This window comes from Rhinopithecus roxellana, chromosome 3 (genome assembly GCF_007565055.1).
Source record: "Rhinopithecus roxellana isolate Shanxi Qingling chromosome 3, ASM756505v1, whole genome shotgun sequence".
Lineage (NCBI taxonomy): Eukaryota > Metazoa > Chordata > Mammalia > Primates > Cercopithecidae > Rhinopithecus > Rhinopithecus roxellana.
Window position 1 is genome coordinate 19566106 of NC_044551.1, and position 288358 is coordinate 19854463.

Consider the following 288358-nt stretch of genomic DNA (forward strand, 5'->3'; position numbering starts at 1 on the left):
TTGGGAGTTTGTATGTTTCCAGAAATTTATCCATTTCCTCTCAATTTCCTAACATGTGTGCATAGAGGTGTTCTTAATAGTCTCTGAGGATCTTTTTCATTTCTGTGGGATTGGTTGTAATGTCTTCTTTGTTATTTTTTATTGCATTTACTTGGATCTTCTCTTTTTTTGTTTTGTTAATCTAGTTAGCAGTCTATCAATCTTGTTTATTGTTTTGGAAAACCGACTCTTGGTTTCATTGACCTTTTGTGTGGACTTTGGGTTCTCATTTTTTGTAAGTTATTTTCTGATCTTATTTATTTCTTTTCTTCTACCAGCTTTGTGGTTGGATTGTTCTTTTTTTTCTTCTTATTCTAGGTGCAATGTTAGATCATTAATTTGAAATCTTTCTAACCACTTGAGGCATGCATTTAGCAATATAAACTTTCCTCTTAATGTAGCTTTAGCTGTATCTCAAAGATTTTGTTGTGTGTCTATTTTCATTAATTTCAAATAATTTTTTGACTTTTGGCTTTATTTCGTTGTTCACCCAATAGTAGTTATTTAGAAACAAGTTGTTTGATTTTCACGTTATTGTGTATTTTCAAAAGATCTTCTTAGTATTGATTTCTATGTTTATTGCACTGTGGTCTAAAAATGTCTTTTGTATGATTTCATTTTTTTAAATTTATTGAGACTTGCTTTATGGCCACGCTTGTGATTGATCTTAGAATATACTCTGTGTGTACATTAAAAGAATGTATCTTCTGTGGTTGTTAAGTTGAGTATTCTGTAGTTTTCTATTCAGCCCAATTAGTCAAGTACTGAGTTTAAATTCAGAATTTCTTTGTTAATTTTCTGCTTCAATAATTTGTCTAATGCTGTCAGTGGGGTGTTGAAGTCCCCCACTATTATTGTGTTGCCATTTAAGTCTTTTCACAGGACAAGAAAAACTTGTTTCATTAATTTGGGTGCTTTAGTGTTAGGTGCATATATATTTATGATAGTTAATTATTCTTGAATTGAATCCTTTATCATTATGTAATGCTTTTCTTTATCCTTCCTGATTGTTTTTTGTTTGTTTTGTTTAAAGTCTGTTTTATTTGATATAAGAATAGTGACACTTCTTTTTCATTTTCCATTTGCATGGTAAATCTTTCTGTAGTTTTTTTTTTTTTTTATTTTGTTTTGTTTTTTGTTTGTTTACTTTGAGCCTGTGGGTGTTTTTACATGTAAGATGTATTTCTTGAAGACAGCAGAGGATTGGGACTTTTTCCAGCTTGCCACTCTGAGCCTTTTATCCAGCTTGCCACCCTGAGCCTTTTAAGACCGTTTACATTAAGGTTTAACATTGATATACATGATTTTGATCGTGTCATTATGTTGTTGGCTGTTTGTTTTGTAGACTTGATTATGTAGTTTCTTTATATTTTATCTGGGCTATATGCTTGATTGTGTGTTTTTCTGGTAGCAGGTTTCAATCTTTTGTTTCCATGTTTAGCACTACCTTAAGGATCTCTTGTAAGGCTGGTCTGGTAGTAACAAAATCCCTTAGTGCTTGCTTATCTGAGAAGGATTTTACTTCTCCTTTGCTTATGAATCTTAGTTTGGCAAGATATGAGATTCTTGGTTGGAGTTTCTTTTCTTTCTGTAGGAATGCCAAAAATAGGCCCACAGTCTCTTTTGGCTGGTATAGTTTCTTATAATAAGTCTGCTGTTTGTTTGATGAGATTCCTTTTGTAGGTAACCTAATCTTTCTCTCTAGCTGCCTTTATGATGTTTTCTTTTGCATTGACCTTGGTAAATCTAATGAATCTATGCTTTGATGGATCTCATGATCATCTTGTAGCTTGCAAGGGTTATCTGTAATTTTTGAATGTTTATGTCCTCCTGTCTACCAAGATTGGGAAAATTTTCACAGACTATATCCTCAAATGTGTTTTCCAATTTTCTATACTCTCTCCTTCTCTTTCAGGAATGCCAATGAGTTATAGATTTGGCCTCTTTACAAAATTTTATATTTTTGGAGATTTAGTTCATTTTCTAAAATTATCTTTATTTTTGTCTGACTGAGTTGATTGGAAGAACCAATATTCAAGCTCTGAAATTGTTTCCTCAACTTGATCCATTGGGTTTCAACTTTCTCTTAACTCATAGTGAGCTTCTTTCCCATTTAGATTCTGAATTCCACATCTGCCATTTCAGTCATCTCCATCTTATTAAGAACCATATGTGGGGGCTTAGTGTGTTTGTTTGGAGGTAAAGAGACACACTGGCTTTTGAGTTGCTAGAGTTCTTGCACTAATGCTTTCTCATACATGAGGGCTGGTGCTCCATTAAATGTGGTATAAGTTGAGTATAGTCAGTTGGCTTTATTTCAGGGTGTTTGTAGAAGGTCAAGACTCTGTGCAGAATCTTTATTTGTGGCTGGATTTTTTTTCTGAGTTTTCACAGGCATTGTATACTGGCAAAATATTTCGGTGTTGTATTGTGGGCTTTAATCCAGTTGGTGGCACTTAAGAGTATTGGTCAGCAGATAGGCTCTTAGCCTTTTGGCACTGTTGGCAGAAGTGTTCTGTGGTAGGGGAAAGAGAGATTACCTCCCCCACTACAAGGTCTGCTTCTGGGCTTTGAAAGAGCTCCAACCAATCACTGGCTCTGCACCCATATTTTCTTTGTTAGGTGCTCTGGTCCATGGGGATCCTTCAGGCAGAAGCCATGGTTGGCAGACAAGCCATGCCCTTCCCAGTCTGGCTCTGCAGAGGGAAGTATGGCCCGACCTCCACCAATCCACAAACCCAGGTGTCTCACCTCTCTCAGTGTTCTGAGAGTGAGGGCTCCCCTCCTGCTTGGGTGCCACCCAAGCCAGTGAGTCCTGACTGGCTAGGAGCAATAAGGGTGGGTGGAATCATCTGTTCCACCATCTGACATCTGAGTGCTTCCTGGGAGAACATGGGGCTGTGCCCACCTGCAGAGTTCAAGCAGAAGTGGGTCCACTGTCCTGGAAGTCCCATCAGGCATGACCCATTCAACTAGGAGTGGTGAGGGTGGGTGGAGTTGTCTGCTCTGCTCTCCAGTTCTTTCTAGGGAAAGACAGGGCTGCACATACCCACAAAATTCAGGCAGAAGCAGGACCACTTTGCTGGAAGCTGTCATTGAACCTTGTCTAGTGTGGGTTTGTGGAGCAATCTTACTGCTCCCAGGCACTGTGACTGTGGCCTCTATAGGGGCTATGGCACTGGCACCAGGCTTCCGCAGATCCCAAGGCCCATGTGGGGCCCCATAGACATGAGTGTTGCCTCCACAAAACTGCAGGCACTTTCTTCACTGGTCTACAGGCCAAGAGGTTTAGAGGGAGTATCTCATTCTCAGCATTTCACAGGCCTTTGTGGGAAGTCTGGATACCGGGGGGACTCTCACTCACTCACCCTTTCCCCATGTTGAGGAGCTTCTCCTGGCTCCACACCAATCCCAGATGGGCAGCTACTCAGCTTCATTCTTCTCTGTTCTCCCCTCACTCGTTTGATGGATCCCCACATGGTTTCTTAGATAATCAGCTTCCAGGGTCAGTGTTTACTCATCACTTTGTCCCCTCTCTTTGACAGTGGTGATCAGGAGCTGCCTCTGGTCTATCATCTCGAATCTTTAAGCTGATCCTTACTCTACTCCCGCAAAAGACTACAGCTGAATGAGAATGAGTTCATTGTATTCTTTGAGAGTTAATTGTAGCATATCTGAAGTTGACCTAACCTCCATGGCCCTGACAATGGACAAGGCATGCTCCTCTGGTGCTGTGATTGACCTTCACTCTTAGCACCTGCCTCTGTGCATGCCCATGCCACCCCAGCCTTTTAACCACTCCTGTCCCTTGGCTTTGCTGTGCTGCTCTGTGTTGATCTATTGTTCATCCTGCCCAGCTCTGTTCACTGGCAGTTCCAGACTCCTTGCCAAGTGCCTATTGAGGTATGAAAGCCCCACGTAGGCCTCCCCTTGTTTAGTGCCTTCCCTGGAATCTGATTAACCCTTCTTCACTTCTAGTCATCCCATCCTAAAGAATGAAAAAGTTGCAGCCCAAATAATTTAAAAATATGTTGGCATATGTTGAATTGAAAGGCTTAAACATCTCCTTGAAGTTGGGCTATTGGGTAAAGATAAATAAATAAATAAATAAATAAATAAATAAATAAATAAAGGCTTAAACATTCTTCATGTCCTAAAATATAAAGGTCGCAATTCTCTTCTGCTCTGTGCTGACTGCTGAGGGAAGGAATGAGAGAAGGGGTACGGAGATTGAATGTCCACTATTAATAAGCATTCCACTGGAAAATGAGGGCTTTCTATGCCAGCCACAGTGTCTCTGGGCAGAAAAAATAAGGTCATTCTTTCAACAATTTGCACTGCTAAAATACGTAGTGAGAGCTCCTACTTTTTGCCTATCATGAAAGCAGAATTTGAAGTTTTTGAGGACAGGCTGGAGGATATCAGCTCTTCTATTACTCTTCCAGGAAAATAATAGCCATGGATTTTTTTTTTTTTTTTTTTTTTAGTATCATAAAAGGCAAAAAGGAAACCTGAATGTAGACCTGTTCCATCATCCAGGCAACTAACAGGTATCCAACCTCACCACGTCCTGGACACTTTCTGAGTACAAGAGATACAGCAGTGATCAAGGCATTCTAGGGGGAATGCAAATGATCAACAGAGCACTGAACAATTATGTTATGTGATTCTAGGCAGTAGAAGAGTGATAAAGAACATAAACTAAGGTGAGGGGATAGGGAGTGATTATCTCTTCTGAGAAAAACATATCAGTATGGTCAAACCCTATGACTCAGAAGGGATAGGAAAAAAAGAGAATGATGTTTCCCTAGGCTTGTTTTATTTTTTTTTCCAGCAATGCTTTTTATACACAGTGATTTTTCAGTATCCAAACTAGTGATTCACAATCAGAGTGTCTGTCCTTGCTAGAGAGATGTTAACTGTTTAAGTCAGATAGCATTTGAAAAAGTGTAATCCACAATTCCATTGATTTACTTTGCTTTATTTATTATATATGCTGTTTTTTACATTCTAAATTGCATTAAAGGAAATTATCAGATATGTACCTTATCAAGCTTGATTTGGTTTAAGGATATTTCAGAAAAAATAGTCAAATTCATCAGTTCTTTTGAGAGGACAGATGGAAAAAGCTGGAGACTGAGATGTTTTTATTTTGATTATTAAGATGTGAAAATTAGGCATTCAAATTTCTCATGAGAAATTATTGCTCAGTTATCAGAAGTTATTAGATTTTTGTATTCTAGTGATTTTACACACTATTAATTGTGTTCATAAAAGAAACAATACTGTTATTATAAGTACACTGGTCTTAGTATGTAAAATTGTATCGTATGCTTACCAAGTTGGAATTTCGTAATTTGGAAACTTGGATTTTTTCATCTCTCGGAGATAGAATGGGACAGCTGAACTAAAATCACTTCACAATGGAGTCTTGATGCTAATTAGTTGTACATATCAAAATTTCCACTTGAATCCGTCCCAGGGCATGAAGAACATCATAAACTGTGGCGTTTGCAACATCATGGATGATATTCATTATCTCTGAAAATAATCCAGACTTTTCCCATATGCTTTTGCAAAGATTAAGACTGGGTTGTCTTCTCCTATAATTTTTGTGAATCTGATGGGAAGTTTTCCCATTAGTTCAAGGTACTTACAAATGAGATACGATATGGGAAAAATGAATCAGATTTGTCACAACAGATTTGCTTTGCAGTTTTTGGTCTTTGGGATGCAGGAATGCTAAACTCTGTTCAAGAGCTGCAATCTTTATCCTGCAAGGATCACTGGAACTATTTCCCATGTAAATCAACCAGATTTGGAAGCAACATTTAGAACAAAGAAAATGTTCATGTTGATTTTGTATTTGGTCTTTACTGATTGGACACCGCCAGCTATTTTTCCCATTTGTTTTATTTTTAAATAATTTGTGCTATTTTTCATTTAAATGTATTAAATTTCATTTATATTGAAGTTATATTAAACTTACATTGCAGTTCCTATGTTGCAGGTGTTGTTCTAAGTTCCTTACAAATATTAATCTATTCTATTCTCATAACAACCTTCTGAGTTGGGTTGTATTTTTAACATGTACACTACACAGATGGAAACATGAAGACTTTTGAAAGTCGAGAAATGCATACATGCTCATATGTTGTTCTCCTTGTCATCTACTTACCTGAAAAAATATTTTAAATTAATTTAATATTAATGGAACAATTAATTTAATTTTATATTTAAGTTTTCGTTTACAGTATGTACGTATTTTAAGAGTATACTGTTGAATTTCAGTTCTTTAAAAAATCTAAGACCTTGTTTTGTAATAAACAAATTTAATCTATTGCATATAACAGATTATGGTTTTTTTTGGATATTTTATTCATCCTATGCCTTCTAATTTGAATTTTTCTATTGCTACACTTGGCTTTTTTTCCCCTAAATAACCAACATTTATTTACTTCTATAATATATTCTGCTCTTTTTTATCATCAATATTTTTCTTTTGACTTTTCAAAAGGATTTTATTTCTCTGATTTTCAGTTATGAATCAAACAGTATTCCCTCATCTGTAAGACAGAATTTTGTAGAATTTCACTTCACTTTTCTGCCACTTCTTCCTTTTCTGATCCTTGAAATTATTGTGAACAATATGAAGCATACCACTCTTATTAACCTCGTTAAGTTAAAGATACGTATGCATATATAGTTTTTAAAGTAATTGTCTTTGTCATCGTATGGTTTCACAGTTGTATAAACTCTCAGCTTATCTCTTGTAATGCTAGATGCTACTCATTTAATCTTATATGTCCTCAGTAATGAGCACAGAAGTATATAGATCTTTCTAAAGCTGGAAAGCAAAACAAAACTGAGTGCAGGGCTCAAAAAATTTCATGTTGTTCCAGGCAAAATGAATGGCAAAATGCACAGCCAGACACAGCTTGAAAAACACAAGGTCAGAGACACACGAAACTCCTATGAGGATCCCGTCTGAAGAGCAAAAGGGGTTACCAGTAAAATAACAAATCCAAACTTGCTTCCAGATTTCTCCTCTGCAAAAGTAAGTGTCAGATCACAACAATGACATGTTTGAGAGAACAAAAAGCTGTGGTTCACAATTTCTATTCCAAGCTGATGTTTCTGGTAGTGTAAGGAGCAGATATAAATTGTCAAACATGCACTATTTGTCCCAAGTGTTCCTAACCCATGATAGTTTGACTTCGGTTCAAGATTTTCCCTCCTCTTCCTTGGGAACTCCTCACTCCACGTTGGCCTCCACTCTGTAGTGGTAGAGGGGAAGAGGAGGTACAGTGGTTGACGTGTTCTGGGCTAAATATCTGAATTGTTGCTACAAGAGCATGAAGTTCTAAAGAAATATGAGCTAAAAGTGAAGGTGAAAAACATAGAATGATTTACTCAGTTAATGGAGACTTTTTTGTTGTGAAAACTAAATATGTAGAAGCAAACTGTATAAACACAGTGGAGCAAAGTAAAAGGGAATTGGCACTCAAAAAAAAATTTAAAAAAAATACTTTAATGCAAGTTAAATAATATAGGAAACAGAAGAAGAGAAGATAAAATTAATGCCAGGAGATAATTTCTATACAAGACAAAGAATGCTCCACAACATGTGTGTAATGGGCTTCTGTATTACAAAGAACAGAATCAGGACTCAAGCAGATGCCAGATACCTGTACTCTACAATGTCATTGATGTGGGTCCAACATCCAATGACAGGGGTTTTCTTTGCAGGGATTGGGGATGAGGAGGGAGGAGGATAGAGAGGGGGTGTGATAACACACACTGTTATGTTAAATATACATTTAGGTTTTAAGAGGAAACCCCGATTTAACAAACATCAAATTGGGAAAAATTAACTACACAATGGAGAACACATGGACAAGAATGAAGAATTTACTGATCAAAACTGGGGGTAGGCCTGGTGCAGTGGCTTGTGCCTATAATCTCAGTGTTTTGGGAGTCCAAAGTGTCAGGGCTGCTTGAGGCTAGAAGTTTGCAATCAGCCTGGGTAACAAGGCAAGGCCCCATCTCTACAGAAAAGTTGAAAATTAGTTGAGTATGGTGACATGCATCTCCAGTCCTAGCTACTTGGGGGGCTGAGGGAAGAGGATTGCTTGAGCCCAGGAGTTTGAGGCTACAGTGAGCTGATTGTGCCACTGCACTCCAGCCTGGGCAACAGAGCAAGACCCTTTCTCCAGAAAACAAAAACAAACAAACAAACAAACAAAAAAAACAAAAAAACTGTGAATGAAACTATTTATAAATGTAGATAGGAAAGACACATATATTTATATATTTACATTAAATATATTATCGCGAATTTGTAAAGTGTTTGGAAAAGAGCCCAATTAATAAATATATTCTTAATAAAATATAGAGTCCAAAAATAAAATTATAAGGCACAGTAACCATTCACACAGCCCTCTGTATTTCTTCAAAATATGCAATCACTGAAACATTGAAAGTAATTGTTCAATGTTGTCTTCCCAACTGAGTAATAAGTTAATGGGGAAGGAACTTCCTTGGTGGATTCTCAATAAGTAGATAATTGTTCATAATTAAACATGATTAATGAGAGACTAATAAAAAAGTAAGAAACTATTCTAAACTCATTGAAGATCTCGATGAAAAGAACTCTCTTATAGGAAAACATATACTGAAAAACTGCTTTAAGATGGAAGGGAAGTGAAGGCAATCTGACTGCATTATCTGTTACCCCATTGATCGTCAGGGTGGATCGGGCTGATCTGGCTGGCTAGCTAGGTGTCCCCTTCATCCTTCACTGCTCCATGTGCCTCTCTCCCAAAGCTGCACACTCAGTCCAAAAGGACAGCCATCCCCAGTAGAAGAGGACTGGTCTTCAGTCAAGCCTACATGAGTAGTTATGCTCACCTTCTAAAACTTCCAAACAAGCTCTCAAGATGATGGAGGAAGACACAACAGGCCATTAACAATAAAACATATGGAATAGTTAGGCAAAAAATTTCCTCCAAAAAACAAATCAGACTGTAATAATTGTACAAGTGTTTTGTCAAATCATGAAGAAGCAGATAATTTTCACTTGTTTAAAACGTTCCAGAACACAGAAATCGTTTGGAAAAATTTCCAGTTAACTTTACAAGTTGCCAAAGCACTAAAAACAAAATGTAAAAAGGGAGGCAAATGTGTTTTAATTGCCTCTTTTTTGCCCCAATGGTGAGGGAGGAATTCCTGCCCTAAGGTTATGGGGAGGGCCAAGTGCATGACACATGGCGCTGGGCAGGGGGAATGTTTATTAGTCACCGACACTCACAGCCTGAGGAAGAGGATGCCACGCTCCATGGAGGGCCACGTGGGGGTGCACTTGGAACGGACTGAACAATGAGGGCTGTGGAGAAGACTTTGTAGTATCAAGAGGGTGAGGTGCCCCTTCCCATGGGAGGCTGTGATTGGCCTGTTTGAACAATTCCACGAGATGGCAGAAGACTGAAATCTTCTACTCAGGAATAGGTAGATACTGCTTCATCCCAATGATAAGGAAGATTGTCAATTTTACCAGCTGTCAAGGCAGCATATAATAGTGACCCTTAATTTTATGTCTTACACTACAGTATGTCCAAGGACAACACACAGACACCCTCCCACACACACAATTGACCAATACCTCTTCTTATTATTTGTATAAATATACTCAACAAAATATTCTAAATTTGAATTAATCAATATACTTTACATTTTAATTTTAATTTTATATATTAATAAATATAATTTAAACATACCAAAACAAAGCAGGATAAATTCATGAACAGCATTGTTCAATTTTTTTTAATTTAGGTAATTACTTTAATTAATAGGGCAAAGAAGAATTAAAACTGTTAGAAATTGAAAAAGGAGACACATCTACTCCCCCAACCCATACCAGAGGGATACATTAGAATTACTTAAAAGGTTTAAAAAAATCCCCCCTTCTCACAGTTTCTTAATCTCCAGAATGAGAATCATGTTGGAGATTTGGGTTTGTTGAAGAAGAAAACCAATCCAGAGAGATGATGTTAAACATTCAATATTCCTTACCACTACGACTTCTTAGCAAACTAGAAAAGAACTCTTTATAGGATCTTAAAACAAATCTACTGGAAACCAAGGGCTGATAACATCCTTAGGAACAGAATGCAAGAGCCATTCCCACTACAGTTAGGAATAAGACAGCTGTGCTCCTGATCACCAGTATTTTGCTCTCTCTGGAAACCCTGTCCATGGGCTAAAGTAGGGGAAAAACTAAGGTGTAAATACCAGAAAAAAAAAAAAAAGAGAGAGACAATTATTTGAGAAAATGTAATTTTGTCTTTTTGGAAAAAGCAAGCAAATGAATTAAAAGTTTATTAGACCTTGTAAAAACAGAAGAAACTGGAAAATAAAATACCTGTACCATTTCTATAAGTTATTTATTTTATTTAAAATAAAACCCTGCATATATAGCAATAATAAGTTTCAAAGACTGTTTTAAGATTTTTTAAATCTTAAAAGACTATTTTAAGATTATTTAAATATTCACTCATTTAATCCTTATAACAGTTATGAGGTAAGTGCTATTATTGTCATTATCATTGTTTCCATTTTACTGATGAGGACACTGAGGCTTGGAGAGGCTGAGTGACGTGTCCATACTGACTAAGTGGGCAAGCTAGGATTTATGCCCTGAACCCTGGACATCTGGTTTCAGAGCCCATGCTCTGATGCAGTGCATTTGGCTGGGCTTCCTTGCATTATTTTAACATTCTGGTTAGAAAATGAGATACAATGAGCCAATTGAATTCAATAAAAATATGAATATCCTAGGAATAAACATTATAGGAAATGTTAAATACCTGTGTGAACAAAAATAAACATTTTATATTTAGAAGTATTTTTAAGCCGGGCGCGGTGGCTCAAGCCTGTAATCCCAGCACTTTGGGAGGCCGAGACGGGCGGATCACGAGGTCAGGAGATCAAGACCATCCTGGCTAACATGGTGAAACCCCGTCTCTATTAAAAATACAAAAAACTAGCCGGGCGACCTGGCGGGCGCCTGTAGTCCCAGCTACTCGGGAGGCTGAGACAGGAGAATGGCGTGAACCCGGGAGGCGGAGCTTGCAGTGAGCTGAGATCCGGCCACTGCACTCCAGCCTGGGCGACAGAGCAAGACTCCGTCTCAAAAAAAAAAAAAAAAAAAAGTATTTTTAAAATGGGAATACATGAAAAAATGTATTACCTGTCTCATAATATTGAATATTTTAATGATTTTGGTATTATCTAAATTAATTCATAAATGTATGTGATCCCAATCAGAATCCCAATGGGATTTTAAAACTTGATATAAATAAACCTAAAATAATGTTGAAAGAGTAAACAAACAAGAATAGACAGAAAATTGTTGGAAAGGAGTAATAAGAGAAGACAAGTCAGCCAGTGTCAAAAATCTATCATAATAAAAAATGAAATATATTAATAACAATTAAAACAGTGTTTTACTGACAGTAGAAAGCCAAAAAATACTCAAAATACGTATTATTAAACAAAGTTAAATTTTTAAATACATGGGGTGGTAAGAAGTGAATTATACAAGTAATTGAGAAAAATGGGATATTTTTAATCTTTTAAAACCCTGAAAATTAGATCACTACTTCATACCTTGTAAGAAAATAAATAGCAATTTAAATATATAATTTTGCAAATGTATTAAAATAATAAATATATTCAGAAGAAACTGAGAGTATTAATTTTGGGAAATATTTCTAATTTGGGGTGCAGATAGATGTCTAAAGAAACACATAAATAGTGATATCGTTTGGCTGTGTATCCCCACCCAGATCTTGTGCAGAGTCATAATTCCCAGTGTTGGAGGAGGGGCCTGGTGGGAGGTGATTGAGTCATGGTGCGGGGGGTACATTCCCTTTGTTGTTCTGGTGATACAGTTCTCATGATATCTGGTTGTTTGAAAGTGTGTAGCACCTCTCCCTTCTCTCTCTCTTTTTCCTGTTCCCTCCATGTAAGACGTGCCTCCGTCCTCTTCACCTTCCGCCATCATTGTAAGTTTCCTGAGGCCGCCCTGGAAGCAGAAGCCTATACAACCTGCAGAACAGTAAGCCCATTAAACCTCTTTTCTTTAAAATTACCCAGTCTCAGGGAGATCTTTAAAGTAGTGTAAGAATGAAATAATACAATTATAAACAGCAAACACATAAAATATTGACTCTTAAAGCCAGGACCAAACCTGGGACAAGGAAACTAGTGTGGAACCAATCTCCATTCCAGGAGAAAAGAAATATCAAGAAAATTTTGCCAGTCACAGTCAAACTAAAAATTAAGTCAAAACACGATAGCATTCAAGTATCGATAGCTAATTGATACACCAGGCTCTGACAATTATGCCACCTTTGTACCCATTAGAAGAAAGTATGTTTGGCAGAAGCCAGTGTTATTATGGACCAGAAGTCTTCAGGAAAAAGTGCTGAGACTTATTTCCGGAGGTGTCTGAGTGACTGACCTCTGTGCAGCTTCAGCACTGGGGAAGAGTGAGGGGCCTCACGGCAAGAAGTGATATGAAATACCAATAGCAATAATAATAATAAAAATAACAAATATTTAACTTATTATTAGAAAAAAATACATAATTATTGTATAATTAGATACATTATTATTACTATTTAACCTACATTTTTCTGTGTTAAATAATAAAAGGAAAGGAGCTTATAAATGCCATATTGTGATCATCATTGGTTTCCAATTTTCTTTTCTTCTTTTTACTAAAAACAGTCAAGCCTCAAAGTAAGGGAGGACGACAGAGACAAGAGTGCAGTTATGAACAGAATCTTCATATAAACTGCAGGCTGACGTGATCTCATTACTGCCTAGGCATTTGAAGGACGTGTTTGGCCCGTGGAAGGAAGGACTCTAATCCTATTAATACTGAGGAGCTGAGATGCTCAGCTTCAGTTAGAACTTGGCCAAAGGATCTTGTGGAAATACAGGGGCTGGGTCAGGTGTTGCCAACCATTCCCAAGGCACGGTTCTTCCAACGCCCTCTGATTTCTGAAGTTACACTCAGTCCAACTTCATAGTGAGTTCTACATTTTATACGATTCATTTCATATTTCTTCTGCCAAAATATCCTTTTCTTGTGTTTTAACCATGTGACTTTCTCACATTGTCGGGGTACTGTCAGCACCGGGAGAGAGTGCAGCACCTCACTACTTCCGGTCTATAAATCATCTTATTGCAGAGGGGCCAAGACCAGGGCTGGGAAGGAGTAAGTGTATGAGGCCTGAGCGCTCTGGCCCTGCGGTGGGTCAGCAGACCTGCTTGACCTTCCTGGGGCTTGGCTTTCTCAGTTGCAATCTGCAAAGAAGGACTAGAGCCACTCATAGGCCTCGAAGCTGGAAAGTTATCTGACATTATTGTGTTTGTGTTTTAATGACATTGTGTCCTTATAATTTGTATAAAGTAATAAAGAACGACTCTAATCTTCCAGAAAAGAATAGGAACTACAACAATTTTTCATAGAATCATTGTAATTTTTGCCACTAAAGAAAAGTGTTGATGCACAATACAGCGCTAACTTCTTTGAAACCTGACTAGTTTCAGCTGTGTGTGAGATGAGGAAGGAACAAAATTACAGACTAAACAGAATCTTCATAGGACACAAACACATCCAATTCTTCTCTGTTTCAGTTGTGTGGATGGTGGTTTTACATACAAGGTAATGTGCCCACTTGCATTGCTTTAGTTTAAAGTTTATGCAATTTAGAAAAGGGTTATGACAAAATTTCATCCTTATAATCTAAAATGCCATTTGTTTCCACATGAGAAAGCCCCCTGGCTCCTTTCATGTTGAAAGGGCACTGGGCATGGGAGAGCATGCAGCCGTTAGGAGATACTCTCTCCCCAATCCTTTGCGAAGCACTTTGTTTTTATTTTTAATTATTTTTTATTTTCTATTGAAACATCTACTTGATATTCAAAATGACCCCCTAAGTAATGAGAACCTCTGTCTGAAAGGAAACAAGTGCTAACTGTGAATGGTCTAAATAATTTACAGCAACATTTTTCTGTGAAGGGCCAGATGGTAAATAGTTTAGGCTTTGCAGGGCACACAGTCTCTGTTGCAGTGACTCAACTCTGCCATCCTGAAAGCATTCACAGACGACCTGCAAACAAATAAAACTTTATTTACAAAATGAGTCAGCTGGCCAGATATGATCTTGGGCAGTAGTGAGTTTTCTGACCCTGGATCTAAACAAATGATGACAAAATTGCTTTCCTAAACTTTGACCTCAAAGTTAAGAGTGCTACGTTCTTGAAGGGTTGCAAAGTGAAGGACTTTGACCAGGGCTGGTGATTTGTTTTGACCCTTCCAATATTTGTTCTCAGGGTTACTTTGCTGAGACACCTTTAAATTGAAGGAACTCCATATACATATTGAGATTTCCATTTTACCTTTAAAAATTAGGCAGGTCTGGGCCCCAATACTCTATGGCAGCACCCCATGCACTGGCCACTCAGTGCCAAGAGTCCCTTTTAAGGCAGACATCTGTGCTCCAGTTTGCCCGGGCCCCTCCCCTCCCTCTCCATCCCTCTCTGAGATTGACAGGCAGCTGCGAGTTACTGCCACCATGTTCGATGGCCAGTCTTAAACTCGGTCCATTCGTGTGTTGCTCGTCTCAGCTCCCAATCTGGCCTCTATAGCCTGGACTCGGCCACCCCTCTGTGTTACCTGGAGACATTCATACTGCAGGATGAATGCTGAATTCCATGCACAGCTAGAGGAACTGGGAAACACTAGTCATTTTAAAGAATGTTGTTTCTTTCTTCACAATGAAAAGAGACTCATTAAGCACTGTTCTGGTCTTATGCTTTCTAAGCACTCCCTAAGAGTGAATCCTTTTACACAGCCATTCTTCTTTTTTTCCATCTGTTTGAACTTATAGAAGAGGGCCCCTGGTTATCTCCATGTGATAGACTCGAAAAAATCTCACTCCCTTTCCTGTTACACTGGACACAATTAGAAGTACGTAGAGATCCCCATTTATCAAGCATGCAGTGTACTCAGGACAAGGGAAATTCTGCCGGTAGGAGATTTTGGAGACTTCCATGCACTGCCCAACCCCCCTTCCAGGTAAGTGTAAGCTCCCTGAGGTGTGAGCTGAGGCCGACATTTGTTAGGCACTGGCAGAGGGGAAGGGTGGCGGGTGTTTTAAGGTCCATCCCAATGCCAGCCTTTATGTAAAAATATTTGTACTTTGAAGAATGGTTTCAAATAAATGAATAAGAGAGGGAGTGTGTGTTGCTATGGAATGGGGATGCCCATACACAGCCAGGCGGTCTGGGGCTTCAGGACAGCCCTAGCAGGGCGCCTGCTGAGAGCTCCCCTTGGGTACCCAGAGGTTCGTGACAGGCTGGGCAAAGACAGAGCCCAAGACACCATTTCCCCCATTCATCCCCCTCTCCAAAGTGTGCAAAAGAGGCAATGTCAAGCTAAGCTGTCTATGAAGGACACTGGAACCAAAGGGCAGCTGAAGGCCCAGGACCTACAGAACGTGAGTGGTGGGAGAGCAGCCAGGGACAGGGAGGGCCACAAGCACACACATGTGCAAACATGCACTCCCACGCGCGCAGTCCTATGGGCTCACACCATGTACTCGCACACACTCAGTCAGGTGCGGATGTACACCCGCGCACACCCAGGCACATGTACACCCGCGCGCTCACACACCCCATCCAGCTGCGCAGAACCCTGGCCAGTCCGATGACCGCACACCTGCTGCCTCCTTGGCCACCCTGTGCACACAGTAGCCCGATCCACTCCTGTGGCGGCCGAGACCCAGGCCCATCCACAGCCCTGAGACCCCCCTAGGGATTGCACCCAGCAGCCGGTCACCGGCACCCGCAGCCCGGCCAGTCGACGGCGGCCATGACCCCGGGGCCAGGAGCGCCTCCACATCCCGGGGCAGATGGGGTGCGGGAAGAGCTTCCTCCTCGGCCTCCAGGTCTCCGATCACGCCTCAAACTCCAGAGCGAAGCACACGCCTTTAGAAGCAGGTCCGCGGCGCTCCCATGTCCGGGCGCCCGGTTTTCCGCACCCAGTGTCCCCACAGCTGTGCCCGGGCACAGAGGCGCGGCCCGGCCGCACTCCGCGGGCTACAGGTGGCCCGGCCTCTGGCAGCGCCGGTGAGGCTCCCGGGGTGGGAGCCCGCGGAGCGACTGCAGCAGCTGGAGTCCCGCCGAGTCACCAGCCCCACGGCAGGGCAGGAGAGCACACTGGCCGGAGGTCCATGCTGAGCATCGCCGGCGCCGGTGCCCAGCAGCCTCTCCAACCGCGTGGTCCCCACGCAGGCAGCGAGGCACGGACTGCGGGCCGTGAGCAGCTCCATCCTCCCTCGTCCTTCTTCCCTGGCACTGGCCGCAGTCTCCCGCCTTCCCTCTGCTCCCCTCTCGCCTCCGCCTCTGCGCCCCGCTGCCCTCGCCTCCTCCCCTCCGCTCTTTGTCCCTGCCCTCTCCGCTCCTCGGTCCTCTGACCCCCTCTGCCCTCGCCTCCTCCCTTCCTCTCTCCCCTGCCCGCCCCCCGCTCTCCCACGGCTCCCGCCGCCCCCGCCGCCGCGGCTGCCACTCCGCCCCCCGCGCCGCGCGGAGTCCCAGTAATAACCCCGGCGCGGCGGCGGAGTCGCTGTGGGGAATCCTCCCGCGCTCTGCCTGGGTCGGGTCCTCCCTGCCCGCTCGCACGCTGCCGGCCGGGGACCCTCCGGTGGCCCCTAGCCCCTCGGAGCGCTCCTGGATGAAGCCCCGCGCGCGCGGATGGCGGGGCTGCGCGGCGCTGTGGCTGCTGCTGGCGCAGGTGGCCGAACAGGTGAGTCCCGGTCGCTCCCGGCGGCGGGCGGAAACCGCGGGTCCCGACAGCTGGAGGCGAGTCCGCCGCGGCTCCTCTCCCGCGGCCCCCGCCGTCTCACCGCGGTGTCGCCGCTATTTTCCGCAGGCACGTGCGTGCGCCATGGGACCCGCAGCGGCAGCGCCTGGGAGCCAGAGCGTCCCGCGTCCTCCTCCACCCGCGGAGCGGCCAGGCTGGATGGAAAAGGGCGGTAAGTCAGTGAGGTGGGGGCTTCTAATCCTTGCCATTTAGCAGCTCGTAATCCCCGTGCTGCTGGTTTATTAGGTGCTGTGAATGTTCATGCCTCTGTGGACCCCTACTTTTAAGATGCTGTTGTGCACTTTTTGTTTAACTGTATGAGCGAGCACCGATGAGTGGACTTCCACCAATATTTATATTTCATTCCCTGGCAAAACGGTTTGCCTGAGTTATTGGTATAACGTTAAGGAAAAGGTGAGGAAGTTCATTTTATTGTATTCTAAAGAGTTTAGGAAGAATCTAAAGCTGTCTGTATGCATCAAAGCCATCATAAAGAGCAAATTACTCCCTTTTCCATACCCTCCTACATCCTCGGATCCTCCTTCCTCTCCCCAACCCCTCCTTCTCCTCCTTTATAAATTAAAGTATTTCTCTATCGTTGCTTATTCTCAGTGAAGGAGGTAAAAGAAGTGCTTAGCATCTCAGTACTAAAGTTAATGCTCCAACAATCAGGCAGTACTTCAAACATAATAGTGCCCGAAATGGCTTATCGGCTTATTGTGACACCATCAGCAACGTTCATGTCCTGGGCCACAGTGTGACATGGGGACAAGTCTTATTCTTTTTCAATGCATGCTTTTACTTCTGCCACTTACAAGTGACATTTGCAAATGTGCTGTCTTATGGGAAGGGATCTCCATGTCTTCATACTGCATCAGGTAAATGAGAAAGCAGGTGTGTCACACTGGTTGCTAGGTGGTTTTTTTAACCTGAACCCATCTAATGACAGTTAATAAATATTATTTTGCATTGTTACCAACAATAAATTGCCATGTCAAATATTAATATTAATTGACTTTTATAGGAAGAACTAGGTTTGATTCTCTCAATGTATTCCCGGATCTAGAAAATTAGAGTTAATAATTCAGAATTTCTCAGTATAGTTACTTCAATTTGATAAAATAACATAAAGGCAAGAGTTTAGTATATGCATTAACTTTTCAAATTCTTCCCTCCCGAGTGATTATACAAAGAGTACATAAGGTGACCAATATGAGATTGACGCTCACCATAAGATCTTTTAGAGAACCACCAGGGGGCGCTAGGTGCAAATGATATAAAATGTTAAAAAGAAATTGTCATGGTGAATTTACAAGAGAAAGTTAATTATCTGTCCATTTACAGACTATCTTCTTTTGGTTGTCCTTGTCCCTTTTAGCGTTTTGCTTACAATACTAAAGTTAATTCTTACAATTTTAAAAGTTAATTCTAATTCACCTTTTTAAGTAAGATTTTTGTAAAAAAAAAAAAAAAAATTCTAGTTCCCTAAAATCATGAAAATTCCGGAGAGACTTAGGAGATTGCAACAATACTTTAGTTTATGGCATTTATGAAGTTTTATTTAAGATAAAGCACATTATAGACACAGAAGAAAGAAGAAGAAAACCAGGGCTTCCTGCCTAATTGTGCTTTTCCCTTGAAGTGATTCAATCCGCTTCAGCATCCTCCTGGGAGTGGTGTGTCAGTGGGCTGCTCTGAACACCTGGCACCTCGGTTATTGTCACATCTCCATGACAACGACTTACCTGGCTTGGTGAGAACCTGAAGGGAAAGAGTCGAACCTTTCTTAGTGAAGTTCTAGCCCAGTGGACACAGCACACCCTCCTCCCCTACCTTCTATGCACGTTAGCTCCTTAATTATGAAAGGCTAACGTGTGAGTCTGGACATCCACAACAAGCTTCTATGCCACCAGAGAAAAGATCCTGCTCAACAGTGTTGCCTGTTTCCTGCTGACCTGGAGCAGAAGAGCTAGAAGATCCTTGGTGACTGCTGGCGTCAGCTGACTGCCACCTGTCTAGGTATCCATTAGACAAGTTGGTTCTGAAATAACTAATTGTAGCCATACATTTTGTTTAAAGAGGCACGTGACTCAAACTATTATTGCAAATTGTTCTTGGTGGCTGAAATAATTACAAAATAGCAAAGAGAACAAAGCTGGATGTGTCACACTACCTGACTTCAAACTATGCTACAAGGCTACAGTAATCAAAACAGCATGGTACTGTTACCAAAACAGATATATAGATCAATAGAACAGAACAGAGACCTCAGAAATAACACCACGCATCTACAACCACCTGATCTTTGACACATCTTACAAAAACAGGCAATGGGGAAAGCTTTCCCTATTTAATAAATGGTGCTGCGAAACTGGCTAGCCATATGAAGAAAACCGAAACTGGACCCTTCCTTACACCTTATACAGAAACTAACTCAAGATGGATTAAAGATTTAAATGTGGGACCTAAAACCAAAAGCAATTGCAACAAAAGTCACAACTGACAAATAAGATCTAATTAAACGAAAGAGCTTCTGCACAGCAAAAGAAACTGTCATCAGATTGAACAAGCAACCTACAGAATGAGAGAAAATGTTTGTAATCTATCCATCTGACAATGGGCTAATATCCAGAATCTACAAGAAACTTAAACAAATTTAGAAGAAAAACACAAACAACCCCATCAAAAAATGGGTGAAATATATAAACAGATAATTTTCAAAGAAGACATTTATGCAGCCAACAAACATAAGAAAAAAAGCTCATCATCACAGGTCATTAGAGAAATGCAAATCAAAATAACAATGAGATACCATCTCACACCATTTACAATGGCCATCTTTAAAAAGTCAGGAAACAACAGATGCTAGAGAGGATGTGGAGAAATAGGAACAATTTTACACAGTTGGTGGGAGTGTAAATTAATTCAACCATTGTGGAAGACAGTGTGGTGATTCCTCAAGGAACTAGAATGAGAATTACCATTTGACCCAGCAATCCCATTCCTGAGTATATACCCGGAGAATTATAAATCATTCTACTGTAAAGACACATTCACACGTATGTTTATTGCAGCACTGTTCACAATAGCAAAGACTTGGAACCAACCCAAATACCCATCAATGATAGACTGAACAAAGAAAATGTGGCACATATACACCATGGAATTCCATGCAGCCATGAAAAACGAATGAGTTCATGTCCTTTGCAGGGACATGGATGAAGCTTGAAACCATCATTCTTAGCAAACCAGCACAGGAACAAAAAACCAAACACCACATGTTCTCACTAAGTGGGAGTTGAACACTGAGAACATATGGTCACAGGGAAAGGAACATCACCCACTGGGGCCTGTTGGGGGATGAGGGGCAAGGGGAGGGATAGCATTAGGAGAAATACCTAATGTAGATGATGGGTTGATGGGTGCACAAACCACCATGGTACGTGTATACCTATGTAACAAACCTGCACGTTCTGCACATGTATCCCAGAACTTAAAGTATAATAAAAAAAATCAGTGGTCACATGCTCACTAGTGAACATAATAACAGTGCAGAGAATATAAAATAGAATTGTGCTAGTTTCTCTCCCTCTACCTTTATTATTTACCTTCTGCATTTTGTCCAGATAATCTACAAGAATTACTTATCACCCTGTGTTCCTTACAGGCTACATTGTTTTTTTCTTTTAAAGGGTCACTTTGGCTTCAGAGCTTACAACGTACTTTGAAAGCTCATTATATTATGAACTTTGCCTCATGTGGGGAAATCATCTTTTAGATTTCATTCTTTTAGAGTATATTTTTTTACGAGTTTTAAGGTATTCCTTTCTATGACTTTACTGTAATGTAGTTACCAATTATCTGTTGTTTATTCTTGTTTAAAATATTGTAAATAAGCATTACAAATAATGCTTCCATGAAAATATTTACGTAAACCTTTTAAAATTCATCTGGGATTATTTCCTCAGGGTGATTTCCTAGGTCGAAGGCTTTTGCAACTCATTGCCAAAGCAGACTTTAGGAAGGTAGTGTCGTTTTTCTTTCCTGACATCAGCAGTGTTTGAAAGAGGTGGCTGGTGGTGGACTGATTTTTTGTTAATGAGACTGATTTCTATTTAGAAGGCAATACATCTCCTGCCACCTGCCCCACCCTTCTCTCTGTTTTCCGGATTCTCCTTCCCTGCTATCCTCTTAGGGTGCTCGTGAACATTCCTTTGCCCTTGGACAGTTACAGGCTCAGTCTTTGAGTCTGGAGCAAGTTGCAGTCAGGTGCCGTATAAGCAGCCAACTGTGGAAAGAGTGGGAAGGGTGGAGCCTATGGGAGATGCTCCTGTCGGGTGGGCGAGGTGTGGAGCTCTCGCTGTCTCCCACAGCCTTTTGGAATTGAGCTCACAGGAGCCTTGCAGGACTTCTTGGAGTTCAGTTTGCCTCAACATTGAGGTTATGAACCTACCACTTGTATATATGAGTTTTTAGATAGGACAAACTTTTCTTCTTGCAAGATTATTGTGTTTGAAGTCTTTCAAATGTCTTTCCCATTTATGGAAAAAATACTGTATTAATAAAGACACCAATCCCTGTGAAAATGATTAAAATACATAAATTTACAGTGAAATTAATTATATTACAAACATTGCAATGCTCAAAGCTCATCATTTCATAATTATTTCACTATATTTGATAATAATCTAGGCTCTTGAGACCACTGGCCTCTTTTGCATCTGTATGGCAGAAATGCTACGCAGTGGGGGCTGCTGCATATCTCTGCACACTGCATATTCAGTGATGGCACAGCAGTCATTGAAATCAGCCACGGGGGGGAGGATTTACACCAGGGAAACTGGCAAATGCCAAAATCCAGGTCATTCTTCTCCAGACAGTGGGTTGTTGAATGTTTATTAGCACAGCATTGTGTTTATGTAAAAGTGGCTTATCAGTACTTATTTTGCATGATAAATATTATATGAGCCCCCAATAAAGGACAAGTATTATCTCTCTCCAAAATAAAGGTCGTAAGAATATGGCTTATTTCATCTGAGAATAATTTGATTTTTTAAGGAGTAATCACCTTTTTATACACAATAAAATGTGCTGACCTGCCACTATCTGGAACAAGCCATCCTGCTTTCTGTCATCCTTCCCCTGCTTCAGCTACAGTGGTAGGAGCTGGTGGGAGGTGAGGAGCATGCCCCTGAGTGGCTCGGAGGGCAGGATGACAGCTGTTAACATCACTGCATCACCCTGGCCTTTCCCCTCTGTCCAGAGACCCAGGCATGAGAGAGGCAGAAGTCTCACTGCAGGGAGAGTGGCTTGGGGAAATGCAAAGCAAACAGGTGTGCACGTTTCACTTTTGTGTTTGTGAGTGGCTCAAATCCAGACTGCAGTCTACATACCTGTGCCAGACATGCTGCTTCCTGCTGTGCTCTCCCTTTTCTATCATTGGATACAATTTCACCAGCTTTTTTGACTTTCTCATTTTCCCAATTAAATTTTAAATAATTCCAGTGTATTTTACCTATGAGACCACAAGTTACTGACTTACCTATAAATCTCAGTGGTTAGTTGTCAAGTTGTCTGCCAGAACATGCTGTGCCCCTCAGCCAGCTACCCTCAGAGTACCTGTCCATAGCTGTGTGCAGACTTGCCATCCATCCTGGCCTCCTTCACTTCTCTCAAGCCCAAACCCCTGCCTTTCAGACTTCCCACTAGCTGCTACCTCTCTCTCTTTCTCTGTAACCACCCAATTTCCTGTCAGGATGGGACAGAATTAGGTGGACAAGCATCTGCATTCAAAGAGTTTTAGTTGTAAGGAAAACTTTCTTTTTCCAGAAAAATATGATTAACCAAGTACTGTTCACTTCTAACCAAATGCCCCTCGTGCAGGATGCTATTTTATATTATCCTATTATTCCAAAAAACCTGTCCAACTCAGGCCAAAGCATAGAAGGGCCCTGATTATGAAGCACCTGACGGAAGAGTCTCCTAACAGCACATGTTGGTGATAAAGGGAAAAAACGGAACATTAGAACCAGGGTTTTAAATAGTAAGAGGAAGCTGCACTTTTGAGTCTTTGAGGACTGACCTCCTCATCATTGCGCTAGAGAGAGATCTGCTCTGGTGTCTGACTCTGACCCTTTTCAAAGACATCTCAGCATAAGTTTGGAGAAAGGGTTGGCATCATGCTGAGCTGTTATTTTCTCGTGATTAGAAAAATGCAGGACAGGGCGCAGGCCCTCTCCTAACATGTGGAGGCCCAGTGCTCGCCTACAGTTGGAGGCACACATGCCAATGCGTAAGTATTTAATAGGTGTAAAACAAGCTAACAAATCATTAACAAAAAAGTACTTTAATAAAGTTACCTTCACATAACCTAAAAGCCCAGGTCTAAGTTGAGCAGGTGGCACGCAGCAACATCTGGCTGGGGCAGGCACTACTCCTTCTCCTCCCATCCAAGTTCTGGCCTGTCCAGGACAGAAACAACCTCCCCCTGAACTGTGGAGAGCTGAGATGATATTGTTATGGTGGTAATGAGAGAACAAATCCTACTTGTAACCATGAAAACTCAATGACCATTTTCGAGAAGGAGAGAAACCTCCTTGGAGAAGACAACTACGATATTTACAGAAAAGCAGCCCAGGACTACTGCCCAGGATGCTGATGGAGCTTCAGGGTGTCCCTCTGTTTTCTGCTGAGAAGGTGGTGACCCAGTGAACACCGAATGCATTCCTGGAAAGATCGCCTCTGACTACAGCCCTGCAGACCTACGTGGGTCTCCTGAAATTTGATAGTTCCTTGGGGTTTTCTTTACTTTTTTAAAATAAATAATTTCCTTGAATATGATTGAGACCAGCATACGCTACCTTTCAGTGGGAAGATGGAAGTGGTGCATGTCTTCAGAAGGGCTTCATGTGAAACCTGATCAAGTCCCAAGAACCCAGGCCAATGGGAGGGTCACCAACAGTTTTTATCAGGAACAAATGCACATGTGACCATTTCCAAATGTCAACATTTGGCAGACCTGGACCGTGTGTGCGTCCTGCCTTTTCTCTTCTATGTTCCATGATATCATGAATAAACATTATAGAAAATTAGCAGAAAAGTGTGCCTATCATATTTTTATTTTTAACTGCTTTTTGAAAAATTCTGGGTGTTTTCAAGGTAAAATTTCTTATCAGCTCAGTGAGAAACAGAAATAACGTGACTGAAGGAATGTTTGAAAACTATAAAATGATTATATTTGATAGTTACTAGTACAGTTTATGAAATGCAATCCTAAAAGTTTGGTTTTGGTTTTATTTGATCAATAATATATTTTCCGTTTTAAGTGTCGTAGGATTTCCTGGCTTGGGAATAGCACATTATGGGGCCTTTAGTTACCATTTTTTTATTGAAACTGTGATGTTCCGTATTTCACACTTTGAATTCAGTATAGGTAGGTGTTGCATTTTTCTTCGTCATTTTTGACTGGGTGGAAAGATCATGTGGTAAAATAATATTATATCTTAAGACTTCCTGATTCTTCTCAGAATTCTGAAATGACTCAGCCTCTCCTCACTCTTTTGATTTCAGAATATGACCTGGTCTCTGCCTACGAGGTTGACCACAGGGGCGATTACGTGTCCCACGAAATCATGCACCATCAGCGGCGGCGAAGAGCAGTGACCATGTCAGGGGTTGAGTCTCTTCACCTTCGGCTGAAAGGCTCCAGGCATGACTTCCACATGGATTTGAGGACTTCCAGCAGACTGGTGGCTCCCGGCTTTATTGTGCAGACGTTGGGAAAGACAGGCACTAAGTCTGTGCAGACTTTACCGCCAGAAGACTTCTGTTTCTATCAAGGCTCTTTGCGATCCCACAGAAACTCCTCAGTGGCCCTTTCAACCTGCCAAGGCTTGGTGAGTACAGCGCAAGTCCCAGGTAGGGAGGCGGGGTTAGTGATGGTGGAAAGGAGAGTGTAACCAGGACTTTCCCTCGAGTTCACGTAGAGGTTCTTCTTGTACTGCAGCGCAGATTAAGCAGGAGGAATATTGCCGAGTAAAACTTTCCAAAAAACATTGTGTGCCTCCTCTGGCCTATTTGGAAACAGTGCCCACACCCACCCTGCTGCTGCTGTTCTAGAATTATTGTGGAAGAGCACTTCAGCTTGAAAATCGTGTATAAGAACCTCTGGCCAAATCTGAATTCTTTAGCTTCTTAGGGGAGGTTTTTACTCCAACTTACAGCTTCTAACTGACAGAAACTGGAGAAATGTCTTCATTTGGAATAGAACAACAGTATTCAAGAGATTGGCCATGAGGATTATTTGAACAGATATTTGAAAGACTTTGAATACTGTACATCTATCATTCTGATGATGATAATCTGCTTACACATTAGGGCATTCATCCATGGCCGGGTGTTGCTGGTCCTCCTGGACTGATGAATCCAGGGTGCATTCCCCATGTCCTGCATATCGGGTTTGGAATGGCACATCACTTTGATGCTTCTGGTGCTGCGATTTACAGGGACCCTAGAGAGGGGGGCATCTGGCTGAGCTAAGCATCTACCTGCATCCCTCAGGCCTACCCACGTCAAAATCTCAATGGCTTGCTTTTTACTTTTCTTAAAATATTTTCATATATTAGGGAGAAAAATCTTAGGAGATTCTTAGATTCTTGGCAACAAATGAATTACTCAGGTGCAGAGGAGCGAAGTGTGCCTTAGACAGCAGAGTGAAAATGTGTTCAAGGTTCAAGGTCTTGAGGATGTTAAAGGTTTGGCTAACAGGTCTGGGACATTTATTGCTTTTCTAGAAAAAGCTTTCAGTGTGCTAAAATTTCCTTCCCTCTTTGAGGAGAGGGAATTCAGACCCCACATCTCATAAAGATTTTGTGTGTGTGAATTTTGGATGCTGAATTCATAACCAATTCCTTAAAATACTAAATATATGTAAATGCTAAATCCTGTAAAAAAATTTTTTTAAATGTTAACATTCTGCTTTTTAGGGAAATTTGATATGAGTTGATCTCATTGCTCTTTCACTCATAAGAAGCTTTTGGGTTGAGTTGCTAGGGATAGGGTGGTGGTTATTTGGCGCTCTTGTTAAGCATGAAGACAATGGGGCTGATTTCTTTCACACACTCCCAAGAAAAATAAGTCTTCCTTAACGGACTAGAACTTTTCATGAAATGCACAAAATGAAGATACATCTTCCTTGGTTTTCTTTCACAAGGGCTTAAGCCAGAAATGGAAGCCATCTGTGTGGCAACGAGGTGTGCTGTGCCCTTTACCCTTGGGTAATTTTGGATTTGGTTGTGGAAATTGGTGAGGTACTTCTTGCTAACCCAGCAGGGATGCAAGCTTCCTGAGGCCCCTGGATCTCCCTGAGCTGTGCCCTGGAGTCTGTTCCCTCAATCAAGGTGCTTTGCAATAGCTTGAGATTTCTGACGCTTTTTGAGCTTGATCAGAGTTAACAGGAAAAGTTAACAGTAAAGTAAGTGTATAATTATAATGAAAGATAAAGAAATTATAAATAACAGAAAAAAATGCTTCTCTGGGTAATAAACAGTGGTATCTGAGACTGTAGCTGCTGGAAGAGAAATTTATATGTCTTCTCCATTAATCTTCCAAATACTTGTAGTCCAGCTTTACTGATATTTTGTCCATAGATGGTCACTACAAATGTGACCTCAACCAGACTTAAGAGTGTGAGGTTGAGGATTTTCATCATAAGACAGGACAAATCAAAGGCATTGGAAAGAGCCCTGTTCTTATTTAGGTATCTTTGCAGAGCCCAGAGGCGATCACTTTGGAAAGATCTCTTCTAGCAGGAAATGCTGTATATTCCATTCTATCTATTTAATTTGTAGGGTAAGAACATTACTTCTTTTGGGTTTAAAAATATATTGCTTAATTCTCACATAATATCTTGTGTCATTTAATTAGAGAAAATGGCTTACAGTTGTAAGACAATGCAATTTCCAAACTGATGTATAATTTTTCACCCTGATTCTCAGACTCTACATTTGGAAGGATTTTGCTGTTGTCCACTAATGATTGGTTTGAGGAATAGCATGAAAGTGAATCATTGAGGTGTTATCCTATCTATAGTAAATAAATATTCACAAAGAAGAAAGGAAAAACTAAACAAACATAGTACACTAAATCTCATGTTCACAATGACAATTTGAGTACAGAATGACCTTGAGAATTGCGTGAGGCTGCAGCCCAGCAGACCTGGGCCTCGGAAGTTTATTGTCTAATGACAGAAGCAGGACACAGGCAAGTCCCCTACAGGGGGAGGAAACAGGGACAGACATGGGAGCCAGAAGAACCCAGAGGAGGATGCCTCTGCGTGCCTTGCTGGTAGGTGGAGAGTGTCAGGATAGGATTTCGGAAACTATCCAGAAACCAAGTCCATAGTAAAGTTAGAACGTGATGCCCATAAATGAAGGAGTAACAAACAGTCCTGGAGAAGACTGCTGGCATCTGCCAAGCTCACATCCTGTTAACGCCACCTATAAATGTTAAGACCTTACTATTTGCATATTAAACCCAAGTATAATATATTCAATGAGATCTGTAAACCCTAAAATAATTTCTAGAGTTTACCCTGGTATTGCCACCAAGTATCTTGACTTAAAATATTTCTTATTTAGTTAAATAAGGATAATTTTTGGAAAAAAAGGATCCCTGTTATATTTATGTCTCTACCAAATTGTTGTTACAGATCTGTTTGTCATCACCAACCACAAGCACATAAATGTGTGTCACTCAGTAGGTACTTTCTAGTACTTGGTTAAATAATAGATAGACTTAGAGGGCTAGTTATAAGTAAGAGACAATAATGACCATGGCAATAGCACAAAGAACAATAACGACTTATTGAATGTTATACTTTGCTAATAGCTTTACAATGGTTATCTCACTTAGCTTGAAGATAAGTCGAAGAAATAGGTACTATTTTAAAAACAGCTTTATTGAGATGTAACTCAAACTCAGTCCTTAAAGAGTTAATTAGCTCTATTCGTTTAATAGAGTTTCACCCTTTAAATTGTATAATTCAGTAGTTTTTAGTATATTCACAGAAATGTGCAAATATCACTAGAGTCTAATTGGAGACATTTGCATCACCTCAAAAATAAACCTCTTATGGTCAGTTCTCCTTCCCCTAATCTCCCCGTTCCCATCCTAGACAGTATAGGTTTGCCTAACCTGGCCGTTGATTATAAATAGAAGCATACACTATGTGACCTTTGTGACTGACTCCTTTCACTTAGCGTAATGTGTTCAAGATTCATCCATGTTGCAGCACATATCAGCACTTTATCCTTTTTTGTTGCTAAAGTATACCACATATTTTATTTATTTATTTATCAGTTGACGGACATTATTGTTTTACTTTTTTTGGCTACTGTGAATAATGCTGCTATGAACATTTGTGTACAGGATTTTGTATGAATATGTGTTTTCATTTCTCTTGGGTAAATACCTAGGAGTGTAATTTCTGGGACATATGGAAACTCTACACTTAACATTTTGAGGAATTTTCTAACTGTTTTTCATATTAGTTGAACCATTGTATATTACCCCAGTAATGTCTGAAGGTTCCTATTTCTCCACATTCTTGCCAAACCTTGTTATTGTTCTCTATTTTTAAATAGCCATCCCAGTGAGTATGAAGGAGTATCCATTGTGGTTCTGATTTACTGGGTAGAGATTATTGGCTTTGGAAGAGGGTTCACTGTGTAGAGGTTAGCAACTTGTCTGAGTTTGGTGAGACAGCAACCCCCACACACAAGTTACATGAAGTGGGTTTATTACTTAGAGATAGGTGGGGCAACAAGGGACAGCAAAAGTCTAGGAACAATCACAGGCTGGTACACGAGGCTCAATACAGCTGTCTGAGTGGATGAAGTCTTGTCTGTGCATGCAACATGGCTGAGGCACCCAGGAAAGCAGCCCACCCTGGATTTTATACCTGGGCACATGATGCGCTGGACAAGTTCTGCAGTTCAATCATCACAACAAGTTCTACATTTCAGTCATCACATCATACTACAAGGCAGGGACTGCAACAGAGTCCAGGTTGTTTCTGCCCTTTCCTCCTAGCTCATGATGTTGCATTTCCAGCACATTTTGCAGTCATTCTTGACAATGGCAAGGAAGAAAATGGGGAGGACTCAGTTGGTCCATAGTCATCTGTAGAATTGTTCTGCATTGGTTGATGGTTTTTTGTTGTTCTGCTTTCAGCACTTTCAATATGTCATCCTACTGCTTTCTGACTTTCATTGTTTCTGGTGAAAAGTCAACTGTTTATTTCACTGTGGTTTATTATGCATATCGCATTACACATATGTTAGCATGTATACTTTGGTATCCATTATGCATATGTTGATATGTTTAATGATGTCCCCACATTTCCCTGAGGCTCCATTCATTTTTCCTTCATTCATTTTTTTTCTGTATTCTTTGTTTATCTTCAAATTCATTGATTTTATCCTGGCAGTTCAAATATATTATTAAGCCCCATCATGAATTCTACATTTTGTATATTGTACTTTTCAATTTCAAAATTTTTTATTTATTTTAAAAATGTATCTTCATTCAAATTCTCTGTATGACATTGCCATCATGGCTTCCTTTATTTCTTTTTTCATTTTTATTTATTTTATTTTGTTTTTTTGAGAAGGAGTCTCGCCCTGTTGCCCAGGCTGGAGTGCAATGGCACGATCTCAGCTCACTGAAACCTCCGCCTCTTGGGTTCAGGTGATTCTCCTGCCTCAGCCTCCTGAGTAGCTGGGATTACAGGTGTGCGCCACCATGCCCAGCTAATTTTTTGTATCTTTAGTAGAAATGGGGTTTGACCATGTTGGCTAGGCTGGTCTTGAACTCCTGGCCTTGTGATCCACCCCCCTCAGCCTCCCAAAGTGCTAGAACCACAGGTGTGAGCCACTGTGCCTGGCCCATTTTTATTTTTAATGTATTTTTATTATATATATTTAAGGTGAAAACATGATGTTTATACACACACACATACACACACCACACACAATGAGATCATTACTAGAGCCAAGCAAATGTATCCATTATTTTCCGTAGTTCCCTGTGTGTGTGTGTGTGTGTGTGTGTGTGTGTTAGTTAACAGCACCTAAAATCTACTCTTTGATCAAATTTTCAGTATACAATACAGTATTATTAAGTGTAATCTTCATGCTGTATGTTAGGTCTTTAGACTTATTCATCCTATATAACTGTAAGTTTGTATTCTTTGACCTACTTCTCCCCATTTTTTCCTCCTTTCTGCCACTGGGAAGGAGTATTCTAATCAATACTCTACTCATTACTTCTATGTATTCAACTTCTTTTTTCGATTCCACATATAAGTGAGACCATACAGTATTTGTCTTTCTGTCTCTGGCTTATTTCACTTAGTACATTGTCTTCCAGGGTCAGCAAGGATGCTGTCATAAATGGTTCTTGTTAATTACTCACAACCAAAATCTTTATTATTTTTGAAAATGCCCTTAGGCATGAAGTTCCTACATTCTGTTCCAAATAATTTCAGAACCTGGAGGCAAGCTCCTTGTTCATGCAGCCTGTCTCTTCCCCTGGGCAAAACCTCCAAGACACTGAATTGCAAATGGGAGTGGTAGAGTGGCTTGCTTCTCCCACTGTGACACCCATACTCTATGAGTAGAGCTGTTGGGATGGTAACCCCTTGTCTTCCCTGGTTTTGTTTCCTGTCTTGAAACTTTAACCTGCAATAGAGATGCAGTGGAGGTGTTCAGGGTTTCCTTGCTGTTGGCCTGACAGGCCTGGAGAGCAGTGCCCATTCTATGTGTAGGGGCTGCTTGGCAGAAGAGAATCAAGTTCTCATGGCCATGCCTGCCTGGAGTAGAGCTTCTGCAATAGGGAACTGAAGGAATTTCAGATGCAAGTGGCTTGCCTCCCCTGTGGTGCAAATGGAGTCCCAGAATAGACATTGTTGGGGGTAAGGAAATAGGGATTCTTTATCTTCTTGGCTACATATGCCTGGAGAAGAACTTCTGTCGCGTTGAGCTGGGGCCAAGCTAAAGACTTGAGCAGACCATGGCTCAAATGCTACCAAATTTCACTGTTCTGTTCAAGGTTTGTTGAAATGTTTTTCAATAATTGTTTCTGCATATTTTATGCCCTTAAGATAATTTCCAAGGACTTTAAATGGTTAATGCATATGTGTGCATGCGTGTGTGTAATTTTCAGCAAGTAAGTAGTTCTTTCACTGGGGTGAAATCCCACCATGCTCCTCAAATTGCCATTCTGGAAGTATGTCATCAATAGACACTATTATTAACATATTTTACAGATTATAATACAAGACCACTTTATTATCCCCATGTTACAGATGATCCCAAAGCTAATTCTTCAAAACATGGGAATCCAGAACCAGCACTTGAAGCCACAGTACTATTTCACTTCCCTTAATCATGAAGCTGTTGCTGCCTTACAGGGGCCTGTGAGCTCATGCGCATGAATTTGCATTGTATCATCTGAACTTTCTCTAAGGGGTAATGACTTTCTCATTGGTTTCCACTTCAGCGCCATCTTCCTCAGCATCTAATGCTGTTTGAGCTTAGTGACCACATTTGCAGTGTGTAATGTTAAATTTGCAGTGTATAAATATTAAAGTACATATGTGTACTTTATTCCATAATTATTTATTTACAGTTTTTTAAATACCAGACTATGAACTCTTCAAGGGTCCATTATTATTCATCTTTGTATCCCAAAGTTCTTGTTAAACATTAACCTAAATTCATTTTTTTCTTGTAATGAGTGATTGTATTTCCAATTTACAAACAGAAATTCTTTATCTTCTCAACCTCCATTTTTGGGTATTAACAAAAGTAAAATTAGTTTTATAATCCACTTCATCTGATTTCTTGCTATGACTAATGTCAAACACTATAAATTTTCTTTTGAAGTGTATACTTTATTAACAAATGGTTCAATCACTAGGGTTTTAAACAAAACTATTTTTAGAAACTCCATTAGTCAATATTTTTAAGTGAGGTTTGTTTAAAAATGTTTTCTGTTGCATATCATGGGAATAGATTTTTCTTAGGATTTTCTGAAAGCTCTGTACTTGGATTAGAAAAAAATTAATATAATCTGTCGATTGCCATTGGCATAAAATCTGCATGAAATTTAATTCCTCTTGCATAAAACATGATGTTTGTCAAGGCATTAATGCATAGGATAGGTATCATTTTTCCTAAAGTCCAATTATTGTTTTCAAAAATGTTGGAAAACTTGTAAATCTTGTAATTCTCAGTTCTGTCTATATTCTCACTTGATTTGAAACTTACTCAGGGCCCTGGTTTGAATTGTACTGGGTTTTATTTCTACCCACAAACTCCAGGGATTCCCTGGAAGTGCTAGTCACTGAGAGATTTTTCTAAAACACTCAATAAATCTTAGGCAACTGTCTGAAATGCTGCCAGATTTTCAACTGACTTTAACAAATGTTCTTGAGCCAGGGTAATAAAATAGGAATAGAAAGGAAGAACCCACATGGGGAATGATCAGAAGAGATACTATAAGTTTTGAAAGAAAGGTGTCACTATCTGAGAAGACTGCTGATGGCATAAACAGATAAAAATGTCAGTCTTGGGAGGCATGTGAGACAGATGTAGTAAATGCTAGGTGTTTGGATAAAGAATGGCCAAAGCCAGTGGTGACTAGGAAATTTAAGGTGGTTGTGAAGAACTAATCGAAAATGTAGATAATTTCTTCTTACTTTTCTGCTAATTATGTAAGAACAAATATAATAGTGCAATTTTGAAATTAACAGAAATGAATATATTTCATTAGATCAAATAATATTTTATAAGGTTATCTTTCATCTTTGAAGTGATAACAGATTTTTCTATTAATTTACTGTTAGTTGTAAACAAAAATTAGATGACTAGAGAATTTTAGCTATAAAATCTATGGTTTTGTTCCACTTCTCTCATTTTTGAAGTGATGAAACTGAGATCCAAGCGGACTGGAGTCAGTTGGTCAATATTACAAAGTCATGTGGAGTCAGACGCGTCTATGGTATGTCTTCAGATTCTCTGTCCAGCAATGTTTTCACCAAGAATCACTTGATGATATTACTTCTTCATCATGAAATAGGGATCAGGTGGCAGAGCAGAAATGGGATTTGTAGAGTCCCAACCTCAGCCTCACAAAGCAGAGTTTAAAAGGAGAGTTGCAATTAAGAGATGACTTCTTAGTAATGCTCAGACCTGAAACTTGATTCCCCGGGTGTAACAGAAGATGAACCCTGTGGCCAGACTCTCGGGGATGAGACAGGCCTGGGACTGTCTAAATGACAGGATGTCTGAAATCTGCTTTTAAAGAGAGTGCTTGCTCAAGCAAAAGTCCAGTACAAAGAGAGTAAAAGAGTCCAAATGAAACCAACCTCTCGAAGGCAGGATCTTGCTTTGCCTGAGGTTTAATGAGAGCAGTCTGATTGTATCTGCTTAACATGCTTGTGACCTTTATTTCCTCCTTAAATGTTACCTTTTAAGAAAGAAGTCTACTGGTGCTATAGAGGAAGCCCACTGGGACAGACAGGAAGTGCACAAGGAACAGATAGGAAGTCTGTTAAGGACTTCCTTGGCCCACCCATCTAAACTCATCCAGTCCCTGTTTCATTCCTATCCCTGTTTCTCACTTCCTACTCCTATTTTATTTTTCTGTTTGGCATTTATCATTAACTGTATCAATCACAGTCCAGTCAGGAGACAGAAACCACACAAATTATTTGAAGAGAGAGAATTAATACAATGTATTAAGTAGGCACTTGAGAACTGAAAAATTAAACAGAGAATATCAAAGCACCCTAGACAACAACTACAAGAAGCATATACTGCCCCTGGGGCTGCAGAAACTAAGGGAGAGTTTAGGATTTTCAAAATTCAGAAATTTGGAGCTGGGCCTCAAATCCCTTAGTAGTAGGAGCTGGCTGGTGCTAGGACTCTCAGGGAAAACACTGTAGCTTGTTCTTTAAGTAAGCTACAAACCAGAATCAGCAGCTGCAACTAGAATGATCTGCCACTGCAAAGGTGAAGTCAGAATGACAGGAACAGGAGGCAGGAAGCCTACCAGAGACAGAGAGGAAGCCCAGTGGTGACAAAGAGGAAGTCCACCCCTGGGACAAAGAGGAATTGAGGGAACAGACAGAAAGTCCACAGGAGCTGACAAAAGTCTATGGGGGACAGGCAGAAAGTGCGGGAGCCAACAGAAAGTCCACAGGGGTTAGACAGGAAACCCACTGGGACGGATAGGAGGCCCACAGGGAACAGACAGAAAGTGAGGAGGCAGATAGGAAGTCCACTGGGGCTTAACAGGAAGCCCACTGGGACAGACAGGAAGTCCACAAGGAACAGACAGGAAGTGAGGGGTAGACTGTCCGCAGGGGCTAGACAGGAAAGAGCCAGTTCTTCCACCTTCCTTAGACTGCCCCCATTGTGTGGGCTATTGGTAGATGTGAATAGGGAGCAGGTGGCAAAATATAAATGGGATTTGTATAGTTTCAGTTTCACATCAGGAAACAGAGTTTAAAGGGAAAGCTTTGAGTTGAGAGGTGATTTCTTTGTATAATCAAGCTGCCTACTGCCCTAAATATTGAGAGAATAAATACCAGGGATGTTTGACTTTTTCTTTCTTTATCCCCAACACTTTCAGTAGTGCCTGGCATATAGTAAAGCCCTCAATAAGAATGTCTTCAAATAATGAATGATTTTTACAGTGGAGGAACAAGACTTCTGTTGCCTTACAAAAAATCATCTGCACAACCACCGGTTTGGATGGGGGAAAAGAGACCCCAAAAACTGAAGTAGGAATATTCCAGCCTTACATAGGGAAAAGAATGGGCTGGCTCACTAACTAGACCTTGCTAGGCCTTGTGACAGGCTTATTCTTGTATGGAGCTGAAACTATCAGGCACAATGTGTCCAGACATTCCTCCCCCATGGTAGGCTGCACTTGACCTCTTTTATTGCTTTGATTAAAATTAAGCCTCTTGTGTAGCTTGCCAGGAGGGAGAAGGAACAGTTTCCTCAGTAGGCTTGGGAATTGTATCTCATGACTCATTCAGGTATAAATTAGCACTCAGGGGCTTGTGTGTGTGTCTATTTTCAGTCTGAGTTTGGCTACTCTAAATCACTCCTGAAGAAGAAGTTAGGGTATCATCATCTAGAGGCCTGAGGCCAGACTCTGTATCAAAGGGAATTTACACACTCAATGGAGTCCTGTCCTTCGTGATTGTGGACAACAGCTGTTCTCAGTAATCCCCTACCAACACTCAAGTGCCATGAGCTGCAGCAATGAATCAGAAACTCCTAGTTGCACTTGCTCTCCTGCTGATCTTCCATCCCCAGTGATTCCAGGCATGGATCATTTTTACTGACTTTGATTCCTTTCAAAATAACAACATCCATCATTTGTCATTTGTTGAATGTATTTTTCACTACTTAAGAGTTTAGGTTTTTTTTTTTTTTTTTTTTTTTTAGGAAAAACAGCATGTGTTTAAAATCAAGTAAATCAGCATTGTAAATTGGTAGCAAAATCAGTGCTAATTTTGTATCTTCTTTCCTATAATTTCACAGAAATATATAGAAACTAATTAAAATAATTTATTTGAAAAAGTACCTAAAAATAGGTTGAATTTCTATTTTTTCTTCATATTTAATCAATAACAAATGGAAATACCAAATAAGGCATGTACTGGCATTATGTAAAATCTTAGCAGTTTTGAAGCAAAAATAAGTCTCACTGGGATAAAATATTTTAAAAAATCATATGCTGATCACTCCCTAGCTTTATACATATGATTAAATGGTTGGTTGCCTTTAGTTTAAAAATGGTATTAAAATAATAGGAAGCTTCAATAGTAGTGACATGATGTATCTGGTGGCTCTAATTTTCTGTCACTGAATAAAGTTATTTGTACATCCCTTAATACATTAGAAATTGGATGCAAAACATGTCAAGTGAAATGTGGCTTAAGCAGTTGGTGATTTCTTTTAGTATCCAAAATCTGTGAAAAGTAATTGTCTCAATAACCCTAGGGTCCTTTTATTCTTTTATCATAATTTAAATTTGTATGAGTCTTTTCTTCTTAGGTGAAAAAAAGCAAGAGCTTTTGCTTCAATGTGGTAAACCCCTCTTACATCCACAGTTGTTGAGAACTTTTTCAAAGAATGTTATTTTTGATTGAGCCTTCCTCCACAGAAGGCACTTCAAGCTGTGCCCTGCGGAACTTCCAGCAAAAGTGGGCAAGGGGGCTGCACCAACTTTTTGTAAGTTCCAAAATAAAGAAACTCCCCATCCCCTCAGGGTTTTAGCGGATGCCGTTGCCTTGGCCTGTAAAACAATTACCGTCCCATTCCTTCTGGTTAAATGTCACTTAGTTGTTTAGGTCTCAGTTGAAAAGTCACTCCCATAAGTAATATCACACTGTTTCACTGTTGCTCCAAGCCAGGGCAGGCTTCCTTCTTATGCATCCATACCACACCTTATTTTTCTCTTTAAGAAGACTTATCTCAATTAAATTCTTATTTGAGGTACTAGTTCAGCATTTACCCCTTCCTCTCAATAGACAAACAGCATTTTAAGGGCAGCTCCGTGATTGTTATGATTCCTACAGTACCACCACTGCCTGGCAGTGTTCCCAGCCCATGAAAGGAACTGGATGGATGGGCGAGAAGATGGGTGCATGGTTCGGTAAATAAGTTGATGGATGGGTAAATGGATGGAAGAAAGATGCTAGTTGTATCTGTGCTGGAGAGAGTCACTGTATCTACAGAGGGAGTGCATTGACTGCAAAAGACCCAATCTAAAACTGGCCCTAAGTTGCATTTGGGAAGCATGCATTCCCCAATCAGCCATCATGCAGGTCTAAGGAGTGTCTCTGAGGCCCTAGGAGTATATCTCAAAAGCAAGGAAGCAAATGGGGCAAGTGCTGTTCACATGTGGATGATCTCAGGAAAGGCCAATGGGAGGTGAGCACTTTTTCAGTCCTAACCATGTGAGTCATTTCTCTAGTTACAGATAAAGAAAATCTCTAAACAAATCTAAATAATAAATGTTGCAATACACTTTGAGTAACATGATATGATGTAATTTATGTGAAGTACAAGTCAAGCAGCGAAGTGGCATTTGTCCAGCTCTTAGCCTTTTGTATCTACTGCTTAAGCATAGACACGTCCTAATTTCTGTGCTTCAGACTCTTAGGCATGTCTTATGTAATTACCAAGCTTACCCCAAGGAGAGATTGCCTATTGTGTATTAAGATTCTTGTGAACAGACACTTTCACCACCCTGCGTCCTCCACAAGAAGTGATGCAGTGACTTTCTATACTGATACTCAAAGATGAAAAGCTGGCACTTCTCGTAACATCAGAAACATGCTCAACATTTACCTTATTTGGTTAGTTAAGATAAACCAGATAATAATTGATATCTTTTATCAAAATCCAGAACCAAGTGAGTCAACAAGCACTTCAGAGAACCTACAATTGAAGGACTGTGGAAGTCATTCTGCAAAATAAATCAGCAGGAAAACATGAACTCTACATGCAAAGAAAGATATTGCCTTACACAAACATTCAAACGAGAAGCAGAATAAAAATGCTTCTTAAGTAAATGGAAAATATGATGAAAAACATGGCTTTTGGAGTCAGACAGGTCTTGGTCAAGTGTGATTTATCTTACTAGCCAGCTAGCTCACTACCCTGGGCTTCAGCTTTCTTAATTCACAATTAACACTGTGGCCTCCTAGGGCTGAGTGAGTTTTGAGTAAGAACATATGAAAGCCCTTAATACAGGACTTGGCAAAAAGTAAGAACTGAACAAGTATTTGTTCTCCTCAGTGCCCCCCACCCCCACCACTCGTTATTGAACTGTGTAATACAAATAAAATCTAATCAGAAAATCAGTGCACATTTTGTAATGCAAGCCAGTTCAAACAGAGTTAAGGAACCAAGAGGTGAAGTTATACTGACCTTCAGAGAAGTCCCACAGATGGGATGGGAATAGGATTAGAATGTGTTTTATTACATTACATTAGAATATTATTTATTACATTAGAACCTTCAGAGTGACTTATGAAAGCAATTAGGATGATAAAAAGACAAATCATTTGAGCAAGCTATTTAAAATGTGAGTCTTCTGCAATGTTTAGAGCCACATTTTGGAAGAAAGTTGCCTATTCTCAACACCTGGGAGATCACTTGTGCTTAACAAGTTATCATAAACAAGGGAAGTGCCCAGCATAACCAGCATTTTGACTTGTATTCCCCCTGCAGCAAAGGAGCCATAAACCTTGTTTTTATTTGCAGAGATTACCTAACTGAAGATGGGGGAGTTTTTACTGTTCCCTTTGCAGGTTATCATTAGGTAATAAATAAAGAATGATAGATTGCAGATCATAAGCCAAAAAGAAGCTAGGATCTTTTATAGCACATCTCTAGCTGAAATGTACAAGTATGTGTAGAAGACTTGGGTGAGTAAGTATTGAATGTTTAAGAATAAAGGGCTATGCAGAATAGGCAGACCATATGTGAAAGCAAAAGTCATTATCTGTTCCTTAAGAAGGCCCAAATTTAATTTAGCCTTATTTTCACCATTCAGCACCATTGTTGTGAATTTCTAGTGTGGCTTTGACATGTAACATAATTATATGTTTACTACTTTAAAACTTTCTTGGATCTAATGTCCATCATGATCATTCTGCCTTCAGTAGTTCAATATATTGTCCATTGGGAAATAGTTGCGGGCTCATGCAGTCTAGTTAAAGCCCGCTGACTCCCAGCAGTTTGAAGTTTCCTGTGATTACCCCATGAAAAGTTAGAGCAATACCTCCTCTACTAGACAAAGAACCAGAGCTACTTGGTTTATACAAATGCAGAAGAATTGTCTATGCCCACATATTTGAAATAGACCTGAGTCTAAAGTCTTGAAATACCTACAACTGCAGCCCCAGGCTGTGGTAGGTGCAAGATCTTTATGGGATCAATAATTTCCTCTGAATTTTGTTTCTCCAATACTGACTGGGTCATGCACAAGTTTCCATTTACTTAAACTAGTGAAAGTGCTCCTTACCTTGACTTTAAACTTTAAAAACTTAAAAATATACCAAAAAGAAAAAAAAAAAAAAAACAGCTTTACTTGACCTCAGGCCTAAGTTACATGTGTGCACCATTGGCTGAGAATTGGCAAACCCAGCTTTTAGACCCACCAGAGAGGACAAGTGCCCTGGGAGCTCTGTGCCTTTATATGTATATAAAAAACACAGTGTTCGATAGATTTGGGCACATATGTCTTAAAGTGTTAACTGTCTTGGAATAATTTGCTAATCTCACAGATTGCAATTTAAATGTAAAAATATCTTAAAAGCCCATACCTTAGTAATCACATTAATGAGTGTCAGCTTTCAGTTATATATATAGTAGTTTATTATCTATATTTTTGTATGCACATGGCATTTACTATACTATGATAAAATCAAGAGTTATCTGTTCTATCCAACAGACATATCCAACCTGAAGGCCAAGCATATTAATTACATTTTGACATTGTATCACATTCCATTGTACAGTTTGCAGATTAATCCTCTTATTTGGCAATTATTCACAGTTTAGATTTCACCTTCATCTTCTGAACTCTAAAATGGATTAGAGTTGGAAACTTTCAAGAGGTCATTTTTGTTTGATCTTGGTTTCAAAGTCAATGACAACCAACTTCTTTCTCCAGTTTCAGCAGTTCATCCACCCTTTGTCAATGATGTGGCTGACTCCAGGCTCTGTCATGGGATAAGGAGACATAACACAGCTGTTCTAGATCCAATGCACATATGGGTGAAACTGTAGAGTCCATAAGTATAATGGACAGTTAATTATCATGATGGGCAAAGTATCAATAAATACATAGACGTGTCAGAAGAGTCTGGTTGCTGTTGCCGCCGTGTGAGGTTGGATGCTAGTGGATAATTTCTTTTGTGATGAGCTAAATTTCCAAATTTCCATAATGTCTTAATTCACCTTCCATTCACACGTCCTTTCCACTATTTTTCTCTTCACATTAATACCATTCTTGTAGCCCACATTCACAGCACTTACCTAGAAGAGTAGCTTCTGTCACATTCAATAATATATTTTCTAGCATAAGAAGAGCAGACACATTCTTAGGCTTTGACCTGCTTCAGTTATATGGGTCTTCACAAATGGTTCTTCTGCTTCCTGTAACTAGACAATGGCTGGGGCAGGGGATTGGGACTGTGAAAGTTTTATGCAAAGGGCATTATTTATCTCACTGTTCTTTTTCAACATACATATCCCTTTTCTCCAACTCCCAAACCAGAGCTTGGGAGAAAAACGTTTTCTCATCTTTGGTGTACCCCAGTACCAAGGCATACTTGTAATCTAATTTCCATGTTTGGTGGTTATGGAGCAAGCCTATGGTGAATTCTGCTTTATTACCATAGACATATGCATGGTAAAGTATGTTTCAGTGATATAATTTGCATAGTTTCCAATAACATCTGAAAATGTACCCATTATAAGTAGTGAAAATAATTGATATTGAAAAAAGCACCTACTCTATGCCAGGCATTTAAAAATTTTTTAAGGTAGATTCATTACAGGAACTACTATTGCATTTAATTATATTAACATTATGAAAAACATTTTTATTCCTATTTTATTTAAGGGAAATCTGGCAATCAGACCCATTATCTAACCTGCCAAAAGCTGACGTCTAACAAGGGTGAGAGCCTGGAAGCCACACTGTGGCTATGGGATCTCAGTGTAAAGGCTGAGCATTCGACCAGGCATCCATATCTCCTCCCAGGAACGTTCCCATGAGCATCCTTGGAGTCTAATTGATTGTTTGGGCAACACTGGGTATTGGCGGGAAAAGAGGAACTTAGATGTACAAAGTCTGTGCTTTTAATCACTTTGGTGCATGCAGGGGGAACAGCTCTGCAATTCTGCATGACCTTGCTGAGAAACTCAGGATTCCTACAGAGAATTCTGGAGGGCTTCTTTAACTTTCATAGCTCTGGTGATTATCAGCTCCCATGATTATATGATTGGGTGATGAAAGACCAGAGAGAGACAGAGAGAGAGGGAGAGCGAGAGAGACAGATAGAGAGAGAGGGAGAGAAGGGAATGGAAGGGAAGGGAAGAGAAGGGAAGGGAGGGGAGGGGAGGGGAGGGGAGGAGAGGGGAAGGGAAGGGAAGGGAAGGGAAGGGAAGGGAAGGGAAGGGAAGGGAAGGGAAGGGAAGGGAAGGGAAGGGAAGGGTGAAGGAGAGGAAGAGAGAATAAGGTAGACAGACAGAGAAACACATACATTTAAAGCATTTTTAAATCAAAAAGTAATTGAAAGAAGCCTACAGAGATTTCAAATCCTAGAGAGTGGATGGTCTCCTTAGTTCAGCTTGATTCACAGCTATCTGGAATTCTGTGTTTGTTGTGAACATAACAGCAATAGTTTCAACAGCAGTATTTCCATTTAATGTGGCCAAGCCAAAAATGCTTCCGGAGAACTGATGGAAAGGTGACTTCAGGGAGCTTCGTGGTAACAGCCACCACTGCCTGACCAAAAAGGGTGAGGGTCTCACCTGCAAATTGCTGAGATAATAGGCGCTGGGGCATTTTTATTATTTTATTTACTTATTTTGTGGAGAAAAATACGTAACTTGCCAGGAACCATCCTTGTTAATGAATGACACGCATACACACTGCTATATAGTGATTTCAGAAAATTCATTTTGGAAACCTTTTGTTTTGCTGAATTATTTTATTGGGCAACCGAAGCATAAATAACTTCACTGCCTGCTGTGGTTTGGCTGTGTCCCCACCCAAATCTCATCTGAACTGTAGTTACCACATCATCTGATGATTACACAATTTGAGCTAGCATCCTGAAAGATCAGTCATAATTTTCTAATCCCCATGGGATTCTGACATGTATGAGAGTATATGCAGCTATATGTACAACTGGGGCTGGAATTTATGAATGGTCAAATTTGGTAGCCACAGCAACAGATGTTTAAGGTAATGGCCTGGGGTGTTCCATGTGTAAGGGAAGTCATGTAGAATGTGAGTATTGGTATAAATTATCATCCTCAGGCCCTACAGTGCAAAAGCCATGACAAGGCCATGTCTTCTGTCTGGGTCAGTGAACTTAATGGACGATTGTTGCACTCACTATTGCTTTCGATATTTATCTATTGCCATCAGAAAATTTCGGTATATAAGGTCAACTTGCTTGAGAATAAGGAAATGTCAGTGATAACAAACTCCACATAAAGTCAGATTGTGTCCTAGTAGTCCTTTGGATATGTGGTGGACACCCCACTACACCATGCTTTCCTGCAGAGGCCGTGTCCTGCTCCCTGATTGTGGGGCCAGGGAGAAAAACAAACACAACAAACAGAGCTCAGGGTGAACAGGACCTAGGCCTTCGTGACCCGTGTGGTGTATCCCGGTGTTGAGTTTATGAATCTTACTAAACATGTCCTTTATCACACCCCACCCACACCAGCTGAGGCAGAATATTCGGGGAAGGAAGATCTTCTGAGATGATTCTCACAGACAAGAGTTCTGAGAATCATGGGTGGATATGCAGAAGGTGGCAAACTCCACAGATAACCCTCAACCTACCAGTCCCATTTTCAGCGAAGATTCATTCAGTTCCTGTTGTATGCCCACAGCTGGGAACCCACAAGTGAAAATCTCTCTGACCTTCCATTTCAGGTTGCGCCGTGCAGTGGCAGTGTGGAGGAGGCAGGAAACTACTGGTCTCAAATAGTAGCTGCCTTTAGAGTGACATTGCTGAAAAGGAAAGAAAGATATTTTTCCAGTCTTGCCATGTTCTGCATAAGTCAAGGGGAGCGAGTTTGGCACATGCTGCCTTCCTGGCACTGGCTGCAGTCTCTCAGCTTTCTTAGTTGCCTGTGTGTTCTTTCATAAGGAATCTAGCCCTTTAGTCAGCCTTCTGAGTCTTTGTGCTGCATTGTTAGGCTGAGTCTTTTCCTAGGGTACAATCTCTGAATGACAAGAGCACAACGCCCTGGGCACCAAGGAAGCACCACGGTGTGGAGGGAGTGGCTGGAGGAGATGCCCGCCAGCCCTGGGCTCACCGTGTCCTGGTCACCCTCCAGGGCTTCAGCTTTGTTCTATTTTCTAAATGCTTTATTGAAGTATGATTTACATAACTACTCTTCACCACTTGAAGTGCACAGTTCAGTAATGGTTTCGTAAATATAGAGTTGTGCTACCTTCTTCACAGTTCGGTCTTAGATTATTTCCAGCACCCAGAAAGCACTCACATACCCCTTAGCAGTCACTCCAGCCCCACCCCAGCCCCAGCAACCACTCATCTGCTTCCCACCTGCAATGCCTTTTTTGGCCATTTTGTAGAAATGGAATCACACAAGGTTGGATCCTCTGCGCCGGCTCCTTTCACCAAGTGTAACGTGTTTGGATTCATCCACGTTGTGTCTGTCAGTACTTCCCGCCTTTCCACTGCTCAGTGGCGCCTCGTTGTGTCCCACTGTGCTTATCCATTCACCAGTTAATGGACATTTGGATTAACCGTGCTTCAATTTCTTATCTACACAAATGCAGCTGCTAATCCCTACCTTGCAAATCTGTTCCAAGGATTATGGGTAATATAATAATATGGTTTAAAATACCTGGGACAGAGGCAGAGGCATAGGAGGTGGTTAATAAGTGAATGCCGTCCATGTTGGTGTGACTAAGAGAAGAACTATTAATATGATATAACCTTCCTGCAACCTGAATCCTGAAGAGCATCGTTGTGAGAGACTACATATCAACAGCAAAACCGGTGGGGAGAAGTACCACTAGTGTCAGAATTAAATAGAGAAAACAGCTGATTCATGAGCTAAGTGTCAACTTGATGAGCTCAGCATAGAATTGGCCTCAGACTGGCAGCCTGCTGTGGCCAGAGGGAACAGCACCATGGGGCGCACACTGGGATGGAGTGAGTGTAAGTGCAAAAACATGGGTGAGTTCAGCAATGGCTTATAGGTCCAGGTGACAACCCCTCAGGACCCATGGCCTCTGGAGAAACAAATGTGCGTGCCTGGCTTTCTCTCACCCCGCCTGCTGGTGTGGCCACCTCCTCTGCCCTTACTCAGGCAATAGCTCTCCTGAATCAGCTGCGACTCTCTTGCACTGCCCTTAGCCTTTTGGTCATTTTCAACAGCACAGAGTCTTGCACCAACTTTATCTCCTGTCTTCCACAGGTCCCCACACACTGCCTGTATTCTTTAAAAATACGTCCTATAATCTTGATTGATAGCTCTAAAATATCTTTTTTTTTTGCCATCTTTGAAGTTTGTTTATTTAATCTACACAGTCATCCTGTGAAATAGTTATGGATTTATCCTCTAATTGCAAACATAGAAACTAGATCTCTGGACATATACTTACCCTGTCCCCCTGCCCCACTCACCATCTCACACACACACAGAAATACACACACAGAAATACACACACATACACACACATACACACATACACACACAAATACACACACATACACACACATACACATACAGACACACACACACATACACATACATACACACACATTCACATACACATGTACACATACATACACGCAGACACACATACACATACATACACACATACATACACATACACACAGACACATACACACACATACACACACATACACACACATATACACACATACACATACACACGCATACACATACACACACACACACACACACACGCGGAGCTCATGTCTTGAAGACAGGAAAAGTCAGAACTTGCACCAGCTCTGCGACCTCAGAAGCCACCACTGGCTCTCCAATGGCCACTGTGTGGGCCACAGACCTGGGTCTAATATGAGCTGCACCTTTAAGAGCAACGTGGCATGGCTGGAGGGTCCTGAGCCCCCAGAGAGCCTGGGGGGAACCAACACTGGCCAGGGGTGCACCTTCTGGGAACCTTCCCACGACGGGGGGTGCTGGGCTGTATTCCCAGAGACATTGCTGCAAGGTTGTAAGTAGAGGGTGATCTGGTTTATAAAGCAGCAGATAAATAAATTGTAAGGGGTTCCAGAGTGATAGTAGCCAGATGACAAGTGTAGCTCTCTGAGGAAGAAGATGGTAATGTCCCAGATGGCACAGAAAACCCCAAAACTTTGAACTGTCCCTTCTATATGATGTGCTGGAGGATAATTTCCAAGACAGTGTTTCCAGTCGGAAAACAAGGCTCTGCTGAACTATTATTATTAATTGGTGAAAGTATCATATGTGGATATTTTGCAAAGAACACACATGTCAGTGGCTGTCATGTGGAGCTGCAGGTCCTTGCGGCGTCTCTTCCCTCCACCGGGCCCAAGGCCTTCCCTTCCTCATGCTCACGGCCAGCTGCTCGCTTCATCAAATAATAACCCTATTTAATGATATAACAACCCTATTTAATAACCTATTTAATGATGAATAATAACCTATTTAATGATGAAATAATAACCCTATTTAATGATGACCCTACCTGATGACCCTATGTAAAAGTCAAACCCTTTTTCCTGCACTCTGATGTCCCTTTTCATCCAGAATTGTATATTTCTTTTCTTCTTTTTTTGTAGTGCTCATTACCTTTTAACTACTTTTGAGAGCTTTGCGTTTTATGATGACTACTGTTTATTATCAGTTCCCCCACCCACATTGGAACCTAAGCTTCATGAGCATAAGGATATTTGCCTAGTTTATCCATTGTTGTGTCTGGATTGTCTAGTAGAGTGCCTGTCTCATAACAGGCAGTTCATAAATAGTGACTGAATGACTGAACAAAAACACTGCACTCCCTGGGTAAGAGAGACTGAATCTATTCCACAGTATGGAATGAGATTCACGCCTAAATGTGACATGCGGTGTCTTAGGTCCCAGGACTATATTCAGCCTTTTGACTGATGATCATTTCCTTCAAGATCTCTCTTTGTGTCTTGGGAACTGACAGGTGCAGGATCTCAGAATCTAAGTTTTGATTGTTCTTAGTTCAGATGTTTTTGTGTCAATCAAAGCAGTCTTATTGATTAATCAGTCTAGGTTGGCGTGTTCTAAATATTTTAGCTGGGACAGTTTTACAAGGTTGCCAGTGAGTGTGATTTCTTAGATTGCCCCTAACTGGGCTCTGTGTGCTACTTACAGAAAAACATTGTAGCCACTTCTCCTTTGTCTAGCAAATTAGTCTTAAGTAAGCTTTCAAAGATGTGTTAATTACCCAGGGTTCCAGAGCCTTGCTCTCCACTAGCGCTGTTTTGTGCTGTTTAGTATAGTAGCCTCCTTCCGCGTGTGGCGACTGAGGAGTTGAAGGTCTAAATGTTAAATTTTATTTGATTCTAATTTATTTAAACTTAAATTTGAATACCCATGTGGGGCTGTTCAGCAACTGGAGAAGTGAGTTTTTAACTGTATCCGATTTTAATTTATTTAAATTTAAATACGCATAGCCACATGTGGCTCATGTCTACCATGTTGAACAGCCCAGATCTGGAAAGCTTCCTCTGATAGACTTAGATCCTTTTAGTATGTTGGCCTGAAAGATGTCACAGAATTGAAAATCACAACAAATATAACTACAAATGTAACAACAAATTCACTAATGTAAAGTAAGAATGCTTACTATGATGACATTTAATCTCCAAGAAAAGTTCCATCACTCATTTTAAATCTCAGTCATATATCATCTATTTTCTTGATTTTTTAATATTTTCATTCATTCCATTTTATGAGGCATGTCCATTTTGGTCTAAAAATTAGCTCTTGAATTGTCTTGACTCCTTTAATATTTATATTTCTTACTTTTTTACATCTTTACTTATCCAGAATTTATTATTATTAATTTACAATTCCTTTCTGGTTTGTGGGTGGTCATTCTTTGCACTTTTAAAAAACTCTTCAGGTTAATGCCTAGTTTATTTATTTTCTTTACTTTTAATTTAAAAAAAAGCATTCAGGACTTTAAATTTCACTAATTGCACCATAAGTACCTATCACCATTTTTATTATACACAGAGCCCTTATTTTCCACTTTGTAATTAACTAATTATTATAATCTTCTTTTCTTTTTGATCTAGCAGTTACTAATCAGCAAGGAGCAGCTAACAAGCTGGGTCAGGAGCATCCCAACACATTGAATCTGGGATAGACCCTGAGCCCTGGGTTCCTCCCAATGGTACTGTGCGGTGCCATTTCCTCGATCGCATGAGGTAGCAATACATAGCATGGGTATCCTATGGCATGGGGGCTAGATGGTTTGAGATTTGACTTCTCACTTCCTGACATGGAAACTCACGTTGATTGTTTAACCTTCATAGGCATCAGTTCCTACAGCCTCTTCACAGGTCTACAGCAAAGACCAATACACTAATATCTGTGAAATGCAGTTCCTTGCATAGAAGACAGGCTCAGTAAATGGAAGTTCTATTTAATGATTGTTACCATGCTCCTTCTGGCAACATTTCTTGTTTCAATATAGGAGGAAATACTGGTCTTTGGAAAACATTCATGCTTAGCTGCTATGAATTCTCACAGAAGGCCCCTCCAACTTTTGTTAAATGCCCAGTGAAGGCTAAAGAGGGACCTAGGAGGACCCCCACATTCATTCCTCATTGCCCGGCACATCCAGTCTCCTGGAGTTTTGTTTTGCATGTTAGTTGTACTATCTGGGACCTCTCATGACTGGAGGTGAGCTCTGGAATTCCTATGTGGGCCTCAGCTGGCTTCACTATCATCACCTTCCTTGAGCCTTGCGTGTCCTGGTCCTCCTCTGTTGCATCTGACAGAGCCGTTAGTGATTTTCCTCCGCATGGCTGGTTTGCCTTTCTGCAGCATTGATTCTCATCATTCACATTTAATCACATGATTGCTCACTGGGTGTACTTGCTGCATCTTCATAAACCAATCACGGACTTCTTCTGTGGCTCCCTTTTGAGTGAGAAGCAGGTCGTCCATGCCCAGTGTCTGCTGAGAGGGTGCTTACTGAGTTCCTGTTCTCATCTGCTCATGTGCCCTCGGGTTCTTGCCTGGACTTGGGTGGACAGCAGAAATGGATGTCTACTCCCTGGAGATGTGTGTCACCTCCTAATTTGATTCTGCTGAACTAATGCGAGGCACTTCACCTGCATCTCTAAATACTGGGTCGTTGACTATGCTGGAGAATCAACATCAGCGAGTGGGGGGGAGCTGTTCACGAAAATCCACTCTACTCATTGGTTATTTTGTAAATGGCACGACGCTTACATTACTTTCATTTTTGGGTCAAATATACTTCCAAGGACTGATGTACCACACTCTCTCTTTTCCTCCCTCATCACTGGCCAATTCTATTATGCCTAGTAGAATTCTATTATGCCTAATAGAAGGTGAGTATTTAATGGCTGGACAGCCACTGTGGCCACATCAGAGAATATGTCCCATGTTGTACTAAGTCAGCTTCCCATTCTGTACTCCAGGTGGTGCCTGAACCATGAGCAGAGTTGACAGGGAAAGCAGCCTTTGCTTTACTAATAGCTCTGGTTGCTTACGTTGCTTCCACTCAGAGGACAGAGAGGGCCCAGTAAATGATTGTGTTTTTCAGTCTATGGTTTTTGGTTTTGTCATCAAGAAAACTGCCTTCCTCTTAGGGCAGAAGTTCTTCTAAACCACGGGGTCCAAACCTGTGGCCACCTTTCTTCCAGTTGCACATCTTCTCCTTGCATATTTTTAATGGGCAAGAAACGATTTAACAGCAATGCTAACAAGCTACTACGATTTCCTAGATGTGTACACTGAAATTTGGGGGACATTTCACTTACAGAAGTAGGATTGAGGATGCCAGCTTTCAAAATGATGGATATGAAAAAAAGTTGATGAGTTTACGATGTGTAAGACGCTGAGCAGATCATAAAATCTCATACCATATTACTTAACCCCTCCACATCTAATCCTTTCACTGAGTTTTCCCTGTTTGGAAATGTGTGTTCAGAAGAACATTGAAAAACTGGTGTTGGACCCAGGAGAGCCACTGAAGGAAGATAGGTTTACATTTATGTAAAAATGTTATGACGGCTGGCCAAAGGATATTTGGCATGAAAGAAAGAATAGTTAAGTAAGACATGACTAACTGCATATATTGAAAAATGTTTCACAGAACAGTGATTAGAATTTGACCTGTGTAGCACCAAAGATAAAGGCAAGAGAGTTAACAGATTTCAACACATTTTTTAAAAAGAGAATGTTGCTCAATGACGTTATCTTTCTGAGAAATCAGTACCCAGGCGGCTAACAAGCAAAGTCAGGAGCATCCTAACACATTGAAGCTGGACTAGACGCTGAGCCCTGGATCTCTCCCTGTGCTGTGTAGTACCACTTCCTCCATCATGTGAGGTAGTGATACATAGCATGATACCCCCATGGCATGGGGACTAGATGGTTTGGGTTTTGATTTCGAATTCACTCACTTCCTGGCTTGGGAACTCCGGTAGATTGTTTAACCTTGGTAGGCATCAGTTCCTGCAGCCTCTTCACAGATCTACAGTGAAAAACAATAGACTGATATCTATGAAGTGCAGTCCCCTGAATAGATGGTAGGCTCAGTAAATGGAAGCTCCATTAATAAGTTTTACTGTGTTGCTTCTGGCAACGTTTCTTCTTTCATGTAGGAGGGAATACTGGTCTTCAGAACATGTCCATGTTTAGCTGCTCTGAATTCTCACAGACAGACAATCTCTCCAGTTGTGTTAAATGTCCAGACAGGGCTGAGGAAGGACCTAGGAGGAACCCCACATTCATTCCTCATTGCCTGAAACATTCAGTCTCCGTGAATAGTGTCAATTCTGAAACAGATTTAGGCAATACCTTATTGATAGACATTTTGTAATAATTTTGGATTATTTTTAAATAATTTTTTTCAAAATGAGTTTCATACATCAAAATCAGCTTCTTTTTTAAATTAATTTTTTATTTTTTAAATTTGTCTTTTAAAAATTGTTTTTAATTTTTGTGGGTACATAGTAGGTGCATATATTCAGGGATTCATGAGATGTTTTGATGCAATGTGTAATAATCACACCAAAGTAAATAGAATATCCATCGCCTCCAGCATTTATCGTTTTTTTGTGGTACAGACAATCTAGTTCTACTCTCTCAGTTATTTTTAAATATATAATAAATTACTGTTGGCTGTAATCACCCTGTTGTGCTATCAAATACTAGATCTTATTCATTCTATCTAATTATATCCTTATACCTATTAACCAGCCCCTATGTTCCCAAGGCTGACACACACACTGTCCTTTCCAGCCTCTAGTAACCACCATTCAACTCTCCAACTCCACAAGTTTAATTGCTTTAATTTTTAGCTCCTCAGAAATAAGTGAGAACACACAACATTTGTCTTTCTGTGCTTGGTTTATTTCATGTAATGTAATGACCCCCAGTTCCATCCATGTTGCAAATGACAGGATATCATTCCTTTTTGTGATGTAATAGTGCTCCATTGTGTACCTGTGCCATGTTTTCTTTATCTATTTGTTTTTTGATGGACATTTGGATTGCTTCCAAACCATGGCTTTTGAGAATAGTGCTGTAATAAACATAGGAGTGCAGACATCTCTTCGATATCCTGATTTTCTTTCTTTTGGAAATGTACGTAGGAGTAGGATTGCTAAATCCTATGGTAGCTCTATTTTTGGTTTTTTGAGCAGTCTCCAAATTGTTCTACAGAGTGGGTGTACTAATTTACATTCCCACCAATAGTATACGAGGATTTCCTTTTCTCCACATCCTCACTGGCATTTTGTTGCCTGTTCTTCAGATAAGAGCCATTTTACTGAAGTGAGAGAATATCACATTGTAGTTTTGATTTGCATTTCTCTAATGATGTTGAGCACCTTTTTATATACCTGTTTGCCATTTGTACGTCTTCTCTTGAGAAACGTCTATTCATAACTTTCCCCCATTTTTAAAATTTTAGTTTATTTTTATTTCTATTTATTTATTTCTTTATTTTTTGAGACAGAGTCTTACTCTGTCACCCAGGCTGGAGTGCAATGGCACGATCTTGGCTCATGGAAATCTCCACCTCCTGGATTCAAGCCATTCTCCTGGCTCAGTCCCCAGGTAGCTGGGATTACAGGCATATGCCATCACACCCGGCTAATTTTGTATTTTTAGTAGAGATGGGGTTTCTCCATGTTACCAGGCTGGTCTCAAACTCCCGACCTCAGGTGATCTGCCCGCCTCAGCCTCCCAAAGTGCTGGGATCACAAGTGTGAGCCACCACGCCCAGCCCTTTTGCCCATTACTAAATCAGATTCCTAGATTTTGTTCCTGTAGAGTTGTTTGAGCTCCTTATGTATTCTGGTTGTTAATCTCTTGTCAGATGGGTACTTCGCAGATATTTTCTCCCATTCTGTGGGTTGCCTCTTCACTTTGTTGATTATTTTCTTTGCTGTGCAGAAGCTTTTAAACTTGCAGTTATCCCACTTGTCCATTTTTGCTTTGGTTGCCTGTACTTATGGGGTATATTCAAGAAAACTTTGCCTATTCTAGTGTTCTGGAGAGTTTCCCTATTGTTTTAATAGTAGAAATATGTCACTTCTTTGGTTAATTCCTAGGTGTTTTATTTTATTTGTAGCTATTATAAATGAATTTACTTTCTTGGTTTCTTTTTTCAACTTGTTCATTGTTAGCATATAGAAATGCTACTGATTTTTGTATGCTGATTTTATCTCCTGCGACTTTACTGAATTTATCAGTTCTAATAATTTTTTGGTGGTGTCTTTAGATTTTTTCAAATCTAAGATTATTTCATTGGCAAAGAAGGATAATATTTGGCTCCTTTCTTTTTAATTCGAATGCCCTTTATTTCTTTCTCTTGTCTGATTGCTCTAGCTAGGACTTCTAGTACTATTTTGGATAATAGTGGTAAAAGTGAGCATCTTTATTGTGTTCCAGATCACAAAGGAAAGGCTTTCAGCTTTTTTCCCATTCAGTACTTCACTAGCTGTAGGTCTGCCATATATGGCTTTTAATGTGTTGAGGTATGTTCCTTCTATACCTAGTGTTTTGATGATTATTATCATGAAGGAATGTTGAATTTTGTCAAATGCTTTTTCAACATCAGTTGAAATGATTTGATGGGTTTTGTCCATCATTCTCTTCATGTGATGTACAGAACATCACACTGATTGATTTGTCTATGTTGAAGCATCTTTACATCCCAGAGATAAATCCTACTTGGTCATGATGAATCATCTTTTTTGTCTTGCTGAATTTGGTTTGCTAGTGTTTTGCTGAGGATTTTTTCATCAGTGTTCATCAGGGATATTGGCTTGTAGTTTCATTTTTTTTTTTTTTTTTTTTTTTGGTGTGCTCTTATCCGGTTTTGATATCAGGGTAATACTGGCCTCTTAGGATGAATTTGGGAGTATTCCCTTCTCTGTTTTTCAGAATAGTTTGAGTAGGAGTGTATTAATTCCTTACAAGTTTGGTAAAATTCAACAGTGGAACCATCAGATCCTGGGTGTTTCTTCCCTAGGAGATTTTTTATTATGGCTTTGATATTATTATTTGTTATTGGTCTGTTCAGGTTTTGGATTTCTTCATGATTCAACTTTGGTAGCTTGTATGTGTCTAGGAATGTATCCATTTCTTCTACGTTTTCCAATTTATTAGCATATAGCTGTTCACAGAAGCCTCTGATCATCCTTTGTATCTCTGTACTGTCTCCTTTGTAATCGCTAATCTTATTTATTTGGGTCTTCTCTCTTTTTTTTCTTAGTCCAGCTAAAGGTTTGCCAATTTTGTTTAACTTTTCAAAAAACCAACTTCTCATTTTGTTATTCTTTTTATTGTTTTCTTGTTTTACTTTCATCTATTTCTGCTCTGATATTTATTTTTTCTCTTCTATTAATTTTTGGTTTTGTTTGCTCTTGCTGTTCTAGTTCTTTAAGATGCACCAATAGGTTGTTTATTAGAAGTTTTTGTGGCTGGGCGCGGTGGCTCAAGCCTCTAATCCCAGCACTTTGGGAGGCCGAGACGGGCGGATCACGAGGTCAGGAGATCGAGACCATCCTGGCTAACACGGTGAAACCCCGTCTCTACTAAAAATACAAAAACTAGCCGGGCGCGGTGGCGGGCGCCTGTAGTCCCAGCTACTCGGGAGGCTGAGGCAGGAGAATGGCGGGAACCCGGGAGGCGGAGCTTGCAGTGAGCTGAGATCTGGCCACTGCACTCCAGTCCGGGCGACAGAGCGAGACTCCGCCTCAAAAAAAAAAAGAAGTTTTTGCATTTTATTGACGTAGGCAGTTATACCTATAAACTTTTCTTTTAGTATACTTTTGCCTTATCCCATAAATTTTGGTATGATGTATTTTTGTTATCATTTTTTAAATAAATTTTTAATTTTCTTCTTAATTTCTTCATTGACCCACTGGTCATTCAGGAGCATATTATGTAATTTCCATGTGTTTGTATAGTTTCCAAAATTCCTCTTGTTACTGATTTCTAGTTTTATTTCATTGTGGTTAGAGAAAATACTTGATAGAAGTTCAGGGTTTTTAAAATTTTTTAAGTTTTTTTTGTGGCCTAACATATGGTCTATTCTTGAGAATTATTCATGTGCTGAGGAGAAAAATGTGTATTCTGCAACTATTGGATAAAATGTTCTGTAAATATCTGTTAGGTTCATTTAGTCTGTAATGCAGATTAATTCTAATGTGTCTTTGGTGATTTTCTGTCTTGATAAGCGTTGAAATCTCCAGCTGTTTTTTCATTGGGATCTATTTCTCTGTTAGCTCTAATAACAATTTGCTTTTTATATCTGGGTGCTGCGATATTGAGTGCATATATATTTACAATTATTATATCCTCTTGCTGAACTGACCCTCTTATCAACATATAATGACCTTCTTTGTCACTTTTTATAGTTTTTGTCTTGAAATCTATTTTGTCTTATATAAGTTTAGGACTCCAGCCCTTTTCCTTCCCATCTGCATGGAATATCTTTTTCTATTACTTTATTTTTAGTCTATGTATATCTGTAAGTGAAATTACTTGTAGGCAACAGGTCATTGGGTCTTGTTTTTTTCTCTTAATCCATTCAGCCACTCTATGTCTTTTGACTGGAGAGTTTTAGTCTGTTTACATTCAATTTTATTATTGATAAGTAAGGACTTACTCCTGCTATATTGTCATTTGTTTTCTGGGGTTTTTTGTGGCATTTTATTTCTTTCCTTCTTGTCTTCCTTTCAGTGAAAGTTATTTTCTCTGTGGTATGTTTTAATTTCTTGCTTTTTACTGTTTGTGTATCTTTTTTTTTTTTTTATTTGAGGTTACCATGAGCTTGCAAATAATATCTTATAATAACTCATTACTTTTTTTTTTTTTTGAGATGGGGTCTCACTCTGTCCCCCAGGCTGGAGTGCAGTGGCATGATCTTGGCTCACTGCAAGCTCTGCCTCCTGGGTTCACGCCATTCTCCTGCCTCAGCCTCCTGAGTAACTGGGACTACAGGCGCCGCCACCACACCCAGCTAATTTTTTGTATTTTTAGTAGAGATGGGATTTCACCATGTTAGCCAGGACGGTCTCGATCTCCTGACCTCATGATCCGCCTGTCTCAGCCTCCTAAAGGGCTGGGATTACAGGATAACTCATTACTTTTAACTGATGACTGCTTATCAGGATTGCATAAACAAACTAAGACACAAGCAAAGAGAAAACTGATTAAAATTCTGTGCTTTAACTTTGTCCTCCTGCATTTTAACTTTTTGTTGTTTTTACTTGTATCTTACTGTATCATGTCTCAAAAAGTTGCTATCGTTATTATTTTTGATGCTATAGTTATTATTTTGATGATGCTGTAGTCTTTCTACTCAAGATATAACTGACTTACAAACGTAATTACGGTATTATAAAATCCTGTGTTTTTCTGTGTATTTACTATTTCTAGTGAGTTTTCTACCTTCACATGATTTCTCTATTGCTCACTAATGTCCTTTTCTTTCATATTGAAGAAATCTCTTTATCATTTCTTGGATGACAGGTCTGGTGTTGATTAAATACCTCAGCTTTTGTTTGTTTAGAAGTCTTTATTTCTCCTTCACGTTTTAGGGATATTTTCTCTGCATATATTAGTCTAGGTTTGGTGGAAGCTTCTGTTTGGCCATCTGGCTCTGCCTTCTTAATATCGGCTTCTCAGCAGGCTTGTGCTGTTCCTCACTCACAGCTGGTTGCCTCCACCTGACCCTCCCCTTGACACCACGGGCAAGGACAATGCTGAGAACGTCCTCTCTCCCACTGAAATGTTTCCTTCTTGCACTTTGGGTTTGAGAAGTCCTGTGCGCCTGTGTCCTTCCCTTCTTAGAAAACCCTAAGACATGGGTAAAAAGTATTTACCCCTAACAGAGGATTACCTTTCACTCCAGATTCCTTCTTCAGCCAGGGATGGAGGAAGTCACAAATATCATTTTCATCTAAGCTCTAATCAAAAGTTATATCACTATGAAGATCAGCTTGTCGAGTTTGGCAAGAAATCTTGGTAAATTTAATTAATGTCCAGGTGAATTAAATGAGTATAACTTCTAAAAATATGAGAGCTCTTCATGCTCTAAGAACAAGGCCAGAAATGTGAGTGTTCTCAGTGTTGTACCCTTGAGGCTTCTGTGATGAGATTTTAACATACGAAAAAAATCACTGCTTCTCCTAGTGAACAAGGACCATATAGATACAGGAATGGTTTTGAGTAAATCTACAGTTAATGATAATTTGGAACAACTAAGGATAATGATAGTGCATTCTTAAATTATACTATTAAATTATAGTCTGCTTTCTCTAGCATTCTTGCTGCCATAGAATTCATCAAAGTCTGATTGGCTGATGATTCAGGTATGCCCAGCTGTGCAGAAACCATGGATGGGAGGCATGTTGGCCATCTGAGACAGTATTTGTGGGGCATGTAGACAGTTGGCACTTCACCCAAGTCACACTTCTGCCGCTGGGATGGTTATTACACTGGTCCAGTTTAGCCAGGCCACTAGATCCAGGTAGAACTCAGCAATTCCATCTATGCCTTTATCCAGTCAACTTCCAGATGACGCCTTCCCAGTCCTGCTTCTCCTTCATCCAGCCCTGCCTCACCCTTACCCCCTCTCCTCCTCATGCACAAACAACAGGTATTCATGTTTTACAAATGTGTGCTGGTGTCTCTGTAGGAGGAACTGGGCTTTATAAGAAACCAAGGACTGAGGCCTCTCTGATGGAGTAGGGTGATGGGAATAACTCATCACTCACAAGATTCAGCTTTAACCAGAAACTTTGTCAGAGTGTCCAGTGTCAAAACGTTAGCAGTTTGAGTCTATATATAAGCCACTGGAAGGTGACCGGGGCCAAGTTTACAGCTGAGAAAATGACTGAACTTATGAAGCCTGGACTTCTTTGGGTTTAGGACGATGCGTGATTCCTGTGACCAACGTATCAGCCCCATCGTCCTTGAAGACAGAAAGGTTGAGTGAGCCCAGTGCCTAAGTCAGGTGTAATGGAGAGAGGAGCAAAAAGAAACAGATACAACATTTCTTGGAGAAAAAGGAAGCTTTTTGGTTATTTAAACTTCTTAGAAAATTGTAGCCAAATTTTTATTTTCAAGATATCACATATAATCACACCACAAAACTCACTGTGGCTTTCGGTGTAGGTTCCTATTTGGTTCTGAGGTCGGAAGAAAATAAAAAGCAAAGTTTCACTTTGATTAAAGTTTGACAAAAGTTGAAACTGTCTAGCGTTTCTGAAATATCACTAAGAAGACCTAGAATGCATAGAATATTCCCAAAACGAATGACACTTCAGGAGAAAAGATGGAGGAGAGTAAAAATGAAATCACTTGAAAATTAAAATGCCTCTTTCTCATAATGAGTCCAATGACTTCTTTACTGTGTTTATTGATAGGTAGCTCTCATGAAAAGGGCACAGAGTGTCACCTGAGACACGCTTAGAACTGGTTCACTGGGAGTCTCTCTCACTGCAGTAGAGATAATCTCAGTGATTGGGCATTTATTCATTTCTTCTTAATTTCTATTTTATTTTTTGATTCATGAAAACTTTAATGAGCAGTTTCTATGAATCTCAACAGATCACAATTAATAGAAATCTACCAACTTTTAATTATGGATGACAACAAATATACTACAGTAAACATCCTACTGCCAAGTTTCAATATTTTCTTTACTTACATTGCTCAGAACTAGCGTTTCCCAGCAGTAACACAACACATATTCGTTCATTTCTTATGAAGGCAACATAAGTGTTTGGTGAGTTTTCTAATGTAAAATGGTTTCCAGAATTGGTCATGAGAGAGGCAGGCCCTGTGAGAACAAAGCCTGTCCTTTACAAAGCCTGAAGGACTTGGCCTTTTCTGAAGCCTGGTTAATAATCCACACGCCTGACATTCCAGTGGTTACTGTGAGCTACAGGCAGGTTCCTCTAGACATTTTGAGTTTCCAAACAAATATTCTTCATTCTGATAAGAAGAAAACATTAATCTTCTGCAATTTACCTTATCTTTTAGAATAGCTTGCAAACTAATAATGCAACAAGCTAATGAAGTAACTTTTTTTGTATTTTTATCTGTTGTTTATCAAGGGATGTCGAAATATCAGTCTTATCAGTTACTATGCTCTATATATTTCATGAAATTGGAGATTATTTAAATACTGAATATTGTGACTCAGACTAAGTTATTATTGAAATAAGTATAATGCTTGATGACTTTGTTAATGAAAATTCAAAAATCTGCCAACTGCTGCCGGACACCTTCGCCTGGGGATCTGGTCCTCTTAGCCTGGGCCACCCAGAATGTAGCCTTGAGCCTAGGGAAAAGGAGGAGATGGTTCTGAATAGGAAACAGCTGTCTTAGATCACAAGTGTGTAGGCCAGGAAGCCAGAAAGAGTGTAAAAAGCAAAGCAGCAGATCAGAAACAATATTGTGTTTGAGATGATTGTGGTGCTGGGTGCACCAACACTCAGGGCTTCAGAGGGATCTCCAGCTGCAGAGTGAAAAATTCCTCAGGGGCTCTCTGAATTATCAGAAGGAGAGCAAAGATCATCAGGGTGAAGTATGATATTTTACATCCTTCATTTTATTAATTCAGCAAATCTTGTTTGAATGTTCACTAGATCATATACTTTAAGAATATTAAGTCTTACAAACTTGTGACAAGTAGCTGTTCTTATATCTGCATCCTAGATGACAGAACAGCACAGAAAGGCTGAGTAAATCATCCAAAGTCACACAGCTAATAAATATGAGAATGGGATGATAAATTCTGCAGTGTCCAATCACCAGGCCATTGCCTTCTATCAGTCTGCTGCAACCTGCAGGGGAGATACTGAATCACGTCTATTCTAGGTTCTTAAAGAGCCAATCATCTTCTGAGGGGTGGTTTGAAAAGTGAGCAATTGGTTGCATACCAAAAAGTGTTGTTATTGTTTTAAGCCATGCATGAACTTTTCTTCTTCTTTTTTGGTTTAATACCTAAACTGGTTACCTTAGGTAATGGAGAAACTAATTGGGTAGCATTATACAAGGTTGAACACATCGATGACTGCTTACGCTTCTCAGTTAAAATGCAAAAAGGTTGAAACCTAATTGGCTCTAACCATTATTTAATTTATTTCACACTTGGCATTCCCTGGTAGAACTGCAAAAGGTAAAGTGTTGTCATGTCTTCGTTTAGTTCCTGGAGTTCTAGAAGGCCAAGAAGGTTCCAAAGTCATTCATGAATAGCACTGCAGGAAAGACTGCCTCTGCCCCCTCCCTCAATCCTGGGCATAAATTCCAAGAATTTCACTTTCCCATGGCTATGTGGTATTTGGGCCCCAGGAGGTCTCCCTCCCATAGTGATGCTGATGGCTTCTCTAATAGTCTATCAAGCTTACCTTGGTCTTGCCTCCTCTCACCCAGAGTGGTAACACTGCAGCCAATGCTTCCTCTCCCAATATTTGATAAACCTGCTCTCCTCTTTCTTTTATGTCTCCCACCCCAAACCCTATTTTCCTTGAGAGTTGTGTTTGGCGTTTTCTCAAGGTCTAGGAAATGCTCCTCCATGCCTGCAGTTCACACTGTACAAATGCCCAGACTCACCCAGGACAGCCCAGCCCCACACAGGGCTTCACTACATGGACATTAATGCAAGGGAAGTCTCCCCACAACTCCCAAGTGAGAATCAGACACAGGCTTCCCACATCAGAGACAAATTTAGAATGGACATTGGAAGCCGTGGATCAGCAGCTGAGAATACCTAATGAGTGTCTCAGTCAGTGTGCAGCACTAGATTTGCAAAATCACTGAAAAAATTGGCACAATAGTAATACTAATAGTTCAGTGTTGGAGAGCTCTAAATGGTACCCTGATGGGTACCATAGGAGTTGATTGCATTATAAAATTAGAGCAATATGTAATAACATTTATTAGGACTTTTAAAATTCATTTGTAATCCAATGATCCAGCAATGCCATTGACATTATTTTAAAAGAAGGAATGCACAGACTTGAACTTGAGTAGTGCAGAGAGCTATAAAAATGAAGTATAATTTTCTTTTTGCATCCCTCCTACTCAACTTTCTCCTTCTGAAGAGGCTTTCCCATGAAGATGGTTATTGTTCCACCATCCAATTTGACTTGAATTTATCTTCAGTCATCCAAGAAAATTCTTAAGTGTAGGTACACAACTTTTAAAATGAACATAATTGAGAGCACACTATATACTCTATTATACACTTTTAACAAATTAATACCTTTTGGAAACCCTGTAGTATAAACCTTAAACTTACAAGTTCTGAATGTACTCTGATTTCATTCGAATCCTTACACTATATTTCCTAGCCAGTTGACCTTGAAAACATTACTGAATCATTCTACATCTCTATTTCTTCACCCATAAAACGGGGACACTGATACCTTACAGAACTTACCTATTGATGAGTAATCAATAGGTAGTATATAGAAAATATGGGCCTCAGCTTCAGGAACTAAAAAACATGTTTAATTATAATTATCATCAGTACATAACTCCAATTTTTAGTAGCTATATAACCTCCAATTAAATAAATGTACTTTGAAAATTGACCCTGAATTTGCTGGTAACCATTTAAATTGTTTCCTGTTTTTATTATTTTTAGTTTTGTTTTTGCTGTTTTGTTATTATAAGCAATGCTGCCATACACATTCACACCTGGTTCACTGATATTTAAGAAATTCTTACAGGAAATATTTGGCGAGAATTCCCAGAAGTTAACTCCCTGAAGTTGAATTGTGCACTTTAACTCATAATGTCTGTAGTGCACAGATATATGGGCTGGCCCTGGGGCTGCCTCCTGAGTGGGGCCTCAGTTTACATTTCCCAGAATGTAAGATTGCCTGTTTGTCCTCATGCTCACCAACAATCGTACTACCAAGATCTTAAAAATATTTGTCACCCTAAAAGGTAAAAAAGCAATCTGTCGATTTTGTCTCTACGATTTTGAACATTGTATTTAGTCTGTTTTGCTCTGCAGACATTTTTAGTATTTTTTATAAAATCACTGCTTTCCTATTTCCTTTAATATCTTGCTTAGAAAAACCTTCCAGATTCCCCAAGAAAAATTTTTTATGCTTTCCTCAGGATTAATTTTGTTAAGTTACACTCTTCTAGAAAGTGTAACATTTGCTTTGTTTTCAAATTTGCTTTAACAGAGTTTTGCACGTTACCCTATTAGGATTCTAATTTTTGTTGCTTTATCTGAGACCCCTCACCAATATGAATATTTAATATTTAAGTGTGCAGGTGTTCTTTCTTGCACCGTCATTGCTTTTGGTGTAAATTAACTGACTTTGGTATGCTGTGCACCCTCTGTCCCTTTCTCATTCCTGGAGTCCAGTCCTGGAGCAGCTCCACGCCGACCTTTCTGCAGGGATGCAGAGCCAGAGAGCTCAGGAGGGATGCAGAGCCAGAGAGCTCAGGCTGTGTGTGGGGCCTTTCCCATTGCTAACTCTCAGCCGGGGTTTCTGAACCTTTCCAGTGTTCGCTGTCACTGGAGGGAAGAGCATGCTTCCGAGAGAAGGATAACAAATGTGGTGCTTGGAGAATCGGCCCTGGCTTCAAACAGAAAGTCTAATTGTGTTTTCTTTCTTTCCTTTTATTTTTTCCAGTCAGGCATGATACGAACAGAAGAGGCAGATTACTTCCTAAAGCCACTTCCTTCACACCTCTTGTGGAAACTCCGCAGCGCTGCCCAGGGCAGCTCCCCATCCCACATACTGTATAAGAGATCCACAGAGCCCCATGCTCCTGGGGCCAGTGAGGTCCTGGTGACCTCCAGGACATGGGAGCTGGCGCATCAACCCCTGCACAGCAGTGACCTTCACCTGGGACTGCCACAAAGACAGCATTTCTGTGGAAGACGCAAGAAATGTATGTAAGGGCGAATCTTTGCGTGTATTTAGTGATTTTGACATTTATGTAAGCTGATGGAACCTTGTACATTTTCTTCAAAGCATGTCTGCCACGAGGTGAAATCTACTGATCTGTTGTTGCTAAACTGAAGCAATGATTCCAGAGAGAGTCCCTTATCTGTAAGTTCAGCACGGGACGTCTCTCCATAGCAGATGTATGGATAATGGTAAATGATGTTTTTTAAGAACTCCTTCCCGGGCAGATTAAATGACACAGTGTGCAGAATTAAAGAATACCAGACATCTTCAAAAGAACCCTGGCATCACTACTCAGTCCTTCTATATTTTTGAGGTTTTGATTTATTCAAGCCCACATAGTTTTCCTGCTGAGGTAATTCATTTATTTGCATACTTATATACATTACCACATCAAAAGGGCAGACTCAGTGTGACATAATATACCTACAATTTATCACCCAGGCTTTAGCAAAGTCTTTTTTGTCATGACCATTTAGGAAATGACTTGTTATTTACATTTTATGTAGAAACCTCTCAGAAATTCAGGAATCGAAGTTGGGTGCTTTGTGGAATGTGCCTCACTTCCTTGAGCTCTCTCCTCAAGCATCACTGGGTGAACCTTCCCCAGGAGCCTCTGGACAGCCCCTGCTCCCCGCAGCCCATCGTTTCCTGCTTGGTTGGTTTCTATGACTGCTCTACCCAGCACCCTGAATAGAGGCAGACCTGTTGCAAGTACTTAGTGAATCTCATTGAATGAGTGAATGAACAAAAATCTCTTGGCACCTACAACAACAGAATCAGTGCTTGTTAAACCATCAGTGCCTTTGCGTCCTCCGAACCCATTTCATCCTACCCCCAAAAGTCATATGCTGCATTCAGATGACTTGAAAACGTCACACCCCAGATGAGCTTAGTGGGCTCAGGTGTGGGGGAGGTAGCAGGAAGAACCATGCTGAGAACAAAGGGAGGTGAGCAGGAGGCTGAGAGAGTTGGGAATCCTGAGGTTGGGTGAGTGTTTGAAAAGGGTGTGCATATCAGCAACAGCTGCTGGAGGCTGCCTTGACTGACAGGTCAGGACCCAGGTGCATGATGGAGGCCTTCACAAGGTCAGAGCCAGGACTCTGCTGCCAGGGCTTGTGGTGTGGGTGTGGTCAGAGCAGGACAAATTCCATATACCAAGGAGATAAAGTGGCCCACACACCTGGATCTCAGCAGGAGAGATAGTAGGGCTGTCTTAACCACTTTGACAGACCACACACCAGGCTCTTAAGCAGATGCTGCAGTGGACCTTGAAAACATCAAGCAATGCATACCTTTGTGAGAGGACTGTGATCCTTTCATTCCTCTCTGAAGGTGGTCACCATCACTCAGGCTGCTGGCACAGCTTAGGCACAGCTCTGTGTGCAAGGTGGTAGAGATGACCCACAGAGTGGTGTCCACATCTGGGCATGTGTGCATAGGCATGTGAGTGTGTGTGTGTGTGTGTGTAGTGTATGTTGCCTTGAGAGACATTTCAGAATTGTAACAGTGGTGGTAAGTGAAAGGCAGTTATTTGACAAAGGATACTAAACTCTATAATACAGTTTGTATTTGAAAAGTGTAAAGAAGTTCCCATGCTCTTCATAATAAAACTAGAGAAAGAAAGCTCAACAAAATGCCTCTTGTAGGTGGAGAACATTGGTGATTGATATCCTGCTGTTTAGTTTGCCACATATTTCTGTCCCCTCTGGGCTATGCTGGTGACAGTACTGCACTCCTGGGCCTCGAGTGGCCAGGGGCCATGTGACCAGCCCAGTCCCCGGAAAAGTGAGCAGAATCAACAGAATTGACGGCAGTTCTTCGCACTGGAGCATGCATCTTCAGGGCCCTGTGTCACCTGTTCATGGACGCACCCGCAGGTCCTCATGTCACCTGTGTTTGAATGCACTGTACCCCCAGGGCCCCATGTCACCTATGCACAGATACACCCCCCAGGGCACTGTGTCACCTACGCATGATGCACCTCAAGGCCTTGTGTCACCTGTGCATGGACACATCGTCAGGGCCCTGTGCCATCTGTGCATTGATAGTTCCATGTTGTCCCTGAGGCTTTTGGACTTTCCCTTGAACTCAGGGCAGTCCTGCTCTTCTGTCTTGGTGGAATTCACACTTACAGTGGTTCTTTCCTATTAGAGTCTCCTGTTCCGAAAATGGGAGCCTTTTCTGTGTTCACTCAGGCATTTTTTGGTGGAAAAGGGCAAACAGAGGCAGGTTGATTTGCTAAAAACCAATAGTGAGGTTGGACCTCAGGCTGATTAGTGGACCAGCTGCCCTTCAGGTGATGGTGGGTGTGCAGCTGAGGCCTGTGTGTTCTGGGGACAATGTTGCAAGCTCCATAGTGAGGGGCAGTCATTTGCTGAGGGGTTTTCAGAGCCAAGGCCCATGACATCACCACCCCACGGAATTTCTGACCCCTGCCCCCAATACTGAGGACCTGCAGCTGCTGGGTCCTGTGCTAACATGTTGTTTTCATCCTGAAGACACTTTTCCACCAGTGGTAATTAAGAATAAGAGCTCTAGGACCACACTGTCCAAATCTGATAGCCATTTCTAACACTTTCGAAGGAAGGGGTGTGAGCAAGTCATGTTCCTCTCCTCTGCCTCTATGACCTCATCCTTAGAACCCCATGCTCAGGCTGGGGTACAGACTGCACAAGTTACACAGAGACATCGCCTAGGGTGGGGCTCACACCTATGGGCATTGCGTAAACTTTAATGGCAAATGATGAGTGCTCAATAAACATTAGCTAGTATCATTATTATTCTCCAAAAGCTTTATTTAGTTTTGGAAGTATGTTAGCAAAGGAAAATAAAATGTGTTGGATGCACTAGTCAAACAAAATAGCATCTGCTTACAGTATGCTCCTTGAATACAGTGTGCGTAGATTTTGTGTGCACGCCACCTAAATATCTGGGCTTTTTGAAGTCCACTTTCACATGAAACAATTTTAACCACATTTTCTGAGGCATCCACTAAACCTAATTGTTTTCAATGTAGTGTTAACCCAACGATTATACATGCCAAAAATATTTTTAAAGGGATTACTTCAAGAGAAAAGTGTATGCTTTGTCTTCTAATCAAATTACATAAATATTTATGGTACTTTCTAGGAAATTAAGCTCTTCAGTGAAGTGGAGCTGCCTCAAGCATTTTATAATCCACTGGAAACAGTGTAGACAAGCTAGTTATGTGTCCAGACATTGAAATCAACTTTAAACATTGTCAAGTCATTAAAAGTCTTCAAGTAGGAAAACAGAGCAAGCCAGCCAGCTCATGTTCTTGTAATTGTTTGTTCCATTGCTTTGTCTTTGCAGAGGAATCTGTTCTACAAATCCCTATGCTCAAAGTTTTTGAACCCTTTTGCTACCAGATGCTGGGAGTCGAAGTCAAACAGTGCCCTATCTTGCTGTTTTAAATTAGGATGAAATTATATAAAGGGAAATACAGCCACGATTTCCATGACGCCTAGACTACATGAATTTTACTTAAATTTAGGGTGCTACTTTAATACAAGCTTCTGCATCACAAGGTTTTAAAGGTTATGTGGTTTTTATCATAAGCGTTGATTTTTGAGACCAAATTTCTCTATGATGAGTTATGGCTCTGATTTTGTGTGTGACTTGTGCTTTCATTTGCCCTCCATATGCCCCTCCATAGACATGCCCCAGCCTCCCAAGGAAGACCTCTTCATCTTGCCAGATGAGTATAAGTCTTGCTTACGACATAAGCGCTCTCTTCTGAGGTCCCATAGAAATGAAGAACTGAACGTGGAGACCTTGGTGGTGGTTGACAAAAAGATGATGCAAAACCATGGCCATGAAAATATCACGACCTACGTGCTCACGATACTCAACATGGTAGGATCGTCCTTCCAGTTGAGGCCATCTGTGTCATTGCACTTCATAGGGTGTGTGTGTGTGTGTGTGTGTGTGGATTGATGTTTCATGTAAGAAACATGTGGATTTACTTGTTACCTGTGGATTGATGTTTCATATATGAGAAATATTTTACTGGTGATAACTCATTTAGTTTTCTATGCTCCAATGAAAAGAGCCATTTTCAGAACTTCATAGACTAATTCAGTAGGAAAAATCATTTGACCCTCTCTATAAGCCTCTGTAAGCCTATGAGATGTTTTAGGCTTACTAGTGTCTATTTACTGGAAGTCTCTAAGGGGATGCTGAGCCACTGTGGTGCAGTAAATCTGATTATCAGCATTAGATGTGTGATTTTAGATGGCTCTATAGAAATGCCCAACTTTTTAGAAATATTAATGTTCAAATGCTAAATATAAATTATTTTATCTATAAAAACGGGGAAAGTACAACCTTTTAGAATATCGTCTCAGGTTAAATGTGTTTGTGTCTCAAATTGTCAGCTGTATTAATCACTGAAGAGTGATGAGAGGTATACTAAGCCTCATTTCGTGTACGTGAAATCTAAATAACAGAAGACAAAATCTTGAGTCACCAAAGTGTGTTTTTAAGAATAGTTTTAATGACAATATTTTAAAAGTATGTCTTTACATTCTTCTGCCTCAATAAACAGAGTACCCTGAATGTGCCCATCTTTCCATGATGTCATGTGATTACTATGGCTAGTGTCATTTTTGGTCGACTGAACCACTCGGTTTCTGGTCTCCCAAGAAGCCGAGGAGACAGTGAAATAGAGCCACCTTCCCACCGCACGGGGTCGAAGCATTGCCCTGTTGTCCTCAGCAAACTGCTCTGATGTGTAGAAGTGTTTGCCTCTCTTCTGTAGAGCTTTTCCAGTATTTCCACAGCTCAGTGCCAAATCACTTCAGTTTGCATTCTATGGTGGGCGTGCTGTTCCTGCTCACCACCCCAAATGCCACTCTGGTCATTCATTTCCACGTCCATGATCCATCACCTCTAATATTTGTGTCTTTCTCTCATCATCTCATTACCACGATTTTTTCCTTCTCTTTCTTGTATCCTCTTGGAATCCCATAAGTGCACGAGTTTCTCTTGCACTTGTGGAATTCCTTGCCAGAAGAGCTTGAGAAGTTATTGGCTTCTGTCGTCATCATGATTAGCTTAAAAATCCTCTTTATATTCTAAGAGGAACACTTACCAACCCACAGTCTTGTGATCCTTTCATAGGTGTTTGACAGTAAGAGGTGGACCCCACTCCCACCTGAAGCTTCGGCTTTTTACAGGGATATGATTAATATAGCTGTCTGCCTAAAATACAAGAAAATTAACATTGCTCTGTCACTGAAGAACTAGGATGTTGGATTCTAGGCCCACTAGTAGTAAGTAGGGGGGGAAATGCCATTTATGGGGCTAACATGGATTTCCTGTCTTTTTCAGGTATCTGCTTTATTCAAAGATGGAACAATAGGAGGAAACATCAACATTGCAATTGTAGGTCTGATTCTTCTAGAGGATGAACAGGTAGTTTATCTTTGAAACTATCTACTCTTTCTACTCCCAGAAAAGTAAATGCAAAATAATGCATTTTTCTTTAATATAATTGTTCTATGGGTTCTTCTCTCTCGAGGGCAAAAAGTATTTAATATTTTGTGTTTTACTGCAAATGAGTGTCTTTTCAATTCTTTTAAACTTTTTTTGGAGTTTTTGTGGGGTTTTTTTGGTGCAGAAGTGGTAAGAAATTATCCTTTAATTGGCCTGTAAGAAAATGGCATGTAAAAGCTGCCTTCAGCATATAGGTGGGACACACACTACGAATACACAGCACAAAATGTATCTTAGCCATCATGAGCTTTCAGGATGCCAGTGGGAATGCACCCTTTCTGCTTCTTGCTAGAAGAGCATAAATGTTTTGTGGTCTTGAAGTTACATTGTACTGTGTGGCCCTGTGTCGCTTTATTCGACTATCTCCCAGCAATTAACCCTCACCATTTGCAGTCTGAGATTTTTATTCTTATTAAGATTTCTTCACGAGATCAGGAGATCGAGACCATCCTGGCTAACCCAGTGAAACCCTGTCTCTACTAAATACAAAAAACTAGCCGGGCGAGATGGTGGGCGCCTGTAGTCCCAGCTACTCGGGAGGCTGAGGCAGGAGAATGGCATAAACCCAGGAGGCGGAGCTTGCAGTGAGCTGAGATCTGGTCACTGCACTCCAGCCTGGGCGACAGAGCGAGACTCCGTCTCAAAAAAAAAAAAAAAATAAAATAAAATAAAAAAAGATTTCTATGGACTCTCAAGTGCGTTTCCCTCACTGCATGCAAAAACCCAGATTACACTGGATCTTGGTAGCAGTGGGTTAAAGATCCTTTGCCTTCATTTGTGACCCCCGTAAATGCGTACAGGTGGTCCCTTCACAATGAGGATGGACATGAACACCTCGCGGTATAAGTAATAGGGAGGCATTTTAGGCACAAAAGCCTCTCACTTCCATTTTTCCCCAAGCTAATCATTGACTGGGCGAAGGAGAGTGGGTGCTGGACAGGAGCCAAGTGCCCAGCCTCAGCTCCACCCTTGCTGACATTTTCAGAGTCTCCTTTTAGCCACAGTTTTCTTATTTATAAAACAAAGAATTTTTTAGATGAAACCTGAGATCATTCATAAGATCTAAGATGCCTTCGATGTTAAAGTTCTGGGATGCTGCTCTTTTTCTGTGCAGGGTGGGGGCGTGTGTGGACGGGCTATTTCTAGTCTGACTAGTCAGGGAAGATACGACCTCATTGTCTTTTGTGTGAGTGCGCAGTTGGGCAGGGGGCTGCTGAACATGCCGGGCTTCTCAGGTGACAGGTTAATTATTCCTTGTATTAAAACATTTTCACCTTGGAATTCATCCAAGCTGCAAAGAATAAGCGAGGTTATCGTTTGATCGTACACCTGTGTTAACTTTAATTAATGCAGTTTTCCTGGAAATCACCCGGTAAAGAATGCAAGGCATGCCCCCGTGTTTATGTGTAGCATTTAACTTGGGTATATTTGACTTTCTGGAAAAACAAAATAAACATTTCAGCAGAAAACATATTCAGTGACTGAGAGACAAAACTTTCAATATGACATTCTAACAGTGAAAGCTTTAAACAACCAGTGTCCTGAAGTTGAGGTAATTAAACCTGGTGTTGTCTGACCAGTCATAGGAAACTAGAGCATGCTGGTGAATAAGATTCAAAAAACTTGGTGGAGACTGGTCTGATGCATGTTCTTCTGTGTCTCAAATTCTTCCATTCCCAAGAGTTCCAATGTTCTACACCCTGTTACTTCATTGTTGCGTTATCCGAACTTGATAGAGACAGAGCAGGTTGAACATGGCTTGCAAAGTATCCTTTTAGTTGCAGTTTATTTTCCAGAAATAAAGCTTTACCAATTGACCTACCTCCTCTCAGAAATATACTGCCTTTGTAGAAAAGATATTTCATTGAACACTGTAATAATAAATATTAAAAGACTTATTTATTGGAAATCCCACTTGCTTAATTTGGTTATGAGATAAACATATTGCTGTCTAGATGTGTTTTTGTGTATGTATGTGCAAAGGCAGGTGTAAATGATTCTGTGGCTTTACTTAATTTTGAAAAGTATTTTTTAAAGATTTTTGAATACAAAAAGTTCATGCACAGAAGTAATCTTTCTTGGGTCATTGAACATGCATTCAGGATCGGCCAGATACAAATCAATTGTTTATGTATGGAACTAGAGAAACGTCCATAAATGTGTACACTGGATCTGTACAGGTTTTATAGAATACATAAAATACATGCATTAACTTAGATGCCATCCAGATCCAGCCATGTATTTGAAATCCAGGTCAATGATAGTTTGCTGTGATGGCAATGCATTATAACATGTTTTCTCTCCATTATCATGGGGTCTTTGGTCCTTGTCTCTTGCACAGCCAGGGCTGGTGATAAGTCATCACGCAGACCACACCTTAAGTAGCTTCTGCCAGTGGCAGTCTGGATTGATGGGGAAAGATGGGACTCGTCATGACCACGCTATCTTACTGACTGGCCTGGATATATGTTCGTGGAAGAATGAGCCCTGTGACACTTTGGGTGAGAACCTCCAGCAGCGTGTGAGGACCATGTGTGGAATGTGCACCCCTGGCTGTGGCACAGAGTGTTGAGTATTTTTGCCCTTGTTCCTTGTTAATAAGCAGTAGCGGCTTCTTAGTGAACTTGTAAAGACTCACTTCCCTGTACAAACTTTATCCAAACAGATGTATGTTTGCATTCATCAAGAGAGATTATTGAACAAGGGAATGTCTCTCACAGATTTCAGAGTTCCTATCTCTTCTAACATAATAAATATATATATTTTTTCTGTTTCTTCTACTGTTTGTGAGAATGGGGTGGATAGATCGAAGGCTTTCTCATTATCTAGTGGAAATAGTACATTGATGTGTATTTGTGGAGTTACTACGACCATATTTTATTTCCTGTTTTTTTCACTTCTCTGTCTGTATCTCAATCTTAGCAGTGTTTTAGACATTTACAGGGCTGGGTGTGACTTAGAGGCAGCACTTTGGGTTTTTTCCAGATGGTCTGTGTGAAACACTGTGCTACTGACCAGGACTCTGCTGAACATTTCTTCTAACTCTCCATTTCTTCCCAAGTTCTTAGGGAGGAAGGGGTTTTATTTTTAAAACTTTCAGATAAAACCCAATTTAACAGCAGTTAGTCTTATTGTGCAAAAACAAGTTAACGTGGTGTCCTGGCTGCTTGTCCTTAGACAGGTCTGCTTACCCAGTTGGCTCTTGACTGGCGTGCAAGAACTCAGGTTGTAGGATGGCTCCTACTGCCCTACCTCCAACAAGTGGCTCACTGTGCCTACGTTGTGTGTACAGTGTGGTTTCCTTCTGATGGTCTAGAATTTTGGCACACTTTAGGCAGTGGGTGCCTACGTGACCAGCTCCCAGAGAAAACCCTGGACCCTGAGTTTCTGATGAGTGATGCTGATGGACAACATTCACCGTCGCTATCACTACGCTTTGCTGAGGAAGAGAGCACATCCTGTGTGACTCTGCGGGGAAAGGACCCCTAGACGTGTGTGCCTGTTTTCCCCCTGACTTCTGCCCATGTGTTTTCCCTTGGCTGATATTTCCCTGTATCCTTTTGCAATATTAAGCAATAACTGTGAGTGTGACAAATGCTCATTATGACAGATGTGAATCATTAAAGCCGGGGGTGGTCTTGGGGACCTCCCAGCACACCCGTTCTCTACAGCACTTTTTCACTTGGCCTTTTGGGAACATAGATGTTTAGATGTTTAGAATAAGGCGAAGACTTTCCTCCATCTGCAATAGATTCCCCTCTCTATTTTGCCCCAGTTAGAGCCTGCACCAGGAACATTACATAGAACCATGAATTGCGTTCCACAATACAGAGAGTCCTTGGGCTCCCTGGAATGGAATCCCTTCCCCTACGTTATCAAATGCCCTTTATATGGTTATCTAAGTGTTTCCCATTACATATTTCCCCATATGAACACAAGAACTAAATTTCACTAAGGGGAAGAAAATAAATATACCATGCTTTATTTTATTACAACACTGCTCTGTATTCTTTTGATCTTTGTCCTTCATAGGATTTGCACCCATAAGTGGAATGTGTAGTAAATATCGCAGCTGCACGATTAATGAAGATACAGGTCTTGGACTGGCCTTCACCATTGCCCATGAGTCTGGACACAAGTAAGTGCATCTCCATGGGAGGATGACGTCCCAAGTGTTTTCCTTACTGGATAGTTTCCATAGAAATATTGACTTATCACGTCAAGTCCATGAAGGGAATTCACATATATCCAATGAGAATGACATTGACAGTTATAAAATGCTGTCACTTAGGATTTCTGTTTCTATGTGCCACATCATGCAAATTTTATTTTTATTTGTTTACTTATTTTGAGACAGGTTCACTCTGTCAATCAGCCTGGAGTGTAGTGGCATGACCTCAACTCATTGCAATATCTGCTTCCTGGGCTCAAGCAATCCTCCCACCTCAACCTTGCAAGTAGATGGAACTACAGGCATGCACCACCATGCTTGGCTAATTTTTGTAATTTCTGGAGAAATAGGGTTTCACCATGTTGCTTAGGCTATGCACATTTTAAAGCCACAGCAATGTACAAGTTTCCATGTCCCTGGGTCTTTCTCTGACACTCCTGTGTACACCTATGCCTAAGATTGAGGATAGCTGTATCTGCCCCTATTCCTCTGTCCTGTGTTTTGAACTTGGTCTGGTGGGCTGATCTCATTCCATGGTTAGCTGCTAACAGGGGACTCTAAATGATGAAGAACAGTGTCAACCCTCCCATTGCTTCCTGCTGTTACCCTCGTGTTTGTGTTCTTGTATGTGTGTGTGTGTGTGTGTGTGTATATTTACAATTTATAGAGATGCTATTTTTCATTGGTACTCCAAGCAGAGTTTAGAAGCATGGGTACTGCTTCCAAACTGCCCAAAGATCGGGCAGGCCTCTAGGAACTGATTTGCCTCTGTTACTCCACCTCTGACTGCACCATTAATGGTTCTGAAATAAAAGTCTCAGGGAGCCCCATGAGCCTGGGGGCTCAACGCAGAGGCCAGTCCTGGGTTGGTGGCCTCAGCAATGGTCAGTGGGTCAGTAGTGTTTTCACCTTACATGAAATGCTTACAATTGTAGAGTGAACAATTTCTAGCAATTATTTGTGGAAACTATTATTCTTAATACAATTTCTGGGGCTAAGAATTCTGTGAGTTGCTTTACCTTGAAGTGCCGTCTATTAAATAAAAAATTCAAGGGCCCACTTGCCCAAGCAGCTGGGGACTTCCTGCAATCACCCTGATTAATACCAGAACCACCAGCTGGAATGCAAATATTTTCCTGCTATGCTGAAACAATACTTGAAATTTCTCCTAGAAAAATTTACAACCAGGAATTATAAGTTTTTATTTTTTTAAAATTTCAACCTGATTTTATTGGCAAAAGGAAAAGCAAGGCAAGTGTTTGTGATTTGTGGTTTTGCAAAGCTAACTTATTCATTATTGGAAAATGGACTGAGGCCTCAGACTTGTTCAAAGCAGTGTGTGTGCGTGTGTGTGTGTGTGTGTGTACGTGTATGTGTGCATGTGTATACACATGTGCTTGTGTTTAATGCGAAGGTTCTGCGCGCTTTGGCTGTGTGCAAACTGATGACCTGAAAAATGAAGCTTCATATCTTATTACTGATCCCTTCATCATTGCAGGTAATGATTGACTATTTCATTGCTTAGAAAATTACACCTTCACTTTATAAAGCTTTCAGCTGAATCATAGTTGTATTTTTAATAGTCTGCTAGAGTTAAAACTTCAAAAACCCTCATTATTGTAACAACATGAGGCTCTTGCTGTCCTCTGAACCATACCTGAATTTAATTAAACAGTCAAGGCAAGAAATATTTAAGTCACTGAGGGCTGAGCCAGTGAACGTTCGATAAGCAGTTGAGATATGGGCATTGGCAGTGCCAGTCATTGCAGGTGGTGAACTTAGCTAAGTTAAACGTGAGGCATCCAACACAAGGCCCTCAGTTGGTCTTCAGTGCCAAACAAGTATCATTGTTGGCATTTATTTTTCTTAGAAGTCAGTTATTACTATTTCCTTTCCTCACTCAAATTGGATGTAGTTGGAAAAAGATTTTCTCCAAACAAGGAAAATAATGTTTTTTCCTGGAAGGTCAGAACCTAGATGTGAATAAAGAAAGCAGCTCAGTTGGGCACGGTGGCTCACGCCTGTAAACTCAGCACTTCGGAAGGCTGAGGTGGGAGGATCACTTGAGCCCAGGAGTTCAAGACCAGTCTGGGCAACATAGTAAGACCCCATTTCTACAATAAATTTTAAAAATTAGCCAGGCATGGTAGTGTGCATCTGTAGTCCCAGCTACTTGGGAGGCTGAGGTGGGAGAATCTCCTGAGCCCAGGAAGTCGAGGCTGCAGTCAGTTGAGATTGCACCACTCTACTCCAGCCCAGGTGACAGAATGAGACCCTTTATAAAAAAAAAATAAAAATAAACCCTACATGTGGATGAAGGAGAGTCCGGTTGCTAATATAGGATTAACTGCCAGAAAGTATCAGATCTTTCTTGAACACCTGACTTCTTCAAGTTCTCTGAAACAGAGAACCTGGAGCTTGTCAGCGAAAACCCTTATAACCATATTGAGAAAATAGGAAATATATTGTATTTATCGTGTGCTAAATGCCAAAATAATTGGTAATAATAGTAACAGTAGTAATGGTAATGATAATAGTAATATCTGCTCTTTGTGGAGCACTTTTTGTAAAATTCGCCGAGCAATTTCACATACAGCTCAAACCATGGAGACCACTGGGGACAGTCCCTCTGTTGCCCTCACTAACTTAGGGGAGACTGTGTGGAATATTCAGCAAATGTGTATGAATGGAGTAGGGGAATGAGTGATGCAGGGCATGAGCAAGCAACAAGTGAGGAGTAAACATTTCAAATGAATTGTTAGCTGTGACCACCGCTTCAAATGAGAAAGCTTTGATGTGTAAGACTCAATGATAAAACTCCGTGTATCTTAGTTGAACTGAACTGAAGATAAACACATTTGTTCAGTTCATTTATTTAGTGAGTTTAATTTTTGGAAGAGGGAATGATAAGTTTGATGCATGGAGCAAACATCAGAGCATCAGCAGTCTGCTTTTATCAATGAGCTCCAAGCAGAATCAAATTTTTGAGTTCTGTAACTCAAGAATTAAAAAGCAATTTTGTATTTATGATGACTTTTACTGTAAAAAACATGTAAAACATCCCACTTCAAAGGTAAACTTTACTTTTTCAGTGCTGTTGGTATTCAGAAGACATTATTTGGGATGGAGGAGTACTTTTGCATGCCTGCAAGCCATAGGTTTCTAATCTTTAACTCAAAGATTTTAGTTAGTGTCCATCCAATCTGTCCTCCTAAATTCCATTTGTTTTTTAATCTCAAAATGTCATGTAGTTTATTCTGGGGAATGTGATCTAAAAATAGAAATTACTAAGAACAGGTGTTTGGATTTGTGTTGGAAAGAGAGGAGCAGAGACTGGAACCAGAACTGAGATATGAATTCTCCTGTAGTACAAGGGATTGAATCAGGATTTGTATTAAGCTGGTGGTACAAGGAGAGTTTTCTGATTATGTTAAATCACTTGACACAGGACACGTGGTTTGGTAATGCAGGTGCTGAAGCACTGGCACAGATACGCCAAGGGCTGAACTGCGCCTTTGGGAGAATATGTCATCTGTGCATGAATCTATCTGAAAAATTCCCATTTGCTAAGGGAAGTCATGTCATTTGATGGGTGGTGCTCTGGGATTCAGATTCTGGATCAGCACAGTGCTACCACAGCCTGGTAGTGACCAGGGAGTGACCCCTTAACAGCTCTCACCTAGGTTTCCCATCTGCAAAATCAATAGAGCACTATTTGCTCCATAGTTCATATATGCAAGTGTAATTTAGGTTGCATTATTTGAGCTGTACATTCCACTTATATAAAATAGGCTTAAATAGCTAAGTTGCATTATCATTTGAGACCATTAAGGTGTATTAAAACAAATGTGTTAACTGTGTTCAAAAGTATTCATTATTCATCGGTCTGTCTCTTGCATTTTCCCTAGTTTATGGACCCAGTCATTGGGCACAGTTTGCATTCTGAGAGCAAGGCATTGTGTAGGAGTCTATAAAAAGACTTGTGATCTACGCCCTTTGAAAGTTTAAGAGAAAAGATTAAATAGATATGCCACGCAAGAGATCAAGTAATGAGAGTTGTTGGTATTACAAGAGACTACACAGGGACGATCAGGGAGGCCTTCTTAAAAGAAGTAGCACTGGGCTGGGCACGGTGGTCTCTCCTGTGAATCCCAGCACTTTGGGAGGCCAAGGTGGGTGGATCATGATGTCAGGAGTTCAAGACCAGCCTGGCCAAGATGGTGAAACCCCATCTCTACTAAAAAATACAAAAATTAGCCAGGTGTGGTAGCAGGTGCCTGTAATCCCAGCTACTTGGGAGACTGAGGCAGAGAATTGCTTGAACTTGGGAGGTGGAAATTGCAGTGAGCTGAGATCACACCACCACACACTAGCCTGGGTGACAGAGACAGACCCCATCTCAAAAACAAAACAAAAAAAGCAGCATTGGTGTCACTATTGGTGTCACTACTAGTTAACTTGAAAATACCATTCAGCTCACCCACAGTCACTAGCGATGCCCTTTTCAGTATTTGTTGATGACATGTGCCTCCACCCCGTTTGTGGCTGCGCTCTGTCATCAGTCTGGGGCATCTTCCAGTGCACATGGGAGGCACAGGGTGATTTTTAAAGACTTGAAGAATATTGGAGAAAGCCAGCCCCTCTAACCATCATCTGCACTGGGGATTGTCAGGCTGTTCTCTGGGGAGCTGTGGTAGGTCAGCGCATCAGTTCCTACCGATTACATCGGTTGTCTTTCCTCTTAGGATTTCTTTTCTGTTTCTGTGTCCAACAAGTATTTGAAATCCGTTGACATTTGGCCAGACCTTCCCATACACATGCATGCACACACGCATACCCACCATGAATGGCACTTAGGTGTTATGTGACTTGACCAAGGCCCCATTTGGATCATAGAAGGGAATAGAAGTTTTCAATTTTCTTTGTGATGTGCACAGTCCCAGGCATTCTGTACAGTTCATTAGGAAGGTTTTACTATCCCGTTTTATGTATGACAAAACTGAGGCTTGGAAGGGGTCAAGTAATTTGCCCAATATCAAGCAGCTTATGAATGACAGAGCCAAGACCCTGACTGAGGTCCCTCCACCTCCACAGCCCATGCTCTCTCCCATTATCTTCCCTGACCATGTCCCTCAGTTCCCCGCAACTGCCGTCTTCAGCTCAGCCTTCTGCCTGTCATGGAGGATGAGCTGTGCTTCTCCACATGCCTGCATGAAGCCTGCGTCAGGGCTCGGGGCAGTTCAGTCCTACCTGTGGTTGCCATCGTTATGCCAAGGGTAGACTTTGCCATCCAGATAACATTGGCCCATGGTTCCTTTAAAGAATGTCTCATGTCCTTAACCACTACTGCCTGAACAGCCTGAAATAAGTGATACAGCTTCTATGAACACTTGGTTGGCTGTTCAGCATTCTCAGTATGTCATTAATAATAAACAAATACTTCCCATTAGTAATTGAATCACTCAAAAATATTGTAGAAGACAATAAAAGCATGACATTGAAATATAATTCCCAAATTCAATTTAATCTGAAATTAGGTTTATGTCTGGGTATGTTATGGCTGGAAAGGTTGTCATTTCTTCACTCAACAAACATGAATAGAGACCTGTTATGTATCATCAAGTTCACTGGCAGTGGGTTAGATAAGAGGAGTCTCTGTCTTTTAGAAACTTATGAACCAGTAAGGGAGAAAAAGATAAAATATATTTATGATTTTAGCAAATGGGATGGTAACCATTTTAAAGTACTGTGGTGCACAGGAGCAAGATACATTCTCTGGTCTGCATCATTTGAATATAGTTATATTTCTTGGTTGCCAAATAGCAACCTTATCTTCAAAATGTATTCTATTCATTCTTCTGTGACTTTATTAATGTTGGTATTAAATGCAATCACTGTGTGATACTTTTATGCTGATCTGCTGGCATTCATTGCATTACAAATGTGGGCATTGTACTGATTAGAGACACAAATTAGGCCGGGCGCGGTGGCTCAAGCCTGTAATCCCAGCACTTTGGGAGGCCGAGACGGGCGGATCACGAGGTCAGGAGATCGAGACCATCCTGGCTAACACGGTGAAACCCCGTCTCTACTAAAAATACAAAAACTAGCCGGGCGAAGTGGCGGGCGCCTGTAGTCCCAGCTACTCGGGAGGCTGAGGCAGGAGAATGGCGTGAACCCGGGAGGCGGAGCTTGCAGTGAGCTGAGATCCGGCCACTGCACTCCAGCCCCCGGCCCCGGCGACAGAGTGAGACTCTGCCTCAAAAAAAAAAAAAAAAAAATAGAGACACAAATTGTGAAATAGTGGTGCTAAGATTTTGGTGGACATCAGAATCACCTGGGGATGTGTTAGAATACGCCCAAATGCCAGGTCCTAACCCTCAACCTACAAAATTAGAACTATACCACTGCAGGCTTGGGTAGCTACATTGTGCTGTATATCTCTCAGATGTTGATGTGTCAGAATTTGAGACTTGATACTAGAAAAAAAATCATTGAAAATACTTCAGATGTAAAAGTTGAAGGCCAAGATTTCCTCAGACTTGGGACATTGTGGATTTTGAATTCCTTAGAAAGAAAGGTAGACGCGGTAGCAAATTTCTCGAGGGCAATTTCTGGACCATAATGTGTCTTCTTCATTAGCAGCTCAAGGGCCAGACAGGGGAGGGTAGTTTGGTATTTTGTGTTCCCCCTTTTCTCCCTAAGGCAGCCTCCTATTTGGGATTTCAGCCTGAATCTTTTTCACAGCCATGACACATTTCCTCTGCCATGTGGTCCCTCTGGCCTTGATTAATTGCCTTTAATAGAACTTCAGAGAATGGGTGGAGGCTAAAATGACTACATCTACATCATCCTTGGTACTGATCAGGAATTTTGCAGAAATTCAGCAGTGTTTGCACGCCAGATTTCCTTGGATACAGTCTTCAATCACGTTCAGGTTACACTATTACATGAATCCTGGCTAGGCCCTGACACCAAAGTGTCCAGGCTTCAGCCTTGACTCTGCAACCCTGGATGAAGTCTCTCTCCAGTCCTCAGTCTTGCTGTCTTTATATTAAAGCCACCTTATAGAACTGTGTTGAGTTTTAAATTAGAATATAGGTTACAGGCCTACCATAACAGCTGTAAAATGGTGAGTGCTTATAAATGTTGATTACTATATTTTCTAGTAATATATTACTAAATAGCTCTAAACAATGCAGTTAAATAGACAAGTACAGATTCTCTTGACACCGTTTGGAGCTGACTTTCCCCTACATTGGTGTCTTCCTGTCCCTGCTGCCTTCTGTGCACTCCTTATGGAATTCTTGGCAGCATAATGTCCCCCACAACTAGAAACCACCATGTCCTTCTTTGCTTTCCCTCTCTCTTGCCTTCCTCCTTTTCTCTGCATCTTACCAATGGGACCCTGTGCTCAGGGAATCCATACAATGGCTAGGTGCCAGACATTAATGGCAATAGTGGCTTAGCTCTGCCAGAATGTATTTCCCTTAATGGGAGGTCTTTGGAGTCATAACAGCTCCCAAGGAAGTAGGCTGTGTTCTTCTAGGATAATTGAAAATGGGATCATTGAAATGATCCTTGAGTGCACTCAGGGCCCTCCTACAGCTTTCACAGGTTAAGAAGAAGAAGCAGATTTGCTGGTGAGGGAGGTAGCAGCCCTGGAAAATGTGATTCTCCCAGGTGCACGGCTCCATTTTCTCAGGTGTTATTAAGTGAGTGTTGATTGGCATCGTGGGCTCTGAACACCTCTGATGGCCCCTATTAAGGGTTCCTATAGCTGCTGTAGCTTGAGATGTACCTGTACTCTGAGCCAGGTGTGGGTCTCCAAAGTGCTGTGGTTTTCACATAAAAGTAACCTGTGCTGCTTCAAACGACACCCACAAATACATTCAGCCATAGTCATCTGTTGGGTTTCCGTGGAGCTACTCTCTCCAGATAGAGGGATGCAGGTCAAGTGCTGCCCACCCATCACAGCCTCCAGTAGTGCAGGCCTAATAGTTTGAGCTGGAACATCCCCAGGTGGGGCTAGAGACAGAATGTCAGCCCAGGTGAGTTGCAGCAGCTGTTTGTAGTTCCCAAATTGCAGTGAGCATCAGATTCACCTGGGGCGCTTGTTTGGAAAGCTCAAACACCTGGATCTCTCTTTTCTGAGTCAACAGTTCCTGGGTAGAAGTCTGGCATCTATAGTTCCAACAAATACCCATGGAAACTCTAATAATCCTGCTGAGCAGAAAAGAGTATGAAGAAAAAGAAGCAACATAGAGCAGTGTTAGCTTAATCAAGAAGATCCCAAGTTCCTCCACCCCATTCAGAACTCAGGCATCTGGACATTTGCTCTGCTTTGATATCGGTGCACACTCTCAGGCAATTTGGTGGATGGTCCGTTCTTCAGAAACTGTCTTTGAACACATGAATATTCTCAACCAATTGGCTGTTGTGGCTTTTATTTTTGCCTGCCTAGAATACGGAGGTGAGGGAGTCTCACAGTCTTGACTTGTAATTGTTAGAGGATATTAGATAATTTAAACTGTTTTTTTTTTTTCTGAAAGAAACATCTCTCTCTCTCTCATAGCTTTGGCATGATTCATGATGGAGAAGGGAACATGTGCAAAAAGTCCGAGGGCAACATCATGTCCCCTACGTTGGCAGGACGCAATGGAGTCTTCTCCTGGTCTCCCTGCAGCCGCCAGTATCTACACAAATTTCTAAGGTAAGAACTCTTTGAGCCGGTCTTGTGATCTTTCAGTGCCTCTGATGCTCACTGCCTGGTCAGCCAGATCCTGTGCAAGCAGCCCCAGGCTGTGCTTCCTGATATGGTTCCCTTTGAAGGTGTCTTGAGACATTCAATTGACCTAAGAGTTTGCTAAAAATCTCCTTAGAGCATGGAGGCCTGCTGGCTTAATCCAACATTGATTCAAAGGGAATCAGTGACTTGAGACTAAAAGGGAGCCATAAGACACTCACCAAAATATTTGTCACTAACATTTAAGTTTTACTATTCTCACTTCTGTAATTAGGAATCTTCAGGAAGTGAATAGAAAGATCATACATGTACACATCTGTATACACAATAATAAAGCATAGCTTTTTTTTTTTGGTTTTTCTTCCTTCTGTTTAGTTTTTTCTTTCTTCTCCTTTCTTCCTTCCATTTTTTTCTTCCTTTCTTTTTTTTCCTTTCTCTCTCTCCTTCTTTCTACTAAATGCATTCCTCATTAGGTGAAGAAACTTGAGTATATAAACTTTAACCTAGCTGTAATATTCTGTAATTATCAATAATATTTTTAGAAATTTTCTCTAAACACTTATTTAGGAGATAAAACGTTGGGGAGGTAGAGTTTGACCCTTGAAAAATAGTAGATTTTAAAATTTCAGAGAAATGAGGAACTTTATGAAACATTCTTAGAACTGCTAGTTTATACACTATTGCCTGAATCTCTTTGGCTTTGAGTTTGAAGTTTGGTTTAAATCTTAAGCCAAAACTTTATTTCTGACATTACAGTCTAGTGTGGATTGGAATGTGTCTACTCCACACAGTCCTTCAGAGACCCAGGTTTCTTCCATCCTGTGACCTTTCCTCTTCCAGGACCTAGTTCCCCACTGCAGCCATCTGGGGACTGAGGACAGAGAGAGCACAGGAGGGTGTGCGGGACAAGGGTGGTGTTCCTGGAGGAACTCATATGACCACCTAAAAGTGCAGAGGGCATTGAGAAATGTCCTCTACCCATGTGCTTAGGTGACAGAGAGCCATCTGTGCCACATGATGAACCCCAGATTCTTTTGCAGAAAAGTAACTGAAACCAGGAGGGACCAGCTAGTCAGTGGCCAAATTGTGAGTAGAACCCAGCGTTCTGGACCCTAGAGGTGATCTCTCTGTATTTATCTCAAGGACAATGGATGCAGCCGGCAGAGGAAAAGCAACTCTGTTGCAATCATAGCCTTTATTATTTTTTAAAAAATCTTTAAGTACTAATAAAATCATTTGTTTCAGATACTAAAAAGATGAATGAGAGTGTTTAGAAAGCAGCTTTTATGTCTTGAAGATGACTGATCTGTGAGAAACAGCGGAGGCAGGGCACATGCTGGATCTGCATTCATGAGCTTTGAGTGGATACCACATGCTGGATCCACCTAAACTCAACACTCCTCTTCTTCACTTTTGAACACAACTTCTCAGATTGAATGGCAGTACCGGGGAGAAATTGTGGCTTGTTGTTTTTGCTCCTCATTGAAGACACACTGATTTGCACCTTTGCTGTTTAAGGAATACTGTTTATTCAGTCCTAGCGGGGAGACCTACTCTTATTCAGGTTGGAGGATATGTTTATTCATTAGCCAGAAATGTATTTTGCCAGACACATAGAAGGACTGTGTTTGCTCTTAACAAACATACTGACTCACAGTAGTTCACTGATTCTAGTAGAGGAGATACACAAAAATGTTTCCTTATTTTCAAAATACACGAATGCTTGAAAATACTGAAGGGAAATGGGCTGTCATGTTTAGTTCTCAATTAAATTCATTCACAATGTTTTTGAAAATTGTATTTTTGAGATTCATCAAAGAAAGCATTCTTTATTCTTAATTATTCTTGATTCAAGGGAATGTTCTAGGGAAACATTTGCAAACACAACCACCTTAAGAATTTGGAGGAGATTGCACAAGAAATCACAAGATTACTAGTAAAGTTGAAAGTTAGATGAGGAGGAGAAGCAAATAAAAGTTTAAAAATGAAGAACAGAGAGGACACAAATGTATAGATTCTAAGGAACTAGCTAGTTGTGACAGGAAAGTTTGAAATTTGACAAGAAAGGAATTATATTTCTATTATTAAAAAGTAGGACAAATACTAATACTTCCAACAAAAGCAAAGGTTTTTTTAAGTAACAGCTTTAATGAGCTAAAATTGATACACAAAAAGACACGTATTTAATGTGTACAGTAAGATGAGTTTAGTTGTTTGCATGACCAATGAAATAGTCTCCACGGAGATTCTACCAGATTTGGTGGAAGAAAAAAATAACTTGGCAGCACCCAAGAAGTCCCCAGGCTGGGAAACCAGATTATCTGCCTTCCAAGTTTCTGTAAAGTACATGTCTTTTCAGTCAAAACTAAGAACTAGTTATTCCAAACTGAGAACTAAGAACAAAATTCCCCTACCCTATTAGATCCTGTAGATTCTTCAGTGTTCAACTGGCCTCTCTGGTTCCTTTCACTGACCTACTTCTTTGTGTCCTACTTTTACTTTTGTTTTCTTTCTTCCTTTTTTATTCATTTATTTAATTAATACAGCTCCTTTTTTTTTTTTTTTTTTTTTTTTCTGTTGCATAGATTAAGTCTTCTTATTTCTAGGACACTATTTGAGTAGGATCACACCAGTACTTCTGTTGGTTTTACTCCAGCTTACTTTCTGGTGGTCTGTTGCCCCAGGGCTCACCTGGGGCTGGGTTGCCCCTATGGCTGCCTCTTCCCTCATTCTCTAGGGTTCCTGGCTTCCCATCTTCCCAGCCAGAATCTTGATCATCAGCCTCCAGGGGCTGTGTTCCTCTAGCTTGGTCTTTTTTGGTGTTCCTACTCCAAAGACGAAGTCAAGGTACATTAAGGAACAACTGTGTTTCATAGTTTATGCCACCCAGGATAACTGACAATAGTTTGGACGATATGTGTATCTTGGTAAGATCAACCCATATTCTGGGAATATATACTTGATCATTTTTTAAAAAAAATTATATTACCACAAAAGACAATGTTAGAGTTGTTCTACAACTGACATGATGTATAGGAGTACATTTAGCATTTGTTTTTCCCTGCATGGTATTCTCAGAGTCAAGCTGGGGATTGTTAACATTGTTTTTAGCTGTTTCTTGCAGCTGTTCAAATTTTTCTCTGTGTGTGTGTAGAAATTCTACTTTGGGAAACAAGGAAGATTATTCACTTTAGGCTCACTATGCTCTTTGTTTTCTATATTCCAGATCCTTTCTATAATTTTCTAGATTCAGAATTTTTTAACCCTCTTTTTCATCTTAATGGTTATGAGGAAGATACAGTAACACATTTTCTATTTTGAAATATCTTCTGACAACTTAAAAACTCGGTGGATTATAATTTGGGTGTGCAGTGAGAACCAGCATAATGAAAGTCCAAGAAAAGTTTTATAACTGCCAAAAAAATATAGGCAGACTCGTGGAAAGAAGAAAAGTACATGCTTGGAGAGTAATTATTTTGAGGACATTGAAAATAGATTGTCATCTTGAAGACATAATATAGTCGTAAGAGTGATTATTAAGATACTGAAATTAAAAGCCATTTTCATTCTATGATACTGGAACAGCTGAACTATAAGTTGAAGTGTGCTGATGTGTTTTTGTGTGAATCCAGCAAAACGCTGCTGTAGAATTTCAATAATAAACATTTATTTTCAGGGACTTTACTAATTTTTTCTGACCACATGAGTATAAATAAATAGGTAAGGTTTTACGTGCTTACAAATTTGTTTTCTTGAATGGTGAAATTTTCTAAGAAAGTCTCTTGTTGTCAGGTTCACTATTAAGATTCATTTTACTTGAAAACCAGTTGCAAATTGGACACTTCTACAGTGTGTTAAATCTTGACTTTTCACTGACTTAATGAATCTGAGACTGTCTTGTTTGTATTGTTTGCTGACTTTCTGATTTCTAAGTAATCAAAATACTGTTATATTCTCCACCAATTAGGTGGCTCTTTGGATATGATCCCAACAATGAGTAAGGATAAATGGCTACCTTTTAAGATGAATCTGTTCTCGTTATTAGTAGTCTAGCATTTGATAGTGGAAAAAAACTATAAGGGAACTCAATTGGCCTGAAGTTTTCAGCACAACTTTTCTCTATTCTTAGTAGAGTTATGAAGGCTTGATACTTTTTTGGAGTGAATTCATCAACCTAGTCAATAAAGTCATTTGTCATTTTCCATTAACAGACACAGACCTCATCACATTACTCATGTCTGCATCCAGAAGGCCTGTGACTTAGGGAAATTTTAGCTCATTATTTAAAATTTCATGACAACAGGGACTCATCTTCAGTTTACTTTTTAAAAATTTTAGTCACGCTCTGCAGATCAGTGAAAATGCCAGTTCTCTGACCATATGAATCTGAACACATCAAAGCATGAGAAAGGTGACCAACATCACAGGGAACTGGGAGTGTAAGTGGCGCCATACCCCATACTACTTATGTTGATAGGAAATGAGATCTGACCTGAGAGCCCATTAAGCATGTTTTTGCACATAATGGAAATAATACATTTTGATTCATACCCTGCTCTGTGATACAAGGCTCATCTTAGGTCATGGCCAGTTGTTGTGTCTGCAGTGCTAGTGTGACTCTAAGACTGGAGGGTAGGCACTTTCCTGCGGAGGAGAGAAGGACCGAGGAATCAGGTCATGTCTTGCTCACCCATGCCTGGGAAGGTCTTAACCTTGGCGGGTAATATAACCTTTTCTGAGGCCCCCAGTCTTCTTAACTGAAAAATGATGGGATATAACTAAAAGATCTCTCAAGCTCTTTAACATTTTTTTGGTCCACCACTTAGAGTGGGAAAGGGATTTTGAAATGTTGTACTGATACTTTTGACCTGCCTTAATGTGTTCATTAACATTATTTTTGTTGTGGTACGAAATATATACAGAAAAGTACAAAATTGTAAGAGTGCATACAGTTCAATGAATTTTTACACAATGAACACAGTAGTGTAACTTCTACCCAGATCAAGACACACAGTGTGGTAAGGACTTTAGAAGCTGCTTCTCCCCACTCCAAGGGCTTCCTGTCCTCCCCAAAGGTATTCAACCACCATCCTGACATGGAACACTGTATATTGGAATCAGGAATTATGCACCATTGTGCAGTTGTGAGATTCATCCTTGTTGCTGCATCTAAATATAGCATTAGTCTACTTAGTTTGTCACATATAACTTACGTACTAAATATATAAATATACTAAAATTTATCATTCAATTTGTAATAGACATTTGAGTTTCCAATTTTTGGCTATTACAAGGAACAGCACTGTGAATATTCTCTTGGTTTGCATATATGTCTCTGAGTATATATAGGAATGGAATTTTCAGAGTCATAAATATATATGCACAGGTGCAATAGACAGTACTAATCAGCTTTCCAAAGTGACTGTGTGAAGTTACACTCCCAGAAGTGTTTGTGAAATTTTCAAAATGGTTTCAAATCTTTCCCAACACTTGGTCATGTTGATATTTTTCATTTTAGGTATCTGGTAGTGTGAAATTTCATATCAATGTATTACTAAGATTGAATACATTTTATATGTTTAATGGCCACTTGAACATACCTTTTTAGTAAAGCGCTAAAATCTTTTGTGCATGTAAAAGAAAGAGACCCTGTTGTTTTTCTTCTCTCTTGATGAGAGTATTGTATACATTCTGAATGTAAACATTTTGTCCCATTCTGGCATATATGTATTATAAAATCTTCTCTGACTCTGTGACTTTTTATTTACAGTTTTAATGGTGGTTTGCTAAACAGAAATTTTTATTTTTTTAATGGAGTCCAAATTATTGATATGTCTTTAGGGTTGGTGCTTTTGTACTCTGCTAGAAAAAAAAAAAAAACCAAAAACCAAAAACCTCTACTCATCCCAAAGTTACAAAGGTCTTCTTCCACATGATCTCCTACAAATTGTATTGTTTGCTTATCACATGTAGACCACTTAATTTTTGTATATGGCATGGAAAAAAGTCAACGTTCATTTTATCCATGTGGTTATTGTGGTCGATTGTTTTTAAAATGGTTGAAAAGATTTTCCTTTCTGCACCCACACTTTTGGGGTCTGGACCATTTTGCATTCTCACTGGAGGTAAATGAGAGTTCCTGTTTCTCCATGTTCTCATCAGCATTTGACATTGTCAGTGTTTTGGATTTTCCCTATTCTAAGAGGTGTGTAGTGGTGTCTCATTGATGTTTGAGTTTGCAATTCTCTAATGACATATGATGTTGAGATCTTTTTATATGCTTATTTGCCATCTATATCTGTTCTTTGATTAGGTGTCTGTTCAGATTTTAGTCCACTTTTTGTTATTCTTATTGTTATTTTCCTTTCTGTACCCACACTTTTGGTGGCTGGACCATTTTGCATTCTCACTGGAGGTAAATGAGAGTTCCTGTTTCTCCATGTTCTCATCAGCGTTTGACATTGTCAGTGTTTTGGATTTTCTCTATTCTAAGAGGTGTGTAGTGGTGTCTCATTGATGTTTGAGTTTGCAATTCCTTAACGACATATGATGTTGAGATCTTTTTATATGCTTATTTGCCATCTATATCTGTTCTTTGATTAGGTGTCTGTTCAGATTTTTGTCCACTTTTTGTTATTCTTATTGTTATTTTTATTGTTTTCTTATTCTTGGATTGTAAGTGTTATTTATATGTTTTGTGTAACTGTCTTTTATTGGCTATGTCTTTTACAAATATATTCTCCCACTCTGTGTCTTGTCTTCTCATTTTCTTGACATTTATTTCACAGAGCAGACATTTTTTATTTTAATGAAGTACAGCTTGTCATTATTTCTTTCACTGATTGTGCCTTTGATGTATCAAAAAAGCCGTTGTCATATCCAAGGTCACCTAGATTTTCTCCTATGTTATTTTCTAGGAGTTCTATAGTTGTGCATTTTATATTTAGCTCTATGATCCATTGTGAGTTAGTTTTTGTATGGAGTATAAGGTCTGCATTTAGATTCATTTTTAAAATTTATTTATTTATCTTATTTTGTTTTTTGAAATGGAGTCTCACTCTGTTGCCCAGGCTGGAGTGCAGTGGTGTGATCTCGGCTCACTGTGACCTCTGCCTTCCGGATTCAAGTGATTCTCTTGCTTCAGCCTCCTGAGTAGCTGGGATTACAGATGCCCACCACCATGCCTGGCTAGTATTTTTGTATTTTTAGTAGAGACGGGAATTCATCATGTTGGCCAGGCTGGCCTCGAACTCCCGACCTCAACGGATTCACTGTCCTTGGCCTCCCTAAGTGCTAAGATTACAGGTGTGAGCCACTGTGCCTGGCAGATTAATTTTTTTGCGTGTAGATGCCCAGTTGTTTCAGTATGACCAGTTTAAAAGGCTATCTTTTCTCCATTCCACCGCCTTTGCTCCTTTGTCAAAGATTAGTTGACTATGTGTATGTGGGTGTATTATCGGCCTTTCTATACTGTTCCACTGATCTATTTGTCCATTCCTTGTAACTGTATAGTAAGTCTTGAAATTGAGTGTTGTCAGTCTTTGTTCTCTTCCTTCACTATTGCTCTGGTTATTTTAAGTGTTTTGCCTCTCCATATAAGCTTTAGAATCAGTTTGTTTATATCCTTCAAATAACTTCCTTTAATTTTGACTGGCATTGCACTGAAGCTGTAGATTAAAATGGGAAGAACTAATCTCCTGACAAGATTGAATCTTCCTATCTGTGGACCTGAAATATCTCTCCTTAGTTTTTCTTTGATTTATTTCATCAGAGTTTCGTAGATTTTTCTCATGTAGGTTTTGTACATATTTTGCTGGATTTATATCTATTTCATTTTTGGGGTGCTAATGTAAATGACATGTTTTTAATTTTCAATAAATTCTGTTTGGTTGTCATGGTTGTCACTGGCATATAGAAAAGCAATTGACTTTTGCATATTAGCCTTTTATCCTGCAACTTTGCCATAACTTATTAGTTCCAGAAATTTCTTGGTGGATTCTTTCAAATTTCTACATAGACAATCATGTCGTCTATGAACAAAGATAGTTTTATTTGTTCTTTTCCAATCTGTATACCTTTTATGTAATTTTCTTGCTTTATTACACTAGATAGTACTTCCATTACAGTGTTGAAAAGGAGTGGTGAGAGGAGTCATTCTTATTTGTTCCTGATTTTAGTGGAGAAGCTTTAAGTTTCTCACCATTAATTATAATGTTAACTGTGTATTTTTTGTAGATGGAAATTCTCCTCTATTCCTAGTTTGCTGGAATTTTTTTTTTTTTTATCATGAATGAGTGTTAAATTTTATCAAATGATTTTTTTCTTCATCTATTGATATGATCATGTGTTTTTTCTTCTTTAGACTATTGATGTAATAGGTTACATTAATTGACTTTTGAATATTGAACAGGCCTTGCAGACCTAGGATTAATCCCACTTGGTCATAGTGTATAGTTCTTCTCATGCATTGTTGGATTCAATTTGCTAACATTTTGTTGAGAATTTTTCTATCTATGTTTATGAGAGATAAGAAAAACTTTCTTTTCTTGTGACATGTTTGTCTGGTTTTGATATTAGGATAATGCTGACCTCATCTTATAATTTAGGAAGTATTCCCTTTGCTCTGATTTATTGGAAGAGATTGTAGAGAATTAGTGTAATTTCTTCCCTAATCTCTGGTGTAATTCACAGAGAACCCATCTGGGCTATTTGTTGCTTTTTATGCACAGAGTCCTGAGCTCTGAAGCAGTGGAACGTGGGACTGGGGTCCTAGAAATGAGCCAGAAATCTTCCAATCAAGGTGGACAACCATGCAGAGCCAATTTTGGAGGATGATCTGCCATTGCTCATTATATTGTGATTACAGGTTTTTGTTTCTTGGTTTTCTCAGGGAAGGGCCTATTGAAATTTATAGGAGGGATTTAGTTGCTATTTGAAAACACAAAAATATTTAAATACTCTTCACCAAATGCATAAATTATACCAAAGAACATCCTGGCAGAGAAGAGGATAATCTATTTATGGAAAAAGAAATTATTAGTTGGTCTTTAGCTATCTACCAATGAATTTTAGCAAGGTTAATTTTTTGCTTGACTTGGGGGTCATCAGAAATCATCCTGAACATAGAGCATTGCTGGTGGAAATCCAGTGTTCCATGAAGAACCTCTAGAATCTGGAAGATAATATACAGGTGTCCCTTACCCTAGAGAGAAAAAGAATAAAAAGCAAAGAAAGAAAGAAAATTCCAGTCTTTGAAAAAGCTGTGCTTTATTTTTGTAATGCCCATCTTTTGGTTGATTCTGGCAAGAAGCGTGCATAAAAGGTGTGGTGTCCATCATAAGAGCTTCTCACACTGAAAACTGGCTGTAATTATTCAGTTGCACTTTTCCTCATAAGTTTAAGAAATTTAATAAGTATAAATCGTCTTCCTGGAACAAGTACAATGTATAATAAATAATTTCAGAAATTGAAGTCTCTGTATTTAAATATAATTAAGATAAACATTATATTGTACCTCAGGAGACAAAAAGTTCTCCTCTTTGTATACACAATATATGTTGTAAAATTGCATGGGAGAAAAGGGCATAATTAGTTGTATGTCCTTTGGTTACTCTGTGGGCAGTTACTAGTAGCTCATCTCCTCATTTCAGCACTGCTCAAGCTATCTGCCTTGCTGATCAACCAAAGCCTGTGAAGGAATATAAGTATCCTGAGAAATTGCCAGGAGAATTATATGATGCAAACACACAGTGCAAGTGGCAGTTCGGAGAGAAAGCCAAGCTCTGCATGCTGGACTTTAAAAAGGCAAGTGATTATTGGCACATGCTCAATGTAACATGATTCATAAGACTTTTATTTAGTGTAACTGATGTTGATGTATTCTGCATTTATTGGGTACCTACCAAATGTCAAATCCTGTATGTTAAGGCTGGTCCTGTATAACAGGGAACACATGTTTCACTGGCAAAGAAGATGACAGGAGATACTGTTGTGGGTATCAATTTTCATTTGAGAGCCGACTTGGCCTGTTAAGTTGGATCTTTCTTTCTGATTTATCATGTGGGAGTTCAGCAATAACATTTAGTCAGTGTAAGTTGGCAAATTAATACTCTGCATTTTTTTAAATGGTTTTAAAAAAGCAAAGTCCCCCTCCTCTCTCCCAATATAGGCATATTTTATTATAAAGCAGCAGCCTACCTAGGGCTACTGATTAATAAATTTCCCTCAAACAAGGTATTTATAGAGTTGTCTCTTATAGAAGGTAGTATCTACTCCGTCAACCCCAGGAACTTTACCAGAGTGATTTACTAACAGAAATTCCTCATGTAACACAGAGACATATGCTCTTGCTAGAAAGAGAAAATTGAGATTTAGGAAACTGCTCTATCAAACACAGGAAAAGCTACCCAAAAATTAAATAAAAGTAACTATTTTTAAGGTTTCTTTTATTCTAGTTTATAATAAAATCAAGAAGAAATTAGAGAAAAATATAGTCCTCCAGAAACTTCCACAGATTTCAAAATGCATTGGGAATACTCCCAACTTAAATCTAACGTGATAATCTTCTTTCTTCTAAAGTCAAGCAGGGCTCCCCCAGAGATCAATTCCAGCTCTGTGCCAGAACTGGGTCCTTATCTCCTCGGCTGGGGAGTCCCAGACTGGAACAAGAGCTGTAAATCCGTCAGCAGCAGCAGCCATTCTCAGTAGTGCCGTTTCTTGTGGGCAGAAGATGTGAATTCCCTAAGAAATTTTCTTTTGAGTGTTACTCTTCTGTTTGTTAAGGAGAATGGACATAAAACTAATGGTTTTTTTTTTTTTTTTTTCAGAGGTAGGATCTTCTAGATCATGCTTCTGGTTTCTGTGGTAGTTAACTTTGTGACCACGGACTGTGTCATTCATGGTGCCCTGGTGTCATTTGGAAAACATAGGCAATGAAAAGTTAAATGCAAGGTGCATTTTTATTATTGAGGAAATATTTACATGCAGAGAAACACATTCATTTTACATGCACAATCTGAATTTTAACAAATGTATTCTCCCATGTTACTGGCATCTTAATCAAGACACGTTTTATTTACATAAAACCAGAATCTTCCCTGTGCCCCCTCTTTCAACCCCTCCCCGACTCCAGTAAGTAACAGTTATTCTCATTTCTATCACAATTGCTAAATGTTGCCTGCTCTTGAACGTTATAATTACCTTGCTCCATATATTAATATTAAAAGTAAATTGTATAATATTTCGCCATGAATAAGTACGATGTTAGCTGTTGGTTTTCATACAGATACCCCTTATCAAACTGAGGAAGTTCATCTCCAATCTCAATTTGTTCAGAGATTTTATCACACAATTGTGTTGAATTTTGTCAAATTTTTTTCTACATCTATTGATATAGTTACATTGTTTCCTCCTTTGTTCTGTTACTGTGGTGAATTACATTGATTGGTCTTTAGTTTTTTCCATTGGACTTTGAATGTTAAGTCAATCTGCATTCCTGGGATAACCTCACTAGGTCGTGATCTAGTGTTCATTTCTATAATCTGCTGAGTTGATTTGCTAATATTTGCTCATGATTTTTACATTTGTGTTCTTGATTGATATTATTGGGAAATTTCTTTCTCATAATTTCTTTTCAAGAATTGATTATCAGAGTTGTGCTGACCTAATAAAATCAGTTGACAGTATCCCCTCCTCTTCTGTTTTCTTGAAGAGTTTGAAAAAGGTTGCTGTTGTTTCTTCCTTAAATGTTGATTAGAATTCACCAGTGAGTTCTGTGTATGAAAAGGTTTTTGTAATTCCTGATTCAACTACACTAACAGATAAAGCGTTATTCCGAAGACCCTCCTAGCTAGACTGATCAAATTCATTGGAAAAAGTAAAGAAATCATTAAAAGTGACATTAAAGGAGATATTTTTTCAACAAATGACTATGAATTCCTTTAATTACTGTAAGATCTATAATGATATATCCTCTTTCATTCCTCATAATGATAATATGTATTTTAAAATCTTTTTTTTCTTATCAGTCTAGTTAGGAGTTTATCATATTACTCCTTTCAAAAACATCAATATTGGGCTTAATGTTAATTTTTAAAATTTGTTTGTTGGATTCTTTTCTATTTCACTAAGTTCTGTTTTGTCTTTATTATATTCCAAGGCTGAGTATGCGTGTCTTTTTCGTGCTCTTTGAAGTAGCAGCTTGATTCACTGACTTTCAACCTTTTCTTACTTTCCTAATATAACCAGTTAATGTATGTAAAGCTATTCGTGTCTTTCTAAGAATACATTAGCTGTATTCTGAAAATGTTTACATATTGGGTTTTTAATATTATTAAGCGTATCTTCTAATTGAACTAGTAACTTCTTCATTAACCAACCTATTACTTAGAAATCTACTAAATATCATTTAATTGCCAAATAATTCTCCAGATAACTTATTAGTTTTGATTTCTAATTTCATAATTTTGTTCAGAGAATATACTCCGCATATACCTTTGAAATGTATTGCCACGTATTTTATAGCTTAGCATATGATCTATGTTGGTGAACATTCTGTGGAGACTTGAATATAAATTCTACAGTGGTTGGGTAGAATATTCAAGAAATAAATATTTTTTAAATAATATTTCTTACACCCTCTGCATCGTCCATCGTATTTCCTACTTGTTCCACCAGTTTCACAAAGATGAGTGTTAAAATCTCCAGCAAGGATTACGTATGTTTCTATTTCTCATGTTAGTGCTATTAGTTTCTGTTTTATATATTTTGAAGTTTCATAATTAGGTGCACATACATTTAGAATGGCTATGTCTTCTGACTCTTTTCGCATTGTAAAATACCCTCCTTTATTGTTGTGTAATATTACTTTGCGTGAATTCCACTTCTCTGATATTAATATAGCCACATCAGCTCACTTGGGATTGCTCTTTGCATGATCACTTTCTCCATTCTTTTACTTTCAATTGATGTGTATGTTTGTATAACATGTGTCTACTATAAACATCCTTTTGCCTAGTATTGCTTTTCTGTTCATTTGAACAGTCTCTGACCTTCACCAGCATGTTTAATCTCTTTATGTTTAATGATATTATGTTAAAAATTATATAGTAGATTTAAATCTACCATTTTGCTATTTGTTTTCTATTAGTATCATTTCTATTTTATTTTTCTGTTCCCTTTCTTCTGCCTTCTTTTAGATTAAACTACTTTTTTAATTTAGTATTTTACCTTGACTTGGTTTTTAACTATACTTCCTTATGTTAATTTATAGTGGTTGCTTTAGAGATTACAGCATGCATTCTTAGAGCCTCAGCAGAATTAACATTGTGCCTACTTTCTGCAAAATGCAAGGTCCTTACAACAAATAAGTCCATGCATCCCTCTTCCTTGCAATCATTGACATGTATTTCATTTCTCTGCAAATTAAATGCCACAAAATGCAGTGTTGTAGCTTTTGTTTTAAAATAGCTGCTTTTAAATAGGACAAGAAATTAGACCATCTTTTATATTTACTGTTTAGTACCTATGTTTTCCTGTAGGTCTGTTTCAAAGTGGTATCATTTGCCTAAGGCCTAAAGAACTTCCTTTAGTATTTATTCTAGCACATAGCTGCTAGCCACAAATTATCTTCAGTTTTCTTGATCTGAAAATGTCGAGAATTCATCCTCAGTTTTGAAGATGAAAAGTGTTTAGATAAATCAGTGAAATATACCTTTGGCTTAGTGTAAGTTTTGGTTCCAGAATTCCATTTTTTATAGTTTCTGTTTATGTTCTGCATTTTCCCATTTATTCATTTCTTATCTCTACTTTTTCTTGAATAGTATATTCGTTTATGTTATAGGTATTTCTATTATATTATGTTATTACATATAAGGTGAGTCCTTTTGATCCCCGAAGACTTTGTTTTATTCTTCATTAGGGCTCGTCTCTTTCCGTTTTCTCTGGGCCCTGTGGTGTAGCTGGTACTCTCGCGTGTGGTTCTTCCCCATGAGGCATGGACTTCTGGGCTTTCCACTGAATGCCCAGGATGCTCATTGAGGTCTGTCTACTCTGTGTGAGCCAAAACTCTAGTTTCTCCCAGCCCTAGGCATCCTCTGTCTTGAAGCCCTCATCAGCTTTCAGCCTGCAGCTGTGGTCCTCTGCTAGGCCACCCAGAATATCCTCCTATGTGGCGGCAGCTGCTCACCCCTTACCATTAGGACCTGCAGCAAATCCTAAGACAGACACCTGGGGCCCCCAGCCCAATGTGACATTTTTCTGTATGAGCCAACTCTCAATTAGCTACCGAACAGGCCTCAACTCTGACCCCTGCATCCTCCAATCAGTGAGACTGCTATCATCCCCCTGGGATGTACCTCCCCACAGCAGGGGTCTGCAAAGTGCTCCCAGGCAGAGAGGTGGGCAACTGTGGCACTCTCCTTGCATGTTTTCCTTCTCTGGAGCATCACAGTACTGTGTTGACTATTGTCGAGACCTGAAACAATTGGTCTGTATATGTGGTGTATATAATTTCATAGTTTTGTGGCAGTTTTGTTTTGTTTTGCAGAAAAGTGAATTTGATACCAGTTACTTTATAGTGGACAGTAGAAGTAAAGTATCTTTTAAAATTAAACAAGCAATACATCCATTAAAATCACATAATGTCAGATCATTCCTTATGATATAACATTGTTCTTTAACACAAACTTTATGTGTTTTATTTATTATTTATTTATTTATTTATTTATTTTTTATTTTGATGGAGTCTTGCTCTATCGCCCAGGTTGGAGTGTAGTAGCACCATCCCAGCTCTCAGCTTACTGCAACCTCTGCCTCCCAGGCTCAAGCCTCAGCCTCTTGAGTAGCTAGGATTACAGACACATGCCACCATGCCCAGCTAATTTTTTTGTTGAGACAGTGTTTCACCATGTGGGCCAGGCTAGTCTTGAATTCCTGACCTCAAGCAGTCCGCCTGCCTTGGCCTCCCAAAGTGCTGGGATTACAGCTGTGAGCCACTGCACCCAGCTTTGTATGTTCTTTTAAAACTTAAAAGCTATTTGTGTGGCCAGTAACTCTCAGTCACCAAATCTCAAAATTACATATGGTGTGGCAGTTAGAGATTTTTTTATATTTTCTATGTGAATTGAAACATCTCAGAACAGTTTCAACTGTAAAACTTATTTTTTTAAAGGAACACCTGCTAAATTGTTATTTAAAAGGGCCCATTTTGTTCAGACAAAATGTAGAGATCAGGAAGTTTCTTAATGGGAGGATATAAAACAAGAAATAACAATAAGAAACAAATGACCCAGTGCCCAGACCAGCCCTGGGCACAGTAGACTCACTCAGAAATATGCTAATCTAGATGATGGATGGATGATATTTTAGGAAGGGATAAATCTGTTTTAAATACCTAACACTATTTAGTTTGAAAAGTGAATAGACAACGTAAATGCGTATGCATCCATTTTTTGTATATGTGAATGTGTATTTGGTGTATATGTATGTTTACATACTTACATATAATACATGACACATATATGACAATGGATTTTTCTGTCCACTGATGTGGAGTGATAATCAGGATTAGTAATAAAAGCATCTTACTGCTTGAAAAATAATGACAATGCACTGTATATCTGACTGTAACATCAATTGTAACTGCATTCTTTTTTTCCATAAGTTATTGGGGTACAGGTGGTATTTGGTTACATGAGTAAGTTCTTTAGTGGTGATTTGTAAGATTTTGGTGCACCCATCACCCGAGCAGTGTACACTGCACCATATTTGTAGCCTTTTGTCTCTCGGCCCCACTCCCACTCTTCCCCCCAAGTCCCCAAAATTCATTGTATCATTCTTAGGACTTTGTGTTATCATAGCTTTGCTCCCATGTATCAGTGAGAACATACAATCTTTGGTTTTCCATTCCTGAGCTACTTCACTTAGAACAATAGTCTCTAATCTCCTCTGGCTCACTGCAAATGCTGCTAATTGATTCCTTTTTATGGCTGAGTAGTATTCCATCATATATATACACCATGGTTTCTTTTTTTTTTTTTTTTTTGAGACAGAGTCTCGCTCTGTCGCCCAGGCTGGAGTGCAGTGGCCAGATCTCAGCTGACTGCAAGCTCCGCCTCCCAGGTTCACACCATTCTCCTGCCTCAGCCTCCCAAGTAGCTGGGACCACAGGCGCCCGCCACCACGCCTGGCTGATTTTTTGTATGTTTTAGTAGAGACGGGGTTTCACCGGGTTAGCCAGGATGGTCTCGATCTCCTGACCTCGTGATCCGCCCGTCTCGGCCTCCCAAAGTGCTGGGATTACCAGCGTGAGCCACTGCGCCCGGCGCACCATGGTTTCGTTATCCACTTGTTGATTGATGACCATTTGGGTTGGTTTCATGATTTTGCGATTGTAAATTGTGCTGCTATAAACATGCGTGTGCAAGTATCTTTTTTGAATAATGGCTTCTTTTCCTCTGGGTAGATACCCAGTAGTGGGATTGCTGGATCAAATGGTAGTTCTACTTTTAGTTCTTTGAGGAATCTCCACACTGTTTTCCATAGTGGCTGTACTAGTTTACGTTCCCGCCAGCAGTGGAGAAGTGCTCCCTGTTCACCGCATCCACACAAACATCTACTGTTTTTTGATTTTTTGGTTATGGCCATTCTTGCAGGAGTGAGGTGATATTGTGTTGTGGTTTTTATTTGCATTTCCCTGATCATTAGTGATGTTGAGTAGATTTTCACGTTTCGGCCATTTGTATATCTTCTTTTGAGAACTATTTATGTCCTTAGCCCATTTTTTAATGGGATTGTTTATTTTTTTCTTACTGATTTGTTTGAGTTCATTGTAGATTCTGGATATTAGTCCTTTGTCAGATGTATAGATTGTGAAGATTTTCTCTCACTCTGTGGGTTGTCTGTTTACTCTGCTGACTGTTCCTTTTGCCACGCGAAAGCTCTTTAGTTTAATTAGGTCCCAACTATTTATCTTTGTTTTTATTGCATTTGCTTTTGGCTTCTTGGTCATGAAATTCTTTCCTAGCCAATGCCTGAAGGGTTTGTCCAATGTTATCTTCTAGAATTTTTACAGTTTCAGGTCTTAGGTTTAAGTCCGTAATCCATCTCGAGTTGAAGAGTGTAGTACAGACAATTTGAGGAAGTGAATCTGGTGGTGTGCCATTCACAATATTGAAACACCACAATACAGTTTCAGCCCAGCCATCTGAAAATGTTGGTTTTACCTGGGGTGTTATGTTGTGATGATAAACCTTAACGAAGTTTGTATTACTGAAATTGGTCTTTGTGAACATAACTCTTAAATTATGGACTAGAATGAAAAGAGAGAGGCTTCATTAAAGGTAGTGTACCTTAGCTGCAAAGATAAAGCAAGAGTAAACACTCTGCATAGGGTTTGGCTCTTTACTGCCCAAGTTAGGTATTTGTTATTAAAAATATGTTGTATTCATCACGTACCTATCATGCTTTGTCAGTGTTGCTTCGGTGGCCTGACCCTGCAATCTGAAACATAAGTCACCGGAATTGCTTTGAAATTTGATCACCTCAGCATCCTAGGTACTATTGTTAAACTGGGAGTTCCCCCAACACCCAGCAACTCTTACATTCCAACTGCCTGGACTCTAGAACCATGATTTAATAGGATCTTTGTTCCAAGAAGACTCTGAAGTTTCATTAGGGATATAATGACCTACAACTTTTATTAAAGTGCTTTAATAAAATCATGATATGTTACGTACCATGAAGTTAGCAGTTAAGTCAAAGTGGTAAAGTTGGAGGGAACAATTGGTTTTTGGCTGTTCATTTGTAGTTTACTTTCTTTTTTTAGCTTTTTCTATTTAATATTTATGGATACATAATAATTGCACATATTTATGGGGTACTTGTAATACATTGATACTAAAAGAGAAGAGTTCCCTTTTCCTCCTTGCAGGACATGCGACAGGGGTGTGGCTCGCTCCTCTGTCACCCCTCTGCTCAAACCCCTAGTGGGAGCATGCAGACAGGCAGGTACAGAGACTATGGGGAGCACTCTTGGGCTCCAGCCCCACGGCCACCTCTAGGAGTGGGTGTCTGCAACTCCCAGAACTCCCAAAGCCCAAATGGGCGTGTGTTACAGTGCACTCCTTCAGCTTCGCCATCTATGGACGACTTGTGTTAACCAGCTTAATAAACCCTCTGCCTTATTCCAAGGGCAGAGGGCCAGTGTGACAGTTTTCTGTATCCCAAGCTCTTTCCCAGTATACTAGAAAAATTGGGTCACCCCTGTGGCCTCGAAGATGAGTGTGAGGTTTTATTGAGTGACGGAGGTGGCTCTCAGCAAGATGGATGGGGGACCGGAAGAGTAGGATGGAGTGGGAAGATGGTCTTCCCCAGGAGTCAGGCTGCCCAGTGGCCAGACCCTTCTCTGGCTGCCTCCAGCTGAATTCCCCTTAGCATCCAGACATCCCTCTTCTCTTCCTTTGCTGCGTCATTCATCTTTCCGCCGTCACTGGTCTGCCAGTCTGCTGGTGTCTGCTGGTCTGTTCCTCTGCTTCTCTTGACCATGTTCAGCCACTGTGTGTGCCCATTAAGATCTCAGGTTTCTGTGGGCACAGGATCAGGGGCATGGCAGGCCAGAGTAGTCTTGGAAAATGTCACATTTGGGCATGAAAACAGGAGTGTCTGTTCTCACTTAGGTCTGTGGGCACAGGTCTGAGGGTGGAGTCCTCTCCAGGGACCCTGCCTTCTCTACTCAGCACCTCCCTGCCCCCTCCCGTATCAATACAGGCATATAATGTATAATGTTCAAAGTGAAGAAACTGGAATATTCTTACCTTAAATGTTCATCATTTCTTTGTGTAAGGAACATCACACTCTTCTAGTTATTTTGAAATATACAATAAATTGTTGTTAACTATCGTCAGCCTATGGTCCTACTAAACATTAGGTGTTATTCCTTTTATCTAACTGTATTTTTGAACCTACTAACCAATTCCTCTTTATTCCTCCCATCCCCCTCCACTACACTTCTCAGTCTCTGGTAACCATCATTCCACCACTATGAAATCCATTTTTTCACTTCCATATGTGAGTGAGAATGTACACTATTTTTATTTTGTCATCGCAACTCTTTAAGACACTATAGTTTTCATTTCTTTGTCTGGGACAGAGTGTCATGTTTATTAAATGGCAGGCAAGTACATCTATAGGATATCAAGGTCCCAAATGATGTTTTAAATGTCGAAAGACAATACCATAGGTTATGTGATTTTCAAGTTTCTTCTAACTTTGTGATTTATTCCAGCCTTGAGGACTGGAGTTGGGGATTGAGCAGGTTCCAAAATGAGGCTGAAAAACAGAGATGGCATGAGCCAAGTCACAGACTGAATTAGAGAGCCACATGATTTGGCAGTGAGCTGTCACCGGCATCCTATATTTGAAGGCTTTATACTTTAAAAAATTGAAAGCCCATCCCTTTAACAATATCTTCGTCAGTATTTATTCTGTAAAATGCTCCCCCAAAACTACAACATAAGCATATTCTGAAATTACTCTGAATGGTAGTCTGAATCATGGTCATCTTAAGTCATCTTTGGCTTTTTATGATCACAGTTTCCTGCTTCTTGCTAATGTTATTGTATGTAAAGCTTTCCTGGTCCTCTGTCACTGGTTTTCACAGGAGCAAATGAGTACATATTCAATGTGTCCAGAAAGCATTTATTGAAAGACGAGTAGCAAGCACTGTACCAGATAATGATAAGGAACATAGTAAAAAAATTTAACATTTTAAAACACAATTTACCTTGTATTATCTTGAGTAGTCTTAGCAACAGCCCTGTGAATGAGGACCCTAGCTCCCTAAGGTCACAGCAGTCACACGGCAGAGCCCTGAACGCAGATGGAGACCTGTGCCATTGTCTCCTTGAGCCCTTGAAGTGAGAAAGGAAATGTGAGGTGCCTTCGTGCCTTTACTTTGGGTGCCAGGCCCTGAGCCGAACACATTACCTATAACCACTGCATTTGGCCCCCAGGACAAGTCGACGATTCACTCTTGTTAACCTCATGTGCACACTGAGGACTCAGGGGTCCTGCCTGCCCAGATCTGCCTGCAAAATCCACACTGGATCTGCTTGTCTACCTAGGAATCCCAAACTCTACTGGACCTTTGTGGCCATCTCCCAGATCACCCAACCACATGAGCAGCTTCTGCTTTCACATGCATTCATTCATTCATTCAGTATGAAGGAATCTGTTTTCACACTCATTCATTCATTCCTTAGGTATGCGTGCTCAGCCTCCTGAAGCAGGAGGTCTCTATGTCCCATCAGTCCAGGAGGTCTCTGTGAGCCACCCAGGGGCTGCCCCACCTCTCTCCCTAGCTCCGGTTCTGACCTATCATACTGCCACCCAGACATAGAGCCAGTGTGCACAGGCTGTGGTTTTAAGGGAGTTTATTTTTATCCTGGCATTCTATTAAGTTGTCATTCTTGCAAGCAAATAGAACTGTCCACTTGTCTGTTTGGAGAATTACATTCAGGGCCCTTAAATTCATGGGTTCCTTGGGTTCTGCATACACTTTTTATCTCTAAACACCATTCTGGCCAACAACAGAGGCCCCTGACACCATACACTAATGAATATAATTAAAGCCTGTCTGAAGGAGAGCAAACCAGGGTGCTCAGCAGCAGTCTTCATGGGAGCAGCCATAGGACCATCGCTGTCTATTCCCTGCTGACAAAGACCTCAGCCAGGCAAAGCCCTGGCCATCAACACAACACACTTACCACAAGGGAGAGGATCCCAGGGGATACAAAAGATCATGACATTTAATTATACAGTGATTATAACGATATGAGATTTTAAACCATAGCACAATATGAAAGCAATTGATATCTGAATTAAAACACTGAACGTTTACTTGTTAATATTTCAAGCTCCAAACTCTGGTTTATTAGTGAAGGAGATACAGCCAGGGAAAATATGAAGCTGTGTCTTTAATAAGTACCTTAACTTCTAAGTATATAATGAAATACATGCAGGAGATTTAAGAACTAGTGTTAAAACCCTTCATGAGATGACTCACACAATGCAGAAAACCTTCTTTTCACATAGTTGAAATATGGAGTGAGATCACCATGCAGCAAAATGCCATCTTCCCAGCTGCACTATGTTGATGTGCTTCACTGCCTGCATTTTCCTCATAACATGAATCACCCAGTAGATGCAGCCATTTAATTTATTGGGGAATAATGCAGCACTTGTTTAAATATTCTGAACAGTTGTGCAGACAATTTAAGAAATGTTTTCAACATGTCCAGTTGAGTCTACCACCAACATTCCACAAGGTTCCATCATTTCACAAGTCCTACTGTTTGCCCTTCATTGAGACATTCCTTTGAACTCAGTAAAAACAATTCCTTGCACTTGGAGAGTCTTTTATAGTTTATAAATCTTTATCACTGGGGCATCTCTTTCTGTATGCGCTAATTGGTGATTTACAGCAAATTCCTTCTTTACCCTATGAAAACCAAGAAGCACAGAGGGTCATATTCACAATGGAACCTCTTGCCTGGCAAGATGCCTCACATATTTTAAGCTTTAATCACAGATTTGGGGATGGTGAATGCATGGTTAAATGGTTGGATGGATGGATGGATGGATGGATGAATAGATGGACAGATGGATGGATGGACAAGCCAAAAAGCATCCTAAACATTCTTAATTTAAAAATAAGAATTCAGACTTGGAGAGATTCATGGAAGGTGGGGTTGAGAAGGATACATTATTAAATATTAAGTTTAGGTTTTTTAACTTTTCATAGTTTTCTGCAGTGTCTGAATTAAGCATATTTTACATTTTAATTTAGAAAATATAATTTTGTTAAATAGATAATATATCAATAAAACAAATAAAGTATAAGACATGGAATTAATTTGAAGCAAGTCTAGAGCACGAGTCTCTATTCTATGCTATCATATTGCTAAGTAGGCATTTGCTTGTAAATCATATCTGTTGTTTTCGCCTTAAATCTCTCAGTGATATTTTTATTATAGAAGAATGGACAATATGATGTAATCCTAATGACCTTTTAAAAAATTTCTTTAGGACATCTGTAAAGCCCTGTGGTGCCATCGTATTGGAAGGAAATGTGAGACTAAATTTATGCCAGCAGCAGAAGGCACTATTTGTGGGCATGACATGGTAAGAAGCTAACTGTAGGTACAGCATCGTATTCAGATGCTAGTCTTTCAACCCATGCATCTTTCCTCCTCTTGCATAGGTATTTTTAAAACACGTATTTCTCATATACATATGCATACCCATGCTCCTATCAAACACTGTGTTTATTTTATATTGATAATGTGAAGAGGAATCCTTTTCTCACTTTTGTGAAAATAAAATTGATGAGATACCTGGAATTCATAGACACAGAAATCAGACAATAGGTGATGACCGATTCAGTCTATTGAGGGGAAACATTAAGCCATTGACGACCATTTATCATGGAAAGGAACAACATTAAACATTGCTATGAAAGTCACAGAACATCAGTTTGAAGACCCTGGAGCACATCATTTTCACCTATTGTTGCCCCTGTGAGAAGAGAGAGAGCTATAGTAGAGAAAAAGAAGAAGTATACAAGATGTTGCAGCAATGTGGACACAGTTGGAGGCCATTCATTATCCTAGGCAGACTAATGCAGGAACAGTAAACCAGATACTGCGTGTTGTTACTTATAAGCAGAAGCTAAACACTGAGTACACGTGGACACAACGATGGGAACCATAGGCCCCGGGGACTACTTGATGGGGGATGGTGGGAGGGGGCAAGAGTTGAAAAACTATCCTGTATTATGCTCGCTGCACGGGTGATGAAGTTATTTGAGCGCCAAACTTTAGTGACATGTAATCTCCCCATGTAACAAATCTGCACATGTACCCCTGAACCTAAAATAAAAGTTGGAAAAAAAAGAAATATACAGGATAACAAGTTTGTTACTAAATGGTAAAGAATGACAACTTCATTATGAAACCTTTAAAAAATTATCATGATACTCCATAATAATACTTTAATTCTTTCGATTTAACTTGTAATTGCATTTTTTAAATGTAAAAGACTATTGATGAAGATAGAAAGATCCTGGACCCAAATTATCACTATAAGTATTTTTGCTTTTTATGTATCTGAGTTTTGTAGTGGCATTAGTGAATATGAAATGGTATTTAGGCATTGATCTAGTACAGTATTTGAACATGCCTAAATACCATTGTTCTATTATGTTTAAATACCAAAGAAAATACATCACATCTTATATATATTCAAATGTGACTACAGACAGAAAGGTTTTAAAATGTTTACAACAATGCTAACACATGTTTTCAGGTTAAATTATTGCAGTGCCAGCTGAAGAAATGAACAGAAATAAGATAAACTTATTGAGAATAGCCCCCAGCCACCATTCATTCTGGGGCACATTGCTAATATGCTTTTTTTTCAGTTCCTCAAAGGGCATGAGATTGATCATTGAATTCTTCTAATTCATTGAATTCTGCCAGTGATCCAGTGATACAGTTGGTTTAATCCATAATACGTCATGTAATAGCAATGCTTTCAGTTTCTTGAAAGAAAATGAGTATAATGAGATATGGCGTGGAAATTCTAATTGTCAAGGACATCAGGTAATTTACTTGAATGTTATGCTGCAGATAATCATGACTTTTCTTCTGTCATTGATTACAATGGATTCTTCAGGTGGTCACCTGCAAAATTATACCTCTTTCTTAAAAGACCAACAGTCTTTTTGACGTTGCCCTTGAGCTACTGCCTGCATGAAACAGGAGCTGGTTCTCCAGGCATCCTGCTTTGTTTGTGGTCAGGTGCTACTTTTTCCGAGGTAATGTAGTTGTGATGTTCGTTCAAAGTAACCTGTATGTTCTGGTTACATTTTATTTATCTCAAAAGCACCATTAAATTAATTTCCATTGATATTTGACATTATTTTCCCTTGTATTTCAAATATAGCTTTTTCCTTTGTACCGAAAAAAAAAAAAAAAAAAGGCTATGTTGAGATAGAGTAGGTTCCTACAAATTACACAGCTGAACCATGGTCCAAAGCAATAAAATGTTCTGTCCAGGGTCACCTGGTTGTTCAGTGGCAATGTGGGACTCTGTAAGCCAAAGCAAATAACTGAGGCAAATCTCAATGAATGTTGAGGTTTACTTTTCCAAAGTTGAGGATGTGCTCTGGGAGAGGGTGGGACAAAAATCACAGGGGCACCAGTGACCCCTGCTCTTTCCAAAGAGGACCTTGATGACTTCAATATTTAAAGAGGAAAGAGGCCAGGCCTGGTGGCTCACACCTGTAATCCCAGCACTTTAGGAAGCTGAGGCGGGCGGATCACGAGGTCAAGAGATCGAGACCATCCTGGCCAACATGGTGAAACCCTGTCTTTACTAAAAATACAAAAAATAGCTGGGCACTGTGGCAGGTGCCTGTAGTCCCAGTTACTCGGGAGGCTGAGGCAGGAGAATCACTTGAACGCAGAGATGGAGGTTGCAGTGAGCCAAGATCGTGCCACTGCAATCCAGCCTGGGCAACAGAAGGAGAGTTGGTCTCAAAAAAAAACAAAAAACAAAAACAAAAGCAAAAACAAGAAAAAACAAAAACAAAGGAAAGAGAAGCAAGGGAAGCAGGAAAGAAGAAAAGAGGGGAGAGTAGACAAATGAGGCCAGCAGGTACATTCTTTTGAAGCTTCAGTCAACACTCACTGAATCCACATTTTACATGTGAGTGGAGATTGAGGATTTGTGAGGATAAAGAAAACAGAGTCGAGGAAGCAGGCAAATATGCATTTGTCTGGGGTGGGTGGAGAGGTGAATTTTAGTCTTGTCTTTGTCCTGTATCTGTGAAGATAATTAATTCACATGGTCATGGTGAAATTAATTCATTAATTCACATGGTCATGGTGAAATTAATTCATTAATTCACATGGTCATGGTGAAATTAATTCATTAATTCACATGGTCATGGTGAAATTAATTCATTAATTCACATGGTCATGGTGAAATTAATTCATTAATTCACATGGTCATGGTGAAATTAATTCATTAATTCACATGGTCATGGTGAAATTCAACAGAGCTCTGTTTTGGGGTAAAGATTTGGAGGCCCACAGAGAATTTCCCTGGTGAGTAATTTGTGAGGGAGGCCGCCTGTGGAGACACGTGGCTTTCCATCTTCGCAGCTCTCTAGAAACAAAATGGGAGGTGGTTTTTGCACGACCCAGTTCTCAAGCTTAACTTTTCCTTTTGGTATAGTGAGTGTGAAGTTCCGAGATTTTATTTTCGTTTCATACATTGTATTTTCTCAGGCTGCTAACAAAGACATTGAGGCTGGATAATTTATAAAGGAAAGAGGTTTATGGACTCACAGTTCTACATGACTGAAGAGGCCTCACAATCATGGTGGAAGGCAAAGGAAAAGCAAAGTCATATCTTACATGGCAGGAGGCAAGAGGGAGCTTGTATAGGGGAACTCTCATGTATAAAACTATCAGATCTCATGAGACTTATTTACTATCACGAGGATACCATGGGAAAGACCCGCCCCCACGATTCAGTTACCTCCTACCGGGTCCCTCCCATGATACATGGGAATTGTGGTAGCTACAAGTCAAGATGAGATTTGGGTAGGGACACAGCCAAACCATGTAAGACATCCAAGTCTCACGTGAACAGTCCCTTTTGATATTAGTCGTGTGTCTGTGTGTCATTGTCATTGGTTTGCATGTGGCCCTGTGGTTTATCAGTTTAGATGTGTGTGTGGCCAGCGGTCAGTATCCCAATGTTGTTCTTCTTGATGGGACCCCGTCTCCTCTCTCTGCTACTAAGGATGCTGCTGAGGCTCCACAGTCGTTGTATGAGGTGGTAACATAGACTGATATTTATTTCATTTTTAATGCCAAATGCTCAACTTAGTGCATTGTGTACATTTCATCCTCAAAGCAGCCCTACAGGTAGCCTAGTGCAGTCCCCACTGGACATTCCAGACCTCTTCTGGGAAAGGCCCTGGGTTCCTCTGTGGTCACCCCAGGAGAAATCCAGGGCAAGGGGCAGGGGCCACAGCTGAGATGCGTGCCTGAAGGATTCTAGCTCTTCGGTCACTGGGGACCCCTCTTGTGAAATCAAACCAGCTCTCACTGTGTGATTCCATCAGGTCCAGAGCTAGGCACTTGGCCTAGTGCTTACATTGAACCCTCCCTCTGAACTCATTCTGGTAATTTCTATCATCCCTGATTTCAGAAGAGGACACGGGGCTCAGAGCACATGGGTGCCTTCCCCAGGTCACATAGCTCGCAGAGCTGATCTGTGATGCCCGTTTGATGACTCAGTGCTGTTTTTTCTGCTTCAATACACTGCTCCCCTGCATCTGCTGCGGTTAGGTGTGACGTGCTTATTTTGTGAACAGCAATCGCCACAGGCATAGGCACTTTGTTGTGGCATCTTCCTCTCTAAGATAAAGCCTTTTTCATGAGTCACAGTATCTGTCAATAAGACACAAAACTGTGATAAAGTCAGTCCTAAGAAACCTAATTGGTATTTCAGTGGAAATCTATGTGTATATTTAACACAGCATTCTTAATCTTGACCTGATGCCTCCAACCATCTATTATCTGCCTAAAATTAGATCTAATATTGTATGTTTGTGTGTGTGTGTATGTGTGTGTCTACATGCCCCTATATTTCCCACACCCCCCTTAGCAGAAGATATAGTGCTTTCTCATCAGATTCTCAAATATTTTTTGTTTTAATACTTTATAAAATTAGGAAAATCATTTAAGTATACTCTAACAGAAATAGCAAAAGATGTAAAAACTGAAGTTACTTTTGCATCGACTTAATAAATATGTATTTCGCTATTTCCTTTCTCATTACTTTTGATTGCAAAAACTGCAGTTACTTTCGCATCAGCCTAATACAAGGAATTGCAACAGTCATTATCACAGCAAAAAACTGGAATACTGCAAATGTCCATTGATAGAGGACTAGTTGGATAAACACCCCGTGGAATATTATGTGTCTGTAAAAATGTGAGAGGGTCATGTCTATATACTTCTGTGGAATGATGTACAGAACAAATTGTTAAGTGGAAAAGTAGGATGGAAAAACATCTGGGTAATATGCTGTCATTTATCAAAGAAAAGTAAATACTAATCAATAGCTATTTGCTTACATTAAAAAGAATAAACCCTAAATGGTGAAAAGCTTGTAATTATTTTAGATAACTTAAAATGCTATTAAATAATCCCTAAACATCAAAGGCGGAATGAAACATTTTGACCTAATGTATCAAATTGTTGGCTTAACCAGAATCCTAACAGAGGAATTATTTCAAGAGACTTTAAACTCCAGTAATTAGTCTGTGCATTCCAAATGGGATAGATTCAGTGGAGAAAAAAATGCTACAAATAATTTTAAACTGTTTTCAGTAATCACGTTATTGTTGATGGATTTATTTTGCTAGGATAAAGGAAGTACTAAATGTGCTTATGTTGTTAAGAATCAAGATTTTTAATATATAAAAGAGATACATATATAAAATCAAAGAAGCTAAGTAACATTTAAAATTTAAAATTAATACATTTCTAAGAACTAATGAAGTATTTTTTCTTTAAAATTAAAATTTTTAAAGATTAAATTAAAATGTAAAGAAAAAATTAAAATTAAAATTGTTAAAGAGGCTACAACCTCTTAATCTAGTTTTCTCAATAAAAGGAGCCAGAACTTCTCATGTAAATGGATGATTCCAGGCCTATAACAAGTATAAAAAGTGTAGTAGAAGTTCCTCTTCAAAGAGACTTCTCTCCCCATCTAATTAGGAATAAATAGTAACTTCCCTAGAAGCACAATTTATTCAAAGACCCATGCTAACATTCTTAGATATCTGCTAGCCGTAATAAAGAAATCAATGTACTCTGTGTTCTTAGCTCCCACATTTTAGCCTAAATATTTGCCCTGGCATGCTTATACTGGTTCAAGCAAGCATTAGGCCATAGCCTGTTCCTCTTCCTTATTTGAAGGTACTTTTGCCTTTCTCAGCATTCCACAGTTACTTCCTCCTTCCTTTGTTCTCCTCTGCCTTTGCCTCTTTTAAGAAGTTCTAAGTTGCTAACCAACTGGGACAAAGAGAGAATGTGAGATCCCATTACAGCCAATGGAAACTGGACACTGCAGTAGGGTGGATGTGTCAGGTTAGAAATGACCCTGTATCCTTTGTTCGGTGTACTCTGGTGGCAAAACTGCTGGCAAGTGTACCCTTTCTGCAGAAAGTAAACTAGCCTTGCTAAGACATCTTTTGTCTCAGTGAGTGCTGATTTTTTTTTTAACACCAAGCACCCGTTCCCCACACAAGGAATGTACAAGATGAGCCTGGGATACCTCGCTGAGTCAGAAAGCTAGAAGCCTTCCAAAGATGCCTGGCTCCTGTCAAGAGGAAGCTCAAGCAACATTTCCAAAAGAAACATATGACAATAGCATATTTTTCTTTATCTTTTAGAGAAAAGCATCATGGTTTTCCTGTACAATCGCAAACTCAGGGTACCGAGGTATTTGATGAAGGTTGTTTTTCCTTAAGAGAAGTAATTCAGACAATCATGAAAAAGAAAAATATTAGAATATTATTAGTCTTGCAACACTCAAAGATATAAAGGATCTAGGAAATGATTGTTAATGGCTGCTAAAAGCATTATTTGGGAAGCGGGGGACCTTTGCAAGTCAGCCTATATTCCCTGAACACTGAAGCATCCTAACACCAACGCTGGAGGCCTTACAGGGCATTCTGTGTGCATATACATAAAGCCATCAATGGTTCAGTCTTGCCGGAAATCCAACTCTGAACCTTACCAATGCCTTGGATCCAATTGCCTGATTGAAACAGATCTAAGGAACCCAGGGACATGTTCAATGGCATGCAGAGACGCAGCCGGCAAGATCCAGAGTACGGGAAACTCCCAACAAACAGATCCATTCCTTTATCACGTGAATTCAGGAAAAAGAGAACGTCAAGAGAGAGTTCGAATGTGGAGAGAGACATGAGGAGCATGTCAGCTGAATGCAATAAATGAACTGTGTTTTGATTGTGATTCTGTGTTAACTGAAAGAAAAAATAAAAACACCAAATTGGGATTTTGAACACTTACTAGACATTTGATGATATTAAGGAATGATTGTAGGTTTCTAGGTATGACAATGGTGTTGTGGTTATGTTTTTTAAAGTTCTTAATTTGGGGAACCCTTAGTGAAAGAGCTTTGAAGAAATGATTTCAAGTCAGGGAGTCAGTGTTGGGAGAGAGAAAGTGGACGGGCATTTAGGTGAAATGAGGCTGGACATGAGTTAATAAATGTTGAGGCAGGACTGCAGGTTTCAAGGACTCCTGTGCTATTTCCTCTACTTGTGTGTATCTTTAAATCTTTCATTAAAAAATAAGCTTTTTACAAAAACAGAAGAGTGAAAGCTATTACCATGCCAGTACCCCTTTCTGAGTCTGTGAACTTCGCCAAGTAACAACAGCAAAGTAAATCAACAACGATGTTATGATGTACATTGAGTTTGCTCACAGATTCCTGGTAAAAAACAGTGGTTCTTTGATAAACATCCTGCTTTCGAGACAGCACTCCTGTCTTCCACTAACCTGACCTCATTCTGGGGCTTCAAATCCTGTTCATCTTCGAACCAAGACAGATTTTCCCAGAAATATTTTCAGAGTCATTCAACCTACTGAAATTCTGTTTTCATGTTTCATGTCTCCTGCATTAGAAAGTTATGATCAGATGGTTTTAAGAAAGGGAAAAAAATAAACAACAATGACAAGTAGCACACACCTGGCAGCTCCTTCCTCTCTGCACAACCAGTGCAATCTCACTCCTGTCCCCGCGCCTGTTGGAGGCTGTCCAAGAGTAGGAGCCTATTCCCGGCAATGGGCTTCTCCTTGAGCCTAAGACAGTGGACTTTGTTCTACACCTGGGGGGAGGGCAGGTAGGGGTGGAAAAGATGATGTTGTTGTGCTTAAAGAAAATAATTGAAGAACTGAATGGATGAGGCTTTACTCCTCAGAATTTCTTGTTTTTAAATTGAATTGTTCTTACTTAAATAGCATTAAATGGAGCCATTTAAACTGCTATAGTATGTGGCAACACTGGTCAAATATCAGTGTCTTGATATGTGTTACCCTAATACATCATTTAATAATAGAAGTATTACTTTCCTCCTGTGAAAGTAGCCTCTCTCTCTCTCTCTCTCTCTCTCTCTCTCTCTCTCTCTCTCTCTCTCTCTCTCTCTCTCTCTCTCTCTCTCAGTACAAATCTAGTGGCTCTAATCTTGGAGGTAAAAAGGAACTTGACTTCAGGTCTCCCCAGCCCACAGGCCAAGTTCTTCTCACTCCACCGGGGCCAGGACAAGGGACAAACATCTTCCTTCTTCCTCCCAACAGACAGTCTGGACCTTTAAGATCTTAGAAATCCGCACCAAACCACCCAGGGAACCACCACTGTTGGACACCATGTTAAATAGTGCATAGCACTGATATGTGGTGCCGTGAATTTGCTACGTGGAATTTAGCATGAATTAAAACGAATGAGCACTTCTCTGGAGAAAGGGGAACAGATAACATCTCCAGCCTTTGTGGGGAGAGATGAAATTCCACAAGGATTGCTTCATCGACCTGGAAGCTGCGTGACCTCTAACGTGGCATCGGTTAATCGTCCCAAGGCTCTGAGCCCAGGTGCTTTGGGGTGAAAACACAGAGCACTGGCCTGAAATGACAAGGTGTTGAGCCATGCAGAGCCCCCAGCTGTGCTTTCCTACCTGAGACTCTCTCTGTTCTGAACATGAGATGTGAAAAGCACCTTGTTTTCAGGACAGGTCAGAGTTGGCTGACTTAGGAGTTAAACAGTGAGACTGAGTGTTCAGATAACACTCCTTCATTAAATGTGTTAAGTTTCCAGGAGATCAGACACTTGAAAATGATTTTTCTATTCATCTTCCCTGTATGTGAATTTATAGGAGGATGCTAGGTTTGGAAAGGAAAAAAAAGCAACCTTGAATGTACAATATTTATATTAGGGGCTACTTGAGGGTAGGGAGGCTAACATCTGCATCATTTGCAAAATTTCCCGCTACTCAGCCTTACAGCAGTGGTGAGATGAACCCATCTACCTATCTGTCTGAGTCAAGTCAACTTATTTATGTTGAAAATTTTAGTGGTGCCGGGGAGGACAGTGTGTGAAATATGGTGATGAAGGCCCCAAGCCCACCCATGGCCACTGGTCAGACTGGTCTTCTTGGTCCCCGTGCTCCAGGACCTGCGGAGGGGGAGTGTCTCACCGGAGTCGCCTCTGCACCAACCCCAAGTAAGTATGCCTTGACCTCCTTCCGTACAAACGACGATTTCCATGCCGTCAACCCTCCACGCAGTATGCCTGTGTCTCAGTTCCATGCCATCAACCCTCCACGCAGTATGCCTGTGTCTCAGTTCCATGCCGTCAACCCTCCAAGCAGTATGCCTGTGTCTCAGTTCCATGCCGTCAACCCTCCAAGCAGTATGCCTGTGTCTCAGTTCCATGCCGTCAACCCTCCACGCAGTATGCCTGTGTCTCAGTTCCATGCCGTCAACCCTCCACGCAGTATGCCTGTGTCTCAGCTCTCTCTCTCTCTCTTTTTTTTTTCTGAGATGGAGTCTTGCTCTGTCACCCTGGCTGGAGTACAGTGGTGTGATCTTGGCTCACTGCAACCTCTGCCTCCCAGGTTCAAGCTATTCTCCTGCCTCAGCCTCCCGAGTAGCTGGGACTACAGGTGCCACCACCCGCCCTGCTAATTTTTGTATTTTTAGTAGAAACATGGTTTTACCATGTTGGTCAGTCTGTTCTCGAACTCCTGACCTCAGGTAATCCACCTGCCTTGACCTCCCAAAGTGCTGGGATCATGGGCATGAGCCATCACACCTGGTCTCAGCTCTTAATAGTAAGTCTGTGCTACGCATATGATTGTAAGAAGCACTGAGTAGGAAAGGTATTTCACTCAAGCATTTCTTAATTACCTCTCTGTGCTATAACTTAAGATGCTTCTAACTACCTGACCACAGCAAAAAATAACAGCACCAACAGTAATATTCAGGAATTGGATTTTAATCACATTTACTTGACATACCCAGGATCTGATTAAAACAAATAAATCGTAAGAAAAGTATATAGAACACAAATAAATAAGATCAATAAGAACAATTTTTGTATGCAGAAAAAAACAAATTTTTAGTTTTCCATCAAATATATTTCTCTTCACAGCAAGTGGTTTAATTTCCAGCTTCTGTAAGAAGTAAGAATGAATGTGAGGAGCATCACCAATGTGGGGAAGTAAAGAGGCTTTGATTTTTTATTTTTTTAATTTAACTTTCATTTTAAATTCAGGGATAGAGTACAGGTTTGTTACATAGGTAAACTTGTGTCATGGGTGTGTGTTGTGCAGATTATTTCATCGCCCAGGGATTAAACCTAGTATTCATTAGTTATTTTTTGTAGTCCTCTTCTTCCTCCCACCCTCCACCTTCCAACAGGCTGCAGTGTGTATTGTTCTGCTTTATATGTCCTTGTGTTCTCATCATTCAGCTCTGCCTTATAAGTGAGAACATGCCGTATTTGGTTTTCTGTCCCTTCGTTAGTTTATTAAGGATAGTAGCCTCCAGGCTCCATCCATGTTCCTGCAAACAACATGATCTCTTTCTTTTTTATGGCTGCGTAGTATTCCATGGTGTGTATGTGCCACTGCAAACAACATGATCTCTTCCTTTTTTATGGCTGCATAGTATTCCATGGTGTATATGTACCACATTTTCATTATCTGGTCTAACATTGATGGGCATTTAGGTTGATTCCATGTCTTCGCTATTGTGAATGGTGCTGCAACGAACATTCACATGCCTGTGTCTTTATGGTAGGATGATTTATATTCCTTTGGATATATATTCAGTAATGGGATTGCTGGGTTAAATGGTATTTCTTTTTTAGGTTTTTGAGTAATTGCCACATACTCTTCCACAATGGTTGAATTAACTTACGCTCCTACCAAAGTGTATAAGTGTTCCTTTTTCTCCACAACCTCACCAGCACCTGTTATCTTTTAACAGTTTAGTAGTAGCCATTCTGACTGGTGTTTTTTAGGTCTGCCTTTGCCCTTAAGCTTATTTAAGATGTGTCATTTGGCTTCTTGTTTCAATACCATCTTTAAAGCATGAGCTCCCCACCCTCCGCCGTACCCCTTGGGCTGCCTGCACTTACCAGTGTTTACATGCAAATTCTCTAGGGTGAGCTGTCAGTGCCAACCAGCAAAGGTGACTGGTTCTTTGGTATTGGTCTTTGGGTCCTGGCCTTGTCACCAGAAGACTGGTGGTGGAAAGAAATTTTGATCTGGAAAGCAAAGTCATTGAACTTCCCTCTGAGTTCCACATTCTCTCACATGTGCTATCCTGGGAAAGTGTGGTCCTCCTCAGTCAGCCCCTCCCTGTGCAGGGTGAGGACAGCTGCCCACCCTGCCTCACCACTGCAGAGGTGCTGGGCCCGGAGAGGAACAAGGACAGGCACGCCTGCCCTGCCGCTCTTGTAAAGGATTCACTCAATGGAAAAGGGAGCACAGCCTCACCATTCGTGTGCAAGAATGTGTTCTCGACTTCTTGGAAATCCACTTTTCCAGCTGGGTGCAGTGGATCCCGCCTCTAATCCCAGCTCTTTGGGAGGCCGAGGTGGGCGGATCACGGAGTCAAGAGATCGAGACCATCCTGGCCAACATGGTGAAACTTTGTCTCTAGTAAAAATACAAAAATTAGCTGAGCGTGGTGGCGCATACCTGTAGTCCCAGCTACTCGGGAGGCTGAGGCAGGAGAATCATTTGAACCTGGGAGACAGCGGTTGCAGTGAGCTGAGATCGCGCCACTGCACTCCAGCCTGTCTGGGTGACAGAGCGAGACTCCATCTCAAAAAAAAAAAAAAAAGAGAGAAATCCACTTTTTTCCTAATTATCCACTCGAACACTCTTAGCTTCATCTCTCCAATAAGCCTAATTTTTAAAAATAGAAGAATTAGCTGGGCATGGTGGCACATGCCTGTAGTCCCAGCTACTTGAGAGGCTGAAGCGGGAGAATCACTTGAACCCAGGAGGTGGAGGTTGCAGTGAGCTGAGATTGTGCCACTGCACTCCAGCCTGGGCAACAGAGTGAGGCTCTCTCAGAAAAAAAAGAAATCCACTTTCCCTAAGTACCCGCTCTAACACTCTTAGATTCATCTCTCCAATAAGCCTAATTTGAAATAATTTAGTTAGCTACTAAAATATGAAAATTCTGACTTCAAAATACACATTCCAGGCCGTCGCATGGAGGGAAGTTTTGTGAGGGCTCCACTCGCACTCTGAAGCTCTGCAACAGTCAGAAATGTCCCCGGGACAGTGTTGACTTCCGCGCCGCTCAGTGTGCGGAGCACAACAGCAGACGATTCAGAGGCCGGCACTACAAGTGGAAGCCTTACACTCAAGTGGAAGGTAAATCTCAAACTGCTTTCGGGTAATAGCCTTGTGCTTTACTACCTTTACTTTTTAAGGAAGTACATGATTGAGAGTGTGGTGCACAAATAAACCAGATATCGCTCTGGGAGGTGAGGGTTGCATATTCTCTTCTGGAGGTTGGTTTTATTTTGCCAGCCCCACTGTCATGACCTCTTATCTAAACTTGACCAGCTGTGAGGTCAGAAATCAACACACCAGATAGAAAGCGTGTGCATAGTACAATAAAACTCATCAAAGAAGTGATAAAAAATACAAGATAGATCCTGTGTGGAAACTGAATCAGTATGTTTTTGAATTAAGAATTACAGTAGTTGATGAATTAAGAATTACAGTAGTTGTTGCTATAAGCAAGTTACCCATTGAATACTTATAATTGTCAAAGAATGAAAGAGAAATTTCAGTATATTTTAGAAAATGGAATAATTTTGAAGCATACCATGTTCAGAAAGTATTGATCTATAACTATAAACCAAGAAGTTTATTTGTGGCATGTGTAAGAATTTACTCCCCACTGGGAAAGAAATAAGTGTGTTTTCATGATTAAAATAACTTAAAGTCAGTAGCTCAAGTGGCATAATTAAGGAGAAATTCAAAGAAAACCTAATCATCTTATTGCTTGAAACTGGGAACATTGCCTGAAAAAATGACAGAAGCCCTTTGGACGTAGACAAGTGAGATGTCCCATCTGACATTCACATTCATCATCTCAGTGTATACAGTGTTTTCACGGTGTCAGGTTCATGCAGTTAGAAAATTCTGAAAGGAAATTACAAATAATTTCCCCGAAGCATGTTTGCTTGTCCCTTTACTCCTAAGTCTGTACGAATGAAGCCAGTGTGGTACAGGCCACTAGGGAGGAGAGAAAGGTAGAATGAACTTTGAAATCGTGGTTCAAAAATGTGTGTGCGTTCCTCCTGACTGCCAGTCTTCAGTGAATAAGCTCATTCATCATGGAAGCACACACTGAATTTCATTCTTAGAATTATTCAGTTGGGCCTTTTATCTTGAATGATAAGGAAAATACCTGTAGATGAATCTCGGGCCTATAAAAATTTCTAAGACAGACAAAACGTTCATCATTAATTGTCTCCTTTTTCACCAAGAAGAGAACAAAAGGGGCAAAATGGTTTCAAAAAAAAGTTCATATTAAGTATAAACCAAAAAACCTTGAAATGGATTATTTAGGAAGGAAGTAAACTTCCTATTTCTCTAGGTACCAATATTTTAAAACAATTTATTATATTTGTAGAAAACATTGTTCTCAAGAGATTTCATCTAAGTTACTCTTTTTATTAGTTTGATTTTTCATGTATTTTACCAAATGCATTAAGAAATTCAGTGATGTTTTTGATTCTTTTATTACATTTTATCTGTAAGAATTTTGTGTATTACTACAAAATGGTAGTGATATTTTTTGCATTTCTACAAGGTAGTAGTTAATGATACTAGTGAAACAGTAAAGCATTAATGTTGTAGCCAACAAATATTTATTGAATGCCTACTATGTGCCAAACACTGTATAAAAATCAAAGGTCTTAAAGGACACTGTAGAGTAAAATTTAATAGTGAAGCAATAAATAAATTTAAAGAAATAAAACAAAACATAATGAGCCAACCATTAAAAATGCCATTGTAATGTATTATTGTGTGGGAGTTATTTTATGGGGGAAGAAAGAAAGTCTATCTAAAATTCAGAGCAAAAATGATCAGAGCTTAAGTATTTTTCTTATTTGTGTTTGTGTGTGTATTTCTTTTTAAGATCAGGACTTATGCAAACTCTACTGTATCGCAGAAGGATTTGATTTCTTCTTTTCTTTGTCAAATAAAGTCAAAGATGGGACTCCATGCTCGGAGGATAGCCGTAATGTTTGTATAGATGGGATATGTGAGGTAATCATGATCCTTCATTCATTCAACAAATGATTCCAGACAGTCTGCTTTGTGTCAGGCATCCGGTAGAGGCTAGAAAGACCGGGCGTATAAGACAAGCCTTTCCCTCTAAGTCACAGCCCAGTGGGGAGAAAGTCAGAAGAACACATTGATGACACGCTGCTTTGCAGCAGTGGAAGTGTGTGCAGAGCATAAGTAGAGGGAGGGGCCCATTCTGTCTTAGATGTGGGTCTGGGACATTTGTGGGTCTCCTAGGAGAAGGGAACATCCACATCCAAGCTAGATCTGAAAGGATGAGTTGGAAGAGGGATGTCAGGAAAATAGAGAGGGGACATGGTGGTGCCAGATGCATGGGTTGCTAGTAGCTGATTCAGTCATCAGAATGCCCAGAGGGAAAGTGGGGGACTGGGGGAAGCTGTGGGAAGGGTTGGGGTGAGAAGAGAGTCTTCAAGGCCATCTCCAAGGCTGGATGGGGATCCTGTGCCCATGTACATAGAGCAAGTATTGAGTCTGAGAACAGTGGGGCCACAGGATTCGGTTGCGGTTTGTGGGCAGTAGTGTGGAGAGTCAGTGAAGCAGGGCTGGGTGAGAGCCTGGGCCACTTTGCAACTCAGACAGAGGCCTCAGCAACATACAGCAGCTACACATTCGCTGAGGAGGGCAGGCGGACAGGGATGCAGGAGACAAGCTGGGGAAGTGTCGGCGGCTAAATGAACATAAGTGACTGATGTTACCCTTACCCTGACTGGCAGAGGGAAGGGGTGGAAAAAATGTTATTATAAACCAAGCAAAAGTGTTAGCAGATCAAATACATTGCATGTAGACAATGGGGTTTCAAATGAAGAAGTTACTCAATCTGCATATCTTATGGAGTCCAAAAACATCTTTTCTAGTTCTCACTTCCCCTAAATTATCGACCATGGTAAAGTTCAGTCATCTACTGAGATCCTTAGTATAATCATTTTTAATACATAAGAGTTAGGCTGGATGATTCCATTAAGATCTCTTTCATTGTACCTCAGCTGTACAGTCCTCAATTTTGTCTAATTGTTAATTGATGTGTTCATTATTTTATTGTATTTAGGTTTCTTAATGATACAGTGTCATAATCCCTTATTTGTAACTCTGAAATCCAAAAAGCTGTGAAAATGGGGGGGGGGGGGACCTGAATTTGTTTGGTGGCAAAGCCTTTCCTGAACTGATATGAGACTATTGATTGGTTTTATTTATCTCACTTACTGTAAATATATAGGGCTTTACTATGGAAACATTCATGAGTTAATTATGGGATGCCACCTAGGGCCTTGTGGGATTCTCATATGCATTACATACATAACATCTATTACCTTTCTGAAATTAAAAAAACACTCTAAGTTCTGAAATACATCTGGCCCTGTGAATTTCAAGCCAAGAATTGTAGTTATTTTGCTTCTGAGTGGATTTCTTTTTTTGACATATAGAGCCTATTCTCTTTGTTAGAAAGTGTAATACAAACGAACATCAGATAAATTTTAAAGAGCTCCTAAAATTCTAAGGAAGTGAATAAATATGCCCTTTATGTAATTACTACTGAGGAGAATTTCTGTGTGTCATCTGCTCCTTCTCTGTCATTGAGTGAGACAATTAAAGCCCACAATGGCATATTTTGTTAGAACCTTGTGTAGACACATTGCTTGTCATTGCACTAAGCCCTTTAGGTCAGTCTGAAATTCACCCATCACTCCAACATGACAACCTATAGATTTAATTTAGGGCCACTTGTGTAACAATACTAAAGAGGACAGGTGACGATTCACATTTTAAAAGCTTCCTACATTTTTGAAGGGTAACACTGTAGCCCCGCTGTGCACATATTAGGTATCCAATAAATATTTGTTAACTACCCTACGTTGGTGAAATTTTCAACTCTAGTGGGGAAGAGGTTTCTTGTGTGAGATTGGTGACAGTATTGCTGTGTTGTCCTTTCTTTCATGAATGACATGTGACCTCGTGGGCCCTCCAGAGAGTTGGATGTGACAATGTCCTTGGATCTGATGCTGTTGAAGATGTCTGTGGGGTGTGTAACGGGAATAACTCAGCCTGCACAATTCACAGGGGTCTCTACTCCAAGCACCACCACACCAACCGTGAGTACTTTAGAGGTGCCTGCAAGCCTTGGGCAAAGAAGATTGTAACTGAGGCTTCCTAGCAGAGGAGCTTGAGGCGACAGTGAAAACAGCAGGCCTACCTTCCACTGCCTCACTTCCTGCCTCAGCTAGCGCTTGGCTTCTCAAGCCTCTTGCTTTGATTGGAAGTGGATGCTAAGTTATTTGAAATAAAATTGTTCTTAAGAAGAGTGAACATCACAGGAGCTCTGCTCCTATTAATAAAAAGCAGTCGGGTATGGTTCTAAGGTGACTGGTCACCAGAACACATCTTCCCCCAGTTCCAAATGTGGATTCTCAGGTTTTGTTTACTGAGGACTGGGGTTGCTTAGAGATTCTGCCTTATGGAACGACAAGCTGTATCTTCCCCATTTCCTTTATCTAGAGTATTATCACATGGTCACCATTCCTTCTGGAGCCCGGAGTATCCGCATCTATGAAATGAATGTCTCTACCTCCTACATTTCTGTGTGCAATGCCCTCAGAAGGTACTACTTGAATGGGCACTGGACCGTGGACTGGCCCGGCCGGTACAAATTTTCAGGCACTACTTTCGACTACAGACGGTCCTATAATGAGCCCGAGAACTTAATCGCTGCTGGACCAACCAATGAAACACTGATTGTGGAGGTAAAGTCCAGCCTCTTGGTTTTTGGGCTTAGATTTTGGGGGTGTTCTGGTATTTGTGTAAATTCATGGCTGTTGGCATAATTTTAAGAAGAATGTAAACAGTTATAAAAAAGAGTGATCTATCCATAGCTGGAATGGGGCAGCAGACTTGTTTTTATCATCATTCACATTTTGGTGTATGATTACATTTGTAGTTAAGTGCTCACCTGTGTTCCCATTTGGGGGTTTTAGCAGTAGATGTTTGCAGAAGTCTTCTTCTGTCCTATAAGCTCGACAGCTGTGAGAAGTGGCCACTGTTGAGGGAGGGAGGTGGGCTCTGACTTCGCCTGTGTCTGGGGTGGGATCAGCATTTCTGCTGTGTTCTGTGGCAACAGGAGAAGAGAGCCCAGAGGCGAAGCCCCTTGCTGTGTGATGACCTGCCTGTGTCACAGCATTGACCTTGGCTGGCCACAACTCTGCAGTCACATCAACCCAGTGTCCAGTGGGTGGTTCACCTCCTGAACCGAGCAGTTCTCTTTACTCATGAATGCAGAGGCTTGCAAAATATAGTCAGATTTTGACAACACCATCTATCACATGCAACTGTGCAGATGGCAGTGGTGGGCAGTGGACATTCTAACTCCCCACCTTGCTATGTTTCTGTGCACAGTTGAAAGAAGGTTCTTGGTTCAAAAGTTGCCCCATCAACCTACACGTTGCTATGGAGGTACAGCCACCTGGATACTCCCACTTGTTCCCTGGGACTGGCCGTCCTATTTCATCCTCTTGTGTCTTCCTGGGAGATGCCTCCCCTGGCAGTCGGAGTGTGGTTTAGGTGGAGCAACTGCTGCATCTCCACAGGTCCTACTTCCATCTCCTGTCCTGCCCCTGAACTCTTTCATTCTACCCCTTTCTAAACATATTTATCCTGAATTCTTTCCTTGATCATGTCTCCCACCATCTAAGGCTTTTAGCTTTAACAATCAGAGAGAAAGAGAGATGCCTCCGGGTTGAAAATAAGTGGGGCTTGTTAGGAAACTGTTCTTAATGGAAGAAGAGTTGCAGAGGATCAGAATGTCAGGGCTGGAGAGTATCTCAATGACCTTGCAGTGCAACCCCCTGTCCTGGGCTTATACCTGTCCCACAACATCAGCACCACTGAGACTGGAGCTGTGTCATCAGGCAGAGGGTGGAGCATGGGGCCAGGGTGCTCAGGGGAGGGTGAGATCTTGGTATACATGAGCATCGTATCAGGTTGCCATGACTCTCAGGTGCAGGCATGGGATTTATGTCAACAGGTTATGGTGAGTTTTCTAGAAAAGTCTTCTAACCAAGATTCAAGGATCTAATACATTTATGAGAGGAATGGTGGCTGGTCCATATGATTGAGTTTCAAGCTAGGAAATGTAGAGTCCCAAACCCATTCCATGCCCTAAACTATGACTCAGTGATCTCCTTTACTAATAAAACACCTTTTCCCGCGGACTTAACGGGTACCTGCCAGTAGGCAAAAGTCTCCTTCATCTCTCCCAGTAGAAAGTCCTCTAACTTAACTTTGGTCAGGCATGGATCATATCTATTGCTGTTGAAATGTCCTGGGTTATCTGAACTCACCAGGAAGTGTGATGACGCTTTGTAGGTCTCTCTGTCTGATTTGCTCAGATGTGGGGATTTGCAGAGGATCCCAAAGAAACACCAAGGGAGATAGTCAAATGCTCTTGTTAGGCTGTATCAGATTATCACATGTACCCCCAATATATGTGTATCTATTATGTATCAATAAAAAAAATGATAACCTAAAAATGCTTTTTCTAAGCTGCAAAAGTGTTTGAAGTTTTACATGTAGGCATACACTAACTGTAAGGAGAAGGGTACAAAGTCTAGACTTTTTTTTAGATGAGCTTGAATCTAGATGGGAGGGTTATTCCTGTTCCAAAATTTTATGTAAAGTTTGGATGATAGTCTGAATTTATTTTATCATCATCATAAACTTTTTGTTGATTGATTGTTATTTTAAGTAGTCTAAAGCACGTTAGCATGTATTTGCTGGTTTTGCATTAATTTGTTTTATTTTTCCCCTTTCTTATTTTGTAGCTGCTGTTTCAGGGAAGGAACCCAGGTGTTGCCTGGGAATACTCCATGCCTCGCTTGGGGGCCGAGAAGCAACCTCCTGCCCAGCCCAGCTACACTTGGGCCATCATGCGCTCTGAGTGCTCCGTGTCCTGCGGAGGGGGTAGGTCCCTTCTAATGCTGCTCCTGGAGGTAGCACATGAGCCTTCAGCCATGGGGTACATTGCACCGGCCTTTCTTGAGTCCTAATGAGTAGCCCGGGCTTCTTCCTGCTGGTAGCAGTGACATTCCCAAGGTGGGGAGTGGTGGTCCTGAGTGTCGCTTGTCAGCCTGAGCTGCCTTTTCCAGTTTATCTGCTTCAGTGTGTGACTCTGAGGAAGTCAACAGATGCATTGGTTCCTATTTTCCATCTAATTTATGATTTTGTTAATTGAGATGAGTCAAATGAAAGTCACTGTAATTATGAGATACATCATGTTGATGGTGAGAAACAGACACTTGCATGGAAAATACATTGTCCTAAAGTGGGTTTTTTGATCTAACTAATCTTGTTCAAAACGTTTCCTGGAAAGAGCTTTGCCTGCAAGTTGTATAGTCAGATTTGCCCAGAAAATAAAAGAATATTTTGAAAGTTGCAATGAAAACATCAAGAAAAAACATGTCAAAAAGAACTGCACGTGTCAATCGAGTGCCTTGTCATCTTCATACCATAAACAATGGAAGCTCACATTTAAATCATCAAAGCTACTTCCACTTAAAGAAAGTTTTTAGCTAGAGCCAATATATACTGACTGTCTGATATAAATAGCCACGAGTAAATATTTGCAAGCTTAAAACAATATAGTAAATTCTATCTGATATTTATAAAATACACAAGTTTCCATCTGGCCAAATGGATTTCAGCTTTGTGCAATCCAGGTTTTAATAACTAATAAGTTAATTTGACAATATTATGTTTAAGTAAAAGAAAATGATTCATAAATGAGAACTGGCATAAAGTAATAAGGTAATGAATGAACAAAAATAAATAAAAATAAATGTGTATATTCTCAATAGTTGCTGTAAATAAATAAGATGAAGAAACTAAAGGAAAACTGAGAGATTAACAAAAAACTTAAATAGTCCTAAAAGTTAACACTATGTGCTTGACATATGTTCATTCTCCCCAGTATGAACTAAGGATGAAATAGTTAAATTATGGATGCTAGCAAAGCTAATGACTCTGAATGAAATACTGTCTTAGGAAAAACATGACTACCTTCTACACAGAAGGATAGCAAGCACATTGCTCTAATAGTGACCAGAGAGAAATATGAAGGAAATCTCACACTAGTGATATGGCCCAAGTCAGCCACCAGTTTACTTTATTTAGGAAATAGTGGAACAGAAGGACATTGTATGCTCTTCTCTCTGTGTGACATGGAACATTCCTAACCATATGTATTCTTCCTTCCTTTTCCTTCTGATCTTATAATCATACCCATGTTTTTGTGGATTATGTTGAATGTACTTGATTTTACCTCTTCCTATTTAGGATCTTCTAATAAACAATAATTGGTTAGGATAATAATAGAATCAGAAAACTTCATATTTGTGTAAGGAAAGTATGAATTTTTGAACTCTTTCTTGTACATTTTCATTTGGTAAAAAATGTACGATGAATTCCACGGAAACATCAGTAGAGAATGGCCAGTCAATGATTCTGTTTCAATCTACCAGGTTCACTGGTGTCTTTCCTTTGAGCATCAAGCATTCAGAGGAACTCTTAGTTTTCTCAGCTACTACCAGGCTACTCATCTCAGTATCCTGAAACACTGAAGGAATGATTAGTGTATTTGCAACTCATCTAACTATCCCTAAGGAATAGAGAGTTTCTGGGGGAAATCAACCCAAAATCCATTCTCAAATCACTTTTCTAAAGAGCTGCATTATAGAGCCAGTGAGTTTTGTTTGTTTTCAATTTCAGTGGAAAACAGGGATTCTCAATTCAACAGCTGGATGGAGTTCAGGATGTCTGTACTTTCCCACCTCCTGTAGGATAATGCTCTATGGTCTTCCTGGTAAAAACCTGACCTCTTCATAGGACAGAGACTCAGAACTTAATCAAGGCACCCTGTCACTGGCCATGCTTGTATTATTAGGAAGAGGAACACTTGCAAATGGTATACTGCAGGGTTTGAACTATAGTCAATCCTCCTCTGTTTTTGTAGATGCATAAAACCACAGCCTTTCTCTCCTGTTCTCTCTCTTTCCTTCCCTAGTATCCCCAGAATTACTTTCTATACAACCAAGATGAAAGTAAGAAACACATTATTGCCATGTATTGAGCACCTACTATGTGCTTTCACATATATTATCTTGTGAAAACCTTTGACAAGGTTTGTCAAAGGGTCAAAAACCTTTGACCCTTAACCTTTTGACAAGGGTAAGGGTAGAATGACCACAGGTTTGGGGCAGCCATATCAGATTCAAGTCTTGTCTTTATCAGGCCACACTCCTTAGAAATTTTGAACCTGCCTTTTGTTTCACGTGTCCGTGTGAAGAGACCCCCAAACAGGCTTTGTTGAGCAGCAAGGCTGTTTCTTTCACCTGGGTGCAGGTGAGCTGAGTCCGAAAAGAGAGTCAGCAAGGGTGGTGGGATTATCATGAGTTCTTACAGGTTTTGGGATAGGCGGTGGAGTTAAGAGCAATGTTTTGGGGGCAGGGGGTAGATCTCGCAAAGTACTTTCTTAAGGGTGGGGAGAATTACAAAGAAACTTCTTAAGGGTGGGGGAGATTATAAAGAACATTGATCAGTTAGGGTGAGGTAGAAACAAATCACAATGGTGGAATGCCATCAGTTAAGCTATTTTCACTTCTGTGGATCTTCAGTTGCTTCAGGCCATCTGGATGTGTACGTCCAGGTCACTGGGGATATGATGGCTTAGCTTGGGTGCAGAGGCCTGACACCTTTCGTGTCTGTGAAGTGAAAAGACTGTATGAATATCAATGCCTGGAAGCAATCCTTATTATCATTAGCAGGTAACTTGGTTCAAACAGGTTTACTGACTCCCACTCTTATGTCACCCCACCACAGCCAAACTGCTACTTAGCTTGTTACTGATGTTCACATTCTTTAACAAAGATGATTCTGTCAGGGAAGCATAACGTGTTCTCTGACTTCCTGTCTTCCTTTCATAATACAGCTTCTACCTGGCAATGGGCGTTGCAGTCCATTGAACGTTAGATTGAAATATCAGCAATGAGGAGGCGACCTCACACATAGGCGGTGTTCATGTTTCATGGCCATTCAGGGTGAAAGCTGATCTTCTTCAGTTCTCGTATTCAATTTTCCCTTGATCTATGTTTGGGGGACTTGTAAAATTTCCCCCAATAGTCTTAACTAAGATAGTTTATTCACTGAATGTTAATTACAGTGACTGCTTATGAGATAAGGGCTTTTATATCCCAAGACTTCGTTACTCAATTTTAAGTGGTTATTTTGATTAAGCAGTTTATCAGAATTTACTGTCTCTGCCTTGCTGAACTTTAGGATTTCAGGAGTTGATATCTGATGACATAGATCCTTTAAAACTAAATCCTCAATTACTTTAAGTGTATTAAATGCTTCATTAGTTGTATCCTGTTGGAGCCTTCTAAATTTCAAAAGTTAAATCAGATTATTTAAATTCTGCGGTATCTGAAAATAGCATATTTTAACTGCTTGGATGATTGATATTGGAGGCTGAAAATCCAATATGAGTCTCATTCCCAGTTTTTCAATTTTGTGAGAGAATAATTAACTTTGCCAGTGATATAATTGTAATATAATGGGGAGCCGAGCAAGAAAACATGAGGCAGATGAGAACAGAGGTAGCCTTTATTGGGCTGGTGGGCGAGGTTCACCAATCCCCTAGGAGGAGGGCCGAGGAAGTCGCGCTCGGGGCGGGTATCAGGGGGCCTTTTATAGGGCGAGGTAGGCGGGGTTTGTAGGTTTCAGTTTCTGAGGAATGACGTGTCCAGGAGCTTGTGGGGGGTTTTTGGCGGGCGCGGGCTTTTTTCGCGCACTGAGAGTCTTAGCAGGAAGTGAAGGGCGGGAAGTCCTAACAAAGGGCCTGCCATGCCAGGTGATACCTCCATGTTGGGTCTAGATTCCTACCTAACAATAATAACCTTTGATTATTGTTCTCATTTCTTAGAAGATTAGGTCAATGCATCACCTGAAAATTCTTGACCTGATTCCCAAAGGAAAAGGGAACGTATAGATGCCATTTTCATCTTATCTGCATATTTTATAAATTTTAAGGCTTCTACTTGCATAGACTTCTTGATGTTCTGAATTTGAAACTTTTAAATCATCTTTTTCTTAGCTCTCTCTTTGAGAATTTAAGGGTCTACAAGGGGCAGTTATGGAATTCATGAATGGGAAGAAGATAGCTGGAAAATTTCCCCCACCTCTTGCTTCATTCCAGAAACACTACTTCACATCAAAAGAGGATGGATAATTCTTTTTGATTTAAAGAGATCTCATTTCCTTATCTCTTACAATGGGTCCATCTCTCTGTAGGAAATAAGGTTTTCACACAGCCAGGTAATGCCTTTTATCTCCCTTTTGACAGCTTCTTCTGTTTCTTTTTTCTCTCCTCTCACTTTTATGACATAATTGCATTTTTTAATTTCAATGTTCCTGGTTCGTTGTGCCCTAACTGGACACTCAGCGGGTATCTGGAGCATCGGTAATGGGGTATAAAACTCAAATAAGGAAACAGCATGCCAACAACATTGCTCAGAACCAGTTTATCCTATTGTGTCTGGCTCTGAGAGGGAGACTTTTTGATGTGGTAATGACTCCACTAGACTTTTGTTTACCTTGTCAAAACATCAGCTTTTTCTCAAAATTATATATGCTGTCCTCTTTTAAAGTCAGTATCTACAATTCACTAGGCTCAATGTATTCCAAATCACTAATCTCCAACCTCAGATTTATTTCCAAATAAAAATACTTATTAAAATTTTACCTATGTCTTAAATTGTCCAACTTGTATGCTGTAATGTCTGGGGATGATGCATTTTTATTCAAATGGAAATATTCATCCAATTCACAACAAAAATTTCTCAGACAAATCTTAAAACTAGCTTGAAAATCATCCTCTCTTACATTTTTTTCAATAATATTCTCTTCACCATCCACAGATATTTCTAGGACTTAAGCTTTAATTCATTTAGGGATTAAGTTTGAAAAAAGTGATTGAAATCACTTGCAAACTTGCCTTACTTTGTTGATATCAAACCATCCATTTATCCATTCATTCATTGATCATCAGTCAGCAAATGCTTGCGTGTTTGGATCTGAACCCTAAACATCTTAAAGCCACCTGAGGAAATACAAGAGACCTTCGCTTGATTTCTTTTCTATCTGAATTGAACAATGAAATGCCAAAGTAAGTGTTGCTTTACATGAAAACTATTTAGTGCCTCTTTAGTGTCATAGCTAGTTGAGGTATCGTACATTTGTGCATCTTAATTGGGGAATCGAGTTCTTCGATCCAGCAATTTTTTCTTAAATGTGTGAGTCACTATGCTGAGTTCGGACTGTATAAGGACAGATGGTATATACTTGGCCCTGTCCTCAAAATCACTTGCAGTCGGGAGCAAGGAGTTACCCATATGCCCATGTGTGACAATGCAAGATGGTAGAGTCTGTTGCGTTCCAAGAACTGTGAGAATTCAGAGGGATCTCCAGGCCTGTGCACAGGAAGAGCCTCAGCTCAGCTGCAGTTGGGACGCCTGTCTTCTTCTGAGTTCCATTGCTGTGAGATGGCTTTAAAGAGCAGTAGTGGGTTTTGGTTCCTATTGCCCATCTGATTGGCTAACATTTCTAGATCTTTTTCACAGGAACTGCTTCAGATGAGATCTTTCCCATCCTCACTTTGTGTGCTAAAATGTTCTGAATCCTAGAGTTGGTGTATCTCTTTCTTTTTTAAACTTTGGCTCAAGGGTTGGGTCCCGGAGTTCAACTTGAAATGATTCTGGTTTCTTCTTCCCTGCCTTGGGTCATCTTTGAGCTGATCTACTAAAAATGTCTCCTGTTCTTTATTCTTTATCTAAGTCCCTATAAATTACAAAATGTATTACCTCCGCACCAACTCCTTTCTGCCCAAAAAAGCAGAGAAAAAAACAAAAGTTTGTCTTCCAGAGAGTGGGGTGTATTCTTCAGGGACCTGGGCTGTGTGATGTCACCCAGGCCCATTTCTTCAAGTGTATTCAGAGCTCCAGGGTCAAACAAAGAAGCCCACATCTTCCCAAAGACTCGGAATTCTTTCCCTTTGCCAGAGTCTGTGCAGTTCCAGCAAGCCTGCACTCATCAGGGGTGCCAAGGTCCCTCCCACGTTCCCACTATGTGGCCATGGCCTGTTCTTCTCCACCTTCTCTGTGCAGGTCCCTTTTGCCCACAGGTCTTAAAGTCTGCAAACTTGGAGCCTTAAAAATGGGTAATTACTGCCTATATCCAGATGGGCTTCATGTCCCTTAGCCATTGACAGGTCAAGGCTGTCAGGGAAATCAGCTAGTGAAGCCAGTTCCCTATGAAGCAGGGAATCTGCCTCTGGTAAGACATGTGAAGGTGCCTCAGCCTCCAAGCTCTAGTAGATGTTGAGATAACATGTGTCCACAGCAATCATGCCGGGCCAACCTGGCACTTAAATACACTGGGAACCATTCAGAATTTGGACTGCATCCAGGAATACACCAGTTCTCTTGAGCTGTCTTCCCTCTTCCAAGTTCAAGGTCCTGTAATGCTCATGCATGAGGCATCAGTAATATATCTAGCACATGTGATAGAAACAATGCATGCTTCTTTTGAGATCTCATGTGTTCATTTCTGGAACATCGTCTGGTTTTCCATGTAATTTTGCTTACAGAATTGGTTTGATTTTTTTTTTCTTTTTCTTTATAAAAGGAGGATAAAGCATTTGGCAACAGCTGGAATTCATTCTATAGTTCGAATTATGGAAAACTCAGCAATTCTTTGATGAAATCATGATCTTTCAGACTTAAGACTCTTCTTCTAGACGGTCTGGCAAACATGATGGTTTTTAAGTGGTTTCCAAAGACCTGGCCAGAGTTGGTTTCTGTAAAAAGATGAAAGCAGTGCCCAAGCACATTGCTCATCAAACTCACCACCCCATGGCCAGGGTTTGTCTTTCCACAGCGAATGGATTGTTCTCTCTGAGTTTCTTACATTACCTTTTGAAGCTTATGCCCTTCCTTTCTTTTATCTATTAATATAGATCATTTAGAAAATTGGCCTCTGTGATTCTGGCATTCAAATAGACTCTGTGATTTTTCTTTCTGACAAAGTTAAGTGATTGTAAGTACTGCTGAGAAGTTGCTTCATGGACGTGCCATTAGTCAGAGAAATCATACCTAAGTCTCCATAAATGTCCAGAGAAGTAATACCTGAGCTAAACGGCCAAAAAGACTTCATTCCATCACGTGAGATGCATCTAAAAACATAATCATCCAAAATCTGGTATAATAATAGACCTTGGAAAGCCTCAGTACTGTTGTTGGACATATGGCTGTCTGTACATATTTTTGCATTCTCAGAATATTCAGACATTTGAAATTAGTCAATGGAATAAACATTTGAATTCACTTTTGTGTCTATTACTGTTTATATGGCTTGGAATATTAGGGTCCTCCAGAGAAACAACCAAAAGGACGTATCTGTCTATCTACTCATCTGTCTATCTATGTAGAGAAAAAGAGATTGATTGGGAGAGATTGGCTTACGTAATTCACTGTATGCAAGCTACAGAAACAGGGTAACCAGAGAGGTGTCTTCCAGTCTGAGTCTGAGGTGATGGCTGGAGAAGAACGCTGTGAGTCCTGGAGCCTGAAGGCCAAGGATTTGCTGATGTCACATATAAGAACTTAATACTTTAGGTCTAAGTGGACTAATCCAAGATCTTGAGCAAGCAAATTACATGTGTATTGTCATCAAAAGTCTCTGATTAAGGACCCAAGAAAAATCCTTTGAAAACAGAGTGTGCAAGAACTGGAGTATAGTTTCTTTTGCTTAATTTTTAGCTCTTGTAGTTTTTCCTACATGAGAGGTGGACAGGTAGGAAATAGATGTCTTATTACTGGATAATGGAAACATGGATTGGCACGGTGTTCTGAATATGAGATGAGAGAGTGCCCTTGACTCCCTGCATGAGACTCGTGAAGGGGGTGACTTATTTACTCAGTCACTGTGCTCAATCCCTTATGAGAAGGAGCACACAAGCAGATGGGTGTAGGAACCAGAGTGAATGAACATTGGAACTGGCTGGTGGCTCCTGTATGGTGGAAGTAGGCTTTGCATGGGCCCTGCAGTAGCATCCAAGTGTGTTGCAATACTCTCTTAGCTCTGCCATCCAGGAAGGGGTGTCTGCGACCCCTGGAGCCCCAGAGGGCCTGTGTTACAATCAGTGCTCTTTTAGCATTTGTAGACTGCTAAGTATTAACCAGCTCAGTGAAGGGTCAGGTGACAGCCTTTTAAACCCTGCCCTCTTGGTACCCGAGGTCTTGTCCAGCGTCCAGGAATAATCAGGTAACAGGAATAAATCAAAGGGTGGTGAACATGGAGGACTTTATTGAGTGGTGGAAGTGACTCTTAGCAGGAAAGGGAACTGGAAAGGGGATGGAGTGGGAAGATAATCTTCCCCTGGAATCTGGCTGTCCCCAGCCAAACTCCTCTCCAACCATCCCTGACTGAACTGCTCTCCAACCATAGTCTCTAATGTCCAGCTACTTTTCTCCTCTCGATGTTCAGATGCTTCTCTCTTCTGTGTATGTGTGTGTCCACTGATTCTGAGGTTTGGGGTTCTTATGGGCACAGGACAGGGGGCAAGGTGAGCCAAAAGGCAACATTCTTGCAAGAAAACAGGCAGAGTTCTCACTTTGGGCTGTGGGTCCAGGCTTGAGGGTGGAACCCTCACCAGGGACCCTGCTCTCTTCTACCCAGTATTTCCTTGCCTCCTGTTCATATCAAACTGACAACAGAAAAGCAAGAGTTTGAGAGAGGATTTAGGGAGAAATCCTATAGGGGAACTGGTCTGATAGGAGCCATGCAGAAAATAAGGGACAAAATCAAAGATATGGAAAAAGAAATCTGAATGTCCCTGACCAGCCTACGACCTCAGGTTCTCCAGTCAAGCAAAGAACTTCTGATCTCATGTGTTTCCCAATAGTGCTGGATTAACCATGAGAAATGGTTTCTTAAAGCGTAACTCAAACCCACTCTTTAGTAACCCAAGCATGTGACACGTGTGATCCCTGACAGGTCCGGTATGAGTGTTGGGGTCCGGGTCCAGGAGCAAGACCCTGGTGTGATGGATGGTGTGGTGGAGAGGGTGCTGTTTGGGACTGACTTCTATTCTGCCTTCTGCTGAGAAAGGTACTTCAACTGGTTCATCACCCTGTCTGTCTCTTCTGTGTGTGTGTGTGTGTGTGTGTGCACGTGTTCACTCCTGGACAGGCAGAGATGTGTGTCTTAAAGGGGCCTCTAAGGTCTCTCTAGTTTGATGTTCTGTGGTCTGGTCAGTCAGCAATATATAAGATGAGTCAAAGTAAAACCAAATGTCAGCCACCCGGTAGCCCCTGGCTCCTTCCTCCCTCCATTCACCCCTTTAGGCCTTTGGATGCAGAACCCTCTGGGCAGTCAGGGGAAGAAGAGGCCAGAGTAGTGGTGGACAGAGAGAGTGCAGGCACATAGGAAAGTTCAGAGCAGTTGGGGCCTCCTCCCCAGTGTCCTTGAGCCAAGCCTGCCCAGGGTGTCAGCAAGACAGGACATCCACCTTCATGAAGACTGAAATTTGCAAGTTTTGGGCATGTTTTTCATTACGAGTGTCATAAATAAATGGAAAGTAAAGAACACAAATCATTCCTGAGACACCCCTCCTTGAAAGACATCACTGTAAGTATCTTAGTGCACCCAACCCGTCTCTCCCTCCATGCACAGCTCTGCAAATGCATACCTTCCTTCAGGAGGGGCCTAGTGATCAACTTTTTCTATGTCACTATGTCGTCTGTATCCTTCATTTGCAGAGAGTTTCTCCTTAGGTATGAGCATGAACAACCCACTTCTAATGTGGCAGCTCACATTCTTGAGCAATTACTAATATATCCAAGTGTTATACCTACTTTCAACAGACTATAAACAAATAATGCTTCCATACTCTAAAGAAAGTTCCTTAGAAATTACAAACATTTGCCTCACTTTTATGGAGAGTGTTTTAAATGGGGTGGTTTCTAAAAGTCTAAAACCTTTTCTCTTGGGGAAATCCTGACTACAAATATGTGTGTGTGTGACACATACACATACATTTTTAGTTCTGTGGCACAGAGACTGAAAAGAGATTGAGTTGTAAAGATTCTGATTTCACTTTCATGAACCTGGGTGCCTGCCAGGGTAAGATCACTGTGTAAGAAATCTTGTGGAAGAGTGACTGAGATGCTCTCTGAATCATAGGACCCCAGGCCAGCAGCATCAGCATCACTTGGGAACTCCTAAGAAATGCAGATTCTTGGGCCCCTAGCCCAGACCTGCTGAATCAAAAGCCCTGGGCATGGGGCCAAGTAGTCGGTGCTTTTAATACTATGTCTCAGTGTCTACGATGCACAGGAAAGTCACTTTCCATTGTGTTTTCACCAGGGGACTTCTTTCCAAACACATCATATGCAAAGGACACTCACCAGTCCCTGGCTTGTACTCCAGGGAGCCCCCAGAGAGATTTCTGGAATCTCTGGCATTCAGAAGTCACAACGAGAAAATGATTGCCCTAGGGGAAAAACTGTATTTTAAGGAAAAACAATAACTCCATTGAATGCAGCAGTTAATTTTATTTTATTTTATTTATTTATTTATTTATTTTGAGAAGGAGTCTCGCTCTGTCACCCAGGCTGGAGTGCAGTGGCCAGATCTCAGCTCACTGCAAACTCTGCCTCCCGGGTTTACGCCATTCTCCTGCCTCGGCCTCCCGAGTAGCTGGGACTACAGGCGCCCGCCACCTCGCCCGGCTAGTTTTTTGTATTTTTTTAGTAGAGACGGGGTTTCACCGTGTTAGCCAGGATGGTCTCGATCTCCCGACCTCGTGATCCGCCCGCCTCGGCCTCCCAAAGTGCTGGGATTACAGGCTTGAGCCACCGCGCCCGGCCAGCAGTTAATTTTAAAGTGGCAATCAGAAGATTGCCTCTCAGGCATTGGGATAGGGAAAGGCCCGCCTTTATGACCTTTGAAAGGTACGTGTAGATGCCTTAGTGCATGGGGGAGAAAACCGAAGACAAAGGCTTCCCTGGAGAACTCCCAGGAAGCAAGCCTGAGGATCATTCGCAGACCGACCCCCCCATATGACTTTAATCATGGTAATTTTGTAAAAAGAGGAAAACAATTTCTGTTAACAGAATCCCAAACCCTACTGATCTTGATGGATTAAAGTCAACACTTTACCCTCAGAAGCAAATTGAAAGCCAAACCCATGATGGAATATGCTGCAATAGGTTCCATATGTTTTTGTCTCCATCAGCCTAGGTCTCTGTGTGTACACCAGGCAGTTTCCGTCCCCCTATGCAGGAAAGGCCGTGCCACATGTAAGCATCAGTTTGCTCCCACCACCTTCTCTCAAGGGTCCCCTGTTACTCATCTTGTCATGTCTTTTTGCCCGGAGGGGATGCTTCTCCTCTCTAAATGAAATTCTCCACTGGTGCTCTTCATCCCGTTATCCACACTTCTTATCATCAAATAAACCATTTTTTTCATTCAATGTCATTCTTCCCTCTCCTTCCCAACCATTCCTTTTTCTTAAATGTGCTCAGGCCTCCATCATCTTAAACTCTTCTTTCTCCTACTCCTCTTCTTCCTTCTTTGCTTTTCAATGTGAACCTTGTGAATGCAAAATATCTGAGACAGGTCTTGGTTAATTTAGAAAGTTTATTTTGCCAAGATTAAGTACACTGCTATGACACAGCCTCAGAAAGTCCTGAGACATGTGTCCAAGGTGGTCGGTGGTGTAGGTTACTTTTGTACATTTTTAGGGAGACATGAGATATCAATCAATATGTGTAACATGTACATTGGTACAGTCCGGTAAGGTGGGACAACTCAAAATAGGGGCTTCCAGGTTACAAGTAGATAAAAGACAAAAGGCTGCATTCTTTTGAGTCCTTGATCAGTCTTCCACTGAACACACTATTTAGTCTGGCTCAGCAGTTCTGCATTTTTACATAAACAATAGGGGTGAGGAAGCAATCAGATATGCGTTCGTCTCAGGTGAGCCTCAGAGGGATGACTTTAATGGAAGGGGAGGCAGGTTTGCCCTAAGCAGTTCCCAGCTTGACTTTTCCCTTTAGCTTAGTAATTTTGAAGTCCCAAGATTTATTTTCTTCTCACAAGGTTTTCATCAGTGCAATCCATACTTCCTGCTTGCGTTCCCACTGAGGGACCACCAACTCATCCCCAGTGCCTCAGTTTCATCTCTGTAATCCACATCATCTTTGAAGATCATCCAATCCAGACCCCACCTGGTCACCACATCAAAAGGCTCTTCCTCAGCACTTCCTCCCTGGCCTCCCTGCAGTCTTCAACAGCTGGCCACTGCTCCCTTGAAATTTCTTTCCTCTGGATTTCCAAGACCTGTTTATTTCCATGAATGCAGATGTCTAACAAGATCAGGGCCCTCCTTTCTTTGTATTCTCCCTTAGAGTGATGGCTTGCCGAATGCTTTTCCCCACCATCACTACCCAGGAAGAGGCTTGTGTCTTTTTGTGTGAATCTCTGCCTCTATCTCTGTTCTCTTGTCAGTCCTACACCTATGGTGGCCTGAAGGGCACCTTTGCTTGGTTTGCCCCGTTGTAGCAAATTCACACTGTCTTGGCAATAGGGGTCAGTTTCCCAGTTACCTCAGATACTTCTCTGGGCTTTTCACAGGCAGGTTTGATTTTTTTCAAGTTACCCAAGAATCTCTGATCATTCATCTCCCTCTTCCTGTTTCTAGTCCTTTTCCCCACTTCCAATAATCGGTTATCAGATCCATCTTGACACCTATTCTCTTGAGCTTCCTAGATACATAATCATACCATATAAGCTTTCCCCTTGTCATAACTTTCATACTCCTTATATTCTTTTTATTTTGTCAAATTATGTCAGCCGGCATCTCCAAAATAATTTTAACTAATAATAGTTAATTTTTTTTTATTTCTGACCTTAATGGCACTATTTCTAGTGTTTCCCATAATGCTAGCTTTTAGGTTTAAATGGACATACAAGTACCTACATTTATATATATAGATACAGATATACACATATAAACACACAAACTCATACAAATATTCAGATATAGTGATGTGAGTAAATATCCATCTGTTGTCTGTTTCATTAATATTTTTTCAAAAATAGAGGGTAAATTTATGAAATGCTGAACTTTATTACATTTATGGAGTTTATGTTTGTCCTTTAATCCACTAAATGGTAAAATATATTAACATATTTTCTTGACATTGAACCATCCTTACATTCCTGCTGTGAATCATTATCTGGTGATTTATTTCTTTCTAATATGCTATTTGATCTTGCCTTCTCTTAATTTATTTGGTATTTTTCACATTAATACTCCTAAGTATTATTGAGCTGTAGTTTTCTTTTGTGTGCTAAAATATACTACATTCATTTCTATAAATGCTGGAAATCTTTCATATTTTTTATGCTCTGGAACAATTTAATAGCTTTGGTGTTAACTATCTCCTAGCATTTGGTAAAATATATTTGAAGCAGCTGAATCAGTTGCTTTTTGAAGGAGTTAGATCTTTGATAAGTTTTTATGTGATTATGTGTGATAATTAGACTACTTAGATTGTTTATCCCTTCTGGAGTTAGTTTTTCTAATTAAGGAAACCATCTTTTTAAATGTATAATTTAAATTTAAATTTTATATATTTGGAAAGAGTATTCCATTAGATTATTTTCATTTCTTCTACATGTAAATATTTTCTTATTCTCATTTCTTGTCTTGCATATTGGTGCTTACTACTTATTTTCTTCATGAAGTCAATGTATCAATGACAGTTTCACCAAGAAAATAGAAACCTTTCTAGGTATTTCAAGCAAGAAGTTAATTAATACAGAGGATTGGTTGTTTACAAAATAGAAAGATTGAAGGAGTAAAGGCCAGACATCTGTAGCTTTCAGAGTTACTCTGGATTTTGAAAAGCCAGAGAGTTGCAGAAACTTTTAGAGATCAACGGTGATGATTACAGATAATCCAGTACTGGAGCAAGTGATTCCCAGGAAATGCTTTAAGATGGCCATAGACCTTTGCCTCTGCCAAAGCCCATCCTTACATGCACTGCTTCCAGAGATGGGAGCATGTGGCTTCTCACTCTCTTTCACCTTCCAAATCTCATGCTAGTGCCTCTGATTGGTGGGATCTAACTGAAAGCTTCACAGACAAGAGAGTTAGAAAATGTACTCCTGATTTTTAGAACCTGTGATACAGAGGAGAGTGTGAAAGAACAAAGTATGCAAAGTTGTATGTTATTATGTTCAACATACTGACATCTGTTTCTAATATATTGACTTTTGTTTCTATATCAGATCCCTCTTTCTGCTTTCTTGGGCTATCCTTTATTTCTAACATCCTAATTAAAAATATTTGGTTCACTTATTTTTATTCTTACTCATATATTGACGTAAGTATTTAAGGCCATGAATTGTCCTCTGAATATTGCTTTAGCTACATTCCACGGGTTATCTTTTGTAGCATTTTCATCATTATTTTCTTAAGTAAGTTTTTTTGGAGCCTGCTACCTGCTCTTCTTTTTGCTCTATTTCTATTAATTGCTAAAACTTTCAAAGGAACACTTTACATTCCTCTTTTCTTTCCTAATTATATACTTACCTTATGTGCTTGTCCTCCATCAGTGTTCTCAACTGAAGATTCTACTGTCCCTCATAAGGAGCATTTGGAAACCCGTGGCAGTATTTTAGTTGTCATGATAATTGGGAGAGGGATGCACCTGACATTTAGTGGGCAGGATCCAGGGTTGCTAAAAGTCTTGCAATATGCAACTGCTGTGCTACATAACAAGGAATGCTGTTGCCTAAAATGCTAATAAAGTCTCATTAAGGAAAACAAAAGATTTCTAAAGTCACAGCTAAAAAATAACTGGTGGAGGCAAAACTTGCACATACATTGGACAAACACAGTGTTTTTCATTGAGTTTTAAATATTTTTACTACATTGTTACTAAATTATCACATGACTTACTAGATCCAGACTTCCCTGTTATCCAATTAACAGGTGAAAGTTCTGGGACTTGGACCCGGGACTTTGCCCACACTGAGGCAGTTCAAGAGTGAAGCCAAACAAATGTCTCCAATAAGAAAAAAAACTAAGGCCATGAATAAAGTCAACTTCTGTTTCTATTTCAAAGCAAAACAGATTCCTTATTTGCTTAGTTAAGAGACTATACCTTGCACAGAATCATCAATGATCATAAAGGCATGATTATTCAGACTTGAACAAAAGGTTTGAATTTCACGTGTTTTTAATTTCAAAACAGGAAACCAAACTGAAGCCATTATTTATAGAATCACACCTCCTTAAAAGCCATAAGAGTTTGGTTAAGAATTTAAAAATGGACTTTAAACTTGAAAAGTAAGTGTAAGTAGAGGAACAGATTAATTTTCACCTGTATTCATTAGACCTCTAACTGTTTTAGAAAAATAGTATCATTATTCAGTATGCTTCTTATTTAAATTACATCATCATAACTATTATACTTAAGGAAGTCCGTAAGATTTTCTGCAGAACATTTTAAAACAAACATTTGTTTCTTCTTCTAATTTAATAGTCTCTCAGCCCTAGTTAGCAAATGGAAAGTGTGTTCATAAAACGTCTTCAAATTGCATCTCAGCATTGATACATGAGTCAGTCATCGAAATTGTGCCCCAGTTTGCCCTTAAGTAATATATAAAGAAAAGAATACACCCCTATTTTGATGATGTTTCGGGGGATAAGTATTAGTTAATCCACTAGTAACTTGTCCACGCTTAGAAGTTAATGAATATAACAGAATTACCCAGTGGCTCAAAAACTACTTACTAAGTGAAGTGACAAACTAATCCACGCTTGCTACTGAAATTATAACAATGAATAACACATGCATTCTGCCCCCGAGAAATCTATTCTAACAGATGACACACAAATGTTAACAGAACCTTATAATTAGAGTCACCATGTAATGCATTACTGGAATGCAAACAGGGGTGTAATGATGTAATGCAAACTGCAACGTAATGCAAACTACAACGTAATGCAAACAACTGGGATGCTTTGAAAGGAAAAGATGTTACTGCTACCATTTTTCAGGGCAAATGTGCATAAAGCTGAGCTAACTGGACATGAACTGTTTTTATTCACAGCACTTCTGACACCAAATCAGTGGGTTTTTCCACACTAACAACCAGTTCTCCAATTCTGTAGATGCTGCTAGCTGGGTGTCCTATAATTCAGTTCAATTCTGATACTGACTACCTGGAATTAGCCTCAGACCCCAGAGGGTTAAAAGCTCAATTCCCCAAGACTTTCCTCCTCTCAGATGCCAGTTTCCAGTCTTGGGTCTCATGAGTACCCACAACTTGCCTACAAAGTCAGGGGTTCCCACAGGCTTTCCCTTTCAGGTTTGCTAATATGCTAAAATGGCTCATAAAACTCAAGAAGCCACTTGATTTGCGATCATGGGTTTACTATAAAGGTTACAAATGACGAAGAGTTTCATAGGTCTTGAGGTCTCGAAGGGTCCTGAGCACAGGAGCTTTTGACCCCATGGAGTTGGGATGTGCTACCCCCACCATGTGGATGTGTTTACCAACTACCAATCTGTCTGAACTCCATCATTAAAGAGGTTGAATGACATCAGAATGATTGATTAAATCATCAGCCATCAGTGATTAGCCAGGTCTCAAGCCTCTTTCCCCTCTCTGGATGTTGGTGAGGTTGGGGAGTGAGGACTGAAAGTTCTGTATTCCAGAGATCCCAGGGGTCTTAGGAGCTGTGTGTACTAATCACACCGGGGTAAACTGCAATAGAAATCAATGGTGGCTTCTAAGTTTGCCCGGAGCAGACTTATGCTTCTCAAAGGGTAGTCCTTGGTCCAGCATCAGCAGTAGCAATTGAGCCTTTGTTAGAGATGCAAATTCTAAGACCCAACCACAGACCTGCTGCAGCTGAAATCTAGAAGCAGAGCCTGGCACTCCTTGTTTTAATGAATGAGCCCTTTCAGGGTGCTCTGATACCCCCTCAAGCTTGAGAACCAGTGAGTCAAGGAATCTAAAGAAGCGAGTATTTGAGTCTGATTGAAAGGGATGAGAAGAAACCTGCCGGGGAAGCTCAGAGGCATGGCTGTAGGGAACAGCACCCCAGGTGGAGGGGACAGCACCCCAGGTGGAGAGAACAGCAGGTGGACGGCCCTGGGGAGTCAGAGGACCATAGAAGAGCTTGCAGGGCAGGGTCACAGCATCACAGGGCTAGAAGGGCAAGGCTGGGAAGTCCAGAGCTTAAACACAGAAAAAAATGGGCTTTTAATCTGGGAGTGGCAGGAATGTGTGCATGTGTATGTATATTTTTAAAAGGAAATGCCATTTTTAAAAGGACATTCATTTGCTGGAAAACAGAAGCTGATCCAGAAGAGAGTGCTGCTTTCCCTCCTGAGGGTGGGAGTGGTTGTGAGGCCTTGACTATGAGACATTTGGGGCCCATCATTGCCCACCCCTCGGTACCTGTGTCTGTGTTGGGTGTGACGTGTTGGCTCACAGAGCTGGTCCACTACTATCTCAGGGACACTGACAGTGATATGTTTCTGGGAGATCACCTCCTTTCCACTGTGCAGCGATTTGGGTCATCGTGCACAACCTCTGTGAATCCTGTACACACCTGTGCATGTCTCTGACCCGCTGAGTCCCACCTGAGCTGCAACTGAGCCTTGTCCAGCATCACAGATGGAGCGGGATCCTGTGACCACTCAGGCGTCTGCAGATTCCACTTCTACTCTCATCTCCAACACAAGGACACATCTGTTGAATCGAGGTTCAGGCAGCTGAGCATCAGAATTCTAGAAATCCACCCTGTTTACTGTAAAAAGTATCTGAGACAGATCTCAGTCAATTTAGAAGTTTATTTTGCCAAGGTTAAGGATAAGCAAGAAAAAAGGAATACAGAATCCCAGAAACACAGTCTGTGGTTTGTGCCTTTCTCCAAAGATGATTTATTTTGAGATCTTCAATATTTAGAGGGGGAGAAGTGGACTGAAGGGGAAAGAGTAAGGTTATGGTCTCACTACTGAATCCACACGTCGCAAGGGAAAAGGAGCAGGCAGGGAATCGTCAACTGAGTATTCATCTCACTCAGTAAATCGGCACTGTACACCGATAAGGTGAACATGTGGTAGCTACCAGTGAGGGTGTTTAACCTCGTATCTGCGGCTTTCTTTTTAGGAACAAAAGGAAAGGCAGCTTTTTGCATGACCCAGTTTTCAGCTTGATTTTTCCTTTTGGGGTAGTGAATTGGAATCCTGAGTTTTTCTTTTCTTTTAGCATTACTCTCGCCCCACGGTGTTGTCCCCTTTCAAAGGCTGCCCTGAGCGGCTCCCTCCCCACATCTCCACTACACCTGTCTGGGGGGATGTTGGACACTCAAAGGCCAATCCCAAATCCATCTTGGATTTTCCTAAATTGATCTTTTAGAACAGATGTTGAAACTGCAAACTTACCAGAGTGCTAGAAATATTTACTTGTATTGCCTTTCTGTTGCCCCAAGGGATTGAGGTCCGTCTTCAATGGACGCCTCCTTAGTCCTCTTGCTTTTAGTCTGTAGTGGTTTAAATCTTGTTCCTTCATAGAAATATTCTTCTTCAAGAGGCTCAATATGTTAAAATAATTTTCTTACATTTTTAGAGTATGTATCAAAGTCATTTTTAAATAACCTATTCCTGATCAAAGATCACTAAAATCAGAGAAATAATTGCAAAATTCACCTTAAGGGGTCATCATGCACTTACCTGGGTTAAATATATAATTCTGCCAAGTTAGCAGAGAGATGACTGGTTTTACAAAACTCAGAGGGCCCTATGTAACCTCTCTTTCTGCTTTATCAATGCTCAAAGGGCTAAACCCCAAGAAATGGGTGGTTTGGGGCTTAGAGTCATGAGCTCCTACAGTGGCTCCTGCTTTGGAACTTAGGAGAGCTGCCCTTCTCTCTACACTTGAGAAAACTGGTAATGTGCGGAGTGTGACTTTCCCTTCTGAATGGCCCCGCTCCTTTTGACTAAGCAATGCCAAAATGTCAAACTTGTTTTCAATGTATATTTTAGACACTTTCAATTTTCCTTAAGTCGGGAGGGGTTTGACTTCTGTGGAACTGGCATGAGAGATTTTCATGCCTGGTGTCTACAGTCTGCTCCTTCCCTCCTCGGAGACAATCTCTTTGTTGTATTTCCTTATAAGCAAACTCTGAGTTGTCTGAGTCCGTCTGAGTTCTACACGGCTTGGGCTGCAGAGGAGTGAGAACAGGTGTTCTACCCAATCTGCAGGACTCCTTCATCCGTATTTCCAAAGGCAGTGATAAACTCACTTTTAGATCTGAATGTATTTTGTGTTTATTTTATTTACTTATTTTATTTATTTATTTATTTATTTATTTATTTATTTATTTTTATTTTTTATTTTTGGAGACAGAGTCTCGCTCTGTCACCCAGGCTGGAATGCAGTGGCACGATCCTAGCTCACTGCAAGCTCCACCTCCCGGGTTTAGGCCATTCTCCTGCCTCAGCCTCCCAAGTAGCTGGGACTACAGGCACCCGCCACCATGCTTGGGTAATTTTTCGTATTTTTTAGTAGAGACGGGGTTTCACCGTGTTAGCCAGGATGGTCTCAATCTCCCGACCTCGTGATCCACCCGCCTTGGCCTCTCAAATATTTTGTGTTAATTTTATTTATTTTATTTTATTTTTTTATTTTTATTTTATTTTTTTATTATACTTTAAGTTCTAGGGTACATGTGCGTAACGTGCAGGTTTGTTACATATGTATACTTGTGCCATGTTGGTGTGCTGCACCCATCAACTCGTCAGCACCCATCAATTCGTCATTTATATCAGGTATAACTCCCAATGCAATCCCTCCCCCCTCCCCCCTCCCCATGATAGGCCCCGATGTGTAATGTTCCCCTTCCCGAGTCCAAGTGATGTCATTGTTCAGTTCCCACCTATGAGTGAGAACATGCAATGTTTGGTTTTCTGTTCTTGTGATAGTTTGCTAAGAATGATGGTTTCCAGCTACATCCATGTCCCTACAAAGGACGCAAACTCATGCTTTTTTATGGCTGCATAATATTCCATGGTGTGTATGTGCCACATTTTCTTAATCCAGTGTGTCACAGATGGACATTTGGGTTGATTCCAAGTCTTTGCTATTGTGAATAGTGCCACAATAAACATACATGTGCATGTGTCTTTATAGCAGCATGATTTATAATCCTTTGGGTATATACCCAGTAGTGGGATGGCTGGGTCATATGGCACATCTAGTTCTAGATCCTTGAGGAACCGCCATACTGTTTTCCATAATGGTTGAACTAGTTTACAATCCCACCAACAGTGTAAAAGTGTTCCTATTTCTCCACATCCTCTCCAGCACCTGTTGTTTACTGACTTTTTAATGATTGCCATTCTAACTGGTGTGAGATGATATCTCATTGTGGTTTTGATTTGCATCTCTCTGATGGCCAGTGATGATGAGCATTTTTTCATGTGTCTGTTGGCTGTATGAATGTATTCTTTTGAGAAATGTCTTGCCCACTTTTTGATGGGTTGTTTGTTTTTTTCTTGTAAATTTGTTTGAGTTCTTTGTAGGTTCTGGATATCAGCCCTTTGTCAGATGAGTAGATTGCAAAAATTTTCTCCCATTCTGTAGGTTGGCTGTTCACTCTGATGGTAGTTTCTTTTGCTGTGCAGAAGCTCTTTAGTTTAATGAGATCCCATTTGTCAATTTTGGCTTTTGTTGCCGTTGCTTTTGGTGTTTTAGACATGAAGTCCTTGCCCATGCTTATGTCCTGAATGGTACTACCTAGGTTTTCTTCTAGGGTTTTTATGGTATTAGGTCTAACATTTAAGTCTCTAATCCATCTTGAATTAATTTTCATATAAGGAGTAAGGAAAGGATGCAGTTTCAGCTTTCTACTTATGGCTAGCCAATTTTCCCAGCACCATTTATTAAATAGGGAATCCTTTCCCCATTTCTTGTTTCTCTCAGGTTTGTCAAAGATCAGATGGCTGTAGATGTGTGGTATTATTTCTGAGGCCTCTGTTCTGTTCCATTGGTCTATATCTCTGTTTTGGTACCAGTACCATGCTGTTTTGGTTACTGTAGCCTTGTAGTATAGTTTGAAGTCAGGTAGCGTGATGCCTCCAGCTTTGTTCTTTTGGCTTAGGATTGTCTTGGCAATGCAGGCTCTTTTTTGGTTCCATATGAACTTTAAAGCCGTTTTTTCCAATTCTGTGAAGAAACTCATTGGTAGCTTGATGGGGATGGCATTGAATCTATAAATAACCTTGGGCAGTATGGCCATTTTCACGATATTGATTCTTCCTACCCATGAGCATGGTATGTTCTTCCATTTGTTTGTGTCCTCTTTGATTTCACTGAGCAGTGGTTTGTAGTTCTCCTTGAAGAGGTCCTTGACATCCCTTGTAAGTTGGATTCCTAGGTATTTTATTCTCTTTGAAGCAATTGTGAATGGAAGTTCATTCCTAATTTGGCTCTCTGTTTGTCTGTGACTGGTGTATAAGAATGCTTGTGATTTTTGCATATTGATTTTGTATCCTGAGACTTTGCTGAAGTTGCTTATCAGCTTAAGGAGATTTTGGGCTGAGACGATGGGGTTTTCTAAATATACAATCATGTCATCTGCAAACAGGGACAATTTGACTTCTTCTTTTCCTAACTGGATACCCTTTATTTCTTTCTCTTGCCTGATTGCCCTAGCCAGAACTTCCAAGACTATGTTGAATAGGAGTGGTGAGAGAGGGCATCCCTGTCTTGTGCCAGTTTTCAAAGGGAATTTTTCCAGTTTTTGCCCATTCAGTATGATATTGGCTGTGGGTTTGTCATAAATAGCTCTTACTATTTTGAGGTACATTCCATCAATACCAAATTTATTGAGCGTTTTTAGCATGAAGGGCTGTTGAATTTTGTCAAAAGCCTTTTCTGCATCTATTGAGATAATCATGTGGTTCTTGTCTTTGGTTCTGTTTATATGCTGGATTACGTTTATTGATTTGCGAATGTTGAAGCAGCCTTGCATCCCAGGGATGAAGCCCACTTGATCATGGTGGATAAGCTTTTTGATGTGCTGCTGAATCCGGTTTGCCAGTATTTTATTGAGGATTTTTGCATCGATGTTCATCAGGGATATCGGTGTAAAATTTTCTTTTTTTGTTGTGTCTCTGCCAGGCTTTGGTATCAGGATGATGTTGGCCTCATAAAATGAGTTAGGGAGGATTCCCTCTTTTTCAATTGATTGGAATAGTTTCAGAAGGAATGGTACCAGCTCCTCCTTGTACCTCTGGTAGAATTCAGCTGTGAATCCATCTGGTCCTGGACTTTTTTTGGTTGGTAGGCTATTAATTATTGCCTCAATTTCAGAGCCTGCTATTGGTCTATTCAGGGATTCAACTTCTTCCTGGTTTAGTCTTGGAAGAGTGTAAGTGTCCAGGAAATTATCCATTTCTTCTAGATTTTCTAGTTGATTTGCATAGAGGTGTTTATAGTATTCTCTGATGGTAGTTTGTATTTCTGTGGGGTTGGTGGTGATATCCCCTTTATCATTTTTTATTGCATCTATTTGATTCCTCTCTCTTTTCTTCTTTATTAGTCTTGCTAGTGGTCTGTCAATTTTGTTGATTTTTTCAAAAAACCAACTCCTGGATTCATTGATTTTGGGGAGGGTTTTTTGTGTCTCTATCTCCTTCAGTTCTGCTCTGATCTTAGTTATTTCTTGCCTTCTGCTAACTTTTGAATGTGTTTGCTCTTGCTTCTCCAGTTCTTTTAATTGTGATGTTAGAGTGTCAATTTTAGATCTTTCCTGCTTTCTCTTGTGGGCATTTAGTGCTATAAATTTCCCTCTACACACTGCTTTAAATGTGTCCCAGAGATTCTGGTATGTTGTATCTTTGTTCTCATTGGTTTCAAAGAACATCTTTATTTCTGCCTTCATTTCGTTATGTACCCAGTAGTCATTCAGGAACAGGTTGTTCAGTTTCCATGTAGTTGAGCGGTTTTGATTGAGTTTCTTAGTCCTGAGTTCTAGTTTGATTGCACTGTGGTCTGAGAGACAGTTTGTTATAATTTCTGTTCTTTTACATTTGCTAAGGAGTGCTTTACTTCCAATTATGTGGTCAATTTTGGAATAAGTGCGATGTGGTGCTGAGAAGAATGTATATTCTGTTGATTTGGGGTGGAGAGTTCTATAGATGTCTATTAGGTCTGCTTGGTGCAGAGATGAGTTCAATTCCTGGATATCCTTGTTAACTTTCTGTCTCGTTGATCTGTCTAATGTTGACAGTGGAGTGTTGAAGTCTCCCATTATTATTGTATGGGAGTCTAAGTCTCTTTGTAAGTCTCTAAGGACTTGCTTTATGAATTTGGGTGCTCCTGTATTGGGTGCATATATATTTAGGATAGTTAGCTCTTCCTGTTGAATTGATCCCTTTACCATTATGTAATGGCCCTCTTTGTCTCTTTTGATCTTTGATGGTTTAAAGTCTATTTTATCAGAGACTAGGATTGCAACCCCTGCTTTTTTTATTCTCCATTTGCTTGATAGATCTTCCTCCATCCCTTTATTTTGAGCCTATGTATGTCTCTGCATATGAGATGGGTCTCCTGAATACAGCAGACTGATGGGTCTTGACTCTTTATCCAGTTTGCCAGTCTGTGTCTTTTAATTGGAGCATTTAGTCCATTAACATTTAAGGTTAATATGGTTATGTGTGAACTTGATCCTGCCATTATGATATTAACTGGTTCTTTTGCTCGTTAGTTGATGTAGTTTCTTCCTAGCCTCAATGGTCTTTACATTCTGGCATGTTTTTGTAATGGCTGGTACCGGTTGTTCCTTTCCATGTTTAGGGCTTCCTTCAGGGTCTCTTGTAAGGCAGGCCTGGTGGTGACAAAATCTCTAAGCATTTGCTTATCTGTAAAGGATTTTATTTCTCCTTCACTTATGAAACTTAGTTTGGCTGGATATGAAATTCTGGGTTTAAAAATCTTTTCTTTACGTATGTTGAATATTGGCCCCCACTCTCTTCTGGCTTGTAGAGTTTCTGCCGAGAGATCTGCTGTTAGTCTGATGGGCTTCCCTTTGTGGGTAACCCGACCTTTCTCTCTGGCTGCCCTTAAGATTTTTTCCTTCATTTCAACTTTGGTGAATCTGGCAATTATGTGTCTTGGAGTTGCTCTTCTCGAGGAGTATCTTTGTGGTGTTCTCTGTATTTCCTGAATTTGAATGTTGGCCTGCCCTACTAGGTTGGGGAAGTTCTCCTGGATGATATCCTGCAGAGTGTTTTCCAACTTGGTTTCATTTTCCCCCTCACTTTCAGGCACCCCAATCAGACGTAGATTTGGTCTTTTTACATAATCCCATACTTCTTGCAGGCTTTGTTCATTTCTTTTCCTTCTTTTTTCTTTTGGTTTCTCTTCTTGCTTCATTTCATTCATTTGATCCTCAATCGCTGATACTCTTTCTTCCAGTTGATGGAGTCGGTTACTAAAGCTTGTGGATTTGTCACGTATTTCTCGTGTCATGGTTTTCATCTCTGTCATTTCGTTTATGACCTTCTCTGCATTAATTATTCTAGCTATCAATTCTTCCACTCTTTTTTCAAGATTTTTAGCTTCTTTGCGCTGGGTACGTAATTCCTCCTTTAGCTCTGAGAAGTTTGATGGACTGAAGCCTTCTTCTCTCATTTTGTCAAAGTCATTCTCTGACCAGCTTTGATCCGTTGCTGGCGATGAGCTGCGCTCCTTTGCAGGGGGAGATGCGCTCTTATTTCTTGAATTTCCAGCTTTTCTGCCCTGCTTCTTCCCCATCTTCGTGGTTTTATCTGCCTCTGGTCTTTGATGATGGTGACATACTGATGGGGTTTTGATATAGGTGTTCTTCCTGTTTGATAGTTTTCCTTCTAATAGTCAGGACCCTCAGCTGTAGGTCTGTTGGAGATGCTTGAGGTCCACTCCAGACCCTGTTTGCCTGGGTATCAGCAGCAGAGGTTGCAGAAGATAGAATATTGCTGAACAGCGAGTGTACCTGTCTGATTCTTACTTTGGAAGCTTCCTCTCAGGGGTGTACTCCACCCTGTGAGGTGTGGGGTGTCAGACTGCCCCTAGTGGGGGATGTCTCCCAGTTAGGCTACTCAGGGGTCAGGGACCCACTTGAGCAGGCAGTCTGTCCGTTCTCAGATCTCAACCTCCGTGTTGGGAGATCCACTGCTCTCTTCAAAGCTGTCAGACAGAGTCGTTCGCGTCTGCACAGGCCTCTGCTGCTTCCCCTTTTGTTGTTTAGCTGTGCCCTGTCCCCAGAGGTGGAGTCTACAGAGACAGGCAGGTTTCCTTGAGCTGCTGTGAGCTCCACCCAGTTCCAGCTTCCCAGCGGCTTTGTTTACCTACTTAAGCCTCAGCAATGGCAGGCGCCCCTCCCCCAGCCTCGCTGCTGCCATTTTGGTTAGATCACAGACTGCTGTGCTAGCAATGAGGGAGGCTCCGTGGCCGTGGGACCCTCCTGGCCAGGTGTGGGTATAATCTCCTGGTGTGCCCATTTGCTTAAAGCGCAGTATTGGGGTGGGAATTACCTGATTTTCCAGGTGTTGTGTGTCTCAGTTCCCCTGGCTAGGAAAAGGGATTCCCTTCCCCCTTGCGCTTCCCAGGTGAGGCGATGCCTCGCCCTGCTTCAGCTCTCGCTGGTCGGGCTGCAGCAGCTGACCAGCACCAATTGTCCGGCACTCCCCAGTGAGATGACCCCAGTACCTCAGTTGAAAATGCAGAAATCACCAGTCTTCTGTGTCGCTCGCGCTGGGAGTTGGAGACTGGAGCTGTTCCTATTCGGCCATCTTGCTCCGCCCCCAGATTCTTTTGTGTTAATTTTAAATCAACACTAGTTTGGTTCTATTTATTTTTTCCCCTACTGCATTAACTCTTTTGAGACAGGGTTTCCCTCTGTCATCCAGGCTGGAGTACAGTGAAGCGCCATTTTGGCTCACTGCAGCTTCTGCCTTCCAGGCTCACGTGATCCTCCCCTCAGCCTCCTGAGTACCTGGGACTACAGGCGCATGCCACCATGCCTGGCTAATCTTCGTATTTTTTGTAGAGATGGGGTTTCGCCATATTGCCCAGGCTGGTCTCAAACTCCTGGACTCAAGCGATTCACGTGCCTAAGCCTGTCAAAGTGCTGGAATTGCAGGTGTGAGCCACCATGCCTGACCCTGCATTCACTCTTTAATATCATTCCTCAACGATATCATTCCTCATTTTTTTTTTTTTTTTTTTTTTTTTTGTGTGTCGGAGTCTTGCTCTGCCGCCAGGCTGGAGTACAGTGAGCGGCACGATCTCGGCTCACTGCAACCTCCAACTCCCTGGTTCCAGCGATTCTCCTGCCTCAACCCCCTGAGTAGCCGGGAATATAGGCACATGCCACCACGCCCAGCTAATTTTTGTATTTTTAGTGGAGATGGAGTTTCACCATGTTGGCCAGGATGGCCTTGATCCCCTGACCCTGTGATCCACCCGGCTTGGCTTCCCAAAGTGTCTCTTTTTTATTGTGGCAAAATATATGTAAAATTTGCTATTTTCACCATTTTTGAATGTACATTTTAGTACTGTTAAGTACATTCACATTGATGTGCAAACATCACCAGCATCATTTCCAGAATTTTTTCATCTTTTCAAACGGAAACTCTGTGACCATTAGACATTAGCTCCCAATTCCTCCTCCTCCAAGATCCTGGTAACCATGATTCTACTTTCTGTCTCAATGAATTGACTATTCCTGGTACCTCACTTAAGTTAAAGTCCCTTTGGGATAAATTTAATTAATTGAAATATTAAACAAATATAGGAATGTTCACAAAGTCTTAAATAGATAGAGGCTGAGAATCAAACAAACTTGCATTTCCATCGACTTCCTTCTATACAACACCTAAGTCATGATTGTTAAAGTTAGCCTTTCGGATTTAGCTCTCTGAATTCTCTCGTGACAAACTGCTTGTTATTTTGTTGTCTGTGTTTCCTGCTGATTTATTACTATTTCTTGTTGTCATCTCAAATGGAAACGTGGAATAGGCACATTTAATATTGGTGTTTCTGCTGAAAATCCACTGGTGTTTTCAGCTGTGGAAAGAGTAGAAAAGAAGCAGGTACATTTCAGCAAATGTATGATGACATCAGTCGCAAAACGAATGTTGACTTTGAAGATGTTAAAATAAAAATATGGAGGGAAAATATATGCATCTTAAAATGAATGAAACTCACTAATTACAACTTATAAAGACAGATCAGAAAAGCAGAATATTAATAGTTGGCCAGTTGGTCATTAACACAAAGATATGCCGGTATGGCTAAGATTTTTTGAAAGAGATTTTATTAGCTCACCGTCTGCCTTTTACTGTGGGGCATGCATGTGAGTCTTTATTCTACATTTTATCCTTTTCTACAGGACAGATGACTGTGAGAGAGGGCTGCTACAGAGACCTGAAGTTTCAAGTAAATACATCTTTCTGCAATCCCAAGACTCGACCTGTCACGGGGCTGGTGCCTTGCAAAGTATCCGCCTGTCCTCCCAGGTAAGAAGCATCATGTTCATCAAAGCAGGTTTCCCAGTTTGCAGACGTGCTCAGCGAGTCTTATAGCTCCTGATGTAGAGAGAGAAGTGCTGATTGCCATCATGTCGCTCATAACAGTGGAGAAGCAAAGGGGACAAGAGCTTCCTGGACAAGGGACCTAGAGAGTATGTTTAGTTGGGAAGTGGTCTGGAAATTCTTGTGGCTGTAAGTGGACATTCTTAGAATGGCGTCCTATTTGTTGTATTTGTGCTTTCATTGGTTGCAGGCTGGCAGGAGTGATAACATGCTATGGTGATAATGATGCATTCTCTCTTAGCCTGCTGTCCTGTCCACTAGTGTGTGCTTTTCTTGCCGAATGAAACTTGCTGGAAGAACGCATCAAAAGGCCTGCCAGTGGGGAATGGACCCTGGATTCCTCAGTGCCTTGCAAACATACAGTTGTGAGGGCTGGAGCCACAGAAAGTCAGGGCTTTTGTCATCCTACTCTACCCTCGCTGCTACTGCCCCTAGGAGTTCCTAAACCCAAGCTTGGGTTCTCTAAGGCAGGATGTGGGGAAGGACCCCTTGAGGCAGCCATGGTCCTACTGCACTGTCAGGAGCTATCACATCTGGGCAAGGCCTTCATCCCGCTGTTCTTCACTTTCTTCATCTTTACGTGGGACACGTCACAGAAGGTTGTGAAAACTGATGCAGGATTTTTCTCAGGCTCTTTGCTGGACTCCCAGCAGGGGCGCCTTGTCTACTTGGCCTCTTGCACTCAGCCCCTTGTGGGAGGGAGCGTGTGAGCAAGTGAGTACAGGATCCAGCTCGTTGCTCTGAAGACACAGGAGCAAGCTTTGAGTAAAGCCTGCAGCCAGACCAGGCGGGTTGCCTGGAGAGGAGCACAGTGGTACCCAGGCAGGGTGCCCGTGACCCCAGATCCTCAGAGTGGGTGTTAATGTGCTAATTAGCTTTTTTTTTTTTTTTTTTTTTTTTTGAGACGGAGTCTCGCTCTGTCGCCCGGGCTGGAGTGCAGTGGCGCAATCTCGGCTCACTGCAAGCTCCGCTTCCCGGGTTCACGCCATTCTCCTGCCTCAGCCTCCTGAGTAGCTGGGACTACAGGCGCCTGCCACTGCACCGGGCTAATTTTTTGTATTTTTGGTAGAGACAGGGTTTCAACATGGTCTCGATCTCCTGACCTTGTGATCCGCCTGCCTCGGCCTCCCAAAGTGCTGGGATTACAGGCATGAGCCACCACGCCCGGCCTAATTAGCTTTTTTAGTTCCATCATCCACAGCCCAATGGACAGAGGTATGTTAGCAGCTCAGTCAGCCCTGACCCTGTAGTGTGGGGCAGCTGCCCTCCACCAGCGAGGGCAAAGGGCCAGCCTTTCTGGTACCCACAGTCAGTGGGCCCCAAGCTCTTGTCCAGCATCCAAGAAGAATGAGGTATGCTTGACCACTGAAGGATGGTGAGGGCAGATAATTTTATCAAGCGATAAAAATAGCTCTCAGCAGAGAGGGGAGCTGGAGAGGGTATGAAAATGGCAGGTAGTCTTCTCCCAAAGTCAGCAGGTCTCCTCCCTCAAGTTAGGCCATCTCCCCTCTACCAACTGAGCCTGGGGTCTTTAGAGGCACAGGATGGGGGCAGGTCAGGCCATAAGTACTATTGGGAAGGGCAACATTCGATTGCTTAAAAGGCATTATTGAGAAAGAACCAATTGAAAGAGAGTAGGCAAATAGGAATGAAAGTTCTCACTCTGGTCTGTGGGTTTTGGGCTGTTTTTGGCTTGAAGTTGGGGTTTCATGGGGACCTGGCCCTGTCTGCCTAGGATTTCTCTGCCTCCTGCCTCTATTAAAATGCACCTAAGATCACATATTTACAGAATGAAATTCTAGCTCCAACTAGATCTTTCAAATAGCCCAAGGCACTCAAAGACTTAATACAAGATAGTCTAATACATTTTGATGATAAAGATCCACCATAGCTGGCAAATTGATCCCAGGTTTGCTGAACTATGCCTCAAAGCATGAAGCTGAGTACTCTCCCCGAGGCAATAAAGTACAGGAAGGTGGGAGGCACTGTCTCTTGTTGGAGGTGTTACCCCTGGTCTCTCTCTCAGTAAAGAGAAGGAGGTCACTTACCAACATTTGAAGAGCCAGGACCCTTCTTGCAATCACAGTAAGGAGGACACCTCCTTGGGAAGATCTTGTCCTTCCAGCACACCTGCCCCTGATGTGATTGGGGACATGTCACCTTATAAAGCCACCAGCCCTGCCTCAGTCACGGTTTCTGAACCACCACTTCCCAAGACCTGCTATCGAGAGAGATGCAGTCAGAATTTACACAAGAAATTAAGTGCTTAAGATGCAGCACACTGAGGCGTGGGACACCCTCTGGGGGACTCTTCCTGGTATCAACCAGGGCCTATGGAGTTGATGCACACCCATGATGATGCTCCAAGGCCCTCAGCTGTCCCTGAGCCAACCCTGTGAGCCACTGCAGGAGAGCTGACTGCTGGCCTTTCCCACCCTGACAGGCCTCCAGCCTGTGCTGAGCTCCATGACAAGAGCACAGCCCACTCACCGGGGCTCCCTCTGTGTCTGGAATGACACACCAAATACAGACACACCCACATCGTTTAGGAAATAAACCCCATGGCTGGCTGAGGCAGTATGCAGCATGGCACCATTGTGGGCAAAAGTGATCTTCCTGTCTGAAGGAAATGGAGACCCCTTGCTGAGTTGTGTCAGAGAAAAATGAAGCCAAATACTGGGTAAAGTGGTCAGGAGAGATTTTAGTCAGTGATCCCTGCTGCAATAGGGAAAACATTGTGGCCTGAAGTGAACTCCTCTTCAATCAGCACAGATATTTTACAGGGATTTTACAGGGAGATTAGAAGAGTGGGGAGGGGCAGAACCAGGGCTCAGGAGAGTTGGGGAGGTGAAAACCTGCAAAAAGCATAAAGAAAGGTTGGTCCTTGTGAAATCTCTCGGTTTGCCAACTGGCGATCATAAAAGTGAGGCTCCCACCTTCCCACAGAGACTGGAAGACAGGGGTCGTATCTTCAGGTGTCAGCCGGAACAAACAGGAAATGCTTTGGGAAGCCTTGAGATTTCTCAGACAGGCACTTTAAAAGGGGCTGGGGTTATCTTAGGGATGTAGCCTTGAGCTGTTAGAAACCATGTTGGTGTTTGTTCAGGACTTTATAAGCCCAGGTGAGGCCTTGTGGTGAAGCAGGCTCAGAGGAACCTGGCTAGAGTTTGGCCAAGGACAGAACATTGTCAACTGCTGCAGCAACTTGACCTCCCACCCCCTGCTCCCTAGACAGTGGAGTCTGCTTGCGTTCCAGTTGGTGTTGACATCACTGTGACCTTGATTGCAGGTCCTTGCCTTGCCATATGGAAATTGGGAGCATCGCTTCCTGTGCTGAATTCCTCTTTCCATACCGTGTTTAGTCCAGGTCTGTTAAGCGAGAAGCATCTGTGGTTCTTCAAGGCACCTAGTTACCAGTGCTGTGAAGTGGGGAAACCACTAAATTAGACTTAGAGAAGTGTGTGGGTGTGTGTGCATGTGTGAGTTTCACATGCAGGAGGAACTAGGGTTACTAGTTCCATGTGGCAGTAAATCCGTCAGGTTGTTAAAGCTCAGGGTAATTGGAAATGTTGAGTGCTTGAATGCTGTTTCTCAAGCTAGTCGTATTAATGGATCAAGCATACCCTTGCAGTCTAGTCGGCCCTGGTCTACTCAGTGAAGCCCATCTAGAAAGAATGCTAGAGAAAACTCACCCCAACACAGGAACAAGCTACCAGTGTCTGGGCTCCTAATTGTGTGCTTCAAAGTATCACATAATTCAGATACGAAGTGATAGTTGGGACACCCCTGAAGAGACCCCTTTGCATCTGCAAACTCCACAGGACCAGGCATAGAAAGCAGGAGAGCTGGCGGCCTCAGGGCAGCAGAGAGAAGCAAAAGCAGTGGCAGAGGGGAGCAACTGCGTCCTTTCCCTAGGACGGGCCTCCGTCCTACCGCATGGGGAGAATGCTAGTAGCTGCTTCAGTTCTTTCTTGGAAAGAGCAGAAGAGTTCATTTAAATTATGGTTGCCCATTGTTGCAATCTGCTTGTTGGTTGTTTGTTTTCTTTCTTGCCGCCTCCCCCATAGTGCCCAGAGGGACGTCCTCCTTGATACTCACTGCAAGAGGAAACCTGGGATGTTGGGGATGGGCCTGGTGGGAAGGGAGCTCTCCTCCTCCTGGGGCTACTCTTCCTGGTGTTACCCAGACTTCTTCTTCAACCAAACCTCAGGTAGAACATGCTCAACAGGAGATTATGTGGCTGCTCATTTACTGTCACTCTTAGTGGTTTGCTGTTTCTATCTCATCTCACCCTGTTTTAAATCTGTCAAAACATTGCTTTCCAAGAAAGACCATAATACAGTTATTGAATTTTAATAATGGAAATCTAAGCAGCTTCTTACATGGTCAGGTAAAATTGCCCTTACCCTCAACCATTATCTAAGACTGTCATCCTCACCTCTTGTATCCATTTAGATAAATCTTTGTTCCTGGTACAGAATTTTCACACTTATTATCTGGAAATATCTCTTTGGAATTGAAATGACAGGAGCTCCCTTTTCCCGCTTGCAGGGTGTACAATGAGGGTGTGGCTCGCTTCTTTGATGGCCTGCTGCCCAAACCTCTATGGGGAGCAGGCAGATGGGCAGGTTGTGGGGCTCCGACCCCACAGCAACGTCTAAGGGTAAATGTTTACAGCTCCTTAATTCCCAGTGGGCATGTGTTACAGTGTGCTTTTCTAGTTTTGCCTTCCCTAGGCAACTTGTGTTAATCAGCTCAGTTAGACCCTTTGCCTTATCCCAAGGACAGAGGGCTTTCTGTATCCTGGGTTCTTGCCTTGGTGTACTGGAAAAATTGTATCACACATGGGCTTGGAGGATGAGTACAAGGTTTTATTGAGTGGAGGTAGCTCTCAATGAGGCAAATGGGGAGCCAGAAAGGGGATGGAATGGGAAAGTGGTCTTTCCCCTGGAGTTGGGCTGCTCCACAGCTGAGTTCTCTGACCGTCCCAGACAAACTCTGGTTGATGGCCCGCTGGCATCTGCTGGTGCCTGTCAGCATGCCCCTCCACCAGCGTGTTTCTCTCGACACCCAACCGCTTGTGTGTTCTTCTACCAATGTGTTTCTCTCGACATCCAGCTGCTTGTCTATGTGCTGGCTAGGGTCTCAGGGTTTGTATAGGCACAGAATGGGGGCATGGTGGGCCAGGGTGGTCTTGGAAAATGCAACATTTGGACATGAAAACAGAAATGCCTGTCCTCACCTAGGTCCATGGGCACAGGCCTGAGGGTGGAGCCCTCACCAGGGACCCCACCCTTCTCCTCCCAGCACTTCCTTGCCCTGATATGCACCCATATCAGAATCAGATCTTTGCTTTGTCCATTGACACATCCCAAGGAATGAGAAATGTGCCTGGCTCACGTGGGACCTCAATATGTGTTCATAGGAGATGTGGATGAACCATGGTCCCATTAGGCCAGGAAGAGACATTTCAGGCTTGCAGTGTGGCCTTGGGGAAGTGGCTTCACCTCTTGATGCCTCAGTTTGCCCAGCTGTGAGATGACAAAAAGAAAATGTGTGGAGTCACATGCCAAGCTCTGTGAGTCCACTCTGCCTTGAGGCTGTTCTGTAGAGAAGCTTGGCAGGTCCTGTCTGGATTGCCACCATTGAGAAATAGTCACTACTCAGACATCACAAAGCTTCTGTAATCAACTGTTCCTTAACACATCTCAACTACATTTGTATGTTCCCACGTGTCTCCCGTGTAAAGTATCTGCCTCACATCAGCCTCCTTCAGGTGCTCCCCTGGGAGGACCCCAAGATAGGAGCATTTGCGGTATCCTTGACTCACCATAGTGCTGCAACCGAAGGTCTCATCAGACACTCAGTCACCACAGCTACTGTGACTATGACTGCGACTGCGACTGCTGTGGTCAGTTTGTCAACACTAAATCCACCCGTGGGATCCTTCCAACGCACCTACCTGTCTGTTCCTTGACTGTCCACTCAAATGGTCTCCCCTAATTCAGTCTCTCGCTCCTACCATCAACAATAACTGCCCAGAAGGATCCTCAAGGTCCATTTCTCCTTCCCGTCTTTGTTAATAGAAGCCCCTGCCCCATACACTGTATACACCCACCTGCATGGGGATCCGGGCTGGACACTGTTTCTGTCCTCCCAGGCTGAGGTCTGGCCCATGGGATGCGAGCCTGTGCTCTCCATGCCGGGCCCTCAAGAGGTAGCTGCTCCTTCCTCTTCCTCTGCCCACCTCTGTGGCTGCAGCAGGGCTTAGCCTTAGTGAGCAGCTGCAGCCCCTTGGGCGGGGGTCACCTCCTGGGGGAGTAGAGGGCCAAGACGGAGGTAGTCAAGCCTGGTGACCTGGAGAAGGACTATGCTCCCCCTGCCCCGCAGCTTCCCACCAGCTGAGACTTGCATAAAGGGAACTGCTCCCTCTCGTGTTAAGCCACGCCTGCTGGATCTAGTTGGTGCAGCTCAGCCACATTCTGAGCTCATACACACCTCACCTGTGACCTCTCGGCCCTGAACACCCCTCTCCAGACAGGCCATGCCTCTTGTCATACAGCTCCTATGCTTCAGGATCCACACTGATGTTGTCCTTCTGTCTCACTGCGTGGCTGGTCTTCCCACCGCTCACTGCCCAGGAGCCTGGAGCCTGCACCCAGGCAGAGTCCGTGGCAGTGCTGGAGCCTCCCCTCACCAGGCCTGAGCTGCCTTGCTTCACCCTCCCTCCCCTACACTACCCTGGTCACCTCAGCCTGGATACCCCCAACTCTTGACCTACTCTGCACATGGAGATTAGCAGTAAATGCTACCCCCAAAAGCCCATGTTCTCACTCTAAAAGTGTGGTCACCCAAGGATGGTACACAATCCTTACACCTGTCCCTGGGTCATTTTCTCCCCACCTCCCAGGACATTGGGTTCACGTCACCTGCAATTTCCTCCGTCTCCTTGCCCCACACTCTCCACCTCGGACCTCAGACTAAAGAGAAGGAAGCAATGACCATCCCTTCCTCTTGCCAATATCTCTCTGTGCCTCCAACCCCCCTACTCTGCTCTCCCTCCCATCACAAGGGGTACATGGCCCGAGCCTCTAGAGGAGCCTTTGGAAGTTACCTTTTTTATCCATGTAAGTGACCTATTTTGCCCTGTGGTTCCTGTTGTCTTTCTGGCTAGGCCTCCCCTGCCTCCGCCTCTCTATGCTTGGTCTTTCTGATATTGAGAGATTCGGAGCCAAAGACATCCCTGCATTCTGCTGTGTCCTATCTTCCACACTTGACTCTTTCAAACACAATTTAATACACACGTGCTGTCAAGAGCACTGTGTGCTGGAAGAAAAGGTGCAGTTCAGCAGCAGAGGGCCAGTCTAGGGGAAGCTGGAGCTGATGTATCCGACAGCAAGTAGAAACATGAGACTGAGGCTGCCCCAAATCCACTTCAGTCAACCCTGGAGCCCCCCATCCGATGGCACCCTTTGACACGTGGACCTCATATTTTGGAAGGTTCATATTGCCCTCTGAAAGCGGGAACTTTGAGACAATACAGAAGCCGCTCTGTGAACCCGATGCCATGCTTTCCTGTCTGGGAGAATCTTAAGAAGAACCAAGTCGATCTCCCCACCCCTCATCCAACGCCCGCAAATAGCAGGGGCCTGATCGCACGTGAGGCTCAGTAAATTTATGTCTCACAGGAGAAACAAGGTCTCCATACTCCCCTCCCGCAACTCTCCTGCACTGGAATTCTTTCTGTGGAGTGGCCTGGTTGGCATGGGTTATGTCCATGGGCCGGAGACAGACAAAGGCACGGGGTGGCATTGCACCTTGTCAAAGGTGCAGCCATGACACTGCCTGCCTCCCTGGGCTTGACCCTGCCTTCCCCACTTCAGGCATGATCCAGGCCTCCTGTCTCCTAGGATGAGGTGAGGATTCCACGCAAACGCTTTCATATGTGATAAACTCTCACTAAATCTTGGCTATGATTATTGTTGCTGTAAAAGGAGAAACAAATTCACAACAGTTATGTATTTAGTCTATAAAGCAAAACCATCCATGGCAAAAACACAGAATAATGGACCTACATTGCATATATCAACCCGTGGGGATGGTTGTTTCATTGTATTATTTTAACAATTGAGTTGGGAGCACAGATTTTAATTTAAAATGTTACTTTACTTTTCTTCTGAAATGCAAAATATATTTCTATTATGTTCTGGATACTAACAATTTTTTTGTTCCTGATTCAATGCTCAGGAAACCCATGTTCCATTTCTCTGAGGATGGAGTGTGCATCTTTCTTACCGAATTATGTCTCCCTGCGAGGCTTCCCTGGCCTCGAGGCTGCAGGTGCTCCGACCTGTGTCCTCAGCAGCCTGGCAAAGCTGCAGCCTCAGCCCCGAGGGAATAAGCAGAGCTCTCCTTCCCCACAGTTCGTGCTCTGTCTGACACTAAGTGGGGCGCAGTGGGGTGTGATCTGGTGTTTCATGTTCAACTTGAAGGAGGGTCCCACAAGGATTGAGGGGTGGAACCTGTAAAACATCTTAATCCATAGCCGTCTCGCTTTTAACTTAAATGAAAAAGGAAACCTGCTGTGCTGGCTGGAGCCCCAGCCTCCTCCTCAGCACCCAGAGACCATCCTGCAGCCTTGCAGACTCCTGCAATTGCATTGCCGGATGGGATCCCCTAAGTCATAAATCTCTGCCGGGGGCAGGGTGTTGGGTGTCTAGAAGTCTTGCCGGAGATTCTCTTAAAATGTCTGTGCAGCCTCAGTCAGCAGGAGTATCCTGGAGAAATAACAGGCGTCAGCAATTCCCACCTGTTCCTCCCAGATGGAGGGGAGCTGCTCAGCCTCCAGCTCTCGCTCGTCCTGCTCCTCCCTCACACAGAGCCTCCTCCCTGCGCTGGCGCCGCCCAGACAAGCAGCCCACAGCCCTCCCGTGGCTGCCCTGCCTCCGTCTGCATTCTAGCATGAATTAGGCATTTTTATCACTTGCTTTTGAAACATAGATGATAAATCACACAAATATTTATTCCCTTTATACTTCTCAGTTTATCTAAATGGAGTGGCTCTTCAGGTCATTGATCTTAACTCTCATTTTCTAAGCATTAACACTAATCACACACCTTCCTGGACAGGGGATTGGAGATACAAGAGGAAATGCTTTCCAGATGGTAAATGGAGACTCCCCCCTCTGTTTTTCAGGACTCTTCTAGGGACGCCAAGTAAGAGTCTAGATAACGCTGAGTAAGAGTCTGGATCACATATCGTGATCAAATGCTTTGTTTTCTGTGTAGCCCCGTCTCCACTTGGTATTTGGATGGTTTATTCTTCTTGCTTATACAAAACCCATTAGTGGAATAATTCCTTTTACAACCAAGATACATGGGTCCGAAGATCTGCCTGCTTGTTGCACGCTCTAGAAATGAAAGATAAGGCTCAGCAGGGCAGCTTTATTTCCACTGCTCTCCTTTAGAAACACTTGCAATGGAAAGGGAAGAGCAATTTCCTTTTCTGTTGTTCCTTATCTCTTTTCGATCTGAGGCCGTGAAAATACTAACCACCCAGTAATGCACAGGGTACCAGGTGAATGAAAGGAAACCTGGTTGCTTAGGTGCTGTTTGTATAGGAGAGGGTTTTGCATCTCGGTTCATTTAATTATCTAAGTAGCTGCGCGTTCCCAAGCAGCAGGATGGGCTTCCTGGGAGTGAGACCTGTGCAGCCCCCAGGTCTCCCTGCTTAGAGGAACTTCCTGTGTGGTTTTATTCTCTGCTGTTGCTACTGTGAAATTCCAGTGTGAAATTCCACAGGATTTTTTTGTGTTTTTTTTGAGACGGAGTCACGCTCTGTCGCCCAGGCTGGAGTGCAGTGGTGTGATCTCACCTCACTGCAAGCTCCGCCTCCCAGGTTCACGCCATTCTTCTGCCTCAGCCTCCCCAGTAGCTGGGACTATAGGCACCTGCCACCATGCCTGGCTAATTTTTTGTATTTTTAGTAGAGACGGGGTTTCACCGTGTTAGCCAGGATGGTCTTGATCTCCCGACCTTGTGATCTGCTCATCTTGGCCTCCCAAAATGCTGGGATTACAGGTGTGAGCCACTGCTCCTGGCCTCCAAAGGATTTTTAACAAGGGACCTGGCACATTTGTTTTCACTGGGGCCCACGAATGGCACAGCCAGGGTGGCAGGCAGCCCCACTTCTGTGTCAACATGGCTTTCTGGAATATTTGGGAATTGTATTAGAATGCTGGGTGTTTTAGCAAATCTACTATGCATTCATTCCTTGAGTTCAGGAAGCCGTTCTATGCCATTGTCGGATCATGGGTGTGAGCCCCGAAGGTCCACGGGCAGCAGTTCTCTGCTGTTTCTTTCCTTGTGCTTCTGGAATGAGAGCCAGTTTTACTCAACTTTGGAGTACTTGCAGGGGGAAGAAGTAACAGTGAGGGGCCCTTCCAGAGTCATTAGAGCTTCGTTCTCTAGATCCCAAGGCTTCCCCGCTCTGCTGAGAGAGAGCCCAGTGGGGTGGACACGGGACTATGTGGCTTACCCACAGGAGCCACCGTGCTGAGGCCCACCTGATCGTCTTTGGGTACCTGTTTGCCCACCACTGTGCCCTTTGCAAAGACATCTAACCAATCTCAGTCTTACCAGGGAAACCAGAAGTGCTATGGCCCCTCCAGAATGAGTGCTGGGCCTGGCACAGTGGCTCACGCCTGTAATCCCAGCACTTTGGGGCAAGTGGATGGCTTGAGCTCAGGAGTTCGAGACCAGCCTGTCTGGGCAACATGGCAAAACCCCAGCTCTACCAAAAATACAAAAAATTAGCTGATGTGGCGGTGCACACCTGTGCTCTCAACTACTTGGGAGGGAGAGGTGGGAGGATCACTTGAGCCCAGGAAGCAGAGGTTGCACTGATTATACCACTGCACTCCAGCCTGGGCCACACAGTGAAACCTGTCTCAAAAAAACAACAACAAAAAAACACACAACAGCACTAAAATAAAATAAAAGATAAACACTGTTAGGGAACTGTTCAGCTACAGTGTGACGTCACCAGATCAGGTAGGAATGCCATGACTTGAAACTGTCTAATCACCTCAATGTGTTGATTCTGAGGTATAAAACATGACACCTTACTGTATCTCCCCTGGAGAAGATGTCACTTCGCACCAAAACAATGAGCTTGAAATGTATTTAAGCAGGTACAGACATTGGCCTACATATGTCTCTAATGAAAGTCAAGTTATAACTACAGACAAACACAATAAACCATAAGCCAGATTAATTGGACTTATTTCGTGAAACACTGAAAAGTAGCATAGAAACCATTGCAGAAGCAGTGGGGATATAACGTTCACTTTCTAAATGTGAATGTGTCATTGTACATCTAGAAATGTGACTTAAGTAGTTCTGTAAAGTATTTTGTACTTTGGGTTTCTGTTTTTTGTTTGCTTGATTTTCATTTTGTTGTGTGTGTATGTGTTTTATTTACTTATTTATTTTTAAAGACTATTTTTCTCCAGCAGTTCTACCTTCATTTCATAGCAACATTAAGCAGAAAGTAGAGTTACCATATATTTCCTAGGCCCACACTCGTCCACCCTTCCTCTCCATCAACATTCCCCACCGGAGTGCTGTATTTGTTAAAATGTGTGAACCCACGTGGACACATCCCTACCACCCAAGTCCATTGTTTACATGGGCGCTGACTCTCAGTGTCGTACATTCTGTGGGTCTGGAGAAATGTATTCTGACATCGATCTACCGTGATAGTACAATACAGAGGAGCTTCACTGTCCGGCAGATCCTCCGTGCTCCGCCTGTTCATCTGTCCCTCCCTGACAACCCCTGGCGACCACTGACCTATTTACTGTCTTCATAGTGTTGCCTTTTCCAGAATGTCATATAGTTGGAATCATACAGCATGTGACCTCTTCAGATTGACTTCTTTTCCTTAGTCACACGCATATAAGTTTCCTCCGTGTCTTTTTGTAGCTCATTTTTTCTTAGCATTGAATAACATTTTATTGTCTGGATGCACCAGTTTTATTTATCCAGTCAGCTGCTTAAGGACATCTTGGCTGCTTTACTTTTAGTACATTTTCAGTATTTTATATGTGTGTGTGTGTGTATATATATATAATATTATATGTAATATGTGTTATAACTTAGTATAATATATAATATATATTATATATTATATATAAGTATATATTATATATACTTATATTGTAACTTATATATTATATATACTAAAATACTAATGTATATTATATATATACTAATGTGTATATATACACACTAATGTGTAATATGTAATATACTAAGATATATTATATATTATATATACACATTTATTTTTAAATGTGTGTGTATATATATATATATATATATATATACACACACACATATGAGATCCATATAAGAAAGGACAGAAAGATACCTTGTGAACTTAAGAACACTTCTGGTTTTCAGGAAACTTAACGGGTTATTTAGGTTAAATCATTAAATTTTTCACATTTTCATTACTCTGTTTTCTGGGACTCCAGTGTGGTTGGCTCTAAAATTCACTGAGATTTCCCACACTCAGCATAACTGTCCCTTAATAATTAAAACCATGGCATATGCTTCAAATATTTTGGAATGAGAATACAAAACAAACTGGTGGATACATAGAATAGATAGGTTGCATTACGAACCTATTTATATCTATGTCCATGCAATTACTGCAAGTGTACTAATAAGTGCTTCCTGAAATATTTCCTGAAAACTGCAAGCTTCATTCAGAATCAAGGTTCTGGGGTTGGAGGGAAGAACACAATGTATTGTTTTTAGACACAATTAGGCACCATTGCTCTATTCTCTGAGCCATCACTAATTTAGAATTTTGATTCTGTATGTCCAAATGTATGGAAACTTCAGGTACAGTTTTTTCTGTTATTTAAAGTGTTCTTACGTTGAAATAAAAGGAAGTTTTAAAGTTATCTTATTTTTGGCAGTGTTGAGACTTCCTTTATGGCTTAGCGGTGGGAGTTTGTTATAAATATTTCCCGTGAGAATCAAGGAATGTGTTCTGAATAGGGTTATTCATATGACAACTAGATCAAATTCCATAGTTATTTGTTTAAATCTGTTATGTTCTTATATTTGTCTACTTTCTCTGCTTCTGAGAGAAGTCTATTAAAATCTCACGTTATGATTGTTTTTTTTTTCCCATTTCTTCTCTTAGTTTTACTTTACCATTGACTTTAAAATTCCACTTTATATTGTTAGGTAGTTATAGTTTCTGCATAAATTGTTCTTTTGTTATTAAGTAATGACCATCCTTATTTCTAATCTTGCTTTCCAATTTATGATTTATTTTGTCTGAAATTAACACTACAGGCACCAGCTCCATTTATTATATTTTTTGACCTGTCTTACATTTCTTAATTCTTTTCATATTTATATGTTTGTGTCATTAGGTTTTCCTATGTCTTTAGTTAATAATATTCTGCTGGATTTTGATTTTATCAAGTGAAGAATCTCTCTTTTTTTTTTTTTTTTTTTTTTGAGACAGCATCTCACTCTGTCACCCAGGCTAGAGTACAGTGGTGCAATCTTGGCTCACTGCAACCTCCACCGCCCGGGTTCAAGCAATTCTCCTGACTCAGCCTCCTGAGTAGCTGGGATTACAGGCACGCACCACCATGCCCAGCTAATTTTTATATTTTTGGTAGAGAAGGGGTTTTGCCATGTTGGTCAGGCTGGTCTTGAACTCCTGACCTCAGGTGATCCACCCGTCTTGGCCTCCCAAAATGCTGGGATTATAGACGTAAGCCACAGTGCCCAGCCAAACCTATCCTTTTTAACATAAGCTGAATCTCTTCTTATGGAGGGTGGCTATATTTGGATTTAGGTCCACCAATTTATTGTATGTCTTCTACTTACCATGTTGTCTTTTCTTCATCTTATCATTTCATTCCTCTGCTCATTTCTAATGAATCCATAGAATTGTCTTTATTCTATTCCATTTCCACTACTGCTGGAAGTGATATTTTCTTCTATAAGACCACTACTTTCTGATTTAAAATAGATAAGACAGACCCTAGTATAAATTACTGTAACTTGCTAAATATCCAGGATTACTCACACATGATTATCTTAAAACTCTGAGAAATAAGTAATTTATATAAAGAGCTAAGTGAGTTGTGATGAGCTTAAACTGAAGATGAAATCTGTTTGCAGACCCGTGATGCAGTGTTGCTAGATTTTCTGTGCACATTCTTCAAGGGGTGTGGGAAAGCAGCAGGTCAAGAGTCAGGTGCTCTGCCGCAGACACACTAGGATGGAAGGTCTCTGGAGAGACTGGGCCAGTGAACATAAAGGAAGACATCCCTGACTCACACAGTGGAGCTGCTCGCATTTGGAGTGGGGTCAGCCAGGACTATTGAACCTAGAAACAGGACCCAGCACAACTAGTCCCAGAAAGGGAACATCTCTCTCAGAGTATGACCACTAGCCTCATTTTTCTCTTTTTTTTCTTGCCAAAAACAAGAAACAAAACAAAATGAACGAAAATGCAAAAAACAAACAAACAAAAACAAAAAAAAAACTGTTTTATTAACCCTGTGTTTATTAAGAATAAATATGTTTTAGTGTCACGATTTCTTTCAAGATACTCACCTAGGCCTCGTTTTCGAGAGCATTGAACTCTGTTAACGAAAACATGGCAAAACTTTGCAGTCTTTTAAACCATCCTTTGATTCTGAAAATCGCAGATCCTAAATGTGTGGGACGTGAAATGTATGAAGATGTCACTACTTTAGAATTTGTGACTTTCAATGACAGAGTTGGATTGAAATCTCCCCTCATGCTGTCTCACAGCCTGAGGTTTGCTAATGTAATTTAAAAGAACAGTCAAATGTCAGTGGAAGGACAGATGCTTCAACCACATCACAGAAGAACACCAGGCTTCCTCCCCATTCACCAAGACAACTTTTATCAGGGAGACTGTATATACTACAGCATGTGTTCAGTTACTCGGCAGATACTTACTGAGTGATAGACAGCCCAGCACCTGCCACAGACTACATGGTTTGGAAGTGGCCCCTGAGCTATAGGGCCAACGTGCTAGAGAGGAGCGGTTGCTCACCAGGCCGACCAGTGAATGCACAGAATCATTTCAAGGTTTGAAATGATTGCAGTCATCATGAAGGAAGACCACAGTCTCCTAGAATGCGTGGGTTTGTCTAGATCCAGTGCAAGGCAAGAATCCATGCAAGAATTCCTCTCAGCTCCAGCCGCCCACACTGTCGCAGAGTCTGATTTTACTTTTACGCCAAATGAAATTCCAATAGTTAGGACTTTTTCATTGTTTTGATGCATTTGTGATCTATTTCCTTAATTTACAAAGACTAAGTTGGGTGTGGTGACTCACACCTGTAATTCTAGTACTGCAGAAGGGTGAGGCCGGAGGATCGCTTGAGGATAGGAGTTTGAAACCAGCCTGGGCAACACAGTGAGACCTCATCTACACAAATAGTAATAATTTTAAAAATTAGCCAGGTGTGATAGCATGCACCTGTAGTCCTAGCTACTCAGGAGGCTGAGGCAGGAGGATTATTTGCACCTGGGAGGTCAAGGGTGCAGTGAGCTATGATCATGCCACTGTCCTCCAGCCGAAGTAACAGAACAAGACTCTGTCTTAAAAAAAAAAAAAAAAAAAAAAAAAAAAAAAGACTAAAGAGAAGTAAAGAGAAGAATCTGTATAAATTGTTAAAATTCAACACTTAAACTAAATTTAGGTTTTTTTCTTACGTCTAGTATTTCAGTGAACTTTTATTACTTAGTCACCACATGAGCATTGTTTAAAACATTGTATTGTACTTTAAAGCCATCTATGAGAAGTCACAGTTCCCTGCCCCAGCCACTTCCAACCTCAATGACCCAGCACCGAGAATTGCAGTGACTTTGGTTCTCTCTTCTGGGATCCTGATATTTGGAAATAACATGCATGATAGCCATTTTCCTATTTATTGATTTTAAAGATTATCCTATTATCCACTGCAGGTGAGGACTTAGCCTTTTTGTGGCACCTTTTATCAGTTTTATATCACTCAACCCTCTCACCACCAACTCCCTGTCCCTCCGTCCTGCTTACATGATTAGAACCCATGGTTACTCGTTGTCATCACTACTTATTATTGTTGCTAGCTAAGCAGAGCTCCCTGATTCTGTCTTCTTTCCTGTATAGAATGTTGTTTGTCTAGAAGCTAATGATTGCCTGACTTTTGTTTGCTTAAGTTTGTTATATAAATTCCAAAAGATATATTAAGTTCATGGATTCATTTAACAAATATAAGTGAGTGTCTACTATGTGTCAGGCCCTTGGGACGCCTTAGTGAATAAACAGACAAAGCTCCCCATCCTGGAGGAGCGTGTATTTAAGTTGGGGGCAACACAGAGTAAACAACAGATACAGTGTTTATTTAGACCATATGCTTTGACTTTTGTTTATTTCTATTTTTTTATTTATAGATGTTTATAAATATAGTGTATTTTAAATGATAGCATATTTTAGAAAGCGATGTGTCATGGATAAAAATGAAAAAAAGGGAGGAAAAAACGAATAAAAACCAACCGAACAAACAAACGAAACGAAGGGAGAAAGGGAGATTAGAATTCCAGGAGAAGGAGGTGCAGGTGGTAGGGTAGACTGAATAGAAAGCACCATTTGAACAAAGGTTAGGAGGAGATGAGCATGTGAAATGCCCATGCTCTATTTCGCCCACACAGGCCAATCTCTCCATCCCTTTTTCCCTGCACTCCTCATTCCCAGTGCTGCCCTCCTTGTTCCAGCCCAGGCCTGTCACCCTCCTGGAGCTTCCTGTGTGTCTCTGCCATGCTGAACACCCTGTTTGTGGATGCCAGGCATTGTCTGTATGTGGGAAACACAGAAGCAATCTTCTGACTGCCTCTAGGGCTTCTCAACTAGCAAAGAGAACAGGATTCTGGGGCAGAAGTCACTTTTCCCAGGAGTTTTAGCGTAATGTCCTTGTCTCTCATTCACTGTGGCTACTGAGAAGTTCATTGCTCCTCCAATCCCCAGTCCTTCATTTGGAAACTGTCTTTTTTTCATTTTCCTCTCCCCTTTCTGGAAGCTTTAGGGACTTTTACTTATTCCTGGTCTCTTATGTGCTTTAATGGCTTTGTATTTTCACTCATTTGCTGAGTCCACAGTCGTTCCTTTCAATTTGGGGAAAATAGATTTTACTAATACTCTCCTTCATTTGTTTACTCTCTTGCCTTCTGAACTTTAACACAGTAGACAAATGTTACGATGTTCTTGTGTTTTCTTTTCAAATGTTCATCTCTTTGTGTTTTTGTCCTGGAAGTTTTTTTAAATTTTACCCTCCAGGTTTTCTGCCTTTTGTTTTGCTTCTGTTTGTTCGTTTGTTTTATACCTGATTATCCTCCTTTATATTTTCAAATGCTCATTTTCTTTTTCGGTCTTTGTTTCTTCTCTTTTAAAGCATCCTGCTCTACTTGTTTCTCTATGAAGATACTAGTTTTCCTTCCCTTCCTCCATTCCTTCCTTCCTTATTTCCTTCTTTCTTCTTTTCTCTTTTCCCTTTTCTTTTCTTTTTCCTTCCTTCCTTCCCTCCTTCCTTCCCTCCCTCCTTTCTTCTTTCTTTCTTTTTTCTTTCTTCCTTTCTTTCTTTCCTTTTTTCTTTCCTTTCTCTTCTCTTCGTCTTCTATAAAGTATTTTTATCTGCAGAGTATTTTTCCTCCATATTCCTCACAGTGTCTGAGCGGTAGATTATGCTCCTTTTTTGTGGGTGTTGATATCTTCCATAAATATCTAATAATCCTGAACTGAATCCTGAATCCTGAATCCAGGCACGTTAAGGCTGAGTCACCAAGACTTTACTTAGATGTTCTCTGTGTTGAGAGACTCCTTCATCAGTGGCTGGGCAGGAAGCCTTTTATTTCTGCCCTGCCACCTCCCAGATTCTTTCCTTTGGGTTCATCCATTTCTCTGGAGAAGGATCCTGTGGCAGAGTGAAGGACATTGGAGGGTGTGTGTGTTTCAATTCATTATTGCTAATTATTACAATGAACGTCTTATGACTACTTAGTTGGAAGTTGTGTGTCTTAGTTGGAGACGACTTAGTTGGAGATATGTGCGTATTCCGGGGTGCCTCAACATGTGTGCCTAGCACTCTGAAGCACAGAGGGAAGGTTGGGAAAGTGTCTTGGAATTTCCCACTTAAACACCTCTGACTGGTATCCCCAAGTCAGTCTCTGCAGTGGGAACCTCCTTCCTGGCCTTCCTTAGAATTGGGGATGGTGGTGGAGAGGTTTAGTGCATGCTAAACCTACCTGTTGGGTAACAATTCTATTGTTGTTGCTTAAAACGTCAACTAATTAGTCATAAGACATTCATTGTAACAATTAGCAATAATAAATTGAAACTAAAGCAATTGAAATATGGAAAAAATGATATAAACCTATGGTTAAATATATTGAGAAGGAAATAAAGTAAATTACCTCTAGGGGAACTTACTTGTCCCACGTTGCTCAGAACTGTCCTCATTTTAAAACTGGAAATCCCAAGTCTGGGAACCCTCTCAGGCTCAAGCAAACCAGCACAGCTGTTCACTCTACCCTATCTCTTCATGTTTGATAAACATACTGAATTATAGTAGAAAATGTTAATCCAGTTATTTTCCTTCTAGCCAGCAATATTCACCATTGGATGCTAAATAATCACTGTTCTTTAAAAAGAGAAGCAGAAACTGATTTGCTTTAATGCGACCCCCAGAGCAAATGCCAGAGAAAAGGCAAGTAGGCAAGGCAAAAAAACTTTATTTACAAGCCAAATGTGAGGGAGGGGCGAGGTTCACCAGCCTCCGGCGGTGGAGGTCGACGAAGTCGTTCCGGTGTTCTCGGACGAGGTTCCTGGGTCCCACGCACGAGGAGGGGCCGAGGAAGCTCGCTCTGGCGTTCTCGGGAGGTTCCCGAGGAAGTTCGCTCCCCGCGCCCGCCGGGAGCATCTTTTATGTCCTGGGCCCGGGAGTGGGCGGGCAGTGGGCGGAACATAGGCGGGTCAGGGGCGGGTCGATAGGCGTGGCTAGGCAGGTTCCGGTTCCTCTCCGTCGGAGGTCGGGTTGCGCCTGCGCAGTCCACCTGTGTCTTTCCCGGGCGCGGGAAAGTTGACAGTGAAGAACCTGGAACTGCTCCATCTTGCCTCCGTTTGTCCAAACAGAAACGTCCAGGGAATACAAGTGGAGTGTCAGTGCAGAGACGATAGTAATTATTGGGGAGGAGAGCATCATATGAAGTCAAGAAAGCTGACGCTTTAAGGCTCCTCTAATCGCAAGTTCGTAATTTTGAAATACTCTTCTTACAGGGGGTAGCCCTAAATTACATAAGCTCCAGGCCTCACAAAACTTCCAGGACCCACTCAGATAATAGATAATAGTGCTTATGATGATGATAAAAGTTTTTTAAAACTTTTTTATTAAAACATGTATTTTAATTTAACACTTCATTCCTTATATCAAAATAAATCTCATTTTGATCAAAATCAAATTTAAAGTAATCAAAATGTTTGAAAAGAATATGAGTAAATATTTCATAATATTAGAGCATTAGAAACTTTCTAAGTGTATCATGTAAACAAGAATCTATTAAGGGAAACTCCATTACAGAGCACAAATATAATGTGTAACAGCAACAAATCAATGTGTCTGGCAAGATGCAACAATGAACTGTCAGGATCGCTACCCAGAGCGTGAAGGTTATGCACTGAGGGCCAAACAGTTTATCTCCCAAACCAGGCCATAAATTTTGTATTTAAAACGTGTAATTTTCATGTAAGGAGTAAGGAAAGGATCCAGTTTCAGCTTTCTACTTATGGCTAGCCGATTTTCCCAGCACCATTTATTAAATAGGGAATCCTTTCCCAATTTCTTGTTTTTGTCAGGTTTGTCAAAGATCAGATGGCTGTAGATGTGTGGTATTATTTCTGAGGCCTCTGTTCTGTTCCATTGGTCTATATCTCTGTTTTGGTACCAGTACCATGCTGTTTAGGTTACTGTAGCCTTGTAGTATAGTTTGAAGTCAGGTAGTGTGATGCCTCCAGCTTTGTTCTTTTGGCTTAGGATTGTCTTGGCAATGCAGGGTCTTTTTTTGTTCCATATGAACTTTAGAGCAGTTTTTTCCAATTCTGTGAAGAAAGTTATTGGTAGTTTAATGGGGATGGCATTGAATCTATAAATTACCTTGGGCAGTATGGCCATTTTCATGATATTGATTCTTCCTATCCATGAGCATGGTATGTTCTTCCATTTGTTTGTGTCCTCTTTTATTTCACTGAGCAGTGGTTTGTAGTTCTCCTTGAAGAGGTCCTTTACATCCCTTGTAAGTTGGATTCCCAGGTATTTTATTCTCTTTGAAGCTATTGTGAATGGGAGTTCATTCATGATTTGGCTCTCTGTTTGTCTGTTACTGGTGTATAAGAATGCTTATGATATTTGCATATTGATTTTGTATCCTGAGACTTTACTGAAGTTGCTTATCAGCTTAAGGAGATTTTGGGCTGAGACTATGGTGTTTTCTAAATATACCATTGTGTCATCTGCAAACAGGGACAATTTCACTTCTTCTTTTCCTAACTGAATACCCTTTATTTCTTTCTCTTGCCTGATTGCCCTGGCCAGAACTTCTAAAACTATGTTGACTCCTTATATGAAAATTAATTCAAAATGGATTAGAGACTTAAATGTTAGACCTAAAACCATAAAAACCCTAGAAGAAAACCTAGGTAATACCATTCAGGACATAGGCATGGGCAAGGACTTCATGTCTAAAACACCAAAAGCAACAGCAACAAAAGCCAAAATTGACAAATAGGATCTAATTAAACTAAAGAGCTTCTGCACAGCAAAAGAAACTACCATCAGAGTGAACAGGCAACCTGCAGAATGGGAGAAAATTTTTGCAATCTACTCATCTGACAAAGGGCTAATATCCAGAACCTACAAAGAATTCAAACAAATGTACAAGAAAAAACCAAACAACCCCATCAAAAAGTGGGCAAAGGATATGAACAGACACTTTTCAAAAGAAGACATTCATACAGCCAACAGACACATGAAAAAATGCTCATCATCACTCGCCATCAGAGAAATGCAAATGAAAACCACAGTGAGATACCATCTCACACCAGTTAGAATGGCAATCATTAAAAAGTCAGGAAACAACAGGTGCTGGAGAAGATGTGGAGAAATAGGAATGCTTTTACACTGTTGGCGGGACTGTAAACTAGTTCAGCCATTGTGGAAAACAGTGTGGTGATTCCTCAAGGATCTAGAATTAGAAATACCATTTGACCCAGCCATCCCATTACTGGGTATATACCCAAAGGATTATAAATCATGCTGCTATAAAGACACATGCACACATATGTTTATTGCAGCACTATTCACAATAGCAACGACTTGGAATTAACCCAAATGTCCATCAGTGACAGACTGGATTAAGAAAATGTGGCACATATACACCATGGAAAACTATGCAGCCATAAAAAAGGATGAGTTCGTGTCCTTTGTAGGGACATGGATGCAGCTGGAAACCATCATTCTGAGCTAACTATCACAAGAACAGAAAACCAAACACTACGTGTTCTCACTCATAGGTGGGAATTGAACAATGAGATCACTTGGACACAGGAAGGGGAACATCACACACCGGGGCCTATTGTGGGGAAGGGGAAGCGGGGAGGGATAGCATTAGGAGATATACCTAATGTAAATGATGAGTTAATGGGTGCAGTACACCAACATGAGACATGTATACATATGTAACAAACCTGCACATTGTGCACATGTATCCTAGAACTTAAAGTATAATAAAAAATAAAAATAAAAAAATAATAAAACGTGTAAATGGGGATACTGGGGAGTTGGCCATTGGGGATTGTAGAGTGAGAAAAATGTGAGAAAAATACCAGGGACATGCTTAATCCACCACCCTAGTGGGTGGTTTATAGGTATTGAATGTAAATGAATCCGTATGAAAGTGTATTTCACAGACTCTTATTTTTACCTTATTAAATGTGTGTGTGTATTAGGAAAATGTGTAAATACAGACATATGTGTGTGTGATAAAAGTGAATAATGTGTGTTTGAGTGTGTGTATACAAAATATAGAAAACGAAGTCCCTCATGATAAGTGTAATAACGTGACGAGTTATTGCATCATGACGATGAGTGTGATAATGCATTAATTTGCTCAGAACAGTTGCGGTGTATGCTCACCTTTGCGCCTTTGTTGTTAACAGCCTCCCACCCTCGTGAGTGGCCTCGTTTGGGAGATAAACTGTTTGGCCCTCAGTGCATAACCTTCACACTCTGGGTAGCGATCATGACGGTTCATTGCTGCATCTTGCCAGACACATTGATTTGTTGCTGTTACACATTATATTTGTGTGCCGTAATGGAGTTTCCCTTAATAGATTCTTGTTTACATGATACACTTAGAAAGTTTTTAATACTCTAATATTATGAAATATTTACTCATATTCTCTTCAAACATTTTGATTACTTTAAATTTGATTTTGATCAAAATGAGATTTATTTTGATATAAGGAATGAAGTGTAAGGTTCCTGGTTATTCTTCCAATGCCTACCAATCTGTTCCAACACTATTTATTGAAAAATTTATTTCTCTGCATTGAGTTGGAAGGCCAGCCCTCTCCTCACTTAAATCCACTTGTGGTTCACAAAGCCTGGCCGTCCTTCCCCGCCCTTCCCTGTGACACTGGCTTCTCCTCCCCACTGTTTCATCCCTGCAGTGATTCCCACAGCTTACTCCCCAACAGGAAAAGTCCACCTGTCAAGACCTGTCTTTATTAGAAGGTTTAGGGCTCTTCCTGAATGTTTTTCCCAGAAGGACTTTATATTCTTGTTGTCAAGTTTAAAAATAAAAAAAAAAAAAATCTTTCTGAAATTTTGGTTGGGATTACATTGTATTATTAGATAAATTTAGGCAAAGTTGAAAACTCAAAAACTTGGAAACTACCTATCAGAAACTGTTTTTAAAATTTTTTACTTTAGTTACAGAGTTTCTCAAGAATAGTTTATAGATTTATTTATGTACGGGAATTTGAGTGTTTTATTTTTTATTAATGTTGAATAATTTTTATTAATATCAGGAATAAAATTTTATATTTTATTTAGTGTTATTTTTATAGAGTAAAACATTCATTGTGTAACCAGATCCTAAAATTTTATATTTTTACATTTTTTCAAACAATAATCTTATATTTTAATATCATAAGTCAATACTGATAATTTTGGCTTCCTTCTCTAGTGTGTATATCTCTTGCTCACCCCTGCCCTTAGTTTAAAGGCAATGGCATATATTTCTAGAACAATACTACAATGTATTTTTTCCTGTCCCTGATCTCAGTTGGAATGTTTCTGCATTTTTACAATTAAGTGCTGGCTCTTATTTGATATGTATCACCTATTACATTGTAATTTTTTATCTGATTATAGAAACATTCACTTATTTCCATCTTCTCAGCCTGACTAAATTTTTGCTCATGGCTTTTCTCCTACATAACTATTCTATAGTGGCCTTGGAGAAATTGTAAGAAAAGAAGTTAACAAATGTGTTTTTTAAAGTTTGTGACAATCTGTACACGACACAAGGAAGAGACCCATGCCCCTACCCCCACTTCACCCCCAGAAAGCCCACAGGACACTGTTACCTCAAGCTCTGTGGCTACCAATCCTTGGTGACTATTTCTTTTATCAAGAAGATTAGCTTTGTCCAGTCACACAGGATCCTGGGCTTAACAGTCAAAAGGTATAAACTCAAGAGACCCCAGAGTCAGAGAGTCACAGAGGATACTGAGTGTTGACTGATGTTCTGTGTCTTTGTGTTCATGATACTGTGTTAGCTCCACCAATGAAGAACACTTGAACCCATTCACATTTCCATCGCTCAAAAGAAGCAAGCAGTCAGGACTTTACATTTGTGAAGAAAAGTGCATCTCATTATATAGCCTTAAGTGAATGAAGCTTGGGGTGTGTGAGTAGTTAAACCACCCTTGCATTCCTGTAATGAGCCCCAGTTGATCTTTATGTATTCTTTAATGGTCTGGTGGCTTTAATAGTATTTTCTTTATAATTGTTTCTACATTTCATAAGATTGGTCTATATTGTTTGTGTGTTACCTTTCAAAAGATGTCTTATATTGTTTCATCTAAGTTTACTTCTTATTTGAATTATTTCATTTTTTTAACCTTTACTTTTATAGCTTTTGCTATATGACTGTCTTCTTTTTTGTACCCTTTTGTCATTTAGAAAACATACCGTATATTTCTAATACTACTATAGTTGCCTCTACAATTTAAAATCATTGCTTATGCCACTCTTTCTTGATTTATTAATGTTACAAATTAAACTAAAGCCAAAAAGACCTTCCCAGGCAAAGTAAAGCTATTGGCACATTTCCACCTCTTTCATTTTCTAGTCCTCTCATTTCAGTTCAAGCTCCAACCTTTGTTATAATTGCTTGCAGTTTCCTTGTTTCAGTTTAGCTTTAATATTAATTTTATATTGTGTACCTCTAACCTTTCAATAGTAATGTATGTAAATTCTGTTTTACAATCTTGACCACAGTTGTTCAGGTTGAATTGTCTGTTTAAGTGGATCCAGTGGCCTTGCCAGTCCCTCTGTGCCGTAGCTTTCTGATTCTTAAGTTTGATGGTATAAGTCTCCCTGCTCAGCGAGTGAACATCTCAGGAGTGTTGTTCAGAAGGATGATTGCTCCTGGATTTCCTGGCTGCTTGCTGCTTCTCTGTTGCTCCATGCCAGCTCCTGTTGATAGAATTCTGTCTTCTTTCCTCCACTTGGTGTCGTCATTGAATTCTCACTCTCTTATGTTACCTGACAGTGTAATCACATTTTGTGAAATTGATTTGCTGAAGTCAATCTTCTTCCAGAGTATTTTAAAAATTTTAATGCCATATACCCTTTTCATATATGTGTTTTTGTAGGGAGGGGTTTGTAATTTTTCTGTAGGTTCCATGTGAGGTTTCTTTTTTCCCAACTCATTCTGACCAGGGCATTTCCATACAAGGCATTTATAGACCAAAAATGGAGCTGATCTCCCTGCTGCAGGCCTTGTTCCTCTGGCACACTTATTCTGAGTGCTTTATGGAACCAGTATCAATGGCTTGTAACAAGAATAGTGTTTTGTTTTGGTTCTTTTGAGATGTTCACAGTTTGTCAGCCTTTATTTGATTTGGGGAAAAGGAATCTGTACTACCTCACTTGCACCGTCTCTCCCAAAATGACCACCATGATGTTTAAAATAAAAAATAAGTTTCAGAGAGATGTGTTTTTTTTTTAATAAATCTATCAAAGAGTGGTCCATACCTGTCAAATTATTGTATGGCCTTATAGTTACCAAAGACATTAACTCAGAATCTGGTATGTTGACCAACAGGAGCGTTATTTCTGTCTGAAAACCATGCTGCTGCCTTTCCACCTGCAGTGAAGGATGCTTGTGAAAGGTTTCCCCAGCACTGGCAGTGGCCACACTCTTGCAGTGGCCAGTGTGCCCACATCTGGGGTGTGCCTTCGGTCTGCCTCTAAGTGATGGGTCTCACGATGTTCCAAACTCGAGTGCAGCCCCATGTGCCTGTCTGTGCTGAGATCCTGGCTCCACGACGTGCTCCTGCATCGCCTTGGGCACATTCATTAGTATTTCTGCGCCTGTTTATTAATCTCTGACGTGTGCACAATAATTAAACCTACCACACTGATTTGTTGTGAAAATTAAAAATTTCATGCAGATAAAGCACCTCATTAAACATTAGCTATTAGCATTATAGGAACTCGATAAACTAGAGGGATTTGGCATTGGATTACTCAGCAGGGATCATCTGACTGTAGATGGTTCAGAGACTTGCAATAGATGTTGATTTCTTTAAAACAATGAGATTTTTAACTGTCTATTCAAGGCCACTTAATGCCTTTTAGCTTGTAATACACAACTAACCGTACATTAGACATCTGCATTCAACTCTCCACTAATGTCAGCATTTCAGATGCCTTCACTTCTTCTTCAGGAGAACCTTTTCTTTACTTCAAAGAATTTAATTTCCCCAGTTCTTTCTTGAGTTTGTGAATTCTAATGCAGTTCTCTCTTGCAACTTGTGTGTATGTAGACTTTGCATCATAGGGGCTTTTCAAGGAAGACATCACAACACTGCCTACACTACCCAGACACTGCTCCTTTGTTCTACATATGACTCTTCAGAATGAATTATTATAAATGCTACTAGAGAAGGAGGTCTTTAAATACAGCCTTTCTCTACCCCCAACTCATTGTAAGAATACTGAGCGTATGTGAAACCATTGAAATCTAAAATAGAGTATTTTCTGATGTCTATATTTATGTACATAAATACCACAGAATCGTTAGGCTCTTTTGCAGCATAGACCAATAAATTATGCCAACTATAATACAGCTAATTTCATTAATGAGATGCCAGTACAGTATATTCCTCCTCATATTCCCTTAGTTTTCTGGACCAGTGTTTTTAAGAGCAATAGATAAATATGACATTTGCAACATGACTCATTTGGTAAGTTTTGTGATGTAATGGCTAAAGCTTTACATTGGGAAGCTGATTCCAAAGAATGAAACAGTAACTGCTGTTGAACTAATTATTTAGCTGACTCACCTAAATAGCTAACAATATTATTTAAATATTTTAAATCGTTTTTATAACCCTTTAGTGTCTGCTAATATATAGAACCCACTTGATGGGAAAAAGATTCAACCAATGAGTACCTAAGACTTAGTAAGCAAATCAGAAATAACTAATCTGAAGGTGTCTTGAAGAAGAATGAAGGCATCTGAAAGGTAGTTTCAAGGGACGAGAGCCAGGAGGTTACATAAATATTGTTCTACCTACTCAATATGTTCATTTCCTGGAGCTGATTAATCTCCTCAAAGTGCCACAGTGTGAAGTCCTTCCTGCAGAGAATGGAATTGTTCCAGACTTATCAAGAAAGATGACTGTGATGTCAAATGTTAGCCATATACTCTAGGCAGACCCCTGGCCTAACAGCATCTATTGGCCAGAAAAACTGTCTGCAGCATCTGATGCCCTCATACCTGAGTGTCATCATGGTAGCTATTTGAAAGCTTAAAAGATAAAACTTACAGATGCTTACAAATCATTGTAAAAAATCAAATCCTATGTGGAAATGACAGTCAGTATTCCTGAGTCTGCTGTCATTTCAACTCTTCACTTTTCAATTCTTTGCCTAGACCCGTCTACAGACGTATAAGGTATATGAGGTATACCTTATCATTCAGTTGCTGAATGGAATTGACTGCTTTCACCAATTTCTTTAAAAACAAGGAAATTCGATTCCCAGTTTTGTTTAGCATGAGCAAGCTAACCACTTAGAAAGCAATGTAGAGAGTTTATGGATCCAATGATGTGACCAAGATATTCTTACTGCCTGACAGCAAAGAATGTCCCTGAGACTCCGGGCAGGATATTGATGTTGATTTCACGGACGGTGTCAGCTTGCTTGTGGATTTGATCTGTGTGAAATACGGATTCGATCCACTTCCTTGGTTTCTTTCTTAAAACCCATTAGATTTATGGTGATTCCTGGTGACCGTGTCACTGAAGACTTTACATAAAACCTTTGTGGATGGTCCTAACTGGCCAGTCCTGCTCGGCCCAGACCCTCACAGCCCCGACACTGGTGGAGCTCAGGAGCCTTGGGAACCGGGCGGCTGCAGGCCAGCCTCAAAGCATCTGGGTTCGCTGCAGGAGGACACCTGGAAAAAATTCTCAGAAAATGGCTCAAGAGCCTGGAGAAGATCATTTCTAAGTATTAATCTAAGAAACCCTAACGCAATAGCGCCAGAAAAGCCTGAAACTAGAGGAAGAGGGAGGCCATCATTTTAAAATCCTTGTCGTAAAGAAGGAGTTACAGCGGGGAGGGTTCATGTCTGTAATAGAATGGGAAGCTGACAGTGTTCCCAAGAAATGAAAAGCCAAAGAACGGAAGCCCATACAGTGGCTAGTGAATCCTCCATGATTTAAATTGCATTTCACACCTTGAGAAATGAATTAAACCATCTCCTGCGGGAAGGTCATTCATTTCAAAAGAAAGAAAAATGAACCTACATTACTCATGAAGTGTTTAAATTCGTGTTAGACATGTAGGCTTTCTCTAGAATACCACGAAATAGCTCCTGTGAGAGGCAGGAAAAGATATTTCAGATGTTATAGACAATCTGTATGTGCATAATGACTAAGGGAAACTTGTTTGGAACAATCAAGGCCCTGAATAACTTGACACTGATTCAATACTGAATCATTCAGGACTTTTTGGAAAACTGCTCTGAGTAGATAATCAGCCAGAAAGTAGAAATACACAACTTTTACCAGGAGTAATGAATTCTATAGTTACCTGGGTATAAAATAGATAGGCATCACATAAATTGCCATTGTCCAGTTAAAATATTCAACCCCACAAAAGTACTAAATATATACATTTATCCCAGGTCATTTTAGAGCTAAGCAATGTTAAATTACAAACTCACATCAGATTTTTCTCCAGCTAACTAGCCAGGCTTGTAGAAGTTGTATTTATCTGGGAGCAATGCAGCACAGTGGATAAGAACTCAGGCTCATTGGGCTTCCTTCCTGATCCTGCCGCTCCAGCTGTATAATGCTGACCATCATCAACCTCTGTGGCTGCAGTCAGGGCCCTCGGTGTCTCTAGCCTTAGCTTCCTTGTTTGTGAAATGAAATTCTAATGCCATTGCCCTGTAAGGTTGTTCAGTGGGCTAATGTATGTGAATGGGTTACTTGGTATGTGTGTGCGCTTTAAAAGGAACCAGAACTAGTCATGAGAGTCCAGGCCCTGGGCTTCCTGGGTTTAATCCCATCCCACACCACACTTATGTCACCTTTCTGCACTTTACTTTTAGGAAATAATAGCATTGGTCCACATCATTGGTTTGTGGGGAAAATTAAACCAGTCAATAGATAATAGAAAAAAAAGCTTAGTGCCCTGCCTAGCGTTTGGTTTGCCCTGCAGGGTCACTGATACTGCAGTGGCTATTAATAACCAAATTCATATACTACATGTAAGGTGCGGCTGGTTTGCTTTCTTACTTGCTGCAATGTTTGAAGCCGTCTGCATAAGCTTCATTTCGTCCCTTTAAGATTTGTAAATATTTTTTTAGAACTTCAGGCTTTAATATGTGGGGCTTGTTGTTGTTGTTCGTTGTTATTGCTGTAGTTTCATTGTTAACATTCCCAACAATGGGGTCATTTGTCCTAATCTCCCAGTAATCCATGATGGCTAGGCTCGACGTAGGTATCAAGCTCCAACAGGTCTATCTTGTAAGGTGTCTTGGGTGCTTAAAAACACTAGTTGTTTCCTGGTTTTCGCAGATATGTCCAATTCTATTATTTATAAGTAGAATTGGTTAAATCAGCAAGTTGGCAACCTATGGACTGTGCACTAAGTGCAGCCTGACATACCTGATTGTATAAGTCAGGTTTCCTGAGAACAGTCAGGCCTGTTCATTTACACGGGGTCTCCAGTGGTTTTCTCACTGATGCAGCAGGGGTGAGTCCTCGCAGCAGAGATCGCCACCAGCCTGAAATATTTACTATCTGGTCCTTTAATAAGATATTTGCCAACTTTTGGGTTAGATGAAAGCATCCTCCAGCAAAATGCGTGTCTTAATCAAAAGTGCTGCCTCTACATCACCTTTCAATCCGGGCAAAATAATAGTGTTAATGGCATTGCCGCCACGAATTTCCAAGTAGTTCAGAAGACCTAAAGCTAGTTTCAGTCTGCAGTCATCTCATTATTAGCGTGCGAGTATCTTTTGTTGACTTAGATGATGTATTGTTTAGTAAATTTATCTTCTCAGCGATTTGGGAAACATATTTCCTTTCTCAAGAAACTGGCTTATCTTCAGGATAGGGAAATTTCCCTAGGTAAAGAAGCAAGTCAGATCTGAAATCATCAAATCTGTGTTACACACAAGCTTGTATTCTTTCAGCTGGCTTTCACCTAAACTGTATGAGGAAGACATTTCCTAGCCGGCTGTTAAAATATCTAAACAAAGTCAGTGGTCTCATGATCACAGTCCATGAACTTTGTGGCAGAAGGGCCACTTCTCCCTGGGAATGTTAATATCGGTGTTGCCCAGGCCGGACGCGGTGGCTCACACCTATTATCCCAGCAATTTAGAAGGCCGAGGCGGGTGGATCACTGAGGTCAGGAGTTTGAGACCAGCCTGACCAACATGGTGAAACCCTGTCTCTACTAAAAATACAAAAATTAGCTGGACGTGGTGGTGCACACCTGTAATCCCAGCTACTCAGGAGACTGAGATGAGAACTTGACAGAAGCTGCAGTGAGCTAAGACTGAGCCATTGTACTCCAGTCTAGGCAATGAGAGCGAAACTCCATCTCAAAAAAAAAAGGTGTTGCACAAATTGGAGGCCCTAAAATTCTTGTTTCCATGATGCAGTGGGCTTCAGCAGCTTCTGTTGGGAGTTAATCAAGTATTTAATATCATTTTTCTGTTTGAAAGGAGGGATTTGTAAGAGGCACTGGTTGTCCTTTCTTTCCCCTTGTAAACCTTCATGGCGTAGGACATGAAAGGCCTGTTCTTCCCACTGTGACCATTTGCTTTCATTCTCTCCCCAAGCGAGGTGGAGAACACCTGTGCGGGCTCTTCCGGCATCATTGAGATGGCATTCACTTTCTTTTCGTTAGGTGTAAATAAATCCATCCAGTTACCGCTGCTTGGGAGCATTGTTTTCTGCATTCTTTCAACCTCCCCGTTCTTCTCATTTTAGAAATTCCAAAATTTCTCAATAGTTCTCATAAGAGTCAATATTCCAAAATCACATAGTGTCCATGTAATGGCCACATAATTACATCATTTTTACCTATGCCAGAAAATCATTAAGAGGCAATATAACAAAATTAATGTCTGTGTCTCTGTGATTTTTTTTTTTAATTCATATTTACCAGTCAGGTCTTTAGTGGTTCTTTGTTGATTTTCAGAAGGGATGTATATAATAAGTATTTAATAATACTGCTGTAGGGAAACGTGGCTTCCCCTCTTGTACACAGGCTGAGGGACTGAGTGTCTGGAATCCTGTGGCCCACATGTGAATGACCTCCCTTTCCCAGGTGAGGGTTGAGGAGGAGAAGAGACAGGGGACAGGATGAGGAAGAGACAAAGGGATGAAATCATGGTAACCACGGCCAGCCCTTCCTGAGCACTTCCTCCCTGCTAGTCCTCCCAGCCTGCCCAGCACTGCATAGAAAAGCTACTGTGACCATCTCCCCTTTGCAGAGGAGAGAATGGAGACACTGGTGTCCAATGATTTCCTGAAGGCCATCCAGCTGGCAAGGTTGGAGCTGAGAGTGGAACCCAGGCATCCTGACTGCAGAGCCCCCGCTTCCCTAACCCTGCACCACAAGGCCTCAGACACAGGAAGGCAGTCCTCGGGCGGTCAGCCAGCCAGGGTCATGGACCAGGGCAAGACTTCACAAAGAACTTTGGTTTGTGTTGTCCTGTTGGTGCCTGGTTATAACTTTATGGATTTCTATATCCACAGGCAAAAGCAAATCTGCTGAAACACAGGTACATTATGGTGAGCCCAAAAGGAAACTTCTATATTAATATATATATATATATATTACTATATTTAAGAAATAACATAGCTCTGTGTCTGTGAATTGAGGAGGGTGATGTTCATTGTCAACTGGTCAACAAATGTTTAGTATTTTTACTTGTGCTCAGTCCTGTGAGTTTCACAGAAGCATTGACGAAATGTCAAATTATAAAGCGTAGGTTTTGTGGACAGACAGCATGGCCCCCTCTAATGGAAAGGAGGCTCTAGTCATAGTCAAGCCACCAGCCTCTCACCCTTGCAGCCTCAGGAGGTTTGAGTAGAAATTTCTACCTACAGTCTAGATTCCTCTAGTGTCTTATTCATTCCCCAGTCACAGTGATCCTTCTAAAATACAAACCTGGGCCAGGCACAGTGGCTCACGCCTGTAATCCCAACACTTTAAGAGACTGAATGGGGTAGATCACCTGAGGTCAGGAGTGTGAGACCAGCCTGGCCAACATGAAGAAATCCCGTCTCTACTAAAAATACAAAAAATTAGCTGGGTGTGGTGCAAGTCTGTAATCCCAGCTACTTGGGAGGCTGAGGCAGGAGAATGGCTTCAACCGTGGGAGGCAGAGGTTGCAGTGAGCTGAGATTGTGCCACTGCACTCCAGCCTGTGTGACAGAGTGGGACTCCAGCTCAAATAATAATAATAATAATAATAATTTTAAAAATACATATAAAATAAAATACAAACCCAGTACAGACATTTCTCCAAGTCTGGCCTTCCATGGCTTTCCATTGTCATTTGCTTGGTATCTAAATGCCGTCATGTGGCCTCCGTGACCCTCCAGGACCTGCTACTGCCTCCTCCAGTGTCTTCACGGACCCTGTCCTAGCAGCCCTCATTCCTGCCACACTGAAGACCTCCTTGCCCTGCTGTCACCATAACTTTTCACTGTTGACTTCCTGCACAGCCTATCTTAACATCCACCCCTTCTTGGGACACATTTGTTTATCATGCCTCTTCATAGCCATTCTTAATGTCCAGGGAGGCCCTCGATTGGGTCTGGCTGGGTGCATGAGCTTGTGGTGCCTGGCCCATGGGCCCCACATGGTGTCTGTGACAGGGATAACAGGCTTTCCCTCATTCCCTTCAACACAGCAAATGCCGTGGATGGATGGAAAGGCACAGGCAGTGCGTCTCACAGGAATGGAAGCCACAAGGACCCTGTGAGTCTAGGGGACCTGGTGGAGGACACAGAGATGGAGGGCACCTTGACAGGCCATTTCCTGGCCTGTGTGCAGGTGGCAGGAAAAGGCTCTGATGGTGTCATGGTTTTCTAGCTCTTTTTTAATTTATGAGATGTGATTCCTAACATTGGTTTTCTGGTGATGGTGCTGGCACATTCTTAGCTCGATAGGTGTGGCATTGAACCTGAGGACAGTTAGGAGCCATTGCCTCGTGTGGCTGTGTGTTCCCAGATTCCTTTCTCGGTTCCCTCACGCAAGTCCTTTGTGTGAGAAGAAAATATTCAGTGGGCAAAGTGGCCTCCTGCCCAGGACGAAACCCTCAGAGCTCCTTCATGCTGTTTCCTCTTGATCTGCAAACCAGTCTCTTTCGTTCCCTTAAAATATGTGATTTCATTCTTGCTATCCCTTCATTACCGTGTCTCTCTTCAGCACTGTCAGAAAAGAGCTGGCCAGAGAGCACCCCAGGCCGGGTTTCAGGAGCGGAGGCGGTCAGGTTGTCCTGGAGCTTGGATGCTGTGAGAGGGGGTTTCTCTGTCCTGAGATCGTGAGCAGCTGTGTTTCTATCCTTGTCCGTGCCTTTCCAGTATGCTTGCAGTGAGCTTGCGTTCCTTTCTTTTAACAGGTTAAGAGTTTACTATATTGCTGAGGCAGGGGCCACATACAGGGCAAGACTGCCAAATTGAGCGTTTGGTAAAAAAGCAACCAGTGGACATGTTAGTTAGGTACTTGGAGTGACCAAATGAACCCTTAGGTCTGGACGTAAAGGAAGCAACACGAGACTTGCCATCCTGTGGTATCTTTGCCAACACAGTCCATCTTTAACAGCTGAGGGGCCCTTTCCTGGGAGCTTTGAACTCCCAGAACCACTGACCCACTGGGGCTTGTGGACATCCAGAGAGGTGGGGGGTGGAGGCCGCAGGTCCATGTGCGTGAGCCCTGTGTCCTGGGAAATGGGGAGCCTTGGAGAATTTCAAATGTTGTAGTAGTGCTGTGTGCTCATGTTCACACTGAAAACACTTCTTCTTGGCAGCAGAGTGGAGATTGGCTTTTATCAACTCAGACTCAGAAGCTAGGGGACAATTAAGGAGCAATGCCTGTGAAAAATGACAGGGATCTCATATTGGAGTTCTGCAAAGAACCAGAACCAATTGGATGTGGATGTGCCTGTGTGAGGTAAAGGCTCTCCTGGTTGCAATCCTCTATAAGACTTCTAAAGAAAACTAACTATAATTCTTTAAAAGCCTGCCTTTTCTTTAGCTGACAAGAGACAAATGAAGGAATTGGCTTATGTGATTGTGGGAACTAGCAAGTCCAAAATCTGCAGGACAGATCAGTGGACCAGAAACCCAGGAAGGAGTTGCAGTTTTGCAGTTCAAGTCTGAAGCCCAGAATTCCCTCCTTCTGTGGAGACCTCCCTCTATTCAGGCCTTCAACAGATTGGATGAGGTCCACCCCCATTATGGGAGTCATCAACTTGACTCAAAGCCTACAGATTTGAATGTTTATCTCATCTAAATATGCTTTCACAGAAATGTCTAGAATAATGCTCAGCTAAATATCTGTCTACTGCAGTCTAGACAAGTTGACATATCAAATTAACCATCACAGACCTGGACACAGCCAACATGAATATCAGATACACAGGAGGGAGTAGCTTTGCTGGAAAATCGGGAAGCAGAGTCTGTGTGATTTGGTGGGGTCAGAAAAAGGCTGGAGGATGAAGCCAGGGGCATCCCAATTCTGGGATGACAGGAAGGGCAGGTGACAGGAAAGGAAGAGGGAGCAAAGATGGGGACCACTGGCTCCGAATGCCCGTTACCCGCCAGGCCGAGATGTCTGTAAGCAATGGTTTATATGGCTGTGGAGCACAGCAGAGAAGATGGGGGTGTCGACACCAGGCAGAAGAGAAGACATCTTACTCTGATGAAAAAAGTAGATAGAGGGAAAAATTATTTTTAAAAAACGCACACACATACCTGAAACATTTATGTTCACTTAAAAGACATAAATGTGCATTCATTTGCTAATTCTTTTAATTATGATCCGAACTGTTTTTTGAGTAGGGTCTGCCTGTGGAAGGATCTAAGTGGATTATTTCATAGAACATGCTCATTGCATATAATTTCCAGTTTGAGTTTCTTTAAAGAAGGATGAAGCTTGTCCCATTTATCTGAGTGGGAAGTCATTTTAAAATTTTTATGTTTCCTCAATATTTTACTTTTGTCTCAGCCACACCTAATTTGACAGCAATGCCATTTAATGACTGGTCTCAGCTGAGTCATTCCAAAGATCTAACTTCGTTTTCACAGAAACAGCTTTTCTTTTCTAATGCTCGTGTTTCATAGAGCTACACCAAATTTAATTATATTACATAATTCCAATAACAAGCTCAGCTGCCATAAACAGATTGGAGGACAGACTCAGCCCATTCCCTGTGAGCCCTGGAGTGGCAGCAGAAGGATGCTGACATCCCTGGGCAAGGCTGGCACCTCACCCACTGGCGCTCAGCATGGTGTGGGCGGCCGCCAATGTGCTTTGCCAAGGGATGAAGAGGCGCCGTGAGTCTCATGTGTCAGTTCAGAATGACTAAAGAAGAGTTTCTAACGAGGCTGGAAGTAAACCAGTGGGCAGGGAGGAGCCCATCCAGGCAGCACATCTAGTGTCCAGAGATGAACAGAGCAGACAGGTAGAGAGCCACTAGCACAGAAATAGATCCAGAGAATACTCTAGTGCTCTGCCCTCCAGAGGGTACAAAGCCGAGGGTTCTTGCACAGGAAGTTATATACCCACTGGAAAACCACTGTGTGCTTCCATGTCGGGGTAGCAGAAGAATGTTTGTACCCTGAACAGTTATCAGTACATCCATTACAACCTTCTATGTCCAAATACAATGTAAGTTTAGGATCTTGCCCTGAGGGTAGGACATCCTTGGCTAGGAATGTCTCCACAGTTCTTAAGCTGAGTTGTTTAGGAGGCTTGAAAGAACGTTAATATTGGAGATCATTACCTTTACTTTTCAGATATCTGTATTTCAATATTGGAAGAGTCAGTATATAAGGAAGCAGCCATGGTCCATCCCAGCTCTGAAACCCCTTTGGTTCTGGGAGGGTCCCTCTTTGAGAAGGAACTCAAGCTTCCATGACTTTGCACTCACAGAGGCTAAGTCACGCACTCTGGACCAGCAGCCTGCTGCAGACACGCTCTTCAAAATCACCAGGGCTGTGCAGAACCAGAGAGCCTGCTCCACGGAGGAGCTCAGATGGGCTTTGCTGAGATGCGAATGACAGGGAATGAAAGCATCTGTTTTCCTCCGGAAGAATCGATTGACCAGACTCCCCTGCCCTCCCCAGTTTTTTTATTGGCACATCCTAGTTAGTCCTCATAATGGTTGAAAAATAAAATTAGTACAACTTTAATACAAGAAATTGAGGCCACAAAGGGGAAGGGAGGATAGCTCAGAACTTTTGTGGTCAGTCTCAGCGATTTTCTGAAGAGCTGGATGTCACATTTCCAAAATCATGTTTCCAAAGCTGCCAGTCATCCAGGCCCCCGGGGCTTTGCACAATTTCAGATTCCTGACCCCTAACCCCTAGAGAGCCAAGGCCATCTGATTTCTGGTTCATACAGAACAGGAGCGAGACCAGGAATGTGCAGGTGTTTGAGAGCCCACAGCAGCTGCACCTCTGTGCTGTTTTTGGGCATGAGAACTTGGATGTTAAGCCTGGTAAAGAGGGAGTTACCTCTTACTCAGACAGGACTCAACCTCAGATGGAATTAGGTCTAGATCATTAGGTTGCCTACCCATGTGTTACCACCCCAGGAGTTTTTAGTCTACAGCAAAGTTATTTGTAGTAGAAACCATTGGCTCAATGGGTGGGTGTTGAAGGGGCACAGAAGCAGCAAGGGAGAGGTGCCCTTCCAGCACAGAAACCTGAAGAGGGCAAAATACTCTTGTTCTTTGGAGCAGAGTAGGAATGATTCTGATTGCGACAGCAGTGCTGTTTTGAACAGGGGACTGGCAGTAAAATGTGCGTCTCCTTGCTTCTGGGAGCTCAGTCTCCACATACAGAAGACAAGGCTGGTAAGTGTGATCAATGCTGGAGCCCTTCCCAGCGCATAGAGGGTAAAGATGGGGACCACTGGCTCCGGATGCCCTTTACCCATGAGACAGAGATGTCTGTAAGCAATGGCATATATGGCTATGGAGCGCAGCACAGAGGATGCAGGAGTCAACACCAGACAGAAGAGAAGACCTCTTACTCTGATGAAAAAAGTAGAGTGCCTTGCTCTTCCTTCCAGTCTTCCCTGGAAAGTGGGCAGAGGGGCAACCTCCCAAGAACCAGAGCGCTGTTGCCATTTAGAGTTGACCGGTTTCCCTTTTAAAAGGGAATGCAAAAGCCCCCAGGGTTCTGCAGAGGAAACCCTCAGCTGAAGGGTTTTTGTTGAAAGAGGGAATTACCGAGACTGTCTGTTTTGAAAAACGAGGTCAGTTTCTTTGGTCTGTGTGTCTCATAATTCCATGTTCCTGTCTTTCCCCCGTCACTGAAAGCTCTGTAGATCATACTGATTCCTTTGAAGATAAGATCTGATGACAGGATGGTGAGACAGGAAAACCTGGTAAAAATGGCATGCTGGCCTCGGAGTAGTAACTCCTCACACACCTTTGGCTCCTCACAGTCCCTGAAGTTGACGCCCACAGCGCCGCCTTTGCGGGGAGCTTTGATGTCCTCGGTTTGGCTTTGTGTGCTTCAGCAAAGAAATCCTGCATTTAGAGGTGAAAACAATTCAGTGTCTGTCTGGCTCATTGTAAATCTCTCCTTCGGTTTCACAAGTCAGGCAAAGTGGTTTGACTTTTGAGGCTGAAGAAAATGAAGTGACTGTCAAGTTGCAAGCTTCCAAATGCTCACAGCGAGCCCTGGGGTGCTGGGCCCTGATCCTTACCAACCAGTCATCAGAAATGGGCTGTCCGTTCCCATGTGAAAAACCATTCCAGACCCTGGCATTAACTCCTAGATGGACACCTCCCAGGAGACAGTCTGAGGGTACTGCCCTGCCAGGCAGTGTCAGGAGCATCTATGAAAACCAACTGCGGCTGGGAGGGATAGGCTGGCATGTTGTTGTCATTTCTGATGTCCTGACTGCTGGGTATTTGGAGGATGTGATTTCTGATATACTGACTGGTGGACTTTAGGAGGATTTGGAGACTGGAGTGCATTGCTCCAGAAGGCATCGTGTGTGGGCATGGTGCAATCTGTCTAATAACTCGTTCTACCTTCTGTGCTCATTTATGTACTTGGTCACGGAGATCATTGTTTATTTCAGAGCTGGACTTCTACCTTTGAACTTACTTGGTGTGTAGCTGGCACCAGGTGATACTGATGAAGCGTCCTTTGTCCTAGACCCGTAGCAAATCCCCAAGCCAGCCGAGGAGGATGACAAGCTAAAAAGGCCCTTGGCCCCCTGTCAGACAGGCTTAGGACATCAGTGTCTCCCAAGTTCTGCTGATCTTGGGTTCTGTGCTTTCAGCTTACAGCTGGCCTGCACTCTTAGTTAATTTGTTAACTAATGTTTTCCCTGTGGAAGAGGCAGATTTTTCCAGTTGTCATCTGTTTATTGTTGAATGTGCATTGTTATCTTTAAAACATTCAATTTACTTACATTAGATCTCAAATTACACACGTGAAGATGCTGCTATTTTATATGAAGACATGGTTGTTGTGTCTTCAAAAACCAAGCAATATTGATCCTGTCAGACCACGTTGGCAGCTGTCTTGACCCCTGGGCCATTGAATCTGCAGTGTATGAGTATCTGGGTATAGTCAGTGACATGAACGGTTTCATGTAGAACAGCCTGCTGGGAAGTTGTGACCCACACACCAGCATGCGGAAGTCAGGAGTCCCCACGTCTAACTCTGATGCTGAAGAGGCACGGCGTAATGAATGCTGTGTTCTAAAGTTGCATCTCACGGCATCCAGCACCCATCCCTCTGGACTAAATCCAGCTGGCAGCTGGATCCAGCCCCATTGTTATTCTCTGTCTTTATTGTGTTATGAGAGATTCCTGTGTAGGATTCCTAGAGTTATTCTTGAAAATGGAACCACAGAGTGCTGGATGGTGAAATTTCGAAAAGAATCAGCAGACAAAAGACACTGAAACTAAATTCTGAAAGTGAGGCTTGGGGAGACGTGCTGATGTGAAAGCCGCAGGCAGAACACGGCTGCCCTGGTGGGGCTTAGCCCTTAGGCAGCAGCTCGGGTCCAGCCCAGGGCTGGCCTCTGTGTCTGAGTTGTCGTTAGGGCACATAATCTGCTGGTGTGGTGCGTCATGACAAGGGACTTTACTAAACCCTTTTTGGAAACTGGCATTTTCAAAGAAAGCATTACACTTAAAAGCCAAAATGTCATTTAATTTTTTTTAATGGGGAAGAGGGAGTCATTTTGTTGAGAAATGACTAAAGACTGTTTCGCATTAGGGATATTGCATATTGATTAGATGGTACCAGGAAATCCTGGGTAGACTGTTACATGAAGGCTATAAACCCCATCACTTTTCTGGGCAGTGTTGAGAGCCACAAAGGTGCACCCTGGGAGGGAGCCTTGGGCAATGGAGGTCCTGAGGGTCAGTGGAAACTGTGTCTCCAGAGTCCTGCCTTGGAAACTGACTGATTTGGGTAATGCCAGCCACTTTGCATTCTTCCAGTTGGAAAACCAAAACAAAGCGAGAACACTTGTGGCCACTGGTGAGCTACTGAACACAGCTTGTTACCGTTCATGGAACCCTCAGACATTAGCACAGAAGCTTGCATGGATTTTGACTCATTCATGAGCTGAAGTGAAGACATTCCCCTAAAGCTCGGTTTTTTAAACAAAACAGACACTCGGTGTTTCCAGACGTGGTATGAAGGAGCTTTGTTCAGGAGGATTGTTTTAATGATGTGCAGCTAAGAGAGAAGGCAGAGAATGGATCCACCCAGTTGGAACGTCCTAAGGTGGTGGAGACAGAAGACTTAACAAGGCGGTGTGAAAAGCTCTTGAACAGCCAACACAGTGTAGAACACCCATTGTAATTTATAAAGCTGCATGATTGAGAGAGCAAATGTAAGAAATGGGAGGAAAGTTAAAAACAACAGGAAAGCACACAGAAGCGGCCACAGAGGAACCGAGAGGCTTTACCTGCACAATGATCACAGCCAGGAAGCCCATAATCAGTCTTTCATAATGAGGGTATGTAATTTAGGTGGCTTAACATGGACTTAAAGAAAAAACACTAGGCCGGGTGCGGTGGCTCAAGCCTGTAATCCTAGCACTTTGGGAGGCTGAGACGGGCGGATCACGAGGTCAGGAGATCGAGACCATCCTGGCTAACACTGTGAAACCCCGTCTCTACTAAAAAATACAAAAAAAAACTAGCCAGGCGAGGTGGCGGGCGCCTGTAGTCCCAGCTACTTGGGAGGCTGAGGCAGGAGAATGGCGTACACCCGGGAGGAGGAGCTTGCAGTGAGCTGAGATCCGACCACTGCACTCCAGCCTGGGCGACAGAGCGAGACTCCGTCTCAAAAAAAAAAAAAAAGAAAAAACACTAATCTTGTTGACACTGAAAAATTGAAGCATCACCACAATCCATGCGGGGCAACTCCTACAACCCTGACGTGTTTACTTTTTATGTGGACACAATTTACGTTTTAGTCTTTTTATAATTTTCTTAAAACTACAGTTGAATCTTTTCGGTAAAAACACTTGGTGCAAAATAATTCAAAGCTTCTACAAACCAAAGGATGTAAACTATCATGGTGCTCGATCTGAAAGCCGTAAGTCATGTGGTGTGTTCGGGGTGGAATCAATTCTGTTTCCCATCAATTTCCCTCTCCTTTGAGGTTCTGCCACCTAATTCATCCTCAGGACTTTCAGAAGAGTCCAAACCTTGGCTCTAAAATGACTTGAGTCACAGACTCCCTGGAGAACTTGAGGAGAGGCCCTCATCATTTTGCTCAGAAATCACGTCCAGCCAGCCATGCATAGAACTGGGGCAGTTTCAGGATATTCCTGGATCTCCTGGAGCTTGAGGTCCAAACCTTTTTGTCTGTATTTTCTTACTTAGATATCTGCATACCTCAATCCAGATTGTGGAATTAGAGACACACTGAAATGTGTTTATAAAGGCTTTGAAGTATAAGAAAAACGCTTGTTTTGGACAATGAATTTTTATTTTTATTTATTTATTGTATTCTATTGTATTTTTTGAGACAGAGTCCCGCTCTGTCACCCAGGCTGGAGTGCAGTGGTGCAATCACAGCTCACCACTGCCTTGACTTCCTGGGCTCAAGTGATCCTCCTGAGTAGCTGGGACTTCAGTTGTATATCTCCTCACCCAGCTAATTTTTGTAATTTTTGTGTGTGGAGACGGGGTTTTGCCATGTTGCCCAGGCTGATCTCAAGCTTCTAGGCTTAAGAGTTTTCCTCCTAGGCTTATTCCTCCTGCCTCAGCCTGGAATTACAGTGCTGGGATTACAGGCATGAGCCACCACACCCAGCCTAGCCAATGAATTTTTTGAATGTTGAATAAAACTTGCACATACTGCCTGCTCTTGACCATGTTAAAAATATGTTTACACACAGACAGCACCGGAAGCAGGAGTGAGGAAATCATCGCAGTGATGTTCGTAGGAGGAATCATGGTGGATTTCCCTTCTCCTTTCTGTCTCTCTCTGTATAACTTGGGTCCACAAATGCCATCCTCGAGAATACTTCTCCCAGGTGCCGTGGCTGCTCCTCCGGAGTTCCTGGCCAAGCTCCCTGGGCTTCTGCTTTGACACCTAAACCTGAGGGTGACTGTGGGATTCAGTGTGGGAGCACAGGATGGAGGGTCAAAGGAGGAGCCTGGGCATCGTCACAAGTCCTCGGGTTTACCCTGAGATTCAGGAGCAAGTAACTGTTGCCCTGACTCTACTCAGCAATGCTGTAGAGTGGAAGACAGGATACCCCTGCCCTGGGTCCTCAGCACAGACACAGCTGCAGGCAGAGCCTTGCAGGCAACCTCTAGGTGGGACCCTTGGTGCCCTGCACTGATGTGCTGCAAGGAGGTGGTGGGAAGCCAGCTCCCCTCCCATCCCCTTGTGACTGGCCCACAGGGGGTTGCACAGGGAAATTAACATGAATGGAAATTGTCAAGTCCTCAGAAGTGACTCCAGGAGGGAGCACAAGCCCTCCTTCCCAGTGAGTCCCTGTTATGGGGTCACGTTTCCCCCTTCCTCTTGACAACCTCTCCAAGGTGCACACCAAGTCCTCCTGCAGATGGGCTTGTGCAAAACCAGCTGAGGCTTGGTAGACACACTCAGGCACAGTGTCTCGATCAAAGGTGATGCCACTGGACAAAGCCTGGCTCCAACTTCACTCCGCACCCCATCACCTGACAACATGCATGTTGACGGGGTATGCTTTTATCACCAGGAAAGAAAAACACCTTTACAAGCATCCACAGCTGCTAACAAATCGAAAGAAAGATAATCTGACTTCACGAGCCTCCTGCTGGAAGAATGCGTGATCGCTTACGAAATAATCATATGAGAAAGTTGAACCAGAATCTGAAGACGCCTCTAGAACAAAGTACTAAAGAATTAAAAATAGAAGACAGAAGAACACAAGAACCAACGTCACAGAGATGTAATTCCAAGGATCCTGTAATCAGCAAAAAATCAACTTCCACACTGTGGAAGACTCAGTAAGGGAAAGATCCTCTTTCTCTAACAAATACATCGAACATAAAAATAAACAAAATTTAAGGGAAAGCCTAAAGACTGAAAGAGAAGATGTGAATCTGTTGCACAATCTGGACTTTATTTGGATTCCTCAAACAAACATATCAAATCAGGATATTGATGACACCGCTGGGAATTGGAACACTAACTCTTCAGGGATGTTAAAGAATCATTAGTGCTCTAGATGTTATGATGATATTATGGTTATGTTTTTAAAAAATCCTTATTCTTTAGAGATTCATACTGAGATATTTTCATGTCTGGAATCACCTTCAAAATGCAGTAAGGGTTGGGGACATACACTGAAATGTGAAAGTTGAGTGGACAGGAACCCATAGATGTTTTGTATTTTATATGTTTGAAATTTTGCATTTTTAAAAAAAGAAGAGAACAGACACACTGTGCCGAAGAGAGTTCTTTCCAAGTCCACTGGAACCCAAAAGCCAGAGGAAGGGAAAGAATGGCATAGCATGAATCAGGATCAGGAAGGTGAGAAACAGCAGGGGCAGGGAGACTCTGGTAGGAGTGCTCACCCGGGAACGGTGGAACTGAAAATAACTGCACACACATGACCGTGGCTGGGAAATCTTGCCGCCATCTCCACATCAGGTGTGGGGCCGCTTCTGTCAGAGTGATGGAGCCATCCCTCACCGAGGTCTCTTTGTCCCTGCCCAGCTGGTCCGTGGGGAACTGGAGTGCCTGCAGTCGGACATGCGGCGGGGGTGCCCAGAGCCGCCCCGTGCAGTGCACACGGCGCGTGCACTATGACTCGGAGCCAGTCCCGGCCAGCCTGTGCCCACAGCCTGCTCCCTCCAGCAGGCAGGCCTGCAACTCTCAGAGCTGCCCACCGGCATGGAGCACTGGGCCCTGGGCAGAGGTAACCTGGGCGAGGTTGGCATGGGTGGCGGCAGGGCCCCTGCATGATCTGCTGTGTTGCACGTGGACCTTGCTGGGTGCTGATCCTGACTGTTCTGTGCAGTGCTCACACACCTGTGGGAAGGGGTGGAGGAAGCGGGCAGTGGCCTGTAAGAGCACCAACCCCTCGGCCAGAGCGCAGCTGCTGCCCGACACTGTCTGCACTTCAGAGCCCAAGCCCAGGATGCATGAAGCCTGTCTACTTCAGCGCTGCCACAAGCCCAAGAAGCTGCAGTGGCTGGTGTCCGCCTGGTCCCAGGTAGGTACACCCTGGTCTCGGGGGAGCAAGGTTGACCAGATTTCCCCACCAGGACTGCCTCTTCTCTCCTGGTTTTCCTCTTCCCGCTCCCGCTCCTCTCTCTTCTCCCTTTTTATCTCTTCTTGACTTCCTTGCACTGCCAAGTTTCTGGTCTGCCAGCTTTGGACCACCCTCTCAGCTTCCATCAACTTCATGGGGTTGCTTAATTTCCTTTGGCTTCTGAATCATGTCCTGGGGGCATCTCACACAGTGGCATCCATGTCCTTATCACTGGTCCGGTGTGGAGCAGAGGACAAGAGGGTTGAGGGGGTGTGAGCGTGAGAATAGGGGATCATGTAACTCCCGGGCAGGTGTAGCCACATTCCAGGAAATGCGTGGCTCCTGGAGAGCAGGAAGAACATGGGCTGCTTGGAAAGAAACAGTACCCATCTCCTGAGACAAGTTTCTGGGGGCAGCTGTTCTGTTTGTGAAAGGAAACTCTCCTGTATTGAAATCAGTCACCTGGTGCTGCAGGAGGCTGGGAAGCCCTTTCTTCTGCACCATTCAGGAGCTGTCCTGGACCCCTTCATCATGGGAATAACACTGGAATCATTAGTTTGGAATACTGATGGTTTCATGACTAGCTTTGGACCAAATGGTTCCAAAAGTGCTTCGGAAATCTTACACCCCACAGAGTGGTAACAGCACCACCAGCCAAGCACGAACCTGTCTGAACGGGGTATTGAGAGATTACTGTAACCCAGGGCTGCGCCTCTGTATTGCCACAGCAGTTGTGGGAAGAAAGCTCCTCCCTGATCCCACGCTCCTCAGGGAGGGACCCAGGTCTCATCAGGCACTGTGTTTTCCCCACCCTCGAACGATGCCTTCTTTATTCAGATTGGTAGGAAGTGCCAAGCAAGGCATTGAATCCTGTTGAGACACTGTTTCAGTTTGTCACTAGAAAATAAGAGCACCCTGGCTCGCTTAAGTGAGCTTGCCATTGCTAACAATGTACTTCAGGTCCTCTTTCACCTGGAGGGTAGGAATGAGTGTCCCATAGAACCGAATGCAGTGTCATTGGAAAACACATATCCCTGGGTGCATATCCCTAGAGGCAGAGTCTACAGAAACTAAGTGACATGGGCTGCATAATCTGTGAGCTGTGTCCAGGTAGACAGTCCTTGCCCTGAAATTGAATACATGCACACACACACATCCCACACCACACACACACACTCATGCCAGAGCTTCTCTCTTAGGCCTGGATCAGCGAGCAGCCAAGAGGAGTGCTCCAACTCCTCTCCGTCTTCCATCAGGATGCACAGAAAGCACACCTGTAAGCCTAAAGATGTGAGTGCGAGGTCAGGACCTGGGCGGGTGTTGCCACCTGGGCTTCTCTGCTGGGGAACCTGAGGGCGCTTCAGTCAGAGGTCCACTGGAGCTGCACAACATCGTCCACTCTACCCCAGCAGGAGACAGCAACACCAGGGGCCGGGACCTCTGCCCCAGAGACCCTCCGTGCCCAGTCTGTGGTGGGACAGTGTACCTGTACCCAGTGCAGCCTCCCGCCTGGGCTGCTGGTTTGCACAGGGCACCTCTGCATAAGCCAGGGTGTCTGCAACTGGAGCAGCTCAAGCTTAGAGCCTGCCTTAGCGGGGAGCTAAGGGATTTGCTCTCCATGCACCCTTCCTTTCCTCACAGGCAGCACTCGGATTCCTAGGGAAGATTGTGAGCCCAGAGTTTCTTCTACCTGCCCCTGCTTTGGGAACCAACATCACTGCAGCTGGGTGGGTCAATCCATGGAGCCGTGGTAGTTACCACATGTACTTATGTATTAAGTTTCAGTATGTTCCAATATCAATGACAGCCCAACATTTTAATTTTCCAGTGAAATGGTAGCTTTAGAATTATTCCCTTCATGGTTTCTGACTGTCCTGCCCCTACTTATGCCCCATGATGCCCTCAAAGTCCTCTTATCTTTAATGATAGATTCGATAATGTCTCTTAAAAATGCTAAGGTCCAACAATTTTCACTGAATGTTCACACTTACACAGATGTTCAAGCAGATAGCTTTGATATTTTAACCCACAGATTTTGCAAAAAAAGAGATTTTTTTTTCACGGACATCTTTTGTTCTCCTATTTGTAGTGCTCTGTGACATGTGAAAGAGGAACACAGAAAAGGTTCTTAAAATGTGCCGAAAAGTATGTTTCTGGAAAGTATCGAGAGCTGGCCTCAAAGAAGTGCTCGCATTTGCCAAAGCCCAGCCTGGAGCTGGAACGTGCCTGTGCCCCACTTCCGTGCCCCAAGCACCCCCCGTTTGCTGCTGCAGGACCCTCGAGGGGCAGCTGGTTTGCCTCACCGTGGTCTCAGGTAGGGGAGGCGCTCGGTTCCTGGAGAGTGGGCGAGCACAGCTCGGGCCTGGGGTTGGCACGTGGCTCCTGGGGATGCTTCTGCGAGGGTGTTCCTCCAAAGCTGGCCAAGCCACTGCATGAGGTTTTCTTTCCAGAGCGTGTGCGGGTGGCCTGGTTCCTGGGTGTGGGTGTGGCTGTCTGAGGATGGTCTCCAAGTGTTGCTGAATCTTTTAGGGCACATGTGTTTTCCTCTAAATGTCACCCAATGAAGTATAAGGAAATGCAATGCTTTGGGTAAAAGCTGGGCTGAATTCCCCAGAGATGAGTGTGACCGGGAAAGGCATGTGGGCCCTGGAATAAATAGGTGGTTGTAAGTTTACGGTTCTTTTCAGCCCACCCTCGGCCCTCACCGTTTCCTGCTGGGGTCCCTAGCAGCCTCACACCCACAATGGAGCGGGGGTTCCTAACTTGAAGCCTTTGTTTCTGTGTTCATCCTCGTCGGAGTCTGTGCCTGCGCCTCGCTCCGCCCCTCAACGCCGCTGGCGGTTCTGCTTTCGGGTGGTGGTAGGCCCAGACCCCTTAGGAGTTCCGAAGGCTGATACGTGGTTCTCTGCAGCTCACCGCAACCGTGTGCGCTGGCTCGTGGCTGCCCAGCAGAGTGGCACTTTATCTGGCCTTCTTTTCCCATCTCTTGGCTGGGAGAGTGAGCCTCTTTCCAATTTACACAGAGGTTCTCTGCCTGCTGCAGAGGTCCTGGCTCTGATTCTCTTGTTTCGGAGAGATGGAGGTGGAGGGAAGCAGGCAGAAGGGAACAGAAGTGACTGTGTGTGACAGCAGCCCCCTACATGCGCTCTCTCACTGTCTTGCCCATCTCCATGAGGGTCCCTAACTAGGCCCTCAGGGAATGAGGGATTCCCACAGTGGAATGAAGAGGAATAAGCACAGGGACGACAGCTAGCCCCCACCGAGAGCCCCGTGTGCTGGCGCTGCTCTGAGCCAGTTCCTTTCTCTCTCCTATCAGCCCTGTTAGGGGGTGACATTATCATCCCTATTTCACAGATGAGGCAACTGAGGCACAGAGTCAGCCCCCACAGTGCTGGTGAGAGGTGCGAGCTCGCCTGCTCAATGGGGGCCACACGCATCGTCTGGCTTCGGAGAATAGTCACTGTATCGGGGTCCTTGGGTCCTAGCGATGTTGCTGCCCGGGGCCCTCTGCTCTATATCCCCACTTCTGGGAGGCAGACAGAGGTTGTCTTTCCTGGATGAGGTCAGCAGAACAAAGACCTGACCTGATGGGAGCCTGTTGTCATGGGGACTGAATGCTGGTTGCTAAAAAGCAAGTAAAAATGACCTCATGCGTGTGCTTCTGCTTCCCACCTTATCAAAACACCTCCACCCTCCACCAGGGTTGTGTGACCATAAAAGGTGGCATTTGCCCCAACACACCCAAGGTGAAGTCCTACGTTGATGGTGCCACCAAGATGCCCATCACCAAGAGTTTTCCTGCAGCCTCCAGCTGGGCCTCCGTGGTTTCCAGCATCTGATTCCAGAGGCCACTGGGCTGTGGCCTGTGCTCTGTCACTCAGAAAACCTTTCACAGGTCCTTGTCTCTCTCCAGAGACATTTCCCAAATGATCAGCGTGGTGCCTGATGCCACAGGAATAACCCTGTCCACAGTGAACGTCCAGCCTTCCCTCTCTGCCCACCTCTTGCCACTGTCCACAGAGAAGTCCCTGCTTGAACTCTCCCACGAGTCCTCTTCCCGGTTTGCCCACTCATCTCCTCTCCAGGCCACCCTGTCCTGGGTCCCTGCACTGTGCCAAGTGTTGCTGTGAGCTCTCAGCATAACAAGCCCATCCCATGGAGGAGGGAACGTCCTCCCAGGGAGCACCTCACACCCTCAACCTCCCCCAGGGCCTGTGCTGAAAGGAAGTATGGACAGAAAACAGATAGCTGCCTGGACACGCTTCCCATCCCATAGTGGGCCCCAAACCTAGTAAGGCCAGCATAGATCAAGGCTGCTCAAAAGCACATAGGATCCCTCTAATCCCGGCACTTTGGGAGGCCGAGGCAGGTGGATCCCTTGAGGTCAGGAGTTCAAGACCAGCCTGCCCAATATGGTGAAACCCCATCTCTACTAAAAAATACAAAAATTAGTTGGGCGTGGTGGTGCATGCCTGTAGTCCCAGCTATTCAGGAGGCTGAAGCAGGAGAATTGCTTGAACCCAGGAGGCAGAGGTTGCAGTGAGCCTGGATGATGCCACTGCACCCCAGTCTGTGTGACAGAGAGAGACTCCATCTCAAAAAAAAAAAAGAGAAAGCACATAGGATCACATGAAAACTATCAAAAATGATGTTTATCCAGATTGCTTTGTTATGCTACATGTTTTACATGTATATTCTCTATATTTACATGTGTGCATATTCACACACATACATAGTCACACACACACACACACACATGCATAAACCACATACACAGTCATCCCTCTCTATCTATGGGAATTGGATACCAAAATCTGAGGATGCACAAGCTCCTGAAGGAAGATGGCACAGTATTTTCATGCAGCCTGCACACATCCTCCAGGTGCCTTAAGCCATCTCTGGATTGTTAATAATGCCTAATACAATGCTACACATCACTTCATTCTCATGGAGTCAGTGTAGTAAGTGGTGCACTTTTTGAAATTTTATGAAAATTTTTTTCAAATATTTTTAATCTGCAGTTGGTTGATTTGGTTGGTTGATTTCAGGGATGTGCAACCTACAGATAAGGAGGGCTCACTGTCTTTGATATACCATATATATGGCAGCCATGCACCTAACCCATACTAAGTATTCAGGAAATGCTTGCTGAATGGTGAATTTTAAAGGAAAGGCAAATTCAGTGAACGAGTCCCGGCAGCTACTAAGATTCTGTCTTTGGAGAAGTTTCCTCCCGCAGCACAGACCATCAAAGCACACCCTTGTCTTGGGTTTTTCTTTCATTGTCCGTGGATACTGTGCATCTGTTGAGAGACCTGTCTGTGATGGTGTCATCTTTAAAAGCCAAAGGTAACCCTCATTGGCCAACCGTGTGCTTCCTGGCTGCTGACCCATGATGCAAGTGGAAACAGACACACCCAAGCACATGGCTGGTTTGGGGTGGGCTGGAGAGTGCATGTGTGGGTTTAGGAGATCCAGGCCATGTCCTCGTGTGTGTGTGTGTGTGCGTGTGTGCGCACGCATGTGATCAGAAGAGGGAGAGGCACTGCCAGAGAAAGCAAACAGAATGTGGCCAGACGAGCTCATAAAGAGTTGTGCACAGTTCACATCCCGGTCAGGTGGCCAGATCACCTAGTAACAAATTTGATTGGGTTTTTAAGGATTGAGGAATTCCTGAGATGGACCTGCCAATGGGGCAAAACCCACCACAGGCCACTCCGCAGGCAGAGGAGCGCAGAAATCAGTGCAGGTGCCTGTTGGGCAGCCAGAGTCAAGGTGTGAACAAGGGAGGCTGAGCTCAGCAACCAAGCATCCCCTGAATGCTTGGTCAGTTGGAATCACTGGTCCCTGACAGTGACCAGCTCTCCCCAAGCCTGTGTCTCTCCTCTTGTGTCCACCATCCTCCAGCTGGTAGGACCCCACCCCCACTGCACAGCCCATCTCTCATCCTTCCTAGCTCCCAATTCCCTTTTCTGTGGCCACTTCCAGCCCGCCACTGGTCATCTCTCCTCTGGAGAGGTACCCCACACCATGTCTCATTGGCAGAGTCCTGAGCTGAGTAATGTCTCCAAAACTCAAGTCCGCCCAGGACCTCCGAATGTAGACTTATTGGAAATAGATGCAGATGTAATTACCTGGGCTGACATCATCCTGGATTAGAGTGAGTACTAAACCCAAGGACTGGCTGTCCTCGGAAGAAGACCACAGGAAGACACAGAGACTCCTCACGTGGGGAACAAGTGGTGGGTGGCACTGGCTGCGTGATGGGTGACAGAGGCAGGCGTCGGAGTGGTGCCCATATGACAAAGAACACCGAGGGCTGCCAGCACCAGCAGATTCTGGACCAGGCATGACGGGCTCTCCCTCAACCTCCAGGAGGAACCACCTCTGCTGCTCATACCTTGATTTTGGATTTCTGGCATCCTAAACTGTGGAAGAATAAATTTCTGTTGATTCAAGCCCCTAGTTTGTAGCAATGATTACAGCAGCCCCAGGCAACTCACGTGGGTGTTGTTTGTGTCCTTGTCTCTTTGTGTCTGTTCCTGACCCCAGAGAGGGTCAGCTGCCTGCAGGCAAGTGTCTTCTTTCACTTTAAGTGCTGCAGAGCCCTAGCCCAGAGCCACGAGGACCAGGGGTATGTGAGTAGCAGGGGCTGGGTCTCACTGAATGCCCGTGGCTTCTGCTGGCACTTGGACTTCTCCTGTGTCAACCAAGAGACACAGAATCAAGACCTCAGGGCCCTGTGCCTCGCAGCCCCTGTGGCCAGGACATTGAGAAGGGACGGATTTGCTGGCTCTTCCACTCTCGGCCTTCCTGACTCCTCTTGAACCGGAGTAGCCCCAGCTCTGCAGCCCTCTGCCTTCACTCACACCCACCACCACCTGAGACCTAAAATCAGCATTGCCAACGTAAACCTAGCCCTGCATGGGAAGCTGCAATGAACCAGGCAAGTTTGACATACCCCCCCCCAAAAAAAAAATCACACATTCTTATTGTTTCATCTAAATCTAAGGGAAACAAACAAATATTTGTCCAAACCGATTTAATCCACCCTGGAATCTTTCTTCAGTATTAGCTACAATTTTACAAAAATAAAATCAGTTCAAAATCTCCTCCAAATGACACCACGCTTCACCCTGCTCGCTGGAGCTCTGGGTGTGCGTGTGTGAGACGGCATTGCTGTGTATCAGTCTGCTTCTCGGTTTTTTTTTTTTTTTTTTTTTTTGAGATGGAGCCTCGCTGTGTCACCAGGCTGGAGTGCAGTGGGGTGATCTTGGCTCACTGCAATTTCCGCCTCCCCAGTTCAAGGGATTCTCCTGCCTCAGCCTCCCAAGTAGCTGGGACTACAGCTGTACGCCACCACGCCCAGCTAATTTTTGTATTTTTTAGTAGAGTTAGGGTTTCACCACGTTGGTCAGGCTGGTCTCAAACTCCTGACTTCAGGTGATTCACCCACCTCGGCCTCCCAAAGTGCTGGGATTACAGGCGTGAGCCACTGTACCCAGTCCCCTTCCTTTCATTTTCTTCTGAGTCTGCTGTCTTTTGAGCCAGGTGAAGCAGCAAGTGAGCTAGGCAGCTGAGTCGAGGCATTTCTCAGGCAGACACTTTGCCTTCTCTGTCTGTAAGAAATGTGGGTCAGGGACAAAGAGGAAACTGAGGACCCTGAAACTGAACCCTGTCCTCTGGCTGCCAAGCCCGCATTCCCCACCCCCCAGCTTACTGCAGAGACGTCAGCAAATTTAGAAAGTAGAAAACAACGTTTATCATTATTTAATGTATTCCCTAAAATACATCTAAAACCTAAACTGCATCTTTAATAGCTGTTGCCGTTCTGAGATACTCAATCTGTTTGTCTAAGTCATTTTTACCATAAGCTGGCTGAAGTCTTTATCCACCATGATTCATCTGCTGCGTTCTGAGGTTGTAACTTTTTCTGGGGGTGGTAATGGCTGAAAGGGCTATGTTTACCGTAGCACTTGCGCCCAAGTCTCTGCCTTCACACTGTGGGAACTTGTCAGACGGTAATGAATGGCCCGGGCCTGGCTGAACTTTGCCACCAGACAGGCTTATTCTTGTGACAGTGTAAAGATCGCCGTTCCTATTATTTGGTCTGCAGGATTTCTATTGATTTAAATGTTTTGCTTATCTTCACATTTCATGGTGCAGGGCAGCGCAGGACTGATTTAAATCACTGCAGTCATTTGGGCTTAGTGTCAGTTTGTTCCCACGCTAATTTGGTCTGGGAATGGCTTGTGTGCAATCACCTGTTGGACATTGACCCCACATGTAGAGACAGGGTGTGCCCTTGGTGCTGGGCAGTGTGGGGCAGCCCTGGCTCATTCTAGGAGCTCCCCACAATTTGGTCAATTTGTGACCAGGACAGAGCACACACTGATTTGGAACTCATGGGCACTGAGGGGCAGCAGCCATGTCAGAGAATGAATTTGATTTTCCACCGTGGCAGTTAAGCCTGCATAAGACTGCATCCTGCACCAAGCGCACACAGGAGCATACATGTGCCTGCGTGTGTACACAGATGCACACGGAGTGCATGGACATCTCAACCGATGAGGCTGTGTGAGCGCTGCGCAGTCCATCCCAGGGTTATCCCCTGGACCCTGATCTAGTCTCCCACCTCTGATAATTCCACAGTAAATCTGCTCTCATCATCTTCCAAAATTATGTGGTGCCCAGAAAAACAAGAACTGGCCTGCTGCTGGGTAGAGGTTACCACACACACCTCCTGAGTTTGAGGGAGTTTGTATTTGGAACCAGTGGGGTTTGTACAAAAATTCACGACCTCGGTTATGTGGACAGCAGAGGTTTCTGTGAATAAGGCCATTGAGGTCTCTGCCATCCCATCCTGAAATGAGCATGGACATTTGGTCCTGGGATAGTGGGAAAGTTACAGGGCAGAAGCTCTAAACTGGGAGAGAGAGAGTGCACCAAGGCTCTCAGGAGGAAGGGGAATAAAGAGGGGGACTTGGAGCAGGCTTCTCAGGAGAGACTTCACAGTAAGAAAATAAGTGTGTGAAGCCTATGGCCTCCAGGAATTAGCATGTGTTTGTTTATTTTCTGTTCCCTTTGTTTGAGACATGAGCTCTGCCCTGCCGAAGCCCCAAGGTTGTCATGCTTACTCTGAGCATGCTGGAGAGAGGCCACCAGAGCTTCATTCGTGAGGGAGACTGGCAACCTCAAGTCCCACTAGCTCCTTTCCATAAAGAGCAGTGATGTAACAAGGAGGAATTGCTCCAATTAAAAAAAAAAAGCCTGGACGTGGTGGCTCATGCCTATAATCCCAGCACTTTGGGAGGCCGAGGCGGGCAGATCACAAAGTCAGGAGATCGAGGCCATCCTGGCTAACACGGTGAAACCCCGTCTCCACTAAAAATACCAAAAATTACCTGGGCGTGCTGGCGGGTGCCTGTAGTCCCAGCTACTCCAGAGGCTGAGGCAGGAGAATGGCGTGAACCCAGGAGGCGGAGCTTGCAGTGAGCCGAGATCGCACCACTGCATTCCAGCCTAGGCAGCAGAGCGAGACTCCATCTCAAAAAAAAACAACAACAACAACAGCAACAGAAAAACAAAACAAAACTAGAAGCAAATGTTCTTATACAAAATGCATCTCTTTTATTTTATTAATGACTAAGAGTAATGATTGACTTCCTATTCTTCAATAGTGTTCGTGTAGTTGTGTGGTTCATCTCTGGTACATTAGCTGCTGAACTCTCTAAAAGCCTGGAGCCTGCCACTGAAACAGGAGCATACAGAAGATTAGGAGGGAGAGATTTTCTAGTACTTCAGCGCTCAAGAAACTTGGTGCTTAGTCCATGTCTTGGATTAGACTTGCTGGAAGGGGGCTGGAGCTAATGCTATCTGCAGAGCCTCTCTTAGAGCCTGAAAGTTAACAAGGTGGCCTTTCAGGTGAAGAAGAAGCTGCCACCATTCTTGAGGAAGTCATTGAGTCCTAAGATGACCAAAAGGCCCTGCTTGCAGGACCTCGGGGAGAACTATCCCCCTGGACACTGCATTGATGCTTTTCCACATCCAATTTCCCAAATTCAACAGTCTTGGCAACAGCCCCTGGGCTCACCTGGGACTGGCGTCAGGCCCCGGGTAGACAGCTGGGCAGTGCCACGTACCCCCATGATGGACGCAGACCAAGAGGCTTACTAAGGCACTGGAAGATTGGGTGGCTGTGGGATGACCAGCCCGATGATGGCCATGGGAGCCTGCAATGCTTCTGCATCACACTCTGCTCCACGCTCCCATGGGGGATGAATCAACCCCAGTCATTCAGATAGGACGCCTGCCAAGGCTTACCCTTCTCTGCCCCTGGGGAGTTTCCACAGCTGGAGGAGAGGCAAGCCTTAAAGACAGGTCCTCACAGACGCTGCAAAACTGCTGTGTGCACAGAAGAGGGGTCTATGACAGGAGAGAGCTCTGTAGAACTGGGGGTCACGAGGTTCTCTGCAGGGTGTGACAGGGTGGGGCAGGGTGTGACAGGGTGGGGCAGGGTGGGGAACCATCTGTCTAGAATAATGGAAAGGAGTCTCAGTCTCTCTAATGCTTGCAGTCAGGCCACACGCTGGCTCTATGCACCACTTTTGTTAGATTAAGATGTGGCTAAAGTCAGTTCTGAAAATAAGAAAAGGCAGAAGAGCATTTTCCAGTGTAATTCTGAAAACCTAGGGCGGTGGCTCTCCTAGCGTGGCCCCCACCTGCAGTGCAGCAGCAAAGTCACAGTTAGAAGTGCAGGCTCTTGGGCTCCACCCAGACTGGCTCAAGCTTGAGCCCATTTGGGGTGGGGTCCTGTGGTCTGTTTTAATAAGTCCTCTGGGTGATTCTAATACACATTCAAATTGGAGAGCTGCTAGTCTGGGGGTGGAGCCGCCATCATGGGGGTTTGGACAGCTGGCTCTGACAGTGGATAGGTAGGAGGTACAGGTGCAGGTCACCATCACAGCACAGCCCGGTGTCCCCTCTCACTGCGCCATCGGTAGCATGCTCAGGTTGGATCCCAAGAAGCTGGAGGAAGAAGCACTAAGCACTGACTTCCAGATCCAAATCCCAGGCCCCCCTTCCACTGAGTAGTATGTTTCCTTAAGGTGCTGTGTCATATGACTTACCCACCACACCTGTCAGACTGCAGCCTCCTGGACACTCTCAGACCTGCCTGCCCCCTCTGTCATCACCCAGGAGGCTGTGTGATTATCAAGGCTCCAGGTGATTTTTAGGATCCGTCTGTTTGGAAGTCACAGATCCAAGGGAATGTCTGGAAGGTGGATTCTAAATGGCTATGCTGAGTTTTAAGCCATCGTATTTGTGAGACTGAGGAATAACTTGGACTTTTTTCTTCTTGGAATGAAAAGTGAATAAACATTTCAGGTTTCTTCTTTTTCATCTCCAAGCATATAACCATCTTTATCCATTCAAAATATTTCTAAAATGTGCAGCTGAACATCTTTCTGTCATCCTACATAAAGAAATGAAAATTTTGAGAAATATGGAAGCTTTTTTCCCCATGAATTTTTTTCACGAGGAATTGTAAAACTCTCGGGATGAGTGCTTCTCACACCTCCTGTGCATAGGAATCATGTGGGAATGGCGCAGATTCTGACGCTGTGCGTCTTGAAAGCAGGGATGCTGAGAGTCAGCCCTGATAACAAGCTTCCCCCCAGTTCTTGGCCCAGTTCTTGGCCCTGTGGCTGGGCCAAGAACCTCAGCATAAGTAGCAAGGATTTGCAACTGTCCTAAGGCTCGGGGCCAAGTCGAATGTGTTCATCACTTGTATCAAGTGCCTAGAACAGGGCCTGGTACTGGGGAGGTGGGCAATTGTATTAGCCCGTTCTCACACTGCTAATAATACATACCTGAGATGCTCAATTTATAAAGGAAAGAGGTTCGATTGACTCACAGTTCCACAGGACAGGAGAGGCCTCAGGAAACTTACAATCATGGTGGAATGGGAAGCAGACATGTCCTTCTTCACATGACGGCAGCAAGGAGAAGTGCTGAGGAAAGGGGGAAAAGCCCCTTACAAAACCATCAGATCTTGTGAGAATTCACTCACTCGCTATCACAAGAATAGCATGGGGGTAATCGACCCCATGATTCAGTTACCACCCTCCTGGTCACGTGGGGATTATGGCATTATGACACTTAGGGATTATGGGAACTACAGTTCAAGATGTGATTTGGGTGGGGACATAGCCAAACCATATCAGTGATTAAAATCTGCTGAATAAGTGAATCAGTGACAAAAATGAATCAAACCACATATTATTTTGGAACTGTTTAAATGATACAAAAAAACCCCCCAAAAACAATGGTGAGATCTCTCGATTTCTAATTGAGGCATATCTTAAGCAAGAATGGAATTCTGCCTGAGTTGCTTATCGTAAAATAAATCTAACCCAAGAAACAAAAGATGTTGTAGACACTGATGGAAGCGGATGTGACCAATGAGTTCCTGGGACCTGCTTTCTCAACAGAGTGACCACAGCCCCAAGGTTCTCGGTGCACTGTGTGAGCTAAGAGGGTGTCTGGAATGCAGACAGTGGAGAAAAAAGGCGGAAATGTGGTTCTGCAGAATGTTCAGAAAGATGTAATATGTGATGGGCAGCATCTGGCTCTATCCTTGTGACCCTGATAATTCTGAAATTAAACATGAATCTCCCCACATTATTTTTTCTAGTTTCCATAATCATATATTGTTGACAACTTTTGCTAAAATTGGGTTTGAAGCAAAGGGAGTAAGCCTCCCAGATATGTTCCAGACACATGCTGGGGGGCTCAACCATTCTTCATCCAAAGAGGAAAAAAAAGCCAGGCAGACAGTTTCAGCTTCTGACTTTCAGGGCCATTTGTGTCTCCAACTTTTCTCCTCTCAGTGGGCAGATAAAGATGTTTGACTGCTCCATCACTGAATCCCGTCCCCAGCAATTTAAGTCACTTTTGCAAAGCTCTGATTGCAGGAGGTCCCAGAAAGCTTCAGTCCCTGGTTGTTCACTGGCAGGCTGGTTTGGGCTGTGGAGAACCAGCCCCAGGCCTGATGCCTTCACTTGCTGGAATGGTCTCTGACATACTCTCTTGTAGGTTTGGGGCAGCAAAGGGAGTCATGCATGTCCCCAGTTTTTCACAGTATGATCCTTGCATTTTAAAGCAACAGTTTTGTTGTTTTGTTTGCCCACCATGCGCCAGGACTTCCAAAATGTTATCTGACCCAGTCTTCTTGCAGGCACTCCTTTAATTGCTTACATTTTCAACATATTCCAACCCTAGCCTTGTCTGAGCACAATTTACATGATTTAGTCTAGACAGTGGGTAGTTTTATTTTTCAGATGACTCAATCACAGATTCCAGTGTCTCTGTCTCTTTAGTTGCCTATCCCCTGATTTTTTTGCAGTGGTTGATCTGAGATGGGTCCCGCTTGTGTTCTGTGGCGTGTGCATTAGGCTGGCTCATGAAAAATAATCTAACCAAGCCCACTCCCTTCCTTCCCTCTCTCTCCCTGTGCTGTTGATACTCCGAGTATTGGGGAGGCCTCAATAGGATGCCAACACCTTAGCAAAATGAGCCCCAGCAGCTGCCAGTGCCTACCCTCATGCATGGGGGGCCTGGGAATGTGGGTGATGGTGCCACTGTAAAGATTGACTTGTCAAGCTTCTCCCCATCGGACCACCAGAAAGGATGGCTTGGCAAGGGCATTCCCTGAAGGGCACTACTTCTTTCACGCTAGGCTCAGAGAACAAGCTTGCTATCCCCAGATATGCACAAGTTTCCTTGTGGCCACGCAACCATCATTGACACACTCAAAAAATACTCTAGACTACCAGGCACTTCTCATTCTATCCATACCTGAGATTAATTTTGGCCAGCCACTCCCAGTTTTAGAGAAAGAGGTCACCTTGAATGGTCTGGGTGGAGGGGGCGGTGCTTTCAAGTGGAGAGGCAAGAGGAAATGAGGAGTTACCCCAACCAGCAGTGACAAGGGCTGGCCCTGGGGACAAGAGTTAGGGAAGAACCCAGCCCAGGTAAGTAAGTACCTTTGCGCCGGGTCCCAGATGGTAACATCAGCAACCATGTTCTCTGAAATACCGTAAATAGAAACCAAGATGTTAAGTCTTTTCATGTTTTTCAATCAGAAGGATAACTTTTAGGTAACTTTATTGGCAGAGGGATCTAAGTTTGTTCTTCCTTGCTGCCTGTAATTTGAAGAGATAATATGCCCATCCATGAATATCAGCTTTTTAAATCAGTTTTATTTATTTATTTATTTATTTATTTATTTATTTATTTATTTATTTATTGAGTTGGAGTTTTGCTCTTATTGCCCAGGCTAAAGTGCTGTGGCATGATCTCAGCTCACTGCAACCTCCACCTCCCAGGTTCAGGCAATTTTCATGCCTCAGCCTCCCAAGCAGCTGGGATTACAGGTGCCCACCATCACACCCAGCTAATTTTTTTTGTATTTTTAATAGAGACGGGGTTTCACTGTGTTGCCCAGGATGATCTCAAACTCCTGACCTCAAGGTGATCCGTCCGCCTCAGCCTCCCACAGTGCTGGGATTACAGGCATGAGCCACTGCACCTGTCAGTATACTTACTTTTTAAAAAAGTGAACTCAGCCCCGACAAAGCCCAAGCCCAGAAACCCTCTGTTGAGACTGTATCATCCAGCTCTAGCAGTTCCAATCCCAGCCTGGGCAAATCCTGTCGGTGGCCAAGGCTGTCTTCTATCTGAACAACAGGAAGGGTTCCAGGAGCTTTGTCAGCTGGTTGGTTTAGAATGCTTTGCTTGAGGCTTGGCCAAGCGCGTGCCTGGTGCTTGCTTCTGGAAAAGGTGAGCAGGGATGGGGCTCGCTTGCGCACATCCTGGCCAACCATAACTCCACATGCCTCTACGAGGCTCTCTTCCCCAATGAAGTCACTTTTCCCTCACTGGCCTGCAGCAGCGGGCCTCTTAGAAACGTGGGCACACCGAGGTTAACCAGGTGCCTGAGAGCCTGGGGCCATGGTGACATGTGTGTGTTGCTCTCACAGTGCACAGCCAGCTGTGGGGGTGGCGTTCAGACGAGGTCCGTGCAGTGCCTGGTGGGGGGCCGGCCGGCCTCAGGCTGCCTCCTGCACCAGAAGCCTTTGGCCTCCATTGCCTGCAACACTCACTTCTGCCCCATTGCAGAGAAGAAAGGTGAGTGCCTGGGGCCCCTCAGCATGGCCTGGGCATGGGGCTGGAATGTCAGGTTTCTGAGCAGTTCCTTGGAGGGCATGGAGTTAGGGTCTTACGTCTGACCTACCTTTTCTCTCTTTGCATCTTCTCCAGTTCTACAATGAAATGGTCCATAGAGCGGACCCTGTTGCCTCTCATGATACCCCAGGACAACATAGATGGTCATAACATAAGCATGACCTCTTTCCCATATCAATGCTGTTCACTGTATTTAAAGAAAGCAATCTTAACTAAAGCAGCTTTTCTCCCTAGGTTAAACAAAAGCCTCCCTTATTAACTGGGTGCCCTCTAAATGCCATCCCTGTGCACACAGAAATTCCCCCAGCATTGCAGAGACAGATGGCCAGGCGCCCATTAAGGCTATTCTGAGAGATAATGTGGCTCGAGGAAGGCGAGTGGTTTGGCTCAACCGGAGGACTGGAGAATTGAAATTCAGTCAACAGAGACTCCAATGGTTAGATGCATGGTTGAGTGAGTGGGTTCAGCACAAGAAGCAAATTTCAGTTTTGCAGGAAGCTTCCAAGAAGGGTCTTGTGAAAATAATATGTGCCACAGGACCCCCATCAGACCTGGGGGCTGCCTTTGTGCAGCAGCCGCGGAGTGTGACAAATTCGCTTTTATTTGCCAAACAGAGCTATTAGCTGGCAACATCAGTCACTGCGCTCGGGATCACTGAGTAATGCAGCTCTGCTCATTTTCAGATGCCTTCTGCAAAGACTACTTCCACTGGTGCTACCTGGTACCCCAGCACGGGATGTGCAGCCACAAGTTCTATGGCAAGCAGTGCTGCAAGACCTGCTCCAAGTCTAACTTGTGAGTCAGGACAGCTTTCCATGGCAGAGAAAGTGGCTGTGTGGCAGATAAATTTCCCACAAATGAGCTGTGCAATCTATGTCGGAGTACATCCAAGGAAGATCAAAGCCAAAAGAAGAAAACCGTGTTAGGCTCTTTGACCAGGAGTGTATGTATGTACGCTTCACCGTGAGCCTGCGTGCAGACCTGTGTCCCTGCGCATACAGCCTCTCCTGTTAGGCTGAAATGAGGCACCCTGGCAGGCACAGCTGTGGCTCTTGAGGCAGAAGGCAGGCTCCACAATGGGAGGAGAGGCAGTTCTCACCCCTGCCTGTACTGCAGCTAAATCAAGTCAAAAAGACAGGCAGGGCTGAACTTGCTTAATGTCTGGTGCCTTATAAAAAGAAGGGAAGGCCATGAAATAAGGAAAACATACAAAATATCTGCCCCCAAGTTCACCAGCCTCCCCTCCCACTGGGAAGGACCCTGGAGCCATCAGGAGTGACCAACTTCCTGAGTGGAGGTCAGGGGAGCTCCAGGAGGCTGCCCAGGCTCCTCCTCCTCCTCCCCAGCTGCTGAGCATCTCTTACCAGGAACCTGGAGCCACCGCCGGAGCCAGCATCATCTCTAGGGCCAGGGGACTGCATTCTGATTTGGAACTTTGCCTATGGAAATAGGAAAAATGAAATTCCTGCTAAGGTGCTTCCATCTCTTTCAGATTCATGCCTTGAAGGAGAGATTTTTATATTTTATGTTTTATCTTTCTCAGTTATTTGCAAGTGAGTGTCCTTTTAAAACCCCATTTATTCATGCTTTTCTTTGTAAATGAAAGATCAGAAGTATAGGTTACATCAAAACCCTACCATCCTGAGAAGAGTTATGGTTCTGCTATAGCAGACGTCAGCCACACAGCCGATGTGACAATAACCTTAGAGTCCTGTGTTTTGTTTTTGTGTGTTGTGAGATTTTAATGTTTTTTTCTTTTTTTTTTTTTTTTTTTTTCGGTGAGTCTGGCCATTTCTACAATGCCAGATGGGAAGCCAGGCCTCGGGTGTTTGGGTGGGAATCTGCCCGGCGTCTCCGGCACGCCCCCCTGCCATCCTCAGTGCCGCTGCTGTTCTCCTGTCCGGCGCTGTGGCTCCATTCGGAAGCGGCACCTGGATATTTATATTTGCTGAAGTTTTATAATAAAGTTTATATTGTACAGTGTGCTTCTGAACTACCTCATGATTCTTCACAAGGTTAGTTTCTGAAATCGAAAGATGGAACAAACATACTGGGAGACGGGTCTCAAAGCAGAGGAAATGGGGCTCTAGACTGTAGGAGAAAACTAGAAATGGCCTTAAAGAAAGTGCCCCTGAGTACGGAGGAGGCTGCAGGGGAGATGGTGGTGGCTGGTGATGGCGGCTTCCTGCTGCATTTAATTAAAAGGAGGTGGGACCTCCCCGTGCCACCTCAACTCCTGTTAGTCAGGCTTCTTCAGAGAAGCAGAACGAGTAGGATATCGAGAGGGTTGGTGGGGCGGGGGATGGGGAGGAAATTATTTTCAGAAATTGGCTCTCAGGATTGTGGAGGCTGGCAGTTTTGAAATTTGGAGGGCAGGCCGGCAGGCTGGAGATATGGTAAAAGTTGATGTTGCAGCCTCTAGTTTGAATTCCACAGGACATCTGCCTGGCGCCCCAAGCAGAGTGTCTTTTCTTTCTTTTTCTTCTCTTTTTTCCAACTTTTATTTTAAGTTCGAAATTGTGCAGGATGTGCACGCTTGTTACATAGGTAAACGTGTGCTATGCTGGTTTGCGGCACAGATCATCCCATCACCTAGGTTTTAAGCCCAGCGTCCATTAGCTGTTCTTCCTGATGCTCTCCCCTACCCCAATCCCCCACCCTCCGACAGGACCCAGTATGTGTTGTCCCCCCCCAACCTCGTGTCCGTATGTTCTCATCATTCAGCTCCCACTTACAAGTGAGGAAATGTAGTATTTGGTTTTATGTTCCTGCGTTAGTCTGCTAAGGATAATGGCTTTCAGCTCCATCCATGTCCCTACAGTGGACATGATCTTCCTCCTTTTTATGGCTGTATAGTGTTCCATGGTGTATATATATCACATTTTCTTTATCCAGTCTATCACTAATGGGCATTTGGGTTGATCATGTCTTTGGTGTTGTGAATAGTGCTGCAATGAATATACACGTGCATGTGTCTTTATAACGGAACAATTTCTACTCCTTTGGGTATATACCCAGTAATGGAATTTCTGGGTTGAATGATATTTTTGTCTCTAGGCCTTTGAAGAGCCACCACACTGTCTTCCACAATGCTTGAGCTCATCTACACTCCCACCAACAGTGTAAAAGCGTTCCTTCTTCTCCATAACCTCGCCAGCATCTGTTGTTTTTTGACATGTTAATAATAGCTATTCTGACTGGTGTGAGATGGTATCTTACTGTGGTTTTGATTTGAATTTCTCTAATGATCAGTGATGTTGAGCTTTTTCTCATTTATTTTTTGGCCCTCATGTATGTCTTCTTTTGAGAAGTGTCCAATCATGTGATTTGTCCACTTTTTAATGAGGTTCTTTGTTTTGTGTGTGTGTGTGAATTTGTTCCTTGTAGATGCTGGATATTAGACCTTTGTCAGATGCATATATTGCAAACATTGTCTCCCGTTCTTAGGTTGCCTGTTCACTCTGATGATAGTTTCTTTTGCTGTGCAAAAGCTCTTTAGTTTAATTAGATTCCATTTGTCAATTTTTGCTTTTGTTACAATTGCCCGTGCCTATGTCCTGAATGGTATTGCCTAGATTTTCTTCTAGGGTATTTAGTTGATTTTTGTGTATGGTGTAAGGAGGGGTCCCGTTTCAGTTTTCTGCATAAGGCTAGCCAGTTCTCTCAACACCGTTCATTAAATAGGGACTCCTTTCCTCATTGCTTTTGTCAGGTTTGTCAAAGATCAGGCAATTGTAGGTTTGTTATCTTATTTCTGCATTCTTTATTTTGTTCCATTTGTCTGTGTGTCTGTCCCTGTACCATTACCATGCTGGTACTGCAGCCTTATAGTATAGTTTGAAGTTAGCTAGCATAATGTCTCCACCTTTGTTATTTTTGCTTATGATTGTCTTGGCTATTTCGGTTCTTTTTGGGTTCTATATGAACTTCAAAATAGATTTTTTTCTAAATCTGTGAAAAATGTCAGTGGTAGTTTAATGGGAATAGCACTGAATCTGTGAATTGCTTTGGGTGGTATGGCCATTTTCATGATATTAATTGTTCCTATCCATGAGCATGGAATGGTTTGTTTGTGTCATCTCAGATTTCTTTGACCAGTGGTTTGTAGTTCTCCTTCAAGAGGTCCTTCACTTCCCTTGTTAGCTATATTACTAGGTATTTTATTCTTTTTGTAGCAATTGTGAATGGGAGTTCATTCATGATTTGGCTCTTGGCTTGCCTTTTGGTATATAGGAACGCTAGCAATTTTTGCACATTGATTTTGTATCCTAAGACTATGCTGAAGTTGCTTATCAGCTTAAGAAGTTTTGGGCTGAGACAATGGGATTTTCTAGATGTAGGATCATGTCATCTGTAAATACAGATAGGTTGACTTCCTCTCTTCCTATTTGAATATACCCTTTATTTCTTTCTCTTGCCTGATTTTCCTGGCCAGAACTTCAATACTATGTGTAAGAGGAGTGGTGAGAGAGGGCATCCTTTTGTTGTGGCAGTTTTCAAGGGCAATGCCTCCAGCTTTTGCCCATTCCGTGTGATATTGGCTGTGGGTTTGTCATATATGGCTCTTATTATTTTGAGGTATGTTTCTTCAAAACCTAACTTATTGAGAGTTTTTAACATGAAGGGGTGTTGAATTTTATTAAAGGCCTTTTCTGCATCTATTAAGATAAACCATGTGGTTTTTGTCTTTAGTCTGTTTATGTGATGAATCACATTTTTTGATTTGCATATGTTGAATCAAACTTACATCATGGGGATGAAGCCCACTTGATCATGGTGGATAAGCTTCTTGATGTGTGCTGGATTCAGTCTGCCAGTATTTTATTGAGGGTTTTTGCATCGGTGTTCGTCAAAGATACAGGTCTGAAGTTTTCTTTTTTTGTTGTTGTATCTCTGCAAGGTTTTGGTATCAGCATACCAAATTATGCTGGCCTCATAATACGATTTAGAAAGGAGTCCCTCCTTTTCAATTGTTTGGAATAGTTTCAGCAGAAATGGTACCAGCTCTTCTTTGTGTCTCTGGTAGAATTCATCTGTGAATCCATCTAGAATAGGGCTCTTTTTGGTGCTTAACGTTTCAATCAATTGACTGTAAGCAGAGCACCCTCCATAATATGGGTGGGCCTCATCCAGTCAGATGAAGGTTTTAAGAGCAAAGACTGAGATTTCCCTGAGAAGCAGCAATTCTGCCTCAAGACTGCACAGCCACATTGCCACATAAAATTCACCATTATGCCCCTTTCCCTGGGGTTGGATTTAACCAGCAGTAACTGGGACCCAGTGAGAAGCCACTACCACTGGTGTGACAGAGGCAGACACCTGCTCTCGGGATGTCAGCTGCTGGAATGGATGACTGGTACTACACGTGCTCTGGCTGCCTCGTCTGTGCATAACACCAGCTGTTGACGTGGCACAGCAGGCTCTGCACCACCTCTTCCAACGCACAGACCCACTCATGGGAGGAGATATTCCCAGTCCCATTTTACAGAGCAGAAATTCTGACAGAAAATTTATATAGCTTTTTCTGGAGTTGCCAGAGAGAAAGGGGGATTCTGTAGAATTCTACGGGATTCTGGGGAGCTGGGGGCAGCTTATTCCAAAACCCAGAGCCGTCAGGTACCACAGTCTTATTGATTCACCCAGGCACTGGGGCTGTCCTCCAGACCTCTGTCCTTCAAACAGAGGCTTTTCAGTAATCCTTTTATCATATTGTCAGTAGCCCTTCATGGGACACCTGCTGACCTTGTTCCATGAAGGAGGCAAACATGGCCAAGATGTGGGCCTGCCTTCAAGGGCTTTATGTTCCAGCAGTGAAATAATGTATGGCGGCAAATGGGTGTACTATGAGGTTGACCATGACCACAGGATGGGGCTAGGATGAGGGGGTGGATTTGCTTCTGTTAAGGAGGGAAATGGTAGACCAGAGACCTGGGCTCTTCAACCTGGGCTCTTACAGTGAAACGAGAGCATGGGCAAGAGGGGCAGATGGACGAAGCACCTATGACCTTCCCAGGATCCACCCATGATTTGTCTGTGACTTGCCTGTGACCTGCCCAGGCTCTGCCTATGACTTGCCTGTGACCTGCCAATGATCTGCCAATAAGTTGCCTATGACCAGCCTGTGTTCTGTTCATGACTGTGCACTGGAGATAGATGCCAGCTGGAGAAGGGTGGCGTGGCAGGTGAGGGGTTGCCTAGGGCCCGGCTTGTTGGGGCTGCAAGACTCATCATCCTGGCACCTGGCTAGCATCCCTCACCCAGGCCATCTCTGTCCCAGTTGACTGCTCCAACTGGCCTGACACACCTCCACAAGGGGCTCGAGAGAGGCTGGCTTAGATCATGTCAGCACTGGCCAAAGCCTTCATCTGCTTCTATGGCCAACATCACAACATCCAACTCGTGTGGGCTGCATTTGCCTTAGGCTATATTTAGCACTGGCTGTGTGCCAAGCCCTAAGATGTCTACTTCAAGCCCCACTTGACCCTCCCTTGGGGGAGGCACCATCAATGGGCCTGTCCACGGCAGGAGGAAGAGGGAGCAGCACACCAAGGCCTCTTGACTTTCCCAGGCCATGGAGCCAGTAAATGGCACAGGTGGGTGCTAAACTGTGACCTCGCACCTCACCCTGTGCCCCTCACCTCCTGTTCCTCTCTCCACTTGGTCTGTCTTTTGTGGACACACAGTGCCCATGTCATCTCGGCTTCGGTGGCTTTGCCGGGCCATGTCTATCATCTCTTCCACAGTGCAGCCCCTCCCTGTACGCCACCATCTTCCTGCCCGCACCTCTTGGCTTCCTGATGTTCCAAGAGCTCCTCAGAGACAAGTGCCTGGCCTTGCCCACCGAGCACTCTGGAAACTTCTGGCCAGCCGAGAATCTCTTTCCATCTGGAGTGATGGGGTTTGGGATTCTTTTCCTTGTTTTTGCACAATATAGTCTCAGCATGTTTGGCTGGAAACAAGCTCTAGATGTGAAGTCGATAGCTACCACAGGGGTGACTTCAAAATCCAAGTCTAGAGAGACCTCCTTCCCCTGCGTCCCCTCCTGACATGAATATCTTGAATCCTCAGCCTCAGTGGATCCACAGGTGCCCACAATTCACTCCCCTGTCCACTCAGTCGCAGGCCACCATGCTGCAAAACTGCAGCTCCCCAGAAGTCACTGTGTGGTTCCTGGGCTGTGGGGGGCTTTGTCTGGGGGGCGTTGAGTTAACCTGATTCTCACAAATCACAGTGTGATCCTCACTGCCCTTGCCTGCCCTAAATGGGTGACAAGGGGGCCAGACTGGTGCAGTTACACAGCCGTCTTAGCATCTGGACAGCACCCTGGCCGAGGTATAGGTGGACGCCCAGCTGCACCAGGTGGTGAGACCCAGGCTTCTCCTTATCGCAGGGGGCTGCCTGTGGGGATTTTCTCCACTTGCTTCTCAGTTGCCTTCCAGTGCCAGGACAGGGCCCAGAGAGCCTTTGTTCCAGTCTCGCTGGACCCCCGGGAAGCCCACCAGGAGCTGCCCCATGGAACCTGAGGGGGAGAAGGGGGACATCCCTGTGTGCCAGGAAGCACAATGCCCTGGACTAAAGGCAGCCCCCAGAAATTCCAGGCTGAGTGAAGGAGTCCAGACAAAACAAAGCTGTGCTGGAGGAGGAGCGGGGCTGGCCCTGGCTGGACACAGCCCAGCCCGCAATCAGGCTGCCTCTTTCTGTCTCCCTCCAGCTCTCTAATGCCACCCCCACCCCCACCCCAGCTAGAAACACCACTGCTCCCAGCTCAGCAGCCTTAACAGAGAAAGTCAGCAGGAGACTTGGGAAAGTGAAGAAACTCTCCCCAAAACCCCAGAACACTGCACCTTTCCTATGACAAAAACCATGTGAACCACCCACCCCACCCCTACCATCGTGTCTGCATCCTGAATAGTGTGTGTGAGCCTGGACCAGGGGCTCAGCACAGGCCCTTTCTCAGCCTGGAATTCTCACTTATGTATCGCACAGGATGGGTTCAGAGGCTCCTCGGGCCAGTTTGCCAGCGGAGTCTGCTCCCCAAGGCAGCAGGCCAGGCTAGCCCGCGGCCTCCCTGAACCCCCCTGAGCCCCCGCCCCCCCCGTAATCTCTCCCTGGTGTTCCACTTCTCCCAGTCCCCTTCTGAGAGCTTCAGCAACGCCAGGTGCTGCACCTGTCCCACCAAAGGCACCCTCCTGACCCTGCCCTCACTTATGCAGTTGTGTGCCCTGGGCCCTGTGTTTGCTTTCTCACTTCCTCCATGAGGATGGGGTCATCTGGGACATCCTGCAGAGGTGGGCCTCCTGAGACCCGCCACTAGTGATCGTCCCCTTAATAGGAATCATGTCCAGGGTCCATAGGCAAGACCAGGCCCTTCCCTACACAGCAGCCACTCCTCAGCTCTGCAAGAGGACCACACAGCCACTCACCTGGAAGCTCCTGTGGGCAGGGAGTTGCTCACTCCTTCTTGCCATTTGTTGCTCCTGCATACATCAGAAGAAAACCCTATTCTCTTTCCCCCATGATGTACTGTTGCTCAGTTGTGTCTGGAGAGGCCGTCAGCAGAGGCAGCAAGGCTCTACTCTGAGGAATGTAATCACAAGCTTCCCCCCCGGGCTTTCACCCCAGTCCAGACACAGTAATAAGACAGGTCAGAGCACCCAGCACTCTGCTGGCCCCAAGCTCTGCACAGGGCACACCTGCAGAGGATGTGCACCGGTCTGCCGTCCCTCCCAGCCACAGGGGCTCGGGGTGCAGAACTCAGATGGCTGGAGGCCAAAGACCAGGTGGTCACATCTCATTGCATGGACAGAGGGCCGAGGGTACATCAAACATTGTCACCGACCCCTCTCTGCTCCAGTGTCTCATTGTAGTTTAAGTAATCAAAAGTATTCTGGAGAGGGGAGAGAGATCCCTTTTGGTGACCCCTCAAGTACCACCCACTCATCTATTGTCTCTGATTCCTGCCCTGCTCTCTCTCAGGAAACTGCTGTTACTAAAGCTGCTGATGGCCTCTGTCAAGCATCTCTGCTACAGACATGTCCTCCTCCATAGAACTCACCTTCCTGGGCCTGGGGCATACCTTTCTTCTGTCTCCTCCTAGTTCTCCAAAAGCTCCCAGGCACTGTGATGCCACACACCCCAGGCCAAGCTCACTATTTCCTACTCTTTAGCCCCCAAAGTTATGCCTCTTGTCTGCTCTATCCTGGGGTCGCTACTCACACAGTGTCCTCAACTGGAAACTTAGGGTCATCCTTGGACTCCTCTCTTGCTCCAACTCCACTCTACAACCCCCTCCAAATCACTCCCTGAGCGCTGTCACTGTCCGGTCTTAAAAAGTGTTCTGTTCTAGCGTCTTGCCTAGATTGTTGCAATAATCTTGTAAATGGTTGCCATTCAGTTGTCTTTTCTCATTCTATCTGCCATATGAACCCGTCAGATCACAGTCAGCCGCTGGGTGAAGGACTTGTGGATAAAACCTGTGCTTCTCAGTGGGGTGTGCAGAGCCCCTCACTGTGGACCGAACTTCCTCTGTTTCCTCCTAATTAGCAATAGCCATTCACTGGAAATCTCCAGTCACCTCTGAGCCAGCACTGTACTTTTCTCTCCAGTGCAGGTGGAAAGGTCCAGTTTATTTAAGGGGTCCTCCCTCTCAAACATGGGTACTTTTGAGAGGACTTCCCCAGCCTCCCAAGTTCCTCTGGCCCCCAGTACTGGGTCGTGGAGACCCCATCACAGCACCAACCACTGCATGTGAGGCTGGTTGGCCTCCTGCCTCTTCACCTTGGGGGGATTTCTTCAAGGGTAGGAACTTTGTTTTCAGCCAACTGTGCATGTCCTGGGATTAGTAAGGGTCTGGCATCTAGTGAGCCTCAGCAAACACAGAGTATTAAGATTTGAGAAGAAAGGACTTTATACAAGAGGAAGTCAAAGAAATAGGGAAAAGTCGGCAAGAGTGGTACCTAATAAGAGGTACCAAGAAAGAGGAAAATAATAAGCAAAGATGGGATACAGCCTCCAGGGACATCACATGCTGGGTTCTGGCTCACCAAGACCAGAGACCCTGTGGAAAGGGCTCTGAGAGATTTGAACTGCCTGGGATAAACGTGTGTGAGAACCAGGGTGTATTTGTCTGTTTTCACACTGCTGGTAAAGACAAACCCGAGACTGGGTAATTTATAAAGAAAAAGAGGTTTAATGGACTCACAGTTCCATGTGACTGGGAGGCCTCACCATCATGGTGGAAGGTGAAAGGTACGTCTTATATGGCAGCAGGCAAGAGGGAATGAGAGCCAAACAAACGGGAAACCCTTTTATAAAACCATCAGATCTCATGACACTTATACAATACCACGAGAATAGTATGGGGAAAACCACCCCCATGATTCACTGCTTTCCCGCTGGGTCTCTCCCATGACATGTGGGAATTAGGAGAGCCACAATTCAAGATGAGATTTGGGTGGGGACACAGCCAAAATGTATCACAGAGGTACAGGCTGTCAGAACTGAAAAGAATCTTAGAGACCCTGCAGTCCAGGCCTAAATTTACAGAGGGAGATCCTGATACCCAAGAAAGGCAGGCGCCTTCCCCAGGATTTCATAGCTCAGGGGAAAGCCTTCACTTTCTGCCCTTACTATTTGATGGCAAACTTTAAACCCCAGAAAGAAAAGGAGCTTCCGTTTGGAAAGAAACAACAGCACCTCATTCGGCAATGTTTTGCAATTTTTTTTTTTTTGCAAGAAGATATTGTATCAAGATTAGGATTAAAGGCTAAATATAAGAGTCCCATATTTTGACATTTAATTCCGATGCCATTCTGTGGTTGCTAGAATGAGGGGAAACCTATTGCAGTGTGAATTAGGATGATTTGGCTTACACTACAGAGGACACGATCCCAGCCTGAGGCCAACTCAGTTATCTCAAGCACAATTTTTTTCTGCTCCCAAATTATTGATTCTAGTGTCAAATTTATAGTTGAAAAGTAAACATAATCAGTATATATATATATATATATATATATATATATATATATTTTTTTTTTTTTTTTTTTTTTGGGAAGGAGTCTCGCTCTGTCTCCCAGGCTGGAGTGCAGTGGCGCAATCTCGGCTCACTGCAAGCTCCACCTCCCAGGTTCACGCCATTCTCCTGCCTCAGCCTTCCGAGTAGCTGGGACTACAGGGGCCTGCCACCACACCTGCCACCACACCCTGCTAATTTTTTGTATTTTTAGTAGAGACGAGGTTTCACTGTGTTCGCCAGGATGGACTCGATCTCCTGACCTCGTGATCCGCCCGCCTCAGCCTCCCAAAGTGCTGGGATTACAGTTGTGAGCCACCGCGCCCGGCCATCAGTAGGTACTTTTAATGTACCCTTTATTTTTTAGAACTCAAGAGCATCCTAATAGGCTCTTATTTTCTCTGCGGAATCCTAGAACAGACTATCACCTCATTGCAAGCTCAGCTTCGCAGACTTCACCGTCTCCCCTTACCCTGTAGAAGATTCAGCTCTTTAAAAGACCATTTTCAGGAAGTCATAAGGAGTTTGGAATACAGTGAAACTCTTAATAGTAAATAGTGGCCATTCAAGAGTGCCATAAATTCAGATGCTTGAAAATGGATTCCTTTGGGCATGGGCCACCTGGGAGTCTGGTGAGGTCATGGAGCAGCTAGTCTGGAAAATGGTTCCACTGCTGCAAGCAGAGAGATGGTCTGCCTTATCAGGCTGAGTAGGTGCTGACAGATCAGCAGGTCGTCGGAGGCCAGCGCCCAACTAACTCGGTTAATTTTGTGATAGTTAATTTTAGATGTCAGCTTGACTGGATTAAGGGATACCCAGGTCCCTTTAACCCAGAGGTGTCCAATCTTTTGGATTCCCTGGGCACGTTGGAAGAAGAATTGTCTTGGACCACACATAAAATACACTGACACTAGTGATAGCTGATGAGCTATAAAACACACACACACACACACACACACACACACACACACACACACACACACAATCTCACAATGTTTTAAGAAAGAATGTTTAATGTTAGCTGCACTCAAAGCCATCCTGGTTCGCATGCAGCCCGCAGGCCTCGGGTTGGACAAGCTTGCAAAACCGTTATTTCCAGTCGCATCTGTGAGGGTGTTTCCAGGAGAGATTAGCATTTGAATTGGTAAACGGAGTAAAGGTCTGCCCTCACCTATGTGAGTATGCACCATCAGTCCACTGAAGGCCCAAACAGAACAAAAGGCAGAAAAAGTGCACATCAGCTCTTTCTGCTTGAGCAAGGACACACACGCATCTTCTCCTGCCCTCAGACATCAGAGCTCCCCTGAGCACGGGGCCTTTAGACCCCAGGACTTACACCGGCCCCTTCCCAAGCTCTCGGATCTTCTGCCTTGGACTAAATTACAGCACCAGTTTTCCCGGTTCTCCAGCCTGCAGACGGAATAAATGGGGACTTCCATAACCACGTGAGCCAATTCCCGTAATAAATCCCCTCTCGTATATCTATATGTCGATATTCATATCTGTCTATGTACGTAGGCAAGTATCCCATTGGTTCTGTTTCACAGAAGAACCCTAACGAATGCACTCATCTTTGGTTAACTTGGTATGCTGGCTTTCCAAGCTCAAGAGCCTCAAGATCTCAGCCACTTACAACAATAAAGGTTCATTTCTTCAACGTGTTATATCTTGGCGGCACACTGCCTTTTTCTTTATAAATTAGCCAGTCTCGGGTTTGTCTTTATCAACAGTGTGAAAACGGATGAATACACCCTGGTTCTCACACATATTTTTGTCCCATTTTATGGTGACTCTAGGCTCGGTAACCATCTACATGTCATTGTCCTCCGTGTCACGACAGCAGGTTTAAAAGAGCTCACCAGGGAGAAAAGATTCCTTGACCCATCCAGGTTGAGAGCGTAACTCAGGTGAGCAGAGTCCCAGGATCAAGCAGAGATTACACTGGGATGATCATTTGCCCTAGAACCAAACCCCAATTTTACCTGATCACCTAGACATGGAAAAGGGGTGCTGTGATGAGGGATTGAAAACACAAATCTGTGAATTCAAGATCCTGATTTATTTCTACACATACGTTCAGATATGCAAATGCAATACTTAAGTAATGTGTGTGTATTTGAGTTATCAGTAGGACAGATAGATACATAATAAGTTATTTTCATAGCAATTCATTTTAATTATCTTCAACCCAAAGTGATTAAAGACTTTTTGCTTAGTCTTCGGCTAGTCCTATCTGCTACTGTCCAGATGAACTAGTTTTGCATTTGGAGTTGAGCCCTCCCTAGGGCAACCACGTGTCTCATCATCCAAGAAGGATCACCTCACTTCGGAGGACAAGAAAGGGCAAAGCAACACACTCGCCAGGATGGCGCGGGAGGCACAGGCTCACCAACACGTGCAACACGCTGCTTTAGCCATTTCATTGGAACTGCTTTTAGTCTCCTCCAGGCAAGACAATGGCTTTACTCACTATACCTACCAGAAGTGACAGCAGCAGGAGCTGATGCTGTCTGTGGGTCACCTGCAGAGCCGTGCAAAGCATACATATTGGCAGTGTCACCACACTGGGTCCATACCTGCCTCAGGCTGTATTCTCAAGAACACTCCTTCATCTTGGTATCCCTTGTCCCTGCCCGAATTCTTCTACTTTAACTCCATTTATCACATCACCAACTTGTAAAAGTAGTGGCCTGAAATCCAGATGAACACCACAGTATCTAGAGGGCATGGAAAGAAACAACCTTTATCCCTGGTCATTTATTGTTCCATTAATTCAACCTACAGTCGCTGCACACCACTGTATCTGTCAACTTGGTCCCTGGAACAAGAGCCTCGAGATCTTGGCCACTTACAACGATAAAGGTTCACGTCTTCAAGACGTTCTGTCTTGGCTGCACATTGCCTGTGGGTCTCTCCTCTGCATTTTCTTCACTCCGGAATCCAGGCTGAAGAACAGCGCCTACGCAGGACGTCCTGTTGTTCTGGCAGAGGAAAAAGAGTGAAAAGCTACTAGAAATGTCAGCTGCCTCTTAATGCTTCTGCCCAGAACCAGCACTCTGTCATACACTCATGCCCCACTGGCCAGAGCAAGGCACGTGGTCAAGTCCAGTGTCAATGAGGCAGGGAAGTGAACTCCTACAGGCGGGTTCTGCATGGTAAATGTCAGTGGTGGGGTATGTACGGCACTCACACAGAAAGGGAATGAGTAATTCAGGACAATACCACCCACCACACCTACTATGTTCCAGGCTCCAAACTAAATGAGGCATGACCCCTTCCCTTAGGGTTCCAGAGTGCAACAGGTGGTTATATTAACTAGCCGGGTGACCCTGGGCAACTCACTTTACTTCTCTGGCTGTTAGATTTGTTACTTATAAAACAAAGAAATTGGATTCCTTAGGCTCCTCCAAAATTCTGAGATGCCAGCCTTTCCATTTCACTTACTATTATTCAATTAATCCATTGCTTAAAGTCATGCACCAAACTTTAAAACAGAATCTCAACTCATGTAATATAGGAGACGGATAGAAAGTTATGCTCTGAAATAGAAGCCAGACAAAGTGGGCTCTGGAGGATTTTTAAGGATTTTGGTGATGCCTGTTCACATTTTTACAGCTACATTTACAGACTTCCTGCTGCCGACAGAGCTAGAACCACCTGTAATACTTCGAGAGACCAAGTGAGTAGAGTCCAGGTCAGAATATCCAGGGCTGCCTGTCCACCGGGCAAATCCTCCTGCCAGTGGTCCTTCGCAGAAGCTTTGTCCATGCCTGTGAGCCTGCTAGAGTCGCCCAGGCAGAGACCTGGCTCCCCTCCATGGTCCGGATGCTTGAGAAGAGTCTCGCAAAGCTCCATACCAGTGCCAGCCTCTGGGCATGGTTCTCAGTGGTAGGATCTCTTCTTCCAACTTCAGGGTTTAGATGGCTGACCTAGCCAGCTGACTCCCAGCTGGAGGCTGAACCACAAAGCCTCTGTCATGGGTTTGCAATCATTAAGTGCTTTAATCTGAAGTCTGGAATGAGAGCCAGCAACACTCAGGTGCCCCAGGGCTAAGAGTCAAGCGAGTGCTGAGCCCTGGTGGGAACCCAGGCCTGAGGCGTTCTGCCAGGTGGGTGCCCGGATCGTGGGGGGGGGGGGGGGCAGTGCTGCCCACTTTGCTTGCACATCTGGTTGTCACCATCCTTTCTTCAGAGCCAAAGAAGGCATGCTGGTCTCCCCAGGAAAACCAGGCTCAAAACCATCAGGATAAATGAAAGACAGGTTACATTTGTCTCCATAATCCCCCTGGAGTGCCATTTCCCCTGGTTCATTTCACCAAATAACTCTGCACCATGGTGTGCTGTTAGCTTCCCATTGTCACTCAACCTGAAAACCACGCCTTCTCCTGTCGCATTGGAAGGTCACAAAGTTGTCCTCCCTGGAGGAGGCCTCCTGCATATGCAGAAGGGGCCCTAGCTCTATTTGTCTTCTGTACTTAGTGCACCTAAATAGCCCATCACTGCACTGGGGATCAGTGCCTGAGGGGAAACAGACCAAATATTTGTTCAGCTTTAACTCTATCCCATCATTTTTCAGTGAGTGTAATATTTCTTGAAGGTACTATGCTTTGTCATAGGTCTGTACCCACTAAGCTTACTTCCAGACCATTAAGTACCCAAAACCCCTCCTCAGGACCACACGTCATGGGCTGAATTGTGTCCCCACAAATGTGACTGTATTTGGAAATAGAGACTTTAAGGAGGTCATCAAGGTCAAATGGGGTCATCAGGGTGGCGCAAGAGGACAGGTGTCCTTATAAGAAGAGGAAGAGGCACCAGAGACCTCTCTCTCTTGATCCCTGTGCACACAGAGAAATGGCTATGTGAGGGCACACTGAGAAGGCGTCACGCATGAGTCTGGAGGAAAGCCCCCACCTGAAACCAACCCTGCAGGGGCCTCCGCCTCGGACTTCTGGCCCCCAGAGCTGTGAGAAGAAAAATGTGTGTTGTTTAAGCCACCCTAGATGTGTATGTCTCTATCTTTTTCTCTTTTTCTCTCAAAAAAGAATTTTGTTATTCTTTCTTCTATTTCCATTTTCAAAACGAGCCCTGTGACTTCACCGTTGCCTCCACCAGCTCCTGGTGAGTTTAAATGAAGGAAGGAGAGGAGGTAGGAGGAAAAAAGCAGCTGGTACTGTTTCAATTGATTTATTTACTTTTGTGAGATGGAGTCTTGCTCTGTCACCCAGGCTGGAGTGCAGTGGCGTGATCTTGGCTCACTGCAACCTCTACCTCCCGGGTTCAAGTGATTCTCCTACCTCGGCCTCCCCATAGCTGGGACTACAGGCGCCCGCCACCACGCCTGGCTCATTTTTGTATTTTCAGTTGAGACGGGATTTCACCATGTTGGCCAAGCTGGTCTCAAACTCCTAACCTCAGGTGATCCTCTCATCTCAGCCTCTCAAAGTGCTGGGATTACAGGCATGAGCCACCGTCCCTGGCCCTGATGCTGCTTTTAGAAATTGGTGGTCACATAGGCCTTAACATGGTAGGCACAGCCATTCAACATTGGAAGTTTTATCAAGATAGAGCAACCTGCATGGACAATTTAAAAACACAAACACACGCACACACACGCAGGCACACATGCACATGTACACACATACATGCACACATGTAGGCACATACACGTGCACAGTAGTTTGTTTCATTATCGTCTTCACTGAGGGTGCAGCCTGGGAAGACCCCATGACCAGTGACATTGTCTTCCATTTTGAGAAACAGGAAACCATGGTAAATAAACATCAAGGATCTTCTCTGCATCATTCATTCCTTCTCAGGCGCTCCTCAGCAGCACGACAGAGTTCCTAGGACTGTGATCAGTCACTTTTCACATCCACCACGTTTCTGTCTGTACACGGACATCAACACCCACAGCCTCCCAGGATGTGTCTCAGACATTGTTTTATGTCTCAGCCTCTCCTCCACATACTCACGGCTCTCCAGACCCAGGCAGGGAGTTTTGTTCCTCGACAGACTGCAGGGTTGGGTTGCAGATCAGCGGACAACGGGGAAAAGGCCGCGTGTGGACAATGTTGCCACTTGCATTTGGTCAGCCACAGAGTTGTAAGGTCTCTGCAAGTTCTATTCTAGGGGTGGCAAGAGGCAAAATCCAGGGCCTGGGCAGTTCTCAGGGCCTTAGTGGAGGGCGTGGCCCCTTCCTAGACTCTGAAGTAGAGCAGTGACCTTGCTCCGGTGTGCTGCAAACTCTCATCAACCTGTTTTCCAGATTTTCACCGTGGTCACATGGTGGTTTTGGAAGCTGAGCTCACTTTGTCTATTTTGTGTGCCAAAGATATAGAAAGACAAAAGCCCCCAGGCTGACTCTGCGTGGCTCCTCCTTAACAGTCCGTGGCCACCTTGTCTGCTTGGCAGCAGGGATGACTCCCATTCTTCCTTTCCCAAGGGCTCCCTGTGCCCACTTGGCTCCCTGCTTAATCTTCAGCCTCCAAATCTTTCCTCCGCGGGCCTCTGGCTATCAATTGGCCCCTGAGACAAGCTCTCCGGGGTGTCCTGGCAGGGACACACACTTACCATGTGTAAGTACGAGCCCACATCTGCCCCCCAGCTCCCTCCCAACCCCACTGGGCTCCCTCCCACAAGCCCCATACCCTTATTCATTCTTCTCACCCCCGTCCACAAGGGGTCGCCAGCACATTTTCTTCTTTCCATCCACACAAGAACAACCTACCGTTCACCTTTGGTCCTAATATCCTTAGACTTGGCTGAACTTAATTTTAGAATCTCAGAAACACCCTCATTTAACCGAGGAAGTGATTTAATGAGGAAGGAGCCCCTTGTCTCAATAGAGTATCTAGTCCCAAGAAAATGAGGTCACTGGCACAGTAATGAAGTATCCATGCTACAAATGCACCTGGTTCTCTTGTGGATGGGAGCGGGTGATGAGATATTTTCTTTACAGCCTGATTGCTTAGCATTTCTCCTCAGCTTACTGAAAAGAGATAGAAAAAGATGGATGGCTCAGCCCAGAAGCCCAGGGCGGAGGGTGCTGGGGTCTCGAGGAAGAGTCTTTGTCCAGTAGCAGATGGTGTTTCATGGGCTGAGGTATCTTGCACTCCAAAGCTCTCAGGCAGTAAGTCTGCCAAAAATGAAAAGATGAGAAACTTCTTCCAGCCTTCCACAAGCATCATAAGTGGGGAAATATGTGCAGGGTAGAAGAACCAAGATTATCTTCCAAATAGGTCCCAATTTTCTTACAACTTAGTTTGGTGAGGGTGGAGGTCAGGAATTATTGAGAAGAGAGTAAATGTGTATATTTGAACCATATTTCCTCGTCAATGAAATAGCAAATGTAAAGATGATTAACAAATACTCAGTGTTTAACAAGGATTATTTGAAATTAAGTGGGTAACCGAAATTATATATTTATGCACACAAAACCATGGATAAGGAGAAAGACCTATGTATGGGAAGCTGGTATGCTGGATCTGGCCTTCCCTTGAAAAGTAAATAGATAAAAGACATAAAAATACTTGGAAAAGTTGAAACTCTATAAAATGTATATTGTTTTGATAGAGTCGTCTATGACTCAGTCATGATTAATTACCATTTTAAAAGGATTATCTTAAGCACACATCTCAGACCTCCTTAAATCACTCCTCGGTTGCCATCTTATGACAAAGGAAAACAAAACTAATCATTGAAGATACCTTTTCTTTTCTCCTCCTCAACCATGACATCTTACAAACCGGGGTTAAACGAACAGTGAGTGCGAAAGCAGCCCCTGAGTGTGCATTCTTCTTTAATGCAGAGAGTGCTTTCAAGTAAAGAAAATACCCACTCTCCCTGGAGTTTTAAGCTGCTGTGTGCCAGGAGTCCCCATCCCTGAGGTCATGCTTTGGTTTTAATCACATGAGACATTGTTTGCAGACGCTGTCAGGTCATGGCACTCAGGGACTCGTGTGCACGCATTCCTCAGGTCTCAGCAGTTCTGTCCTTAACACCAGGACCACAAAGTTTCTGGTTTCTAGGATCACAAACCCCAAGAACTTTTCTTTCCAGAGACCTCTCCAGGAATCTCCTTCAATTCCTGTTTCTCTTTGTTTTCCTGAATTTTACCCAGGTCTGTCCACCCTAAGTCTCTTATTATAATAAGGAAGGCATGAGCAACAAAAGAAAAAGAAATAAATTGGACTTCATGAGAAGTATAAACTTGTTTTTAAATTTTTTTGAGATGGAGTTTTGCTCTTGTTGCCCAGGCAGGAGTGCAGTGATGCAATCTCGGCTCACTGCAACCTCTGCCTCCTGGGTTCAAGCGATTCTCCTGCCTCAGCCTCCCGAATAGCTGGGATTACAGGTGTGCGCCACCATGTCTGGCTATTTTTGTATTTTTAGTAGAGATGGGGTTTCTCCATGTTGATCAGTCTGGTCTCGACCTCCCAACCTCAAGTAATCCCATGCTGGGATTACAGGGGTGAGCCACGGCGCCTGGCTAAGAAGTATAAACCTTTATGCATCAAAAGACCTTATCAAGAAAGTGAAAAGACAACCTATAGAATGGGGGAAATATTTTCAAATGAGTTATCTGAGAAGGGTCAGCTGTAGTCTGAATGTTGGTGTCTCCCCACAATTTATATATCGGAACCTTATACCCAATGGGATAAAATTAGGAGGTGGGGCCTCTGTGAAGTGATTAAGGCATAAGGACTCCACCCTTGTGAATGGCATTTAGAGTCCTCATGACAAAGGCTCAAGTGAGCTCCCTTGTCCCTTCTGCCATGTGAGGATGTGGTGATGAAATCTTTGAAGCAGAGAGCAGCCCTCACCAGACAGAGAATCTGCTATTGCCTTGATCTTAGATTTCCCAGCCTTTAGAACTGTGAGCAATACATTTCTGTTGTTTATAACTTACCCAGTCTAAGGTATTTTGTTACAGCAGCCAGAATGGGCTAAAACAGGCTCCACTATCCAAAACATATAAACGCTCATACAACTCAACAGTAAAAAGGAAAGTAACCCAAATAAAACATAGTCAAAGAAATTAACTGGATATTTATCCAAAGGAGATATACAAATGGCCAATAAGAACAAACAAAGGTGCTATGTATTATTAGTCATTAGAAAATGCAAAACCACAAGGAGATAGTGCCTCACATCCACTAAGGCAGCGATACATTTTTTAAGTTAAATGCCAAGTGTGGATACAAATGTGGAGAAATTACCCTAAAACTTTGCTCTCAGGAATGTGAAATGTTGCAGCCTGGAACAGCTTGGCAGTTCCTCAAAAAGTTAAGCATAGCAGTTCCACTCTCAGGTGTAACCCCAAGCAAAGTGAAAGCATATTCACTGAAAAACTTAAACATGAATATTCATAACAGTATTATTCATAGTAGCCACACCCAAACTTGAGGGTGAACAACACACTAGACTTTGGAAGAGTACATTTTAATGCTCTCTCTTCATGGGACAATCTATTAGGAGACTAATAATTGTCACCATTTTCTCAGAAGTCAAGGAAGAATCCATTTCATTGGACAGAGAAATCCTTGTGCCTAGGGCCAGACTGGAACCACATGCCTTTACCATGGCCTCTCCCGGCCATACTCCCAAATCTGCACCAGGTAAGCAGGGGCCTGGAGATGTCGGAATGCACCTCCACCCGCCGTTCAGTGTTTCCAACAGCCATGGTTGGTAGCAGAACAAGCTGTGGCACAGCCGGGGTGTCTGTGCACCTTCACTCCCTCCTGGATTTGGCAAACCTGGGACCTGGAAGAAGCAGCTTTGAAATTTCCTTGACTTTTCTCAGGACGTTTCTATAAGCCGCTCCCAGAGTGAAGTTTAGAACCCGTAGACTAACCTACTACCACTTATGTTTCTTTTCTTCTCGAAGATATTAAACTATTTCTGGGGCAGGGACCCTTTTTGTTTTAGTTACTGTGTTTTATGATTAATCCCAAATCGTTCACATCGAGTCCAAATGTATGGAACAATTTTCATTTTGCCTCTTCCATTTGTGTTCATACGATTAGTGGTAAAACTGCTCAAGCCTGGCAGCTTCATATCAGTACCTCCCTATCCCCTAGAAGGATCTGAGGCCAGAATAGAACTGTGTGTGTCTCCAGAGAGCCAAATGCTTGGCTGAGAAAGCCAGGGGGATTGAGCAACATCTTAAAGGCAAATCATCGAGGAAAGCAATCAACCTACCGATCCACTCAGGAAAAGTCACTGCAAGGATATTGTAATTAGCAGTGGGGGATACCAGGAAAGATGATCCTAAACATTAGCACACTTTCCCAGACCTCCCACGCTCTTGCCACATGCAGCGCCCCCAGGCCCCGGCTGGCTCCCTCCTGTGTGTGGAATTCTCCGTGCATTTGTTTCCTCTCGGTATTACTCATCCCACGACGATGACTCAGCTTTCGCAGGCCTGAGACTCCCTCCCATCCCCAGATGGCTCACAGATCACCCTCTCCTGTCTTCCTTTCTTAATGGATTCTGATTGATTTATCTCTAAGTATCTGAAAAATCAATTGCAGATGGAACTCTATAGCATTGCCTCTCTCCGCAGCTGCCTCCCGCGTCTTTCCTACAGCCTGGCTGGGGTTTTCTCAGGCCCAGATGTCCATAAGTGGTCCAGGATTGTGCTCACGGAAACAGGGCTCCAGATCCATTTACAACATCCATACGTAGGGCCCTTAAACTTGATTGAGGAGTTTATTTGGAGGAGTGCTCGCCATTCATCAGAACTGAAGATCGAATATGAAATCACAGAACAACATTATGAATTAACCAGCCAGTCATTGAGTGACCCTGAGTATCTCTGCCATGAACAGAAAGGCAGACCCTCCAGACACCCCCAATATAAGCATTAAAATAGAGGAGCCAGCCACAGTCATGGAAACGTGTTCATAGAATGTGATTTTTCTTGGGGACGGGTGCTGGGGGGAGAAAATATTAACTGTTTTCTTGCTTTCTGCATTCTTGAGTCTGTGGTGTGTGTGGCCTCCCTGGTGGGACAGCCTGATCTTTCCAGAGCTACTCAGCTCCTAGAGCCAGCAACTCACCCCGGAGCATGCAAACCATCCATCCCAAATCCACACCCCCCAACCACGCCCTTTATCTAACTCTTACTCACCACGCCAGTATATCCCCCATCCTAAATCACCCCAAAGCCAGGTACCAGGCAGCCAGAGACCACCCCCGGAGCCCAGAGCCTGCTGACACTATTGTAACCGTCCAGTGCCAAGCCCTTCCCACCAGGCCTTGCCTTTCCCACAGAAAACACAAGCTGCAGCCCAGCCTCTGCACTCACTCCTCCTCCTTTCTGTCTCTTGTCAGACATGGATGCTTCCCCGTGCGTCCCCACTTGGCATGGTGTGACCTCTCTACTCAGAAAACATGAAGAATAAACATCTACTTTCAGTGGCACTCTCCGTGCCATCATTCAGTCATCCTCATGAACTGCAGTCCCAGGGGAGGACCCTGACACATCCCTGCTTATTGACCCTCCTTGTCTGCATTTGTCCACTGTCACCAAGCCCTAGATGCAGAATCCGCACCTGAGGCTGGGGCTGCAGTGGAAAGTGGGGAAGGCGTGCTTGTCTTAGGCTGAGACCCTGGCAGACCTCCCTCTGTGACCACCTCACTGAGTTACGTGTCCTCTAAGCCCCTAGAGAATGCTGGAATGCCTGCACGGTGTCATACACTCCGTCCAGCCCCTAGGATGCCCCAAGAAATGTTCTTTAAATACAACCCCCAACATCTTATCTACAAATGGCTTGTGGATGCCTTCCTAAGACATAATTGGGACACTATAAAATTCACCCTTTTAACCTGTACAATTCAGTACTTTAAAAATATTTATATGTACAAAGTTTTGCCATCCTCACCACTATTTAATTCCGGAACATTGTCATCATCCCAAAAGAAACTCCATACTGTTAGCAGTCAGGGCCTTGGCCCCTGGTAACCACTGATTGATTTTCTGTCTTAATGATTTAGCCTGCCCCAGGCATTTCACAGCAGTGGAATCATACGCTATGCGGCCATTGTATTTGACTTTTGTACTTGGCATAAAAAAGGGATAAACCTATTCATTGCAGATAGTGGAGGTCCACATTTTGTTAATTCTTCCATCTGTAGATGGACATTAGGGTTTTTGCCATGGTTTGTCTGTTAAGCATCATGCTGCTGTAAACAATATGTGTACAAGTGTCTGTGTGAACACGCTTTCATTTCTCCTGGATTTATACTAGGAGTGGGATGGCTGGATTGTATGGAAACTCTATGTTTAATATTTTGAGGAGCTGCCATACGGGCTTTCCGAGCAGCTGCACCATTGTGTCCATCAGCAGGGCACAAGGGATCCTTTCTCTCCACATCTTGTTATCCAGCATCTTTTTCACTGTAGCCATCCTAGAGGGCGAGAAGTGCTATCTCACAGTGGCTTAGATGTGCATTCTCCTAGTAACTAATGACATTGAGTGTCTTTGCACATGTTAACGAGACATTTGTATATTTTATTTGAATAGATGTCTATGCATGTCCTTCACCCATGTTTTGGCAAATCTGCGTTTATTTTCTCCCATTCTGTGAGTGGTTTTTTTTTCACTTTCTTGATAGTGTCCTTTGAAGACAAAAGTTAATTTTGGTGAAGTCTAATATATCTATTTGTTTTCTTTGTTGGTTTTGCTTTTGGTTTCATATCTAAGAAATGACTGCTTCATCCAAGGTCATGAAGATTTACACCTGGTTGCTTCTCAGGATTTAATCTCCCTTTGCTTTTGATGACTCCAGTGATGATCTACACTCTTCAAGGAGGATAAGGAGGAAAAATATTACAGAAAAATTAGTCATTCCAATGCACTCTTTTTTAGTAATCCCAAGAGATTAATGGCTGACATCATAGAGAAGACCAACACTTAAGACTATGTGGAAATTATTAAATTGTATATTTTGGGGAGACTCCTTCTCCTTCCTCCAGCGTTCTTTCTTTACATGCCACTGGTGGCCTTCAGGTTTGCCTTTTGTGCATGTAAATTCAATGAGCTTGTTATTGGCCCTGGATAACGGAGGCTGCAAGCCTTTGGAGACCTTCCCATTCCTGTCTCCCTCCATCCACGCTCCTGAAGTTAAATTTCTGTTCCTTTTTTTTTTTTTTTTTTTTTTTAATTTTTTTGAGACAGGGTCTCATTCCTTCACCCAGGGTAGAGTGCCAGAGTGCAGTGGCTAGGTCATGGCTCACTGCAGCTTCGACTTCCTGGGCTCAGGTAATTCTCCCCCCTCAGCCTCTCGAGTAGCTAGAACTACGGGTACATGTCACCACACTCAGCTAATTTTTTTGTGTGTGTGTATTTTTAGTAGAGATGTAGTTTCACTGTGTTGCCCAGGCTGGTCTCGAACTCCTGGGCTCAAGTGATCCACCCGCCTCAGCCTCCCAAAGTGTTGGGATTACAGGCATGAGCCACTGCACCCAGCCCTCTCTGTCCTTTTGCAGCTGCACTGCCTGCTGCTGCTGCTGTGGACTGTCACAGGACCCCACGGACTGGCACTTTTCAAGCATGTAGCCATGTGTGACATGCAGTGGCTGCCTTCTCAGGGCCAAACCAGATTAAGAAGGCCATTGTTGTGTTCCACATTACACAATAGACTTGAAATCATTGAAAAGGACCCTTGTTGAGTCTTACCTCAACAAGACTCTACCTAAAAATCATTCCACACCCACATCTCAGCTCCTCGAGGCTCTGCCTTTCTAGATTGTGCTACACAAATCTGAAAAATCTAAGTTTTTATCACCCCTGCAGAACAAGGGACCTCTCAGCTTGAGTTCAACCCTGGCTGCAGATGGAAACATTTTCCAGACACCTGAATATGATACGCCAGGATATTCTAGACCTTCGGCATGGACATGATGCATGCTTCCCTCTCTCCCAGACACCAAGATGCGTCCCACAAACGGGACTCCCAACCTCCACAGAGGGGCAGCCAGAGCTCTGCCCTCCTCTCCAGTCTGCAGTTCTCTGAGTACAGCACTCCCTGACTGCAGTCCTACCCCCAGCCCAGGCCTTTGGGGCTCAAAACTGTTGCTTACACATTCAGGAAATGAAGAAAAAATAAAATAAAAACTCATTCAACCCACACTTCCTGCCCTGGAAAAATCCGACTATTGTTCTTTCTAGGCAACATCCTTAAAGCCCCGCATTTTCCCAGATTTTATCACATCTGCCCCTGGAGGCTGCAGTTTCTCATTAATATACAGTATTCCTGGAGTGTGTTTGGTTTGGTTTTCTGCTGCCAAGCCTGGGGGAGTTGGCAGTTCAAGCCAGCTCCTGACATTTAATCACACTTTGCATTTTACCCATCCATTCTTCCTAACCCTTTTACTAGCTCGCTTTTAATGAGAAAGAAGAAACTAATTTTAAACACACACACACACACACACACACACACCACAGTGGTAACACTATCTCCAATTCATTCATCCATCAGCTCAGAAATTATAATTATAATGCATATTAATTTGCAAGTGCTACATAATTTGATTTGTGTATTTAATGCCAAAAGATTAGACATTTCTCATCTTACGCTGTTCCTTCCAGCAGCAATTCATTCTCTATCCAGGGTGCTGCTCTGTGGCTGACGTGGGCTCTACTAGTCTGATTTGAGGTAACACAATGATAAACCACTTCCTGCAAGCTGGTGTACATCCAGATTCTCTACACTTTGACCAAAATTATGACCAAGATCAATTAAGTGATTTAAAAGTAAAATGTACTGGGTGAGCTTTGTGTAGGGAAGACAGTACTCAAGCAGTCTGCTCTGAACCTTCAGGTAAAAACCGGAAAAAGTCTCTAAAATACCTGAAGTCGAAGTGTCCCCAGTCTTTCTGGAAATTAAAGGACTAAGATAATTTATCATGCAAGGATTTTTTTCTCTAGATTGGACAATAATCTTTATTTTGATTTTATATGTAAGGCATATAAGTTCTGAGAGGAATATGCAGTTACTAATAACGTTTATTAATGACAAACCTCTAACTATGAGCCAGGAAAAATGCAAAATGTTCACAACCAGGACTTCAAAATTTATAAAATAGTATTAACATTTTTATTTATAGAACAATCAAACTAAGTCAAACAAATGTTTTCAGTGACTGGCCTAAGGTCACACGTACGGTCAGTGGAATATCAAAGCACACACTGACTCTGAAGCCAAGTTCTCAATCCCCAGATCTGGTCTTCAAGTCCAATGTCATTTTGACAACTGGCATGACTATCTGTAAATTTGCAATTTACAGCCTTAATTTCCCGACTTCAATGGAAACTTCACAAAGGAAGGTAACTTCACTGTTTCGTTCAATGCTATACATTCAGCCCCTGGAACAGAACTGGAGTCTTGGTAACAACAATAAATCTTGATTGAACAAAAGGAATGAATCCAAAATGTGTCACACGACCATCATCTGGTCATTTACGCAAGGATAACTGCAAATGCAAAAAAAAGATTCAGAAGCCTCTCTGGACTGAATATAAAATGGTTTATGCTCAGGCCAGGCACGGTGGATCACGCCTGTAATCCCAGCACTTTGGGAGGCTGAGGAGGGTGAATCACAAGGTCAAGAGTTCCAGACTAGCCTGGCCAATATGGTGAAACCCCATCTCTGCTAAAAAAAATTAGCCAGGTGTGGTGGCATACACCTATAGTTCCAGGTACTCAGGGGGCTGAGGCAGGAGAATCGCTGGAACCCAGGAGGTGGAGGTTGCGGTGAGCCGAGATCATGCCACTGCACTCCAGCCTGGGTGACAGATCGAGACTCTGTCTTAAAAAACAACAACAACAACAACAACAAAATTATGCTCAAAGTTTGCAGTACTAAGGAAGGATGTTAAATAAATGCCATGCTTGTTTCTTTTATTATTAGCGTATACATTTTAGTACCTTCTCCCTAACATGTCCACCGCAATAATCCCCTCACCCAAAGCTGTTGTTGATTTGATAGTGAGCTTCACAGCTGAGCCTCTTTTTTTTTTTTTTTTTTTTTTTTTTTTTTTTTTTTTTTTTAGTTTTTTGTTCATAAATTTATTTTCTGTATCTGATACATAGTAAGCATTTAGTAATTCTTTTTTTTTTTGTGCTATTCTTATTTTATTTATTTATTTATTTATTTATTTATTTATTATTATTATTATTATTATTTTTTTTTTTTTATTATACTTTAAGTTCTAGGGTACATGTGCATAACGTGCAGGTTTGTTACATATGTATACTTATGCCATGTTGGTGTGCTGCACCCATCAACTCGTCAGCACCCATCAATTCATCATTTATATCATGTATAACTCCCCAATGCAATCCCTCCCTCCTCCCCCCTCCCCCCTCCCCATGATAGACCCCAGTGTGTGATGTTCCCCTTCCCGAGTCCAAGTGATCTCATTGTTCAGTTCCCACCTATGAGTGAGAACATGCGGTGTTTGGTTTTCTCTTCTTGTGATAGTTTGCTAAGAATGATGGTTTCCAGCTGCATCCATGTCCCTACAAAGGACGCAAACTCATCCTTTTTTATGGCTGCATAGTATTCCATGGTGTATATGTGCCACATTTTCTTAATCCAGTCTGTCACAGATGGACATTTGGGTTGATTCCAAGTCTTTGCTATTGTGAATAGTGCCGCAATAAACATACGTGTGCATGTGTCTTTGTAGTAGACTAATTTATAATCCTTTGGGTATATACCCAGTAGTGGGATGGCTGGGTCATATGGTACATCTAGTTCTAGATCCTTGAGGAATTGCCATACTGTTTTCCATAATGGTTGAACTAGTTTACAATCCCACCAACAGTGTAAAAGTGTTCCTATTTCTCCACATCCTCTCCAACACCTGTTGTTTCCTGACTTCTTAATGATTGCCATTCTAACTGGTGTGAGATGGTATCTCATTGTGGTTTTGATTTGCATTTCTCTGATGGCCAGTGATGATGAGCATTTTTTCATGTGTCTGTTGGCTGTATGAATATCTTCTTTTGAGAAATGTCTGTTCATATCCTTTCCCCACTTTTTGATGGGGTTGTTTGTTTTTTTCTCGTATATTTGTTTGAGTTCTTTGTAGATTCTGGATATTAGCCCTTTGTCAGATGAGTAGGTTGCAAAAATTTTCTCCCATTCTGTAGGTTGCCTGTTCACTCTGATGGTAGTTTCTTTTGCTGTGCAAAAGCTCTTTAGTTTAATTAGATCCCATTTGTCAATTTTGGCTTTTGCTGCCGTTGCTTTTGGTGTTTTAGACATGAAGTCCTTGCCCATGCCTATGTCCTGAATGGTACTACCTAGATTTTCTTCTAGGGTTTTTATGGTATTAGGTCTAACATTTAAGTCTCTAATCCATCTTGAATTAATCTTCGTATAAGGGGTAAGGAAAGGATCCAGTTTCAGCTTTCTACTTATGGCTAGCCAATTTTCCCAGCACCATTTATTAAATAGGGAATCCTTTCCCCATTTCTTGTTTCTCTCAGGTTTGTCAAAGATCAGATGGCTGTAGATGTGCGGTATTATTTCTGAGGACTCTGTTCTGTTCCATTGGTCTATATCTCTGTTTTGGTACCAGTACCATGCTGTTTTGGTTACTGTAGCCTTGTAGTATAGTTTGAAGTCAGGTAGCGTGACGCCTCCAGCTTTGTCCTTTTGACTTAGGATTGTCTTGGCAATGCGGGCTCTTTTTTGGTTCCATATGAACTTTAAAGCAGTTTTTTCCAATTCTGTGAAGAAAGTCATTGGTAGCTTGATGGGGATGGCATTGAATCTATAAATAACCTTGGGGAGTATGGCCATTTTCACGATATTGATTCTTCCTATCCATGAGCATGGTATGTTCTTCCATTTGTTTGTGTCCTCTTTGATTTCACTGAGCAGTGGTTTGTAGTTCTCCTTGAAGAGGTCCTTTACATCCCTTGTAAGCTGGATTCCTAGGTATTTTATTCTCTTTGAAGCAATTGTGAATGGAAGTTCATTCCTGATTTGGCTCTCTGCTTGTCTGTTGCTGGTGTATAAGAATGCTTGTGATTTTTGCACATTAATTTTGTATCCTGAGACTTTGCTGAAGTTGCTTATCAGCTTAAGGAGATTTTGGGCTGAGACGATGGGGTTTTCTAAATATACAATCATGTCATCTGCAAACAGGGACAATTTGACTTCTTCTTTTCCTAACTGGATACCCTTGATTTCTTTCTCTTGCCTGATTGCCCTAGCCAGAACTTCCAACACTATGTTGAATAGGAGTGGTGAGAGAGGGCATCCCTGTCTTGTGCCAGTTTTCAAAGGGAATTTTTCCAGTTTTTGCCCATTCAGTATGATATTAGCTGTGGGTTTGTCATAAATAGCTCTTATTATTTTGAGGTACGTTCCATCAATACCGAATTTATTGAGCGTTTTTAGCATGAAGGGCTGTTGAATTTTGTCAAAAGCCTTTTCTGCATCTATTGAGATGATCATGTGGTTCTTGTCTTTGGTTCTGTTTATATGCTGGATTACGTTTATTGATTTGCGAATGTTGAACCAGCCTTGCATCCCAGGGATGAAGCCCACTTGATCATGGTGGATAAGCTTTTTGATGTGCTGCTGAATCCGGTTTGCCAGTATTTTATTGAGAATTTTTGCATCTATGTTCATCAGGGATATTGGTCTAAAATTCTCTTTTTTTGTTGTGTCTCTGCCAGGCTTTGGTATCAGGATGATGTTGGCCTCATAAAATGAGTTAGGGAGGATTCCCTCTTTTTCTATTGATTGGAATAGTTTCAGAAGGAATGGTACCAGCTCCTCCTTGTACCTCTGGTAGAATTCAGCTGTGAATCCATCTGGTCCTGGACTTTTTTTGGTGGGTAGGCTATTAATTGTTGCCTCAATTTCAGAGCCTGCTATTGGTCTATTCAGGGATTCAACTTCTTCCTGGTTTAGCCTTGGGAGATTGTAAGTGTCCAGGAAATTATCCATTTCTTCTAGATTTTCTAGTTGATTTGCATAGAGGCGTTTATAGTATTCTCTGATGGTAGTTTGTATTTCTGTGGGGTCGGTGGTGATATCCCCTTTATCATTTTTTATTGCATCGATTTGATTCCTCTCCCTTTTTTTCTTTATTAGCCTTGCTAGCGGTCTGTCAATTTTGTTGATCTTTTCAAAAAACCAACTCCTGGATTCATTGATTTTTTGGAGGGTTTTTTGTGTCTCTATCTCCTTCAGTTCTGCTCTGATCTTAGTTATTTCTTGCCTTCTGCTAGCTTTTGAATGTGATTGCTCTTGCCTCTCTAGTTCTTTTAATTGTGATGTTAGAGTGTCAATTTTAGATCTTTCCTGTTTTCTCTTGTGGGCATTTAGTGCTATAAATTTCCCTCTACACACTGCTTTAAATGTGTCCCAGAGATTCTGGTATGTTGTATCTTTGTTCTCATTGGTTTCAAAGAACATCTTTATTTCCACTTTCATTTCGTTATGTACCCAGTAGTCATTCAGGAGCAGGTTGTTCAGTTTCCATGTAGTTGAGCGGTTTTGATTGAGTTTCTTAGTCCTGAGTTCTAGTTTGATTGCACTGTGGTCTGAGAGACAGTTTGTTATAATTTCTGTTCTTTTACATTTGCTGAGGAGTACTTTACTTCCAATTATGTGGTCAATTTTGGAATAAGTGCGATGTGGTGCTGAGAAGAATGTATATTCTGTTGATTTGGGGTGGAGAGTTCTATAGATGTCTATTAGGTCCGCTTGGTGCAGAGATGAGTTCAATTCCTGGATATCCTTGTTAACTTTCTGTCTCGTTGATCTGTCTAATGTTGACAGCGGAGTGTTGAAGTCTCCCATTATTATTGTATGGGAGTCTAAGTCTCTTTGTAAGTCTCTAAGGACTTGCTTTATGAATCTGGGTGCTCCTTTATTGGGTGCATATATATTTAGGAGAGTTAGCTCTTCCTGTTGAATTGATCCCTTTACCATTATGTAATGGCCTTCTTTGTCTCTTTTGATCTTTGATGGTTTAAAGTCTGTTTTATCAGAGACTAGGATTGCAACCCCTGCTTTTTTTTGTTCTCCATTTGCTTGGTAGATCTTCCTCCATCCCTTTATTTTGAGTCTATGTATGTCTCTGCATGTGAGATGGGTCTCCTGAATACAGCAGACTGATGGGTCTTGACTCTTTATCCAGTTTGCCAGTCTGTGTCTTTTAATTGGAGCATTTAGTCCATTAACATTTAAGGTTAATATTGTTATGTGTGAACTTGATCCTGCCATTATGATATTAACTGGTTATTTTGCTCGTTAGTTGATGCAGTTTCTTCCTAGCCTCGATGGTCTTTACATTTTGCCATGTTTTTGCGATGGCTGGTACCGGTTGTTCCTTTCCATGTTTAGGGCTTCCTTCAGGGTCTCTTGTAAGGCAGGCCTGGTGGTGACAAAATCTCTAAGCATTTGCTTATCTGTAAAGGATTTTATTTCTCCTTCACTTATGAAACTTAGTTTGGCTGGATATGAAATTCTGGGTTTAAAATTCTTTTCTTTAAGAACGTTGAATATTGGCCCCCACTCTCTTCTGGCTTGTAGAGTTTCTGCCGAGAGATCTGCTGTTAGTCTGATGGGCTTCCCTTTGTGGGTGACCCGACCTTTCTCTCTGGCTGCCCTTAAGATTTTTTCCTTCATTTCAACTTTGGTGAATCTGGCAATTATGTGTCTTGGAGTTGCTCTTCTGGAGGAGTATCTTTGTGGCGTTCTCTGTATTTCCTGAATTTGAATGTTGGCCTGCCCTACTAGGTTGGGGAAGTTCTCCTGGATGATATCCTGCAGAGTGTTTTCCAACTTGGTTCCATTTTCCCCCTCACTTTCAGGCACCCCAATCAGACGTAGATTTGGTCTTTTTACGTAATCCCATACTTCTTGCAGGCTTTGCTCATTTCTTTTTCTTCTTTTTTCTTTTGGTTTCTCTTCTCGCTTCATTTCATTAATTTGATCTTCAATCGCTGATACTCTTTCTTCCAGTTGATCGAGTCGGTTACTGAAGCTTGTGGATTTGTCACGTATTTCTCGTGTCATGGTTTTCATCTCTGTCATTTCGTTTATGATCTTCTCTGCATTAATGAGTCTAGCTGTCAATTCTTCCACTCTTTTTTCAAGATTTTTAGTTTCTTTGCGCTGGGTACGTAATTCCTCCTTTAGCTCTGATAAGTTTGATGGACTGAAGCCTTCTTCTCTCCTCTCGTCCAAGTCATTCTCTGACCAGCTTTGATCCGTTGCTGGTGATGGGCTGCGCTCCTTTGCAGGGGGAGATGCGCTCTTATTTTTTGAATTTCCAGCTTTTCTGCCCTGCTTCTTCCCCATCTTTGTGGTTTTATCTGTCTCTGGTCTTTGATGGTGGTGACGTACTGATGGGGTTTTGGTATAGGTGTCCTTCCTGTTTGATAGTTTTCCTTCTGACAGTCAGGACCCTCAGCTGTAGGTCTGTTGGAGATTGCTTGAGGTCCACTCCAGACCCTGTTTGCCTGGGTATCAGCAGCAGAGGTTGCCGAAGATAGAATATTGCTGACCAGCGAGTGTACCTGTCTGATTCTTCCTTTGGAAGTTTCCTCTCAGGGGTGTACTCCACCCTGTGAGGTGTGGGGTGTCAGACTGCCCCTAGTGGGGGATGTCTCCCAGCTAGGCTACTCAGGGGTCAGGGACACACCTGAGCAGGCAGTCTGTCCGTTCTCAGATCTCAACCTCCGCGTTGGGAGATCCGCGGCTCTCCCCAAAGCTGTCAGACAGAGTCGTTCGCGTCTGCACCGGCTCCAGCTACTTCCCCTGTTGGTCTTCAGCTGTGCGCTGTCCCCAGAGGTGGAGACTACAGAGACAGGCAGGCTTCCTTGAGCTGCTGTGAGCTCCACCCAGTTCGAGCTTCCCAGCGGCTTTGTTTACCTACTTAAGCCTCAGCAATGGCGGGCGCCCCTCCCCCAGCCTCGCTGCTGCCTTGCGGATAGATCGCGGCAGACTGCTGTGTTAGCAGTGAGGGAGGCTTCGTGGGCGTGGGACCCTCCCGGCCAGGTGTGGGATATATTCTCCTGGAATGCCTGTATGCTTACAGCGCAGTATTGGGGTGGGAGTTACCCGATTTTCCAGGTGTTGTGTGTCTCAGTTCCCCTGGCTAGGAAAACGGATCCCCTTCCCCCTTGCGCTTCCAGGTGAGGCGATGCCTCGCCCTGCTTCAGCTCTCGCTGGTCAGGCTGCAGCAGCTGACCAGCACCGATTGTCCGGCACTCCCTAGTGAGATGACCCCAGTACCTCAGTTGAAAATGCAGAAATCACCGGTCTTCTGTGTCGCTCGCGCTGGGAGTTGGAGACTGGAGCTGTTCCTATTCGGCCATCTTGCTCCGCCCCCGAGCCTCTTAATACTCACAGAAATAGTGTGGTCATGTGGGCTCCCTGGTTCTGGTGCTGTTTCTTGATGTTTCCAGCAGCAGACAGTCTCTCTTGAATCTCAGGGTTCTCCTGGCAACCCCTAACACTTGCTGTGGCTTTCCTTATATCTACTTGTCCCTGGTTGTCAAATTATCTAGGGGCACCTGTATCTTGGTGTCTGCTCCAGCCTAGGGGTGCCATCCTTGCCCATCTACCATCACAGGTCGTTGCACCTGCAGACTTGCATACACTACAAGTGTATCCAATCTGGCCACAGCCTGATGTTCCAGGAAATACCTTCTTAGCAGCAGAGAGCGGGGACTAGAAATTTTGGATAAGCAAGTGGTGCCATTTTCATAATAAGTTCAAAAAGAAATATTACAAAAGAAAAAAACTCAGAAGTCAGTCTTTTCACTTGTGCTCAAAATCCTCCTCCAACTCTCAATTCTTTCAAAAGAAAAATTAGGATCCCAGATGCTCCCCAATATTTCTTCTGGTTTCAAAAACTCTTCATTTAATCAAGTTTTATCTCCATTTTGGATTACTCCATAAAAGCATTGAGTTTCTTAGAATAAACATAAATGCATTTTGTACCAAACCAAACAAAATTAAACTTGAGAATGTCTTCAAGCTTACCTATCTCACATCAAGCTCAATCATCATTAACAGTCACTAAACACCATCAAATAATGGATTGTGCCACCACTGAGGATTCTAGAGATGCAGTTTATATATGTTTTGGCTACATTTATTCTCGCTCTCACGTTTCCTTAAGAGAAAAATGAATATTTTGATATGAGCAGACATTGCCAAAGAACGGTTTCACTCTCAGTCACCAGTAGGGTACAAATAAAATTATAAATCCACACAATAGGCAGGGTGGGGAAGCTGAAGAGACCCTGGCAAATTAGAGTATGCATACTTAAGTGAAAAATGTTCGATCACTTTTTCTAAAAAGTAAAACCGGCATAGGCCAAAAGTAGATTATCTGTTGCTACTCACTGAATGTTCGTGTCTGTGTCCCTCTGGAATTCACATGTTGAAACCTTGTGAATTTATTACGGATGGTTATTAGGAGGTGGGGCCTTGAATAAGTGACAGATCTTGAGGGTGGATCCGACATGAGTAGGATTATAGCCCTTATAATAGAGACCCCAGAGGACTCTCTTACCTTTTTCACCATGTGAAGATACAAATCCTGGAAACAGGCCCTCATCATGCCCTGAATGTGCTAATGCCATGTTCTTGGACTTCCCAGCCCCCAGAACTGTGAAAAATAAATGATTGTTGTTTAAACCACCCAGCTTATGGTATTCCGTTATAGCAGCCCCAGGGGACTAGGACATCTGCATATGAGATACAGCCCTGAAGCCAGCAATTTCTGACGTCTAAGATGCAAGGCAAACCACCCATTCATATATTGTTTGTGGATACTAACTAATAAATAACCATGAGATTTAGTATCAACCAATGTAACTCTTCCAGAGGCATACGTGTGGATGACACCCTTTCAGGTCATATGGGCTAACCAAGTGGAGGATATTCTCTCTTCTTTCTTGTACAGAACTAGATGAAGGTTTTCCCTTTGGGGCTCCTGATGTGATCTTGGAAATTAAATCCTTCAGTGAAGCAGATAGAACCCTCTTCTGCACCAGCAGATTCCTCTGAAGGTCGTGCATCACCCCCTGTGGCCTCCAGTAGAATGTGGGTGGCTGTGGGCTCCCCATGACTCTGTGAAGTTTCCCCACCTCCCCTGTAACCAGCATTAGAAGAAAGCAGCTCAGAAGCCATGGGGCCATGAAACAAAGAGCCTAGTAGTTGCTGAAATAGCACAGCCTTCCATTTCATCAACTATGAGACCCAAAAATGCATGAACTAATGGAACGTCCTGCAGGAGACCACCAGAGGAGCTGCCAAAAGCATCTTCTTTTCCGCAAGGCGAGGGGGTACAGAAAACGGTTGCCTCTTGGAAATTAGCCCCTGGAGAAGAATCAACATGGAGAAATGAAAAAACTTCTCTAACACTAAGCACTTTACCAGGAATATTAAGCTGTTTTTTCTTTGATTTTTTTTTTTTTTTTTCCTTTTTGAGATGGAGTCTCACTCTTGCCCAGGCTGGAGTGCAGTGATGCAATCTTGGCTCACTGCAAGCTCCACCTCCCGGATTCACACCATTCTCCTGCCTCAGCCTCCCAAGGAGCTGGGACTACAGGTGTCCACCACCACACCCGCCTAATTTTTTGTCTTTTTAGTGGAGATGGGGTTTCACCGTGTTAGCCAGGACGGTCTCAATCTCCTGACCTCGTGATCCACCCGCCTTGGCCTCCCAAAGTGCTGGGATTACAGGTGTGAGCCACCGCACCCGGCCTAAGCTGTTTTTTAACTTTCTCCCTGTCTATCTCCATTCGTTCCCCTATGTTATCCCCATATCAGGATTCACACCAATGGATCCTCTGATCATTTCAAGCAAAGTGCTTCAGATCAGAATCACTTGCCATTGAGGATAGGCATCTATATTTTCCAGTCTGTGCCCACACAGGCCAGGCACAGCAGCTATTTCGTGATTCCCACCTCCACCTCTATGCCAAGTGCCTCCTCTGTTGGTTTTCTGTGGCTGCTGTAACCACCACCACAGACCTCATGTCTTAAAACAACACACATTTATTCTCCCACAGTTCTGGAGACCAGGAACCTGAAATCAGGGCCACTGCAGATGCGAGCAGGGCTGTGCTCCTGGAGGCTCTGGAGTGGTCCTTCCTGGGGGCTGGGGGGTCCCTCCCTGGCTGCTTCCAGCCTCCAGTGGCTGTGGGTGTCCCGTGGCATTCCAGGCTTTTGACCACATTACCCCAGCTCCTCCGACCTCTCTCTGCCCCGTCTTCATCATTGCCTTCTTCTGTGGTCCAATCTCCCCCCACCTGTCTCTTATAGGAACCTCCATGATTATATTTAGGATCTGCTCAGATAACCCAGGATAACCTCACATCTGCAAAGTCTGTTTTGTCTTATAAGAAATGACATTCATGGATTCCAGACTTCAGACCTAATGCCTTTGGGGGTCATTTTCAACCTACCCCATCTTTCCAAGATGGTTGAAAGGAAGGCACCTGAATTTAGGAGAGGACCGTACCCGTTGAGCGCTCACTGAGAGACACATGGCAGCATGGCCTCAGCATAGCAGCAGGATAACATAAACCTAAGGACAAAAAATCCAGATTAATCTAGACTGGGTCATGGGCTCAGAGCATGAGATGGGCCTTCAGGGAGCCCCCATTTAGTTTCAGCCACTTGGCAATCACGCTGACCAGGAAGGTGGTTCCGTTTCTGCTGCAATGTCTCAGGCAGTTGGGCATTTACTAATCATGCACAAACACACCAATCTTTCTAAACTAAAATTTATATCATACCCCTCCCCTGTGCGAGTACATCAGTGGGTCCTTGGAGATGACGTCCCAGCACCCTACCTGCTTTCAAAGTCCTTTGTGGTAACAGGTGCAGCCCAGTCCACCAACACCTCCCTGAGTGATAGTCTTTATAATTTGGGAATTATAATTCCCAAGCATGCCATGTGTTTTCTGCTAGGGCAACTTCGCACCTGCTGCTGACCAGATCTGGCCGAAGCCTTCCTTCCCAACTTCATACTCTCTCTTGCTGCAATGAGGATATCCACCCTTGTCATTTTGGCAGTTTTTTCTTTATCTGTTGTGAGGCCCTGTTATTAAGTAAATACTAACTTGCAATCATTGTATCTCCACATCAAATTGTTCCGCTTGCCCTGCGGGAGTCCATTTTTATTCCTAGTGCTCTCTGCCTTAGAATCTACTTTGTCTGACATCGACATTGCTGCCTCAGCTGTAGTGGCACCGGCATTTTCTGGGTATAGTTTTTTGCACTTTTCTACTTGCAATTTTTCTGCACCTTTGTGTTATAGACATGTCACAGGTAACAGCATAGAGCCAGATTTTGAATGTTAAAAGTTCCCTGTGACTTCTCCTATCTAGTTGTAGAAATGTTTTTGTGTTGGGGTAACTGTGCTTAATAAAGTCACATCTTCCAAGTCTTTCATAATTTTTGCCTCTCTTCACAGCTCTTTAATATTATGTACCTAATACATATATTATATTCACATATATATCTTTAAATTGTCACTATTCTTTAAATTTTAAAGAGGTGTTATTTTATTTTAAAAAGTTAATTATGATGAAGTTAAATAACAAAAGTTAAAAGTTAAATAACTCTCGCTATTTAACTTTGTCTTAACACTACTGTGTCATAGGTTTAATTAAACATATCTGTGGATGTATACGTGAATGTGTATCCTAAAATGTATTGAAATAACTATGGAAGGGAACGTGGAAAATGTGTTCAAATGTTTGCTCGTGAACCACAAGAAATGTTTTAGAGAATCTCCAGGGTGCAGTCTTTAAGTAGCCCTGGATAAATTAATAATCTTTTATTTTCTAGAATAAAGAACTGTCTGTTTATGTAAGGCTATTTAGATCAGCAAGGAATTTGTCACCTTTTCTCAAAATAAATACAGGACAACACAATTACCAGCCAAGGCCATCTGTGGATAAGGTGGAGAAGGGTGGAGAAGCCACTGGGCCAGGGCCGTGAAACGCACCCCATGCCCACTCCACAGTGGTTGGCTAGGCAGAGCCCCACATTTCCATTTTGTAGAAAAACGAGCAGACTATGCAAGCATGGCTGTTTACTAATTATAGTACCCATAACATAAAAAATAAAGTAGGTATTCAGAATGTATAGGAATGTTCCCAGCAACTCAGACAAGAAGACATTTCTCCCTTGGGTCACCATGAAGAGAGCAGCATGTAATGCCAGCTTCAGCAGCGGCCCAGGAGTCAAGGCAGTCCTTCGACCTATTTCCTCCTGCACACCCTGGTGTGGACCAATGGGCCCAGGTCAGAGCGCCAGACAATGCAGCAGCTCTCCCTGAAAATGGGGTAAGCCCAGTTTCACTGTGCAAGAGCACTGCTTGACTCCTTTTTCATGAACCGCTGAACCAAGGCAGCCCACGGAATGTCTATAGGACCACAGGGCTGTACCGCTGAGTCGTTCCTGAAGACTATTTCTGTCCCTCAAGCTTCTCATAAGCCCTTGAGTAGCAGAAAGCTCAAAGTTCTACTTCACAATGAGTGGAGTGTGGCCATTCTATTTTCATAAGTTCAGACTCAGGCCAGCACAAGGTAGGTTTGAAATCTATCTGGCAAAGCTGAGAAGCTTGATTTGATGTGGATTGGAATCAAAAGCTTGCTGGGGAAAACTAGATGCAGAGAGACTGTGAAGGCTGGAAGTGACAGCGCAACTTAAAGTCTCTAAGCCTTGATGTATCCTGCTTCTCCTGGTCTTCTTTCCTCAATCAGTCCTGAGACGTACAGTGTGGTGGCTGTCCGTCATTCCTTTTCACATTTTTTTTAAAATTATACAATAAATGTATGAATAAATTCCTATTGGAAAAGATTTAAGCTATTCAGAAGAATCATATCAAACTGTGGAAAGTCCTCACCACCATTCTCGTTTGTTTCCTGAAGATAAGTCTTAGCATCCTTTGGTGCCCTTTGCTGTGCATTTATACACACTCATACATATGCACACAACACACAAATCCTCCCCTGTTCAAACACCCACACTCACATGCACACCCATACATTCACACTGATACACACACATGCACACACACTGACACCTCACCTTTGTCTTACCCATATGATATGTCTGAAGGATACGTCCTTGCTGGCTGTATTCAGCACCTGGCCTACACAAGTTTAGCTCCCATTTGTTTTTATTTATTCCAGGTGGATCTTAAATTGTTATGAGTGAAGCCTGTTCTCTGAAATTCACGCGTGCCTCTGAATATGACCTTCCTCTTTGGAGGTGGGCTCTTCCCAGAAGGAATCACGTTAAATTGGCTTCATTAGTGTGGCTCTTAATCCAGCATGACTGGCGTCTTTACAAAATGGGAAATTCGAACACAGACACAGGGGAGGAGCACCATGTCCACACGAGGGCTGAGATTGGGAGGGTGCCTCTCTACGCCTAGGAACGCCACGATCTCCTGCGAACCCTGAGACGCTGGGAGAGAAGCTGGAACTGACGCCGCCTCATGGAACCAATGTTGCCATCACCTGGACCTCAGACTTCCAGCCTCCAGAACCGGGAGGGGATACATTGATCTTGTTTAGGCCATCTGGTTTTTGGTGCTTCATTAGAGAGGTGCTAAGGAACTAACACACACACACACAAACACACACTTATATGCACACAAACACACACATAAACATACACACACATAATATGCCAAAAGGTTTTAAGAACTATAAAAAAACATGATAAACAGTGAGGGCAGAGAGACTCTGGGAGCGGGGATAAGGGAGGGAGGGAGGGACATCACTGCTTCATGGGAAAGCCTCACTATACTCAGAGCATCTGAGAGCTCAGAGAAGGAGGGCAAGGCCAGGCAAGTGCCAGGGGAAGAGCACACTGGTCACAGGGAACTGCAGGGCCAAGTCCCCACGGCAGGACATGGCTTGGGAGGTGGAAGGGGATCTAGGAGCTCAGGGAGGTAGGGTGGGGGCCTGAGTGAGACGGCAGAGGCACCATGGGATGTGGGGTCTCTTGGACCACTGTGTTCTACTGTGTCTGCTGAGCTGCGGGCAGGAGGCAGGCGCAGGGGGTGGGGAAGGAGAACTGTGACTTGTAAGACCCTCTGGCTGTGGCGAGGAGGAAGTGATGAGGAGGAAGGAAGGGTGGAGGCTTTGAGGCCAACTGAGAGGCAGTCATGAAAATGCTGGTGGGAGACGGCAGCTCCAGAGGGGAGGGCATGGGAAAGAGGCCGAGCCTGGATGCCTCCTGCAGGTGGGGACAAGGAGCCTTGCTGATGGATGGGATGTGGGTGTGAGCAGAGGGGAGCCAAGGATGGTGTCAAGGTTTCGGGCCGACACATTCAGGCAGATGGGCCTGGGCTCCCTGCAGTGATAGAGCAGGGATGAAAGGCAGAACCTGTAGGCTCAAAGTGCAGCATGGCAGCCGGGCAGCACATGTTTTGCAGAATTTTTGAAGAATACTAAGGTTTCATTTGCATTCTTATTTGGCCAAACATTTTCCACCTTAAACGGTCTGTTGTTGAAAGTTGAACACCTCCTCTGTAACTCCAGACAGAAGGGTTTTAACTAATAGGTGCCCCAGCTTCTACCAAGCTGTTTTCATTCCTAAGCCACCTCCACCACCTGTTCCAAGACACTGGACAATTCTCCCTGCCTTGAGTGGAAGGGATTGTCAGTGACAGGCAATCAGCTAGGAACATAACATTTTTCTCCTCCAAGCTGCAACCCAGCCAGTCTTTTTTTAGGACAACTTAAGCAACAATTAGGCATCCAAAAATCTAAATTAAAATTCAGCTGTGTGAGTTGCTGGCAGTGCTACTGAGGTGACAAATGGATGGATAGAAGTACTCCCCTTGTGTGCACACACATATACACATACAAATAAAAAATAATAACACAGAGAAAATGAAGCCATGAGAACTGTGCTGACCTGCTGTAAAGCAGTAGACCTGGTGAAGTGCAATTTACTTTATTTAAAGTTGAAATAGAACTATTATGTTTGAGAAGAACCGGTGTTCTGTGAAGGACTCTTTAGAAGAACTCATAGACTCCACCTCGATTTTTTAGGTTGAATAGCTGAAAGTCAAAGGGTTTCAATGACTTTTAAGGTCATGTCATGGAGAATGGCAAAGCAGGACCAGGGCTCCCTACAGCCCTGCCTCTCTGTCCATTACTCAAGAAGCAACTCACAACTTCCTCCCTACATGCTCTACCTGTTCCTAATGCAAGACTCTCAGGAACTTCAAATTCCTTGTTTTCCATAGCCTGCAAGCCATCCAAATACCTAGCCAAGAACCAAATATGAGAAGAAACACTGACAATGGCGAGAGAGGCTGGAGCAAGGCTGCCCCTGATGGCTGACCTCCTACTTTGTGGCCCCGTTGTCCATGGAGACCCACAGGTGCGCCACAGGCCATCCCTGGGTGGGTTTGCATGCGATGTCATCCCTTTAGAGGGACAGCTAGAGAACCTGGATTGAGGGACATTTAGAAGGAAAGGAATGTGGAGGGCAATTTTAGTATAAGCAGGAAGTTGAAAGAGCGAAAACACCTCGCAGGAAGCCGTGGAGTGGACTAGTACAGGGAGCTCCTCCTGGGGTCCAAGGCACGTTGGAGCTTGGGGGTCAGGGGAGCAGGGGAGCAGAAGGAATGCTATGGGGTTGTTGGACGCCAGCACATCCACGAGGGAGAGGTCCTCTGGCATCTCATAGGAAGAGTCACTTTTTCCCCAGCTTCTCTTTGCGGTTGCCCTAGGACCGTCCAGGGGAACACTGCCCATGTCGCTGTGCCCGGGCAACCCATATTGTCTTCATGGTAGGTTGTTTTCTTTTCTATTTGTGCCCATGCTTTGAATCCCAGATCTTTTAAACTTTCTCAGACACTGAGTTCTAAGATCCTGGAGACAAGCTGCAGCACTTGTCAAGAAGAGTGAAAAATGGACGTACCAGGATGACATGGTATTTTTAAATCAGCAGTAAATATTCATCTGGGCTATAAATGTCTCAGGTCTCTTTCGTGCTGCAGAGTAATGTAAATAGTACTTGTGTGCCTGTCTGACCTCTCCTCGGTTCCCCCGATTCCAGGCTGTCAAGTCATGCTTGGGGATGGGGGAGTGGGGACCATGGAGCAAGGGCATGCCTTAGTCACCATCCTTCCCCCAGTCCATGGCAAACATTCATTGTGTCCCAATGAGTCATCCCTTACTGTAGCCCACGGGGGATCCTTCACCCTGGTTGGTGAGCTCCTCTCTTCCCAGGGGGTTCAAGGGCCAACGAAAAAATGTTGTTTGCAAGTACAAGAGGATCTAAAAGTAAAACTATTACTTCATTCATCACTGTGAGGACAGTAGACTCAAGGGTCTTCTGCAGGGTCTAAGATCAGTGACAAAACTAAGACATCTTTGCACAGAACTTTGTCAGACAAAGATGATGGTTTTTTGCTGTTAAATTCCAATGTATCACAGAGAGAGTGAGAGGAACAGAAAGACTTAATAAAAATTCAGCCCACATGTGAAATTTCAGAAGTTTTCTCTTATTAAAGAAGAGATTATCCATCCATTAATCTCACCGACTTTTGTGGAGACCTACCATGCATCTTACCACCTTCGGAGAGCTGAAAAGAGACAGACCCCAAACAAACCTTATATTGAGCCAGAGAAGGGCTACAGTAGAGTCATGGCACAAGGGAGGGAGGGACAGGGCCCTCTGGGGTCTGGTGCACGGGACAGGGGAGAGTAGGTGGTGACAACAGCAAAGTTGACAATGGAAAGTCTTCACTTCTCTATACAACGGCTAAGAAGATGAAGTATTTCTGGAAGAATTTTCTATTTGGTGATGCCACTATGAAACCCCTAATTTTTTAAACTCATACTTTCTTACACTTCATTGTTTCTGTGGGCACCTAAAATATCCAAATTTAAAAACAAACAAACAAAAAAGAAAAAGAAAAAAAAAAAAAAACAAGAAAAAACAATCTTTGAGAGAAACTGTAACAATATTCTGTTTTCCACCATCTACCAGTTATTTTCCAGAAAAATCTAGATTAGACACCTGGTTAGTGATTTAATAGAAAATTAAAGTCAACATTTTTTAATTTTAAAATTTTATTTTCTCCCATTTATCAGAAACACATAGTCAGAATCAACTTAATAGGGTAGACTCTCTAGAGAATCCATCTAAGACCTGAATACACAGTGCTTGTGGTACATTAGGAAAGGATATTTGGTCTTTGTCTCCAGTCCCTGGCTCAAAGCTCCTAAAACCCTTGGAATTTTCTGAGTGAGAAGCGGGATTAGAGCATCTGTTGTTCTAATGGGGCAGCTCCCTGTGGGGTCCTGGAAAGCTTCAGGACGGCGGTGGTCATCCGAAAGACCAAGCCTTGATTAGAAGCCTGGGGCTTTCAGCCCCACCCCACAGGGAAAAGGGGCCAACGGTTGAGTGAATCACCAACAGCCAGTGATTGCATCAGTTCCGTCTATGTTATAAAACTTTCATGAAAACCACTAAATGACAGGTTCAGAGAGAGCTCCACATGCCTGGAGGGAGGATGTCACACCCCAGCTCCACAGGGCAGAAACTTCTGTTCACGGAACCTCTCTGACCTTGGGCGACGCACCCTTTATCTGGTCATACGCTTTGCCCTTTATAATAAACTGGTGGTCATAAAGGGAGTGGCTTTGCCAGCTTTGTGAGCCATTCTACCACATCATCCACCTGAGGAGGCATGGTGGGTCCCCCAGCATGTAGCCACTCAGTCAAAGGAACTGGGAGCCCAACATGTGGGGTTGGATTGGCTTGTGGAGTGTGGAGGGAGGACTGAGTCCTTCACCAGTGGGATCAGCATGAAGGGTTGGATTGGTATGTGTAGTGAGGACTGAGTCCTTCACTGATGGGACCAGCATGTGGGGTTGGATTGGTGTGTGGAGTAAGGAGTGAGTTCTTCATGCATGGGATCTGCATGTGGGACTGGATTGGAATGTGTAGTGAGGACTGAGTCCTTCACCAATGGGATCAGCATGCGGGATTGGATTGGCCTGTGGAGTGAGGACTGCGTCCTTCACCCATGGGATCAGCATGTGGGGTTGGATTGCCCTGTGGAGAAAGGACTGAGTCCTTCACCGATGGGATCAGCATGTGGGGTAGGATTGGCATGTGGAAGAAGGACTGAGTTCTTCATGGATGGGATCTGCCTGTGGGGTTGGATTGGATTGGCATGTGGAGGGAGGACTGAGTTCTTCACAGATGGGATCTGCAGGTGGGATTAGATTGGCGTGTGGAATGAGGATTGAGTCCTTCACTGATGGGATCAGCATGTGGGGTAGGATTGGCATGTGGAGTGAGGACTGAGTCCTTCACCGATAGGATCAGCATGTGGGGTAGGATTGGCATGTGGAGGAAGGACTGGGTTCTTCACGGATGGGATCTGCAGGTGGGATTGGATTGGCGTGTGGAAAGAGGACTGAGTCCTTCACCGATGGGATCAGCATGTGGGGTTGGTTTGGCGTGTGGGGTGAGACCAGTCTTGTGGGACTAGTCCTTCAGTGATGGGATCTGATGCTACCCCTGGTAGAGAGCTGAGTTAAGTTGAATCTCCAGACACTCAGCTGGTGTCAACGACTTGGAGAAGTGGCGTTAGAAAAGACACCATACATTTGGCGACAGGAGGGAAGCAAACCTCCCATGGCCTCACCCCAGAAAGGATGCCTAGCAATGCTGATTAAATCAGTGGAGTTGGTGGGGTGCGGTAGTTCACACTTGCAATCCCAGCACTTTGGGAAACGCCCCCGCAAATTATGAAGACCAACAGCTTCTCCTGCAGCTGCAGGCCTCTACATTTCAGGGGCCATTGGAGGGAGGCTGGTGGAGAGAGGTGCGGGCAATGCTCATGCTACCCGGAGGCGCTGGGCTGCTCTCCCTCCCCTCCATCGGGGTTGGGGCTGCCTGTGACTGTGCCACCTGGGCTGAGTGTCTGGGAGAGACTGACTGGACCCCAGGAGCAGGGGGGCCAGGATCACCGGCAAAACCTATCCACACTATATTTACTTAGAAATTTTATCTTCCACTTAATCTAAAGCCAGCTGTTTTCATCATCTCTCTCTCGCTCGCTCTTTAAGAAAAAACATCTATCTGTGTTTATAGAGACAGATACTTTTTTTTATGAAGCATTTACCAGATGAGGAAAAAATATCCTGGAGTCTACTTTTATTTTTACAAAATAAAATATTATTTTGCAAAATAAATGTTTAAAGATAATTACTTAAATTATCTTCAAAGGACGGGTGTAGTGACTCACACCTGTAATCTCAGCACTTTGGGAGGTCGAGGTGGGTGGATCACCTGAGGTCAGGAGTTCGAGACTAGCCTGGCCAACATGGTGAAACCCCATCTCTACTAAAAATACAAAAACTAGCTTAAGTATGGCTTCTGCTAAGGCAGAAGAATCGCTTGGACCTGGGAAGGGGAGTTTGCAGTGAGCCAAGATCGTGCCACTGCACTCCAACCTGCACTACAAGAGTGACACTCCTTATCAAAATAAATAAATAAGTTAAATTAAATTAATAAAATAAATTATCTTTAAAAAGATAATTTTTTTCTAGACTTGCTAAGAATATAATCACAGATGCGAGATAAATCTACTGACTATGAATGTTTGGTTAAAAGAAACCTTTTAAGTGATTTTCATTCCTTAAGATGAAAATCTGAATGGAACAATCAATGAGTAGGTATATGCATGTGTGAGTGTGCATGCATGTGTGTACGTGTGCACGTGTGTGTACGTGTGCATGTGTGTGTATGTGTGCATGTGTGTATGTGTGCATGTGTATGTGTGTGCATGCGTGTGTCAGTGTGCATGTGTGTGCATGTGTACACATGTGTATGTGTGCATGTGTGTGTGTGCATGTGTGTGTGAGTGTGCATGTGTGTGTGTGATAGTCCCTTCATTTCTGATACTTTGAATACAGAGTTCCATTAGCTCCACTAATTTATTATTATTATTGTTATTATTTTGAGACAGAGTCTCACTCTGTCACCCACACTGGAGTGCAGTGTCGCGATCTCAGCTCACTGAAACCTCTGCCTTCTGGGTTCAAGTGATTCTCCTATCTCAGCCTCCTGAGTAGCTGGGATTACAGGTGTGAGTCACTACACCCGTCCTTTGAAGATAATTTAAGTAATTATCTTTAAACATTTATTTTGCAAAATAATATTTTATTTTGTAAAAATAAAAGTAGACTCCAGGATATTTTTTCCTCATCTGGTAAATGCTTCATAAAAAAAAAAGTATCTCTCTCTATAAACACAGATAGATGTTTTTTCTTAAAGAGCGAGCGAGAGAGAGATGATGAAAACAGCTGGCTTTAGATTAAGTGGAAGATAAAATTTCTAAGTAAATATAGTGTGGATAGGTTCTGCCGGTGATCCTGGCCCCCCTGCTCCTGGGGTCCAGTCAGTCTCTCCCAGACACTCAGCCCAGGTGGCACAGTCACAGGCAGCCCCAACCCCGATGGAGGGGAGGGAGAGCAGCCCAGCGCCTCCGGGTAGCATGAGCATTGCCCGCACCTCTCTCCACCAGCCTCCCTCCAATGGCCCCTGGAATGTAGAGGCCTGCAGCTGCAGGAGAAGCTGTTGGTCTTCATAACTTGCGGGGGCGTTTTAATGCATTTTTACAATTGTTTTGCTCTTGCTGCTCTCCTGAATTCTTTGCCCCAGCCCTGGGAGAGGCCTGGCCGTGGAACATGGCTCTGCCCTGATGTGATGCCTTCTGAACCGGCTGCATTGCAAATGGCCCTTTCCCTTCCTTGGAGAGGGCCAGCCAGCACCTTGGGTCTGGTCCCCCAGAATCCTCCTTCCATCTGGCCCCACCAGACCTTGCCATGCACCAGCATCTCTCATCATGGCCACTCCATGTCATCCCACCCTGTCCCTCCTGTGCAGCAAGGGTCATAATCAGACAGCGTCAGGGAGACAGCTTTGTCATTGCGGCTCCAAGGCCATACTTGGGGCGGATTTTAGTTGATTTTCTTATACCATCACTACACCAAAACACAGTTCCAGCCCGTAGCACTTGAATTCTGAATCGTGTTTCTCAGAATACTGATCCCATGAAGATACTGATAAATGTTCTGTGAAGTAGATGTAAAGACAGAGAGAGAGACAGGGCCACCTGGCCGGCAGCCTGTGGGACAGCCAGACAGCAGACAGCAGAATGGGCCGGACATGCACCCGCTCCGTAAAGTGGACCTGACACAGACGCACTCCCCACTCGGAGCCCAGCTGGGACGCAGGACACATGCCTGGTGAAGGACTTGCTGTCTCCCTCGTGTAGCGTGTAGCTCTCACTAAGCGAGGCCCCGGTCCGTCAGTGCAGGCAGCCTGGCAGTGAGTGAGCGTGAGATAGCAGCCTTTTTGTCTGTTGCTGTTTTGACATAAAACTTCTGTGCTGGATGTATCTGCACAGTGAAAATGGTTTGGTTTAAACCCTTTTGGTCCACACTATGTCAGGAAAACTAGTTTTCATTGCTATCTGGTGGTCTGGGCATTCGGGAGACATGGTCATAGAAACATCTGATGTGCTGGTATTTATTACATCCCATCAACCTGAGAAGTTCTCCCTCTTGGTTTCCGAGGAAATCAAGACTCTAGCATGGTGAGAAAGAGGGGTCGGCTTGCTCTCCACCATCACAGCAAACGTCCTCTTAATAAACACACAATCAAGTTCACAGGAATCAACACTGGCTTCTAAAGCACTGTGCAGGAAGCACCGTGGCTACTCCGAAAGGCCCCGGGAGGGACAGTGACAGTCAGCCCCTCCGGTACTGCAGCAGGAAGAGATACAACATTTTAGGGATTCCAGGTTCATTCAGGCACACACTTGCCACTGCAAGCACATATGTGTTTCATAACCTTAAAATATTATTCTAGCTGCATTCACACCTTTGATCTTGGGAGACGCCAGGTGACTTGGGCAGAATGGGATACCTCTAAGGCTGCAGGAAGCGAAGTGGCCCACATGGAACTTAGCTGGTCAGGGGTGGGAAGGGGCCCAGGGCCTTCTGACTGCAGTGCGGGCTTGTCCTCAGGGCTCCCTACAACAACTCAGTGTCAAATAAGCAGTATTTTCACAGAATGGGCCCATCAGATTGGAATGCAAAACTCCTAGGGGTAAGAAGCACTTATCTTGAGCACTCTTCCTTTCAGATAAACACACACACATTCAAACACACACACACACACACAACTACTGCTACAATAAATATACAAAGTCTCCTTAAGGAATCATTGTTACTAAAACATCTTAATCCGGAATATGTGCCACTCACATTTCACGCCACAGAAAGCAAAGGCTAAAGTCTTCTTTTCCGAAGACACTTCTGTTGGTTTCCAAATAGGAAAATGTGTCCTTAGAGAATTTCATAATGCAAAATGACCATTTGCTTGGAGCAAAACTGAACCATAGTTAAAGCCACAGTGTCACAGAGAGACCAGCATGGTGTGGCCAAGCCTCTCACACTGGCGTTGACCCACCGGGATGCAGCAGTCTGCCAACAGTTATGAAATGATCACATACTCACTGTAGGTGGATTTGGAGAATACAGAAAAAAGAAAGAAAGAAAGGAAGAAAGGAAGAAAGGAGGGAGGGAGGAAGGAAGGAAGGAAAGAAAGAAAGGGAAGGAAGGAAGGAAAGAAGGAAGGAAGGAAGGAAGGAAGGAAGGAAGGAAGGAAGGAAGGAAGGAAGGAAGGAAGGAAGGAAAGGAAAGGAAAGGAAAGGAAAGGAAAGGAAAGGAAAGGAAAGGAAAGGAAAGGAAAGGAAAGGAAGGAAGGAAGGAAGGAAGGAAGGAAGGAAGGAAGGAAGGAAGGAAGGAAGGAAGGAAGGTAGGTAGGTAGGTTTTGGCTGATATTGCCAGCTGGAGATAATCACTATTAAGCTTTTTGTACATTTCCTTCCAGCCTTTTAAAAGACATTTTCTGATTACAACCTTTTGAACAGTAAGACTCCCATTCCATTCAACAGGTAAACTCACAGAATTGGTATCGGATGCACAGAATCTTCCAGTGAAGGAGGCCAGTGGTTTCAAAAACAAATGACCTTGAGTGGGGAGGGCCCAGGAGCCCGCTGAGGGGGTACTGGGGATGGCAACTGTCTGTCATCCAGAACTGCTGGCTGCAGCCGAGACCCGTCTGTCGGCTCTTCCTGTTGGGGGCTCTGGATATATGCAGATCTGGGAAAAAGGATTCCGATGCTTAAAAATGTTTCTTAAAACCTCCACTGCAGTAAAGTCATTTAAAATGCGATCAGCTTCTGTAAAAGGCAGAATCACACTTCCAGGTCAGGCATGGTGGCTCATGCCTGTAATCCCAGCACTTTGGGAGGCCGAGGCAGGAAGATCACCTTAGGTCTGGAGTTCAAAATCAGCCTGCCCAATATGGTGAAACCCCATCTGTACTAAAAATACAAAGATTAGCCGGGTGTGGTGGTGAGCACCTATAACTCCAGCTACTCAGGAGTCTGAGGCAGGAGAATTGCTTGAACCTGGGAAGCAGAGGTTGCAGTGAACCAAGACTGAGCCATTGCACTCCAGCCTGGGTGACAAAAGCAAGACTTTGTCTCAAAAAAAAAAAAAATAATAATTACACTTTCCAGTGCCGTCTTCACAGTGTTCCTGCCACAGTTTAGTCCCACTGGTTTCTACTTTAGGGACACATCCCACAAGCACTTGTGAGCAACTCAAGGGCAACTCTTTAACAGCACAGGAGAGATTCCCCAGCTTACTGGTAATTTAGTTTTGTGGAAACAACACTCAGATATTCCCAAGACTGCTGACAAACCATGGGGGTGAGTAGGTAGGGGTACAACATTCACACAATGCAACTCCAATTTTAAAAAACAGACAAGTTTTCTGTATTTCCTTATAGTTGAACTAAACTCCTTCCAGTGCCCCTCACACTGCTGATGGCAGCGGAAACTTGAGTTGGCTGGTCAACTGCAACTCACAGCTACCCCTCTGCCCCGGCTGAAGGATACACTTAGTTCTGTTGGATTCACTTTCTAATAGGGTGCTCTCCCCTCCAACAGTGCCGCTCTTAGCAGTAGTGGTGGTAGTAGTAGTAGTAATAGTATTTGTAGTAGTAGTAGTAGTAGTAGTAGTAGTAGTAGTAGTAGTAGTAGTATTCCAAAGATGCCCATAGCATCCACAGCTCCAGCTCCACCTGCCACTCTTAGTGGCTCCCATGCCCCTCCCAGCCTCTGTGTTCAGTTGAGGTGTCCGTGGCTGGCGGGCCTCCTGGCCCGATGATGCTTTGTGTCAGCCATTTTCATAGGAAAGCATTGGCATCTCATCATGGTGTTAACTGGCTTTTCTCTGGTGTCTAATTATGGTAAGCTCTCTTCTAGGTGCACATTTGTCATCTGAATATCTTCCTTAGCAAGGTGTCTTTTCAAATCTCTTGCCCATTTTTATGACATGATTTTCTTATTATTGAGTTTTGATTCTTTGGCATACAAGTCCTTTATCAGATATGGGTTTTGCAAATATTTTTTCCCTATCTGTAGCCTGTCTTTTCATTTTCTTGACAGCATCTTTCAAAGAGCGGAACTTTGTAATTTTGAGGAAGTCCAGTTTATTTATTTATTTATTTATTTTTATTTATTTTTTTTTTTGAGACGGAGTCTCGCTCTGTCGCCTGGGCTGCCGGGCTGGAGTGCAGTGGCCGGATCTCAGGTCACTGCAAGCTCCGCCTCCCGGGTTCCCGCCATTCTCCTGCCTCAGCCTCCTGAGTAGCTGGGACTACAGGCGCCGCCACCTCGCCCGGCTAGTTTTTTGTATTTTTTAGTAGAGACGGGGTTTCACCGCATTAGCCAGGATGGTCTCGATCTCCTGACCTCGTGATCCGCCCGTCTCGGCCTCCCAAAGTGCTGGGATTACAGGCTTGAGCCACCGCGCCCGGCCCAGTTTATCATTTAAAAAAAGTTGTTATGAATTGTGTTTTTGCTGTTGTATCTGAGAGATCTATAAATAACCCAATGTCACAGATATTTTCTCCTACGTTTTCTTCTGGGACGTCTTATAGTTTTAGGTTTTACATGTAGGTCTATGATCCTCTCTGAGATGTTTTGGGTATGAGATTTCAAGGTCATTGTTTCATATACAGATGTCCAATGGGTCCAGCACCACTTGTTGAAATAACTTATTTTGCACGACCTTATAAGGTGACACAGCTCTGGACAATGTGCTCTCTGAGAACTTTCTCACTAGGTTCATGTACAGTCCTGTAAAAATTGGGGGGGGTGGCATTGTCATCTCTGTCTGTGACAGATAGAGAAAACAAGGCAGAGAGTGTATGAGTCCTTGCCCAAGATCGCCCAAGTACGAACAGGTGGAGCTGAGACCTGAACGGTGTCTGCCTAGCACCCAGTCCCGGGCGCCTATGCATTTCATTCTCTGCCTTGAGGGACAAAGCAACACGGCCAGCCTCAGGTGGGCTCCTTAACCTGGGAGTCACTCCCACCGAGGCTTCTGCAGGGCCAGGGATACCCAGCAAGGCAAGTCTCTTCACTCGCTCATTGGCTAAACATGACTCGAAGTTTCAGTGCATTAGAATGTATTCAATACACTTACCCTGTGATCCTGCCTCTGGTGAACCTGTCAACCACAACTGGCACAGAATTGATTTCCCTCCCCTTCCCTACATGGCATGGGCAGGAGCCACAGTCTCCCCCTAGAGACTAATCCACATCTCATAGGAAGGAAGGCCTCAACAGAGATGGCCTCTCCAATGCCAGGGCTCCCCTTTCAAAAGAAAGGAAACGTGATCCCACCCGGGATCAACATCTTAATGTGGTCCCACCCGGTATAAACATCATAATGGAAAAGGCAAGGGATTTGTGTTTTGTTGCATTTGGGGGCTTCCTTTATCCTATTCTAAACATTTGTTTTGGACAGCGTGCTAAAGCCCCACTCCTATTTGATGTAATCCTTTGTAAAATCATGGCCATCCCAACGGTCTTGTACTCCTTTTAAGTTTTCAGCAAATAAATACAGTCTGGCATAGCTGCCCCCCATGGTGTGACACACCAGCACCCCAAAAGCCTCTCATCAATCATAGGATGGGGAAACCTTGTAATTCTACATGTTTCTGATATTTCCTTACTTAAGAAAATCATGTGCTCAGCTATTTAAAAATTACTTTTCATCTTAGATTACTCTAGAGAAATGCTTGCCCAGTGAAGTCTAGAGATCTGTAAGCCCTTAAATTTTAGACCTTCAATTCATTGAAAGGAACTATAACCCAATAGTAAACATTAATATTACCCCATGAAGGATAAAAGTAGGGGTTTAACATTGGACTTAACTCATAGACTGTTTTTTTTTTTCTTTTTGCTTAGGAAAATAAATTGCTTCATCTTATTGCTACAGTTTGTTAATAATGTCGATGACAGTTTTGTCGATCAGTCAATGTGTCACACTATTATTAATCTCCATTCAGATTTCAACCATAACTAATAGTGCTTGGTTATGTCTGACTTTCTCATATGCCCTCAACATCGATAAAAAATTGGTTTCTCCATGGCAAATCCAGGCCTAGATTGTGGCACAAATTGTGTTTACTGAACCACCGCAGGCCCCAGGGATTTTTGGATGGTCCTTAAAACTCCAGGTGGAGTGACGAACTGCCGGTGGTTCTGGCCAGAATCACAGCTTCCTTCCAGATTGTGTTCTGACTCCAAGAGCTACACTGCTAAGGAGAACAGGTTAGTTCACCTTCTTGGATACCCCTATTTGCTCACCAGCCCTAACGCGCTGGTGTTAGACACCAAAGGAACGTGGTGTCTTCAGGCACTCTCCCAAAGGTCCCTCCTCATTTTCTATTCTACAGTTCTCTTAAACACTTCAAAGTGAATGAACTGAACGGAGAGAAGGAAGTCAAGTTGTGTGAGATACACCTCATAATATGTAATTCCTTGCACTATTTCCTACAGCAGAAGGAAAACCCAACTCACTAATGTGAGAAAATAAAGACATGAACAAAACAATGAAGAAATGAATGAGTGGCTGGCTAACTGGATGGATGATTGTATTCACAAAACTTCATTTTCTAACAAATCAATTTTATTTTGTTTAATGTGGCCAGAATATTTGGAAATTAAGGTCATAGAGGTTTATATTACACAATTAGCAGAAATTTGAGGTCAAAAGTAGTTTTTACTTTTCTTTGGAAATCATTTCACCAAAGTACACAATCCCTCCTGGAAAGATAACTTAAGTTCAGTGTTACTAATTCTGAAAAATATGCCAGTCCCTACTGAGGTGTTGTAAATTATTTGTAAAGTCTGTGGGTTAGATGTGCATTTTTATTTTTTTATTTTAAGTTCCAGGGTACACGTGCAGAACATGCAGGTTTCTTACACAGGTAAACGTGTGCCATGATGGTTTGTGCACCTATCAAGCCATCACCTAGGTATTAAGCCCAGCATGCATTAGCTATTTTTCCTGATGCTGCCCCTCCCTCTGTACACCCCCCGACAGGCCCCAGTGCATGTTGTTCCCCCCACCCGCCCCATGTCCATGTGTTCTCATTGTTCTGGATGGAGCTGGAAGCTACTATCCTCAGCAAACTAACACAGGAACAGAAAACCAAACACCACATGTTCTCACTCGAAATGGGAGCTGAAAGATGAGATGTGCATTTTTAAATAAAAATCCAATTTTTCAACAATGAAGTAGAAAGTGTGATTATGTCTATACTTGTGTTTGTGTGTTTGTTTCTATAGCCCTCTTAGAAATAATTTAAAATTATAACATTCTTTTCATTTGTAGAATAAAAAATATAATTCGCCCCCTTGTGTGTCAAGTCCAAAGACTTGAACAATTTACCTTCAGAAAGAAGGGATTTTTTTGCTACCTTAAGTTTGTCACCTTCTGGAAACGCCTATCAAAATAAAACTTTTGGACTATTCTCAAGCCGGAGATCACAGGCATTCTAGAGGACAAAGAGGATGGTGTTTTTGAGAAACCAGTGTCAACTCTACTCATTGAAATTAGTAAAATATAAACAGCCTCTGATCATGACACAGAAACTCACTTTTGGGCATGGTATAGCCCCACACCTAAAAGCAAAATAAACCAGCCCAAAATACACAAACATAAAGTACAGGGTCACCAAGGAGCCACTAAAGGATTTCTTATCCTACTGCAGATCATAAAAGACAGACGTGAACACAACCTTATCTAGAGTTGGAGACCTTCTCTATGCATGACGTCCCAGCAGCCAAAGGACCCTCAGCAGCATCCAGGTTACTATAAAGAAAAAAAGAGATAGCTTGGAGAACCAAGCTGTCCAGACAATACCAAATATTATTTACCTTGACTAATAAAATATATCTCTCGTCACATTAAGATGAGTGTCTGTATTCTCTGACCTTCCAAAGAGAAGATAACTGTAGCACATGCTATGGAATTAGTATTTCAGGGTGTTTAATATTTTAAGCTGCCTTTTTAAAAATTTTGATTGATTGTCAGGTCAATACAAAGTTAAATCCCTTTGTATGCTTAGACACAGCCTGAGCTAAGGTCCTTATAATTGTGACTTACTTAAAAGGGGACTAAAAACATGCCTGTGCTGGAATCCTTCACCAGGGTGTCATGTTGACTGAGGGTCATAGTACATGACAAGCACAGATGTCAGATATGAGACATACGTGTCAACTTGCTTGCTTTATAGAAAACAGCTTTTCAGGAACAACATGCTTATATGGCCAATTTTTTAAAGGCAAGTCGTTATGTAAATTTGGACCAACTATGTCGAACTCTTTCTGTGCATGCTTTCAAGGGAGCCCTAGACCCTGAAACTACAGATGCTGTTTGGAAGCTTTTGTTAAGAACCAAGACTGAAGGAACAAATCTTCTGATAGACCAAGAATGACTGAAATCCACTGGAGAATTCTGAGGACTGACACAGATCAACAGTAAGTATTAAATTGTTTTATTTCTTTAGCACCACCCAACTGTTCACCCCCAAAAACATCTAAGTTGTTTCTAATATCAGGTAGCAATATCATTAACACTAGCATAAAATGATGACAAAAAGATGAATAGTATCCCACTTGGCCTTGGGTATTTTTCTTTACAGGGGGATACTATTTTTCATTTACTTTCTCATCAATACTTATATGGGTCCCAGGAAATGGATGGTGGCAACCTCAAACCAAGATGTTTGAGAGGTGCAACTGGAGCCCAGTGAGCAGGTTTCAGCCTTGCTAGAGAAGGGAATCAAAATAACATGTGGAAGAAAACTCTGTCCTATTGCTTTTCCAAATATCTTCTCCTCTCTTTCCCCACACAAATGCATTTCTTCTTCAAGTACTCACATTTCCACAAGGCAAACAAGGCAAATATGGAATTTGCCTTACACACACTTCCTCTTTTATTTTTAAGCAGAAAACATACTACACACAAAATTCACTGGGGAAAATGGTTCTATTCTTGACAGGGAAAAAACAAAGGTCAAGTTGTAAAATTGTAATTCATAGATTGTCAAGACTGCAAGCTCTCTCCGGAGCTCTGGTTAGACCAGTTCTCTCATTTTCCCTCTATTCTTCTGCCTCTTGGGTTGGGTGCATGGATTTGCCATCCCAGTGCCCTGAATTTGCTCAGGCAGCAAAACTTCCCAACATGTATGTCTTCTGGTGTTTCTCAGGCCATCTGTGACCTGCCTGACTGAGATCTCCAGCAAGGCCCGGGATGACTAGGAATTTTGCTGTCATCCTTCAGAACCAAAAATCCAAAATGGGCCGGGCACAGTGGCTCAATCCTATAATCCCAGCACTTTGCGAGGCCAAAGCGGGTGGATTACCTGAGGTGAGGAGTTCAAGACCAGTCTGATCAACGTGATGAAACCCCATCTCTACTAAAAATACAAAATTAGCTGGGCGTGGTGTTGTGTACCTGTAATCTCAACTACTCAGGAGGCTGAGGCACGAGAATTGCTTGAACCCGCGAGGCAAAGGTTGTAGTGAACTGAGAGTGCCACACTCCAACCTGGGCAACAGAGTGAGACTCCATCTCAAAAAAAAAAAAAAGGCCCAAAATGAAAACCTGAAATAAAATCCAAATGCTAACAACACCTCCTGTCATGCCCTCCATGCCATGTACTTCTCCTGGAATTTATTTCCGTCTCTTGTTCTAAGTAATGGAAATCACTGAAGAAAGCAGAGAGGCTGGGAGAAGAACAGGGCATCACAGGGTCTCGGTGAGCACAGCTCTCATTTCAGCAGGGCACCCCGCCAGACAGGCACACATCACTGGTGTATAGCATCGTCCCAACACTTCAGTCATACACTGCTAGTGACAGGTGAAATGTTTATGCAGATGAGGATGTTCTGATGTGCGGTGGCTTATTTCATATTGATATTTTTTCAGAACCATTGGGGGATTTTGCTCTGAAATGTGCTATTGTTGTTTCTGTCATTGTTGTTTTGCTTTTATCATTTTTTTTTTTTTTTTTTTGAGACGGAGTCTCGCTCTGTCACCCAGGCTGGAGTGCAGTGGCCAGATCCCAGCTCACTGCAAGCTCCGCCTCCCGGGTTCACGCCATTTTCCTGCCTCAGCCTCCCGAGTAGCTGGGACTACAGGCGCCCGCCACCTCGCCCGGCTAGTTTTTTGTATTTTTTTTTAGTAGAGACGGGGTTTCACCGTGTTAGCCAGGATGGTCTCGATCTCCTGACCTTGTGATCCGCCCGTCTTGGCCTCCCAAAGTGCTGGGATTACAGGCTTGAGCCACCGTGCCCGGCCCTGCTTTGATCATTTTTAAGTCAGATCAATTCTTTGGGAGACTCCACTGGTGGACTGGAAATGTCACAGTTGTGTGCCAGGAGATATCTGCCTAAATGTTTATAAAATCAACCCTATTACTAAGAGTTAACAACTTAGTGGATGTTTGGTGCCAGGTGTGACTGAAGAATTACCTACGTGATGTCATCACACACTTGGGAAACAGGTGGTATCGTTCCCCGTTACAGGCGAGGAAAGCCCTGAGTGTAAAAGTCTTTTCCAAGGCCATTCAGTGATTAAGTTGAAGCTGGAGCCATGATTCAAAAATCAGATGCACCTGGCTCAACCCAGAAGCCCTCGCTGTGTGCCCTCAGAGTGGGGACACAGCAGAGAAGCTGATGCAGCAGATGCTTTGCTCCCAGGGTCCTCTGGGTAACCCGGGCTGCTCTGCTCAGGGGCAGGCAGGGAGGGAAGCCAGGCGAACTCCAGGAGCAGTTCCCAGGATGTATTTCTCATAAATCTTTTCTTGGTGTCCCAGGAGAAAGTGACCTGAGGCACCAAGGCTCTCCCGTCTTTTGTTGGGCTTTCTTTTCCCATCCCAAATAAATGCCCACTTTTATACCTAATGTATTATTTTTCTTACAGAAAGCACAACTGGTACAGCTTCAGGCCCCCCACAAAACCTGGATCTTCCCCTATTGTTCACTCAATGGTCATCTTAGAGTGAATGTGTCTAGCAGATTATTTTACGCAGAGCAGGGTCTTAAAGCACTGGAATGCAGGGCAAGTGTGTTTGGGTGGAGGAGACGGAAGCAAAAGTTCATGCCTCTGAGGACACATTCTGGACCGGAGAGAAGGGCCGTTCAGCACATAGCAGAAGGATCTATGTGCCCAGAAAGAGGTGGATGAAGAAAGCAAGGCTAAGAGGAGGGGGGAGATAAAGGAAGGAGTGAGAAAGATGACCCTACAAGGGACCCATTAAAAGGGCAGGGAAGGGGCTGAGATTTTTAATGGCAGCAGTCACCCCCCTAAATCAAGGCTAGAGGCCTACAGGGGCTGGAGAGCAAGACCGGCAAGAGAGAGGTTTAAGAGTTGGCTGGTCTAAGTGTGGGCTGAGAACAGCTTTGAGAAGAGGTAGACACAGAGTGGGCTCCCCGACAGGGAGGCAGCCGGGGCGTGGGAACACAATGCGGGGATGTTTTAAGTACACGTTTAGTTGAAGGCAACAAAAATAAGCCTGCTTTGCTGCGCTTTGGTCCGTTATAGTTGACTGATGTAATTGCACTAACAATTTTACATCTACGTTTCCCATACTCTTGCCTACTGAATCCCGCTCTCTGTTGTGGGCACATCTGCTGACTGCACCCCTCCTGCAGAGCTGCCAGACATTCTGGAGAATATGAGGACAGGAGGATCTGCTGGGCACATGGAGGCCTCTCCCCAATAATCTGTGTGACTGTGTTGGACTTGTAAAGGGTAGACTTAGGACCCGTTGTCATATTTCATGGAAAATGACTAACAGTGAAAGAGATCAAATGAAAAGACTAAAAGGCAGAAATGAAGTCCACAGGCAAACAGCCCAGGCAGCACCCTGACAGCCCGGGCGGCGCCCTGAGCCTAGTTAAAGATCGACCCCGGACCTAACCGATTAGGTTATCTATAGCTTCCAGACGTTGTAAGGACAAGCATTGTGAAAATCCCTGTCCTGCTCTGTTCCGTTCTAATTGCCGGTGTCTGCCATATATCTCAGTCCTGGGCCCAGTACAAACACATTCCCCAACTTCCTGAGCCCAACACAAACACATCCCCCCATATATCTCAGAAACACCACCTAGAGAGCCCCCGATAAGGTCACAACCGTTTGTAGTTTTACTAAATGCGCGGGAACAAATAGAAAACTGTTAAATATATAACTTAGAATATTAACCAATTGTGATGCTGCGATCAAAAGAATTCCTTTGTTCCTCTGTAACCTTACATATCCTGTATACATCGGGCTATAAAAAGCGGGCACATGCATCGTTCGGGGCCCTCTTGTATGTTGTAGAACGGAGGGACCAAGTTCGAACTTGCATTAAAGATCCTTGCCGCTTGGCTTTGACTCTGGACTCTGGTGGTCTTCTTCAGGGAATAAACGGTCTGGGCATAACAATAGGATAACCAATTGTCTGACAACGACCACCCTGTGCCCCAAATTGCCGTGTGACATCTTTGGAAAACATCATCTCAAGGTTTAGAAGTTGAAAACACAACCTTTTTAAATGAGTATTTCCTGTAGTTTTGCCTAGAGAGAGGCTCATCCAAGCTCAAAACAATGCAGCCATTGTTCTCTTATCTACCTACAACCCAAAGAGAGGGGTAAGTATTTGAGCAGACTCAGAAAGCTAAACAAATAACAAAAAAAGAAGCAAACGTTTTTCCTAGTCTAAACTGAAGAATTGTGAGGCATTGGTTATCACATGTTAGCTTCAGTGAACTCTGAACACTGGAGGCTCAAAGCCTGAGAACTTGTGACAACCAGTAGCCCGGGCCATCCTTACCCCTGTTGACCTCTTGTTTCTCTCATTGTAAAAGCTCTTTCAGCCTATGCAGAAGACAAAAGCCATCACCAGGGACACCAGACGAGTCTGGTAAATACAGCCATCTGGGCATAGAAGGTGTAATCCCATAAATCTTCATTTTTCCTCATCTGCCCAGAGTGATTAGGATAAGCGTCCATATGGGGGACATTCACCTGGAAAGCAGCACAGAGATGGCATTGGCATCCCAGGGCTGAGACGTGGAGGCAGGGTTTCGTAGAATGTTGGCAGGACGCAGTGTCTTTATGCCTGCTCAGTTCTCCTGCTGTCACCACCCATCAGGGTCAGATTCAACCCTGGGGATGCGTGTGTTAAGGGACCACTGCCAGGAGGGCATTCCTTTACTGTGTAAGGATTCAAACTCAAAACACAAGATCTGTCAGAAGAGCTCAACAAGTACAAAGTCGCCGAGGCTGGGAGCCCCTCTGTGGCTCACTTCACTTACAAGAAATGATAAGCACAGTCCAACTGAATACAAAGACAATTGCCTTCTTTTTGTTGTTTCCAGGGCTGGGTCTGTTTTAAAATCATCGTTCTTATATAATAGTCTCACATGATGACTGTTTATACCAGTAAAAAAAGAAAATCTTAAAATCTCCTTTAAATTAAAAAGAAGATATAAACTATCACTCCCTTATAGCACCCCTTTTGATAAGCATAATACTGAGACTAGTTAGATTTTATCTAAAAAAGATGTATGGTTTTACATTCAATCTATACATGAAAGCCAAGTGGTTTCTTCCAAAAACTTTACAAATAAAACTGAGTCAAAGGGACAGGTATGATGGCTCACACCTGTAATCTCAGCACTTTGGGAGGCCCTGGAGAATTGCTTGAATCCAGGAATTTGAGACCAGCCTGGGCAGTATAGTAGAACTCTGTCTCTAGACAAAATAAAAACAGTTAGCTGGGCGTGGTGGTGCACCTCTGTTTTCCCAGCTACTCAGGAGGCTGAGGCAGGAGAATCTCTTGAGCCCAGGATGTCGATGCTGTCATGAGCTATGTCGATGCTGTCATGAGCTATGATCACACTAGTGTACTCCAGCCTGGGTGACAGAGCAAGACCCTGTCTCAAAAACAACAAAAACCTGCCTAAAGGGATTGAAGTTTTCCTTGCCTGAATTTAGACATGGCCTCAGGAGTTGTTTCTTGCCTTGTTTCTTCCAATTGTTCGTCCTGAGGCATACTGTACGATCAAATTAAAGTTCCCTAGCTCAGTGAAATGTCTGTGAGAAGAAAATACATCTAGGGGCCCCCAAATCACCAAGCTACATGGAAAAGTCAAGCTGGGAACTGCTTAGGGCAAACCCACCTCCCATTCTATACAAAGTCACCCACCTGTTTATTGAGATAAATGCAGATCTGACTGCTTCATTTGGAGAGGCTCATCCAAGCTCAAAACAATGCAGCCATTTTTCTCTTATCTACGGATGACCCAAAAGCCCCCTCCCTGCTTCGAGTTGTCCCACCTTTACCTCGAGTTGTCCCACCTTTACCTCGAGTTGTCCCACCTTTGCCTCAAGTTGTTCCACCTTTGCCTCAAGTTGTCCCACCTTTCCGAGGTACAACTTATACTTATTGATGGACATCTCATGTCCCCCTAAAATGTATAAACCCAAGCTGTGCCCCTACCACCTTGGGTACATGTTGTCAGGACCCCCTAAGGCTGTGTCACATAAAATAAACTTTTTAAATTAACTGCGACCTTGGCAAAACAAACTTTTTAAGTTAACTGAGATCGGTCTCAGATTTTCAGGGTTCACATGTTTCATATGCAAAATGAGTTCCTGCATTTAATAGGTGTTTTGTTCTTGGAGAAAACTAATTCTATGCCATTCTTTTGACTCATTAAAATTGTTCCCATTTTTGGCTGAAGTTAGAGTCAGGTGTTTTTGTTGTTGTTGTTGTTGTTGTTTTCCCCACTGCAAACAAAACCTGACCCATTATGCCTGAGAAAGACGTTACTGAGTCATGCCTCCCGGATAGTCACATCTGAGGTCAGTTCTCTCCCATACTCTCATTACATTTTGTCCTGGGGGTTTCCAATTTGCTAAGGTGGCAGGGGTGAGTGATGGGAGCACTCTATTTGAGAACTGAGACCAGGATTTTCATCACAGTTCTGCTTCCCGCTTCTGTTTGACACTAGGAGGGAGGTTTCTGTTTCAACCAGAGGAAAAGAAGCAGTTTGGGGCGATTGCTCTTTGGGGTCCCTTTCAGCTCAAATTGACCTACGTGTGCAATTCTTCTTTTGTCTATGGAAACCTGCTGACTTTAGATCTTTCTCGAGGAGCCTCCTGCAGGGGACCGTCTCTTGATTCCTCTTGTCTGAAAACTGTTGGTTTTGGACCCAGGGTCTGGATTCGAGGCAGGGGGTCCATGATACCCTCAATGGCTGCCCAACCTGAGCCATGGGCACCCTGGAGCTGCCAGGCTGCCTGGGTGCACATCCATGCTCTACTTTTCCCCCCTTTCCAGTGAGTTAGGGTCTCCAACCCTACTACCGTGAAGCAGGGCTTGTCCTGGGATGTCTCTTCTGGAACTCACCCATCAGCCACTTCCCCAATCCAGGGGCAGAGCCTTTTTCCTGTGGCCATTGCAGCTGAGCTTCCTTGAGGGTCAGCAGGTCCAACGGTCCCAACTGCAGGGACACACCTGGGCATCTCCATGGACCAAATGTCGAGAGGTCACAGGCTTCCTGAAGCTGGGACATGAGTGTTTCCTGAGTTCCTCCAAGGCCACTGAGGCTGCTGCAGCCTCACCTCAATTAAAAACAAAGGCAGCCTTCTTCATCTAAGGAGAGACTTTATTCGAAAGGATTATTGCAAGAGAACAGGGCAATTGCACTGTGGGATGAAGGCTGTTGCAGCAGAAGGCTCTGACCAAAGGTCTGCAAGCTTCTCAAGGGTTAGGAAAAGTCTAGAAAGAACTGGGTAAGGTAAAAGGGAATGACATGGGAGCTGATGGGACCGCAGAGGAGAGAAGATTTCTCCCTGAGGCCGGGCTATTCCTGGAAGGGAGGTCTGTAGACTCCAGCTGAGGGTGCTGCCGAACCTCAGAGGCCTAAAGGAAGGGGATGCAGAAGCCAAGCTTGGTTCACAGGCATTTTGTTCCGGTGGATTCATGAGGACAAGACACGCAGCGTTACCATTTTGAGGTGGAGAATGGGGGTTTGCAGGTCTGTGTCTGGCCTGTGCTGGACAAAATGGGGGCCTCTGTGAGTCTCATGGCCTCATATGGGGAGAGTGGTCTTCACAAAGAGCCCATCTCCGGGACACAAAGGGTGGGGGTATTGCTCAGCCTTCACTGTTAGGCAGGAGCTCAGGGCTCCGATAAATTTCAACCCTGTTGAGCCCCAGATCCCCTTGAGAAGCAAGGCCCCTACTTTTTGAGCCAGGACAATGGGTCACTGGCTGTCCTGGGTTTTGGGCCGCCCAGGTCGGAATCTGTTGGGTCTAACTGCGTCATGAGTTCCTCCAGTCCAGTGTCTTGCTATGCTCTATACAGCGAGAAAAGAACAAAGAAAACAATGGCAGCAACGAGAACCGGGGCTCTCTTTCGGTCGTTGCAGGGCCTTGAAGTCCAGTGCTGAAGAGGCTCTGAGGAGCCCCTAAATCTGGAAGGTGACTTGGGGAGAACAATTGTTAGTGGTTTTGGAAGAAGAAACTTGAAAATAATTCTGTCAAAAACATTTAGTAAGCACCTACCCCTTTTCAGGCCTCATCATCTAGGCACAGGGGACCAGAGAGAAATGAGAAACCACACCAGCCCTGAGAGAGCTCCCAGCCCACAGCACAGAACAGTGGTGGCTGCTGGGGGCAGGGGTGGCCTGCAGCGCCCGCTCAGGGCTCCAACTCCCCTAGAGCTGGAGACACCCCTGAACTGGCTGCGGTGGACTCTTTCTTTTCTATGGTGAGCAGCCCAGGAACTGCAAGCAGGCCTGTGAGGGGACGGCCCTGCCACCTGCTGGGGCTGGGTGGGTGATCTCAAGGGACACAATTTGGCTACAAAAGAAACACATATTTTAAAAGCCACTAGATAAGGGTTCTCTGCATGAATTCAAAGAGGGGCATTCATGAAGCCTCAGGGGCGCTACAGAAAGCAAGCAGGGAGAGGCCGGTGGAGGGATGGTAGGGGAGGGTTACCCCAGACCGTCGAAGTAGGGTTCCAGGAGACATCGAAGTAGGATTCCAGGAGAGGGGTCCAGCACTGCCATGGAAGACAAATGGCTGAGTTTGAGAAGCACTGGATAGGTTAAGGGACTGTGGGGCCTGTGGGCCTGGGGTCCTGGGATAAATAAGAGACTATTCCATGCAGAGGCAGTGCTCTGTAAAAAGATACAAAGGTGGAAATTGGTCTGCAAATACATGAGAATGTCCTGTGGACCAGAGTTAGTGTGAAGGGAAATTTCCTGCTGGGGAGAGGCCTTGGAGAAGTAAGCTGGAGTCTGTGGAGAAGGTTCTAAATACCCCCACCACTGCCCCAAAGAGCGGGGACTTTGTCTTGTAACCAATGAGAAAGCCTAGAAGGAGAAAGTTCACTGAGGACTACTGCTGCCTTTTTCTTTTATTATTTTAAGTTTTTTACTTAACTTTTTTAATGGTAAAATTGACATAGCAAAAATTTTCTCATTTTAGTCATTTTCCAGCATACAATTCAGTGGCACATAGTACTTTCACAGTCTTATTTTAGTTCATGACCCTGCTCTAAATGAAATAATAATTTGTGATTTTATTTTCTAATCAGTGATTGAACCTAGAAATAAGTATCGTGGTTGACTTTATATTTAGATCAGAAAGGACATGAAAGGAAATAGCTAATTCCAGGTGTGCTCAGAACCTCCACTTGGCAAGAGGGTTTTGTGACTGAAGAAACAAAGTTTAATATCAAATGTGTACATAATATTGCATATAATAGCTTTTTTTGAGACGAAATATTGCTGTCACCCAGACTGGAGTGCAGTGGCACGATCTTGGCTCACTGTAACCTCCACCTCCTGGGTTCAAGACATTCTCTTGCCTTAGCCTCCCTAGTAGCTGGGATTACAGGAGTCCACCACCACACCCGGCTAATTTTTGTATTTTTAGTAGAGATGGGGTTTCACCATGTTGGCCAGGCTGGTCTTGAACTCCTGACTTCAGATGAGCTGCCCACCTTGGCCTCCCAAAGTGCTGGGATTACAGGTGTGAGCCACTGTGCCTGGCCTATAATAACTTCTTAATATCCACATGGGCCATCAGAGAAACTGACTCACGGATGGTAAGTCTGCTCCACAGTGGACTCCTGGCTGGCCACAGGACTGGCCTGAGAACGCAGGGTCTCGCTGGCATCACAGCTGCCTCCAATGTCCTTCCCTGTAAGTGTAAATAAGTGTTTCCTTACCTCCCTCATGATACCTGTCAAACTAAGGTGTCAGCTCTCTACAAAAGCAAACTGAACCAAGTGCAGAAGACATGAGCATTAGTAAGCCTGGAGGCACAGCTGGTAGCCCACACATGTGCCCTAGGGAACAGCCAGCCTGGGCTCCATGCCTCTTTGTGTTGTAGGAGTTTCTCCTTAGTGCAGATGAAAACAGGGTATTTGTCACATGGCCATGAAGTATTAGGCTCACAGACACTTTGAAGGGTGAGAAAAATGGAATTTATTGGATGAAAAGGAAAAAAGCTCAGCAAAGTGAGAGAGGGTACTGTTAATAGGCCCCCATCTAACAGATTGCATCCCTAGTTACCACACCGCGGAGCAGGAGAAAGAGGCCAGGCTCCTCCCGCTTGCAAAGGGTGCAAACTTCCCACGGCTCCACCCACGTGTGCATCCCTCCCAGTGTGCAGGCCGGTAGGTGGTCCGGCAGGTGAGGAGCCCTTCCCACCCGGTTCTCTCACCTGCTGGCCAGTCACCTCCAGCATCACCACCACTCCAGACACCCGGATGTGGATCAGCCAGATGTGAATCTTTCCTTTCTCTCCTCCTTCTCCCACTCTCTCTCTCTCTCCCCATTTCACTTTTTTCTTTTTCTTTTTTTTTTTTTTTGAGACGGAGTCTCACTCTGTCACCCAGGCTGGAGTGCAATGGCATGGTCTTGGCTCACTGCAACCACCGACTCCCAGGTTCAAGCAATTCTCCCACCTCAGCCTCCTGAGCAGCTGAGACTACAGTCACCTGCCACCATGCCCAGCTAGTTTTTGTAGTTTTAGTAGAGATGGGGTTTCACTGTGTTGGCCAGGCTGATCTCAAAGTCCTGACCTCGTGATCTGCCAGCCTCAGCCTCCCAAAGTGCTGGGATTATAGGCATGAGCCACCACGCCCGTCCCCCTTTTCACTCTTAAGTGACCACTAAGACTCTGTTAGGTCTTGAAGGTTACAAGGATGGTGCACATGCTCTCTCATACACATCTGCATGGACAAACACACATACATGTACACATATTCTAACACATGTGCATGTACATATGCACACACACAATTGGCTTCTACCCCAGAACCAGGTTAGGTTCAAGAGTTCTCTCCCCCAGGCCCATGACCCATCTCCCACTGTTTCTTTTTTCATGAGCATATGCTATTTTTTTCTATCATCAATGTTTAGTCATGAGAAGTGCAGCTGAGCTGGAGACTTGCTGTAGAAAAACATGGACATTCTCTCCAGCCTCTTCAGAGCTTCTTTAGAGCACTTTCAGACAACTTCTCTTGCTAAGGAAAACTCCAACTGTTTATTTTCCTTCTTGGCAATAGGTTTTCCACAGGAACAGGATGCTAACCCCACATCCAACTTGCTCTCTTTTCTGGAATTGCCTTTGGCCTGGGCCATTCTCCTGCTGCAGAATACTCTTTGTTCTTCTGTCATCCTGGCTTAGAGGCCATAGAAAAAGGCACAACATAAATTTAGGATGGAAGATAATAAACAACTCAGGGACACATAAAATGTGTTTAAGGAGTGGCTGCTATTGCATTTCCTGCCAATTTGAGTGGAGATCTATAAATTCACAGCTTTCTAATTACCGACTTTGATTTTGGTCCCTGCCACCTAGACCTTCCAAGGCCTTTTTATGATTTCTGCATCCAAGTTAGATAAAGAATGTGTTTTGATGAGGACTGTGGCAGCTTCCTGAGCCACTGGCCCACGAGTCTCTGAAGACTGCATCGCCTGTCCCACTTTATCATGATTCACTGTCATTATCTCACCCCTTCTTGGCTTCAACTTTGGGGAGGAAGCTGAGCATCTAAAGAAAGACCGGGAGTTCTGAGAAATGCTTGCAGAGATATTTTCTGTTTATGGCTTGGGTTTTAGCTCATTTAACACATCAGTGTTGCTTTTCCTATGGAAATGTGATAATGACATGTTATTATGATTACATAGATTCATTTATTCACTTTATGTGTATTGAACACCTACTATGCACCAGGTCATGAGGTGGAGACATTGAGGTAAAAAGGATGACAGGATTGCTGTGCATGGAGAGCCCACCATCCAGGGAAGAGGGGGATGTTGGCAGGGGTAGAGGGACCCACAAAGAACCCTGAGTAGTTTGGGCCTGATAAATCTCCCTCTTTGCTAATTGTTAATTCCAGGTCATCACATTTCCTGCTTGAGCTACAAGTAGTCTCAGTCCAGAGAAAAATGAAATACGTAGTTAACATCAACCAGCCTGGACCAAAGGGATACTGTGTTAGTCCATTTCTTGCCGGTATAACAGAATACCACAGACTGGGTACTTTATAAAAGGAAAAAAGATTGTTTGGTTTTTAGTTCTAGAAGCTGGAAAGTCCAAGGGCACAGCACCAGCCCCTGGCAGGGATCATCCCATGGCAGATGGCAGAAAGCGAAAGGCACAAGCAAGCTGGAGAGAGAGAGAGAAATGGGGCAGAACTTACCCTTTCATCAGGAGCTCACTCCCACGATAATGGTGTTATTATTGATCACCTCTTACAGGTCCTACCTCTCAACACTCTTATAATGGCAATGACATTTCAACATGAGTTTTGGTGGGAATTCAAATCATAGCAGATGCTGTCCACCTACTCAGGCTGGAAGAACTTACTAGAGGAGCACTGTTCCACCCTGCGTCTTTCGCTAAAAAGCCACAGAAGCTCAAGATGTGTTCTGTGCCCTTCTGGGGGCAGCCACTCACAGCTTGTCTATACCCCACCCACGCAGTCAGAAAGAACCCAGTCATTTTCTGCACAATCATGGAACCTTATGTAACATGTTGGGACAGAATCAGGGAAGGAGTCCTTTCTCAATTTAGATAAGTTGTGTTTTCCTCATAGCAAAACTTTGTTTTGTTGTTTTACTTTTTTGGAGATGAGCTTACTTGGTCGGCTGGTCATCGTTCCAAGCATCACAGGCAAAAGGCTCACTAGTGGAGAAAAAGCAGGACCATGGTCCCCAGGGCCTCCACAGCCTGCACTTATTGTGGAGGGAAGGGGCTGACCCAAAAATGCGCCAGCAAAACGACCTTCAAAGAGGAAGGAGGGGTCTCTTCTGGGAGAAGGATGGGGTGGCCAGATTTTAGCAGGGGCTGAAGGGAGCACATGCATGGATTTGGGGATGATCAGGGTAAAGCTCAGGTCATGGGGTACTAACCCTCCCCTCACAGGGGCAGGGAAAAGCCCCAGGAAGGCTGGTCCAGCCTGCATTCCCCCAACCCTTGCTAGGAAGCCCTGCCCCTTGGCCTGGCTTGTTCCAAGAAACTTAGAGTTCCAACTGGACAAGTCTAGGTGGGGTCCAATAATTTGCATGTCTAACAACTTCCCTGGGTAATGCTGATACTGCCAGTCCAGGGACCCCACTTCGGGAACCACTGATGTTATCCCTTAGGCCTGCTGTGTGGTAATTCCACAGACCCTGTAAACTATAGATGCTGCAATGACAAAGTGAAATAATGGATGGAAAAGGAGTGGCCAGAGAGTCACAGGGAGCTCAAGGATTTTCAAATATATGTTGATCATATTATTGTTCACTTAAAAATGAGGATGGAAGTCTTTGGGTCTAAGACATTGGATTTTTAAGAACTTCTTCTTACCACTAAAGAACTACAGCTTTAGTTCTTAGCTGTGGTTTCCTTCCAATTGAAGTCAGCTGATATTGAGCAGTATTACATCTTCTAAATCACTCTTTACAGCCCCCATGGTATTTAAAGTATCTTTTGTTTCCAACATCCTGGAATACTTAACGAACCCTTTTCCAGATCAAATGAAATCCCTGGTGTTTTTGTTTCGTTACAGTTTTTGGAGGTGGCATGAGAGCTGAGGCTTATTGTTGGCACACAGCGGGTGTTTGTCACCCTGTGCTACCTAGAGGTTAATTGAAATGAACACCCTGGAATAGAGAAAGTAACCAAATATGAGGAAGGCAGAAAAATGTGCAGCCTCAGATCCAGCCTGCTGCTCCATTGATTAATACAAATGGCAAAATCCCAGAAACTGAGAGCACCCAGGCCCCAGAGCTGCATCTGAGTGACCTAAATCATCAGCCAGGACTTGGGACTTACTAGTCCTGTATTTCATCCTTTGGGGATATCTTGCATTACACTTTTTATTATTGTTAACATTTTATTTTGGAAATAATTTTAATCAACATTTAAGAAAAAGTCAGAAAAACAGAACAAGAACAACTGTATTCCCTTTATTCAGAACCAACTATTGTTACCTGTTTGCCCACCTGCTTTTTCATTTATTCTCTGTCTTTGATTATGTGTGTGTGTGTGTGCATAGTTTTTGTAATATATGTATGGTATGTATGTGTATATATATTATATTACAAAAACCACACACATACACACACACAAACACACACACACACAAACACACACACACAGCACTTTAAGGCATGACACTCTCCTGTTCTTCATCAAAATTCACCTGCACCCTGAATAGACCAAGCATTCCCAAATGCTGAAGCATTCATGGATACTGCACATTCATGATGGTTCTCATCTGAACCATTCTTTACCGTGAAGGCTGCAGAATGAGACTTTTTGAAGCTCAGCGCACCCTCCTCATGGACCAGCCCGACCTGGCACTTGACTGCAAGCAAGAGCTGCCCCTTCTCCCCTGTCTGTTTTATGGACCTATTTATTATTGACATTGACTCAGTGACTCATTTGCAATAATCCACTGTTATCCTTATTTTTTTGGAATGCCGCTTGTCCTGGACTTGGCTAGTGGGAGCTCCTTCTGGTGGCTCCGTGTCCTTGTGTGACATGCTCCTGTCGTTGTTTATTTTAAGCATTTTCTTACTTTCTGACACAATAAGATGTTTCAAACTGACAAAGATTCTCTCCCTGACTAAATTCTACTCAGGCCCTTTTGAGATCTTTTTTAACTAGACCTTGACTTTGGGACTTCTGGGTTTATCTCTGTGTGGTCCAATTTTAGCAAGAATTTTTTTAAGTCAGTTTAGCCCAAATACACCATTCTCCATATCTGGTCATGCTCTATCTAATCAGGTTTCTCATTCCCCACGATCCCCCGGGAGATGTCAGCTCACCCTGCTTGCCTTCAGCAAGCATCCTGCCCGGTCGGATTAGCTAGACTCTCCCCTGGCGTCCAATGTTTCCCTCCAGCAATTTTCCATCCACTGATGCCCACCCTGCCCCTTGGCTATAAATTCTCACTTTTTCTTGTATTCAGAATTGAAGTCAGTTCTGCTGGGGTCTCTTTTACCCTATTGCAATAATTTTTCTGAATAAATCTGTTTTCAGCATTTTAACTAACTGCCATCTATGGTTTCTCTTTGACGAAACTCATCTATTTTCCCCACCCTCTCTCTGGGTTCTGTCTTTTGTATGCCTAAAACAAGGCAACTGACATCCATCTGGTTTGCTTTAATGCTATAAAGAGTGTGTTCTTTACTACATACCTGGAGTTCTGAATGGAAGTCTACTGGTCAAATAGAACTCCGTGGTAGCAAGAGACAGAAAATCTGACTTGAATGAGCATGAGCAAAACATCCATTAATTGGTCAAAAGAAGCCAAGGGAGAGTTGAACAACGAACCCCTGCAGAAGAGGGATTCATCTGGCCCCAGGGACCACTGACAACAGGATGCAGATGCTACCAGGGAGTCTCAGTTTCAGAGCCTCACCTCTGCTTCTCCCAGTGGGCCGCTGCAGCCCCGAGCCATGCCCCTCAGTGGCAGGACATAGCATCTCAGTTTCAGCGCCTCACCTCTGCTTCTCCCAGTGGGCCGCTGCAGCCCCGAGCCATGCCCCTCAGTGGCAGGACATAGCATGACACCACTGGCTACTTTGCTCAGTTTCTACCACCAGGGAATTCCTGTTCAAAAAATGGGGAAGAAACTGAATTTTCTGGCTTGGATGAGGTTTCCAATCCTGGATTAATTAAGAGGGCCACAGATGCAAGCTCATAAGAGAGGACAGATCTGGCCAAATGGAAGGAAGAGAGTAGGAGGGCCGGGGAGCACTGAGAAGACCATCATGTGCCTGTTTGTCACAAACATGATGGTTGCTGACTCCTGCTCACTATTCTCAGGTGTCAAAAGGGAGTTGCTTTTTTTCTTCTAAGTGACGTTTCCAACAACTATGGATGGTAACGTTTCCAACAACTACAAAACCATATGATGTTCCTGACAAAGTTACAAGGGTAAGAGCAGTGAAGTATTGAGAATGTCAACCAGCATCACCTCCTTGCCTCACCTTTACTTGTCTGCACTGTGGCATTATGTATATTGTGTAAATACTGAAAAAGCCATTGGGAGAGACAGGCACTTAGAGACCAGTCCTCACTTTCTGACCTTGCACAACTGGCTCAGCCTCTTGGACGTGTGTCAGCAGTGGTAAATCCTCGTGCGTCTGCAGCAACCTCAGTTCTTGTCTCCTCAGAAAAAAGAATTGGACGAAGGAGGCAGAAGGCAGAAGGAGAGACAGAGACCGAGGCAAGTTTTAGAGCAGGAGTGAAAATGGATTAAAAAGCTTTAGAGCAGGAATAAAGGAAGTAAAGTACACATGGAAGAGAGCCAAGCAGGCAACATGAGAGATCGAGGAGACTGTTTGACATTTGACTTGGGGTTTTATATGTTGGCATGCTTCTGGGGTCTTGTGTCCCTTCTCCATGATTCATTCCTTGGGGGAGGCTGTCCACATGCACAGTGGCCTGCCAGCGCATGGGAGGGACACATGTGCAGTGTGCTTACTGGAGTTGTGCACATGCTCACTTTGAGGCGTTCTTCCCTTCCAGTTGAATGTTCCTAGAAGGTCATAGACCAGTTAAATGCCACCATTTTGCCTCTTAATGAGCATGCTTGAGCCCACTGGCTCAACTCCTGAGATCTTATCAGGAAGCTGCCAATCACCAGCTTCAGGTGTTTTCTATCTAGGGAGACTGCCTTTCCCTGGTGCCGGCTGTGACCAATTATTATTTTAGGGAGACAGTGTAACAACTGCCTGACCATCACCTGATGGTGGCCTGACATTTCCAGGGGAAGGGAGGGGCCTCTCCTGCCCTGCTCACGTCCACCCGACTACCTACTGTAACACTTGGGCTAGCTTGAAAGTCCTTTGCTGCTCTAACATCCCACGATTGCATGGTCTGTGTTCAAGGAGGCTCATTATTTTGACAGCTTTGGCCTTGCTTTGTGTAAAACTCAGCCAACCCATGACTGTTGGTGACCACAGATGGACAGAGAACCCAGTCATGGACCAGCCTCCTTCCCTCCCTATTACCTAATTCCCAACTCCCTTCTGGCAGCCTTTGACATTCTTCTGGTTTGGAATCCATCTGTGGGTCCTGTTTCATCCATCAAATTCCAAATTAGGTTCATCTATTGCCATAACAACAAGTGGACAGCATGAGGCGGCTGGCCTTTTCTACCCCAAAGTGACAACAACTGCGCTCATCATCCAGGAACAGCCTCACCACACAAAGCCACCCATGTTTGCAGACCTCATCATCACTGCCATGGTGGTCAGAACAGCAGCCACTCCCGCCACTCACTGGGAGGAGCTCCATGAGGCCAGGGTCTCCACCAGGATTACAGGACCTGCAGAAAGACATTTGGAAGTGGGTGCTGAGTTACAGTCAGGGTTAGGTGACTTGTGTTTTGACTTTATTATGAGTGTGTCATGTTTCTAGGAGTATGAACATGCCTGGAAAGTGGAGTTGAGACTAAACTATTGGTTCCACCATAAGGGATGGGATTAGTGGTTCCTGGGCCCTGCCAGCAATGCAGCTGTATAGACAAGCCACAGTGACCTAATCTCCCCAAGTATGAGCTGGCCCCTCCAGCTGTGATGGGGGAGTTCTAGCTGGAGGGTGTGAGACGGATTTGAGTGGAATGGGAAAGTCTATGAGTGTCTGTGGACATGACAGCAGAAAGGGGATGGCTGTATTAAAGAGAAAGAAATATACCCGTGATTACAGAGGGGGGCCATGCGTGCAGGTGACAAGTATCCCTGTGCTCAGGAAAACAGGAAAAGGCGATGGAGAAGATACGGGCACCAAACAATTTAAGAAGAAGGCAATGCCCTTGGGAGAAGCAAAGACCAGCAGAAAACGGGACGGACCACTGTTGTCCAAAGGAAGTGAGTCATGTTCCATTTGCAGAAAAGTGGCTAATAAAAAAAGTTGATAAAATCCGTAAGTTTTAAAATATTTGGTTATTTTCAAAAAAAGGATTAGGGAGATGTTGAGTCTTCATTTTGAGCAGATTTTCCCTGGTGCTGAGTGGGGTCAAGCTCACATCTTCCCCCACATGGTTCCTTGAGACTTAATGAGGAGGCACATTCTTGTACGTATTTCTTCCATTCACCTCATTAATTTCTAGCACATTATTCCAATTGTAGTTAAATCATTAACTGCGTAATTAGTTGATGGTCTAATTTTACTCTCTTCTCTTCCTTTTATCTTTCCCTCCTCCCATTCTATCTCTTTTGGATAGATTTACAAGTGAACAACAACTGAAGCAAAGACATTTCAACAACTCTTTGGTTTTTTCTACGTATTTTTAGATAGTTAAAAAATCAATAAGGCATTATTGAAAGCATGTTTTTCCAGGCCTTTTGGAGCTTAAAAATTAAAGACAATATCCCAAGGAAAGGATGCAGCTAAATTTTTTAGACAATAAACTTCAAACACTCATATTTCATGTATTTCTTTATATCAAAACTAAACTGAATATTTAAACTAAAATGATAGAGCATGTAAATTCAATTACTTAGCTATCACTCATTCTAAGAATACAAGCATATAAGTGACTCAATCAAAAGAGGATATTTTAAAAATATATAGAAAAATTTATAATTTCTGAAAGGCTCAAATTAACCAGTTTAGAATGTTCAAAATTCAGTCCAAAAGCTGGAAACCAGCTCCTGTAAAATTAGCATATTTTATACAAATGGATGAATCCAGCAAATAATACAAGATCCCTGTGTACTCCTGTGAACTCAACTTCCTTCTGTGTCTTTGTGTCAATATTGAGCCATAGCATTGCTGATCGAGATACATAAAAGTTCCAGCGATTCTGACTGGATGTGTGGCTGTCTGTCGCCTTTCCCTGCACATCCTGTGAGAGTCCCTCTATATAGAGAGAGGAAGTCCGTGTGTGTGTGTGTGTGTGTGTGTGTGTGTGTGTGTGTGTATTGGACTTGGCAAGGTTTATTTGGTAGGGCACAGAGTCTATCCCCAGGTCCTGAGAGTGCAGTGGAGGGAAAGGGGTGGATTTCAGGGAACTTTCTTGCTGTTTTGGATGCTCTTGGGGAACAGCTGCCGGCCCAGCCAGAGCTGCAGCAAGAGGACAGCATGGCACACATGCTGGGCAGCAGAGCTGCAGGATGTAGAGGGGTGTGTGTTCCAGGAGAGCTCCATGAGCCCCAGCACCAGCACCCTGAGCAGGTGTGTGAGCCAGTGTGCAGTTCTGGCCCACAGGAGGTAGGGCAGTGTGTGGAAATACCAGACGTAGAACTGGTAGTGGAGGGGGATGGCTGAAGCAGATGCCAATGAAGTTAGAGGTGAAGAGAGTAGAAATGATCTGGCTGGGTGTGAGGGGCTGGAGTGGAACCTTCCTTTTGGAGGGATCCTTCAGCAGGGACAAGATACATTCCCCCATCCTGTGCCACCAGTAGAGGGTAAACAGCAAGAGCAAGGTGAGGTGGGTGGCTAGCAGGGCCAGGTGGAAGGCACGGTGCAGGCAGAGAGCCCCTGGGAGGAAGCGCCCGTTCACGATCCAGCAGAATAGAAACTGGCGGCCAAGGTCGAAGGAGCGAGACAGGTAGCCAGTGGGCTTCTCCAGCAAGAAGGGTAGCCCCAGCACCACCTGAAGGCCAACACAGATGCCTAGCTTGGGGAGGGCCCCACGGCAGCCAAACCATGTGAGGAGAAGAAACAGTAACCCAGGGACAGAGAGCCTCACATTCCTCTTCACGGAGGCTGCCAGGCTGGAACACCAGCAGCCCCAGCCCCAGCCCTGGGCCAGCAGGAGGCTGATACTGAGGGCACTGAGTCATAGAAGAGTCACAGCACAAAGGTCCATTTGGGGTCCCTGACTTCCCGCAAAGGTGGAGTGAACACAGTAAGAGGCGTGGCACATGAAAAATAAGACAAAGGGAGGTATCTTGTAGGTCTGGTGGTAGATCAAGAAGACAAGCAGCAAGGTGGCCAGGTAGAGCACAGCAAAGATGTTTTGGGCATGTGAATGTCAGTGCCTCGGCCCAGGGGCATAGAACAGCCCCACAAAGTTGGACACAAAACCAGCTGAGTACACAAGTGGTCCACTGTCATCCCGCAGCTGGGTCTAGTCATAGGTACCGCTGATGACGTCTTCCACCTGGGCCACGCAGGCCTTCTGGTCAATCTCTGTATCTTTCACTAATTTTCAGAGTTCGTAATAAGAGTCATTCAGGTACCTATAGAGGAACTGGCACAGGATGTGCAGGGAAAGGAGAAAGACAGCCATACATCCAGGTGAGCCAGGTTTGAGAAAACATGGGCAGGGCCAGGTGCAGTAATCCAAGCACTTTGGGAGGCCGAGGCAGGGGGATCACCTGAGGTCAGGAGTTCGAGACCAGCCTGAGCAACATGGCGAAACTCCATCTCTACTAAAATACAAAATTTAGCCAGGTGTGGTGGCGGGTGCCTGTAATCCCAGCTACTTGGGAGGCCAAGGAAGGAGAATTGCTTGAACTTGAGAGGTGGAAGTTGTAGTGAGCCAAGATTGTACCACTGCACTCAGTGAGCTGAGATTGTACCACTGCACTCCATCCTGGGTGAGAGAGCAAGACTCCATCTCAAAGAAGAAGGAAGGAAGGAAGGAAGGAAGGAAGGAAGGAAGGAAGGAAGGAAGGAAGGAAGGAAGGAAGGAAGGAAGGAAGAGAGAGAGAGAGACAGAGAGGGAGGGAGGGAGGGAGGAAGGAAGGAAGGAAGGAAGGAAGGAAGGAAGGAAGGAAGGAAGGAAGGAAGGAAGGAAGGAAGGAAGGGAAAGAGAACATGGGCAGATGCAGTACAGATTTGACTCAAAAGCAACTTGTTTCAGTGGGTCAAAGTGATCTATGTACCCTTCTAAAGCACTCAAATGGTTAAGAATGTCACCAGAGGAATCTCTGAGTAAAAACCAAAGCCCAAAAAGACTGCCCCCAAAAGAGACTTATCATCAAGAACTTCTAGGTCAATTACACATTTTAAGGTCACCAAAGCAGGAGTATCACTAACGTGAATTTTTTCTTCAGGGCCTGCTAAACAATGACAGTACTCAATCAGGAAAGTAAATGAACTTATTGGGACTGATTTTAAATTATTTCAATTGCTGAATGAGCACTATATTCATTTTCATCATTGTCCCACCCCAGACTTCTGCTAAAGCCCTAGTGTTTCAATTAATTTACAAAAAGTCTTAAAAAGCCAGTTAATTCTCATTTCACACTCAAGTGAATCAGCTTTTACTATGAGTTTCCAGAATAACAAAGTAAGTCTTTGATATGCTTTGGCTGTGTCCCCACCCAAATCTCATCATGAATTGTAGCTCCTGTAATCCCCACATATTGTGGGAGGGACTTGGTGGGAGGTAACTGAATCTCGGGGGTGGATTTTTCCCACACTGTTCTCATGATAATGAATAAGCCTCACGAGATCTGATGGTTTTATGAAGGGAAGTTCCCTGAAAGCACTGTCTTGCCTGTTGCCATGTAAGATGTGTCTTTGCTTCTCCTTTGCCTTCCACCATGATTGTGATGCGTCCCCAGGCATGTGGAAATGCGAGTCCATTAAACCTCTTTTTCTTTATAAATTACACAGTCTTGGGTATTTCTTCATAACAGTATGAAAATGGACTAGTACAGCCTTAATGAAAATTGCCCTTAGAGTGTAAAAATTACAGGGCTAGAGGAAATCTTTCAAAAGCAAGTAATCTTGGAGTCTGTCTACAAGTTGTGATTAATCCACCTGGGACAAGAAAGAATATGTGTTTTCAAATGGCCACCTGTCTGTTGCAATAAATAGTATTTTCAAAAGTAAGGGATGTGGGAGTAGAGCAGTAGCATTTAGTCAGCTTAATTTATTAACACACTTAGTGTGTACTCTAAATGTACTCTGAATGCAAGTGCCTGAGGTGCCAGCCTTCTGAGATGCACTGGACCTGAGAAAGGGGCAAGGAGTAGTGGGTGCTTAGGGCCACCAGGTGCTTGAGCCATAGCAGAGCTCAACAGTCAAACTCGTCTTCCTAACACACAGTCTGTGGAGGCTGCTGTCCCCGTGAAACTGTCCCAACCATCCTCCAGTAAAGTCACAAGCACAGGAGGGAAGAAGTCCAACAGATTTGGGAGATGTAGGAGAAATACATGGAGAAAAAACATGGACTACCTCCATTTCAATAAAACTTCTTTGAGCATCTGAGCATCTTTTGTCACTACATTTTTGTCCCCTTGCAAATTTGGTGCCGGTACATAAATCTGCTTCCATGAAGACTTACTGAGTTGACCTTCTGCTAGAACTTGAATTTCAAGCTAGAAATGCAGGGCTAAGGAACACCTGTGATTCTATGGATGGCCCAGGCAGAAGGTCAGGGCCCACCCAACTGCAGAGCCCCATATCTCCTGGCCGCCAGATGTGCCAACTTTGAAATGAAATAAAAACCAATAGTCTCTTCTGTTCATTTTAGGTGTGAAAGGAAAATAAAATCTTTGCACCCCAAACTCATCCTGCCAAGAAGAAAGTTAAGCTTGGTAACTAAGGCATGCAAAAAAGAAAAAGAAAAGAAAAGAAGAAAACTTGCTTTCCTTTTTGTTCCCACACAGACGGCTGCAATGACAGAAGGCCACATATCTCCCCAGGTGGCCTCCCTCACAAATTGCTCACATGGAAATTTTGTATGGGCCCCCAAATATTTCAGAATACATATCCCCCTCATAACCCATAACCCTAAAGCAGAGTTCTATGGACTCTCATCTGACAGTGTAAAGTAGTAGCTTATCTTCACAGGCATGGGACAAAAACAAGACTAGAATGCCCCCTTCCTCTACCCACTCTGAAACAAATGCACATTTGACTTCTTCCTCTACTTTGTGTTTACCTTATCCTGTATAAAATGCGGACTTACTGAATGCAGATTTACAAGTGCAGATTTACAAATGCATAATTAACTGTTTTTCTGCCCCTCTTTTCACATGTAAAACATGGATTCAGCCAGTGCTAATCAAAGCCTCACTAGAATGTAACACTCAACTCATCGTCTACCTTCCTCCCCTTCTTTTCCTCCTTCCCTTGCTGCTCACTCTTTGCCCTTTAAATATGGAAGTCCTCAAAACCTTCTTTGGAAAAAGCCCTGACCACAAATCCTATTGTAACTTGTGTCTCTTTGTCCTGGACACATCCTCAACCTTGGCAAAATAAACCTCTAAATTGATTCGGATGTGACTCAGATAATTTTTGGTTTACATAGTCCTCTCAGTAAAGGTAATACATTGTTTTCCTAGTTAAATTTACGAAAACCAGGACAATCGAAGGCTTTTCACTGGACACACGTGGGGTAAATCCGGAGTGCCAGGCTGAGGTTGGTGTGATGTGGAGGTAGTGGGAGTTACCACAAACCTCTGCTTTCTCCTGAGCAACCCAGAAGTTCAAAAGGAGTTTTTGCACAGATTCTTACCTACATGTACTTGAGTTGTTTTCTCTAGTTTAACTGCCCGATCACTTGCCTCATAGGTGAACTTTTACAAAGTAAAAAGGCAGGCTTAAGGAAACAAAAAGATAAAACTGCTTACCCAGAATGAGACCAAATCTGAAACTGGATTCTATCCGACTGCCATTACTAATTCAAGGAACCACTGGAATCTAAGACTGAAATATCTCCACTCCCCTGTTTCTGTCCCTTGCTCTCCCATACCAAAGTTTGGGGTCTAAAACAGGAAGCCAAATTCAACAGGGACAGATATTTTAGAAGAAAAACTCATTTTATTTCAAACTTCATTTTATTAAACTCAAGGTATTTGTCTCTAGCTGATCTGATGACTCAAAGGTTTCATGTTGGCCTCCTCTGAGGGCTTTGGAAGGCCTCACATGCCCACAGAGGATGCAGCTGATAAAACAGAGACGGCCAGAGACGGTCACTTATCCCAACATCAATGGGTGCTTTCAGTTGATTCAGATATAATTGAAATGCCCATTTGCATTGAGTTTGCCAGTGCAGGAAAACACAGAAAAGAAGTGTCGGCCTTGCCCCAGGTTATGAACAGTGTCCGGGTTTTTCATGAATTACATCTTATGACTGTTCCTAAATTTGAGAAAATGAATTGTCTAGCCACCAATGTGCGCAGATCTCATTTCATTTTCATTCAATATCCACTCATCAGACAGAAGATAAAAACCAAATGAACAGATCACCAGACTCCACACAGAAGAGAAGACATTCCTGCCAGAGCATAGCCCACACAGTCCCCACCCCATGCTCTCACAGCAGCAAAAGTGTGCTTTAAAACAGCAGATTTTTCTGGCAGCTGTGTGTTTGTAATCACCAAAAGAAATATGTCCCCCACAATAAGCTCAAAACCATCATGTATGTATGGAACGATTAGGTGCAGATGTTGACTCTTGTACAAATATTTTACTATGGATTCAATTATTAAACTTTTGCCATACTTAATCACATAAACTATGCTTGAAGAATATATATGCCTCTTTTCAACACAGCAAATGATGGGTGATGCCTGGATTAAAGGAGGGATAGGACCATGTGCCGCTGTATATTGGGGAAAAATTCATTTTCTTCCTAAAATGACCCCATAGGGTGATACAAGAGTGACTGGAGTCATTTTATTAAAATGATTAAGTGTGAAATAAGGCAAAACTTTTAGATGCACACACACACACACACACACACACACACACTACGCTAACATCCATGCCTTTCATTATTACAGTTAATTAGTAGACTAGATTTTACTTAGAAGGGCTTAGTTGACAGATTTGTTTGTGGTAGAGCATTTCCCCCTCTATGGAGCTAGAAATATCATTGTAAATGTGGCGGTTAACAACATCTCTATCTGCTGCTAAGAAAGTGTTGACACAGATGTTTGGCTAATCATTTATAGCAAATAGTTATTCCCATAAAGGCTAAGATTAGTCGGAATTGGCATGCACTTCTTTCTTCTGTGAGTCTCATTTGATTATGGATGATGTTTTGTTAGA

General features: G+C 42.9%; 1 protein-coding gene and 1 pseudogene across 1 annotated transcript; one reads left to right on the forward strand and one right to left on the reverse strand.

Annotated features, from left to right (window-relative positions):
- Window positions 1-16714: 16714 nt before the first annotated feature.
- ADAMTS16 (ADAM metallopeptidase with thrombospondin type 1 motif 16) lies at window positions 16715-210350 on the forward strand. The gene is made up of 23 exons (XM_030927454.1): window positions 16715-16918; window positions 17045-17147; window positions 24545-24870; window positions 61221-61482; window positions 65179-65378; window positions 66855-66938; window positions 69361-69520; window positions 71052-71157; window positions 79766-79903; window positions 89587-89740; window positions 102020-102115; window positions 111174-111322; window positions 114322-114494; window positions 116278-116408; window positions 118411-118534; window positions 118938-119182; window positions 121256-121394; window positions 149011-149137; window positions 192579-192780; window positions 192883-193077; window positions 195206-195430; window positions 208161-208308; window positions 209049-210350. The coding sequence occupies exons 1-23, from the start codon at window positions 16847-16849 to the stop codon at window positions 209162-209164; spliced, it is 3675 nt and encodes a 1224-aa protein (XP_030783314.1). The 5' UTR covers window positions 16715-16846; the 3' UTR covers window positions 209165-210350.
- Window positions 210351-282406: 72056 nt separating this feature from the next.
- LOC104672271 overlaps window positions 282407-288358 on the reverse strand; it is an 11399-nt pseudogene continuing 5447 nt past the window's right edge.

Coding starts and splice junctions, on each gene's coding strand:
- ADAMTS16 (XM_030927454.1), top strand. CDS start 16,847: ATGAAGCCCCGCGCGCGCGGATGGCGGGGCTGCGCGGCGCTGTGGCTG. Junction 16,919..17,044: donor TGGCGCAGGTGGCCGAACAG/GTGAGTCCCGGT, acceptor TATTTTCCGCAG/GCACGTGCGTGCGCCATGGG. Junction 208,309..209,048: donor CCCCATTGCAGAGAAGAAAG/GTGAGTGCCTGG, acceptor GCTCATTTTCAG/ATGCCTTCTGCAAAGACTAC.